The sequence below is a fragment of the Myotis myotis genome, unplaced genomic scaffold (assembly GCF_014108235.1).
Source record: "Myotis myotis isolate mMyoMyo1 unplaced genomic scaffold, mMyoMyo1.p scaffold_m19_p_17, whole genome shotgun sequence".
Classification (NCBI taxonomy): Eukaryota; Metazoa; Chordata; class Mammalia; order Chiroptera; family Vespertilionidae; genus Myotis; species Myotis myotis.
In genome coordinates this window covers 7,568,387-7,851,111 of record NW_023416321.1, presented here as the reverse complement: position 1 = coordinate 7,851,111, position 282,725 = coordinate 7,568,387, and the positions used below count along the sequence as shown (strand labels likewise).

Below are 282,725 nucleotides of genomic sequence, written 5' to 3'. Positions count from 1 at the left end.
GCCCATCCCTTGGCTCCAGGAGGTGTGAACTTTCTCCGCTTTCACTTTTGGTTTTTTGGTTTTTTGGTGCTGGAGTGTGGCCGGGTCTGGTAGCTCACCAGCCTCGTCCCTGCCAACTTGGTTGAGGTAGCTGGGGTTGGGCATCTGTCTTCTGATGATGGTCTGTCTTGGGTGGCATGGGTTTTCGCCATGAGATGAACTTGAAGAGCCAGAACTTCCTTTCCCCTCAGCAGCTTTTGGGTCCTGAGTCATGTCATCTGCTCCCCGTCCCCGACCCGGGGGGGTCCCGGGAGAGGTTCCCTCAAGTCCAGGCAGAGAAGCCTCTACGGGGAGAAGGTGGTGGTGGTCTCGGCCTCCACACTCATCGAGGAGCGCCGGGTGTGCCGGCAGGAAGACCACTGCCGCAGCCGCTCCTGGCTGAGGCAGCCCAAGTCCTTGAAGAGCTTGAAGAGGTCGTTGCGGAACTTGACGCCGATGAAGGCGTACAGGAAAGGGTTGACGCAGCAGCGCACGCTGGCCAGGCTGTAGGTGATATCGTAGGCGATGTTGAGCTGCTTGCTGAGCTCACAGGTGGTGGTGCTGTTGGCGTTGGCCACCGTCTTGGCCAGGACCACCCCGTTGTAGGGCAGCTGGAAGGCGATGAAGACCACCACCACGGCAATGATCACCTTGATGGCCTTGTTGCGCTCGAAGTTGCGCGCCTGGAGCAGGGTGCGGATGATGACCAGGTAGCAGAAGCTCATGGCCACCAGGGGGATCAGAAAGCCCACCACCATCTGGGCCACCTGGATGGCGATCAGGGCCTCCACCTGGTCGGTGACGAGAGAGCACCGAAAGGCTTGCTCGCTGTTGCTCCTCAGGATGTTGCTGAACAGCATCTCTGGGATGGAGAGCACCGTGGCCAGCACCCAGATGCCCACACAGGAGAGCTTGCTGATGAGAAGGACGCGGGCCCGGTGCCGGTGGGCCGAGACGGCCTGCACGATGGCCACGTAGCGGTCGATGCTGATGCAGAGGAGCAGGAGCATGCCGGTGAAGAAGCTTATCTTGTAGACGGCGAAGATGAGCTTGCAAATGTGGACACCGAAGACCCAGGACTTGGCTGCGCTGTACGCCCAGAAGGGAAGGGTCAGGAGGAAGAGCATATCCGCCACGGCCAGGTTGAGCAGGTAGGTATCGGTCATGGTCTTGAGCCTCTTGAAGTAGATGTAGGTCAGCACGACCAGCGCGTTGCCCAGCAGACCCACGAAGCAGATGACGGAGTACATGGCTGGGAGGAACCAGGCCTTAAAGTCCCGCACTTCCTTCTTGTCGCACACGGCCTCGAACAGGGTGTAGTCCACCGTCGTGTTCTCTCCGATGTAATCGTCCGTGACCTCATCTTGGCACAGGCACACCTGTGGGGAAGGGAAACAGGGAAACACCATCCAGCTTAGCTGAGTGGGTCACAATCTCACTGCCCTGGGATTGCCCAGAGCCGTGGCTTCAAAGTGTGGTCCCTACCGTCAGCATCATCACCATCCCCGTCACCTGCACGTTCTTGGACCCCACCTGACACCTCCTGCACCAGAATCTCAGGGCTCGGGGCCCAGGACTCTGTTTTCCTGAACTTTCCAGGTGGTTCTTTGTTTGAAACCAACAAGGTGCTGACAGTGGACTGGAAATAGTCTGGCTTTGAGGTCAACCAAGCCGTGACATCGTTAAACACACTGCATCTCTCTGAGCCTGAGTTTTCTCCTCTGTGAAATGGAGACGGACACCATCCCCTTCCTGTGGTTGTTATGCGGTACCTCTCCCAGGTTAGGCACCCACTGGTCTCCGCAGAGGTGTTATTTTGTGGGAGCCTGGTCTTTCTTCTTGCGCCTCCTTCAGAACCTGGTGGAAAGAGCTTTCCAGAAGGGAGCCTACACAACACCTCAGCTTTGGAGGGAAAATCCACCTGGACGTTAAGGTTGAGCAGAGCCTGGAGTGAGGAGAGAGGAAGGCAAAGGCTCGCTCTGGTGTGGGACAGGCTGCCATGACCATGGATGGCGAGCGACTTGAAGACTTTTATGGACCCCTGGGGCCCGGGACACAGTGCAGGGGACACAGCAGGGCTCAGGCAACGCGTGCCCAGGGCACTGAACTTCGCCTCCTCAGCTGTGATCGGTCCCCTTGGAGCCTCAGAAGGAAGCACAGCTCTGTCTCCCACCGTCTCCTCCCACCTCTCTGCCTCTCTTCCTCGCAGTCTCCAGGCAGATTCCAACCAGCAGGGTTCTGCTCGGGGCTTTTGAAAGCCTGTCTGCAGAGCCGGGTGAAGGTTTGGGCGGCCTGCTGTGAGTTTAGCCATGAAGGCGGGCTCAGCGGCTGCTCAGGCCTCCGTGCTCAGCGACACAGTGATGGCTGAGCCCAGGCAGTGCGGGAGCTGGGCTGGAAGCTGGTGGTCCCTCCTCCAGAACAGGGCTCTGGGCAGCTCACCACGATGGGTTTTCATATAGTTGGGGAGCTGGAGGGACTTTAAAGATGAGGACAGGGAGGCAGGCTCTGGGAGAAGCTATGTGGCTCGCTCAGGGCTTCCAGGTTCTGAGGCCAGAGGTGGAGGCCGGTCTCCCCGCTTCCCTGTGCCCTGTCTCTGTCTTTCTCACTTCCAATCTGGAGTCATCACTGTCCTGCTCCAGGGACGGGATGAGGGGACAATAATGCCCAGGGGCCTCTTCTCTGGGTTTTGTTATCTCAAAAAGTAAAGTCAGTAGCAGCTTCTTTTCCCTCCTCGGGGCATGATTGCCGCCTGGATGTCTTAGAGGACCATCCACAGCAAGGCCCGAGGCCTTAGGTCTGGGGCCCCTGGACATGGGGGTTCTGGATCTTCCTGGAGGGCATCCACGCAGTCTCTATGAAGTGTGCTCCCCACAACCCCTGCCTTCGCTTCCCCCCTTTCCTACCCACCTCCCCCATGAGCCACCAAGCTTGAGGCCTCTGCAGCCCACAGCCCCACCACTTCCTGCCCCATCTGAGCCACCTCCATCCACCCAAGTAAAGAGAAGAATGAGTCCCAGCTGTCCCTCCCCCTCCCCCACCTTCCAGCCTCCAGGGTAGTAATACAGCCCCTCCGGAGTCCTGGAAACAGGGGAGCAGGAGGGCAGGGAGTGGGGCTGGGGAAGGGGGCCAGGCTGTGGGCTGCAGCCCAAGCTCCGGGGGCCTCTGGGTTGGGGTTTTGGGAACAGGGCCCAGTGTGGGGCCTGCCTCTGGCCAGAGCGCCTGGAAAGCCGCCCCTCTGGCCTCCAGACCTGGGGAAGAGCCAATTCTGAAGCAGTGCCTCTCCAGCTCTGGTCTCAGCTGCCCCCTCCCCCTCCAAGGCAGCCCTCACCCCAACAAAGCGGGGAGAGTGGACTCCATGAGTTACAGTCTCTTCTACGTCTGGATGGATGGATGGGGGCTGGTTTTCTGTCTCCACTTCTGGGATTGAGAAGCAAAGCCTTGTAAACTGGAGGCCCTTCCTCCTGCGGCGTTCACTCCTCCACCCACTCCCGCTCCCAGGATCCTGGGCCCCTTGCATGCCCCCCTCCGGTGGAGTGCAGATGCGTCTCTATTTCACGAAAGGGAACTGGGCTTCTAGGGGAGCCTTGGATGGAGGCTGAGGAGGGAGGCAGCTTGGGGTGAGAGGATAGTAACCAGGCCACCACACCAAAGGCTCTTTTCTCAGCTCACGGAAACATATGGAGCTGCACATGCACAGGGTGTGCGCACATACGTGCAAAACTCACGAACCTGGCAAAAAGCTCCCCTCTCTCTGAGAGCTCAGCCGGAGCGGGGTGCGCTCTGCATGTTCGTCTGTGGGATGGGGACAGGGGAAGTGGGTGGGGAAGGTGGTGGTCACTTCTTTCCCTCAGGTTTTCATTCAAATGGAGTAAAGACTCGCTAGGGTCGACCGGCGAGTGGCGAGTGGGTTCGTGTCTGGGTCTGTTTCCTTCCAGCAAATGCCCAGCTGCTCCACCAGAACCCTGGACATGGGAGGGGTGAGCTGGGGGACAGGGGTGGGGGGGGGGGAAGAGACCTCACCTGGAAAATGACAAGGAGAGCCACGGCCAGCACACTCTTCATGGGCTTCCCTGCAGGAGGCAAGGCGAGACGTTACTGCTGGGCAGGGACAGCTCTTTGTTATTGAAGGAAACCGCGAGATAGAGATGCTCATGGAGCTTTCATCACATGCTCAGGACGCTGCCTTTGCCAAAAGAGAACACCAGAACCAGACTGTGCCTCGGAGCACCCTGGCTGGCTGCCCAGACTCGCTGCCCTCACCTCTTCTCCCTCCTCCGCGGCGAGGTCCCCGAAAGGAGCAGAGGAGGACGCAGGGCAGTCTCCCCTTCCTTGACTCTTCAGGGCCTCGTTTGGGGTCAGAGAGTCCACCCTGGCCCAGACCTACCCTCAAGGTTGAGCATCAACTGATCTTGACTCTTGGGTCTGAATGGCCTCCTCCTTCCTGCTCCCAGGAAGCAAGGAAGGCCCTGAGGTGTGGTGGTAGCGGGATGTGTGTGTCCCCCCTACACTTACAGGCCTCTCAGGAATGGATGAAAGAGTATTTCATGGGGCTCCCCACACCCCTTCATTCGGTTGACATCCATCCAGTCACCTGGCCCACCCCTCAGCCTGTCTTTGGGGCAGGGACCTCTTCCCTTTTCCCCGGCGCAGGCCCAGAACCTGGGAGCTGGTGCCCAGGCGTTGGGAGCGGACGAGTAAGTAGAAGAACGAATGCCGGGCGTGCCCGCCCAGGGAGGAGGCTCCAGCTGGCCGAGGGGACGCTGTCCGGGGGGACCGTGGCAGGACGGGGACCAGTCCCTGAGGGAGCTGCGAGTTTTTTGCTTGACTGAGGTGTGTACACGCCTCCTCTTCTTCCTTAAGTTGTTTCTGATTCAGAGCCGGGGGCTCTGGGTAGAAGGGGAACAGGAGGCCAGCTGTGGGAGAGACCTGGCCCAGAGCAGGGGTCGGAGCCTGGGGTCGCCCTGGAACCCAGGAGGCTCTCCTTGGGCCTGAGCAGCCTTGAGAGCCCAGGTGAGCAGAGGCCTGATGTGTGGCGGACGGAGGACAGGCACTTGGCTGCTCACTTCTGCTCTGTGGCTGAGCTGGGTCCCGGACCTGGAACTCATTTCCTCCGAGGGCCGAGCAGGACAGGCCGCAGGGTGGTTTGTACAGAAGTCTTGTCTCACCCCGCAGCCTGGGAGCACCCCGAGAAAGGAACTGTGCCTGCTTCAGCTCTGGGCCCCCTCCCCAGGACGTGCCCCTCAGGCCTGGCCCGCAGGGAACATCCATGGGTGCCAAGCCAGGGCTTACAGGCCCGGCGCCCCTCTCCTCTCGGCTGGGACCTGGAAGAGGTGGGGGCCCCCCCGCTTTAAACACCTTCGGGGAGACTGCCTTGTTCTCATCGGCTCCGGCTTCCCAAGAGGCAGGAGCCCATTCCCAGCGAATCTGAGTCCTTGGCCACAGCACCACCTGCTGGAAATCCCGCAGCACGACACCCGAGTCGCAGGGAATGTTTTCCAGAGGGACTGCCCGAGGCGGGGGGTTTTGGAATTGGAGAGTCCGCCTTGGGCTTGGGGGTCCCTGGGGGAAGGACTGGCACCGAGCCACGTGAATAGACTAGCTATTTCTCTCACCGCAAGCAAGGCGTACTGCACGTTACTGCTAGACATGTTCCTAAATCATTCCTTGGCTGTAACATCCCCCCCATCCCAAACCACCCCCCACTATCACCCTCCTTCTAAATCCTTAGGACTTCGCTACCCACCCCCAGGGAGGAAGTCCCTGCTGGTCAGCATGGCAGTCAGGCCCTCAGCTGTCTACCTGGACCTGCCCTCCTCGCTGTGTCTTCCATTTCTTGGGACAGGCACCCGCCGCCCCACTGTCCCCAGCTTGTGTGTGAGTGTCTGCGGCCCCGGGGAGAACGCGGGTCCTTGTACAACATCGTAGTTCCTCTCTCTCATTCCCCTTTCGGGCTGAACCACCCCGGGAGCCCCTGAGCTGCTGTCCGTGTTCTGCCCTAACCACACTCTCTTCAGGGTCCAACGAACGCACCGCCCATCCTCCACTGACTCATCTCCATGTGAAGCCCTCTAGGTTTCTTAAAACCCTCGTCTTTTGGTTACTCTAGAGAAAGCCCGCTCTGACTGTCAGTGAGAACCGAGAAACCTCAAAGTTTTGATAAGTCACAACGAATGAAATATGAGGAGGAAGGCCTACGTTTCTATTTTACTCGTTCGCCCCTTCTCCTGGGCCCCATCCCATTCCTTTTTCCACTGTCTAGGGTAGGGGTGTGTGTGTGTGTGTGTGTGTGTGTGTGTGTGTGTGTGTGTAGGTGACTTCTCGTTCCAGGTGTGTTGGAGATGACCAATGAGCAGGGATCTTGTAGGATCAGAACAGGGCATTTTCGAGTCAGGTAGCCGAATGGGAAGTTAGGGGAACTCTGGTGTGTGGCAGAGGGGGCCTGGTTGGCGCCATGAGTCAGATCACTTCTGTCTGTTACAAAGTCATAAAGCAACTGGCGTTGGGCAGCAGCTCGGGTGAGGCCAGTAACGCTGGAAATCTTAGGGGTTGGGGAATGGTTTCCTTATGTGTTGGGTATTTTCTGGGTTCTGAAGTTTCTAGTAATGATCATGATGAAAAGAAAATTCCCTAGCACTCCACCCTGCAAGAGAAACTCCCTTCTTATGTGGGAGGAGGGGATTGCTGGCTGGATGCTCCCCCAAGCCCTCAGCGTCCATGCCCACATTTTCCAGGACCTTCAGGCCACCCAGGCAATCATGGCTGCCCATCCGCTGGTTCCAAAAGCCACCCCAACCTTTTTCTTCTTTGTAATTCCTCACCTGCCAACACAAGGTTTCTCTTTCGTGGGCAAGAGACGGGGAGGGAAGAGGCAGGGAAAGGGGGGGGAGACTGGGGACTCTCTTTCAGAGGGCTCTAGGCAGGGATGGCTGGCAGCTGGCTGAATCTACAGTCACTATGTTATCAACTGCTTTACCCAGTGATGGAATTCATGCTTCTTGAGCTCTCAGTATACACCAACCTGCTTCCATGGATGAGCATGTCATCCTCACAAAAGCCCTGTGCGGTAGGCCCTGGGAAACCGAGGCAGCTTGAGAGGAGAAACTTCCCCAGAGTCATAACCGGCAAGCCGTAGAAATGGGTTGTCATAACCGGCAAGCCGTAGAAATGGGTTGTCATAACCGGCAAGCCGTAGAAATGGGTTTAAACTGTCTGACCCCAGAAACGGCACTCCCAACCGCTCTTCTGTGCCTCTCCTTTGTCGTTATGTATCTCTCTCATAACACCCTGTGGGTTATCCCTTGTTATTCTCACTCTATATTTCAGAAAATAGAGGTCCAGAGAGGTTAAGCCACTTGCCTAGGGCCACACAGCTGCTCAGAGATGGATATGAGATTTGAATGGAACTCTTCCTACTGCGTAGCCCTACATTTCTGATGAAAAGTTTGGGGTGGCTTTTGGGGCCATGCTGTGTACAGGGACCGCCATGGAGCATGAAGGGAATCCTTACTCCCCCACATCCCACTGGTCACCCAGTGCTGTTGCTTTCCCCCCAACCCCCCATCATCTCAGAGCTAGCCCCCACCTCTGCCCTGACCTAAGGCTCTGCTGCCCCCTGGCTGTCACAGAACTTCTGAAACACAAATCTTACCCTGTAGCTCAACTAATTGAAAAAGAAAAATCTTCACTGGCTCCCCATCAATTTCAGGATAAAGCCCAAACTTCTTGGGAATGCCATACAAAATCTTAACGATCCGCCCTGCCCATCCCTCCTGCTTCCCTTCCTCCCTTCCTCCTTGGCACGACCAGAGGTGACCATCTAGGAGCCTGCAGGCCGAGCCCCCAGGCTACTTGGCTTGGCTGCATGGAGTTTACAAAAAATTCGGTTTGTCTGCCTTTAAGTGGGGCTTGCACCCTCTGGTTCACTCTGCTCCCCTTTCCTTATTTCATCTTATGGCCAGTCCCACATTTATCTTGTTGGCTTCTATTGGCAACTGAGTCTACTATCCCTGTCCCATCCTGGGCCTCTTGCTCTTTCACTGGTTTACTAACTCCTACATACCCTTCAAAACCCAACTTAAATGCCCCCCTGACTCATGTTCGCTATTTCTTTCTTTGAGCTTTGTAAGCACCTTACCCATCACCCCATCCGCGCCGTATCTCATTCTATTGCATTGGCATAGTGACATATGTGACTTTCTCCCCAGCAGGCTGGTCATGCCTGAATTCCTCAATCGCTAGTTGACTGAAAGGAACCGAGAAACCTCAAACAAAGAGGAGAGATTTTCCAATAGCTCCTCTCGGCTGCAGTATCCTCCTCCTCCCCAGCCAAGCTCCCAGAATGCCAGGGGGATGGGCCCTGAATTCCTTCAGCATTCCTCTCTGCTGCCATCTCGGACCGTCATCTGTGAGAGAGAAGTCTCTGGCAGGTTTATTTTTTTCTTTGTTTTGGAGAATTCTGAGATCTTAGGCCACATTTCTTGGGGAGGGCACCTCTGGGCTGTTCATTCAAATTGTGAAAAAGAGCGGCTCAGCCCGGATTTGGCATTTTCACTTTGTGTAACAGAAACTCAACTCCCTCACCCACCCCTTGCTCCCTGCTGCCCCACCAACCGTCCAAAGGCTGTTCTGAACCAAAGCTGCTCAGTGGCTTTCCCCGTCAGTATTTCGGGCTTGGCCGTTGGGCTCTCTCAACTTGAGCAAAGCAACAACCCTTCCCACATCTAGCCTGTGAGTCTAGCACCCCCAAACCTCGGCCTGGAGGAGAACCCTCTGTGGTGCGCGGGAACTGACTTTCATGGGCTCACCAGCCAGTGCTGTCATCTCTCTGATTCTGGGTTCAGTCATTTCATGGTTTCATATTGGCTGGAAGCCTGAAACCAGTGATGGTGGGAGAATTTACACTACAGCCATTGGCAAGCACTGCAAATCAGGGCCATCATCCACCCTGGGGAGCTGGTTGCCCAGCATTTCCCAGCCCACCACTGGGACATTGCTTGGTCCCCTTCACAGAGGTCAAGCAGAGAGTTGGGGACAGGGTCTACGGTGGACGAAGGCGGCATCCTGTGCCTGTGGTCAGTGGGGAGGGGGTGTCAGTGGCCTGGGAGTGGGATTAGAGGGTAGGCTACTGGGAGGAGAGGAAGGTGGAAGAAATTTTGAAAACACTAAAATAGCTCAGAATCTTGACACCATTCATTCATTCCAGAAACATTTTCTGCTCCCTCTCCCCGCCGCGACCCCCCCCCCCCCCCTGCCCCCCGCCCCCGCCCCGACCCTGCTCTGTCCCAAGTACCTGGGATTCAGAGATGCAAGAATCAGACCCTGCCTTCCAGGAATCTAGTCTGTGTGCAGGGTGGCCACTCTAACCCTGTCATAGTGCTTTGCTGGGTCCACCCAGGTTTCTGGACCGGTAGGCGGGTGGGAAAGGCAGAGACGAAGACAAAAGGCTGAGGTATGGCAGGGAGGGTTGTGAGGACACCAGGAAACCTTCACTTTTCAAAGCCAACCCCTTGTGGCTTTGAGGCCACCGTGGCGCTTGCTTGCTGGTGAGAACGAGCCATCCAGGAACCTGGCCTTCGTAACCTCCGCAGGGTCTGACTCCACAGCTGAGATTTATAAACGGGGTAACCGAAGCTGGACGGACCCCTCTGAACCCCTCCCAACCACTCAGGGCTTCCCTTGCACTCTCTCCAGCGAAGAGCAAGGTTAGATGGGAGGATGGGCTCTTTAAAGGGAAGAGTCATTTGTAGAAACAGGGACTGACTAAGTGAGGCAGGGGACTGCTGGAGGCCCCGCCTGTGACTTCTCCAGGCTAAATGCCCCACGCCGGTCCATTTTCTGTTGCCCACCCAGCCTTTAACACGCGGGAGGAGCAAGGCTGGTGGGATGCGCAGCAGAGAGAAACAACCAGCTTGCATTTGCAGGCATAGTACCATTTGCACAATGCAGTCCCCTTGCATTTGCACCTCCTCTAACCTCAAGAGAAGGGAGAGCCTCATTCCTATTCAGCAGGGGAGTAAGGTGGGAGTCGGAGGAGTGAAGGGTCAGAGGATCTCTCCCTGGTGAAACAGGTCTGAAGAGCCTCACGCATCACCCCACCCTGAAGCGAGAACAGTTGCTGTCCAGATCAGCGCCAACCCCAGTCCCGCCACTGTCTTCGGTCCCACTGTCCTGGAAAGACATGACCTCCACCCTTTTGTCTGTCCTGGTACTAATGGTTACCCCCTCCCCTAGGTCTGAAAGGTGCACCCTGGCATTCTGACTTCCACCAAAGCAGACCAGGACATCTTAGTCTTCGGTAGGGTTTTCCACCTTCCACCCCCATCTTCCACCCCCACCCTCCACCCCCATTCCACAGAGTCAGTCTGGGGACTGTTCTCTCCCACACGGAGGCCCCCCACTCACCCAAGTCCATGACACTCTCAGGGCAGCTGAAACCACACAGGAAGGCTGGGCCCGGGCTTGTGCTCCCCTGTCTGGGGAGGAAGTGGTATGAGCCCCTTTTAAGTTGTGAGAAGAGCCACCCTCTTCCCTGCCCCTCCCACACCTGCTCCTCCCACTAGGGCAGCCTCACAGGCACTTGCAGGGACACAGGGGTGTGAGATGTGACCGAGTGCCAGCCCACATGCTGGTCATAGGATCGTGAATCATGAGTCATTTACATTCAAAAAGCCCCCTCTGCAGTCCTTCAGATCAAAAAAAGGCCCAGCCCAGGGCAGGGGAATAGGGGCCATTTATTGATTCAACAAATATTTATAGGCCGAATACCATGTGCAGGGGAATCAGAACCCAGTGAAAGTGTGAGAGCCGTGTCTCCATCCTTTCCTTGCCCTGCTCCGTGTCACCGGGAGCTACATCTCCCAAACCGCCGTGCCCTCTGGCTTCTGGGTGGGTTTGGCCAAAGAGGCTCTGACAGATGATGGGCAGTAGAAGAGAAGGGATAGGCCCAAACGTACTTTTATTTTCTTGTGATATGTTTGTGTGATTCTACTTGAAGGTTTGTCAATTCTGCTGATCCTTTCCCTTACCAGCTTTTGGTTTTTATTGATTTTCTCCTTCTTTCCAAAATTCTCTAGTTTATCTATTTCCGTTCTAGTCTTTGTTATTTCCTCCCTTACGCCTGATTTAGGTTTAGTTTGCTTTTTCTGATTTCTTAAGTTGAAAGATTGGGCTCTTTATTGAGACCTTTCTTTTTTTCATGAATATAGGCATTTATAGCTATACATTTCCTCTCTAAGCCAGCGGTTCTCAACCTTCTGGCCCTTTCAATACAATTCCTCATGTGGTGACCCAACCATAAAATTATCTTCGTTGCTACTTCATAACTGTCATGTTGCTACTGTTATGAATCGTCATGTAAATATCTGATACGCAGGATGGTCTTAGGCGACCCCTGTGAAAGGGTCGTTCGACTGCCAAAGGGGTCGCGACCCACAGGTTGAGAACCGCTGCTCTAAGCACTGCTTAGCTACATCTCATAGGTTTTGATATGTTGTGTTTTCATCTTCATTCATCTCAGAAAGTATTTTCTAATTTCCTTTGTGAGTCTTCTTCGACCCACTGATTATTTAGGAGTGAGTGTGTTGTGAATTCTTCAAATTTCCTCCTGTTATTGATTGTGGTCAAAGAATGTACTTTGTGTGATCCCAATTTTTAAAAATGTATTGAGATTTGTTTTATGTCCTAACATATGGTCTATCCTGTAGAATGTTCTATGTACACCTGAGAAGAATGTGTATTCTGCTAATGTTGGGTGAAGTATTCTATAAATGTATATCTGTTAGGTCCAGTTTCTTCACGGTGTTATTCAAGTCTTCTATTTCCTCGTTGATCTATTACCTAGTCGCATCCGTTATTTAAAGGGTATTGGAGTCTTTCACTATGATTGTTAAATTGTGTGTATTTCTTATTTCTTTCTTCAATCCTGTCAATGTTTGCTTTGGATATTTTCTTGGGCTCTGTTGGATAGGTGCCTATATGCTTACTTAGTATGTCTTCTTGATGTATTGACCCTTTTATCATTATAAAATGTCCTCCTTTACCTCTCTAAGTAATTTTTATCTTAAAATCTATCTTTTTTTGATATTAGCATAGGCTTTCCTCTTTGGGTACTGTTTGCATGATACGTATTTTCCCATCACCGGATGTTTCTTTCCTCTCTGCTTCCAGTGGTATTCCCAGCCAGGACCTGATGGGTAACTCACGCCTTGGCTCCAGATTCTGCCCTGGTTTCTGGTAAAACTACCTTCTCCCTGTGTCCCTCTGGCTCTAGGGATGATGACAACTTCCTGCTGGTACTAATCTCTGGGTGACCCTACCACTGCTTGTTTGACTTCTTAGCTCTTCCATCACCTGTATGACTGGCTCCCTCTGTCAAATTCCTTTTGTTTAAAATACCTAGAGGGGTCTTGCTTACTTCAACCATGACGAATACAAGGTGATTCCTGTCCCCAGGGAGTTTAAGGTATGGAAAAAGTTAAGGTTAAATTACACCCCTGTTGTCTACCGTTACAACAAAGACCAAGTATGACACGAGGCTATGCCTAAAACAAGGGAAGAAAATCCAAGTTTGCATAGGGCTGGAAGAGAGATGGACAAGTAGGTAGCTTTTCCTATCCTGAGTTATGACAAACATTCAGTTGGGATGTAGTGCAGTGAGCTTAGCTCTTTACCAGCTCCCCATATGACCTTGGATAAATTGCCTCTCTTCTCTGGGCCTCAGTTTCCTCAAGTGTAAAGTGAAGAGATTGGATCACGTAGGTCCTAGGAGATACCTAAACTTTGCATCTGAGACTCTGAAGTGTAGGACTTTCTCATGGCATCCTGACCACTGCTTAACCACTCTCTGTTATTCCAAATTCCCTGATAGGGATGCGAGAGGCCCTTCCTGAACTTCCCCTCTAGCCCAAAGGTTTGGGCTGCTCTTCTCATTGGCATGTGAAGCCCACTGGCTTTTAGGAATATCAGCAATCTCTTGCCCTAGGTGGGAAGGACTTTCATGGGTTATATCTGGGCAGGGTGTTTGGTCAGGAAGGGCAGAGCAACTTCAGTTTGGAACTATCCCAGAAGCTTCCTCCTGGTGCCCGTTTTCATGTGCCAGGTGCTTCTAAGAAAAAATGGTCTTAGAGGCAGAAGACCCGTGTTTCAGCCTTGCCTCTGCTATAGCTGACTATGTGACCCTGGGCAAGTCACTTCCTCGCTCTGGTTCTTGGATGCCTATCTAAAAAGTAGTGGAATTGGACCATGTAAGCTCCAGGTTTTCTTCCCCGGATATTCCTCATCAACCTCAAGGATTTTCTTGCTTCTCCAGCTGGCATAGGCCCTTATAGAAGGTTCCAAATATGAGTGTCCACAGTATCCAGGGCAAGACCTGACAACTTGTGGTAGATGCACCATGTGGTCAGGAGGATAAAGGGCTGCTCCCGATTCTAATCTCTGCAGTCTCAGCTGGATGCCAAGTGGTGGTGCCCAACCCAGACCCTTTTCCTCTTCTTACTGTCCTTCCCAACCCCTCCAGCTCTGGTTGCGTGGACATGGTGCACTTTGGCCTGGGAGTGTTCAGTTTTCGTTTCTTAGCTGGTCTCTGAGGTAGACAATGGGGATTCCCTAGTCCTTCTCAACACGGATCGCGAGCTCCCCCTCTGTCTGTTAGCGTGCAATCAGTGGCTGTGAATCCACCCTCTGTGAGAGGGCCAGTGTGAGAGGACCCAGTAAGACTTGTCAAATCCCATCCCATCTTTTAGGCCCAGGCAGGCCTACCTTCCCTGTGCTCCCTCCTCTGAATTTTCCTGACGCCCAAATTGGCATGTACAGCAGTGGCCTGTGAACTTCTTTCCATTCTAGAATAGGCTTTGTGCTTCTTTAAAACAAGATTGTGCGGTGTAGTCTTTATGGTAGTCTTTTCAGTGCCCCACATAGTGCTGTGATTTTAAAAACAGATTTTAAAAAATGTAGTTTGGCCGAAACCGGTTTGGCTCAGTGGATAGAGCGTCGGCCTGTGGACTCGGGGGTCCCGGGTTCGATTCTGGTCGGGGGCATGTGCCTGGGTTGCGGGCACATCCCCTGTGTGAGATGTGCAGGAGGCAGCTGATCGATGTTTCTCTCTCATCGATGTTTCTGACTCTCTATCTCTCTCCCTTCCTCTCTGTGAAAAATCAATAAAATATATTTAAAAAAAAATGTAGTTTGGCATAGTTCACTAATGGGTGATGTCCTCTATCACAGAAGGTTCTGTCTCACCCATCCTGTTGAGAGCATGTGTTACATGCCTAGCAAGGGACTAGAAGCCAGCTCCTTGAGGCTGCTGCCTCCTCACTTTGGAGAACCTTAAAAGTCAGAGCAGGGACTTGAGAAGTGAAATCCCTTATCATTGCTCAAGGGTTTACGAGAGCGGGCGCCATCACGTCCAGGCCGCGCTGAGGATGCACTTTGTTTTATAAGTCAAGGTGAGCTCTCCGGTTTCATATTCTCCACTTGAAGTGCCATGGATACTCCCACGTGTCAGAACCAAGGACATGCCCTAAAAGAGGCAAATGCATTGTGCTTGCTCATTCCTGGAGCATCTTTGGACTCCCTGGCCTTTGTTCTGTTTTGATTGCCTTATGGAAATGGAGGCTGTTCAACACCGAATGCCTACTAAGCAGGTTCTTAGCAAACATTTGATTGACTGACGAAGTGACTTCAACTTTTTCCTAACATGCCACCACTCCCCCACCTCTTTCTTGGGAACGCCTTTCTCTTCCTTCTCAGTTTCCTTGGTTGGGAGCTGACTCAGATCCTGGTCTCAGCAGCAGCTTGAATAGGACCTGCATCATGGCACAGCAGAGAACACCCTGCTCTCAGGGAATGGGCCCTAGGACACCTGCTTTGCTTCCGCATTGACTTCATTCAACAAGTCTTCGATGAGCTCTCATGTGGCAGGCACAGTGCGGGACTCTACAGATACAGAGATGAACACCCATGCTCCCTGGCCTCACCAAGTTCACATCGAGCATGGTGGGTGTATTAGCCAGTTCGGGCTGCCGTAACAAAATACCACAGGCAGAGTGGCTTAAACAACAAAAATTTATTTTCTCACAGTTCTGAAGCTTGGAAATCCCAGATTAAGATCCAGCTGGGTCAGCCTTTTTTCCTGGCTTATAAATGGCTGCCTTCTCACCTGTCCTTGCATGGCCTTTTTGCACGCGTGCAAGGGTTGAGACAGAGAGAAAAAGTGAGCTCTCTGGTGTCTCTTCTAAGAACATTCATTCTGTTGAATCAGGGCCCCACTCTTACAACCTTACTTAGCGTTCTTAGGGGCCCCATCTCGAAACGCAACCACCCTGGGTGTTAGGGCTTCAACATGTGAACTTGAGGGGACACAAACATTCATTCCATAACAGTGGGGGAGATGGAAAAATAAAGAGGCAATTACTCATAAGCACTAAGTGTGTAAAAACATGCATGGGAAGGTGTGCATTAAATTCAGGATAGGGAAAGAGGAGGATGCAAATGGAAAACAAAATCCAGGACCGTCAACTGTGCTGATGAAGCTTTGTTTGTGGTGGACAAAGGTCTCCCTGTATTATTCTTTGAACCTTTAGGTATTAACTAATTCATAATATTTAAAAATAGTGGAAGACAAAATTATGGAACAATGTAGTAAGAGCTAATGTTGGGGGACTGGCAAAGCCCAACTTACCATAGGAGCACATAGGAGGGGAATCGGGAAGACCATGGGAAAAGTGGATTTATGGGACGTAGGCGTGACCCAGGCAAAGAGAGGGTATTGGTGAGTGATCAGTAGCAAGTGCCAAGGCAGACATTGAACAGTTTGCTTGCTCTCTCAGAATCACTCAATTTGGGAGTTCAGGAGTCAGGGAGAGCCACCCTGTTAAACTTGGCCTCCTTGCAATCAGCCCTGGTCAACTACTGACCAGAGAGCATGTCAGCTCATAGAAAACAACATCTCCACATTTGTACGGGGCTGCCTCATTTCTAAGTACGTCCTTGTATCTTATCTCTTTAACCCACAGAGTTGCTGTTTGGTAGGTTTCAATTTTCTGATTAAGGAAACAGAGACTTCGAAGAGAAGAAGTGGGTTGACCTTTGACTTCAAGCTAAGGGACTTTTCCCACCATGCCAGGCTGACGCGAGGCACGACCCGAAGGGCTCAGGCCTTGGCTGTTCTGTCCCCGCCTGGAAAAGATGCCCTCAGACCAGGCTCCGTGTTCTCTGAGAATGTGCGCACTGTCTTTGGGGAAGTCCTGCTCATGAGCAAAGGTTTCTAAGAAGGAGCAGGGAGCAGAACCCGAAAGAAGGCTTCACAGTCATTCAGTCCAACTGTGACCACTTGGTCACTAACGAGGAAAACGAGCATGTGATTTAGCCTACCATAAACTCAGCCTCCTGTTACCCTAAGACAAAACAGGGCAAGTCTTGAACAGGGCTGGAAAGAAAAAAGACCTTCTAGAGAAGGTCTCTGATCTGGAGAGACCCAAAGAAGGAAGCAGACCCAGAAACCCAGTCCTGCCTTTCCTGCACATGGAGCTCTGGTCAGAGTGCCAATTTCTGGGCTCTACCCAGAGTATCCTATGGCTTCCAGTCTCTCTGGGCTTGTCATTCAATGGGCAAAGTCTAAGGTCACACCTCTTAACCCCTCCCTCTACCTCAAACTCCTGTTTTATTTCACTTGGGTCCAATCTATTCCCATGTGATGCCAAGGAGCGTGGCTGGGCAACCCAACAGGCAGATTTGGCCTAGATTTAGGGCCCCAGCCAGCCAGGGATGCTCCAAATTTGAGGAAGGTTCTGCTTGGAACTTACCTAGAATGTTTGTCATCAGAAAAATCTAAAAAAAGAAGCTCTTTGAAGTTCAGCATATGTGTACATTTTCTGCTGGCTGGTGAGTATTAGGAGTTATATCTAGAGAGAGACTATAATCTCTTTAGAGTTTACAATCTTTTAAAGTCTTGATAAGATCTCGGGCCACCAAGAGGGAAAGGACCAATAGGTGAGAGGTGAGGGGCTTGTCAGGCTGCAGGGGTGAAGGGGGCAGCTCTCCGGGGTGAAGAAAAGGGAAGGATGCCTGGGCACAGGGCTAGTGGGAAGCCTCAGGTCACCCTCACACCTGTTGCCACGGCCGGGTGGCGGTTTCCTGCCACTTGTCAGGACGCGCGTGCACAGAGAACACAATGAGTTTGCCTTGACAAGAAGATGCTTCCTGTTTTGCTGCGTGGGTTCATTTTTGGGCATCGAGAGGAAGGTTTTATAGGTCTGTGTTTTTCATGTCGCCAGGCTCCCTGAGGGAAGGGGTGGGGGCAGGTGATGATGGGGGTCCGCAGGCAGGTGAAAGGGAAGGTAAGGGAGTAAGTTATTCTTCCAGAATTGCTCAGCAAAACCTCATGCCATTCTAGTTTCTGCCAACTCGGGGGGAGGGGGTTGACCACAATGTCCTACTGTCCCCAATAGCCCCAAGTCAGAGACTTTTTATGTGGCTGAGGGTTGCACAGAGTCCCCATGGTTCTCTTTGTCCCCCAGCGAAACTGGTGTTGACTTCTGAAGCAAGGTGGCAAGGGCTATGGAAAACTTGGACTGAAATAGCCTAGGTAGTGAAAGCAGGGGCAAGAAATGATGATGTTGGTCTCGTGGCAAGTGATGAATGAGAAGTGAGAAATCGAATGCCCACTCCTGCCCCCACCCCCAGACTGAGCCCATCACCAGGCCAATCCCGCATATTTCACTGCGGAGTTTGTGCACTTTAGTTATTAGAAAGCCCAGGTGTCTTGATGCTTGCTTCGCTTGACACTGTTGGTTTTGGTGGAAAAAAGTGTGGGGTTCCAGTCTCAGCTCAGCCAGCCAAGTGTCCAGAAGTCCCTCCTCTCTTGTTTCCTTCTCTGGGGATTGAGCCAGATGAGGTTGGATGTCCTTTCTGGCCACACATTTGGGGATTCCATTGATCATCTCCCGGAGGGGTTGTAGGGAAGTATAGGTTGTGCACATTTAGGAAATCCTAGTAGAGCTCTGGTCAGAAAGAACAGCTCGGGGGAGTCCTGAAACCACCCTGCTCCTTTTCACAGTGGTTGGAGGAACCCATGCTGCTCTCACTCCTCTGGGCCCTCTTTGCAGCAATCAAAGCCCTTCTCGATACAGCCCATTCACTAGCTCTGGCCTCATACTCTGACTTCCCACATGTATTCACTTTGTATTTCAGCCATTCTGGGCCAGCTGTGGGTTCCCCCAAAAGCACCGAGTGCTTTAATTCACCTGAGCTTTTCCACATGCTCTTCTCTCACGCTAAGATGTCTCTGGCTCCCGGATCTCCCCCTGTTAGATTCTAATGCATCATTTAAGACCTAGCTCAAAGCGCCCCCACCTCCGGAAGAATTCCTGACACCGCATGCCCACAGCACGCTGGTCACAATGCCATGATAGCATCTCTCAGTCTAATACATATCAGAGACATGTATCCATCTTCCTCCCTCTATCAGGTTATAATTAAATGGCGCCTTGTTTATTTCTTAGATGTTTAACATAGCACCTGGCATGTTCTTGGTGCTCAACCAGTGGGCATTAAATTAAACTGAAGCATTTTTCTATTGGTTTGACCACAGACAGGCTGCACCTAGAGCTCATGAAATAGTGGTCACTCCTTGGTACAGCTAGGGAGGCGCTGGGAAGAAGAGGGACGCTGACCGGGCATATCTCTCGCTATCTGCATGGCCATCTGCCATGCTCTCTAAAGGTTAGTGTCAACTTTGGCTTCTGAGTAAAGCTCATGAGTTCTGGGGAAGTGCCCAGGCTGATAAGGCAGATCACCAATTTCCAGGATCACTTATTGTTTGAGGAAGGACAGGAGGTAATACTTACTTAGCACCTGCTGTAGGCTAGACCTTGAATTGAATCATGGAATCCCACAACCTTTCTGTGAGGTAAGCACTGTGATGCCCATTCTACAGATGAGGAAATACAGACTCAGAGAAGTTCAGAACTTCCCCAAAGGAGGCTCAGTCAGTAGCAGAGAGCTAGGAATGGAACTCCCCTGTCTCTCCTCTTTCCCTTCCACAACGCTAGTTGGTGGCCAGGAACTTAACTTCACGACCAGTGTAAGCTCCAAAGTAAAAAGCCTCTGTTACCACCACATCAGCAAAAATGGAAGCCCCAATGGGGTCCATATACTACTCACTTCTGAATCAAAGTCTTCATGAGTGTTTCTGATCGGTGGGGAGTATGTCACCTGTCCATAACCTAGCTGCAAGGGAGGCTGGGAGTTTGAGTTCTTGATTTCTATTTGGGAAGGCAGAACCATAACGAGGGAGTTTCCTATGGAAATAAAGGCTATCCATAGACAATGGAAAGCTACGAATGTGACGGATGTCCACTTCACTTACCCTAGATGCCTGAACACATTCCTCTTTCAAATCCTGTCCTTTCTTAAAATGTAGTTTGAAGAAAGAATTTTTATTACATAATTTTTGAGATGTAATTTACATAATTTACACCTATTCTAGTGTACATTTCTAGGGGTTTTTACAAATGCACACAGTTGTGCAACCACTACCACAAGCATGATACAGTATGTAACAGTTTTATTCCCTACCCCAAATTCCTTCATTCTCATCTGTAGGCGACCCCTTCCTCCACCCCCAGCCTCTGGAAACTACAGACCTGGTTTCCGTCTATAGTTTCTGGAGCAGATTTTTAAAGCAAAGAACAAAAATGGAACTGACGAGATTCTACCTGTAAATACCAGTGCATGTAAGTCAGAGGCTCCTTCTCCTTGGCTTCCGTCCCAGAGGTGGAGAAAGACGTGGATTATTGCAAACCGAGTCAAATGGTCAAAAGTATAATTTCCTTTCAAATGTCAGGGTTGAAACTTTAAGCAGGAAGAAGGATGAGGTAACTGTTGTGGCTCCAGCTCACTGTGTAGGAATTGCCACTTAGAGTGACAAGCAAGTAGCACCTCCCACAAAGGCAGTGCTGCCCACAGATCCACGTGGCGGGAGGCCCGTCTCTAGCCTTCTACCCGAATTCCTGTCATGTGAAGAACTGGCCCAAGTGGGTCTGTGTCTCCACTTCTGTGTCCTGTTCCAGGTTCCCGGATCCAGAAACCCCCAGGCTCGGGAAGTGGCCCAAAGTGGCTTTTTATGAGGGTGAGGATGTAGACAGAGCTAAGCTGGCAGCCCGGGGGGCTAGGAAGAGAAGGGAAATGACCTACAAGCCCAGGCTGGGGCCCAGGAGTCTGAGAATTCTAAATCTGAATGTGGCCTTCTAGCTCACTATGAAATATATTTTTCATTATGAAAATATATATTTTCAATATGGGATAGAACCCATTTTATTGAACAGTTTATTAGCTTGGTTGGAATGTAAGTATCTGGGCCTATGGTATGTAGGTCTCTATGGGTACTCTTGCCTGGGCCCTGCAGGCCTACATGAATCTAATGAGCTTTCTCAGAGGTAGGCACCAGAGTTCCCTGCAGGCCTGGCTCCCTGGTGGCAGCCCTGTACCCCTCCCTTGAGGAGGTGAGAGAGGAAGAGAAGGAAACATTTACTGATGATGCCTACGTGCCCGAATCTGACCTGGGCCCTTTCTCTCATATAGTCTCATTCATGTCTCTCAACTACCCTGACACGTGGGCGTATCATTGCTCCAAACCCAGCAGTCTCCCATGTTGCTGTCAGCGAGTTCCAACTCGCTTCTGCTCTGCCCCCACCAGGATCCCCAGGGAGCAAGGAGCCTGTCCCAAGTGGGTCAGAATGAGGCCTGTGCCACTGCTTTGGAGTGTGTGGACCCTTATGTTTCCAGAACCTTCTCTCTGGCTGAGCCTATCTTTGTTCCAAAGCAGAAAAGGGCAAGGTGCGGGTACCTAAGGCAGGAAGAGTGTGAACACTCAGGTAAAGAAGGTATCTCTGCTCTGGAACAGGAGGAAGGTGGAGGGGGGGAGGGTTTGGTACAAAGAACTTTGGCTTTTGAGTAAGTTCTGGTTTCAAATCCAGGTCCCACCACTGACTGTCTAATTTTGTCCGAGTTGCTTAACTCCCCAGACCTCAGTTTCACTATCTGAGAATGTGTGATCGATCACAGGGTTTTTTCTATGAGTCCCTGTGAGGATGAAATGAAATGGAATCAGTGGGGTGCCTGCCCCCCAGCAGGTTTTCAACTGCGCTCACGTCTCCCCTTCTTCCTCTTGTTGACTGAATCGCCGGAGCCCATTTTGAGCATTTTGTAGGTTTCTACAGCTGAGAAATCTAAAAATAAACTTGAATTATGGTGGGTTGAGCGTAGAGGTCCCTGGTAGGTACTTATGTGTAAATAGCAGAAGTGAAAAATAAAAAAAGGGCCATTTCATTTCTAAGCATTTGAAACTCGAGTTGAAGAACCCCCATCATGTGGGCGTCCCCCAGCGGAGTGGCGGGGGTGGGAAGGGGAAGGTTTGATATTTTTTCTTTGTTGTTTTTGTTTTTGTTCTGTGATGATGTGGGGACTCTCCAGGGACATGTGTCACAGAGCTGGGAGGAGAAGAGGGAGGCGAAGGCATGGCCGGTGGGAAATTTGATTCTGTCCCTGACGTAATAGGGCAGAATCAGGGAAAGGGGGGACTGTCGGTCAACAGGTGGAAAACGAGACCCAAGACTCAAAGGTTCCAGGATTGTCATACCCTTCTTACCTCCCTGCTCCGAGTCACGGCTGGGCAAGTTCCTTAATTCATTTTCACTGAACTTCTGAAGAAAGGTCACCTTGCCTTATTCCTGAAACGCTAGTACGTCAGAGACTTGGTTTAAAGGGTGTGTGTGTGTGTGTGGTGGATTATAGACACTCATGAAAATAGAAGGCAAGAGGCTGGCTAACTTGAGTCACAGGTTTTTCTTATTATTGTTATTTTTAATGCGTTCATATCCCTCAAGTCTAATTTTTCACTATTCCTACAACCCATGTTTTATAGGCTCAATGAGATGTCCTTGGTGGGATGTCATGCTCCTTGGTGGGAGATCCAGGACTCAAACTGGCTGTCTCCTTCTTTACATAAGGCTCCCATTAGCCATCCTAAGAATGGCGTGTAAGTTGAGCTCGGGACCTGAGGCCTGGGGAATCCAGGTTATCCCAGCGTTGGCCTTGTGAGCTGGACTTCTGCAACTCTGTTTTTCAAATGAACATAATGACATGATATGTCATGGTTGTTATTTTTATTGATTTCTGAGAGGAAGGGAGAGGGAGAGAGAGTTAAAAACATCAATGATGAGAGAGAATCATTGATTGGCTGCCTCCTGCACGCCTCCCACTGTGGATCGAGGCCACAACCCACAACCCGGACATTTGCCCCAACTGGGAATTGAACCGTGACCTCCTGGCTCATAGGTTGATGCTCAACCACAGAGCCACACTGGCCAGGCATGGTTGTTATTATTATTATTTAAAAGAGTGAATACTCCAAACAGAAACATAGTAATTCCTTCTTGGTATTTGTATTGATCTAGAAGTCTCTGAAGGTGACTTTATGGGGAATGAAACCAAGTTGTTTACTGCTCCCCCTGCAAACAGCCAGAGGGAAGGGTTTTAAGCTGCCCTGTGGGGCTATGGGATAATCTAAGGACAAGCTTCCTGACTGTAGGGGGTTAATAAATGTAGGAGTTGTAACACCTTTGCAGTCCCCTGAGAATTTCTCAGTCTTAGTTCACCAGAGCCTGTATTCATCCTGCTGGAGCCAGTTCAAATGCCTCCCCTCGGACTTGCCAGCATTGCCACGAGGAATCCTGGACTTTTCCTCTCTGCTCCACAGTGTGACTCTGGCACCTCCAGTGAGCACCCATGTTGTTCTTCCTGACTTAAAGCCAAGCCCTTGAACTCCTCGTTTCCCTGAGACCTCAGAGGGCTGCGGTGTCGTCCCATCTCTGTCACCAATACCTCAGGCAGCACCTGGTTCATGGTGCTCACCAAGGATGTGCTGAACTTCACGACAAGGAGTCCTTGGGGTTTTAAAAAACGTGTTAAATTCAAAAATCTCAATCTCCACTGTCAGCATGCATAAAAGCAGGTATTCTCACTTTCTGTTGGCAGGAATGTAACCAGGTTCAACTTTCCTGGAGAGTAATTTGGATTACTTAGAATTTTGATTGCCTTTTGAGCATATTGTTTTCTTTTATTTTTCTTCCCCTCCCTACCCCCTCTCCTTTCTTTTCTTCCTAAGGGGTTAGTGAATGGCCTAGCATAAAGATATTGCTAGTATTATATTCATAGCAATGTTTTGTTTTGTTTTAAAAAAAAACAATAGCAAAATTGGGACCAATATTAATATGGATTTGTTTAAATTGTGGTTGATATATGTGATAGAATATCATGTAGCCATTCCAATGGATGACATATGAATACTTGTTAACCAAAAAAGCAAAATGACAAAAGCCAATTATAAAATACAAAGTGTGATTCCAACTTTGAAGAAACCATAAGGATATATCCACGGGGAAACACCTGGAAGCATTTACGCCTAAATGTTTAACCTTTTATTTGGGGGGTGGGGTTTTAACTTTCCTTTTTTTCTTCTGCTCTGAATGTTCTGCAATGAACATATATTCTGCTTAGAACATGGACTCCTTGGTCCTCAAATTTTGAAAATTGTAAAAACCCAATCAAAATACAGGAAGCCAGAGTCGGAAGAGCTGTTGGAAGTCCCGCGGGCCAGAGGTTCTCAAACTTGGCTGCGCATTAGAGTCACCTGTGGCGCCTTCAAAACTCACACCAGCGATGGTCAGCTCAGTCCGCACCTGATGCCAATAAACAGCCATGTCCAGGATGGATCGGGGCATCGCAGGGCCGCCCATCCCCCCAGGTGATTCTACTTTGAGAACCGCTGCTGTCCACACATAGCTATTTAAGTTTAATTGATATTAAAGAGAAGAAAAGGAGATGACAAATTCAGTTGCCACATTTTCGGTGCTCCATAGCCCTGTGTGCTTAGGGGCTGCCATACTAGACAGTGTAGCTTAGATCTACCCTCAGTTTTCAGCGAGGAGACCTGGCTGGTGTGCGCCCTCCTTATAGCAGGCCTGATGCTCATGGAAGGAGAGGGTCCCTGCGCTTACCTGCTCCGGGCCTGCAGTCACTATGGGCTTAGAACAGACCTGCCCGGCCATCGGTGACTGTGCCTAGAACAGACCTGCCCGGCCACCGGTATCTATGTGCCTAGAAAGCTCCTTTGCTTCCTTGGCCTACCCTGTCCTCCTCCTTGAACTTGGGCAGGTTTTGTGCCACAGAATTCTTTCCACGGGCTGGAAGCCGGGTCAGGCCCCCTGGCGAGCTGTTGACATGGGATCCATGGCGCGGCGGCCGGCAGAGCAGGGCTGTTTTCCACGGCTGAGAAAGGTGAGTGAGCCGAGGCAGAATAACAAAAAGCCACTTCAAAACACACCAGAAAAAGTCAGAAACCAGAGACAATCCGAGGTCTGACAAGAGAGCAAAAACAAGTCACGGGGGAGCCTGTAGCCCTGAAGGTTTCGAGACTGTCTGTCGTGGTTGCTGACTTGAGAACGGGCCTGTCCCAGTTCTGAGAGGAGGTGGGAGCTGAGGCTGTGGGGGCTCAGAAACCTCACCTGAGTTCTGAGAACGGTGCCACCTGGGTGGCGGGACAGTCCCTGGGTGGCTGTGTCTCTGGGAAGACAGGGGGTTGTGGGAATGGCAGGGCCAGGCTGGCTGGAGGAGAGTGTGGGGAAGCGGCATCCTCCCTGGCCCCGGGCTCCTGGGCCTGCTGCCTCAGAGCCTGAGGCCCCCATGACCATAGCGCACTGGGGAATCCAAAGGCCTACGGCCACTCCTTCCAGGAGGTTCCTCCTCAGGACCCGACCATGAAGATGCCAAGCCAGAAAGGGAAGCCCAGGGCTCCCTCACCTCACCCCATTTCCCAGGCTCTGCCCGGGGGAAGCGAGCCCGGGGGTTGGAGGGCTGGAGCTTCAGTACCCAGCTCTGTCCCCTTTCTTGCTGTGTGACTCTGGGCAGGTCCGTTGATTCCTCTGGACCTTTGTTTCCTGACCTGTAAATTGTGGGGGTTGGTCCAGACCAGTCATTTTCAGCCGGTGGGCTGCAAGAATTTTTACAACATGCAATACCTGACTATTTAGCCAGCGGCACTGACCTCTTTTCCCTCAGACTCAAAAAGAAAGATATTGACAACAGCCAACACAATAGCCATCGAGTGTGAATGACTCAACATTATACCGATTTTATGGTCAGATCGGCAAAATATATATTTTTGGTGTGCCACAGAATTTTAGTCATGAATTTATGTGCCATGAGATGAAAAGAGTTGAAACTCGCTCGTCTAGTGGACTCTAGCCCAATGGTTCTCACCTGGGCCGTGTATTGGAATAACCGCGTGAGCTGCAAAAGCAGACAGAACTCTAATTGTTCTGGGACACAGCCTGGGCATCAGGATTTTTCAAAGCTTCTTAGATCAGTGGTCGGCAAACTGCGGCTCGCGAGCCACATGCGGCTCTTTGGCCCCTTGAGTGTGGCTCTTCCTAAGCCTTAGGAGTACCCTAATTAAGTTAATAACAAGGTACCTACCTATATAGTTTAAGTTTAAAAAATTTGGCTCTCAAAAGAAATTTCAATCGTTGTACTGTTGATATTTGGCCCTGTTGACTAATGAGTTTGCCGACCACTGCCTTAGATGATTCTAGTGTGTGGCCAAGATTGAGAAGCGCTGGTCTACCCAGCTGCTTCTCAGGTGTAGGGTGCGTAGGAATGAATCCCCATGTTAAAACTCAGATTCTAATTCCTTAGGTCTCGGTGATGCCCAGGGACCACACTAGGTTAAGTTTGTCTTTAAGGTTCACATCACTCTAACCAGCAAGCTCAGCTGCAAGCTCCAGCAACTCAGTGTGTTTTGGTAGCTGGTGGTAGTTGTGTATTTTGCCAATAGACACCCTCCTAAATTCTTTCTGTTTCTCCCCTCTCTCATTTGCATTCTCACTCATCACTTGAATTCTTACTGGAGGCTGTGGGTGTGAATGAAACAGGAATCTTTCCTTCAAGGGCAAAAATTGAAAGCTAAAGCCAGACTGTGGCTCGAGCTCAAGGTGAAGCAGAGGCTGCTTTTATTGGGAGGGTTGGGAGAGACTCCATGTAGCTCAGTGGTTCTCAACCTTCTGGCCCTTTAAATACAGTTCCTCATGTTGTGACCCAACCATAAAATTATTTCCGTTGCTACTTCCTAACTGTAATGTTGCTATTGTTATGAATCGTCATGTAAATATCTGATATGCAGGATGGTCTTAGGCGACCCCTGTGAAAGGGTCGTTCGACCGCCAAAGGGGTCGCGACCCACAGGTTGAGAACCGCTGATGTAGCTGATAATGATAGTTAACAAATATTGAGCCTCCACTTCTGCTGGGCCCTATTTAAGTGCTTTACGCAAGTAATTTAGCCCTCACAACACCCCACGGTAAGTACTGATAATGTTCCCCAGTTTACACATGAGGAAGCTGAAGCTTAAAGAGAGTCAGAGGTTTTTGAAGCAAGGCGCAGTGCTGGGACTTGAACTCAGGTCTCTGTGTCGACTACTAGTTCACATAAGGGCTTAGGCAGTCTTTGAGCTCCATGCTGACCAGACCCAACCAGATGCAACCAGACCCAGCCTCTTGGCACTAAGTTGTTGTTGGCAGGCAAAGGGGTGGGATGGGATTTGGGTGAGTCTACTTACGTACCTCTCTGCTTGCCTTCTATATTTCTCCAACCAGCAAAGGGCAGGTGGTAACAGTTTTCCCCCAGCCCCTGGCCTCAGGGCCCTTGCACGAAGACCTGGGTTCATACTTTCTCCATTCGGCTGCCTATCCCAGCCTAAATCTCTGCTGCCTGCATCTTTTTCTACTTGCACCTTTCCTTTTCTCCAGGGGAGCAGGCAGTATATCCAGCTTTATGGCTGTTTTAACTTCTTTTTAAGAGCTTGTCCTTTACTAAGAGCCGTCTTAGACTATTCCCCCCTCCAAACAGTGCTACATAGAAGGTCGTCTGAGATGGTCACGATTGCTGCACATTCTAAACTTCTCAGATTCTACTGGGTTCTTAGTCAACGGCCCAACCCAACCGTTTTTCCAACTTGACTCAACCCATCTTGTCTCACCTCCCGATATCGGGGCTACAGGGCTGGGGTGGGGGTGGCGGATGAGGAAGAAGGAATGGAGACTTCTTTGTTGCCCCACTAGGTCTTGAGTTCCTGGAGACAGAAACCTTGTCTTTTCATTGTTGTATCCCCAGGACAGGACATGGTGCCTGGCAGAGAGATGCCCGGCATCATGTTGATCTGATTAATGAATGAAGGTGACCCGGGTACATTGCCTTCGTGCACAGAATGAGCAGCAGCGCTGACAGCTCGTTCTGCTTGGCCCTCAGGTAGGAGAGTCACCTGGCACAGCTCCAGCTTGTGAAGGCCCCCGAGCCTGTGGGTACCGTTACTGGGAAATCTGTCTCTTTCATCTTCTCAGATTCTGCAGCTGCTCAGGAAGAACGAGGTTTTCTGACAGAGCCCGACCCCTTGCCATGCGGGGGGAGCTGTAGAAGGCAACTCTGAGAGCAATCGGCCCCGTACCACTTAGGCAGCCCCGAGATTGTAGAATGGGAGACCCCTGGAGAGAAGAGACCCTTTTCTTCTTTACCTTCCAGAGAAAGGAGAAAGGATCATCTCATTGTAGTATATGTTCTTAAAACTGTCTGGATATCTAGCCTTGGAGACTGCGATGAGGAAAGTGAAGGGTTCAGTGCCTCTGCAGATGGTTTTTGTCCTGTAATTAAACAAGAAAGGCCCTAGCTGGTTTGGCTCAGTGGATAGAGTGTCAGCCTGCGGACTGAAGGGTCCTGGGTTTGCTTCCCATCAGGGACACATGCCTGGGTTGCGGACACTCAATTCCCAGTAGGGAGCATGCAGGAGGCAGCTGATCAATGATTCTCTCTCATTATTGATGCTTCTATCTCTCTCTCCCTCTCCCTTCCTCTATGAAATCAATAAAAGTATATTTTTTAAAAAAGGGAAAAAGAAAAAATGCAAAGGAAAAGAGATCAGATATGTACTGAGGAACTAAATGTGCTCAAGAATCCAAAGTGACTTCGCATTGACCAATTGGACCCGGCCATGGAAATGTTCCTGTTTATTCAACTTGTGTACTTACTTAAGAAAATGTTGTCAAACCGACTCCCTAAGACTCCCTCTTGTCTCTTCAGTCTTATGAGAAACCAGCCAATGAGAGGTGTGCCCTTATTGCTGAGGTGCCTGCTCCACTGGGAGAGGGTCCGGCAAGAGAAAGAAGTGTAGAGAGGCCACCCCAAGTTCCAGGTCTGGATTAGGATAGGTGCTGCTCTTGGCATCACATTGTTATAGAGCCAGGCCTCTTTCTCTGGATTTCCCAGGGACCTGTGTGGTTAATCCATTCACACCACCTCTTCTGAATGATCCATCCCAGGGGCATGTAAACTGGCGATTGGCACTGTTTCTGTCCCCTCCTTCAACAAATAACTGCTTTTTAAAATTTTAATTGCCGGGGTTAGAGCTTTGGGTTGTGTGGGATCATGAGCTGGGCCTGGGAGAATGGGGTTAATTAATTTTTCAATTTAACAAACCTCTCTACTTAAGTGTCCACCAGCTCCCATGACTTTTATCTATATACTAGAGGCCAGGTGCATGAATTCATGCTTGGGTGGGGTCCCTCAGCATGGCCTGCGAGAATTGGGCCGAAACTGGCAGTCCAATGCCAACTGCTGCTCCCACTCATCCTGGCCCCGCTGCGCCTGCTGTGGGCTCGCGCCCAGTCAGTCCTGATTGAGAGAGGCTAGTGCTGCCACAGTGGCACTTGCCAGCAAGGAGCCCTGCGTCTGACACCGACGAGGGGCTTAGGGGGCGGGGTGGCCGGGACACTATTGGCCTTCCAGGCTGGGCAGTGGGACGCCCTGGCTGGCCCGGATCCAGACCCATACTGCTGACATTCATGCTGGTTGTCGGGAGCCACCTGGCCTCCGCTTTTATATGGTTTCTTCCTTGCGGAGCGTCTAGGGAGGGGAAGCAGACGTGGTGCCTGAGGCTGACTTCTAGGAGGCTGGGGCAATGTTGGGATTGTGCTGGCAGCACCGGCCCATAGGTTCCTGGCCTGTCCTCCAGAGATTGGACCCGCAGGACTACTGAGGGAGTGAGTGGCTGCTGCCGGGGGCTGGGCTGGTGGGCTGCTGGACCGCTGGGCCAGGGCCAGGTCAGTCAGGTGAGCGGCACTCCCGTTGTGGAAGTGCAGGGACCACCAGGGGGCAACTCCTGCATTGAGCGTCTGCCCCCTGGTGGTTGGTGTGCACCATAGCGATTGGCCGTTCAGTCCCTTAGGCTTTTATATATATAGATTGTTGACTTTTAAACTTATTTCTTTGCTTTGACCTCTCTCTTTAACACTAAACTCACATGGCTAACAACAACAACAAACAGAGTGAAAGAGAATGGAAACCGCATGCGAATGATTGAAGTTAGCCTACAGGAGTCATTCAGCAATACAAATTCAGTGACTCCATTTCCCGGGGCAGAAGTTGAGGCCACAGGATGGGCTGTGATTTGCCTAACGTTTCATGGAAAATTAGTGGCAGCATTGGGACCATGGTTTTTCCCCCTCAAAGCCCTGGATAGAGCCTTAAAGCCATAGCAATGTAATCTATTCGTATCTTCTTGGATTGCTATTACTGGGCACAATTTGCTTTCTCAGAAGACTGAGCTACTCATGGGCAGGGACCTCCACTGTATCCTTGCACCTCCAAGACCATCGATTCGCACATACTAGGGGCACAGATGGGTGTGGGAGTTGAATGGGTGGTTAAATCTGACTTTCGAGACTCTTAGCCGTAAACAGCATTGAGGCAGGCTGCCCCACCCCATCCTCTCCACTCAACTATGTCCAAAACGATGTAGTTCAAATCTCACCATAGTTAAGAAGACTTTTCAGACCAACTTAGTCTCTGAATTTTGGTGCAATTCCTGTCTGTTTTACTTTCACTTAGCACCCCCTATGTACTAATTTACGTGGGGTGGGAGCAGTGTGGCGTATTGGTTCTGAGTCTATGGGTATAAATTAAGTCCCAGCCCCACCATTTTCTAGATGTGTGAGCTCAGGTAACTCCTCTGAACCTTAATGTTCTTATTTGCAAAATAGGTCTGGTAAGATCTCCTCCCTCCTTGGCTCGTAGTGAGGGTTAGTTGAGACAAGTCATGCAAAATGTTTCATGTGGTGCCAGGCACTCAGTGCGTTCTGGCTATTATTCGTATTCGTTTCCACAACTAAAGTGTTTTGTCTCTGCACCTTCTCTAAGGATGGTTACCTCACCTGTGAACCAGAGGAAATAATATGCAATCTTGGTGGATTGTTATGACAACCAAATGCGAGAATACATATAAAAAATGCTTTGTAAAGTCTTAAGGTTTGGGTGTGAAGTGTGACTGCCCCCAAGATTACACAGTTTGTAAGAGGTGTTGTCCTCCTGGAAAAACCACACCCACCAACAAAACACACTCACACACACACCACCACCACCACCAGGAAACATCTAGGTAGTCTGACCCCTACTGGCATTCTAGGGAAGTTTCTTTTTGGTTATTTCAATAACCACTCATTGAGTCCTCCAGGCCGTCTGAGCGAAAAGTGCTGGAGTGGAAAAAAAATGAATGAGATATGGACTTCATTCTCAAGAAGTTACAACATAGCAAATGTTATTCTAAATGAGGCTGAACGACACAAAAGAAGGAGCAACAGAAGGACTGAAGGAGGGGAAATTTGGGAGTGAGAGGTGGTTTCATGGCCGGATTGGCATTTGAGCTGGTCTTTGAATGATGGGCAGTGTGCTACTTTGAGTGGCTGCCATAACAAAATACCCCAGACGGGGTGGTGTACGCATCAGAAATGTCTTTTCTCACAGTTCTGGAGGCCAGGAGAGAGATCACGGTGTTGGCAGAGTTGATTTCTTCCGAGACTCCTCTCCTTGGCTTGCAGGTGGCTGCCTTTCTCACGGTGTCTTCACATGGCCGTTTCTTTGTCTGTGCTGTCTACGTCCTAATCTCATCTTCTTCTAAAGACACTAGTCATATTCGATTCGGGCCTACCCATGTCACCTAATTTGATGTTAGTTACCTCTTTAAAGGCCCTATTTGAAATACGTTCTGAGGTACTGGGGGTTAGAACTTGAATGTATTCATTTTTTGCAGGGAAAGACATTTTAGCCTATAATAAGTTGGATTTTTTATCCTCACCCGAGGATATGTTTATTGATTTTAGTGATAGAGGAAAGAAGAGAGAGAGAGAGAGAGACAGAGAGAAACATTGATGTGAGAGAGAAACATTAATCGGTTGCTTCCTGTATGTATCCTAATTGGGGATCAAACCAGAAATCTAGGTATGTGCCCTGACCAAGAATCAAACACCACCCCCCCCCCTTTTTTTTGGTGTATGTAATGATGCTCCAACCAACTGAGCCATCTGGCTAGGGGATTTTTTTTACATTTGTTTATTTATTGATTTTTTTTTTTTTTTTGAGAGAGAGAGAGAGAGAGAGAGAGAGAGAGAGAGAGATCAATTTGTTGTACCCATTTATTTGGGTACAACATTGGTTGGTTCTTGTATGTGCCTTGACCAGAAATCGAACCCACAACCTTACTGTATCAGGTGATGCTCTCACCCACTGAGCTACCCAGCCAGGAACTTTACATTTGTTCAATTACAAAAGTACTCCTAAAATGCGAAATGTTGAAAAGCACAAAATGGAAAACAAAACTACTTAAGAGATAACCATATCTGTTCAATCTTTAAGAAAATGAATGTATACCTTTGAAAAAGACTTTATACTGTATAGCACCTGCTGTTTTATAACCTGCTATTTTCGCTTGATAAAAATATCACGAACTTTCCTCTTTGCCATGAACTATTCTTCCACAATGCCACGTCTAATGGCTGCATACCAGTTTATTATAAGGATATATTCAGTCGCTGGATGGTGAGATTTTGATTAGCCAAGACTGGGGCGGAGAAGAAATAGCCTTACGGGAGGGACCAATATGAGCTCCAAGAGCAAAGCGGTTACACTTCAGCAAACTGGAATCAGCCAAAGATTTCTCAGAATCAGGTGGATTACACTTATAAAAATGTATAATGTTTTGTCTGTGTGTGGGAAGAGGCTGTGGATGCCAGGGCGCTTCTGAGAAGTCCCGAAGGGTCCCTAGAATAAGCCAGCTGTAGAGTTTTTGTCTGATGAATCGGAATCTCAATTCGTCCCTACAGCGCAACTGAAAGTCAACGTTTGACTCTGTAGGGTGCGACTGAACTTGACGAACACGTAATAGTTTTAATTGAGATGCTGCTTTTTTACGAGTGACTTTTAGGGATCAGTGACGGCTGCTTTTCTCATCTCTCCCTCCCCTCTTTCCTTCCCCAGTGTCCATCCCGGATGAGGAGAAGTCTTTGGTAAAACAAAGCCAAGAGACAGGGGTTTAGATAAAGATTTGTCTCATTTCACACTTAAGATTTTGAAGGATCCAAGAGGCAAGTTCAAGTTGGACCAGGAGGGCTTCCTGGGGAGAGAGGAAGCAGGGGGAACGGGGAGGGAGCATAACTCCCGAATGCCTGCCCACCCCGTGTGAATTTCAGATGATCCAGAGGGCTGTTCAGCGGGGGAAAATGCTTAGCCCTACTAATTTCAATAGCCGAGACTTTGACACTGTGTTTATAGAAGCCACAGTACCCACCGTGCAAGTGGGAGAGGGAGAAAGTGGGAATAACTTCCTTGTGATTTGGGAGAGAAAGCCCAGGACAGTTTTTTCTAAGACAACCGCTCTCCAGGGAGAAAACCAGACACCGGTGACTTTGGGGCCGGTTTTTATAGAACATGGCAACCGTTTCTAAAGCGGGAGGAATCTTACCCGACCCTTTTGTGGAAGGAGCGCATCCAGGGAGAGATTCGTGCTGTCCGTGTCGGGCTGAGAACGGTGATGAGTTTTCACAGGAGCCCACGCACTGCTCAGGAGAGCACGGGTTATATTTTGATAAAAACCCTCCACCTACCACCATGTCAAATCTATCCTTTGAACTGGATTTTTTTAAAAAAATATATTTTTATTGATTTCAGAGAGGAAAGGAGAGGTAGGGAGAGATAGAAAGATAGAAACATCAGTGATGAGAGAAAATCATCCATCGGCTGCCCCCTGCTTGCCCCACTCTGGGCACTGAGCCCACAACCGGGGCATGTGCCCTGACCGGGAATCGAACTGTGACCTCCTGGTTCATAGGTCAGCGCTCACCACTGAGCCATGCTGGCTGGGCTGAACGGGATTTTTATTTTTTCTTTTTGAACTGAATTTTTGATGGAGAGTGGCACGTCCCCTCCCCCGCTGCAGGGCAGGGTTGGCATTATAAGGACAAAGGCAGGCCTTCGGAGACATCTTTTCCTGCGGAAACAGGATACTACCGATTAAGTATAAACTGCGGAGCGTACGTCGTTCCTGCAATGGGGGATTTGCGAGGCCTTCTTCAGTCAGGGTTGCACTGACAGCCTTCCAGTGCTGTGGGCCGGAAAGGGCTATGGAAGTGACCGCCACTTTAGTGAGGACACAGGGCAAGCGAATCTGGGAAGGTTGCCACTCACTTCAAACCTGTAACAAACCCGCAGCATGAGAAGCCCATTGAGGTCATTTGCTACAAGAAGGGACTGATCACTTAGCAACAACCCCCCTCTCCCCCTCCCCCACGTGATAGCTTTCCGTGGGCAGGTTTTCTCCTGCATCTTGTATCTTTTTTTAAAATGAATTTTGTTGAGACTGCACTGTGTGCTTAGCTCTGTAGGAAAGCCACACAGCCCAGGTCTCGAAGGCAGACGCACACCCCCTCCTTCTGGGCAAGTGAAATTTTTTTTAAGTATTTTTATTGATTTCAGAGAGGAAGGGAGAGTGAGAGAGAGAAACATCAATGAGGAGAATCATCCATGGCTCCCTCCTGCACACCTCCCACTGGGATGGAGCCTGCCACCCAGGCATGTGCCCTTGACCGGAATCGAACCTGGGACCCTTCCGTCCGCAGGCCGACGCTCTCTCCACTGAACCAAACCGGCCAGGGCGCAAGTGAATTTTTCGGTCCTTTTCAGCACCCACTCCCAGTGCCTGGTGGGAGAGTCCTGCCACCCAGGAAAGCGGGCAGTGCTGCCTAAGAACAGAGCCCACTTCGCACCCAACAGTCGTCCTGGAGGCTGGCAGCCCCTGCCCAAGTGCTTGCAAAACAGCACAGCAAGGCTGACCGGCTTCGTGCTGGGAGCCAGGGCGCTGGAGAGGCAAGCGGGCGCCTGAGCAGGAAACCCGGGACGATGCGGCACCAGAGGCCCACCGTGGGCCGGAGCCCAGAGCGAGGGTGGCCGCCAGGACACTTGGCGTCATCCAATTATGAAAGCAGGTTCTACCTACTTCACTCTAATTAAAATAGGCGGGCCCGCGCCACCCAAGCGGAAGAGGCTGTCCCTGGATGCAGAGTGAGATTTGAGGACCAGGAAGCAGCAGTGCCACCTCCCCGAACCCGTCGCAGGTGACGGAGCTGGCACCATTCCACTCTCCTAGGTCACAAGCCACTCGCCTGTTGGCCTCTCTGAAGGACACAGTTTCCCTAGGAAGGAAACAGCATCACTAGTGCCTGAAGGCGCGGAAGCCCGGGGCCCCAGGGCCAGGGGGCTGGGGGGCGGGGCGAGGAGAAGGTGTGAAGGGAAAGAATAAGTGTGTACATGACACAAGGGACAGAGTTTGTCTCGGTCCCCGCTGCGTGAACTCCTTGAGAGCAGTGCCTCCTGTGTTTGGTTCATTGCTGTGTCCCCAGCATCCAGAACCCCACCTGGCACATCAGTGGGGTTTTGTACATGTCGGGTCCCTGAGTGATTCTCCAGTGTCGGGCTGAGCTAGGCTGAATGACGTGGTTGCCTCCCTGGGAAGCTCTATGGGGAACAACAGTGGTGTAAGAGCGCCCAGCCGGTGTGGCTCAGTGGTTGAACCTGAGAACCAGATCATGGTTAGATTCCAGGTCAGGGCCTATGCCCGGGTTGCAGGCTCAATTCCCAGTGTGGGGCGTGCAGGAGGCAGCCAATCAATGATTCTCTCTCATCATTGATATTCTGTCTCTCTCTCCCTCTCCCTTCCTCTCTGAAATCAATAAAAACATTTTTTTTTTAAAAGTGGTGTAAGTGTAAGGCAGTGTGCCTGTCTTTAGGTCTGGCCATCTGCTTGCCCTGTAACCACTTGGTATTCATTCATTCATTCATTCATTCATTCATTCCTATTCCTCTGCAATATACTGTGTGTAGTCACAGGTGGCACAAAGATGAAAGTCAATCAATATTTCTTTAAACCCATCCTGAGCCAGCCTCTGAGGTTACCATGGTGACCACACCTGTTGGTGGGAGACAGACTGTTAACACTGTAGATGGGGAGCATCTCACTCCATCTGGAAGTGTAGGTGCCAGGAGCAGCCTCACGGAGGAGGGCAGGTGTGGCTGCACCTGGATGGCGGGGCAGGTGTTCATCAGGCTGGGGTGGGGCCCGGGGGAGCATTCAGGCTGCAAGTGTCTCTCAAAGGCAGGCTGGGGCCACCTTCCCTCCACACCCCCTCCCCCATCGCTTCGCCACCTCCCACACCCACTGCACATGCCCTTCCTCCTCACTGGTCCTTCGTTGTTCCCTCCCAGCTTGGCTCACCCAGGCCCTGGCACCCTAGCACAGTTACGTGTCACCATTAATCCCAGTCAATGGGAAAATGGTTCGCGGAGTGTGCTGACATGATCGGTGTTGGTTTGGCTGGGGGACTGTGGCTCCCACTTAGCTGCTGTTCCTTGGTCCGGCTCCCTTGGGAGCTTGTGGTGGAAGGGGGGCAGGCTGGGCAGGAGGAGGGCATGCCTGGGTTCCCTTAGCACTGAAAGACCTGCCCACTCCCACGAGGACCGGTGTGTGGCAGGCCCGTGTCGCCTAAGCATAACGCAGAGACAGTGTCTTCCACGGCCAGCATATGGCAACGGCACTTGCCCTTCATGGTGAAGCATCCGTGCCCAGGATGGAGGCCCTTTGCCAGGGCACTTTGGTGGCGCCTGGGACTAGGAGGGTATTTCCATCCACACAGTTTGTTTTGATCTAGTCATGCTCTCAGGCCTCGAGCCTGGAAACGTCACAACCCCATCACGTGGCCGCTGCCAGGAGATCGTGTTCAAAGGCATCTAGAAGGTTGTTTTGTATTCTTTAAAGCATCAGCTGCCGCTCTTGGTAGGATTTTCCCCTTCCCAGGGTGGAGAGAGAGAAGAGGAAGTGAAAGCAGGAGGGGAGAATTTGCTCTTAGCACCTCTCGCCCTGCAGGCAACAACCAAAAACCCCCTTGGGTCTGAGCAGCGCCTTGTACTTTTTGGCAGCGGGTGCCTGTCCACGGATTGCCTCATTCGGTGCTCGGAGCTCCCCGAGGTGGGAGGCAGAACTCTGAGCTGCCCCAGTTTTGCTCTCACGGCTAGACGGAAGGCACTGCTGCTGCTAGAGGCAAGGGCTGGGGACTGGCTATTCCTGAAGAAGGAAGAATTCTCCCGAGCCATTCTGGAGAGGCGCTGGGGGTTTCTGAGTTTCTCCGGGAGAGCTGGTCAGAGGCTCCTCCATACTTGGGGGAGAAAGGTCCGTGTGAGCGGGAATCGGGGCTGACTGTCCCCTGGGCGGCGCCTGTCACGGAAGACGGGGCCTGGGTCCCCAGCGCTGAGTTACCACTTGCGTTTCCCTCCTGTCTCTGAGATTCTAACTCTTTGGGCCTGGGCCCTGGTCCCTTTCACCTCAGCGTGGGCCCCATCTCCGACATGAAGCTTCACTAATATTGAATGAACATGTAGAAAGAGCCATCGCTGGCTCCTCGGCCTCTGTCTACTATCTTCTTTTCTGGAGAAGAGGCAGTTTGTTCGTCTGTGTCTGAGGAAGAGGTTGGGGAGAGAGCCGGGAAGGGACGTTCAGAGCAACGCCCCAGGCACCTGGGAGAGCTGAAACCTCGTGGGGGCCAGGATTGAGGCTCTGGGGCCTCACAGCCAGGGCGATGGGGAATGACAGAACAGTTTCCTGGTCTGAGCCAGGAGGCAGGGGGTGGAGATCTTGGCCAACACGGTCCTGGCATTGTAGGAATTTGTCCAGCCTACAGGCTTGGCAGGGGGTCGCTTTTCAGGTGAGGCCCGAAGGTTTCTGCCCAGGCATATTCCAGCTCCTTCTGTCTCTCTCGCGCGTGGGGTGAATGACAAGGAACCTCCAAGCGTGGCCACCTTTGGCCCCAGAACCATGTTTCCAAATGGATAAAGCTCAGGTACAGGTTTGATCGGACAACTTATTCACCTACTTCCTGCTCCTCAACCCAGGGTTCCCCAGGGAGGGGCCTTGGGATCTGGGCTAGGTGCTGGGGTGAGAACTTTAAAAAATAAGTTTTAAATTGATTTCAGAGAGAAAGGGAGAGGGAGAGAGAGATAGAAACATCAATGATGAGAGGGAATCATTGATTGGCTGCCTCCTGCACACCTCCTACTGGGGATCGAGCCCACAACCCCAGGCATGTGCCCTTGCCCGGAATCAAACCCAGGACCCTTCAGTCAACAGGCCGACGCTCTATCCACTGAGCCACACCGGCTCGCACTGGGGTGAGAACTAAATGTGATGGGGCTTCTCTGGATTCTTGAATCTGGACGAACAGGAAGCATCCTGTTTGAAACTTACATAACCCATCTCGCCTTTTCTGAAGTGCCATGGAGTGGGGCGGGTGGTGCGTGTGAGGGGCCGTGAGGGAGGGAGCAGCCGCGGGTGGCTGCCTGTCCTTGGCATGGACCCACGTCTGGTGCCCAGCGCTGGGCCCTCAGCAGCTGGGAACCTGTCCCCGGGGCCTCTCGCCCCTCCTTAGTCACCCGCACACACCCGAGGGCTGCAGGAAGCCGCCACTCAGCGCAGCCCGGCTGTCTCCAGCTCAGCCCAGTCTCCAGCTCTTCATTCCACGGCAGCCCAGGCGTGTTATCCTTCCGAGATCACCTCCTGGGAGGACACCAGCCTCTCATTACATCTGCCCGCCTGGGGCAGCTCAGCTAATCCGCCTTCTCTGGCCGGTGTCCGCGCTCCTGGCCTGGGTGCTCCGACGCCACCTCTGGCTCCAGGCGGGTGGGAAGATGGACAGAATAATTAAGCCCCATGAGTTGAAAGGAGTCGGAACATCCCTGTATAAACGTCTGTTTCTTCTCTTCCTGGGTCACTTCAAATGTATTAACCCAGGATTATTCGTTTTCCCTTTTGTAACAGGTTTCATCGAAAGCCGTAGTGTTTTATTTTAACTGTATTTTTTCATTGGAGTGTGGGATGTGTGAACTTTGTAACATTTAAAGATATTTCTCCTTTTTTATTATAAAATAATGAGCTATATATATTTAAAAATATGTTTTTATTGATTTTTGAAAGAAAAAGAGGGAGAAGGAGAGAAAGAGAGAGAGAGAGAGAGAGAGAGAGAGAGAGAGAGAGAGAGAGAGAGAGAGAAACATCAATCGGTTGCTTCCCAGATGCACCCTGATTGGGGACCAAACCCGAAATCTGGGGGAATCAAACCAGTGACCTTTCGGTGCATGGAACAATGCTGAAACCGCTGAGCTACATTGGCCGGGGCTGATGAGCGATCTTAAACCCAGTCTTGAAAAGAGAAGAACAAAAGGTACCACCAACCCACTGGATCCAGTTTCTGTGTTTTCCCTTCCAGTCTCCATCTGGATGCCTCGTAATCGTCCACAGGCCCGGTGCACATTTACCTTTGGGAAGAACCGAATCTGACGGTGCCTGCCTTTCCCATGTTGCTACATAACCTTTCTTATACACAATATCCACGGAGTGTCAGAATCTATTTAATCCGCCTCCTGCGGTTGGGAAATTCAATGGCTTCTTTCACACTTTGAACCAAGGTGTTCTTTTCTGGGGTCTGTCAGTCCCTGGGGCCAGGCAGAGAGAAGGAGGGGGTATGGTGAGCAGCTGCTCATCCTCCTCTGCTCCCCTCTCGTAGCCCTGGGCCTGCCTCCTGCCACCGGTTCCCGCCGTGCTCGGGTGCCCGTGAAAGGGAGCTGCCCCCCACGTGAGTGCATTTGTGCACCGGTCATTCGTGTGGACACTCACTCCCTGGACTCTGGCCTCTTTTGCAGACGACTCTGTCATAAAATGAACAGCCAAGTCATCCCGAATCTTCATTGCGGGTGTCTGGAAGGGTTCTTAGCATAGCATGGAGGCTCGCTCACTGTTTGTTGAGAGAATGAAAGTCAAAAGAATGACTCACAGCTCATCAGGAAACACGTAGTCGCCGCCCCTGCCCTTTCCCCAACCTGGACAGCCACCTGCCACATGGCTCTGCTGTAGGGGCCAGAGCGGGGGTGGGTTTGACTCAGGGCAACGGGCCTCTTTATTCAACAGCTTCCTTCTCTCCCCTAGGTGGGCCCTGCACCTCTGTGCTGGGAATCCTGGTCTCGGTGCTCTCCGCTCCCCCACCCGCACTTCAACCATAAAGCCGTGACGGATTAATAGGGCCGGGCCCCTTTCCCATCTGCTACACGCCACTTGAGGTCACCCTTTCTTTCATGGGGGTGGCCAGCTTGTCTCAGCTTGCCTGGGACTTTCCCAGCTTGAGCACCGAAAGTCTCCACGCAGTCGCGGGTGAGTGGGACAGTTTTGTCCCAGTTCCCGGCATCCAGTTCTTACCCGTGTCCAATAGAGGGCGCCGGAGGCACACATAGGAGCCAGGTGCTTTGGGACAGGCATTCCTGCTCTCCCAGGTGGGCGGTCACATCACACTCTAGACCAGTGGTTCTCAACCTTCCTAATGCCGCGACCCTTTAATACCGTTCCTCATGTTGTGGTGACCCCCAACCAGAAAATTATTTTCGTTGCTGCTTCATAACTGTAATGTTGCTACTGTTATGAATCGTCATGTAAATATCTGCTATGCAGGATGTATTTTCATTGTTACAAATTGAACGTAATTAAAGCATAGTCATTAATCACAAAAACAATATGTAATTATGTATGTGTTTTCCGACGGTCTTAGGCGACCCCTGTGAAAGGGTCGTTCGACCCCCAAAGGGGTCGTGACCCACAGGTTGAGAACAGCTGCTCTAGACTAGGTGTCTGCCTCCGGCCCTGAGTCCCAGAACAGCCATCTCCTCCCGCTCCCAGAGGAAACGCCCCTCTCAGGGAGCTGGCGCCTTTTGGAGAAGAGAGAGTGACCCTGGGAGATGAGCCAGAACTCTCTCCGTTTCTTGATCCTGAGAAGGCATATCATGGATAAACCGACCGTGGCTCGTTCCGGGCTGTCAGGCTGTCCAGTGTGTTCTAGCTGTCACTACGCTGACAGCCTAGCACCCCCGCCACAGCAGAGCAGGTGGGCAGACCACCCTGAACGCCCCCATCCGTCTGATCTTGGAAGCTAAGCAGGGTCGGGCCTGGTTAGTACTTAGTACTTGGATGGCTTGCTTTTTTTTTTTTTCTTTCCCAATTGTATATCCACTATCCATCTTCTCCTGGTTTACAGACCTCCCTTGAGAAATTACATGGGAAATCATAAAATTTAGGTTCAAAGTAGGTGGCGATAGAGGGGGAGGTGGTGGGCTAGAAAGGGTGGGGGGGGGAGGTGGACATATGTAATACTTTCAACAATAAAGATTAAAAAAACCACAAAGTAGGCAGTGATAATGAAAACATAATCTTGCTACAGCAATTCTAGTAAAAGAGGAGAGGCACACAGATCCTAGTTTGGGCTTTAGCTTGGCTGCAGCCAACAGCAAGGCAGCTACTCTTTTTTTAAAAAAATATATTTTATTGATTTTTCACAGAGAGGAAGGGAGAGGGAGAGAGACTCAGAAACATCAATGATGAGAGGGAATCATTGATCAGCTGTCTCCTGCACGCCCCCTACTGGGGATGTGCCCGAAACCCAGGTACATGCCCTTGACTGGAATCGAACCTGGGACCCTTCAGTCCACAGGCCGACGCTCTATCTGCTGAGCCAAATCGGTTAGGGCAAGGCAGCTACTCTTATTGGCGCTTCCTGCGCATCAGCTCCCTGTGTTTGGTGCATGAGGAGTATTCTTGTTACGTGTTCAACTGGGTTGCAAGGTGTTTAGAACAGATACGATCATGGTGGGGTCCCTGACCCATTCTCCCGCTTGCTCACCCTTTGTTGTTAAGCGACATACTTGGGCGATAATGACAGTTCGCTAAGTGTGCTGTAAGAACTGTTTCGTACGGGGGGGCCTGGCTGAAAACACCCAGAAAATGACTGGAACACCCACAGCTGCTACTTACAACGTGGGATGTCATCAGTGCGGATGTTTCCATGTGCACAAATGTCTGTGAACTGACTGTAGCATGACGGTCTCCCTGTTCTGTAAAGAGAAGTAACTTACTTCCAAACTCTTCTCCCTCTTAAAAAAATCATTTAAAAAACCCGAGGGGTTGTGAGAAAAGTGTTGGTGTCTTTAGAGAGTGGCGGAAGAGAGAAGGCCAGGACGCAGTGAGTCTGAGTTTGTATCTCACAGGTGGAGGCGTCTGTCACCCACAGCCCCGAGACAGATCTGGGTGGGGATCCTGTCTCCACCAGGAACTGATTGTGTGATCTTCGGCAAGGTATTTATCTTCTCTAAACCTCGGTTTCTCCATCTTTAAAACAAGGATGATGTGTGTAGGAGTCTCTCATTAGGTTGATATAAGGGTTACATGAAATAAGAAGGCAAAGCACTTAGCTCTGAGGAGGGGAGTGAGTGAGAGAGAAACATTGATGTGAGAGAGACACATCGATTGGTTGCTTCCCGCACTTGCCCCTACCAGGGCTGGGGAACTTGCAACCAAGGTACATGCCCTTGACCGGGAATCGAACCAGAGAGCCTTTGGTCCACAGGCCGGCACTCTAACCATTAAGCCAAACCAGCCAGGGTAAGCCTTTGTTCTTAATTAGCACTCCACAGCGCCTTGCTTCGTGTGCCGAAGTTCATCCTTTCTGGGTTGGATTTTACAAGTTTTGCTTTGAGGAAGCATATCAAACTCTAGGCCCCTGGGTACTGGTTCCTCCGGCTTTTGGATTTCGGGGGGTGCTGGCAAAGATAAAACAACTTGTGGCGCCATCACCTGCTGTCTCGGGGAGAGAAGTGGAAGGATTTCATTGCAAGGAAAGTGCTCCCGGTCTAAGTAAACAGGCATCCTGGGAATCATTTAAGAGCATCACACCGGGAAGGATGTCTTGGCAAAGTTCAGTCCAGCTAGGTTGGGACATGTTTTTAATATCCTGAGGTTCTGCCCTCTTTACTGTGAAGAGCAGTTCTAGTCCAGGCTTGGAGATAGGTGGCTATGAGATGAGTCACCCACTTCTCATCTCTGAGCCTCAGTTTCCCCTTTTGGAAGATGAGGGGGATTAAGCCCAATTGGTGGTTCTCAAAACTTCCATGTGAGAGATTCCTAGGCCCCATCCGGGTGACCGCTAATTCCGTAGGCCTGGGTGGGGCCCAGGCAGCCTCCCAGGGGAGAGTCTGACACCCATGAATGTGAGAACTATCCCCCTAGACCAGCGGTTCTCAACCTGTGGGTCACGACCCCTTTGGGGGTCGAACGACCCTTTCATAGGGGTCGCGTAAGACCATTGGAAAACACATATATAATTACATATTGTTTTTGTGATTCATCACTATGCTTTAATTATGTTCAATTTGTAACAGTGAAATTGGGGGTCAATTGAGAACCACTGCCCTCGACTGTGACTGACCTTTGCTTTTAAAGTTCATGTCCTAGATCTTGTGGAGTGTTTTTGGAGGAGGAGGAGGAAGACCCATCCAAAGCACACACACACACAGGAAGAGGTGGGTCAAGTTCAGAGAGTAACTCTGCACCACAACCTTCTGATGGTGGTACTTCCTGAAATTTCTGAGAGCTTCAACCGGGTCTCTGAAAAGGCTCCCCAAGACTCACAGATTGACAGGAAACCACAACAGGGGTAAAATGCAAACATAACACACCCTATGAGACACGAGGCCAGTTCTCTATGCAGCACAATAACTTGTATTATGGAAACGTTTATAGGTCATGTATTTTACATCTCTCTCTGTGGTGTGTGCGCGGATTTTCGTTTTGGTGGTATGGAGAACCCTGGAGGAAAGGAGGTGAGGATTCAAACGGGACCCTCCCATTTAGTGAGAACACTGACCTCCACGTAGATTCTTTTGTCTTCAGTCTTTTGTATTCTTGATCCGAAGTGATTAAATCCTTAGGACACATCTTCAGTCTCCACATCATTGAGCCCCACCCCCCCCACCCCCCCTCCACCCCGAAAGATGATTTGTAGGAGTTGATTGATTAACTCTGGCCCAAGATTAAGTAGAGTTCCTTGGTAAAGGAATTAATATTGACTCTAATATTAATTTCAGGCATTAGAAAATATGACTTAAGAAGATGAAAAACCCATGGGCATATAGTAAGTCCTCAACAGATGTTGGCTTTGCTTTTTATCAGGTGATCACGGGATTAACTTTCACTAACTTGTCCTTGATTTCTCAATGCTGTTGACTCAGGGATCGTTTCTAAGAAGACAAGGTTCCTGCCTTGACTGGTGTGGCTCAGCTGGTTGGGCGTTGTCAGGGCATGTGCCTGGGTTGCAGGCTTGATCCCGGGTCACTCTCACATTGACGTTTCTCTCTCCCTCCCTTTCCCTTTCTCTCTCTCTCTCTCTCTCTCAAAAAAAAAAAAATCAATTGAAAAAATTGTAAAAAAAAAGAAAATAAGGACAAGGTTCTTAAAGCTCAAGGTAGCCAGAAACATACCTCCCCTTTAGTGCCTCCCCGCCCCGAAAGCTTTATCCAGGCTACTGTGTGGAGTCCTTCAGATGATTTTGATGGCATGCAGACCCTTGAAAATAATGTTCTTTAAAATAAGATGTATTTAAGTATAAACATAACCAGTAAAATATCTGTTTAAAAGTATTCTTTTCATGACAAAGACAATCGTTTTGCATCTATGCTGCTATCAAGTTGCCTTTTCAAATAAATGATTAAAGTGGAATAAATAAGTGGATTCGAAGAAAGCTGTTAAGTGAGAATGGTACAGGTGGTACCTAGAAACGGTGAAAACTGTGGCGGTGGTATGCAAATGACCGAGCTGGAGAAGCGCTGCCTGCTGAACTACACCTATCTGCTTGCTCCCCATTTCCCTCCGGGTGACCATGTGTTTTATGGAGTTTCCAGGGATCACATAGTCGCAGAATCTTTGTGTTCGACAAGACCTTGAGGTCGTCGCAGAACGACTCTCCTTATTTTACACGGGTGGTTTCTGAGGTCTAGAGATGGGCCCTGATTAAGTGCAGTACATTGCGGAAGAGCTAGACGTTGCCCTGTGAGACAAAACATGAGGGCTGTCTACTCGTCTAGACCTCAAACGTAGAACAGGGATAGACCCTTCCCTCCAGTTCATCAAAAGCAGTGTTGGAAGAGCTGCTCTATGGCAGGATGTCAAGGGCGCCTGTCCGGAAACAGGCCAGTCTTTTACTTGGAAGAGGATTCAACTTGTTCTATCTGACTTCGAGGTGTAGAAGCAGGGCCAGGGGGTTGAAAGGAAAGGAAGACAGCCTTTATAGCTCAGTGAGAGGAAACGTTTTAGTTATTTAGTCCTGAATGTCAAGGAGTCTGAGGTGGCTTTCCCTGCCTTTCAAATGGCTCTTCGTAGGCGCCCATTATCTGCAGTTATTGTCTCAGTTTTTACGTAAAGAGCAATTATAGCAATCGGGAATTTCCCCTCCCCACATAACACTTTTTATTCCTGAACACATGCAAAAGAGTTGAAAGAAGATTTTTTTTTGGTGCAAAATGAGAGAGGATGTGAACATAAGCCAGTTAGTTAGCTGTCTACACACTTTAACAGCTTATAATTCACTTAATTTTCACCCCTTTTCAGGTTTAACTGATTTGAAATACAGTGGGGCCTTGACTTACGAGTTTAATTCGTTCCGAGACCGAGCTCGTTAAGGAGCTCGTTAACTCAAATTACTCTATCAACTCAATGCAAAAAATCGCCCAAGAGACAGCTGGTATCTCAAAAAACTCGTTAGTCGAGACACTCGTAAGTCAAGGCCCCACTGTATTGGTTGAAGCCAGACTAAGCTTGGAACAAAGATAATTTATCCTGAGCTTTTTTATGGAGCACATAGTAGATAACGTTTACGGTACAAAACTGGCAACAGTCAATAAGTTGAGGGCACACAAATATCTAACGAGGTGATTCTTAATGTTTTCGATTTCCTTGCTTCGCGTTATCAGCAGTGTCCGGACTAGAACCGTCATCAGTTTGAAAACAGGCATGAACAAAAAAATATTATTTATTTCTGTAGATTCTTTTAAATTTTGAAAATGAACTGTATGTCAGTAAACACCGACTTTGTAATCATTCAAAGTGTGTATACATTTTGGGGGATGCCCTATAATATTTTACTACTTAATAGTCTGGGATTTGCATTTTAATCAGGGTTTTGTTGAACAATATGCAGTAATTATTAGAGAAGTATATAGGCCAGTCTGACAAATCAAAACTCAGAAAGTTTTTGCACTCAAAAAGCTGCTAAGCGTTCATAATTTGGACTAAAAAATGCAGAATTAGGTTGAAGCAGGTGGAACTATCATTTTGTAGATAAAAACCTACATTGGCCCTAACCGGTTTGGCTCAGTGGATAGAGCATCGGCCTGTGGACTCAAGGGTCCCAGGTTCGATTCCAGTCAAGGGCATGTACCTTGGTTGCGGGCACATCCCCAGTAGGGGGTGTGCAGGAGGCAGCTGATCGATGTTTCTCTCTCATCGATGTTTCTAGCTCTCTATCCCTCTCCCTTCCTCTCTGTAAAAAATCAATAAAATATATTTAAAAAAAACAAAAAACCTACATTGGCAATATCATAGGGTCCAACCTAATATTAAGACATTAAGTTTTAGAAGGGATTGGGAGGCAACTAAGATGGCGGCATAGGTAAACACCGGGAAATTATCGCCTCACTCAACAATTGAAAATTACCGCAAAGGACTGAGCAAACATCATCCAGAACAACAGGAAGGCTGGCTGAGTGTAAAGTCCACAACTAGAAGGAAAGAAAAGCACGCTGAGAGCCAGAGGCGCTGCGGAGGTGAAGTGCAGAGGTACAAGTGCAGAGGTACGGCGGCTCGCGCGCACGAGGAAAGGGGGCGGCGCCTGAGGACGCGGCTGTCTTTTTGAATCACAAACTCCCCACGGCTCTGAACTCCGGTTCCGGGAAGTCTCTGGGGACCCAGGTCTCATACGGGGAGAGGCTGGTCTGTCTGGCAGCGAGCGAACTTGAGGGCGGCTGTCCCTCAGAGGTGCTTGCAGCCGTTACCGGAACACTGAGACGCGCGACTCTGGGCGGAGAATCGGCCATGGCTGCTTTCTCCGCCCTCTGACTCCCTGAGACCCCGCCCCACCCAGGCTGCGGCAGAGGCTTTTGCATGTGAATGTACCTAACTGCAGCCGAACCAGGCAGACCTGGAACTTCCAAGAGAAGGCCCAAGGCCCCGCAGCAGCTTGCATTGCTTCACAGCTGAGCCTCTTCGTGGCTCCTGCTGTGTGGCCTCAGGCAGAGGCTGAATTAGCACCTCCTTAGATCCAGGAGCCACTGTACCCATTGGTCAGAGGGGGTCCATCCAGACTGCAACTCCTCAGATCCATAAGGGACGCACTCAGGGAGCAGACTCAGTGAGCACCAAAGCCCCACTGAAGCAAGTCTTGCCCCAGAAGGGTGTCTTCAGCACAGAAGTTCTCCCACTTTAGACACAGCTGATTCTCACAGCCAATTGGCCTGGAGGTCAATTCCTCCCAGTGATTCTACAACAACCAAGGCACCAAGAGTGCACCAAGAGTGTCCACCCCAGGTAACTGGGGAGGCTGAGCTACTGGGCCCTACAGGACACCTGGCGCACAGGGCCACTCTATCAACACAGGGAAGCTGCCAAAATGCGGAGACAAAGAAACAGGTCACAAATGGCAGAAATGGAGGAAAGCAAACGATTGGATATAGAGTTTAAGGCCACGGTTATAAGGTTTTTCAAGAATTTTATGGAAACCGCCGATAAATTTAATGAATCCCTCAATAAGTATAGGGAGACCATGGAGGACATGAAAAAGGACCAACTAGAAATTAAGCATACACTGACTGAAATAAAGAATAATTTACAGAGATCCAGCAGCAGAAAAGAGGATCCCAAGAATCAAGTCAAAGATTTGAAATACAAAGAAACAAAAAATACCCAACCGAAAAAGAAAAAAGAAAAGAGATTCCAAAAATATGAAGATAGTGTAAGGAACCTCTGGGACAACTTCAAGCGTACCAACATCAGAATTATAGGGGTACCAGAAGGAGAGAGAGGGCAAGATATTGAAAACCTTTTTGAAGAAATAATGACAGAAAACTTCCCCTACCTGGTGAAAGAAATGGACTTACAAGTCCAGGAAGCGCAGAGAACCCCAAACAAAAGGAATCCAAGGAGGACCACACCAAGACACATCATAATTAAAATGCCAAGAGCAAAAGATAAAGAGAGAATCTTAAAAGCAGCAAGAGAAAGACAGTCAGTTACCTACAAGGGAGTACCCATACGACTGTCAGCTGATTTCTCAACAGAAACCATGCAGGCCAGAAGAGAGTGGCAAGAAATATTCAAAGTGATGAATAGCAAGAACCTGCAACCAAGATTACTTTATCCAGCAAAGCTATCATTCAGAATAGAAGGTCAGATAAAGAGCTTCACGGATAAGAACAAGCTAAAGGAGTTCATCACCACCAAACCAGCATTATATGAAATGCTGAAAGGTATTCTTTAAGAAGAGGAAGAAGAAAAAGGAACTCTTACCATTTGCCACAGCATGGATGGAACTTGAGAGCGGATAAATACCACAGGATCTCACTCATTTGTGGAATATAATGAACAACATAAGCTGATGAACAAGGACTGATCCAGAGACGGAGAGGCATTGATTGGACTGTCGGGACTTGGAGGGAAGGTAGGGGAGGGTGGGGGTAAGGGGGAAAGATCAACCAAAGGACTTATATGCAAGCATATAGGCCTAATCAATGGACATGGACAACGGGGGGGTGAGGGCATGAGCGGGGGTGGGGGGGGTGGGGGGTAGAGGGTAACGTGGGGACAAGGACACATATGTAATATCTTAATCAATAAAAAAATATATTAAAAAAAAAAGACATTAAGTTTTATCATTGCTAATACATTTAGCATTGTTTTCTACTGAATTCTTGAGTTTTTGTTACCATGCTGATCAAAGAAACATTATTACCATAAGCCAAATTAGAATTCAGCACGATTTCTTCTAAGAAGGCTCCAAGTTTATTTTAGCTTATTACACAGTGGGTTTTTCATTTGTAAAGAAGTTAAGCCCTTTAATGTGCAAATCATTGGGAAGTCAGTTGTTGTTCCAGCCAGGTTTGCCCAGCGGTGAAAACCACTCCTGAAACCAGGTGGGGAGCCCGTGTGTGTGGTAGTGCTTGGGGGTGGAGGGGAGCTGTTTCTGAAATGAGGACTTAACAAAGTATAATCCCAGCTTCACGGCCTGTTCACACGAGAAACCAAAGCTTATTTAACTGCAGGCAACAGGAGTTTCACGCTGTCAGCACCAACGGTCTAAAACCCCAAACTAGTACCTAAACGTGAAGGGCCAAAACTAACCATCTGGAGGACATCAGTTAAACTTCAGATTCTCTCTTCAAATATGGTGAATCAAGCATTGTGTCTTTTTCACAGGACGTTCCCAGAATCCTGTAAAAATGAGGTAGCTCCTAGCAACCTTTCCCGAAAGCTCTGCTTGACAGGGTACATCATTTTCACGTGTTGCAGGAGAGCCACTTAGACATGCTTGTTGAGATGGAGAAAAATATGAAATTGAAACTCCTGTAAGAAAACTGGGGGACTGTGGGGGGTTCCCCTCTCTCCTATTTGTTAAAAACTAATATAACCTTGGCAAGGGTGGCTCAGTTGGTTGGGCCAATAGGCAGTGGGTTTGATTTCTGCTCAGGGTGCATGCCCAGGTTTTGGTTTGATCCCCGTTAGGGTGTGTGCCGGAGGCAACGGATCAATGTTTCTCTCTTTCTCCGCCCCCTTCCTCTCTCTAAAAATATCAATAAAACCTTTCTTAAAAAGCCATATCTTTAAAAAATTAATATAAATTTAAGCCTTCAAACGTTATGTGTTCATATTAAAAATAAATGCACTAAAAATCATGGCTATTTGAAGCAGTAAGGGGACTGAGACAGAAAGTAGTTCAATCCATTTTATAGTAGAAACAGGCTCAGAGTTTAAGTGACTTGCCCAGTGCCTATGGGGGAAGGGAGAAGCTAAAGATCTCGACTATATCCCACATTCTCAAAGAAACTAGGAAACAACTAAAACACAGGTAGTGTCTACATACATCGCTCTGACAAGAGGGAATTTTAATCACCACCCTCCAGCGCCTGTTACGAGCTGCCAAATCCCCATCTGATTTAAATTTGTCCTTCAGCCACTGCCACAGCATTGTTAAAGGCAGATATGCTTGTTTTGAGTGCCAGCTCCAGCTTAGCAAAGGAGCCAGCTCCACCCACTTAGACTTCAATACCATAGATAACCTGACATCTTGCTCTGGCACTGTTTTCCATCCATATTATTTAAATACTAGGGGCCCAGTGCATGAATTCGTGCACTTTGAAAGGCACTGTGGGCCTCGAGGCTGCAGTGGGCACAGGGCCTGGTCTCAGCCCATCCTCCGTGCCCCAGCTTGGCCCTTCCCACTGCAGCCCCAGTCCTGTCTGCTGGCAGCCCCGCTCCTGCTGCTGCCGCTCCCACACGCTGATGGCGCTGGCCTGCTCACACACGCTGATAGTGCGGAGCAAGTGGGGCCGGCACCAGCTGCTCTAATCACCCCTCAGGAGCAGGGGGAGGTGGAGAAGCCCTCAGGGGCGATCAGGGCTGGCAGCTGCCGCTCGCACCTGCTGCCAGCACCGAGTGATCGGGACCGGTGCTGGGAGCCAGCAGTGGGTGCACGTGGGGCTGGCGCTGGCAGTGGGTGTGAGCGCCAGGCAGGACCATGGCACGTGGGAGCAAAGAATTTTCAGTAACCACCAGAGGCTCGCCCCGATGACAGCAACTGGCGCCCCATCTTGGTCTGGCGCTCCCGCTCACCTGCTCCACCATCCCACCGCAGCCAACACCTGCCATGTTCCGCGCTCTGTCACCTGCTGCCTACGCCTGCCATTGTCTGCATGTGCCCCCTGGTGGTCAGAGCACGTCATAGTGACTGGTTGTTCAGTTGTTCCACTGTTCAGTCTATTTGCATATTAGGGTTTTATATATATATAGAGGTCCAGTGCACAAAATTTGTGCACCTGGGGGGGGGGGCGGGTCCCTCAGCCCAGCCTGTGCCCTCTTGCAGTCTGGGAGCCCTTGGGGGATGTCCGACTGACGGCTCCCCATGGGGAGCGGGCCTAAGCCGTCAGTCGGACATACTTAGTGTTGCTGCAGAAGCAGGAGAGGCTCCTACCACCGCTGCTGCGCTCGCCAGCCATGAGCCTGGCTCTGGCTGAGTGGCACTCCCCCTGTGGGAGTGCACTGATTACCAGGGGGCAGCTCCTGCGTTGAGCATCTGTCTCCTGGTGGTCAGTGCGCATCATAGCGACCAGTCATTCCACCATTCGGTTGATTTGCATATTAGCCTCTTATTATATAGGATATTTTTATTGATTTCAGAGAGTGAGAGGGAGAAATAGAAACATCAGTGATGAGAGGATCATTGATTGGCTGTCTCCTGCATGTTTCCTACTGGGGATCAAGCTGGCAACCAGGGCATGTGCCCTGACTGGGAATTGAACCATGACCTCCTAGGTCAGTGGTCAGCAAACTGCGGCTCGTGAGCCATATGCGGCTCTTTGGCCCCTTGAGTGTGGCCACAAAGTTTCAATTGCACTGTACGTGCGCGCCCGCATGTGGTATTTTTTTTTTTAAAATATATTTTATTGATTTTTTTACAGAGAGGAAGGGAGAGGGATAGAGAGTTAGAAACATCGATGAGAGAGAAACATCAATCAGCTGCCTTCTGCACACTCCCTACTGGAGCTGTGCCCTCAACCAAGGTATATGCCCTTGACTGGAATCGAACCTGGGACCTTTGAGTCCGCAGGCCGACTCTTTATCCACTGAGCCAAACCAGTTAGGGCCCGCATGTGGTATTTTGTGGAAGAGCCACACTCAAGAGGCTGCAGTTTGCTGACCACTGTCCTAGGTCAGTGGTTCTCAACCTTCTGACCCTTTAAATATGGTTCCTCATGTTCTGACCCAACCATAAAATTGTTTTTGTTGCTACTTCATAACTGTAATGTTGCCAACTGTTATGAATTGTAAATATCTGATATGCAGGATGGTCTTAGGCGACCCCTGTGAAAGGGTCGTTCGACCACCAAAGGGGTTGCGACTCACAGGTTGAGAACGGCTGTCCTAGGTCGATGCTCAACCACTGAGCCACGCCAGCTGGGCTCCATCCATATTATTTAAGTTCTCTGCCTGGTCTATTAGGGAGTGAACCAAAGAGGACATCCAATCTGCAGGGAATGAGGTGGCTTAAGTTCTTAGCCCCGCAAAGCCCCATTTATCAGAGATTATCAAATACACTAGTTCTTGGATTCTAAAAGAAACAGGAGAAAGATTCCATGTACCATTTAGAAAAACAGGTTGTTTCCACCCAACAGCTAGTTTCCTTTCCTCCTTACTCAGGAGGCTGAACGTCGAATGGAATTCTACATGGTCGTGAATTCACTATAAACGAAGTCTTGCCTCTATAGAGAAGTTATCTCTATGTAAGCAGATGGCTTCCATCTATTTATTGAGCCACATTTTCCACAGAGAGAACTAATTTGTCATAAACTTTTTCCTTATTGCTCATATGTAAATGTAGAAACATTTACTTTTGGAGTAAAAGCCCAACCTCCCTATGTGACATGACTATAATGTAGGGAAACTAATTTTCAGTGTCTTGTACAAATGAACTTGCTAGTGCGGCAGTTGGGTGAGATAGGACTGTGAGTATGCAATTTTATAATGGCCAAGTGGCCACTCCATACTGTCAGTGTTCCAGTAACAAAATTATTGCTTGCTTAGCATATAAACATTTAATGCATTAAAAACACTGAGACTGTTTTCTTTTTCCTTTTATTTATTACATTTGGACCTTTAAGAAACATATACCATCAGATATACCACTATTTAGTAAAAATCTATCCTAGTTTTTAGGAAGCATATGTGTCACAAACCATCTCATTTCTACTCGCTAAAACTTAACTAAGTTTATCAAAAAGGTAGGCTCTGATCTATGGGATCCTGAGCCTTGAGGTTTTGAATGTTTTGATTATTGTAAAAACAATTTCAAGTGACTGAACTTAATTCCTAGCTGTTTTCTTCTAGAATGGGCCAATCATTTTGAAGTTATATACCCCCTTGCAAGAATATTCAATTCCTTAAGCTTTGTGATCTACTCTGTCTTTGGAAAACTTGATAAAAAAGTATTTTTTTTTTTTTTTTTTGTACAATAAGGATGAATTGACCAAAGCGTACCCAATATTAATTATAACAAAAAGCAGGACAGTATACATGTGCCATGTTTGCTTTAATGACTATTTCATAAGCTGGTGACTACTCTATGGAGACTATTTCTCGATCAATACGATCCAAGCATAGTTGCAGGTACACTCAACACTTTAACACAACTCTTGGTTATCTGACATTGATTACAAATGAAAAGGGCAAGTGAACAAACATATACTCATACATGATTACGTTTTCAAGAAGCTACCTTTGTGGAAGTACACAGGAAAGGGAACTTTCAGGAAACTGTTGAAGGGGACTGAGAAGATTTAAAGCTATGGCTTTGGTAAGCACCCCAGTGAGCTGTAGGAAGGCATTTGTAAGAGTAGATTCTGCAGCATCAAAGGAAAATTCTCCAAAAATGGGCATTTTCTCAATTAATCTAAATTCCGAGGCTTTCAGCAGTGAAGGGTAGAAACAAGATCTAAGGAAGAAAACCGTCATCACCACCACTTAAGAAAGGTGACTATGCCATTTGGCTCATGATGTTATATGGTCCAAAAGCTTTGGGTGGCGTGATATGGACAAGAAAAATATTAGTACACAAACCACATAACACCATTAAAACTCAAAAACATTTTTTTTTTCATTTAAAAAAGGATTTAGAATACATAAAACAAGGCAACATTTATTCTTTTTTCTCATCTTCTGGTATGGGATCTGTTGGTGGCTCCTCCACTGTGGCGCTGTTGCTCTCTGAGCCAGTGTTACTGTCACTGGTCCCTTCCTCGGCCATACTGTCCACCCCCTCCTGTCCACTCTCCTTGTCCTCAGGAGTAGGTGTGCCTTCGTCACCATTCTGCTGACTGTCTGTTGTTTCTTCAAGGCGTGTCTCCTCTGCAAGCACACATTCGTCACTGTTAGTTCTAAGACAGAAAGGTACTCTTCTAATTAGGCTGACAGCCGAGGGCTCCCCTGTCCAACATGTGGCTATTCAGCACCTAAAATGAGCTAGTGTGACTGAGAAACTTTCAGCATGTTTGAGATAACTTGGGGTTTAAGAATCTACTTTTTAACTGTAAATTTATGAAATCTAAATACAGGTCAAGTACTTCTTGACCTGTACTAGTATTTAAAAATTTAGCTTCAAATTTAGATGTGCTGCAAGTACAAAATACACATCAGATTCCAAAGACTTTATGAAAAAAGAATGTAAGAAATAGTTCAATACTTCAAAAAAATGATTACATGTGCACAGGATGTAAAGTATAGCATGCAGAATACAGTCAATAATATCTGTGTATGGTGTCAGGTGGGTACCAGACTTCTCAGGGGAATCATTTTATAAATTATATGTCTATATACTGGAAGCTAAAATAAAATAATATTGAATGTCAACTGTAATTGAAAAGAGAAGTTAATTACATGTTGAAATGATATTGTTTAGGATATACTGGGTTAATTAAATATATGTTTAAAATTAATGTCACTTGTTTTGCTTTACTTTGAAAAAATGTTAGTGAAAATGTAGTCACACAGTGACTTACATGTATTTCTACTGGACAATGCTGTCATGGAGTGCTTTGTATTTAAGGAGTAAGAAAGTGCGTGTGGAAATGATATAAGGTCAGTATTTTAGGTATCTCATTAATAGTCATGTTGGGCTGTTTTCTGTAAGAAATTAAGAGCATGAGGTTTTTGCTCCAATAGGCTCGATTTTCTTCAGTTTTTTTCCGGTAGGCTAGAAGGATAAAAATCTGAGTGAAGACCTACAGGCATGTTCTATTCATAGAAGACAAAACAGAGGCAAAGGACAGAGTGTTCCATTTAGTTGCAAAATGAGCAAAGAACCATATCACACTCTAGCTCTCAAACTCTTGCATTAACCACAAAAATATGCCCATGCTCAAATTTTGTTAAGATAAAAAACATGTTCACACAAAACAGAAGAAGGCTCAAATAATGAAACTTAAAATCTGACTATCTGAAATGTTAATCTGCTGAATTATATTTTGTAGAAATATCTGGTAACAACGTTTACATTCCATCAAATGTTTTCCAGATATCAAATCGGAAGCCGTCAGTTGAATACTAAGCATGATTACTACCCTTCCCACTTCTTACAATGGTCCAGGAGACTTTTGGCTGTGTTTCCCATAATATTTTTGTTTAGTCCTGTTTACATAGTACATTGGTCAAGGCTAAAACTGTACCAGAAGATAAGGTAATCTCAAAATATCAAATAATAACCAATTTAATCAGTATTTATATAAGTTTTGCATGGCATTTTTTTGCCTTGAGGAATGCTTTCAGTCAGAAATTCTGAGTACACCTGGAAGTAGGAATTTTCCAGGGTGGGGTCAACAAACTTTTCTGTAAAGGCTACGTAGGAAATATTTTAGGTTATGTGGGCTATAGGTAGTCTTTGTTGCAACCATTCAACTATATGTTGTGGCCCAAAGTAGTTACAGACAGTATGTAAACAAATGGGTGTAACTGTGTTCCAACAAAACTTTGTTTAAAAGCAGGTGGCAGGCAGGATATGTCCCTGTCCTAGGGCACCAATAATCATTTATCTTAACAGCAATGACCACATCTTATTTAAATAATTTTAGAAACAAAGGTTCAAATACTGAGTGCAATACCATGTCAAACCCAATACTGAATGATTTTATGTACATTTTTGAATTTATCCGTTAGAACTCACTGAGGCAGGTGCTAGAATACTTACACATGAAGGAACGGAGATTAAGTAACTATCCAAAGGCACAGTGCTAGCACGTGGTGAAGCAGTGTTAGACCCTGATCTGCCTGCAGGGCCAGCCTCCTTAACCATCACACTTTATATTCTCAAGGTGGAAAACAACTTGACTCAATCTGGGGAAATAACCAAGACCTCAAAGAGCAAGACTAAAGATAACATACCACTGCTGTTCTGCACTGATACAAACATGTTACATGAATCTACTTTTAGAAATGAAGATCTGGAAAGAAATGGGTAGGTCATATAAAGAATAACCGAAGAGGTAGCAGGGACACAGTGACCTCTGGAAAGTACTGAGAAAGAGAAATAAAGATTAAAGAGCTCTAAAACCCAACATTGACACTGGAGTCCCCTGGGGGCTTACCTGTCTCCATTGGAATGTTCTCTGCTTCTTTCTTTTCTTCGGTCTTATTAGCGGCTTGTTCTTCCTCAGGAACAATGCTGCTCTGACTGCGTTCAGCTTGCTCTGCTGCCTCCTTCTCCCTTTCCTCCTGCCTTTTGCGAGCCTGTTCCTCTGCCTGGGCAATTTCAGCTGCAATTTTTTCCATATCCACTTCTATTTTTAAACCACACAACTAGTCAGAAAAAAACCAACACAAAAAAATCTCTTAGTAATGTTTTATTCTTATAATCTCTCAATCAGAAAAAATTACTTCAAAAATGGGTTTTATTGGCTATAAACTATATATATATATGGGAGAAAAAAACATGGCTCTAGGTCTTCTCTGAGACTCTTGTGTCTACAGGAAAAGAAAGTTGCAGAGCCATGTAACATCAAATATTACAAAATAGTTGGTGAGGCAATACTGAAAGTGCTGGATTATATATAAAATTTCCATTTTATATTTAGGCTACCAAACACTAGATTTACCTGTTTTAATACAAAGTGCAAACTGTGAACTACATCTAATAACAACATTTGATAAATAAATTTCAAAAAAATGAAAATAATTCATGCTTGGGTGAAAGTAATTAAAACATCAGAGGATTCTAGAGTCGATAGGCCTAGTATATGTATGCATACTATATATTTCAAGCCTATTACAATTTTGCCAAAAAAAATGGGAATAATTTCAAAAAGCAAAGATCTACTGGTTATAGTGAAGTTGCCCGTTTCAAAGTAAACAATATTAAACAAAAACACTATTTTGGAAAAAAGAATGAGAAATGAAAGTGATGAGAAGACACAGTGATAAAAGTATAGTTAACATATTAAATTGATACCCTTTTAAGTTCATTGTTAAATGAATCTGTGCTTTCCAGGAATTTCCTCTTCTTTTCCTGGTGTCGCTCCTCTATTTGAAGAAGTTCAGCTTCTAGTTTTCGCTGTAAGACATATGATCACGCTTTATACTTGTTTTATAATTACTGCATTACTTTCTTTAAAGCAAATGTCAAATAGAAAACATCTCATTTTTTTAATAGTCCACATTTTCTTACAATGTAACAAATGTCCTGAATTGTTTTTTTTTTAAATATATATTTTTATTGATTTCAGAGAGGAAGGGAGAGGGAGAGATATGAGATAGAAACATCAATGATGAGAGAGAATCATTGATTGGCTGCCTCCTGTATGCCCTCCACAAGCCTGCAACCTGGGCATGTGCCCTTGACCAGAATCGAATCCGAGATCCTTCAGTCCACAGGCCGACACTCTATATCCATTGAGCCAAACTATCTAGGGCCTGAATTCTTAATTTAAGTCATTTATTACACAGCTGTAATAAATGATTTTAAGCTAAATGTAGCAACTTATTTTAATCTAAGGTTTTAAAATAAAAGTAAGATGGAGCATAGTGGAATCACTATGACTAATAAGTATGTGATGTTAAATATTGTTTCAGGCCTGAGCAATTTCAGAATATTGAGTAAAGCAGTAAAAGGTTGGTAGGATGTCTCAAAATTCTCATGGATAAACTTTCCATTACAGGACTCTATGTTACAGTTTTAAGGATAAATGTATTAAATCTGTGGGAAAGGTCCACTCCCTCAAGCCTCCTTCCTGAGTTAGGAACAGGTTAGATCAGCGGTTCTCAACCTGTGGGTCGCGACCCCTTTGGAGGTCGAATGACCCTTTCACAGGGGTTGCCTAAGACCATCCTGCATATCAGATATTTACATGACGATTCATAACAGTAGCAACATGACAGTTATGAAGTAGCAACGAAAATAATGTTATGGTTGGGTCACAACATGAGGAACTGTATTTAAAGGGCCAGAAGGTTGAGAACCACTGGGTTAGATTGAACACAAACATATTTCACAGGTGCACTGATGCATTATATAGAACCAGGTCACCTGGGACTTGTGGCATAAGCCCATTTTATTATAACAAATGTTTTGTGACTCTACCTGATGAACCATTAAGGACTGGACCTGTCGTTTGAGGACCTGCATTCTAGCTGTTGTGACAACTGACCGAACGTCTGGCACCACACTTTCACTAAGGATTTCACTGATGAGGCGGTGGTTCCTCTGGAAACGGGCGGTGGCTGTATGCTTCATTGAAAAGCCATCATCATAATCTGGAATGAGATGTTCTGAAAATTAGGTCACCAGTAACCATAAACAGGGGAGTGTAACAATGTACACACTTAATTACCAAGGAACATGGCTCTCACAAGTGGGTCTAAAGGTCACCGTGGGAACCCTGGGGCAGTCACTTGATAAAAACCATACAGGACATGCTGTGTTCATTGGCGAAGGTATTGGTTTTTCTCACAAAATCTTTAAGAGATGATACATGTCAGAGAAAGATTTGGCTGAAACACAAGGGAGATATAAGCACGTGTCTTTAGCCTGGAAATCAATGTGAAGTCTGCATGTGACAGCAAAACTAAAATTCTGCCAATGTTTCACTCTCTTGGTAGTACCTGTCCTTTCTTACGAGCAGCTTTAAGACCCTATCTTAAACTTAAAAAACATAATGGGCAGAAGTTTGAGAAGCAGAGAAAAGGAACCTTTCTTAAAGACTGTTCCTGAGTGATCCCTTCAGTCTGTCTCAATATTCATGCTGTTATCTTTCACCTAGTGAAAACATTTTCTATTTATGGTTTCTACATTGCTAGCCTTTATTTCCTCTTACACTGAGCCCCATCCTTCTGATTATTTGTAGACTGGATATTCTCCTTTTTTTTTTTTAAAAAAAAAATATATTTTATTGATTTTTTACAGAGAGGAAGGGAGAGGGATAGAGATTTAGAAACATCGATGAGAGAGAAACATCGATCAGCTGCCTCCTGCACGCCCCCTACTGGGGATGTGCTCGCAACCAAGGTACATGCCCTTGACTGGAATTGAACCTGGGACCCTTCAGTCCGCAGGCCGACGCTCTATCCACTGAGCCAAGCCGGTCAGGGCTCGCCTACCTTTTTCAGGTCTCCATGCTTTTTTTGCATTAACCATTCACTCTGAGCAATTAAGGTCCGTGTAAGCTAGTATAGCTTTAGCACTCCTGATTCTGTTTAACGCCTGATAGTTTCTATTCCATATGCTATTCATTATACTTATATCCTATTCTGTATATGAGAATATCTGCCGATATCCCAATCTATTCTTTTAAAATAGCATTTCTGCTTTTCTTTTAAGTATATCAGTTTATTGTCTGTAGGTGGTATTACTGCTTCCTCTCTCAATGGTGTATTTTCTTTAAAGTTCTTACAAGCATTGTTACCACTACTTTAAAATGGGGTCTTAAATTATTCCGATGTTTTCTGTTGCTTATAGTTAGAAATTCCAACCTTTTCCATATCACAGCAGCACACAGAGAAAATATTATTTGTACAAGATGCCTGCTATGTGGACGAATATGCCCACTGCTGGAGGTGGCTAGCTCTGGGCTCCTTTCAGCTACAGACTCTGCCTGGCTGCACACGGCCAGGGGCACAATCTGTAGACCTGCAAACTATTCATGAAATGGCAATGAGGAAGCTGATCTTTGTGTGTGTGCGCGTGTGTGCGTGCGTATAAAATTTGTGTACCCTTATGTGTGTTATCATGGGCTAGTTGGATTTCTCACTTAACTGGGAAAGAAATTTCATAGTGCTTTTTTCCCACTCATTAATTTTCTCTCTTGGGAGTCCTTAATTCAGGACTTGGGGAACCAATAAGAAAACAGGATGTAAGCAGAAGGCATTTTCTTTTTAAAAGCAGTTGAGGCAAAATTCTGATTATGGCTCAAAAACCTTTTGGGCATTTTGAGTACAAAGATTTGGATAAATGATATTTTCTGCACTCAAAAGGATATTTCCTTTTCTTGTGGGAAATTCACATACAAATCTTACAAAAAATAGTTAATCAAAATAATGAAATGGTACTTAAATTATGCTTTGTTTTCCATTTAGGATGGGAAGTAAAAACTGAAAAGATTTGTCTTATTTTAATTCTCAGAGAAAGCATAAACAAAACCCCACTTTGTTTTTATTATTATTTTTTACCGTCCGGATCTTCCGCAGGCTGGATGCTCATGTAAGGCTCCCCTTTCTCCATGCGAGACTGCCTCTGTCGACTTTCTTCCTCTAGAGCGGCTTCGGCGCGGCTTTTTGCATTGATGTAAGCGAGGTACGCGGGGGAGTTATGGTAGGCCTTCATAGACTCATTGTACTCTATCTGAAATGCAAACGTTTTTCAGTTTTATAATGAACATTTTACAGGTTATAATGAACACCTATATTATCTCACAGGAATATCCAAAGACACCATAATTATCTCCTTTTTACAGATACGAAATCTGAAGCCTAAGAAATTAGGTGGCTTGATCAAGGCAGACAAAGCCGCAGTGCAGCCCCAGCTGTCCAACTAGATCTTATGCTTCTTTTCTAAATAATAAGCAAGTGTTCATGCCTTTCCCACTGTATCCATCCCACTGCAGTCCCCACTCTACCTTTTCTGCTTCGTATTCGTTTAAATATTCTTGTTTTTCTTCATCAGTGAGATCTCGCCACATGCCACCAATAATCTTGCCAATCTCCCACAACTTTAGGTCAGGGTTGGAAGCCTTTACTTGGTCCCAGACCTTAAAAAGGGAACAGTTGAAATGTTAGTATTGAAGCCTAGGAATACAGACCTTTAAAAATACTTTCTAATATGAACATTTAAAACATAAACAAGAGCAGAGGGAATAGAATCAAGTCTACATGTTCTCATTAGCCTGCTGTAACAATTATCAACAGTTGGCCAATCTCATTTCCTCTACAGTCTGACGGATTGCTTTAAGGCAGATCTCAGACATCAACAATCACTACAGATACTTAAGAGAAGCTAATGCAGTAACATAGTCTGTGTCTAAGAGTTCGCAAAAATTCAGAAGTGGTTAATCTGCACAATACAATGTACCATCAAATACACATAGAATTATGACCAAAAATAAAAAAAAATTCTAAATAGTGATGGAAATAGCTAAATGCTCATCTTTAATAAAGATATTATTGGCTGTATCTATTGAGAGTAATGTAGATTCATCACAAACAAAAAAAGAGGGAAAATTCAAGGTAGTATAAAGAAAATAAAAATGATCATAGCTTACTATTTAGAGATAACTATGTCTTTTGGCTTTTTTCTTCCTTCAAATTAGCATGTAGTTGCTATTATTTTTATAAAAATAAGACACTAATACATACAGTAGTCTTATATCCCTTTTTTCATTCAAGATTTTTCTAATGTCATTAAGTATTCTCCAAAAGACTATATAACACTGGCTATATAACACGGTCTTAAAGATTTCAACAGTGTATTTAATCAGGTTCTTTTGTTGGATTTTAGCCCTGGAACTTTAAAATCAGAACTAATTTCTTTTAACAACTGCAATTCTTTATCCTTTCCTCTGACTGCACAGAAAAGCTGGCTAAGCCAATCTGAAATTTGATGGGAAGCTAAGACAGCGGTGCCCACTCCTCGCTCCTCAGCACCCACCTTTCTGCTGTACCTCATGTAGGGCATCAGCGGCTTATCTGGAGGCTTTGGGGGTTTTGGAATCGTAATACCAGAGGATGCCTACAAAAGAGTTAAAAACATTCATTATTCAACTGCAAGAAGTTCACCAGTAAAATGAAAAGAGAGTGCCTTAAAAAATTCTAATGCGCCTTTCTTCTACTCGTCCATGGATACAAGATTCTTATATTTTCTCCACTGAAAATAGCTATCACTGCAAATTCAGAAATGTTCACATCAAAAAAGAAAATGAAGAAAATGACTTTACGCACATAATTTTAAAATATTTTACATAGCAGTTTATTGCTACTGCTTTGACAACCTGGCTGTAAGAACAAATAAATTATTACATAATAATCCATACATCAAAAATATATGGTCAAATAGCAAATGTCCCACATTCAGGACTTTACCTGGCACCCTTTTGTTTTGCTTAATTTACCATTACACATACAGTCAACACTTGATTATCTGCACCAGAATCTGAATGCCTTCAGCACTCAGCCACACTCACACTGTCTACAGGGCACTTTGTATCTATCTATCTATCTATCTATCTATCTATCTATCTATCTATCTATCTATCTATCTATCTGTATTATTTCAGAATGCACCCCTACATAAATGACACTACCACCACAAAAACTACTTTTTCAAAAACAGGCAACAAAAAACTTCATCTCCTTTATTACAAGTAGACATTTTAAAGTTCTATATTTAGTGGTTTTCTATAAAGGGGATCAAGAAGTGTGAAATAAAGTCATGCCTTTTTTATCCTTAGTGTAGGGGCAAACAAGTTTACCGGGAACAGAGAAATGGCAGACATGGGCCATTATAGAATATCAAGAAACTCTACTTGATTAAAAAAATAAAGAGAAAGATAAAAGATTGGTTCTTTTTATGGGCTAATATCTATGCAAGAGATACCAGATAACTTCTAGTGGGCACCCCACATAACTCCAATCCAAGAATGCCCATTTCTGAACTAAGTCTCATCTTAATATATATGACTCTATTTGCTCAAGGACTCAGAATAAAACCATGGCTGAATTACTTTTATTTCCCCCCAATTTCTAGAAGACCCCCCAATATTGATTCTTGCCAGGCAAGGGGTAAGAAGTGCTGACTTATTCTAATTATCAAGACAGAGATTGGCATATCCTTGTAAGAAAACTAGTGACATTTGGTTCCCTTGCTTTTCTGTTGTTGCTGTGACAAAACCCTAGGGAAAACTCCATTCTGGGCTAGGACCTCAATCACAACCTTATTTTTCATCCATGGGCTCAGAGATTAGCATGTTTGCACCTTACTCCACTGCTTTCAATCAATGCTTCCTTTCACTATGGGGGTCTCCTTCACCCCTATACGCTTTTCAGTAACGGTTTCTTCATACACAAAATTATTAGAAGGCATTTCACCTTTGAAGCAGTATTTCTTCTCTTCTCACTCTTCATATATATTCTTACCACATCTCATGCTGGTGCCCATGCAGACAGACCTTGCTTTTAGCCACAGTGGACAATGGAAGGAAGGAGGTGAGCCTTGGGGATGGAAACTGTCAACAGTGGTGGTATGAAGAGTAAGGGAAGATCTGTCTCAGGGTCTGTAGGAGTTCTTTCAAGGAGGGAAGGGAGTAGGGAGGAATTCCTACAAAGCTAATCTTATATCATAAAATCAGAGCAAGACATTAGAAGTCTGAGTATTCACGCATGACGTTATTAGAAAGCATTTCCAACTCATAGCTAACACAAATCCTCAGAATTTCATGAAGTAGGTTACAAATAAAATTGAAATTGTGCCAATAATTGAATTTGGTAGGTCATTGTTAACAATTTTTTTAAAAAAAGAGGTAAAGAGTTCTAAAATGTCTATGCTTAAATATGTTGAATTAAAACACTTAAAAGATAAATTATAGTAATATTTGCTTGTGGATATTTTTCAAAGAACTGCATTTATAACATTAATGGGTTTGCCTATTTAGCTTCCTTTCTCCCAAAGGTACCCAAATCGCTCACATACTGAGTCCCTATTTTTATTACATTGACCAATTTACAAATGCAAACGAAACAAAATTGAAAACATTAACGAAGTTAAATTCTAGCTGATTTTGAGGATACTGAAGATTTGCATCATTAAACACCCTGTCATTCACCATCTCAGACAGACATTGTTCTATAATGTCTCAATGCCCAGTGGTTATGCTTTTTTTAAAGCTTTTCTTTCCTTGCTGTTACCATGAAATCCATCTCTAGCAGCAACTCTCCCTCTTTCCAGTTTTCTGCTTCTAACTGGCAATGCACTGGGGGAAAACAAGTAACTATGCTTGTTAAAACGTGCTTACATAAGAGTAAGGTCCTGGGATCTCCTACACAAAAAGTCCATGATCTTGTGAAATTTATTTTGGCTACTCAAGAGTTTGTTGTTGTTTCTTTCCAATTCTCGGCTGTTTCTCTGGCAGAATCTTATTTAAGGGTTTTCTCCTGGGATAGAATTTCCACTGAAGTACAGAAATAAGTTGTTTTTAACATTTTATCGCAACCTGTTTTCCACACTGTACTTAAGAGAAATTAATCACCTGAATGAAGACCTGACTAGGAGTGATTTCCAACTCATAGCTATCACGAGCACTCCAAAAGGTTTCAACATGCTATATAGTTATTGTCTGAAAACTATTCAAGTGTACAGGAGCCTACAGGGAACTACTCAATAGGGATTCACAGAATCATTCTTTCGAATCACTGACTTAAGGCGATTTGCAGGCAATAAAGCCAAATAAGACACCCCCCAAATTCGGCCAAAGTAATACATAGTTGGGTCAACTTAAAACACTTTAATAATGGACAAAATCAGATTTACTGAGCCCTAACATGGCTTAAATTAGATATTTAAAAAAGGTGGTGTAAAAGTTAGGTATAACTAATTTTCTTGAGGATGATTCAATGACCTAAGACAGAGGTCACTAAAGGTTGAAGGGGCTGGAATGAACACAGGCTAAAAGCCTTCATATTTTCTAGGCCGTTAGGTTGAGTCTGAACAGCAGTTTAATTATAATTTAATTTGATATTGAGAGAACAATAATACAAAGAAAACAACTACAAAGAATCCAAACACCAAATTTTCCACGCCCAACAACCCTTTTATCCAAATCTACCCTGAAGCTAATGCCCACTTTAATGTTGTGGTCCCAAGACACCCAAGGAGGAATGGGGAGAAATAGGTAATTTATCCAGGTTCCAAGACAGAGAGCACCCTTGCCTTTTCCTAGTAAGTCTCCATTAAAGGATCTCATTTTATTAAGAGAATCCTCACAGATAGGTTCAAGTTAAGAACAAAATGCTTACACAAACCAAAATATAAATGATTCTAATATTACAGTTACCACCATTTCTATTTCTATTCCATTAACATAGATAATCAAGAGCTGACTGTATAGAGCAATTAAAATGCAATCGTTCTTGTTTACTTGCTCATGAGTAATTTTCTGCATTAACATGAATGGTCCAAAATTGATTCTGTTCCTTGTTTAATTTAAAATGTTCTTTTATCATTTGATAACCTTGCCACCCATTACACTGATGAAACAACACATTTAGGCCAGAAAAAAACACGTATTGATGCACATAAAATTTGTATGCATTGTGAAATGCATACACACACACACACTGTCAGAATTCTTTTCGGATACCATGAAATATGCAAGGCACATAAAACTTGATACGCTTATGAAGTACGAATTATGCAGAAACAATGAAAATTTTAGACAAACAAAACCTATCAAGCTAAGCAATATGCTTACCAAGATAGTCTGATAGTAACAAGCTTTTTGCTCTAGCTTGACTACAGGGTGAGAGGGCTTTTTGAATTCACAGAATTGTATTATTTATGAATAGAGCAAACAAAAACCAGGTAGAGAAGTTTACAGCCATTCTGGGTGGTATAAATTCTCACCAATACCATAATCCAATGTATGCAGATATTTGGCTTTTGGATTCAATTTATTTATTTCTTTTTGATAAATCCTTTTTACAGCTATTTTTTTTCTTTGGTACCTAAACTTCCTTGAATGGAGTTTAAGATGATTCTAAAATAAAAAGTCACCCAATTTTGATTATTTTAGATTTATAACTTACTTAACTTTAATATTTATTTTTTCTTGGATTGATCAGTTAAATGAAACATCTTCAGTTTCAGAAATCATATCCCTTATCCTAAGGATTATAAGCACACTTCTAGTTGTAGATATCTAGTCTGTAGGTACTTCAACTTAATTTCATTCAACTTTTATTCTGCAATTCTTTGATGTGACACAAAAGTCTTTTTCTCTTTTTAACTGAAGACAGATGAATCTCCGAAGGTCAACTATTAAATCCAAAAGACAAATAATTATGTGTAGCAATTCAAACTAGTAGGCCAGCCAAAGAAAGCCAGGTCTGGAAGCCCAGCATTTACTAAGAAACTTGAGTTCTTGAGCCTAATGCCAGTTACCGTAAATGAAAAATAACGCTTCAGCTCAACTAGAGTATCTTAACCATAAGAACTTCTAGGTTTGTCTACACACAGTACAAGCAGTAAGTGCCCAAGGTTTTATCTCTACCAACCACCAAAAAGAATGAAGTTTTTCTTATACATATCCACATCTCACTATATATATATATTTTTTCAGTGTAAGATCATACAACAAATGTTCAAAATAGTCGAAAAGCCAGGTTAAAAAAATTTAATGGCTGTGCTGATGATTCACAAGGACCTAACTCTGAAGGCATTTCTGGTCAATTCCAGTTGTTTGCCGGATGCTGTAATAGTTGATTCTCCTACCGTGACCCGGCTGTTGGTGCCCGGGTTCCCTCCCAGCCTGTAGTTGTTGTAGGCGAGATGACTGTATGGATTGTATCCCACAAACCCTGGTGTGCTGGGCATTTGCTGATGGAAACAAATGAGACAAAAACACGAATGAGAAATGAGCTCAAACGAGGAAAACACAGAAATGAAAAATGATCTGCATATGACATGCAAAAGCAACCTGGATTTAAACAAGCAATGATGTGTTGTAGTTGTTTTTTCTTTCATTGAGAAACCAGTCTGCAAGTGTGTGTTTTTTCCTCTTTCTCTCTCTTTGCAGGGGCCAGCGGTGTTTGTGTGAATTTGAATGTGTGCTTGCATTTTGGGGATAAGCAATACAGTGAAGTGTCTCAAACATTCAGGATTACTTTATGGTCAATAGTATGATATAACAACTTAGCAATATATGTCTGAGAGGAAAGCTTGAAATGTGGTAAACTACAAGTGTGAGAACACTTTACATGCAAAACAAAACATGATTTATTTGACAGTTATGTGGATGCCGCCAATGTATTTGTCTACTAAAAACAAAAACAAGAAATGGACTGCTTTCAAAGACAGTTTTAAATCATTTTATATATGTGAGAAATGAGAAGAGACTCAAATCAGAAGTCAGAAGTTGTCAATAGAAAAGAACATATGTGAGATTCAATGGATGTCACATACATGATTTCAAAACAAAGACTTGTAAGAAATGCATGGATTTCATTCTGGGGTATTGTCTGATCTTTTTAACCCAGCCATTCTTTTATAGGCTTTCTTTTCCATCTCTTCTTTGATCCATCTTCCGTAAGTCAATCATGGATAATTTCTGCATTTAGTTAATGTGAACTATTTTTCTAGTTGACAGACTTGAACTCTCTCTTTTTAAAAATATAGTTTCCTGATTGCTCTAGTCCTTCCAAAAACACAATTACTCGCTGCAGCAACAGAATTCTTGGCTTTTGTGAATTATGTGTTGATGAGATTACAAATGGGCGCTTATATAGCAGTCCCCTTGTGGTTAATATAATGACATCCAATGTTAATGAGAATCAAGATATAATACATAAAAAGAATATAGCAGAGACCAAAAGTAGAATATTTTCCCTAATGAAATTCAATAAAAACAAGTGACAGTAATTTCATTTTAACATGCAATTAACAGTCTTGAATTGTATGATGTAAAATACACTTAACACATTCCAACTAAACTGTAACTGTTATAAAATAAACACAATTTTCTAAAACATGCCGCTGCACATATCCTTAGTCTCTGAAAGATATTCAAGCATTTGATACTCTTTAGAAGAGAACTGATCAATTTCTAATCTATGTAGTTATAGATGACGCAAATTAAGCTTATTAAAGTAGGCAAAACAGATGAAGTATCAAAGGCACAAAAGAAGTGTATATTACTTAGAGTGGTACATCTGGGTGGTGGCGGTGGTGATGATGATTGTGATGGTGGTGGTTGAAATAATGGGAAAAAAAAGGAAGGAGGATAACTCATTTAATATCCTCTCTGTTGGATGTCCTAATCCCTAGTCTTCTGTATTTATGTGTCAATGTGAAGCTATAATGGTAGAGAAATATGACTAAAGAAAGGCAAAAATAAAAAATCCCTTTCTATATTTGAGAAGTCATAAATGAACACTTGGTTTTGGACTATTTTTATTATCTCAAAAAATCAAGTGTGTGTTCCATTTACTATACACTGTCAGAGGCAGTATTTATATAAAAATGACACCTTCAAAAGTTGCATAAAAAATGAGACACTTCAAAATTGAGGCAGTAATGTAAGAAAATTAAGTAGGGGAGATAAAAAAAAAAAAACTGAACCTAAAACATGACAATTATACCAATTCCAAAAATGAAGTACATGGTTAGTTCTTTGAGGCCAGGAATCTCAATTGTCCAACTCCACCTGTATAGCCACTAGCAGAGTGCCAAGGAGATGGTCGTAAGATATGTTCTTTGATTTAAGAAAGAAAACAAAGCAAACACAGGACTTTAAGATCTACTGGAAGTAACTTGAGACTCTATGTTATAAAAATTGAACTGATTACATGTGGTATAGCATCTCTTTTTAAAAACATCTTACTGAAGAAAAGCAAATTGCTGAAAAACATAACTAAAACATTTATCTAAGGGATTAGTAATTAAGAATAGTTATCTAGTGAAGAAAACAAAATTATACAAAGAGGACCTAATTAGTAAACTAGCTTGAAATTTAGGGGGGAGGGGGTTTAAAAGGAGGGCTAAAGAATTTAAAGAATTGCTTTTGTAGGATATGGTCAAGGTTAATAGTGTTTTTGTTTTTTTTTAAATAAAAAACAACCAGGAATCTATTTCAGCAAGGTCTGAAGAGTTACTGTTAAATTTGTTATATGGATTGGACAATTATTTGACATGCTGACCAAGCTGGATCAGAACTTGCTGGGTGAAAAAACCAGTTCTCAACTATTATTTAGACACTTTGAAACACATCAAATTCCAAACCAATGATATATGGAGTGGAATAAAATTCAATAGCAGGATCTGACCCACAGGTAATAAAATCCTTACTTGAACAGCTTGAAAATAATGATTTACAATGAGTGTTATTATAGAACTGGAAGCTTTATTGTTTGATTTAATATGAAAATTATATATAGACGAGAGAAAAAAATGTAACCAATTTAAGGTTAGGTTTGAAAATAAGAAATGCCAGAATGAGAGCATTCACTCAATATCAACTTTAAAGACTTTTAATAAGAGAGTAACAAGAAAGAAGTGTTAAACTGGTCAGTTATTTCCCATTTAAAAAAAAAAAAAAAGGAAAAAAGAACCGAGCATAGGAGGTTGGCTTTTCAGCAGTATGTTTCTTTAAATGTTGGGGTTGGTTCAAAGTAAGATGCAAAGAGTTATTTTATTTAGTAGGAAGTGCTGGTTTTTTTTTTAGCTGAATTTTTCATCCTATTGCTGTGATGATTGAGTGACCCTTCCTGGAAGACATCTGGGTTTTTGTATCAAGGCCAGACTTGGCTATTACATTAACAAGAAAATTAAAACTTACTGTTGCAGGAGCTGGGGTGGGAGGTGGGGCATAAGATGGTCTTTCTGTTTGAAAGAAAATAAATAACTTCTTGTAAACAACTGAGATATAATACTATGCAACAAAACTACCAATGGTCCTGTTTGAAGGAAAAAAAAATGAGAGTATTTTGGAATTCCCATTTGCTAGGGCATTAGTCTCTTATTTATATAGATGGATAAATATAAAAAAAATGAAACTTACTTGACATTTTGGAAGATTAAGTTCTCAGTTCCTTAAGAATGAATCTGAGACACTAAAATAAAAAAAGGAAAAAAAAGAAAAAAAAAGAGAATCAAAACTCAGCAAGCATGAGAGAATGTTTTCCTAAAGAATAGGGTAGTTTAATTGGTATTTCTTAGTAAAATTACATTAGCTTCTAGTAACCAAGCCTTTTGCATATTTAACTAGTTCTTTAGGCCACTGTGTTGATCAGAATTAAAACGACTAAAACAAAAAATTTTCTTATGCTACTGAGCCACCTCTTGGATGGAAAACGTTTCACTGATGCCATGTACACATTTAATCAGACCGATAAAAATATGACAGTAGAATGTGATACATTATCAGGGCCCACGCTAAGGAGGCCCGCAGAGGCTGACAGCTCCCACACCAGCAGCAGCTCTCCCTCCCTGTCAGCCTAGCAGCGTCTATTAGGATGGAGCAGCATTTTATTCCTGGAGGCAGTGCAAGAGGTAACTGGCATGCGAATGAGCTTTATATTTCCCCTTAGTGGTAAACAGCTTTATAACTGTTGAGAATAAATTTTTTTTAAAGAATCTATCAGAAAAAAACCCCACCTCTTATTAACCCTTCACAGCCTGTTGCAAAATTATCCCCTTAGTGGAGCTTTCCTGATACATGACCTGGTCAGAATTGCTTCCTCATCTGTATTCCTACCCAATTTACCTAGATCTCTGATACTGTGTATCGTATCATATCCCTGTTAATGTGGCTAGATTGTGTGCTGCCTGGACACAGGGACCATCTAATTCATTATTCCGGTCCCAGGATTAGTAAACTCTGCCCTAGTATTTACCAGCTCAGGCCTTGGCCGTGCACACGAGCTGGTTCCTGACATCAATATTCCTCACGCAGGGCAAACAAAGCCATGTTCACTGTTAGAACAAAGGCAGATAACTTCTACGGCTACTGGAGTACTTTCCCTCCAACGCTCTGTGCAACAAACATGCCTTATGTATTTATGTATTTATTTATTGGCTCCCATTTTGCATTTTAGGGGAAATTCCCTGGAGCCCGAGGCATGAGAGACCTGGTGTGGAAGGAAACACTGTAGTTTATTTTCTCAGTGACCTCAACTGGGTCTCGCACTCCTTCCTTCAGGAACAGGCAGAAACCCCGGCCTCGGTGTGTGATTTCCTTCCCGCTCAGGCTCCGGGAAGCTGTCAACATTCGGTGGGGGAGGCCTGACAAAGGCTGCCACGAGCTCCCGGGGAGGCAGCCCCCATGGCTGATTCTTTTAGTGGTTCTCAACCTTCTGGCCCTTTCAATACAGTTCCTCATGTGGTGACCCAACCATAACATTATTTTCGTTGCTACTTCCTAACTGTCATGTTGCTACTCTTATGGATCGTCATGTAAATATCTGACATGCAGGATGGTCTTAGGCGACCCCTGTCAAAGGGGTCGCGACCCACAGGTTGAGAACCGCCGTAGAATAAGCGATTGCTCTCCTGGGCTCCGCCAGACATCCTCAGGGCGGGCCGGGCCGGGCCCCCTGCCCCCGGGGCGCCGCCGGGCAGAAGACAGAGAGGTGTTTGCTGAACACCGTCTGGGGGACAGGCTAATCCATTACCCACATTTCCTTTTATTGTCACCGACTACCCACAAGACGGGGACTGCTAGTTCCATGTTACCGATGAAATGGTGGGTCTAGGGAACAGGCCTAAAAACACACCGCCAGGAAGTGCCGGGGATGGGTCCCCGACCCAGGCCGGTCTGCCCTTCACCCTGAGCCACAGCGCGAGGCCTCAGGTCGATGCCCGAGCCCAAGGGAAACCACCTCCCCAGGGGCGGGGAGCGGTGCCCACCGGCCCGGCTCCCCCGAGGGCTTGCTCTGCGGTCGTTCCCTGGGGGTTGGTTGTGGAGGATGCACGCCCCCCGCAACCCCCCGAACGCGGGGTCGGCACGGCTGCTTGGACCCATTTCGCGGGGTCGGCGGCAGGGGCGAGTCTGGCCGCCCAGGAGGGAACCCGAATGGGAAACCCGAAAGGGACTCCCCGCCCCGCCTCGCTAGGCCGCAGGGAGGCCGCTACCAGCCCCCGGCTCCGCCCCGCGGCCAGGCCTGAACCCCAGCAACCCCCGGGCCCCCGCCGTCCAGCCGCGCCGGGCCCCCGCCGCCGGCCTCCCTCCCGACCCGCCGGGCCCCGTCGGAAACACTCACCCGCGGGCAGGAAAGGCGCCCGCAGCTCCGGCCTCGCTTCCCTTTGTCCCGCGCACGCCCCGCCCCTCGCGCGCGCAGCGTCCGCGCCCGCACTTTCCACACGCGCCTCGATGCCTCTGCGGGCGCCGCCGACCGTCTTTGGAAAAAGGAAAACCGCCTCGCGAGGACGCCCGAGGCTTCGGGGAGTCACGGATTTTTTTTCAGGTCCTGTGTGCGCCGCCGAACCCGCCGAGTTCGGGTGCCGTTCCAGGCGGGCGCCGATTCGTCACGGCGGGAGGCGGAGGGCGGCCCGCCCGAGAGGCCTGCGTCCCGCGGCCGCGAAGGGGGCGGCGGCGGCGGCGGCGGCGGCGGCGGAGGGGGCGGGGCGTGCGAGGCTGCGCCGACGGCGGTGGGAGCCGCGGCCTCGACTCCACGCGCGGGGCCGGAAGACGCCGGGGGTCGCCGGGCAGGAGGCCCCGGAACCACCGTGGCGGCGCGGGCCAGGCTCGGGTCGCGCCGGCTCGGCGATCCCCTCCCCGCTACCCCGCCTGGTTCTTTCTCCTTTCGCCGAGGATGGAGGCGCGGCGTGTCCGTCCCCACGGGCGCCTCTCGGGCGGGCTTCCTGCCTTCGCGACACGGGCTTTCCCCGTTTTTCCAAGGTCGACTCTGGTGCCGTTGCCACCGGCTTCCGAGCCGAGGCCCAGCGATGTGGATGCCCTGGCCTCGGTGGGGCGCCCTTGCGCAGTGGAGGTGCCACTGGTCTCGGCCCAACGGGGTCTGGGCTCGTTGGGTTCCCATCGCCGGGAATGCCTGCCCCGCGCTTTCAGGTTAAACTCATCTGTCCTTTAGGACCCGGCTCACACGTCTCTTTCTGATGCCCTCCTGCCCCCCAACCCTCAATAGTCCTTCCTCTCGACGCCATGGCCCTTTGACGTCTTGGTTGGAGTCTGTTCCTGACCCAGGGGCACCCGAGCGCGTTGGTCACCTTTAATGCAGGGCGAGGGGCTTGCAAACAAAGCCCAGCCATCTCATCGGTCACCTGCACGTTGCCAGTGTCTGCCAAGGCTTGGCCCGCGGTTAGATGCTCAGGAAATGTGTGTTGAGGTGCGGCCCCAAGCTCGCTGACGGTGGTCTAGGGTCCGAGTGTGTGAGGGAAACTGGAAAAGGCTTGTAGTGCTTTGCACACGTACCTTCTTTCAAAATGCTTATTTGTAACATGTCCATGAGTAATCTGCGTGTACGTGCTGGCCATACCTTGTAAACGCAGAGCTAAATTCTGCCTTTGGCACAAACTTTTTTTTTTTCTTTGGTTGATCATTTGAGTAACGTGTCTGCATATTATTTATTGATATTTGTTTTTTTTAATTTTTTTTAATTGATTTTTAGGAAGGGAGAGGGAGAGAAAAGCATCCAATGTGAGAGTGTAATATGGAGAGGTAGCCTCCTTCACCCCCCACAATGGGGATCAGCCCGCAGCCCCCGGATGTACCCTGACGGGAATGGAACAGGCGACCTTTCCCTGAACTGGATGACACCCAACCGACTGAGCCACACCAGCGAGGGCTGTGCATATTATTTAATTACAGTGTAATTTTGGCTCATGTACCGTAATGATTCCATTTGACACTTTTAAATAATGTATGCATTTTTAACTCTGGAGAACATTTTTGTATTTTTAAAAACTATGGTAGAGCCCTGGTCGATTTGGCTTAGTGGATAGAGTGTCTCTCTCTCTCTCTCTCTCTCCCCCTCCTTTCCACTCTAAAAACCAATGGAAAAATATTCTCGGGTGAGCAGTCCAAATTGAGTAACTTATTGGGAAAAAATAACTCTCCTGGAAGCAAACAAAGAATTTTAAAAATTCTCATTACCTGTTATGTTTTAAATTATTACTTAATTAGGGGCTCAATGCACGAAATTCACGCATGGGTAGGGTTCCTAGGCCTGGCCGGCGATCAGGGCCAATCGGGGCTTTCCGGCTGCTGGCTGGGGCCTCCCTTCGTTCTGTGCCGCCCCCTGGTAGTCAGCGCACATCATAGGGAGCAGTCGGTCTCCCGGTCAAACTCCCACAGGGACAATTTGCATATTAGGCTCATATATTTATCACTGTCACCAATAATTGTTCTCAGAAATTCTCTCCCAATGACAAGTTCATCCAAATATTTGAATAGGGCTTTGTCAAATATTTTCACATATATGTTATTTCAAGCAACTGTGAGGTGGGCATTGTTCCCAAGTAACACCTTTCCCTTTGTTTTCAAGTGTGAAAATTGAGGCTAGGAAACGTAAGTAATTCCTTCCTGGTTACATGGATAATTAGTGACAATGCCAGGGCAGGGATGCTACAATTGTTAGTAATTGGAATTACTCTGTATTTTGTTATAGAAGCTTACATTTTAATTATGCCAAAATAATGGAAGAATACTAATTTCTTTTATCTACAAAATGAGGATAACATTATACATCTTGTAGGATCGTTGTAAGCATTAGTGATTATGTACAAGCATGCTGAGTGCAGTGTGAGGAGCAGAGTAAGCATTTTGTAAATTCTGGCTAACTGTTATTCTTGTGGGATTATGGGATTATTTTGATTTTTTTTATTAGAATATACCATTCTTTTCCTTTTGTTAAAAAACTATAGCCTGGCTGGCATAGCTCAGTGGTGCGTCGACCTATGAACCAGGAGGTCATGGTTAGATTCCTGGTCAGGGTATATGCCCGGGTTGCAGGCTCAATCCCCAGTGTGGGGCGTGTAGGGGGCAGCCGATCAATGATTCTCTCTCATCATTGATGTTGCTCTCTCTCTCTCTTCCTCTCTGAAATCAATAAAAAATATGTTTTGAAAAAACTATATAAGAAATTCTCTCTCTGCCATGGTTACAGTTCGCCAGTCCCCAAGTGAACTAACCATATTAGAACAATTAAACTCAACACCATGTCTCAAACTCAACACAATGCAGATTTAGAGTTCATGTTTCAGTTTTACAATTTTTATTATAGTGGTATCATTTACTTTGGTAAATTCATATCCCAATTTAAAATGTCCCAGAGCAAATAAAACTTTGTTATAAATTCAAATACTGTATTTTGAAATATACATTACACACAATAGCTGCATAGTGGAATTACTATTACAAGCAGTTACATTTATGATGCCCACTATTAAGCTTTTACACTGCATATCAATTACACTAGATATATTCCATTACAATTACTGTTGTTTAGTACAGTAAGTTTAGTACAATAGCTTATATGACTGCGTTTTCAAAGCTTTATGAAGTTGGTAGCTTTTAACTGATATTGAATTAAACACTTTAACATATAGGATGTATTTTAGGTTAGATGCTTATGCAAGAATAAGCACTTAACATGCTGTTGTAACCTTGACAACAAAATTATTCCTTTCACTAACTAGAATAAGCAAGGCTTAAAGAAATCTGAAGTAATTGAAAGAAAAATTTAACTATATCCCTGTATTATGTTAAAGATTATTTAACATAATTTTCTTCTGGTTAAAATACACCTTTTTGTTGTTGAAATAAAGGAGAGAGAGGAAGAGAGAGAGACATACACAGAGAGAGGGAGAGACAGAGAGAGAGAGGTTTCAGTTGAAAAGGCTGTACTAAAATGCTAACAGCTATAGCCCTTGGATAATTCTTTAGTTGGGATAACAGTATGGTGAGTGATACTCAACATATTTTCTGTTTAGAAAAAAATTAATAGCCTATAAAGTTCTAATGTTTAAAACAGGTTTTTTTTTTTTTTAAATTTAAGGTCTTAAAAGAAATATACCTGTATTAAACAAATTAAGTTGTTTAAAAACCTCTGCAACACTACTTACTCATATTTTCTATCCATATTAATTACACTTGGAACAATTTAAAAACATAAATCCTGCAAATACTCATAGCTTCGATAACAATACTATTGTCTTAATTCACATAAATGATTGCAGGAAATACTTATAAGACTTTATATAATATTTTACCTAATGCTCACACCAAATACTCCAATTAATCACATTTAACTTTACAGATGGAAAAACTGGGATAGGGAGAGGTTGGATAACTGTTCTAGAAACTGTAGTAATCAGCTTTTCATATTTTGTGCAACTGGCCTCTTTTTTTTGTTGTTGTTGATAGAGGACAATTTTTAAAGTTCTTTGAATAAAGTAAAAGTAACTCTTCTGGAAATCACATGACTACAGAACACTTTCAGATGAAGGTTAATTTTATTTAATCAAATTAGAATTGGGCTATGTTCTATACTTTGCTCAAAACTGCTCATGGAAAGTAACTTATTTTTCTAAGTGTGCAAATGATTGTCTCAAAAGGAACGTTTTTGGTTAAGGGAATAGGGAGTCCTCTTTAAAAGTTGTGTAATTGTTTTCTTTTTCAATTAGAAAAATCTTTGTAGATATAACCAGTCATAGAAGAGTGATGAATTACTCAGTGTGATTCTTAACATAGTACAATCATATTTAGATAAACCATTCCCTTTTCCTTAGAGTATTCAGGCATTAAGTCACAGATTTTACTAAGCTGCTAATGCTTACCATCTCTGATAAAATTTCAAGGGAACAAAAACGATTATTTGGAGGATAAATAAAATAGAAATCATACTGATTTTCTGATTTTATTTGCACTTCCCTTTCCAAAAAATATATCCATAGTTAAATGCAGAGAAATTTTGCCCCTTGCCATCCTCCCGCCCACGAAGAGAATCACACATCAATCATAACATTCATACTTAAACTTACATTTGGGACAGAAGGTAGTCAGCATTGCCCACCTTGGTCCATCCTAATGTCATTTTCAAGTCAAGTCAAATACTGTCTTTGGGTTAATGAGCTGCTGATGGAGGTTTGATGGAGGGAATACTGCATGATCTCCTCATGATAAGCCTGACTTCTATATCTGGTAGATTATCCTGTTTAGTCTGTAAACACCCTTCATCAGTGGCTGCTAAATGAAGGTCAAAGCGAAGAGAAACAGATTTTTTCCTTAACCGAGGGTTATCTTTAAAGAAGGAACCTTCCCATTCTTTAATAACTTCATCCACTTTCTCGGTCCTGAAATGATAAAATAAACCTTTCTATATGAAGAAGTACAGATGTATTAAGAAATATGTAATATATATTCCATATGAAAAAGAAATCAAGAAGTTTGAATGATTTATAATTGACATTTTAAGTTTTACAATGTACATCATGATATTTAAAATTTATATACTTTAAAAAATCATATAACTATAATTTCAAGGGATTCTATAGAACTCTCATGTGTTGCTATATTTTTTAAAAAAATGGTGAATTAAGGACTGAGCATTCCTTTATCTGAGTTTTCGTTTATATATACTTACTCATGTCAGATTAAAAATCACAGCAAATTAAAATTATGTTTGGAAACATTCAAACAAAGATTACTGAGATTATTTGATTGAAGTTAATTTCTTTTTTTTTTCTTTTTTTTTAAAATATATTTTATTGATTTTTTACAGGAAGGGAGAGAGATAGAGAGTCAGAAACATCGATGAGAGAGAAACATCGATCAGCTGCCTCCTGCACATCTCCCACTGGGGATGTGCCCGCAACCAAGGTACATGCCCTTGACCGGAATCGAACCCGGGACCTTCCAGTCCGCAGGCCGACGCTCTATCCACTGAGCCAAACCGGTTTCGGCTGAAGTTAATTTCTTTACACTTTTATTTCTTAGTCATAATTACTTTACTTACTGAATAGTGCCATGAGCTTCAGTGCTCTCCTTCACGATATTTCCGTTTAATATTGCCTGTTTGGTCACTGTTTCCACTTTTTCATTCTCACACTTTTGTGGGACTTTTGTTGAAAAAGAGATTTCATTTATAATGGCTGTGAAAAATTTTATTTATGAAATATTAAATTACAGTGTTGAAGTAGTAATCACATTCAATTCAAATGTTAAAATTTATGTAAATATTGCATATTTTTGCTACGTTAGAGTGCTCAATTTATTTATAACCCCTACTAATGGCACTTCGCTTTTCAAGTTAAATTACTAATATCAGAAACTCACCTGAAGGTAAAACAAAACCAACTCTACTTGTAGGTTTTTTTTCTTTTTTTCCTCCTTGGATACAACCATAATATCTGAAATTGGAAAGAATTATATTGTAGGAGCAACGAAATATTAGCAGGTAATGGAAACAAATGCTCACTAATCAGAATGGATAACTGTAGTATATTCATACAACGGAAATACTATTTAGCAGTGAAAATAAATGAAGTCAGGGTACACTGGATCCTTATGGATGAATCTCCCAAATATAACATTGAGTGAAAAAAAGAGTAAGTTTATAAAGGTTAAAATAATATGCAAAACAATTTCATATTTTGTTTAGGGATACATACATATTCGTATAATAAGCATCAAATTTGGGAGCCAGGTTAGATTGAGGGAGGAGGATGAGATTGGGGGGATGTGGTTTAGGTGTGGGTGAAGGGGAGTGGAACAGACTTCAACAACATTGTATATGTCTCACTGAGCTGGGGGACGTGCATACACGGGAGTTCATTACATCTTTCTTGATACTTTCTTGTATATATTAAATGCAGCATAATAAAAATTGTATTACAGGAATATTAAAGGCCAAGTTACCAATATTTTGAAGGATTAGGAATTAAATAAACTTCACAACCTTTAATTTTATTTAATAATAAATTGTATGTATATTTACATAATACTATTTTAAGCACTTTACAAACATTAATTTGTTTAATCTTCACAGCAATGCTATGAGGTAGGTAATATTGTTCCCATTTTAGAGATGAGAAAACTGCTGCACAGAGAGGTTTAGTAACCTGCCTGGCTTCACTCTGCTCGTAAGTGGTATATTTGAATTTAATTTACAGTTTTCAAAGATTTAGTAAGTGTCAAGACATTATAGGTTAAAGCAGTTTCATCTAGTTTTATAGAAGACTCAGGATTCTGAAGCAAGCAAGAATAAAGGTTTATTTTTAAAGAAGAAGTGGTACTTATATACAATGAAATATTACTCAACCATTAAAGTAAAAAAGAATGAAATCTTGCCATCTGCAACATGGATGGATCTAGAGGGTGTTGTGCTGAGTGAAGTAAGTCAGACAGAGAAAGACAAATGCCATATGATTTCTTATATGTGGAATCTAAAAAGCAAAACAAATGATCAAGCAGATCAGAAAAAGATCATAGATTCAGAGAACATTTTGATAGATGCCCATGGGAGGGGGTTGGAGGCATGGGATGAAGAAGTACAAATTGGTAGTTCTAGCATAGTCTTGGGGATGTAAAGCACAGTATAGGAAATATAGTCAGTAGTATTATAATTACTATGCCTGATGTCAGATGGCCACTAGATTTATTAGATGATTTAAAAAATTATATACCTGTCTAATCACTGGGTTGTATGTCTGAAACTAATATATTGTATGTTGACTGTACTTGAAAATTTTAAAAGTATATTTAACCAGTTAACTGCCACATATCCAAAATGGAAACCGTCCCCACATGCCATTGATGCTTATGGCATACAAAGGGTTAAAAAAAAGACTAGTTTTGTTTTTATGGGAACATGGAAAATTGGAGGTTGTGCTGTGTTCAAAGCCATATGACCCTATAAGTGATTGCAGATTCTGAAATTGTGTGAATCAATAAGAATTCCTCTCTGGTACCTTTTGTTATTGGGACATCTGGAAGTCTTCTAAATCATATACTCCAAACACCATTGCTTTCCATGGTTGTAATATTTTGGTGTTTGATGTGTGGTGGGAGTGGGCCTTTGTGTGTGTGGGGATGTGGTAGTAATAGTTTTCCAAACTTTCTTTGTGGGTGGTCCGCATAAGGCAATGACTAATTCTAAAAGTTTGGCGTGGCAAGGAGAGTGAGCAAGTTTAGAAAGGTCATTTTTGTATTGATTGGTAATTATTGACATTTTGTTCTAGCCTTGCTGTGCTCCTTGTTGTAGCTTATGTCCCTGACTTTGGTTATTTTGTCCGTGATCTGTGGAGGCTGGAAATACTTCTCATATTCTTTGCAGTGCGCACTACTCCTATTTAATTGTAGAGACTCAGTGGTCCTGCCATGGGGGCGATTTCTTTAGATTCAATTTCTCTGTTATGTCAACAATGGCGTAAGGGGCTCCGCATTTCTGGACGCTTGTCATGAACCACATGGGATTAGGTACCTGATTTCTTCCTTTTCTAGGAGGCGGCGGTACGTGGCTATTTCTTGTTCTAGCCTCATCTTCGTGTTGAGAAGCATCTCATGCTCTTGGAGCTGCTTCTCGATGCCGTGCCTTACTTCCTGTAGCTCTTTTTCCAGTCCTTCAATCACGGCCTCCAGGTCTTGCAGCTGCATCTGGTAATGCTGCTCACTGGCCTGCAGGGAGTTTTCGAGGCCCCGTTCCTGTTTTAGATAGATCTTCATCAATGAGTCGGTGAAACACAATGAGTTTCTGAATTCTTATTTGCAATGTCTTCATTCTATTGTGTTTTTTCTCTTTTTTCAAAAGGTTGTAATAATACTACATTAGTTAGATGAGAGGTAATGGTTTGGCTTGTAGATTAAGTGGACTGAAGGGTCCGGGGTTCAGTTCTGGTCAAGGGCACATGCCTAAGTTGTGGGAACGATCCCCAGTCGAGGGTGTGCAGGAGGCAGCCGATCAATGATTCTCTCTCATCATTGATGTTTCTGTCTCTCTCTCTCACTCTTCCTCCCTCTTTGAAATCAATAAAAAAGAAAAATTAAAGAAAGAATAAGAATTCTGCGTATCATTCTTTTTTAAGTATTAAAAATATAGACTATTAATAACAGAGCCAAAGCAGACTGCATATAAAAAGCATTTTAGGAAAGTGTTTAAATATTGTCTTATTAGACACCTCAAAAGTATGGACTCTCCACTGTGGTGACTTCGGATAATGATAAGAGCTCTATTCCCCCACTCCAGCAATTAGAGAATCACAGGGCAATAAGCAAGGATCACTTAATTTGTAACGGGGCGAACTACACCTTGAGTGAAGGAGGGAAAGGGGTAGTTAAACTAGGACCTGGGGTAGAATTCAGTGGCTTGATTTCTTGCTCACAGTGAGTTTCTCACTGTAAGGTAATGGGGTTACCTCCCCCCTCCCCCCTCCCCCTTAGTCATGTAGCATCTGGGGACTCCATGGGCCAGTTGCTCTGGAGACGGGCTCACCACAGCGTGGAGAGATTCAATTTCCACTTGCAGGTGGTGCCACTGGCGCCGGGCTTCCTTGAGTTCTGCTTGAGCTGCCCTTAAAGCCTCTCCATCTTTGTCCATTCTTTTGCTCAGATCCTCTTCCAGCTGGAAGAGAGCCAACAACAGTAACAAGGAAAGAAAGGGCACTGAAAGTGAGGCACTTAGGAGCAACGATAGAAAAATAGCGTGGGAATCGAATCATTATTTTCGTTAAGTTGTTAGATTACAAATGTATGTTTGAGTGCTTCGTTACTAATCATTTAAATGTCGGAGCAAGTCCATTGCACTCTCAGCCTCAGTTTTCTCAGGTGCAAAACGAACCTCAAAAGTCTCTTCCTACTATGGCAGTCTATGAAATGCAGGAAAAAAATACACCTATTTTAATAAAAAGTAAGAGTTTACAGGACCTAAGTTTGAGACCTCTGATTCTTAACTTTCCAGTATTTATGGCATTAATAAGGAAGAAGGATTGAAATTAGCTACTATTTCCACCCCCCTCCCCCATATTTTCTTGTTGGTTGCTTTATAAAAGCAGATAAACTGTTATATACCCTATATGAATCAATTATTGGACTGGGTACCTAGACAGGGAGTAAATATTGCTGGAAAGTGTATCATGAATAATTTAGAGAATTAAGTTGTCATAGACATTAGAAACTCTAAAATAGATTTCGGTATTAAGCTAACCCACTATTGATTTATCTTTTTCAATATGATCTTTTTAGAAGGCATGCTAATTTTGTTTATCTGAGGTAGAAGCAAAAAATGACTTCCTTCAAAATTGTTTTCTAAATGTCCTCATATTAAATAACAAATGGATTATTGTATGGTTAGCTTTAAATGTTCTTATACTGATGTTGAAATTCAGTGAAAGTATCTTTTGACAGAATTCTGAACATTTGGCCCCATGAGCAGTAGGAGCAGTGTATGAAGTTGGTTGTAATATTTTGAAGCAAAAGTTACCACCTTTTTATGTTTTTATAAAAATGCATTTTAGAATTTAAAAAATGTAATATGATGGTACAACAGATGTTTTAAAGGAGGAAACACTGCAGTACATGAAAGTCTATAATGAAGTTTAGGGCAAAGTATTAGATAACATTTATATGTTTCTTTTGATTTGTTGTTCTCAGCGTTGTTGGCAAAAGCAGGCAGCATCACATAACAGAGCAACTACAAAAGCAAGTGTTGAGAATTTAGGAGCTAGGAGTCCATGAAAACGATGGTATTCATTGGTCTTTGGCATTTTGGAATGGGCAGCAAAGCTTGGATAGTAGCTAGATTCTGAAGATGGCCTGCAATGAACCACCCGTCCCAAAATGGATGTCTTTGTGGGGTGGCCTTCCACATAGAATCTGGGCTGATCTATGTCTTGCTTTAGCCCGTAGAATGTGGCAGAAGTGTCAGTTTTAGGCCTAAGCCTTTAAGAAATCCTGACAACTTGCACTTCTATGCTTTTGGGAGCTTCTATGCTTTTGGACCAGCATGTAAGAAGTCTGCATGCTCTGTTGGAGGGATCATATAGAGAGGCCAGATGGAGAGAGATCCCGAGGCTACATGGAGAGAGAGAAACATTTGTCTCTGCTGAGCCAGCCTTTCAAAATCCCAAGATGCCAGGTCCATGAATGAGCCACCTTGGATGACCCAGCCCAGTTGTGCCCCAAGATGATTGCAGTCCCAGCCAATGTCACGTCCAGCTGAAGTCACCCCCAGTGAACCTAGTCAAGCCACCGAATCATGAGAGGGAATACAATGACTTCTTTACTCTAAGTTTTGGGGTAGTTGTTACATAGTAATAAGTACCTGAAATAGCTCCCTATTGTGTAATAATTAAACAGGCTTTCTTGAATTTATTTCAGCTGACCCTGAATTCTTTGAAAACAGTCCTCTAAGGTAAATATGTTAAAACGACTAAACAAAATGTACTGTATGTAGTCTTGCTTTTTGGCTTTAGCTGATGCATTTCAGCATTGTGACTTGTAAACTAAATAACTTGTATTTTTACTAATGCAAAAAAAAGTGTTTATTAGGTTTATAATTTTCAGAAATTATCATTAAAAATTAATGGCCACCCCCCCCCCTTTCTTTGTAAAAGGTGAATGAACTATTCCAACAGTTAATTATCCCAGTGACTCTGCTTAATCCAGGATCCTGATCATTCTCTATGAAGACTGACAGTGTTACCCAGAGGTAACATTTATAATGTTACTAAAAATGAATTGCTAATGGAGTAAAGTCCCATGATTTCCCAGCAATACTTTCCCCCCTTTTTGTGATGTTCTTAAGTAAACTCTTTGCTCAGAATAGGACTTGAACTCAGATATGGTAGGTAAACTAAAAAAAAAAAAAAATCCCTGAATTTCTGAACCTTTGTTTCTAAAATATTTGTTTGTACCATTGTTTAAAGATTTGAGATCCTAATTGCTGAAGGTGATTGTCACTTTAAAACAAAGTAAGTCTATAAAACTAGGATTTAACCCTTATTTACCTTGGCTCTCTCTTGTCTTTAAAACTTAAACATAGCATGCCTAAATATTGGAAATAAACATTCTCATCTTATAGCACAAAAGCAAAAATCTATAATGTAAGTGGAGAGTCTATCAATCAGTGGTGGTGATGGGGGGTGTTGATTGTCCTGATTTATATCAGAATTGTTCTGAATGCCCTGTTCTTATGCCCAGATGATTTCTATTTATAACGATCTGGAATACAACTGAACTTATTAAAATATTTTAGTTTTCCTCTACAAAGTGTGCAAGCTAATAAATCTTACTATAAAGCTTGCCATTTTTAAGATGTCATTTAAATTATCTCTATAAGTAACTCTGTATTATCTTTGAAGGGTATTTGAAATGCTTCCTCCTTGGAGGATGTTGAAAGAGGTTCAAGTGCACCATTTTATTGCATGTTGACCCCCATGGTTTATTAATGACCATAACCTCATAATTTACATAAAAATTAAATGCATCAATCAACACATTTCATGGCCGCTTAACAGTATAATCACAGCATTCTCCCCTATAGTCCCCGTCACATTGCAGTAAAACCTAAATTCCTTCCCCAGAATACGCTGCATTGAAAAGGAAATACTGTACCTCAGAGAGGCCGGGACAGGAATTGGATAGACATGGATTGTCTCCTTATCCTGGAGGGTGTCTGTCTGTATGAAATCATTACCTGGGTCCTTGTTGAGAGCACGGTCTCTATCTGATTTCTGGTGAGGAGCTTTTCATAGTTTGCCCTGATCTCATTGAGTAGCTGGGACAGCTCCATTCTTTTCCCATCCTCCACCTTGGCTAACTGAACCTTATCGATAGGATGAGTCGCTGCTGCAGCAGCGCTGGTCTGTCTGCCTCCCAGCCCAGAACCCCGTGGAGCCTTAAAGACACAGAGCTCCTTTTTCACAAGCCATGGAAATTCCTGTGTTTCTATTTAATTATGCAAATATGTGGTAGACCCTTTTCTCCTGTTGTTGGTATAATAGACGTGCCAGACCCTCCATAAAGGAACAACAACAAAAATGAAAACATCCTCAGTATTTCTGGATTGGTTCTCTGTAAAACTGAGTACTTTTTTTGGGAAAAGAAAAAAAGAAAAGGTAATTTATCTCATGGGAATGAAATCAGGCATCATATAAGGACAATTATATTTTGTTTTCCCAAGATATTGCATAGAAATAAATCTGGGCCCAAAACATGAGAGCGGAATTTTCTTTTACAGCTTTGCTCACCATTTGAATTCTCTAAACAAATGCTGTGGCAGGGCGTTAGGACAGGGTGTCAATCTTGGATATTCTGACAGTTATTGGAGAAAGCCACCATCAGATTCAGTTGACAGTTGTCATTCGCCACAGGTCTGATTGATTGTATTTCTCTCAGATGCATACGGTGTGGCTCATGTCGGGCTGCTGGCCTGACAGCGGGTTTGATGTACTGGCGTGAATTCCTGAAGGCACATTACAGATGAAACCACAGCGAGAGGTAAGTGCTAACAGAGTATGAGAGCCGAGAGCTAACACTTGCCACGTTTTAACAAGGCTGAGAAAAGTACCACCAGATGGTCCCCGGACAGGGTGTATTCACTGAGGTCAGATTTATTGTGCGGTTGCTCCTTCAATAGTCAACATAGAGTTAATGACAGCTCATGCTTGAAATATCACATTTGTGCAGCTCTTCGAACTTTAAAAAGCACCTTTCCATCTGTCATTGCATCCAATCCTCATCTCCCTGTCATTTTGTACCAGTGAAGACTGAGGCAGGAGGGGTTAAAGTGTCTTGCCCGAAGTCACATGGCGATGTGATGGAATGGTTGGGACTGGGACTTTGATTGGTTGGTTGTGTTCCATATATTGCTTCCTCTGTCTCTGCATTCTCCCTCTCCCTGCCTAAAGTTCTTGTTTAAGCTGGCCAGCTAGTTGCTAGATGTGACTGAAATGTTTTTGCGACTAGATCTGTTGTTATTGTTATTTGTAGAATGGCTTGGCTGAAATCGTATCCGGAGCATCGTTCAGGAAATAGTCCTCGGCTCCCGCACTCACAGGACCTTTGAATGTGCATGCATCATGCTCTCTCAATTTTTGAATTAACTCCCTGCTGGCCAGCCCGGTCTGTGCCACCAGGCATTGCCACAGTCCCCTCCAAGCAAAACTGGTCATTTATAGCCCCTGCTCAGAGGAGGTTCCAGATCATTCCTGTACTCTGTTTAACCTGACCCATGCCTCCTTCACCCCATCATCCCCCAGCCAATCACAAGGATTGGTTTAGGGATGAACACCTGACTCAAGGACAGCCAGTCCATAGGCCGGAGACCTGTGATGTACCAGATACAAAAGCTGACTTGAGAGGGCCACTTATGATTATCTAGGCCAAACGGATTCTCTTCCTTGGTAACTGCAAAGGAGACATATAGAGAATCAGGCACTTGGTAATGGGAGGAGAAGGAAGGAAGTAAAGAATTATACTCTGGTTACTTTATGTAGTTCCTGCTAATCTCTGCCTAAAATACAGAGTGAATGGAACTAGACTCCACAGAGGGCTGACAGTTCCAGTATTTCTTATGCACCCTAAAGCAGTGTCTTCCGATAGAAATATAACGCAAGCCACAAAGGCAATCCCACATGTGACTTTAAGCTTTCTAGTAGCTGTATCAAGAGATAAAAACAGAAATAAGTGATGTCCATTTTAATGGATTTTACTTAACCTGATATATCCAAGATATAATTATTCAACATATAGTCCATATAAAACATTCATGAGATATTTTGTATTCTTCCCTTTCGATCTTGTCATTGAAATCCAGTGTGCATTTTTATAGCCCATCTCAATTTGGACAAGCCACATTTAAAGTGTTCAATAGCCACTTGGCTAGTGGCTACTGTGTTGAACAGTGCAGTTCTAATGCTTTATCTGTCCTATATCTGAAGTTGTGATCAATTTTTATCCTAAAAAGCATACCAGATAGAACTGATGGCAACACAAGTTTATATGAAATGGATTTCTCTTCCAGGCAGATGCAACTCTGAATCTTTTGTCTTTGCATAGATATATCAGCCAGTCCAGCTGATCTTTTATTTTGGGGATTAATCCCGTAGAGCTTGGGTATTCTTTTATTTATTAAGTAATTTTTTTTATCAGCTTAAGATACTGTGAGTTTCTTTTTAAGTCAATCATGCATTTCAATAGGCTTATAGTTGTATAATTATACTTTAAAATATTATCTTAAGTGATAGGCCTTTACTGGTTTGTCCCCTTTTTGTTATATTGTTGATTTTTCTACTCACAGGGGCATGCCTCTATATGGTATAGTTTCATGTATCAGTTAGGAATATAATTAGACACAGAGATTTGTGTTGGAACATGTCAGCATTTCTCAGCATGTTTGAGGTGCGTGAGCAATGCTTACATGCATTTCCATATGGCCCACACATAACGTTTCACACAGAGCGATTAAGCAGAGTTTAGTACATATGCAGGCATGTTCTTGACAGATACCAAATTCATTCTTTGTGGCTGTAACTCAAGTAAAAAGTATGGCTGTTTCCTGGATCAAGGACTTTGCCTTGGGTTCTATTTTCTCTGTCATCTTCCCTAGTACCCAAGGGTTGGGGGTTTGATTATCAGTGTCTCTCACACACTGATTTTTCTCTCTCTCTCTCTCTCTCTCTCTCTCTCTCTCTCTCTCTCTCTCTCTCTTTCTCCGCCCCCCTGCTCTCCCCTCCTTGGGTGAAGATTAACAACAAACAACCAAACAACCAAACAAAAAAACAAATACAGCCTGGCCGGTGTTGCTCAGTGGTTAAGATCGACCCATGAACTAAGAGGTCTCCGGTTCGATTTGCAGTTAGGGCACATGCTCCAGTTGTGGGATGCAGCTGATTGATGTTTCTATCTCGTTAATGTTTCTCTCTCTCTATTGCTTTCTTCCTCTCTCTATAAAATCAATAAAAACATTTCAAAAACAACAACAAATATAGTTTAGGTTACATTGTTAGCTTTGCAGACTATTAGCACTAAACAAAACTATTCAGGAATTCAGCCCCCTTTTCCTTCAGGCCTCTTTTCATCTCGAGGTGACTTCATGAAGTGCCAGCCTTTCATGTCACAGTTCTTAGCCTAAAACTGGGCACCCATCACTGGTCCCCCTTGAGCGACATATTTGGCGTTTCTATTCAGATCCCTGGAAGAGAGGTCTTTGTGGGGTCCTCACCAATCCCCACCAGTTTGACCGGTATTCCCTTAGCTTACTCTATCTTTAAAATCCTGATTGTTTCTAAACCTCCTTTTTCTACCTGATGACATTGGCCCGACTGTCTTTTGCTGAGCGTATCTGAGGGAACATTGTAGCACATGTGGGAAGACATTGTATGTTAGATTTTGAATCCTTATCAGAGATGGCGTGGTCATCACGTGGAGCGTTTTCTGCTAAAGGGAAGCAGTAAAGCAGAAGAGGCGGTGAGTGGAAAAATCGGAGGCTGACCGGTGATGGAGGAAGCAAAGTTCAGAAATTCCTCTGCGTGGCTTTCAGCATCCACCCTACCCAAGCCCGCATGTGTCTCAGAATGGACCTTCTCTGACAATAGGGCTGGTCCCTTCCTGGTCATGGATGATGCCCTGCACAACTATTGTGGCAGCGATAGCCCGATAGCCGAGGCAGCCCTCGGAACTGAGCGCTTCTGTGTTTCGAATGCCTTGAGTGCAGGACCCAGCTTAGGTGTTCCTCTGCTGTCCTCCCCAGTAGCTTCCCCGGGGACAGATTGTGTGGAAAGCGTGAGGAGACCTGTGTGGATCACATAGGACAGTGGTTCTCAACCTTCCTAATGCCGCGACCCTTTTAATACAGTTCCTCATGTTGTGGTGACCCCCAATTTCATTGTTATAAATTGAACATAATTAAAGCATGGTGATTAATCACAAAAACAATATGTAATTATATATGTGTTTTCCGATAATCTTAGGTGACCCCTGTGAAAGGGTGGTTTGACCCCCAAAGGGGTCGCGACCCACAGGTTGAGAACTGCTGACATAGGACATAGTTCTCATCTGTAACAAGTGTTCATATAGCTTTGGATATTGTTTTTGCTTCTTGGTCTTCACATAATGGCTTGAGTTATTGACTTGTATATTATTCAGGTTTGGCTCAGTGGATAGAGCGTCGGCCTGCGGACTGAAGGGTCCCGGGTTCGATTCTGGTCAAGGGCATGTACCTAGGTTGCAGGCTCAATCCCTGGCCCTGATCAGGATGCATGAGAAAGACAACCAGTTCATGTGTCTCTTTCACATTGATGTTTCTCTCTCTCTGTCTCTCCCCTTCCCTTCCACTCTCTCTAAAAATCAATGGATATCCTCAGGTGAGGATTAACAACAACAACAAAAAGCCATCCCATTGACCACACTGCAAGATGAACGACCCTCTTCCAGAAGCGAACTCTCCGTATCCCAGGCCCCCCTCTGTCTTCTGATGTCTCCACGATGCTGGTTGCCTCCTTAGTTTCTGCCGCCAGGGAGGAGCCCTCGGGCTTTCTCTGGGCTGGACTCAGCTCCCTGGCAGCTGCTACAGGCGCATCTGGGTCTGTCTCCCCATCCTCCTCTCCCTTTCCTGCTTTCAACTTCTCCGTCAGTCTCCAAGTGTCTGAGCACCTTCCAGCTGCTCAGCACTGCTGAATAGCTTCGAGGACACAGGCGCATAGCTCATAGCACTCTTGCACTTGCATATCCACGTGGACCCCTTTCTAAGTAAGCCTGATGGGTAAACATTGGAGTCCCAGAAGTGGAACATTTAGGCTTTTTACAAAGACACATTTTACAGAAGAACTTTTAGCTGTACAAATTTTTTGTTTTTAATTATATTTCCTCTCAGGCTTGGAAGAGGCGGTAATCCAACTTTGGCAGTTAAATGGATGGCATTTAAAATACATAGATTAACAAAAGTTTGATTTCTCCACAACCTTTAAGTGAGGTTCAAAATGCTGAGTAATTGTTTTCTCCTTAACTAGACTGTGAACGTCTCAAGGGCAAAGAGTGCATGTCTGATGTTTCTTTGGAACCTGCCCCAACTCCCACTAATTTACTGGGTTTTCCCACTAATCCCTTAGACGTAACGCTTATTTAATGCCTTTGAACAAATAAATGAATATCAGAGTAGGTTATCTTTTCTTAACTTTGTATCTTGTCTTGAAAATGGAATGATTACTGTTAAACTTCTCTTAAAAATATGTTTTCAGTTCTGGAATGTTCATTGCAAGGTTGGGTTTGTTTTGACTTTCTCATGGTATAACCAGGAGAGGAGTTGCTCTGTTAGGGATTACTGGTGTGTATTAGGTCAGCATGGTAGTCTGTCCTCTCGGGCGTGGAGCTGTGTTCAGATTAGAGACACTAATACAGCATACCGGCAATTATTCAGTTGTAATACAACGTAATTACATAGCTCAGCGATTTTCAACCCTTTTCATCTCATGGCACACATAAAGTAATTACTAAAATTATGTGGCACACCAAAAAAGTATATTTTTTGCTGATTTGACAGAAAAATAGGTATAATTTTGATTCATTCACACTGGACAGCTATTGTGTTGGCTGTTGTCATTTAAAAAAAATATATTTTATTGATTTTTTACAGAGAGGAAGGGAGAGGGATAGAGAGAAACATCGATGAGAGAGAAACATTGATCAGCTGCCTCCTGCACACCTCCTACTGGGGATGTGCCCGAAACCAAGGTACATGCCCTTGATTGGAATGGAACTGGGACCTTTCAGTCTGCAGGCCGACACTCTATCCACTGAGCCAAACCGGTTAGGGCTGTTGTCATTTTTTTATTTGACATTCTAAGGAAAAGAACTCAGTTTCCTTGACTAAATGGTCAGGTATTGCATGCTTTAAAAATTCTTGCAACACACAGGTTAAAAATCATGGGCGTAGATCATAACATTCAGTCAATATGTTTTGAGCTATGTATGAAAAATAATCTGGTATTAAGATAAAAGCGTGCATGATTCATTTTCTGACTTAGTGCTGAACACAGTTGCTGATTTCTTTTTTTTTTAATAAAAAAATTGTATTTACTTAGAAGCATTCAGAATGTCAACAAAACAGCTGCAACTTTTTTTTTTTGCAATTACAGAGTGGTATTCAGTTAACAGAACAACAATTATTTCGTATAAGCTGCATCAGAGACAACTGAAGATGAAAAGCTACCAGCCCCATATATAACTAACTTGTGCTGTGCACCAACAAGAACCTGCTTTAAATTTCCATGCCAGTTTACAACCCCCATACTGTACCAGGCAAGGTTAGTGGCTATTGAAAATACCACCAGGACAGGGCTATCTAAAGACACATTTGGTAGTGTGTTAACTATACAAAAAAGACACTGTACAGTTTAAAAACAAATCTTACACAGCCTTACATTTCAATTTTTTTCTTTAAAAGGAGTGAGTTGTGTACGGGGCGGGGAGGTTAAATGCTTTATAGACAAGAAAAAAAACTGCGCTAGAACCAACTTATTCATCATCATCATCATCATCATCTTCTTCTTCTTCCCCCTCCTCTTCCTCCTCCTCATCTTCCTCCTCTTCTTCCTCTTCCTTCTTTTTCTTGCTTTTTTCAGCCTTGACAACTCCCCTTTTGGCAGCATCAGGCTTTCCTTAGCTCGGTCTGCAGCACTGTCCTTTTCATATTTCTCCTTCAGCTTAGCAGCTTTCTTTCCATGAGGCTGCTTGTCATCTGCAGCAGTGTTACTCCACATCTCCCCCAGCTTCTTTGCAACGTCACCAATGGATAGGCCAGGATGCTCTCCTTTGATTATTGGGCGAAACTCAGAACAAAACAAGAAAAAGGCCGAAGGAGGCCTCTTGGGTGCCTTGGGATCCTTGCATTTCTTTTTTGTTTCCCCTTTAGGAGGAATATAAGTTTTCATTTCTCTCTCATAACGAGCCTTGTCCGCCTTTGCCGTGTCTTCAAATTTTCCTTTCTCCTTAGCAGACATGGTCTTCTACCTCTCTGGGCACTTCTTAGAAAACTCTGAGAAGTTAACTGAAACATCTGGGTGCTTTTTCTTGTGTTCCTCCCGGCAAGTTTGCACAAAGAAAGCATACGATGACATTTTGCCTCCCGGCTTCTTAGGATCTCCTTTGCCTCAGCGAGCACACAGTCACCCAGTGCCCGGCCGGCCGGCTCGCACTTGCCCCGGCGCTGTCTCTATGGAGCTCAGTGCACTGCAGTGGCTGTCCAGTTGCTGATTTCTTGAAGACCGTAGTCTGCAATGCTATGCTCATTCTGTGGCACAAAGTGTTCTGAAATTTGTGAACATTTTTTGTTTCCTTTTAATTTTTTTGGCACCCTCAATTTGACTTTTGCTTCTCTTTGGCTTCTTACACCACAGGTCCATTCAGTAAACATTTTTTAAAAGCTTAATACATTGAAAGTTGTCTTTTGGCTTAAATTATAAACAGTTAACTAATGCATTTTCTGAAATTTAGTTCAGTCTCTATAAAAAAACAAAACTGTTGGTAGGGCAAGTATAGTTGTCCTTCCCTGATTCCACAGTCTGTCATACATTTTACAAGGTATTTTCACACTGTTGCCTTCAGAAAAATTTATTCTACTAATCCTTCAATTCCTTCTTAACCACTCTTTTCAAATGTCTCATCTCATCAGTGGCTCAGTCCATTGATCATTGCTCACTCCAGAAATAAAATTTGGTGATATGTTGACGTACAGGTACCACCAGTTCAGTTACTCTCAAAAATCATTATCTTTGAAACTTCTCTAAGTAGCCACAAAACAGTGATTCATACCTTGAAAGAAATGGTCATTGAAATCAGCATTGTTTGAGAATTAGGGAAACATTTTCAGTTTTCTTTGAGAAATCTTAAGTGTTAATCTTTTAGGATTAACTTTGATCTTTTTTCAAGTGTATGATTCTATATCCTCCTTTGATAGTTTAGCTCTATTACCTTACCACTTTACTTGCATATTATAAGCAACCAATAACTTTTTTTTTTTTGAGTTGAGTTAAAACCTATTAGAGAGACTTCGCTTGGTTCCTTTCTGAATGTGGCATGCGCGTTTCTCTGTTGTTAGTATCAGATAGTTCCTATTCACTTTGCAAGAAAGAATATCTACATACAGGCATTTTCTCTCTTCTAACTTCTCTTTCAAGTAAAACAGATAATCTATTCCACTTTTAAAAGGGGGTAAGGTTTTGAGATTTCATGGAAGGAGGGTACCTCACCCCTCACCTTATGAGCATTTTGTACTATGTTGACATTTGCAGTGTCTTAGCTAATTCGGGGGCTATAGTATTTGCAGAATAGGGGCTTATATTTGCAGTGAATCATTTTGCTTCCAGGTGTTTTTCATTACATGAAATGGAAACTTACTTGTCTGAGTTATTAATTGAAGTAGCCTAAGATCTTGGATTATTTTTCCTAAAGAGTTTTTTTTTTTTTTTTTTATTATTAGTTAAGGTATTACAAATGTGTCCTCATCCCCCCCATTAACCCCCAACCTCCCCCCCACACACACTCATGCTCCCATCCCCCTGTTGTCCATGTCCATTGGTATGGCTTATATACATGTATACAAGTCCTTCGGTTGATCTCTTCCCCTTACCCCCGCCCTCCCCTACTTTCCTTCTGGGGATTGATAGCCTGATTGCTGTTTCTCAGTCTTTGAGTCTGTCCCTTTTCATCAGTCTATGTTGTTCTCTATAATCCACAAATGAGTGAGATCATGTGGTATTTATCTTTCTCTGACTGGCTTATTTCACTTAGCATAATGCTCTCCAGTTCCATCCATGCTGTTGCAAAAGGCAAGAGTTCCTTTTTTTTTACCGCAGCATAGTATTCCATTGTGTATATGTACCACAGTTTTCTAATCCACTCATCTGCCGATGGGCACTTAGGCTGTTTCCAAATCTTAGCTATGGTGAATTGTGCTGCTATGAACATAGGGATGCATATATCCTTTCTGATTGGCGTTTCTGGTTTCTTGGGATATATTCCTAGTAGTGGGATCACTGGGTCAAATGGGAGTTCCATTTTTAGTCTTCTGAGGTAGCTCCATACTGTTCTCCACAGTGGCTGCACCAGTCTGCATTCCCACCAGCAGTGCAGAAGGGTTCCTTTTTCTCCACATCCTCTCCAACACTTGTTGTTTGTTGATTTGTTGATGATAGCCATTCTGACAGGTGTGAGATGATAACGCATTGTCGTTTTGATTTGCATCTCTCGTATAATTAGTGACTTTGAGCAGGTTTTCATATGTCTTTCGGCCTTCTGTATGTCCTCTTTCGAAAAGTGTCTATCTAGGTCCGTTGCCCATTTTTTTATTGGATTGTTTATCTTCCTTTTGTTAAGTTTCATGAGATCCCTGTAAATGTTGGAAATTAAACCCTTATCGGTGGTATCATTGGCAAATATGTTCTCCCATGTAGTGGGTCTTCTTGTTGTTTTGTTGATGGTTTCCTTTGCTGTGCAAAAGCTTTTTATTTTGATGTAGTCCCATTTGTTTATTTTCTCTTTAGTTTCCATTGCCCTAGGAGCATTATCAGAGAAGAAATTTCTTCGGCATATGTTTGCGATTTCGCTGCCTGTGGATTCCTCTAGTATTTTTATGGTTTCCCGTCTTACGTTTAAGTCTTTTATCCATTTTGAGTTTATTTTTGTGTATGGTGTGAGTTGGTGATCTAGTTTCATCCTTTTGCATGTATCTGTCCAATTTTCCCAACACCATTTATTGAAAAGACTGTCTTGACTCCATTGTATGTTCTTGCCTCCTTTGTCGAATATTAATTGGGCATAGTGGTTTGGGTTGATTTCTGGGGTCTCTATTCTATTCCATTGATCTATATGTCTGTTCTTGTGCCAGTACCAAGCTGTTTTAAGAACAGTGGCTTTGTAATACAGTTTGATATCTGGTATTGAGATCCCACCTACTTTGTTCTTTCTGAGGATTGTTGCAGCTATTCGGGGTCTTTTTTTATTCCAGATGAATTTTTGGAACGTTCGTTCTAGATCTGTGAAATATGCTGTTGGTAATTTAATGGGGATTGCATTGAATCTATAAATTGCTTTGGGTAGTATGGACATTTTGATGATGTTGATTCTACCAATCCATGAACACGGTATATTCTTCCATCTGTTTATGTCTTCCTCTATCTCTTTTTTCAGTGTCCTGTAGTTTTCAGCATATAAGTCTTTTACCTCCTTAGTTAAGTTTATTCCTAGGTATTTTTTTCCTAAAGAGCTTTTAAAAATAAACTTCATTAGGGAATGTGATATTTTGGAAACATATTGCTGAGGTGAAATCACGAAATTATCTCTGTGTACAAATTGGTTTTTGGTGGATTCACCCAGGGGGAGCTTTTTGCATTCCAGGGCTCCTGAAGTCCGTAGTTCTCTCTCTAGGACCTGAAAAGTCCACTATGGTTCATTCATCTCAGTTGTAGCAGAATCGGATGCGTCAGCGGCGGCGGCAGTCTGCTGGTGTAGCACTCCCCTCTGAAATGCCATTTCAAACCAGTCAGTCACTGAGATAATTCCTCTTCCCAGGATGGCGATGGATATTTATTAGCTTCCCAAAGTGATCTTGTTCTCTTAAGTTGTTAGAATATTCCATATTATAATTCTATATCATAGCGTATTATAACATTATCTTTGGCTGTTGCAAAGCGCTTAGAACAAGTCTTGTGATGGGTTGGTTGAAAGGTAGTACCTGTCTGGGAAGTCAGTTGTCCATCCCAGCTGACAGCCAACCAGGATTTCCAGACTGAACTTGATTGAGGTCTTCCCTGCTCTCCCACCTCTGGGTAGCTCCTGAATCCATTCTGAGAAAGACGATGAAATTGTCCTCAAAATTTTAAATCACTTCCTGGGAAGTTTATGCAAAAAATGTAATTTATAGATGTACATTTGTACAACATTATAACAATTCCTTTTTTGGGTGATCTTTTCTTTGTCCTTTTAAAACATAGTATGACCCTAGCTGGTTTGGCTCAGTGGATAGAGCATCGGCCTGCAGACTGAAGGGTCCCAGGTTCGATTCTGGTCAAGGGCACATGCCCGGGTTGTGGGCTGGATCTCCAGTTGGGGGTGTGCAGGAGGCAGCCAATCAATGATTCTCTCTCATCATTGATGTTTCTATCTCTCCTCCCTTCTCTGAAATCAATAAAAATATATTAAAAAAATAAAACGTAGCTATGGCAATGCAGCTTTCACACCTGTAATTTGCCCTGCTACTCCGTAGATCTTTTGAACACTACCCAAGTCTATGGTGTCCTTAAGAAGCAAGTTGGGGCCAAGCAATGCACGTCTTATTGCAGTTTTGTAATGACCTCTCATATGCTTTCATATTTGTTGTGGTTCGTCAACAAAATAAACACTGCATCTCTCTCTCTCTCTCTCTCTCTCTCTCTCTCTCTCTCTCTCTCTCTCTCTTTCTCTCTAGCAGTTTATGTATTTTACATACAATAGATCTGTGATACACTCTGGGCTTGTCCTTTAGGTGCCGTTTAAATAGTAACAAAATAGTGTTTGCTTCTTTCCATCTTATCATTTCATATTGACATTGATATATTACAAATGAATAAATTGTTTTTTTTAACAGAACTTGATCAATATTTCCTGTTTGTCAAGTGTCATATTTAAACCCCTGATAAATTTTTAAGTGATTTATTACTCGCAGCATTTTATTATTGAAGGGGATGGTTCAGAAAACATGACTTGAGCTTCATCCTGGGTGATTTATATTCATCACTTTGTCTCCACTTGTTGAACACTCTCTAATTCCATGACATCATTAAGCAAGTTTGGGCTACTTTCTATAGAGTCTCAATCCTTTGGCTGTCTCCTCTTCTCTGCCTTCTATAAACTTTGTTTCATGTGTCTAATCTCTGTGAGAATGGATGCCACTTCCAGCCTTCTCACCATTCTTGTCTGTTGTCCCTTGAGGTCAGAAAGACAAGAACAACCATATGAATCTGGATCAAAAGTCAACAGTTAAAATTCATATGCAAGTAGGCACTGGCTCTTCCTTCTTATGGAGAAGTCTAACTCTTAGAAGAAAGAAACACATTTCTCTCATTTAAAAGTTGACTGGAGAGCTGAACTTTAGTTTCAAAATAGAACATATGCCTGTTGTGTGGCTTTAAAATAATTTTAGGGCAGGTTAATAATGTGTGAGCATCCTGTTCTTATTATTTTATTCAGCACTCTAAATATATTTCATGATCCAAAGTGGTTCAATAGTATCCATTTTAAAAATTGAACGTGCTTTTAACACATTACAGTGCATCTCAGTATGGTCTAGCCCAGGGGTGGGCAAACTTTTTGACTCAAGGGCTACAATGGGTTCTTAAACTGGACCGGAGGGCCGGAACAAAAGCATGGCTGGAGTGTTTGTGTGAACTAATATAAATTCAAAGTAAACATCATTACATAAAAGGGTACGGTCTTTTTTTTTTTTTAAGTTTTATTCATTTCAAACGGGCTGGATCCGGCCCGCGGGCCGTAGTTTGCCCACGGCTGGTCTAGCCTTTTCTAAAACAATTAGAAATAGTCATTTAGTACAAATGCAGCATCTTAACTCATGCCAAGGAAACACCGCATGGAGATTTTCACCTCAACATGGTTTTCGGAGGAGCTGCATATTGTTGCCTTGACATGAGGATAATACTGGCCAGGCCATCAACGTAGGTCCCGGGTGGTACAGGACCAGAAGACTAGATCTGGGAAGATTCACAGAGAGGGGCTTCTTGATGTGGCTGTGATGGCCCAAGACTCTGGAGGCTGCACTCAACTGGTTTCCATTTCTGTCCTTCTGCCCTTAATCCAGGCTGGATCAGCTGGTTCATATTTCTTAATTTTTCCGTACTGGAGAATCCAAGATTTAATTTTTAAATTATTATTTTATTTTTTGATTACAGTTTGCATTCCACACGATTTTGTATTAGTTTCAGGTGTACAGCACAGCAGATAGACATTCATATACTTTACAACGTGTTCCCTCCGATAATTCAAGTGTTCACCTGCAAGATTTAATTTACTGTAATGGTTTGATGGGACACACGTTGGATTTAAGACAACTTAACATTGCTCTTTTTCTCGGAGTAGTGGTTTCATGCTTGGCTACTTATCCTGTGGTTAGCTATTTAAGTAGAAGTCTTGTTGTGCCTATGGATTCATTTTGATATTTTATTCAATGTGCCTAGAACAGGGGTGGGCAAACTTTTTGACTCGAGAGCCACAATGGGTTCTTAAACTGGACCGGAGGGCCGAATGGAGTGTTTGTGTGAACTAATATAAATTCAAAGTAAACATCATTACATAAAAGGGTACGGTCTTTTTTTTCAATAGTTTTATTCATTTCAAACGGGCCGAAGGCGGCCCGCGGGCCATAGTTTGCCCACGGCTGGCCTAGAATATGAAAAACTACATTTTTAGGTTGTCTTGATTATTAAGGCTTGATACTCCATACAGTTGTTGGTTTTATATTTGAAGGTACAATTCACATGAACTCTATTCAGGCTTATGTTTTTGTAATTTTAAGTTTGTTTTTTTTTTCTGCCAAATCCCATGTTCTTTTCTTGAGGATTGATTTGTGGGGTTGATTTTCTAACTTGTGATCTGCTCATATTAAGTTCCTCAAGTGGGGATGTTCTTACCCAGCCTGGCTTTGTCTTATATCTGTTTCTTCCTGGGACTGACCTTATACTGCCTCCTACCCTACTTTAACTTGCTTCGTTATTCCAAGCAGACAAGAGAGCCGTGTGGACCACCCATGGCGTGAAAGACCTCATCAGTGGAGAGTGGGGAAAGGAGACACCACCTTGGCTAAGAGACCGTTTTTGGCTAGAGGTGTGGCTAGATTTGGCACAGGAACAAGGATCTGAGCATCTCTTCTCTTTGGGGCTTTCACGGTTTTCAGAAATCTGGCACCGTATCACGTATCCCACCTTGCTTCCCAAGACTTTTGTTTTGACCAGTCTCCTACATGTCCTGCAGCCACACAGTGTCATTCCTGTGGCACTTGTGGTGAATATTGTGGAATGAAGCCCTTCACTGTGAACACCCTTTAGTGTTTGCTGTCTTCTTTGTGTTTTAGCTTCCTCTCCATCTAAAGTGTAGCCTTCTTGATGAAGGTAGAGGTCATATTTCTTTTTATCAGTGATGGACCTTAAGAAACTAGGCATTAACTAATTATAGATTGATAATGCTAGTAATGGCATCCTTCTTTGTGGGCTCAGCTATTGGCTATAGATTTAGGGACACTGAGGTTTAATTTCAGTTTTCACTGAGTTCTAAGGTGATGGTGTTAAAAATGCCCACATAGGAAATAGCTATAATCTTTATTTTTATGAAGAAAATGCTGGTAAATAATGAATTAAGCCAGTGATGGCGAACCTTTTGAGCTCAGTGTGTCAGCATTTTGAAAAATCCTAGCTTAACTCTGGTGCCGTGTCACATATAGAAATTTTTTGATATTTGCAACCTAGTAAAACAAAGATTTATATTTATGATATTTATTTTATATATTTAAATGCCATTTAACAAAGAAAAATCAACCAAAAAAATGAGTTCGCGTGTCACCTCTGACACGCGTGTCATAGGTTCGCCATCACTGCATTAAGCCTTAGCTGGTTTGGCTCAGTGGATAGAGCATCAGCCTGTGGACTGAAGGGTCCGGGTTCAATTCCGGTCAAGTGGGGGTGGCGTTGACCAGAAATATATTAGGGTTCTTCAGGCTCCAAATGACAACTACCTAATCCAATTATTTAAAGGAAAGGGGTTATTTATTGGTTCAGATAGCAGAACTGGTTTGGCTCAGTGGATAGAGCATCAGCCTGCGAACTAAAGGGTCCAGGTTCGATTCTGGTCAAGGGCACATGCCGGGGTTGTGGGCTCGGTCCCCAGTGGGGAGCTTGTAGGAGGCAGCCTATCAATGATTCTCTCTCATTGGTGTTTCTATCTTCCTTTCCCTCTCCCTTCCTTTCTGAAATCAATAAATAATATAAAAATAATAAAATATCAGTAACATAATACTGCAGCTGGATCATAACTGGCAGCTTCATTTCTAGGTAAAATATTAAATTTCATAAAAAAATTCAGCAATGACTTAACTTGCAAAAGTAAGTTTATTGAAGCACAGAAGCAATTAGAGCAAAGTTGTCATTTCAACTTTTTCAAGAGCATTCTAATTAGAAAAGAAGAGGCTGCAGGAAAATTGGTTAGTCATCTATTTCTGTACAGAAACTTTTCCCTGAAGTTATCCAGAAAGGTGGGCAGGTTGATGCGATGTCTTCCTGTGTGTCCTTTAGATTTTTTTCTCTGAAAGACACTCTTAAAGATCTGGAAATTTCTCATTTGACTTTCACCTCAGAAATATTGCTGACGTGAGATGAGACGACCTTGCCATCCACCACCTCCTCTATGATGGTCTTAGTCACTCTAGTCTTGCTTGGATCTGAAAATCATAGAATCACAGAATCAGTCTGGAAATGATCTGGAGAAATACAAGTGCATTCATAAATGATGTTCTCTCTGGGTAAGGTTATGTAAACAACAGTATATACTTTATCCCTTTAAACTTTTTTTAAAAATACGTTTTTATAGATTTCAGAGAGAGGAAGGGAGAGGGAGAGAGAGATAGAAACATCAATGATGAGAGAGAATCATCGACTGGCTGCCTCCTACATGCTCCCTACTGGGATCGAGCCTGAAACCCGGGCATGTGTCCCGGCTGGAAATCCAACCTTGACCTCCTGGTTCATGGGTCAATGCTCAACCACTGAGCCTTACCAGCCAGGCAACAGTATACATACTTTTAATATCACAAGCAAAACATGTCTGCTTTTTAAAAAATATATATTTTATTGATTTTTTACAGAGAGGAAGGGAGAGGGATAGAGAGTCAGAAACATCGATGAGAGAGAAACATTGATCAGCTGCCTCCCACACACTTCCTACTGGGTATGTGCACGCAACCAAGGTACATGCCCTTGACCAGAATCTAACCTGGGACCCTTGAGTCCGCAGGCCAACGCTCTATCCACTGAGCCAAACTAGTTAGGGCTGTCTTTGCTTTTAAATTATAAATTATGAACATTAAAAAAAATACCTACCTCTTCCCTGGCTAGAATGGCTTCCAGACTTTGAGTCACCAGATGTGGAATCCCTGGACCCCATGTTTCTGGATCCTGAGTTTCTAAAGTCAGATCCTCCAAAACTGGAACCACTGGAGAAAAAAAGAATTGTTTTCCTTTGCATGTTGCAAATGCAGGAAAACTCCATACAGAAGGCTCTCTGTGATGAAGGTGGATGCCATTTGATTGGGCCGTCACTATGACTTCATAAATCAGTGGTTCTCAACCTTCCTAATACCACGACCCTTTAATACAGTTCCTCATGTTGTGGTGACCCCCAATTTCATTGTTACAAAGTGAACATAATTAAAGCATAGTGATTAATCACAAAAACAATATGTAATTATATATGTGTTTTCCGATGGTCTTAGGCAACCCCTGTGAAAGGGTCGTTTGACCCCCAAAGGGGTCGCGACCCCCAGGCCCCTTTTTGGTTTCATGGCATAAATGCACTGAGGTGTATGCTTTTTAGCGCGTTCATGACTTTCATTTACCCTCCCTCTCCATCGAGCAGGCGGCGGTAGGTCTCGATCTCCATCTCCAGGCGGGTCTTGATGTCCAGCAGTTGCTCATACTCGGCGTTCTGGCATTCGGTCTCACCCCGGATCTGACAGATCTGCTCCTCCAGGCTGCTGATCCGCATCTGAATTTCCGACAGCTGAGCCATGTAGTTAGCCTCCGTGTCGGCCAGGGTCCCTTCCAGGGAGTTTTTCTAAGAGCAAAATAAATAAATAAAATAAATTCATGATGAAAAGAAAATCACAACATTTTTTAATGTACCGGGAGACGTTCATCCTCACCAAATCGCAAGCTATATTTCTTAATTTTTGTTGGTATTACTTTTTAAAAATGAAATCTATGGAAATAGCATATATTATCTTTACTTGGAAAGTTTTATGCGTTCTATGATCATGATACTGTCCTCCTTAATGCTTCTTTCACTATGTTCCAAGTGGAACATCTTGGCAAAGAGGGCAAACCGAATCCCTTAGGCCCCTGTGGGAGAATTGAGAGAGCGCTTTGCACACACCATGGCCAGTTGGGACTGAAGCTCAATTTCCAGGGCCTGCAGGGTCCGTTTCAGCTCTGTGATCTCATTCTTGGCGGAGCTGGCTGCCCCGGCATCGGTGGAGATCTGTGCTTGCAGGGACGCACTCTAAATAAAAATGAAATGCAGTCACTGTGGGCTGACGGAATGAGCGGCCATGGCTTCTGTGTGGCCGCAGGCTTAGCCGCTCAGCGGTGGTAACCTACCTGCTTGTTGAACTGCTCCTCGGCCTCCCTGCGGTTTTGCTCAGCCAGCTCCTCATACTGCGCCCTCATGTCATTCAGTAACTTGGTCAGGTCGGTGCCTGGGGCGGCATTCATTTCTACCGTCACACCCCCTCCGGAGCTTCCCTGCATATTCTTCATTTCCTAGCATAAAGGGGGAAAAAAAAAAAAAGACCGGAGTGATAAAAACAGAGAAGCAATGGACTTCGTAAAGTGCATAGTTGAAACTAAGACACTGAAGGGGAAAGATACCCCCCACCAAATTCAGCTATAATTTGCTCGTTATTCCTTTTTTTCTTGGTCACAGGAGTTGGAAATCCATTCAGCTGATACTATTTTATTTTATAGAATGGCTATGGGGGAAACAGGCCAGAGTGGTTTAATAGTGTGGACGGTGTTCCTACCTCCTCGTGGTTCTTCTTCAGGTAGGCCAGCTCCTCGGTGAGGCTCTCGATCTGCATCTCCAGGTCAGAGCGAGTCATGGTCAGCTCGTCCAGGACCTTCTGAAGGCCGTTGATGTCGGCCTCCACCATCTGCCGGAGGTGCAGCTCATTCTCATACCTGGAAGGGGCAGCCAGCCGTAAGACAGAGCAGTACACGTCAAGGAGTACAGCCAATCTTACATACTTAACAAGGAGTGTTCTCCTCTGAGCTATTTGACCAACAAAGGCTACTAATCTTAGGGTTTTTTCCCTTGTAAAGAAAAATAAAACCCAATGTTAATTCTATTGCTGGCTAATAATTTTTATGCCAGAAACATCAGTCTTCATTTCTCTCTTTTCCTTGTTGGTGGGATGATGGTTTTTTAAATTTACATTTGGGACGTTTGTGAATGTAGGTCTTGATCCCCTAAAAGGTTTTTTAAAAAATTAGAATGACTTAAGCAAACAGATTGAATTTCACTTTTCCCACAGCACTTGTTTTCAAGTCTTCAATTTCCTTACTTCAGTCTGAAGTCATCCGCAGCCAGTCTGGCATTGTCAACCTGCAACACCATCCCGGCGTTTTCAACAGAGGCAGTGATGATCTAGAAAAGGCAAAAACAGGGAATGAATCGTGGATGCTTCTTACCTGCGTCCGCATGCCCGCCTGTGAGGGTAGAAGCCGCTGAGTTAGCTTTGAGAACTTGCTTAGTGATGGCACTTGTACTGATGATCGGGGTGTATTTGGGCTACATCTTTCTGCGGAAAGGTAACAGCTTGTAGTTACTGGACTAGGCATAGAACACAGCCCTCTGCAGACTTCCCCTGCTTTGGAAAATCAGTTATCCCATGAGCTCTTCCAGAAAATAGTGTGAAAAATGAGCTCCACTTCTTGAAAAAGTCTTGAAAAATATATATTTCCATGCAACGGTGGCAAGATACTTTAGAGTCCACCACATTCTTACATAATATTTGCACCAGATTTTCTAGAAAGAAAAATGGTTGTAAAGACCATTTAAATCTAGTAAGACTCTAAAGTATGTCACCCTGCCAGAATCAATCATGAAATAGATTAAGCTAGTTTTGACTCATTGTCATAACTCACATATACATGTTAACCAGCTGTCTGTCATTGTATAAATTTTACTCTTATGTAGAAATACTCACATTTGAGATGCAAACAGAAAATTAATGTGGTTAGATGCAATCTGCAGAACTGTCATAGTTAAAACACACCAACTCCCATTTTAAATATTCAAGAAGCAACTATGTTTTCAAATAGTTCCTTGGCTTAAAATCTTCATTACTGTACATGTTCTAAATAAAAGCAAAAGAAACCAATAGAAGCTCAGCGGTGGATAGGGTCTTACCTGATTCCTGAGATCTTCAATGATTGGGTAGTACTTGCTGTAATCTCTTCTGGACCCACCATCTCCAGACCCGGGCCCATACTTGTCATACCACTCCTTGATTTTGTTCTCCAGATCAGCGTTGGCCTCCTCCAGGGCTCTGACCTTGTCTAGGTAATTGGCCAGGCGGTCATTGAGGTTCTGCATGGTTTGCTTTTCACCTCCAGAGAAAAGCCCGCCATCGCCAGTACCGCCACCCAGACCACCGCCATAGTTGTAGAAGCCTCCACTAGCACCGCCACCGAATCCAGAGCCCCCGCCGAATCCAGACCCCCCGCCGAATCCAGAACCCCCGCCGAATCCAGACCCCCCGCCGAATCCAGAACCTCCACCAAAGCCAAGTCCAGAGCCTGAAGCTCCTCCAAAACCACCCCCGACTGAGCAGCTACCAAAACCCCCTCCAAAGCCACCGCTCAATCCCCCACTCAGGCCACAGCTGCCGGCTCCTCCTCGGAAGCCCCGGGCAGAGCTGCCCCCCAGACCACATCTGCTGCTGCTGCGGCCACCAGCAGACACCCTGACTGAGCTGCTGCCTCCAGCCCGGGAGGAGGAGATCCGAGATGAGCAAGACATGATGCTCCTGCAAAGGTTGAGCGTGTCCAGGCGAATCGGAGAGGTGAAGAGCGTATTTGCAGGCTGCCTCCTTGGCCCTTATATGCACCCTTTTAGGGTGTTCCTTTTCTGTGTCACTTCTTAATCCTGATGACAGTTTTGCTAATCCGCAATTGGATAATGTCTTCTTCCTGCACCCACTCTGCTGGCTTTTTCTGAAGCTGGGTCAGAGCCTGGGGGCATTTACTGTAACAAGGAAATACCAACGAGGTGGAGCAAAGGGAAAAATAAGTTATTCCCAGAATGACAGCTTGACTCTTTCAGAGGTTTTGACTGATAATTCTTTTCTGAAGGAGCAATTCTATTAAATTTGCTCCATGATTTCCCAATTGCAGGGCACAGATTCACAAATGTCATTAAGATATGTAATATGGTGAGGGGAATTTCCCATCAGACTTGTCACTTTTTGTTTGTCTTGTTCTCTTAAAGTTGAAATTAGCTGCAGCACCAGCATTGGTTTAGATTGACTCGCCTTTCTCTCTGATTATTTCAGTAGGCGTCTTTCTGAGGTCGTTGAAGTTTGTGATTTTCAGGTTATTGTCTTCTTTTTATTTTGATATCAAATGAGATACTTTCACTGTCAGTAAGAAAAACGTAAATAACAGTCTTTCGTGTACACATTATTATATCTCAGCAACACGTTTACTCAATCAGAGAATGTCTAAAAGCGTGTAGACAGATTGTTTTAGCATCAGATCAAAGAGTATGACTTTCTGATTGACTTTCAGTCTGATAGAATGATACCAATTTCCCTCTTTAGAATCAAATCCTGTGAAACTAGAAGATGATACTGATTTTATCTTTATTTTAAAGCTATCTGGAGAAGGGGATCCGAATCCACTTCTAACCAATGTTAGAGAGTCATTTGCAGATACTGAAGTCTGGAGTTTCCCTAGTCTACCTCTGCTCATGGTTTTTTCTTTTCTTTTCTGTTTTGTTTAAAGACATTTAGAAAATAACCTGTACCCACTTCTGATAACTAATGTTATGACTGGGGTCATTATATAGACACTGAATCTAGAACCCTCCCCTGTAATAATTTGCTTCCTGTTTTTCTGTCCCTTTGTACTTTAGATTTTTCCATTCGCCTCTGCTAGTCAATAAAGGTTGTGTGTGTGTGTGTGTGTGTGTGTGTGTGTGTGTGTGTGTGTTTTTAAGGCAAATACTGTATGATTCTACTTATATGACGTAGCTGGTGTAGTCAAATTCAGAGACAGGAAATAGAGTGGTGGTGCCAGGGGCTGGGGGAGAGGCAGTGGGGAGTTGTTTAATGGATACAGAGTTTTAGTTTTGCAAGAGAAAAAGAATTTTGGAGATTGGTTCCACAGCAACATGAATACATTTAACACCACTGCACTGTGCCCTTAAAAATGGTTACGATGGTCAATTTTACGTTATATGTATTTTACCACAAATTTAAAAAGCATCTTTTAATAGAAGTATAGATGCTTTCAAATATATTACTTGACCTTCTTAGCTGTATGCTCATGTAGCTCGCCGACGTTCGCTTATTTAGAACTTTCTCCTTTATCTTGGCAGTGTCTGTTAAACCACGTGCATGCTTTAATCCTTACATTTGATCATTTTTTAAACAATGTTCTGCCTTCTTTTAATTTTTCCTTAGACTGCCTTTGATTGGGACAGACTATTAAGTCAGTGGTAATTTCCTTTGCTGTGGGGCTCTTTAGGGCAGTGGCTTTTATGTTCTACCTGTATTGTTTTCGCAGGAGTGGTGTGTTTTCAGTCTTATACTCAGGGTGCTGCCTCTCCAAGGAGAACAAGGTGTTTTATAAACTTTAAATCGTTAAGCTGGGCGTAATTCGCATTACACCCTTCTCAGGTAGGCAAAAAAATACATCAACTAGCACCATCTGTTGGTCATCTTGCCTCACCCCTCCCCAAAGCCATGAAACCAAAGAAGTCTAAACGCTAATGATTTAATGGAATGTGAATGCTGGAGGCGGGAGGGACCATCATGGGGTTATTCCTTCCTCTAAAATTATGAATGGAATCTTTCTACCTGCACAAGGCTGGCATTTGGTTAAAAGAAGGTTTAAAGAAAGGAACAGCAGCTAAGTGAAAGAATTCTGATAAAACAGAAATTTCTGAGCCCAGAGAGAAAGGGTTTCATGTGGAAAGATTGAGGAAAGACATTTAGCAGCATCGTTGGCCTCTGAATTTGGCCTGGGGTTTGTGGAGTTTTTAGTCAGTGATCATCTAAGGTGTAGCTTTCTCATTTCGGCAGCTTTATTTACCTTCTGATTTGGGATATCTGGACATCTGGGTCTCCATTGAGGAAGCTTGTGATGACAGATGTTCTATCTTGTGTCTCATTTTTTAGCTTTCTTGTTGGTATAATTTTATTATGTACATAATAAAAACTTATATACTTTTTTTATCCTCACTTGAGGATATGTTTATTGATTTTGGAGAGAGAGGAAGGTGGAGGGGAGAGAGAGAAATATCTTTTTTTTTTTTTTTTGAGAGAGAGAGAGAGAGAGAGAGAGAGAGAAATATCAATGTGAGAGAGAAACAACAATGTGAGAAAGAAACATCAATCGGTTGCCTCCCATACACATCCTGACCTGAGATTGAACCTGAAACCTGGGTATGTACCCTGACTGGGAATTGAACCTGCACCTTTCTGGTGTATGGGACAATGCTCCAACCAATTGAGCTACCCAGCCAGGGCAAAATTGATGTAATTTTAATACTGACATGTGTCTCTTCTTTGTTTTTTAAAATTCAGCTTCAAAATCAAGTTCATTTGAGGTGCTTCTCTGATTCTCTATACTTCAGAGATGACTTCTGGGAAGGGCATTTACGTAATAAATAAAACAGCCATTATCACCTCAAATTGTTTGTCTAGTGAGGCAGTGTGTAAACACATGTAGAGGTAAACCCACAGGATTTTCTTGTTTGTCACTATTTCCTTAAGTGCAGTTTCTTTCTGTGTATCTGTGTGCCTTCTCTTTTCAGGGGTGAATCTATCAGACTAATCTTGATTCTGTGACTTGAAAACTATCTACAACTTTGATGTCTAGTGGATTAAAGGATTTTAATCACATATATAAATACAATTCTGTTCTTGTCTGAAGTGTTGGAATTCTTTAATACGCTTTGGTCTCCATTGTTTTGAGACATCCCCAAATTTAATATTCACTCTCTTTTATTTGAAATAACGAGTTGCCCAAGTTCACAGGTTAGTTATTAGAATTTCTTTCATCTGTAAAATGAAAACTTCAAGAATCTGATTAGGTTCCAGTGGGCGTAAATGTTCAGAAATGCCGAACATTTGGTGCCTGGCATCCATTAGTTATATGACAGTTTAAAAGAAATGGACTGAACCTCATGTATCTGGGCTCCCAGTTCAGTGCTGCCATCAGTCATACATTGTTTGGAAAAGTTTGTTATTAGCAGTTTGTTTTTACCTGTAAAGAATCGAATATGACCTCTGTAGAATATGACCTCTGTAGAATATGACCTCTGTGGAATATGACCTCTGTAGAATATGACCTCTGAAGAATATGACCTCTGTAGAATATGACCTCTGTGGAATATGACCTCTGTAGAATATGACCTCTGTAGAATATGACCTCTGTGGAATATGACCTCTGTAGAATATGACCTCTGTGGAATATGACCTCTGTGGAATATGACCTCTGTAGAATATGACCTCTGTAGAATATGACCTCTGAAGAATATGACCTCTGTAGAATATGACCTCTGTGGAATATGACCTCTGTGGAATATGACCTCTGTGGAATATGACCTCTGTGGAATATGACCTCTGTAGAATATGACCTCTGTGGAATATGACCTCTGTAATAATTGCAGAATTATTTTCAAATAGTAGCCATTACCATTTTTGTGAGATAGATTACCAGTATTTTTAGAATTTCGGATTAATATATTGCATGCTTTTAGGTTAGCAGGAAAGTCAGTACTGAAAAGCATGGCATTTTGTCCCTGATGAATCTTTAGCATTGAAAATAGAATGAACTCGGGGAAATTCTATCTTCTCTTCACTCCAGAGAATATTCTGTTATGTTTTTCAAATAAAAGCATAAGACTAGAATAGTTAAGGGAAGTAACTGGGCATAGAGTATTTGTTGAGTGTTGGCAGATGGTATGGCAAAAGGAAAAGCTCCAATTTGATGCGTGCACAGCCTCTTTTAATGCCTAACATTTTGAAGAGAGATAATAAAGAGCCCTTGAATTAGCAAAAAACAACACTGCTTGAGTTGCTTCATGAACAGCTTGGGCCACTGATTGCTTCTGTCCTTTATTATGTGTTCTGTCTTTTAAATCTGTATTCTGCACCTCTGGGTGTGTGTGTGTGTGTGTGTGTGTGTGTGTGTGTCTGTGTTGGAGGGGTTGTTAGTAAAAGGAGGTGTTGTTTGCAGAGGGGACAGGGAAGGTCATGCCAGAATCATGTGGGGACTTGCCTGCAGAGAATTATTATTTAGGTCAGTGTCATGATGGTGGCCACTGTGAGCCTCACCAGGCTCACCTACCTGGAAGGGAAAAAAGATTTTGCAGTAATATGTGTCCTGAGAAGCCACTCCCAGTGGATCTGGCACCATCCATAAATCGATGTCAGTCCTGTGCTATTGCCAGACACCAAAGGAGTTACAAAGTACCTACAAAAATAGAACTGAGAAGCACCAAATTCTGTGACTGTTTCTCTTCCTTCATCTTTCCTATCTTCTTTCCCCATCATTCTTTTCCAGTCTTTCTCTTTTTGGTTTCAGTTAAGCATATCTGTTGGAAGGCTTCCTTTTCTCCACCGGCATCTGCTCGATCACGCCATTTTGCCAAATTCTGTTCTGGGAGAAAATGACTTAGCTTTGTACTTGTCGAGTTTGAATGCTCTAGAATCTCTTTAAACAGCTCTTTTTTATTTTTATTTTATTTTTTTACTTTTCCTGAAGATTGTTTAGTCGGTTTATGGAGAGTTAAGAGAATGGGTGTGTGACTTTGTAGGGTAGAGGTACTTCTGTCCTTCAGAGTCCAGAGGCAATGTAGATCAAAATAAGCACAGAGTTTATTGATTATGTTTACTTGACAGGTCCTTGGGACCTTGCCTCATACCAAATAGACAATATTCTATTCACAGAACCTACAGACATATAAAACCCAGACATGCCAAAACCGGTTTGGCTCAGTGGATAGAGCGTCGGCCTGCGGACTGAAAGGTCCCGGGTTCGATTCTGGTCAAGGGCATGTGCCTGGGTTGCGGGCATATCCCCAGCAGGAGATGTGCAGGAGGCAGCTGATCGATGTTTCTCTCTCATAGATGTTTCTAACTCTCTATCTCTCTACCTTCTTCTCTGTAAAAAATCAAAATATATTTAAAAAAATAAATAAATAAATAAATAAATAAATAAAACCCAGACATGTAAATGTGAGCTGTTAGCTCACAGTCTGTGTCCAGCCTCAGAGAAGGTGGGCTAAAGTGCATATCTTCTGGGGTGTCTAGGGGAGATATGGCCCGTGGACAGGCAGGGTTGGGAGGGGTGGTCTGGGAAGGGAAGTTTGGGAAATGGGAGGCTGAAGATGAGTCAGGCCAACTAAGCAGGCTGCAGATTCCTGCAACTGCGGCTTTCTTGGAAGTCGGCTCTCCCCAGAATCCTCTCTTGATTTTACACAGGGAGGACAGCGACCAGCAGGTGGCGCCAAACTGCAGCTAGGTCAGGTTGAAATTGTGCATCAGAAAACTGGAGTGACTTGGCTGGCTAGCTGCACAGATTTCCCCTCAGTGTTGGAATAGATTTTTAGCATATTTTATTAAGGCTTAAAAGGGTTTCTTTTAATTTTGTTTTGCTTTTTACTGTGTATTATTTTCTTCCTAGAGATACAGCTTTACCTTCATGCCTTCAGCTTTTGTTTGATTTTAAAAGGCTTCATCATTCCCTAAGTATATAAATATTTTCTTCTTCTTTTTAAAAAAGTCTACAAAGGTTTGCTTTCTTGTATTTCTGCAATCTCTGTGGAATATAAGAAACAATTATAGCAATAGTTGAAGCTCCGGATCCTCAGGCTCGTTAGATTGTTACACTTATTCAGACTCATTTACTTCTTGGGGCTAGAGCACAGGTGCCGACATCTTGCTTTCTTGCTTTTATTTGAATTTTATGTCAGAAACATTGTTGACTTGAGATGAAATCACTTGACCATTATCTGTCACTGTCTTTGTACCTCTGCCTTTATTTCAAGGGAAAATTTTAGAGCCATAGTTTTCTAACCTGTAAAATTAAGGATAATAATTCCTACCTAGTGCACAGGATTATAAGTGCTTTGTAAATTGTGATTCTATATTCAAACACATGGCTTGATCATTTTTTTGGCATTTGTACAGTGTTGTTTATTCCATAAGACCACCTGGTGCTGAATTGGAAGATCAGCCTAATTTCATCTGATTCAAGTGCTGCATAGTCTTCACCATTTTAAAAAATGTATATCTGATGTCCTTGGTATCTTTACTAAGGGATTTTATTTTTGAAAAATTTATATATAATTATTTATAAAAATATGTAGACCCTATCTATATCTTTTTAAAATCCTCATCTGGGGATATGTTTTTCACTGATGAGAGAGAGAGAGAGAGAGAGAGAGAGAGAGAGAGAGAGAGGTCTGTTGCCTTCGGTATTTGTCCCGCTGGAGGTCGAACCTGCAACCTAGGTATGTGCCCTGAACCCCCAACCTTTTTGGTGTATGGGACGAGGCTCCAACAAACTGAGCCACCTGGCAGGGCACTATTTATATCTTTTGGATTTAAGTTTAAGACTATAATTAGTTGCTCTCACAAACCTTAGCAATTAAGGATTGTAGTTAAATGTCATGGTTGTGAAGACTGCATTTCAGTTTTGTGATCTCATCTTGGCTTGGTCAGCTGCTTCCGTGGAGAACTGAGCTGGCCATGACTCACTCTGGCCTGTAGCATCATGGTGGGACAGAGCGCTGAAATATGCTCCCATTTTATTTCCTAATGTATATTTCACTAGCCATGTTAATAATTGAACTGTTCCTTTGCGTCCTTATAGACTTACTTGACAATAATTTCATGTTATATTTATCAGCATTCAAATGCTGAGACTGGTCAGTAGGTGGGGCAGCATTCCTTCCAGTAATTATGCTAATACTAGAATCTTGTTCCACTCTTTTGCCTAATTTATAGGAACAGATAAAAATTAAACTAACTCTCACACATCAAGCCAATACTTCCCCTGCCTTAAATCATCCCAGGGCCAGGTACCAGACAACTAGAGACTGTCCTTCCAGCCCAAAGCCCAAGGAAATTATTCAAATTAGGTGAAGACTATTACACATCAGTTTCAACACTGTCTCCCTCCTTCCTCTTGGATTATTCCTATAACTGAATATGGATCCACCATTTGGGCAGTCGTATTGCCTCTGCAGGTCTGTGTGAGTATAACTTTAATCCTAAGGAAGGACAGCTACTTTCGATAAAATTTGGTTTCCTCATAGAGTAAGACAGTATCTGGTAAGACTGCCACGTAAATACCTGAAAATTCTCATAGTTGCTGTGAGTAAACTCTTCAGTGAACCCAGAATGAGCACTGATGGCAGCAACAGTGGCAGAAGGAAGATGGCATTTCATTAGGGAGCAGTGTTGACACACTGGTTATAGTGTATGAACTGAAGCTCTGAAAATGTCCCCCCAGAGCTGTCTTCTTCTATAACACAATTATCATTACAGTTCAAAAATGCTTTCAAAATTAAGTAGTAAATAAAAGTAAGTAAATAGAGTCTTATTACTAGAAAATTCTTTTTTAAAAAAATCTATATTGATTTCAGAGAGGAAGGGAGAGGGAAAGAGAGAGAGAAAAATCAATGACAAGAGAGACTCATTGATTGGCTGCCTCCTGCACACCCCCCACTGGGGATTGAGCTCACAACCCGGGCACATGCCTTGACCTGGAATCTAACTCTGACCTCCTGGTTCATAGGTTGATGCTCAACCACTGAGCCACACTGGTTGGGCCTGAGAAAATTCTTGATTGTTATTAAATGAATAAGAACAGTGGCACAGAGCCCGAATGGCATGAAAGAAAAAAGTATTTTCTCTTTGTGAAGGAATGTCTATTATGCTCACATTTATTGAGAAAGCTGCATTTCTGAGAACTCATGAATTTTCTCTAAGATTGTAATGTTTTTGTTTCACATAATCTGATGGGGGACGTATTAGATATTTTGATTCTAGTGGCCTCTGGCTAAGATTGCATTAGAAATAGACAATTCAAGAATAATTAGTGCCCTTAAAAAACTCCAGTTGTCTTTTCTGCTTAATATTTTCAGATGGAGCTTGAAATCAAATTTTCATGGATGGATTACAATATGGATAATCCATCCATAGAGGATTGAGAGGGCAACTAAGTCTCTAGCGGTAATATTTGATTTGAGGAAATTATGTGACTCCATTAATAGAGCTTGAATTTTAAACCAGAACTTTTGCTTTAACCTCCCTTATATTTGGAATATTATTTAAATATATATTCAAAGGGAAATGATATTTGAGAATTAACCCTTATAAATATCAAGTATTTAAAAGTAAATTAGCATTTACTGAATGCTTATTCAATAAATACACTTTAGAATAATTTGTTAACCTTTATAATAACCAGTTGAGAGAAGTATTATTATCCCCATTTTACATATGAACCTGAAATGTGTACATTTTAGCTATTATGAAAGGGAATAGACTTGTTATTATGTCAGAGTAGGGCAAATTGGGGATTTAAGTGAAAGTATTTTTATTCATTCTGAATTTGTCTCATTTTGAATTATTGGGAAAGCCTCATGAAAATCTGTTAATTTTTTAAAAGTTTTTATATAAATGAAAAGCTGTTAGTGTTCATATATCTAGGCCACAGACACGGACATTTTAAATATAAGACAATACCATCAGTGATAACTTGCTGAAGGAAGGTTTATTGAACACAAAGAATTGGCAACATTTTCTACAAGGTATTCAAATGAGTCATCACATTTGTATGTGACGTTCTTGCAGATGAATGGGAGATACCACTATTGATGGCTAGAGGTTATATTTCAGTAACAGAAAGACAAAGGGACAGACTTCTTTTAGACTTGCTCATTTTTCTTGGCAGATACATATAATGCCTCTTCTTCTCGGAAAGCATTTGGCATATGCTAGCTCTTGTGTCTCAAATTAATTGCTTTGAGATTTCTCTTCCAGGGAGTGGAGCCTGGTGCTCAGTATTTTGCTGCGTTGGTCTACCTCCTCCAGAACTTTCTTAACCACTATGGCTTTGGCTGGATCTAGAAATTAAAATTTAAAAGGAGTTTTGAGAGAGTGAGAAAAGATGAATAAGATTACAATAGCTAAAATGTGGAAGCAACCCAAGAATTCATCAATGGGTGAATGGATAAAAAAAATATGGCAAAAACATACAAGGGAATATGACTCAGCACTAAAAAGGAAGGAAATTCGCCTGGCCAGCGTGGCACAGTGGTTGAGCATCGACCTATGAACAAGGAGGTCACAGTTCGATTCCCCAGTCAGGGCACACGCCTGGGTTGCAGGCTCAATCCCCAATTGGGGGTGTGCAGGAGGCAGCCAATCAATGATTCTCTCTCATCATTGCAGTTTCTATCTCTCCCTATCTCTCCCTCTCTGAACTCAAGAAAAAATAAAAAATAGAAAAAATAAAAATAAAAAGGAAGGAAATTCTGACATGCTACAAAATGGACAAATCCTGAGGATATTATGCTAAGTGAAATGACTCAGTCACAAAAAGGCAAGCTATATGATTCTGCTTATATGAGGTACCTAGAGTAAAATTCATACAGAAAGTAGAATGGTGGTTGCCAGTGGCTGGGGAGGGGGAATGGAAAGTATTGTTTAATGGGTATAGAGTTTCAGTGTTAGAAGATGAAAAGAGTTCTAGAGATAGATGGTGGTGATGGTTGCACAAGAATATGAATGTACATAATGCCACTGAACTGTACACACAAAAATGGTAACGATACTAAATTTTATGTTTAGTATATTTTAATTCAATAAACTTAAAAAATGAGTAAGAAAGTATATCAATTAAGGAATAATAGGATTTTTATATAGGTGAACTATGCAATAAGCACAAATACTTGGACTCATTTTTTGGTGAAATTTGATTAGCTAAAAATATGGCGACATGTTACTTTGTTTAAAATTAATATAAAAAAAAAATTAAAATATTAAAAAAATAAAATAAATAAAATTAGCATACATCTCTAAAGACAGACACCTAGCACTCACTGATGTCTACTACAAATCTTTATCTACTCTTACATATAATATATAATATATATTCTGGGAATATAAAAGCAATCAAGCAGTGCATTGAAAATGAAGTAGTATAGCATAAAAATAGAATTTACTCAATTACCTTTGACTTGACTTCCCATGTTCCCAGACCCATAATCTTTAGACTTGTAACCTCCAGATTTGCAAGCCCTGTAGACACATATTATTGAAAACATTACAAAAACATGATTTGGAGAGAGCCCCTTCAGTTCTAAATTCACTATTATGTTTTATTTAGCTGTCTGGTGAGCACATTTCAGTGGGTTACATCTGCTTTAGCATCAAGAGGTGAGTCTTACATTTTCATACCATAAGTACAGGGCTTATTGCATTTTGGTTTTGTAAGATGTGGCTAATTTGTACCTTGGCAGTAGAGTATCATGTTTAATATTTAGCGATGTGATAATAAATGTGGTCATATCAGTTCCCGGAGATCTAAGTTTCATGCAGATTTCAGTATATTACTTCTCTGTAAATTATTTTACCTACCCGTCATCTCCACCTATGAGGAGGCAGTAGGTCTCAATCTCTTTTTCCAGGAGGACCTTGATGTCCAGCAGCTGCTCGTACTCGAGTTTCTGGCCCTCGGTCTCGGTTCTGACCTGGTGCAGCTGCTCCTCCAGGGCCCCGATCTGAGCCTGGATCTGGGCCAGCTGCGTACAGTAGTTGCTTTCTGTCTCCGTCAAAGAGCACTCCAGGGACTGTTTCTGTAAGGAAACAATGAAGAAACTGAGATGGATACACACATATACACACTTGCTTTGACATATGACTTTCTCCTCTTGTTAGCTCTGCTGTTGTTGTAGATTTCCTGTGGACACATGGTTAAGAAGACTCTGTGACACTCTTAAAATGAGCAAGTCTTTCTTTTTGGTAGAACAAGTCTAAAGTCATTGATGATGCTGTTTTAGCTGTTCTAGATACAATCCTATTATCTCCTATTCTCTCTTAATGTTTTGAGTTAAGTATATAAAATAATATATGCAGACTAGAGGCCCAGTGCATGAAATTTGTGCACAGGTAGGGTCCCTAGGGCTGGCTGGCGATCAGAACTGATCGGGGCCTTCCGGCTGCCAGCTGCCCCCCTTCTTTCTATGCCAACCCCTGGTGGTCAGCACATATCATAGGGAGCGATCAGTCTCCTGGTCAAACTCCCAAGGGGACAATTTGCATATTAGGCTTTTATATATAGATATTCTCAACATGTTTAAGAGATTTAAAAAAAAATCTTACTTATTGATCTCAGAGAGGAAGGGAGAGGGGGAGAGAGATAGAAATATCAATGATGAGAAAAAAATCATTGATCGGTTGCCTCCTGCATGCCCCACACTGGGTGTGGAGTGTGCAACCCAGGCATATGCCCTGCCTGGGAATTGAACTGTGACCTCCTGGTTCATAGATCAATGCTCAACCACTGATCCACACCGGTCAGGCAATGTGGTTAAGAGCTTTAAAACCAACTGGCACATATTTAAAATGATAACCTAGGAGATGGTAAGACATTGTCCTTTCCTACCGTAGCTAAGAGAGACTGAAGTTCAATTTCCAGTGTTTGCAGATTGCGCTTCATCTCAGTCAGCTCATTCCGGGCGGAGGTTGTGGCGCCCACATCCTCAGAGATCTGCTGTTGCAGGGAAGCGCTCTGGAAGGTATAAGTTGAGGGAGAAAATCTTAGGTGTGAGCATCACCAAAATGCAGCAGGCTTGTTTTCTCACAAAGACTCACCTTCTCATTGAACCAGGCCTCCGCGTCCCGGCGGTTCTGCTCCGCGAGTGCTTCGTACTCAGACCGCATGTTGTTCAGCAGAACCGTGAGGTCCACCCCGGGTGCCGCGTTCATCTCCACGTTCACGTTGCCCCCAGCGACGCACTGCAGAACTTGCATTTCCTAGAGGCAGAAAAGTGTGTAGCTCAGCTAAGCAGGGATCTCATAGAAAGTCTAGAAGCTCTAGAAGCTTAGCTTTGGAAGGGTTCTTAGCATTCACCTGGTTCCATCTCCCAGGCTATGCAATGAGCTCCCTCTACATTTTATATATCCTGTCCAGCGGACATAACTTTCAACGACAGTGAACTCACTGCCTCATGAAATAGCCTGTTTCATTCTTGGAGTTTTGTTGCTCCAGAGGTCTTTTCTATGATGATCCCAATTCCATCTCATAAACTCCAATTCATCCATCAGTTATAGTTCTGCTGAACAGAAAAAGTCTTAATTCCTTTTCCAAATGAAAGTCCTTAAAATGTCTGGAATGAACCCAGCTGGTATGGCTCAGTGGTTGAGTGTGGACCTATGAACCAGGAGGTCACTGCTGGATTCCTGGTCAGGGCACATGGCTGGGTTTACAGCTTGATCCCCGGTAGGGGACGTGCAAGAGGCAGCCAATCAGTGATGCTCTCTCAGCATTGACGATTCCATCTCTCTCTCCCTCTCTGAAATCAATAAAAAATATGTTTTTTTTAAAAAAATTAAACAAATATATAGAATGAGTGATCCATCATCTCTTTTTCTATTCATTTATAGCTTAAATGTCTCCACCTCCGTGGACTTGGTCATTACTCCACTCTGAGACCAGCTTTGATGTGCTCTCCAGTCAGCAATATCCTGAACTCAGCATGAACATGGTGGAGGGGCCGAGTCTGGATAATTTTGAACAATTGAAATAACTATGAGTAAATACATATTTATGTTTATATATTTATACTTGCTTATAATTATAAACTTGTTTATTATTAGTAAAGGAAGAACATCATCTTCTAAAGAATCCTAGTTGTCTCTTAAGCTATTAAGCTTTCACAGGCCATTATAGTGTCTTGATGGACTTTGGTGTCAAACCGATCTCGATGTGAATTTTGGTTCTGCCCTGTAGTAGCTACCTGGGAACGTTGCTTCACTTCAAATCCCAGTTTTCTTATCTGAAAACTGAGGCAACAAATAATATCCTTCTCTGTGTTGTTGAAAGATGTGAAATAGTTATAAGACCAACAGTACTACCTGGCGCGTAAATACTAAATAAATGCTAGTCATTATGATCATTATCATCATCAGAGAGGTTGGAATCAGTTTTGCATGTTATTTCATCCGAGGTGTGTGCTGTTGGGGTGCAGTGAGTCATTCTAAGATTGTGGATGGCAGACACCACTAAGACTGTACCACTGAAACAACACGGAGCGGCTTCCGCCTCTGCTGCAGGAACCCTCCTCCCCGCCCCTGTCCCAGGCCCTGGATCGGTCCTCATGACACTAATGAGGCTTTCTTTCCTCCCTGTACCAAGTCCCTCAGGTGAGTCTAGCATTCGTTCCTCCCTGGTGGTCCCATGCCTTGTCTGTCTCCAGGTGGGGTTTTTACTTCTGAGGATTTAGGGAAATCTTCCCCAGTTCAAACAGAAAAAGATTAAAAGATGCATGGGGGTTTGTCTGTGAGTCATTAAAAAAATGAAATCAATTGCATTCAATTCATCAAAAATTTGTTGAGTAACTGCCAGGGGGCTATAGCCATACTTGAACCCATATATTTATACAAATGTTATTCTTCAAATACTTAAATTTACAAGACAGCCTCATGACTAAGCAAGCAGCATTTCTAGCTTTTCTCCTTTAAGCCCTTGGCTTGACTTGGAGAAGTTTTTTGGCTGTTTAAAAATATCAAATTCCTTTTCAAAGAATAAAAATATGATCAGGAAACAGTGGTTCTGAAAGCAACCCCAGAGGTGTGTCTGGAGCAGTGGCTGTATGGTCTAATTTAGAATCTAGCTTCCCACGATGACCACTTTGGACATATACTATTTATTTGGAAGTGTAAATTTTAATGTAACAGTTTAATTCCAGTCTCATTATTTCTATAGCCATACTTATTAAGAATATGTATTAATATTAAGTATATATGCCTAATGTGTGTATGGAGTAAATGTTTAAGTGTTTTAAATCTGCCACTGTTAATATAGAAATTTAGATCTACTTTCCTTAGGCAGTCCTTACAGTATACATCTTTTATCTCACTAGATGTAATCTTTTAAGTGCACCATTTTAATTATCTATAGCTATAATTATCTAGCCAACTACCGCTCTTTAACCCTGATTGGTCTGGAAAACATGATTCTTTTTTCCCCCATGGGAAACAATGAGAGAGCAAGGGTGAATCTGCACAAAGACTTGGCCACTTCTGAAGACAACTCAGGCCCCATGTCTGTCTGATAATGGTTTATTAGGACCAATGTCTTGTTTAAGAAGCCAAGTACGAGACCTCCTATCGGGTAGGTAGTGTCTGCAGAGGGGTGGCAAAGCATAGACAATCAGCTCTCACCTCTTTGTGGTTCTTTTTGAGGTACGTCATCTCCTCACTCAGGGTTTCATACTGAATCTCCAGGTCTGTCCGGCACAGGGTTATTTCATCCAGGACTCTGCGCAAGCCATTGACATCACTCTCCACGCTCTGGTGAAGAGCCAGCTCATTTTCATACCTTAAAGGGTGTTAATGATTTTCCAGTTTGTCACATGGTTGGGGAACTAGCCAAAATCAACGAGCAAGTAGAATTTGGGGGCGCCAGATTTGGCCACAAGAGACATTTTCAAAGTCTGCTGTACGGGAATTATTCTTTTCTTTGTTTTGACGCAAGAAAAAGAACTAGGGCATTGAACACTTCTTTTATGGCAGTTCATACTTTAGATCTTGTGGCAAAAGTATAAAAAAGTAATAGCATTCTGTTTGCTTTAAATCCCAGTATTTTAATATGTAATGGAGGGATCAAAAATAAATTCAGTTTAGTGCTTCGCATTAACCTCCATGGATTCTTTCGCTCTGGGAGTCTACCTACTTGAGTCTGAAGTCATCCGCTGTCAGCCTGGCATTATCGATCTGTAGAACAGCATTCGAATTGCTGGTGGTGGCAGCGATGATCTAGAAATGGGGAGTTTGATTTTTTTTTTAAAGACAATTTATTACAATCAATAAAAAAGTGGTTATGTTTTAAGATTAGAAAATGGATATAATCAAAATTAATATAGTGACCAGATAGTGACATTTTAAATCATGAGGTTAACCAAAGGAATCTACTTCGTGCTTATTTCCAATGCTAAATTGAAATTCCTTTTAGGAAATGACAAGTAGGGATGATAAATGCGTTTAGAATTCAGTGAGGAAAGGAAAAGAGCCTTTAGAAATGAAAGTTCATCAAAATGATTGAGGAGTGTAGTTTCTTACCTGGCTTTTGAGATCATCAATTATAGGGAAGTATCTACTGTAGTCGTGATCCAGACCGCGGCAAGACCCAGGCCCAAATTTCTCATACCAGCCCTTGATCTTCTGCTCCAGGTCTGCGTTGGCCTCCTCCAGAGCTCGCACGTTGTCCAGGTAGGAGGCCAGGCGGTCGTTGAGGTTCTGCATGGTCACCTTCTCATTCCCAGAGAGGAGGCCCCCCTCATTCACAGTAAAGCCAGCACAGGAATTGCTCCCGCCTGCATTTCCTCCCAGAGCGCTGCCCCCAAAGGCACAGGAGAAGCCACTTCCAATTCCAGGCAGGCTGCAAGCATTTCCAGCCCCAAAGCTGGCTCCCCCACCCGAGAGCCTGAGCGACCCCGTGGCGGGACGGGCACAGGCCCTCCTGGAGCCACTGGGAAGTCGAAGAGACATGGTGTCCGGTCAAGCGTGTTGCAGAGCTGTTCTCGTGAGTCCCAGAAAGGAGTGCCTTCTCCTCTCCACTGTTCTGTGTGCCTTTTTATAGATAATTCTCAAGTGTGTTCTGGATGATATTCTGCCTACACAGAGTAAAAGGGAGCTTGCCAGCCTCAGCAAGCTAGCGTAATTGGATGATTTTTCCTAATTAGTGACTGACTTCGCTGGGCTCATTTCTGTAGGAGGGCAGCTGCCCTCAGGTTGGTGGTTATCTGAGAAATGGGTCTGGGTGGAGCAATTTCAGGTTCCTTATTACATTTTCAAATTGTGAGTGAGTCATTCTTCACTTCCCTCCTTAGAAGATAAAACTCAGCAGTCCGCCACACCATAGCAATCTGGCGTCATGGTTTTGGGCTATTTATGCCCAGGCAGATTTTGATGTCTTTGAGACTTTATAAAAAATGTTATTGTTACAATTCTTTCCACTTAAGTAGGGAACAGAACTGGGATCATGATTTACCCAACCTGGTCCTTTAAATACCAATCCCGCCCCCATACCCTCTCGCCACTGTTTCTGATGGGAAGTAACTTCCATTTTGGCTGACATGCATCCTGTTTTGTTGACACTTACTTATCGTTAGGTATAGCTGCCTTCTCTTAGCCATTTTGGCAATTAGGAACACACCCCTAATTGCTGTTATGAGTTGTGGGAGTTTGGAAGGATATTAACTTATTTCCTGACCCAGCAAAATTTGAAGCAAACCTGGAAGCAAATATTTCATCTGTTTTTATTTCATTGTGGTTTAGCTTAGGTGAAAGTCATCAGTAAATTAACTATTTACTGGGTGTGGATCCCCATATAGTTATTGAAAACCCTAAATATTATGGAATTTTTTGAAAAATCTGGAAATTGGCTTATGGACAAAATTTCCATGAACATTTATGTGACACTGTTGTGAACATATGGATTCATTCATTCATTCATTTATTTAACAAATATTTATAAAACATCTACTATGTTCTGGGGACTCAAGATAAGTAGAATAATGCATTGTTTCGCCTTTTGTGACTAGCTTCAAAGTTGAATCATGTGCCAGAATTTCTTTGTTTTTTTAAAGGTTTAATAATATTCTGTTGCATTTATATACCATATTTTTTTACCCATTCAATAGTAGGTGGGCACTTGGGTTGCATCCACCTTTTGGCTATGTGAATAATACTGATATGAACATGGAAACCATGATTTCACTCTCTGCATGAACACATTCTTGATGTAAACAAATCAAGCAGGATCAAAGAGTATAGAGGAAAATGTTAAAATCTTTTCTCACCTTCCTCTTTAGCTCTCCTCTTTACTCTCTCAGGCAACCACAGTTCATCATTACAGATGTTTGTACCCTTCCAGATGGTTTTCCATGCATTTGCATACATACATAGCATGTAGACACACATGCCTAGGCGAGTCATCTGTGTTATATGTGTTGCCCTGTAACTTTCCTTGTTTACCTTACATGCCTTAGAGCATGAATTGGTAGGTTTCTAATGAGATGGAAACTGTTGGTTGGTCCCCCAAATTTTTAACTGGGCAGTAGCTACCCACAGTAAAGATTACTTTCTCCACATTCTTTGTAACTACTTGTGGTCATGTGATTAAGCTAGACAATGAGATGTAAGCAGAAGTATATGTGGTGTGTTCTAGATACTTCATCTAAGATGCAACTGACACAAGTCTTTGTCCCATCTTCTCCCTTTCCTCCATCCTGCTGAAATGGGTGCGATGGCTGGGTTCCTGGGGATTCTCTGGTGCAAAGGTGCCATCCCAGCCCTGAATGCCTTACCCCTGGATTTGTGTGTGGGAAAGAAATAAATTTCTATCTGTGTAAAGTGCTGTTATCTTGTTATGTTATTCTGGGCCAAACCTAATTTTAAGTAATTTGTTTAACCATTATTAGGAGATTTTCAGCTTGTTTCCAATTTTTTTTGCTATTATTAACAATCCTGAACATATTCATGTTTTTCTTTAGGATAGATTCCTTCAATTTTTTTTTTGCCAGTTCTTTTTCATTGGATTTATTGAGGTTTAATATATGTAGAGTAAAATTCATCTTAAACATACAGTTCTGTGAGTTTTAACAAACACATAGTCATTCATGTAACCCCCACCACAATCAAGATACAGAACAATTCATTAACCCTGCCCCCAAATCATCTCATATCCCTTTGTAGTCAACCTCTCCCACAGCCCTGGCACCATGAAAATGTTGATCAGTTTACTATGTCTGTAATCTTGTCTATTCCAGAATATCATATAGATGGGATTACATAGTATACACTCCCGAGAAGGATGACATGCAAAGAACTTGAGAAAGGAAGAGAAGAAAAACAAAGTCTAGGCTTTTTATTTGTTAAGAAGTGAACGATTTCCTTGGGTTACTTAGCCAGTGGGATTTTGCAAGGCCAGGCTTTTGATAACAGCAACCCCTTCCCCCTCATTAAGGTGTTTTAGAAGATACGCGTTGCTCCATTGTAATATTGCTTATTTTAGAGGATTTTTCTTCAACTGAGTGGACCCTCAGTGAAAGGACATTGCTGAGTTGATCTAGCTCCTCGACCACTGTTTTAATAACCGCTTCTTCTTTTGAGTCTAAAATAAAACAAATGAAAGTTTAGTGTTCATTCTTAACAGGTTGAAAGGCATTTAGTGACGATGGGTAAGCTTTTTAAAAATGGTGTTTGCAAGTTTGTGGAAAATGAAATATTAATACTGTGTTTGAAGTCTATGTTTAGCAGGGCCTGGATCTCTTTCTTTCTTGTATTTACCACTGTTTTTAGAGAAATGGGTGTTTGAAAGCATAAATGAAACATGGATTAAAACTTGTAATGTTAGGCATGTACAGGCCTGGAGCAACTAATGTCTTCTTTTAAACATCAACTTGCCCAAGTTTTGTGTTTTAAAATAAAGTAGTTCTGCTATCAAAGCATTGAAACTGTGAAAATAATATTTTCTAATTAAAAAGGATATTGAGGGATGGGTTCCCCATTTCAGCAATCTCATACTTTGACCACATCTGTTCTACTAGTATAAGAATATGATATACGAATATTAAGAACTGTCATAAGCTTACAAATATAAGTGACTTATTTAATGCAATTGCTAGAGTTTAAAAGAGCTACAACAAGTAAAAATTCTCCCATACCTTTGACTTGATTTTCGGAATTTACAGGCTCACACCCTTTTGATATGTAACATGTGGACTTGCTTTTTCTGCAAAGAGAAGAGTAAATTATTGCATTTATTTCATTCGGGAGCTCATAAATAATGATGAATTGGGAATGAAAGTTTTGGAATTCTAGTTTCAATAAGATTCAAAGTCTTATGTTTAACGGACATTAGTAAGTTTTTCATGACTTCAATACAGTAAAAGAAGCGATTAAATGGATGTTTAACCTAAGTGGATGTTTAAATTAATGGATAAAAAATTCCCTTGTGATCAGACATTATCTCTTTCATCTAGCAATACGGGGACTGCAAGTTCTCATTCTGACTTTTCAGTCAATCACCTGGCCAATGAGCATGGTTGGCGTGCCTACTGCACTGAAGGCACCAGACTATGTGCTGTAGAGCCGAGATATAAGCCGTTTACGTTGTTGAAAAGAAAAGGGAGCACATGCAAGTAAAGTTACCTCTAACATGGCATGAAAGGTAAGAGAAGTGAAGAATGAATAGTGTAATGAGCACGTTGTTCAAAGGAGGGAGCCATCACCGTTAGGGTTCTTAAGAGAATACTCTGCAGAGACTGACACTAGTCTTGGAAGATGCATAAGATGCTAAGTCATGGTGAGACCATGGGCAAGATTTAGTAATAGCCACTGATTACCGAGTCCCTTTTGTGTGCAAGCCACTGTCATAAGCACTTTCCCTACATAGCGAGGCACTATTGTTAAAAGTATTTCAGGGTATGAATTTGGTGTTATCATAGTTCTACAATAAAGAAATCGGGGTTTAAAGAGCTTAAGCAATGTGCTCAGATTCTCCCAAGGGTGTCATTCTGGTAACTAAGCAAGTAAAAATAAAATAGGATGTGTAATGATGAGAAATGTACTTCAACACTAAGTCACGGGAAGCCACTTGGATTAGAGTAGAGGAATTGTTCATCCTTCTGTATTTAAATGTTCTATATATTAACAGACTGCAAATATTTTACAGACTTAAACATTTGATTTTGCTGCCTGTTTTCATTTCAACTGGATGCAGTAATAACTTTCTGAGGCCATACACAGGCATGCTCTTTAGCGTAGGACATTCTAGGGTACAATATGAGTATACACGTATATTGAGAAAACCTGGTTGATGTGAGATGAATTTTTTAATAACAAGATTATTTTTCCACGCGTTAATATTTACCTTCCGTCTCCATCTATTAATATGCAATACGTTTCAATTTCTTTTTCTAAAAATATTTTGATATCGAGAAGCTGTTCATAGTCCAGCTTCTGGCCTTCGGTTTCCGTGCGGATCTGTTGGAGCTGTTCCTCCATCACCCCGACCTGATCCTGGATTTGCTGGAGCTGAAGGCAGTAATAGCCTTCGGTCTCTGCCAGGGAGCATTCGTAGGAATGTTTCTGAAAGAAGAACAAAGCAAGGCTTGCCTGTAGAACCCATAAATAACAACACTCTCAAGGCGGAATGAAATATTTGTGTGGAGTCTAAATTCTTTCCATCAAAATCAGCATTAGCAAAGTTTTAAAAATGTTTTTCCTTTTCATTGAAAAAAGTTTCTTTAAAAAAATTTTGGGGGTTGATGAGTCAGAAGTAATGTTTATGGACAAAATTCTTGATATTTAATATTTTTAAAGGTATTTAATATATTAATATATATTTGATATATTTGATATATTTTATCTTTTCAGTTACATATACTTTGTTACCTATTTTGTTATATGATATATGTATTTACTTATTACACACACACACACACACACACACATATTCAAATCAGTGGTGATTCCTACAAACCGTGGCCACGAGGGATTGAAGTTCTATTTCCAAGGTTTGCAGGTTGCGTTTCAGTTCCATCAGCTCATTCCTGGCCACTGTGGCTGCTCCCACATCGTCAGAAATCTGCTGTTGCAGCGAAGCGCTCTGAAGCATAATTGTCAGAAGGGTTAGTGTCCAGCCTGGTGGTCTATTGAACAAACAGGCCCTTGACCTGGGTGTGTGATTTGCCACAGACATACCTTCTCGTTAAACCAGGCTTCCGCCTCTTTGCGGTTCTGCTCGGCCAAGTCCTCGTACTCAGCCCTCATGTTGTTCAGCAGAACAGTTAGGTCCACGCCCGGGGCTGCATTCATCTCCACATTCACGTTCCCCCCGGCTGAACACTGCAGGACCTCCATTTCCTGGAGAAGGGATCAGTGTGGATATTCAAGGTGGAATTTTGAGAATCACAGGGCTGGGAAATAAACTGAACTCGAGGAAGGAAATCTGGTACGACACAGAGCCACCCCGCAGTGTCCGTACCTCCTCATGGTTTTTCTTCAGGTAAGCCAGCTCCTCAGTGAGGGCCTCACACTGGATCTCCAGGTCGGCTGTGCACAGGGCCAGCTCATCCATCACTCTGTGCAGACCATTGATGTCGGCCTCCACGCTCTGGTGCAGCGCAAGCTCGGTTTCATACCTGGAAGGCCATTAAAGAGCATGAGAATTATAGTCACAGGCAGGTGCAAAGGGTACCTTCTTCAGACATTTCATGCACTGAAAGATGATGCCTGTACACGCTGCTGAAGCTGATGGTGATGGCAACGTGATGGGTCGCTTTGGAATCCCAACTCATCTATGGACATTATTTTGGAGGAGTTGCTTTTCAGAGTTGATTTTTGTCACCCAAATATGCTTAACAGCTGAATAAAAATATGGTTTCAAGTTTACTATGGCTTTTAAAAATAAGGATGCATTTAATTTCTTCAGTGATCCAGTCTGACTTTATAAAAACATGTTGGTTCAAGTAGGGGGTGAGGGCATATGCTGGGGGTGGGAGCGGCCAGGGAGAGGTCAATGGGGGGAAAAAGGAGACATATCTAATACTTTAAACAATAAAGAATTTAAATTAAAAAACATGTTGGTTTTTAAAGCAAAAGACATGTTCTTTACTCCAAATGTAGTCATTTTCCCTTAGTTATAATGAATGACTTTATTTTTTACCTACTTCAGCCTGAAGTCATCAGCGGTCAGTCTGGCATTGTCATTTTGTAGAACAATGCTGGCATTACAGGTGGTCACAGAAATGATCTAAATAGGGTAGATTGTGCAAAATGTTACGTTCCAAAAGTCAAGGAAAACTCCAGATTTAAGTGTGATTCTTATCTTCTTAACCCATCAAGTATCTATTTTAGTACAATTTTTTTCTACATTAAAAGGAATCTGGATTTCCTTGGATAATAAATGCCTAGAACTTAAGAGCCAAAGTGTAAGTTTTATAATCATGAATACTTTTATTACTCTTGATTAAAAACTATGAGCTAAATATAAGATCAACAAAATGATTGTTTGTTTTAAAACTATTTCTTTTTCATTCATTCATGCTACAAATTTTTATTATCAGGCTCCAAACACTAGGAATACATCATTTATAGTTGCTAAGCACATTTGCTATTTTGTGTTGCCTTTAGGTTATGGACACCTCAGATCTATAATAAAAGTCTGCAAATCCACATTTCTTACCTGCCTTTTAAGATCTTCAATGACTGAGGAATATCTACTATAGTCATGATCCAGTCCCCGGCAAGAACCAGGCCCATATCTCTCATACCAGCACTTGATCTTCTGCTCAAGGTCTGTGTTGGCCTCCTCCAGAGCTCGCACGTGGTCCAGGTAGGACGCCAGGCGGTCGTTGAGGTTCTGCATGGTCATCTTTTCATTGCCAGAGAGGAGGCCGTGCTCATTTCCAAGAAAACCAGCACAGGCGCCACTTCCCAGCCCTCCACCACCGCTGTAGAAACCTCCTCCAGAAGAAACGCTCCCAAGAGTACAAGAAAAGCTGCTTCCTGCTCCAGGCCCACTGCACACATTCCCAGCCCCGAAGCCTGCCCCTCCACCAGACAGCCGGCCAGGGCCAGCTTGAGAGCAGACCCGCCTGGATCCACTAGAAAGTCGAAAGGACATGGCGACAGCACAGCTGAGCAGCACTTTCTCAGAGCAGAGCAAAGCCAAGCGTACCACCCATAGCATTTACTCCCATTGGCCTTTTATAGGATGCGGTACGTCATTTCAGTCTTTACTATGCCGATTTATAATAAAATGTTACTCATACTCTAATTGTTGTTTTTCATAACTGGGTGATTGTCAATACTGTCCAGTCTGTAGGTGGAAAAGTGCCCAAGGATATCTTTCCATATGAAAAGGTGCCAGATGGAGTAATATTGAGTCATAGCTTCAAAGGTCAAACTTAAATAGACAGCTTTTTGACCTCTGGAATAGATTCATTTCCCCCTCTACATAACAAAAATTTAATAAGTCAAATGGGAAATGTCTACTGCTTTTGTCCTGTAAATGCTTATGGAGTATCTTTACTATTATTCATGCGTTTATTGAGTGTTTTCTTTCTTATTAAAATCAGATACTCTCAATATATAGTGACCCTTCGGTGGTGGGAGTTTTTTAATAGATTTTTTAAAAACTGAAATAACAGAAGCCCTGTAGTTACCATTTTAACTAAAAAGAATGAATATGTGGCCTTGACAGAAAGTTAGTTGCAATTGAGATTTCTTGGCTGAGTCCAGGAGCAGAATGTCCATTCAACTAACTTCTGTCTCCATATTGTTCATTTCTCTACCTCAAAAATATTGTTACTGCCTTTTAGTTTAAATTTATGTATTTAAGGCATCATGGATTATTTTGAGAAGTGATTATCAATGTTCCTATTGATGAGTGGGGAGTTAAATAGATGAAGAGGAGCGTTTTCATTATTACCTAGAAAGCCAGTGATTTGGTACTCTGAATAGAAGATTAATTGTCATAGATAAGAAGGCTTTTCATTCTCTTGCCTTGATGCCATGGGAAGTTAACCTGTCTGGTTGGGCTTCATTTCCCTATTGGGCAAATGAAAATAATAATGTTGAACAGTCTCAAATGAATGTTGAGCTATTCCAATAATTAATGACTATAAAACAGTCTGCAGGGCACAAACATTTTGTACATGTTAATTACTTAAATTATTATAATAAAGTGACCATGTCAGAAGGGTCAGGTCTCTGTCATTTATAATGGTACAAATTGATTGGCTGACTAATTATGGGTTTGAATAGTTTTGAAACAGTAATTTTTTCTGAATGAGATTTTTTTCAAGGTTGTGGACATTGTTGACTAGCTTGAAAAAACCTCCAGCGTTACTGTTCATAAAAGATATGGAATATTGGGTGGCCCAGAATGCATGGATTTTTTTTTTGACCAAAATATTTTAAGATAATTAATAGAAAGCTGAAATTCAGACCACTTGACCATGTTTAGAACAATGTGTGATGAATTAAGAGATGCAGCTCATATTCAGGGACTTACTACTGATTTTGTTGTGACCTGATCAAAATTTTAATCTTTTGCTCATATCACCCAGGAATAAAACAAGAAAAACAGAGTAGTTTGTCAGTGTAAGAGTTTATAATTCTTGAGTTATAAGAGGTATTATGAGACTGCAAAGTATTATTAACATAAACTACTGGTCTCTAGATATTTTATAAATAATAATTAACTTGCAATCTTTTGTGAAATAAGTTAAGCATATATTATTAGGACGATTTTGAAGATGAGTTGACTCTGAAGCTAAGTGGCCACACAGATCACAAAACATTTTTATGTCAAAGCAAGACTGCAATGTCTGATGCTTAACTCCTCAAAATGTCATCTATTATTCATATGAGCAACTCTCCTGAATTTTCTTAATCATAAATTTCTTCTAAAATAATAGTTTAGCTTAGTCCTTTCTGGAAGAGGGAGATAGATTTAACAAATTCTCTAGGCCATTTCTGTCTATGTACTAGTATTTCTATCCTGAGAGTGGTTATTTTATTCAGGATATGTGTGTTCAGCCACATATCATTATCATTTTTTCAGAATCTATTAGGTATTAGAACGTTCATTATATAATGTGCATACTATATTTGATTTAAACTTTTAAGTTATGCAGTGTTAATGTTTGCTTATCTCAGGATGAAGTTTCATACATAATCTTATTCTAATGATCATACACTAATTTTGCCCCTGATAATTTAGTGTTTAGCTTCAAACATGCTTTGCTATCTTTTGCCATTGTCTGAAATTCACATTCTACATTTGTTAGCTGGGTTTAGAAATGTATTTTTCTTGGATATGAATGATGTTTGTTTTGTCATTAGATTTCTAGTTTTTTCCCCCCTGAGAATCAGATTCTAGTATCCTAACTCCTCCCACAAAATGACTCCCCTGATTTGTTTGGGAAGGAGACCCTGATGACTTTGCTTAATCTCAGACTAATTGGGGTTAGAACCAATTTGTTTTTATCCTCCCTTTCTAGAAGGAAGGTAGACTCATGAGGTTCTCCCTAGCATGGTGTTATGATGTGGTTAAGCACACCGATTCTGAGCCACAGCTTTTGTATCCACTCATCTACTGAGGAAACTCATATAGTTGGCTTTTTAAAAATATGTTTTTATTGATTTTTAGAGAGAGAGGAATGGAGAGGGATAGAGAGATAGAAACATTGATGAGAGAGGAACATCATCAATCAGCTGCCTCCTGCATGCCCCCCACTGGGGATCAAGCCTGCAACTGAGGTACATGCCCTCAACCGGAATTGAACCCGGGACCATTCAGTCTGCAGACTGAAGCTTTATCCACTGAGCCAAACTGACTAGGGCAGGTATATATATTTTTTGATGCAATTGTAAATGGGATTATTTACCTAGTTTCTCTTTCTGATTGATCATTATTGGTGTATAAAAATGCAACCGATATCTAGATATTTATTTTGTATCCTGCTACTTTATTGAATTTATTTATCAGTTCTAGTAGTTTTTTGGTGAAATCTTTAGGGTTCTCTATATACAGTATCATGTCATTTGCAAATAGTTTTACTTCTTCCTTTCCAATTTGAGTGCCTTTTATTTCTTCTTGCTGATAGCTGTGGCTTGCACTTACAGTACTATAATATGCAAATTGTCTCCTTGGGCAGTCGTTCAACCACTCACTATGACATGAACTGACCACCAGGGGGCGACACAGGACATGGTGGATGTTGATGACGTGCTGTGGCCTCTCCCTGGCTACCTGAGGGTGGGGGTAACAGGGATAGAGGTGTGGTGAGAACGCTGGTTATCTGCTGAGCTTGCTCTCACTCCCCCTGCTACCCTCCCCCGGGATGCCAGGGCTTGTGGGCTGGGAAAACCCCCCGCGCTCAGGTGCCAGGCACCCGTGAGGAGCCCGGCTCACACCCATGTGGCCTCTTCTGGTTGAGCTGGGCCTCAGCCGCTGGGACTGCAGGGGCCAGTTGGGCTCCCCATGAGTTCACGCAGGAGCTGGTTTGCAAGGCCGGCCGGGAGAGAGCGTGCTGCCTGCCCGGCTTCCATGCGGTGCTGCTGGGTGGCCCAGATGCCCATGCTATGCTCTGGCCCACGGCATCTGGCTGTGCTCACCGCATCTCTGCGTGGGGACTCGGGCGCCGTGACTCAGGTGGAGGGGGGCGCACGGGGGCCTGGGGGCCCAGAGGTCAGCTGAGACCTGCCCTTCCATGCCAGACGCTCGCTCTTTGATTGCTGGCCAGGCCTAGGGACTGCACCCATACACGAATTTTGTGCACCGGGCCTCTAGTATTGAATAAGCATGTTGAGAGCATACATCCCTGTCTTGCTTCTGATCTTAAGGGAAAAGCCCATTGAGTATGATGTTGGCTGTCATATGTGGGATTGTCATATGTGGACTTCATTATGTCCCTGGCAGACAGTACCCCTGGTGATTTTCACAGCGAGACGTTATGTGGCGCCTCTTCCTGGCTCTGGTGCTCTGGGCTGGGAAACCTCACTCTCCTAAGGGAAAGCCTTTGCAGCTGAGATAGCCCTCTGGGATCTCAGCCGCCACCTGTGGGAATGAAGCCAGCCTTTTTGGGTCTCCACCCTTTCTACCCGTCTCGATGTGGCTTCCTCTGTAAATTCTTGGTTATAAGACTTGTGTTCAGCTAGTTCTCAGTTGGTTATTCAGGTTGGTTGTTCTATATTTTAGTTGTCATTCCAGTCTGATTCCTGGGAGGAGGTGAGTGTAGCTTCCACCTACTCTATCACCAGCTTGGCTCTCCCAATCTTTCATCTTTCTGAAGGTAGGCAGTTATCACTATAAAGTTCCTACTTAATACTGGTTTGCCAAATCCCATAAGTTTTGGTAAATTGAATTTTCATTTTCGTTTGTCTCAATGTATTTTTCTATTTCTTCTTTGATTTCTTTGACCCATTAATTGCTCAGGAGTGTGTTCTTAAATTTCTATATATTTCTGAAATTCCCAATTTTCCTCCTATTATTGATTTCTAGTTTCATACCAGTGTGGTCAGAAAAGATACTTGTTATGATATCAGTCTTCTTACATTTGTTTTGTGGCCTCACATTGTGAAATTGACCACCTGCCTTATCTAGTCCTCACATTTCTCTCTTTTCCTTTCCACCTTCAAATATCACCATTTTTAGTTTTAGTGTTTTTTTTTGTTTCATTTTTAGGATATTTCTGATTCTCCAGTTCCTTATTTCCACTTCTCTGTCATGTTGCACTTAGGGATTAGATTTTGTTAACTGTTTTATTCTCCTTACCAGCACTTAGTGTGTGTTTAACAAGTATTTTTACAAGGAAGGACAATGTAAAACTTTACAGAAATGCGAAAAAGACTCCACCTAGTTTGCCTGTTAAATTTACTCCTAATTTCTGAAGGCCATTGAATTAAATAGAAGAAATTAAAAACAAAATTCAGTTCCAACTTGGGGTTAAGTTTACAATGCAAAGACTGACCAGAACCAGTGAAGATGACTTGCAACAGGAAAAACTTTTATTGAAACCCCACCACAGAGAAAGGCAAAGGAATGTTACTACTCTAAAAAGAATTTGTCTTCATTCACTGGAAGGAAAGCAGAAACATAAGAGGGCCCTTATTTAGGAATCTAGCTTCAATTTGACATTTTAATTTAAGGCCATTCTTTTGGGGCTCAGGAAGGCACCCTCTGTTCACTCTTCATGTTGTTGACTTTGGTGGATTTCTCTTCCATGGTTTGAACTCTGGATGAGAGGACTTTGCCACGAGGATCTATTTCTTCAACAATTGTTTTAATCACGGTGCCTTTAGATGCCTCTAAAATGACACACATGAATTGGTAAGATTTCTCAAATTGATAAAGAGGAAATAACTTGTCATTTGGAACATATACAAATAAACACTGAATGCTCAGCACCGCTTTTGTTTACCTTTCATCTGATTTCCTGGTCCTTGGTAGCCTTTTGATTTAACGCAAGAGCTGTAAAAATATAGAGAGCTTGTATGAATAATTTCACTCTGTGTTTTGCTGAGGAAACGGAAAAATATTGATTTAGCATGGGAGAGCATTGGATTCTTAAATAACAGTAGAAGAAGTTTAGGTACACACGATGTAGGTCAGAGATACTTTGTAGTTGATTTTAAAAAATAGTTAGCAACCTTAAAATAAATTATTTTCTCCATGGAAGCAGTCCTTACCCATCCTCTCCATCTATCAGGCGGCAGTAGGTCTCAATCTCTTTTTCCAGGTGGACCTTGATGTCCAGGAGCTGCTCGTACTCGAGCTTCTGGCCCTCGGTCTCGGTTCTGACCTGGTGCAGCTGCTCCTCCAGGGCCCCGATCTGAGCCTGGATCTGGGCCAGCTGCGCACAGTAGTTGCCTTCCGTCTCCGTCAGGGAGCACTCCAGGGACTGTTTCTATGGGTCAGTAAGACCATTTAGTAGAAAATGTCACAGTGTTGTTTCAGCGTAAGGCAAAGCACATAGATATTTCAGAGAGTTATCTTCATGCAATGCAAATAATATTTACTCAAAAGATTCCCCTCGTTCAGTATTAATGGTTGCCTTTATTATGTGTCATACTATTTTTATCTGTGAGGATAACACAGTTGCTGTTGAATGTTACTCGCATACCCAGGAGTGTTAGCAAAGATGAATTGTGTCCTCACAGGGCACAGTGTAAAGATTCCCCCGCACCCACCCAATATAGCCCGTGCTTGGAGAGTCTGACACAATTTGCCGCTTTCCCTCAGAATAAAAGTCCCCCTAAGCTTTGCTACCTCATTTCTAATCATGTGACAGCCTTGTCTCATGAGGACTGCAGCTCTTCTATGAAAAAATAATCCTGTAGTGACCTGCGTATACTTTCCAGAAGTAGAATGACCCAAAGAATGACCTTTTCATCTTTAAATCCTTTGATTCATTGGCTAGTGGATCCATATGGGTTTATATAGGACTTCTATAGAAACCCACAGAGGGATGGATGCTTGCTATAATTTTACACGGAATAAAGATGAGAATGTCTTACCCATTCACCTGCAATGATTTTTATACAAAGTCCTAATTTTATATACAATTATAGCCTCTTTTATGGATAAATCTGGGGGTTTACTAGCCACTGTGGAAAAAAGTTTAGACTTGGGAATTAGAAAACTTGGAGAGAAGTTATGGTTCCTTCGTATCCCACTGTGGGACTCTGGGAAAACGGCTTAACTTCTTTGAATCTCAGATTCTCCTGTTGGAAATAATGACAGGAATTACAAAGTCTTTCCTGCCTAAGCCCCAGAGCTATTGTGGAGTCGTGTGGGTGAAAGTGCTGGGCAAACCCTTAATAAATAAGGTTGTTATTATCATCATGCGTGTTCAGCTTTGTAGGCAGCCTTCATGCCTCTACTTTGCTTCCTGTTTGTGCCACTTAAAAAGGAACTTGTAAGTGTTCTTAATGAAGTGGGCAAAAGGAATGCTAGATGAAGAAGCTAGGTGGGGAGCAAACGGATTTCTGCACTCCACGGACAGTGGCTTCTGATCTTTTGTCTTGGGAGAGAAGATTCATGGTAAAACCATTTCTTTTACGAGTGCCCCCCCCCCCCCAATAACTATACTTGCTAATTTCTAATGTTTCATAATAATTAGCATCTAGTTTTCAGGCAGAGAGGAATCTACTGTGCAGAGTGCAGATGTGCCTTATTTCAAGCATAATAATGAATGGGTAAGTATCGTGTAGAAGAAAACTCTCTCTGAAATATTTCTTAACTTCTAAAGCAAACACTTATTATTATTAGTAGTAGTAGTAATTTTTTACTTACCATTGCTAAGAGGGACTGAAGTTCAATCTCCAGCGTTTGAAGAGTACGTTTCATCTCAGTAAGTTCATTTCGAGCGGAGGTGGTGGCCCCAGCATCGTCAGAGATCTGCTGCTGCAGCGAGGCGCTCTGAAACGTCGGGAGTTAGGTCAGGGTGATGCTTGCCCTGCCGTCCCGGGGCCGGGGCCAGGTCAGCGCGCCCTAGCGTGGTCTCACCTTCTCGTTGAACCAGGCCTCCGCATCCCGGCGGTTCTGCTCGGCCAGGTCTTCGTACTCGGCCCGCATGTTGTTCAGCAGAACCGTGAGGTCCACCCCGGGCGCCGCGTTCATCTCCACGTTCACGTTGCCGCCAGCGGCGCACTGCAGAGCCTTCATTTCCTGGCACCGATTTGTTAAACCGTGTTAGTTAGGATCTGAATTTTTTTTTAATATATATTTTATTGATTTTTTACAGAGAGGAAGGGAGAGGAATAGAGAGCTAGAAACATCGATGAGAGAGAAACATCGGTCAGCTGCCTCCTGTACACTCCCTACTGGGGATGTGCCCGCAACCAAGGTACATGCCCTTGACCGGAATCTAACCCGGGACCCTTCAGTCCGCAGGCCGAGGCTCTATCCACTGAGCCAAACCGGTCAGGGCAGGATCTGCATGTTTTTAAAGGAGCCAGACAGACACGATCCATACAGTTAGACACTTTTTTTTTTTAGGGTTCGTTTCTTTAGAGGGGGAAGAATAGAAACATTTTAAACCATCAAACCATATGGAGAAATTGACAAGTTTCTCCTTGAGATTGATTTCAGACATTACAGTTGTCATCTGAAAGGCATTTTTAGAGTTTGGGAGGAGGGCGGGTTGTGGAATCGGGGGAGAGGCCCCTACCTCCTCGTGATTCTTCTTGAGATACGCCAGCTCCTCGGTCAGAGTCTCCAGCTGGATCTCCAGGTCCGTCCTGCACAGAGTCAGCTCATCCAGGACCCGGCGCAAACTGCTGACGTCTGCGTCCACGCTCTGGTGAAGGGCCTGCTCGTTCTCAAACCTCAGAAAATATTTGTAAGTTTGATCACGTTAGTCACATCACCTTTTAGGCCACTGTAGAACTTGAAGCTTTGAGGTCAAACTGTTAAAATATACTCAGAACTTCACTTGGATCAGCCATAAGGCAATACATGAATTTCTCTGAAGCAAGAGAACGGAAATAGTCAAAATTTTCTTTCATGTGATGTTGACATTCATCTGTCGGCCCTCATATTTCCCAAGTAAAATATATAATTCAGACTAGTTATAGTACACATTTAACAGACAAAGAGAAACAAAGAATTGAGCCAACCTCAAATAGCCTAAATAAAAGAGTGACCTGCTTAAATAATTTTTTTAAAAAATTCTCTTAAGCTCTACTTACTTTAGCCTGAAGTCATCAGCTGTTAGTCTCGCATTATCATTTTGCAGGACAACACTGGCATTACTTGTAGTTGCAGAAATTATCTGATAAATGGAGAATTAGTGAAGAGTGAGGAAATCCTTTTTAAATTTTCAAATTTCCTTGAAGAAAGTCAACAATGAAATAATAGTAATATTTCTGGCACCCTGTCTCCAATAATAAGATGATTCTATTGAAAATGGGAAATTTAAGTCTGACCTCTTTTACTCCCCTCCCCCACCCCCATAAAAAACAACAAAAACCTCTTTTTATAGAAAAGCCTGTAATATATAGCTGGAGACATTGGGCAGTTTTTGATATTATTAAAAGCATCAATATGCTCACTTTGTACCAGGTGCTAAGTGAGACATGTTCAAAGATGAGAATTTTAATATACATTATTTTTAATGTACATTATTTTTAATATGAATAACGAAGTACCGAGAATTAGAAGCTGAAGGCAGAGCCCTGCTTCCTGTGTGTGATTGCTTATATATTTGTGAGTGTGTGCATGTAGCTAAATACTCCTATGGGTCTTAACCCTCATGACATTGTGCTTCTTACCTGGCTCCTAAGGTCGTCAATTATCGGGAAGTATCTGCTGTAATCATGATCCAGACCGCGGCAAGAGCCAGGCCCATATTTCTCATACCACCCTTTGATCTTCTGCTCCAAGTCCGCATTGGCCTCCTCTAGGGCTCGGACGTTGTCCAGGTAGGAGGCCAGGCGGTCGTTGAGGTTCTGCATGGTCACCTTCTCGTTGCCGGACAGGAGGCCGTGTTCATTCCCAAGGAAGGCAGCACAGGAAGCGCTTCCCCCGCCCAGCCCTGCGCCATAGCCTCCTACAGACGAGTTGCTCCCAAAGGTGCAAGAGAAGCCACTTCCAATGCCCGGCACACCGCACGCGTTTCCAGCCCCAAAGCCGGCTCCCCCACTCGACAGCCGCACAGAGCCCGCGCCCGCGCACGAGCCCAGGCGTCTGGATGCAGAAGAGAAGCGCACAGACATGGCGCCCAGGCTGGAGCGAAGCTTGTGCCCGGAACGAAGCTGCCTGGTGAGTGTCCTGCTCACACAGTTCAGCTTGTCTTTATATACACGCGATCAGGGTGTTTCTGCATGAACCTTGCAACCCAGAGCAAAATGGTGCTTGCCAGCTCATCATGAATTATTTATAATTGGGTGACTTTTTTTTTTTTTAATGAATGTCTTTACCCTACTGTGTCCATTTCTGTAGGTGGATAGTTACCTTGGGGTTATATGTTATCTCCAAAATAAGACAGGAAGGGGTATTATCAAGATTATTATAGTGACGCATTTCAAATGCAGTATGAGTAAGTCTTCCTGTCTCCCAGGCTTCAGGAATATAAAATCCCTAAAAGAATAAAAAAGTGTCATAGACAAGTTTCTCTTTCTCTTGATTAACTAACAACACTCCATTCCCCTCACCCCCAGCAAGTGAGGTAACATATTTATGGTTTTCTATGGATAATATGATCTTTCTTTTTGATGTGTTGAAAAAAAAATCTCAAGACCAGCGGTTCTCAACCTGTGGGTCGTGACCCCTTTGGCAGTCGAACGGCCCTTTCACAGGAGTCGCCTAAGACCATCCTGCATATTAGATATTTACATTACGATTCATAACAGTAGCAACATGACAGTTATGAAGTAGCAACAAAAATAATTTTATGGTTGGGTTACAACATGAGGAACTGTATTTAAAGGGCCAGAAGGTGGAGAACCACTGCTCAAAACCTTGGGCTTATGGTACCAGAGGAACGTGACCAGGTCTTTAAATGAAAACTGAAGAATTACCATTTCATCTTTACTTGTTTTCTGTCTAAGATCTCTTGCTAACCAGGTTAAGTGAAGGTATTGGTTACCTGTCTGGACCTCAGTCCCCTCATCTGTAAAATGAAGGGACTAGACTATGGCCTGTATGTTTTCTATTTCTGGATTTCTTTTAAAAATGTAAATAGGGTTGCCTCTGTGTGGTGGCATTATAGGTAGACTTTATTATTTAAAAAATGTTGTTGTTGTTGTTGATTTTTAGAGAGAGAGGAAAGGAACATCGATGTAGATCAGAACATCTATTGATTGCCTCCTGCATGCCCTCTACTGGGGATGGAGCCCACAAGCTGGGCATGTGCCTTGACTGGGAATTGAATGCAACCTTTGGTGTACTAGACAACGCTTGATCCACTGAGCCACCCTGGCCAGAGCTATTTCTATATTTCTTGTACTTTTACATTTCTTTCATTTTTTCTAGAAAACTTTTCTGCATTCATTTTCTCCACCTTTCATTTCCTACTCACTCCTGAATTTGGTCCCAGCACTTTATGAAATTAATCTCTCTAAGATTGTCAATTACCCCACATCACTAATCCAGTCATCATTTCTCATATTCCTTCTCCTACACTCTCTTAGACACATTTGATACTAAATTCAGTTTTACTGAATTTTCTTTTTTTTTTTTTTTAAATATATTTTATTGATTTTTTACAGAGAGGAAAGGAGAGAGACAGAGAGTTAGAAACATCGATGAGAGAGAAACATCAATCAGCTGCCTCCTGCACATCTCCCACTGGGGATGTGCCCGCAACCCAGGCACATGCCCCCGACCGGAATCGAACCTGGGACCCTTCAGTCCGCAGGCCGACGCTCTGTCCACTAAGCCAAACCGGTTTTGGCAACTGAATTTTCAATAACTGCTTTCTGAGAATACCTCTATATCTCCGCTCCTCTTCTTTCTTCATAGTTCATAGTTTCTTGCTCTAAAATTTGCCATTTCTTACATTTTGTGCTCGGTGTTCCTGATTTGTACACACTCTCTTGGTGATCTCATCCCTTTTTGGCTCCCAGGTGCATGTTCTAAATATACATTTTTAGCACCGTCCTTTCCCCCTCTCTGGACCCTCACCTTCCGACACCCTCTGGACATTTCTACTTGGATATTCTGTCTTGACTTCCAACTCAACACATAATTATCTTGGCATCAAAATTTGATCTTTTGCATCTTTTTTCATTAGTTGCTGGTGGAATTACTGTGCCATGCTCAAGATTACTAAGAAATCTCCGACTGCTATTTTCTACCAGCCCACATATAATAGGTCAGTAAGTCCTCTTGAATCTACTTTTGCAGTGTCTCTTGAAGCATTTTTCTCTTTTCTGTTTTCCTTGTCACTCTCATTTTCTTTCGAATCAGTTAGTAGAACCTTAATTGGATTTCTGGTTTCAAGTCTTTTCTTTCTATCATGGTCATTAAGCAGTTGGGTGCCAAGGTTATTATTCCTGAAGTACAGCGCCATTCATGGAAGAACTTGGACTGTTTAAAAAAATTTTTATTGATTTTTTTCTTTTTAGAAGGAGAGGAAGGGAGAGGGATAGAGAGGTAGAAACACTGAGGATTGAGGCCAAAACCTGGGTATGTGCTTTACTGGGAATCAAACCAGGGACCTCTTGGTTCCTGGTTTGACGCTCAACTGCTGAGCCACACTGATGGGGAAAACTTGAACTCCTGGATCAGATATATCAGCATTCATATCGCAGTTCTGCCACTTTCTAGTTGTGAGCCATTGATGGGGAAATCAGAATGGCTCTGATGTCTCAGCCCTGGAAGCCATGATTCCCGTGAAGAGTGACTTTGAAAAATTCTAACTGAAAGCACTGTCCAACCCAAAGTTCTCTACTTTGATAATTCATCATGAGGGAGGGTGAAATAAAAATATTTTCAGACAAGACAGATCTCACACATTTACCTCTTTTACATACTTTGTCAAGAAACCACTAGAGGGCAAAATGAACAAGAACAGGGAAGGCTTAGAATCCAAGACAAAATAAATCGCAAATCATTATTTATTAGTCATGAGTGAATGCAAATGAGTGCACATTACCTTCTTTATTTATTTGAAAATAAACACCCCTTTTCCAGTAAAAGGTAACCAAGAAAACAGGTCTTCCCCCCAAGAAACTTATCTTAAAGGTAGAAAGTATTTTTATTATCTCCTTGAGATTTAGAATAATGCAGTTGTGCAGGATCCTTCCCCAAATTATTCTTTTCTCAAAAATGACAGCTAGAAAGAAACCCTTTGTTCTGTCTTGCCATTGGTAATTTTAGATGTCTTTTCTTCGATGGACTGAATCCTCGATGAAAGGACTTTACCACGTTGATCTATCTCTTCAACCACCGTCTTTACCAGCGTGGTTTTGGATAAATCTAGAAGTAAAACATATATGAATACACATATTCAACCTAAAAGATTGCATGACAAAGAATTCAACTGTTGGTTGTAATATAATATATTATGTACATTTTTGGTGAGGGAATAAATATCTATATATATGAAAGCTTAAGTGACTGGCCGATGGCCGACCAGCTGACCGGCCAACGGGCCAGTAGCTATGATGCGCACTGACCACCAGGGGGCAGATGCTCAACGCAGGAGCTGCCAAGCTGCTGTCACTTGGCAGCTGCGGTTCTCGTGTGATGAACCCAGAACCAGAGAGGAGGGAGCCCGATTCTGGGGTGTGTCACCCAAGAACCACCCTCTCACAATCTGGGACCCTCAGGGGATGTCAGCTGGTTTCAGCCTGATCCTTGCAAGCCAGGCTGAGGGATCCCACTGGTGCATGAATCCATGCACCGGGCCTCTAGTAGATTTATGATAATATAGGGTGTCCCAAAAATGTATACACACATGTTGAATAATTATAAAGGCAGTGTTGATTAAAATACATTTCATATTCAAAATTGAGCTACCAGCTGTTAAAGTGTGTATACATTTTTGGGGGGATATCCCATAGTTTAGAACAGTTTTATCCATTTAAAATAATATTTTAAGTTCCAAGCTAAGCACTTTGGTTTAAATTGTTTAAATATAGACTGTTGCCATAGTGTACGGTTGCCATTAATGCAGAAGTATTTGCTGCAATAGAAGTACAATTAGATTTTATTACCTTTAGATGAATTCCCTGAGCTTCCTGATCCAAAGCCCTTTGATTTGGAGCATGAGCTGTAAAAAACCACAGTTTATTTTTTAATATTTCTGTTTATCACTTATTGAATTGATAGGTGAACATAAACTAAGTGAACTTTGTATGCCAAAACCAGGTCTTAGTTTTTCATAAAGGAAAATAGATTTTGGGGGGCAGGAGCTGAAGGTAATTAAATGTCATCTAAAGAGAGGACAGAAAACAACCTTCTTTCCATTTGATTTTTTAAACCCCAGGTTTACAGGCTGTGGTATACAAAATATGGAAAAGATGACTGCAGAGGCGAGAGATGAGCAGGCTTTTTGGCTGTGGGAATAAAGAAGAAAGGCTTTGAGGCATGGAAGGTGAACAGACAATGTGTGGGGTCACTTACTTTCCATCTCCATCTAGCAGGCGGCAGTAGGTCTCAATCTCTTTTTCCAGGTGGACCTTGATGTCCAGGAGCTGCTCGTACTCGAGCTTCTGGCCCTCGGTCTCGGTTCTGACCTGGTGCAGCTGCTCCTCCAGGGCCCGGATCTGAGCCTGCATCTGGGCCAGCTGCGCACAGTAGTTGCTTTCTGTCTCAGACAGGGAGCACTCCAGGGACTGTTTCTGAGGACGAAAAAGATGTCAGAGCAAGGGGTGAAGCCACTTTGAGGGCTGTGTAGACCAGTGTTTCCCAGCAAAAGGCAGTGCTGCTCCTTAGGCAAGCTTTGGAAATTTGTGGGGCTTGTCACAATAAAATGGGAGGTGGAGAAGAAGGGGAAGGGACTGGTTTCACTGGAGATGGGGGAGGGGGAGGCATGCTAGATGACCTGACATGGGCTAAATGACCTTTTGGCCCTAAGACTTTTCCAATGGACGTTCATGATATTTAGTTAATATTTGCTATTATCACCTACCTAGGTATTAAAACACTTTCTGGGGGTAGCACAATAAGAAATCAACATTGGCAATCATATATTTTGAAATTACTTATGTATTTTGGGGTTGCCTATTGTTTTCAATCTTATTCTGCTACTGTCCCCAGAGATCTACCCTACCATTGTTCCCAGTCTCATCTATCCTCGATTTTCTAATGTCAATCAAAGGCCTTTTCTTAGGCTGAAATGGAGATTTCAGCTTGACAGAGGTGGAATTTCAAGACAAGGGGCATATTTAATAACACAGTCCAGGCCATTATTTCAACACTACTTTTATGAATATTATACCTACTCATTTCTACTTCCATAGTCTGTAATTTGTCTTGTTATGTGATCCTTACTTTAATTAAAGTAATTTTCCTCTTTCCCTTATCATATATAAATATATCTGGGTGCTTATTATTTCTCCTGATATTAGTTATTATCCAAGTGTCCACCCCCATCCACTCTTTCATTTCCCTTTTCTTCTTGTGTGGAGCAATTCCTGATTGTTTAGAACAAAACTTATTTATCAGAGAAATGTGTAAGCCTCTGTCTCTTTCATTACATACTCTAGGGGAGCTGGACTCACGTATTTACATATTAAATACATTTTTATATTAAAATACATTTAATTCTCCTTTTTATTGCAGTTATGACATTGCACTGGTTTAAAATTCTTTTTTGTGTAAATTGTTAAATATATTATCTATTGACTTCATTTTAAGATTATGAAGAGGAAATTATAAAATATTTGTCATGACAGACAGACAGTGGGTCCAAGAGGCTGATGGGTGCATTACATGGGTGGTACTGGGCTCTCCAGGGGCAGAGGAGTGGAAGGTGACCAGGATGGTAATGGGGAGGGTGAGGCAAGAAGTGGCAAGGGGTCAATGAGGTGTGTGGTTGGCTGTTCAGAACTTTAACTTCTTTGGTGATGGTATTCCTTTTTAAGGTTATTAACGCTGTCTTAAATCAGAGGGGACAGCATCTCTATCCCATAGCCTTCTGCTATAAAGGTTGGCTCATGGAGGTGGAAGGAGAGCAGAATGAACTTGGAAGTTGGTAAACTACTTGGAAGTTGGAAGCATATGAAACCTGAGTTTATCCATTTAGACAACTCCCAATTTACATATGATTTGTGCACGAAACTATAGGATACTGTGCATAGAATTCATCTACGACAGAAGAATCTCAGGCATGGAAGTTAGTTCTATGCCACCATATTCTAGAATTCATTTATGTTGTATGTTACAAAGGTTTTGTTTGTCTGTTTGTTTTGTTGTTGTGGATTATTTCATGAGCCCAAACTACAGTACTATACCGGCTACATAGAATCTAACTACTTTCTAACATCATTGTTTCTGTGTGAAATGCTTAAATTCTGATCTGGGAACTGAGTGATTCATTTCCTTTAACACAGCACAAAAGCAAGAGGAGGGATTCCTATTCAGGGGACAGCAGCAGGAATAGGTCCTCAGGGTTCCAGTTACAGGAGAGAAGAGGATGGGGAAGAGAGGAGGGTTCCAGGAGCTCAAAGTCTGTAGTCTGGAGGGTTTCGGGTACCAGCCACAGTGGTGATGAAGGTGAAAAGAGGGCATGGCAGTTAAGTTGGGATTCAATCAGTGGTAAAATAAGTCTCCAATCTAAATGCTATCTGATAAGAAAGCACTGCCCCTTTTTAGGGTGGCTAAATCAAAATAACCTTCCTATTGTTTTGAGCCATCTTTTTTTTTTTTTTCTTGGCTTACTGCACTCATTTGTATAATAATGGCTCTTTCTTTGTGTTGCGATCTGGTGTCCTCAGGGCGCCTGAAGCCTCTGACGGTAACAGGGAACCCCTGGGCCCACCTGTGTCATCATTCTCCAAATCCAGTCTTCTGGGTGCTGCCAGCTGACACTCCAGCAGTGGTTCTCAACCTTCCGGCCCTTTGAATACAGTTCCTCATGCTGTGACCCAACCATAAAATTATTTTCGTTGCTACTTCATAACTGTAATGTTGCTACTGTTATGAATCGTCATGTAAATGGTCTTAGGCGACCCCTGTGAAAGGGTCGTTCGACCGCCAAAGGGGTCGCAACCCACAGGTTGAGAACCGCTGCTCCAGAGGGAAGCTGGTTTTAGTGCTGGGTGGTCTCCAGGGACTGCTGTCCTGGACCCCCTGGTGATGAAGAGGCTGGCAGGGCTCACAGGGAATCAGAGACGCACCCTCTTTTCCTCTGTCCAAGGAAAAGCGCGAGGTGGCTTTCCATAGGCTTTCATCAATACTAGGAGATGCTGAGGGCGTCCACACCAGCTCTGCCCCCTGTGCTCGCCTGATGTCAGCCTGCCACTTAACTTTGTGGTGGAGCACAGTGCCTGCTGCTTGCCATCCAGGGCTGAGATGAGCCACCCGAGGAAGGGGCTATTTCATGAAATGGGCCCTGAGCACCTGCCAGGAAAGAAATCCTCAGTGGCTTCAGGGAGGAAGAGAGCTTTGTCTAGTCTCTCTGACTGTCTCAGCGTCTGTCTTCCCTGCTGTCCCCAGGAGGCATTTGTAGGTAAAAGCTCTAACAGGGAAAACGGGAGGTTTTCAGCTAGACTTGTTAGGATCACGCAACGCAGGCCGACCTGCGCTGTCACCTACCATGGCCAGCAGCGACTGCAGCTCGATCTCCACGGTCTGCAGGCTGCGCTTCATTTCGGTCAGCTCCGTCCGGGCCGAGGTGGCTGCGCCCGCGTCGTCGGAGATCTGTTGCTGCAGGGTGGCGCTCTGGAAGGCAGGGCGCAAAGGGGTTCACTGGGCCTGCACCCTCGGGGTGCCGAGGGCAGGGCTGACTGGGGGGCCCTCACCTTCTCGTTGAACCAGGCCTCCGCATCCCGGCGGTTCTGCTCCGCCAGGTCTTCGTACTCGGCCCGCATGTTGTTCAGCAGAACCGTGAGGTCCACCCCGGGCGCCGCGTTCATCTCCACGCTCACGTTGCCCCCGGCCGCGCACTGCAGAGCCTTCATTTCCTAGAGGAAAAAGTGAGCCCGACCTTAGGGGCCATTTACCCAAACCATTTGAGGAGAGTTTCCTAAAGGGTTGCTTCATGTCTCAAAGGCTGTGGTTTAAATTCCAGTGTATAATGCGAGGCGTAAGATCGTTCAAATGGACTCATTCGACCCAGAGTCATGCCGATCATCTATTGAATTAGTTAGTGGTCTGTTAGTGAAAACAATCACAAACAACCCCGCAGCGAAAAGGCAGCATCCCCAGAGAAGTGTTTTATTATTTTAAAATGAGACCGGGATACAAAGACCAGAGAGTGATTAGGCACATAACTATTGACTAAATGTCAGAGAGCATTCTCCTGGACGGGAATGAAGCAGTAGGAAAAAAAAAAAAAGAAAGAAAGAAAAATCCCTGTCCACAAGGACCTCTCACAGGAGGGACAAGAGCTATCCTTTACTGAGGGCTTCCCCGGCATTGTTCGAAGTGGTTTACATGCATTACCGCATTCAGGTCTTCTGACCTCGTTATGTGTTATGTGCTATTAGACTTATTTGACAGACAGGAAACTGAAGCACAGAGAGATAAAGGAATCTCCCCAGGTTCTTAGTACTCAAAAGGCTGGGATTTGAACACCCCAGGGTCAGAATGTGGTACATACTTGCTCCAGAATGTCTGCTGTTAGTAACGACACTCTGTGGCCACTCTGTCCTAGGGCGTGTTCTAGTCTGAACCATTAAATAGTCTAATCCGGTCAAAAAATGGATTTCTGGACAAATCAGCTTATCAGTGACCTGGGCGTAGTTCCTTAGGCAGCTGACCTTTTTCATTAGTACTTGCTTTTGATGGGTTGGTATCTCTGCTTTCTCAAGTCATATTTTTTTGACCTTAGGCCAGTGGCCTGCCAGTGTCCACCAAGAGCAAAAGATTTACATTGCCCAAGGAGACCACTGATAACTTGAAGTTATTTCCATATTTTTGGGGTTTTGTGTATAATTCATGTGAAGAAAAATTCTTCTTGTTAAGAGTTTAAACGTTGAGTTGCTTGGGCCCTGGCCGGGTAGCTCAGTTGGTTAGAGCACCCGCCTGATGCGCCAAGATTGTGAGTTCGATCCTCATTCAGGGGACATACAAGACTCAGCCAGTGAGTGCATAAATAAGTGGAAGACAAATTGATGTCTCTCTAAAAATCAATAAATAAAAATTAAAAAAGAAAAGAAAATGGAATTTCTTGGTGTTATCCTAGGGGTACCGGTCACTGGTGAGTGTGGTAAATTTGACACTCTCAGGGGGACCCTGAGATGCGAGTGGCTTTGTTCCCACCCTCGGTGCATTCAGAGGTACCTTCTTTTTGTTTAGGTGTCTTTAAGGAGGACAGTGACTCCTGCTCCTACCCTAAGGCCCACAGCTGGCTGGGCTGCTGTGGTTGCTATTTCTTCTCTTCTGGGATTGTTCCTTTCCCTGATGTCACACTCGCTGCAATGCCTGGGTCTGTTTTTCACTCTCTTGCTGATACTCCGGTGGCCTGACTCTTCCAACCCCCTGCTCTGGGACACTCTCTTCTCTCCCTGTTTCTCTTTTATTTTAATTTTTTTTTCTTTTGAAGTACTCCTTCTCTCTCTCCCTCTCCCATAATTTTACTCTTTGGGGACAGTAGATTTGGTTCTTTAGCCATTTCTACCCAATGATGAGGCACGTTTGTCATAGGTTGTTTTCAGAAAATTTGGCATCTATGATTTTGGAGACTTTTGCAATTATTTTTGGGGTAGTACCTTTCTGGGGGAGGGGGGTTGAAGTTTCCTGGTGTTATGCGTCAAATTATGGGGTTCCCATTGTGTGGGGTTCAATATTATAGTAATAGGCTCATTAAGTAGGGAGAACATTGACATCTTTTTCTAGTCTGATAGGTCTTTTGTGAGAAGATTGACCGCAAGATAAACCTATGTGAATTAAAGAAATAATGTCATTGAAAGAAAGACGGTTGCATTAATGCAAAAGTAATGTCATATTTTCAGAAAAATAGAATATTATATTGGTCTTGAAAATGGAGGGATCCAGACCAAATTACTAACATTTATTACCTTGAGGGATGAGAGTAGAAGGGCAGAGTGAGAGAAATGAAATTCTTTCTGGATAGCCTGGGCATTATTTGAGTTATTATAACGAGCGTGAATTACTATTATAATTTAATTGTCCCCCGGAAGTATTTCAAATGTGCGCAACTGTGATGTGACTAGAAGTGAAGCTGCTCCTACCTCTTCATGGTTCTTCTTGAGATACGTCATCTCTTCACTCAGGGATTCGTACTGCAGCTCCTGGTCAGTCCTGCAGAGCGTCAGTTCATCCAGCACTCGCCTTAGCCCGTTGATGTCGGCCTCGGTGTTCTGGTGAAGGGCGAGCTCATTTTCATACCTTGAGAGGCATTAAGTGAACATCAGCACAAGGGAGGCTACCTCAAGAGACAGGACAATAACGCCTCAATTGCTTTTAATGGAAAGTTAGACATTGAGTTCGGACTCCGAATATTATAAAAGTACACAGAGAAAACCCTCTTCTCTCCTTTCACCCAATTCTGGGCAGGATAATCTGCAGATATCTAATCACACAAATTCCACTGGTATATCCCAATTAAATAAAACATACCACTTTGTAATTTTACCTTGGTTCATATTTTTTACTTAGTCAACAAATATTTACAAACATCTTTGCTCTTGGCACTACACTGAGTGGCCAGATTATGACCACCCATCAGTACAATGAAGTGAATTAGTTATGCAAATAATAATAATAATAAAACCTTGAGAGTATTTGCTTAGGAAGTTTTCAATTTTCAGTATTTTTGGAAGTGTCAATGAAATACTGATGGGGTGGTCATAATAATCTGCCCGGTTATAATAATCTGGCCACTCAGGGTATATTATAGGCAGGCATAGAAATACAGTGATATTTTGTCACAGCAATGTAATAAGTATGTATAAATTCTAAGTATAGCTAATTGAAAGATTATAACATGCTTTATATCATATTATAACATGCATTACTTCCTTTAATCTCTTAGGTTGCACTTCGTTCTACGTGGGATGAAATGGAAATGCTTATTTAACACAGTACATAGACAGGGAACTTTTTCTAGAGTGTGATTATTTTGTCACCTACTTTAGCCGGAAATCATCGGCAGCCAGCCTGGCATTATCAATCTGCAGAATGACATTGGCGTTAGCCGTTGTGGAAGAGATAATCTAGAAGAAATCAAGAGGGAGAACATAACAAATAAGTTGCTTTTATAATTTATTATTTCAGGAGATAAGGAATGTTACACAATGAGACTCTTGCATAAAAATCTGACTCCCTTAGGTAACAACCAAAATGTTTAAACTTTAATTTTTAAAAGTTACAGGTATGGTTATACTAATATATATATGTTTTTTTCTCATATACTCATATAACTTTAGAGCACAATACTTTCTTATCAATGAACATACTTCAAAATAAAAAATAGTGGAATTATTAACATTTAAGCTACATGGACATTCTTGAATCAAAGTGCCTATTTCTGACTAAAAGTAAGAATTATTTACCTAAATAAATAAATAAATGCAATGTAAATTACAGATAACAGTTATAAAGCATTTCTTGTTGTAGCTCTGTCTTTTGCAAGGTAATTCTTCATTTTAAATACTTAGAATAGTTCCAAGTTTGCAATTTCTCACCTTACTCTTAAGATCGTCGATGGTTAGGTGGTATCTACTGTAGTCATGATCAAGTCCACGGCAAGATCCAGGACCATATTTTTCATACCAACTCTTGATTTTTCTCTCTAATTCAGCATTTGCCTCCTCCAGAGCACGCACATTATCCAGGTAGGATGCCAAACGGTCGTTAAGATTCTGCATGGTCACCTTCTCGTTCCCAGAGAGGAGGCCCCCTTCGCTTCCAGCAAAGCCGGCACAAGCTGCATTGCCAAAGGCACCACCAGCCTGGTTCCCGCCAGAAACACTGCCCAGGCTCCCTCCCAAGGCACAGGGAAGTCCACTTCCAGCAGCAGAGCTGCCACATGCATTGCTGCCTGCAAAGCCCACGCCTCCACCGGCTGGTCTGACGGATCCAGGTCCAGACCGCAAGCAAATACGCCTGGACCCACTAGAAAATCGGAGAGACATGGAGGTAGGAGAAACGTTCCTTGTCTGTGGATAGCTGTAGCTTCAAAGGGGAACAGAATATTGTGCACTGATGGTTTCTTTGGGCTTTTATACACACCATTTGGGATGTTTCTATCTGAGTTATGCATGCCAAAAGAAAAATGGCATCATTCAGATTAACATGAAATTATGTGTAATTGGATGATTTGAAAAAATTAATGTCTACCATCTCTGGCTGTTGCTTCAGGGTGTTTGTTATCTTACATATAATGGGGTTCATTCTATATTAAGTTCATTATTTTAACTGCTAATTTTGAATGAGTAATCCTTTACTTTCATCTTGATCCTAAGAATATACCATCATTATCTGGCACAGGATATTATAAAAATTTAAAAGTTAAGTAAGACTGTAATAGGGTACCATCAGCTACAGCAGAGTCTTAATTACCAGAGAGGTATATAAAGAACCATTAACAACAGAAACACATATTTTATCCCACCAGAACAACAAAATAATTGTTATTTTAAAAAATATAATCCTGGTAACTTCTCTGGTCTTACCAGGATTTTAACATCTACTAATTACCTTGAACAATAACGTAAATATTGACTGATTCCTTTATTTAACACCCTCCCCCGGCTAAAAGTATCTTTTCAATCGAACCCAGGGAGGCTTGCAGAAAGGGTTCAGATAATTGTTAAAATGTGGATAAAACAGTTTCCACCCCAGTTTGTTGAGACGCTAAAGGAGATTACACTTAGCACAGTGGCAAATGAAAAACTGTCAATGGAGAGCAGACGATGTTATTGTTATTATTGTGTTACAGCCTGTGTGTGTGTGTGTGTGTGTGTGTGTGTGTGTGTGTGTGTGTGTGTGGTGTGGGGTCTGGGGAGGTCAGGCTGGGAAGAAAGGTGAGGTGAGTAAGGAGAAGTGGCCCGAGGAGCCTCCTCTTGAAGCAGTAGTGAGGAGGGTGGGGGTGAAGCAGGTGGAAGGGTAGGAGGGACTGGGTTGGACTTGACTGGTTTCAGGTTCAGGTATAACGTTGGTTTGTCACCAGGACAGTCAGGGTGTCTTCTGGAACTGGGTTGGCACAAGCAGTCCAAAGCCTGCTCAGCCAGTACCTGTCACCAGCATCAGCATGGCCTTTAAATGAAATTTGGCAAAGTTGTAAGATCTTTTTATTACTGCGAAGAACCTCAGATTTCACGTAATTCAGTCCCTGTTTTTGGAAGATGAACCAACTGAGACCCAGAAATGTTAAACGGTTTGCTCAGTCACCAGGCACATGCCAGGGGAAGACTTGGCATATGTTCATGATGGCCTTGAGATCCTGGCATCATGAGCATACCTTATATATGCTCTAAATGAACCATGCTAATACATATGCCTGCGGCACATATTGTCATCAATAGTGTTAACATGTAGTATAAATTGTAAAAATTATTCTTTTAATTGTTATTGGATTATTGAATCAAAATATTAAAGAATTAGAATATTAAAGTATATAAGGAATTAAAAATCTCTTCAGTGCCTGATTATTAACTGTACATAATAATACTTAGACAACTTATAGATGTAATGTGTCGACATCCTGCATATGTAAAGACACTACTTCTAAAAGAGCATCTGTGACAAACAAGGCAAGAAGTATAAATTTAAGTAAGTGGTTTCTCTGCAGTCAGTACCACCCTTGGCAATCCCACATTGTTAACCACACTTGCCCCTGCCCTTCTATTTCCACCAGGGGGCAGTGTTCACCTTCAAATGGATATTGCTTAGATTCTGAACCTCTGCTTTGGCCTTAACTTGAAATTATTAACCCCTGATCAGAAGCAACCTTAATATAGAGCTTTTCAAAATGCCAGAGCACAATGAATAAAAAGACAAGATTTCCTTACATTTATATGGTGCTTTACAGCTTCCAAAGTGATTTCTTGTGTATTATCTCATTTGGACCTTACAAGGAATCAGGAAGAGAGGTTTCTTTCCTCTGATTTTAAGATGAGAAAACACGTTTCTGATAACAACTTATGTTTTTTAAAATAAAACTCATAACAACATGAAAGGAAATTTTAATGAGCACCTACTATGCACCAGGACTGTTCTAGTAGCAGGGAACACGAAGGGGAAGAAAATAGCTGCCTCAATCTCTTATTGTGAATAATGCTGCTGGAAACATGACCCTGATTTCAATTCTTTTGGACGTTATTGTTGAATTATATGGTAATTCTAATTTTGATATACATATATTTAAATATATTTTTATTGATTTCAGAGAGGAAGGGTGAGGGGGAGAGTTAGAAACATCAATGATAAGAGAATCACTGATCAGCTGCCTCCAGCACGTCCCCTACTGGGGATCAAGCTCACAACCCAGGCATGTGCCCTGACTGGGAATCAAACCGTGACCTCCTGGTTAATAAGTTGACGCTCAACCACCGAGCCACACAGGCCGGGCTAGTTTTAATATTTTTGAGGAACCATAATACTGTTTTCCATAGTAGCTGTACCATTTTACATTCCCACCAACAGGGCATAAGAGTTTTGATTTTTCTACACCCTTGCCAACACTTGCTATTTCCTATTTTTTGTTATTTTTAAATTGAATTTATTGGGGTGACATTGGTTAACAACATTATATAGGTTTCAGGGTACAAATCTATAATACATCTGTATATCATATTGTGTTCACCATACCAAGCCAAGTCTTATTTTTTAAATAGAGTTACCCTAATGTTTGACTTGCATTTCTCTAAAGATTGTGAATATTTTATAAATACTTTTTATTGATTTTATAGAGAGAAGAAGGGGAAGAGAGACAAAAAAATAGAGAGATGAAGAAACATCGATTCATTGTTCCACCCATTCATCTGTTGATTCTTGTATGTGCCCTGACCAGAGATTGAACCCACAACCTTGGCATAACAGGATAATGCTCTAACCAGCTGAGCTACCTGCCCAGGGCTTGTCAGAGAGAATTTAATATAAATAATTTTTTAAGGAGATATTGGAAGATTGAAAAGGTCAGACAACAGGACCACCATGATTCAGACCTTTCAGAAATGAAGATTTTTCTCACCACACAGATAAAGAACTCTGATGCACTGAGATCCTGGCTTTTGAATGGGTAGAAGAAGAGACAAAACTTAATAACAAACAACTATCTACACTAATAAAAGAGAAACATGCAAATTGGTGTCACTCCGCTATGCCCACCAGCCAATCAGGATGAGTATGCAAATTAACCCAACAAAGATGGCAGTTAATTTGCATTTGCAGGCGCGGAGCAAAGACTGAAGACGACTGAAGACTGAAGAGGCTTGCCTTCTCCTCTGCGGCTGGAGTGAAGGCCTGGGTCCCGGGTGCCAGAGGAAAACCGGTGCCGGCAGCCAGAGGAAGGAAGGCCTATTGTACGAATCTCTTCATGCAATGGGCCTATAGTCTCTATATAAAAGCCTAATATGCAAAGTGTCCCCTTGCCGGGGTCCAACCCCAGCAGGTCCAGGGATCCCCAAAGGCGTGGACGGAGTCGGCGAAGAAGGAATGACACGAAGACAGTGTTCAGTTGATCAGCAGCCTAGCCAGGATCTCCAGCCAGGATCTCCAGCCAAGTTCTGGTCTGGATCTCCAGAGAGGTTCTGCTTAGGATCTCCAGCCAGGTTCTGTGTCCATGTTCTCTTGCTAGGTTCTCCAGGTTCTCCAGCCAGGTTCTGTAGCCATGTTCCCTCGCTAGGTTCTCCAGCCAGGTTCAGTCACCAGGTTCTAGTCAGGTTCTCTTGCCAATTTCTGTAGTCAGGTTCAGTCCAGGATCTTTTGCCATGTTCTCTCCAGCGAAGTTCTTCTGTCTCTAGGTTCTGAGTAGGTTCTGTGTTCTTAGTTCTGTGTTCTAAGCTCTGTATTCTAAGTTCTGTATTCTATGTTCTGTGTTCTAAGTTCTGTGTGTAGGTTCTGCCTTCTGAGTTCTGTGTTCTAAGTTCTGGCTCTTGCTGTCTTGTTGTATCTGTATTTATACCAGTTGATTCAATCCTATCAATCTCTATTACAAAGGTTAGGGCGTTTCTTATCTTCATTCCAGGGAGTAAAGATTATGTAGCTTAAGCACGATTGTTCGTAGTTAAAGTGATTAATTACCCGCCTGGCACTTAGTTAAGAGGTTTTATTCCCTCCCTAACTTCAGGGGAAAATCCCTACCTGGGGAAACAACCTTTCTCAGAGAGGAGACCTTGGTTAAAACACATAGTGCCAAGAAGGTGAGCAAACATATTAAGAACAATATGCCATATATGCCAGGTCCCTTGAAACAGCAAGGATGGACCGGCTCCCGGTATCCCCTCTGGAGTTTGACCAATGGGAGTTTGATTGCTTGCTATGACATGTGCTGACCACCAGGGGGCGATGTGGAACAAAGGAAGGGAGGCCCTGGCTGGCAGCTGGCAGCTGCCAGGGACCCTACCTGTGCATGAATTTCGTGTACTGGGCCTCTAGTCCTATATAATAAAAGAGTAATATGCAAATTGACTGGCCAGTAAATGACCAGAATGCCTGTGGCCCCTCGCCGGGGGCAGGGCCAGTCAGCAAACCGCCTGTGGCCCCTCGCTCCAGCTGGCCCCACCCACGGCCCCTCACCCCAACCAGCCCACCCCTGATGGCCCTCATCAGGGCAGGCTGGCTGGACTCCACCAGTGCATGAATTCATGCACCTGGCCTCTAGTCTTATAAAATATTTGTATTTGTCTCAAGCCAGTATTATTGAATATGGACACACTTATCTTTTCAGTATGAAGAGAATGGCTATCTAAGATTATGAAAAACTAGAGGCCTGGTGCATGACATTAGTGCACTGGGGGCAGGTCCATCAGCCCAGCCTGTGCCCTTTCGCAGTCTGAGAGTCCTCGGGGGATGTCTGACCAACGGCGTAGGCCCAAGCGAGCCTAAGCTGTCAGTCGGACATCCTTAGTACTGCCATGGAGGTGGGCCGCTGTGCTCACGAGCCGTCAGCCTGGCTTGTGGCTGAGGGGTGCTCCCCCTGTGGGAGTGCACTGACCACCAGGGGGCAGCTCCCGTGTTGAGCATCTGCCCCCTGGTGACCAGTGTGTGTCATAGTGACCAGTTGTTCTACCATTCGGTCGATTTGCATATTACCCTTTTATTATATAGGATACTCCAGGGACTTGGTTAACTTTGTTAGATAATAAATATTTTAAAAATATAGTGTTTTTGAACACCAGTCAATATTTACACAGTATGTGCTCTAAGAGTCCTTACCCAGCAACATGTGTTTCAGGGCTTTATAATGTGGCATGCTGGGACTTCAACAGTGAACCTCAGAAGACTGGCCCCCCAAAAGAGTGCCTGGTACATATATAATAGGACATATGAATTAAGTGGAGAATCTTTGAACTATGGTATTATTTGGTGCCAAGCAGGTCATGGAAACTTCACTATAGGGAAATTTATTCACATTGAAATAGGATTTCAGTCATCAATTTGGGGTACAGAGGGTAGGGTTTACTGAACAGGAGTTCCAAGCAAATGACTTGGGGACCAGGGCTCATGTCCTGGGGGAAACTGGAGCTCAAATCAGGAAGAATATTGAAGAATGCTATTTGGTAGACATGGGTAATACAGGAATCCACCAGAGAACATAAGGTAGTCTTAGGGGCAGAATAATTCCAGCCCCTACCCACCCCATATACTAGCAGAGTATGAAGTAATGTAATTTGGGTTCTTATTGGCTGGAAGACGTGGTGATGGGGTTGACCCTACAAGTACCAGATTTTTAGTACTGATCACTGGGCAGGGTTGGCCAAGGCAAAAAGAGGTGTCCTTTCGGTCACATTGGCATCACCTGGCTTGACAGTACTTTCCTGTTCATCTGATGGGCACTACACAATTTTGTGTGATATGATTTCACTGTGCTAGAAAGCACTGGAAAATATCTCTTAAGCTGCATGGCGATTGGGCAGGAGTAATATAGTAATGGGAAGGAAATACCGGAAGGTAAATGTGAGAAGTCAAGTAATCATGAAATGTGAAATTTCCAATTAACTTTATTTTTGGGTCTGAGTTGAGAGATTTCAAAATTTCCAGGTTTATAATTCAAAGAGAGAGAACTGGGATCTATCCACATATTATATATCGTTAAGAAAAAATAAGATTGGAGACTCATGAACTTCTTACTCAGTGAGGTTACTGACATTGGTCCAACATACCCATAAGGTTAAAAATGTACTCAGAGCAATCCTAATGACAATAATCTCTTCAAAAATTTATGTATAAATCAACCTTCAAAGGCTATAGTTGACTAATATTTAAGGTTAAAAATATAACCTAATTTAAATAAAGACAATTCTGACCAAGTAAAATTGTTTGCATCAGTAAGAAAGTTTATTGAGTTCATTAGTAGATGAGGATAGAATTTTTTTTTTCCCTTTAAAGAACACTTTCTGGTAAAGTGAAAAGAAGAAATACAGAAACCACAAAACACCTTTTAGACACCTTATTTTCAAAGAGGGAACCTATTTCCATAGACCATTAAGACTGAAGGTTCTGTTCTTCTTGGAGGTTCTGTTTTCCATGCATCTGTGCAAAGTGGCCTGTATGAAGGGAGACTCTTTCCGCCTGATGTAGTTTATTTGTAGTGTTTCTTGGTTTCTGATTCAACCTTAGATGAAAGGACTCTACCATCAGGTGTCACTTCTTCAATAATTGTCTTGATCACTCTGGTTTTACTGTTGTCTGCATGTGAATCACGAAAAAGAAAATAGAATTTAGACTAAGCAATTTTGGGGGGGGTCCCCCCCACTAATTAACAAGCAACATTTCTAAAAGAAAAAGACACCAAATTTAAAAAAGAAAATTTAACTTTCTAAAGTTGCTTAAAAAATCTGAGCAATGTTTAAGCGATAGCATCTTAGACTACGCAAGTTTTCCTTCAAGATGGGTGTCCAGAGTATAATTTATTTAAAAATAAAATGCAAGTGGGAACCCTAAGATTTTAATTTTTTAGAAAGTTAAGACGAATTCTTATTACCCCAGCCAGGTTCTCCTGACCTTGGTCCCTTAGATGAGGACTCCCCAGAGGACCCGGAAGAGGTCTTGCGGCCTCCGCCAGAGCTTCCGCCGCCGTAGCTGCCGCCGCCGCCGCCGCCGGAACTGCCGCCACCGTAGCCGCCGCCGGAACTGCCGCCGCCGTAGCTACCGCCACCACCGGAACTGCCGCCGCCGTAGCTACCGCCACCGCCGCCGCCGGAACTGCCGCCGCCGTAGCCGCCGCCGGAACTTCCGCCGCCGTAGCCGCCGCCGGAACTTCCGCCGCCGTAGCTGCCACCGCGTCCGCCACCGCCGTAGTCGCCTTTGGAACTGCAGGGAGTAAACGTCACATTCAGTTCACTCAAACATTGGGAGACGGTGGGTCGCTTTCCGGCTTTTTGTTACTTTAGAAAATAAAACCCGTTTTAAGGGGGAAAAACCACCCTGCCAAGTATGAACTTTCAATTCTAAAACACAGTCTTTAAACACAATTTTATAGGCACACAACCCTCAGAATCAAATGCGGGAGAAACAGGCTGGTTCCACACGCCTTTTTTTTTTTCTTTTGTATTCTGCCTCCTCCCTGCTTTCCCAATTCCCATTCTCTGGCACTTCCTTGGGTTTTAGGAAAGCCTGGCGATTTGGAATAGCGAATCAAAGCTACTGGGATAATTAAAAAAAAAAAAAGATATAATTTACCCTCCCTCTCCTTCTAGCAGGCTGCGGTAGGTCTGAATCTCGTTCTCCAGTCGAATCTTAATATCCAGGAGCTGCTGGTACTCGGAATTCTGGCACTCGGTTTCAGCTCGAATCTGCTGCAGCTGTTCCTCCAGAGAGGAGATCTGCGCCTGGATCTGGGAGAGCTGCACACAGTAGCGACCTTCCGTTTCTGCCAGGGAGGCTTCCAGAGATTGTTTCTGAAAAGGGGAGAGAGTAGATTGTGGCTTAGCGACCCCCTCGTTCAGTTGAGTACACTGACATTTATTGAACAACTTAAGACATCATATAGAAGCCTAAATAAGATGAATAGAATTTGTGTTTTACATTTGATGCCAGTGATGCTTTTCTCCCATTAACAAGAGCTCCAATTTTTATTTCTACTTTCGTACCCCAGCTCCGCATTGTGTGTGTGTGTGAGTGTGTGAGTGTGTGTGTGTGTGTGTGAGTGTGACCTATTCTTGCATGAGCATGAAACTGTGTGTGAGAGAGTTATTAACATACCAGGGCCAGTTGGGACTGTAGTTCGATCTCCAGACCTTGAACAGTGCGTCTCAATTCAGTAATCTCAGTTTTTTGGCTGGACATTTGTTCAATGTTACTATCGATTTCTGTAGTCAGTTCTTTGCTCTAGAGTATGAGAAAAAGGAAAAGATGAGTAAAATCTGAAATGGTAGCCAACCCCCATTGGCTTCACCATGAAGGGGAAGGTCGGTTACCTTTTCATTGAACCAGGCCTCAGCGTCTTTGCGGTTCTGTTCAGCAAGTTGTTCATACTGGCTTCTCATGTTATTCAGAAGTTGAGTCAGATCAACACCCGGGGCAGCATTCATTTCCACATTCACATCACCAGTGGACACATTTTGAAGGTCTTTCATTTCCTGTTTGAGGAACAGAAAAAATTTAATGTCTGCACTGTGACCAAAATGAGCAATCTTTTGGCTGGGGGAAGTATGGATAACTTTTTGCATCACCTCTTCATGGTTCTTCCTCAGGTAGGCCAGCTCTTCAGTCAGGCTCTCGATCTGCATCTCCAGGTCAGCCTTGGTCAGGGTGAGCTCGTCCAGCACCCTGCGCAGGCCGTTGATGTCCGCGTCCACACTCTGGCGGAGGGCTACCTCGTTCTCATACCTGAAACAGACATGGTACGGTAACTGGTTATAACATAAGTAAGGAGGTGTACTTGGGCAGAAACTATTTAAAAAGCACATATAGAGTTGACTTCATATCATGGCGACATTTATCATGTACTAACTCACATAGGGATATTAGTGGTTTAATGCAAAGAAGCTTAGCAGTTACTTTAAAATGCATTTTCTTCTTTTAATAACTGCTCAAAAAGGTAATATTGAAACGGAAAATATCTCTGACGGCTCCAGTACTTTTAACTTTAAATGAGTTCAGGAAAAATGTAAATGCTATTGTGGATTTCCAACGTCATTGTTAAAAACAAACTCATATATTTGTTGTGACAGTACCGTACTTCACCCATTTAGCTTACTTCAGTCTGAAGTCATCCGCTGCCAGCCTGGCATTGTCGATCTGAAGCAGGACATTGGCGTTATCAGTTGTTAGATTCAGGATCTGTGGGAAGAGGTAAAGAAATAAGACACAGATATGGCTTTTAAAGTGGCATAGATGAACTACATTTTTTATGTTGTTCTCTTATAAAATTTGGGGGGAATTTTTTATTTTAAATATGAAATACTCCAGGCTTACCCTGACACTTAAACTTGAGTCATTTGTTCTCTTGAAGGCTCTATACTCTTCTATTTCTCTATCTCTTTCTGAAAACTAACTGGAATTATATAGCTGAGTTCCTACATATGTGTCCTCCTCTTACACTGTGTGATTTCCATGTATTTCAGCTAATACTGGCTCATACCTGTATTTGGTTTAATAAAAATATATTCTAAATGAATACACTCTAAGCTGGTACACTGTAGGAACAGTTCACAAATCTCTAGAGGCAAACCATATATCATTTCCTTACTGGAGAGTTCATGTTTCTTGCAATGTAGGTAATAAGTATTTTTTTTTGTTATCAACCCGAATGATATTTTGTTCAGACTCATTTAACAATTCTTTCTGTTTTCCTATTTATAAATGATCTAATGTATTTTAACTGTGGACTCATTATACACTCATTAAAACAAAAACATTTTCATTAATCCACCATCCTGTAAGACACACAACATACATTTTTGGATGAAGATTGCAATGACCGTACCCTCACAAATATTTACCTTCGATGAGACAGGACTGATTTTGGAAGCAAGAAAGTAACATAAGCATACACAATGGACAGATACATCATGGTTCATTTAAAATTGATCTCTCTGAATCACATGGATGAAAAATAGGCTGACAGTTGGGTTTTTAAATGCCCCTTACCTGATTTTTAAGATCTTCAATGGTTCTGTAGTATTTGCTGTAGTCACGGGGCTCTCGCTGGCCTCTGTTGCCATACTTTTCATACCACTCTTTGATTTTGCCTTCTAGCTCATAGTTTGATTCTTCAAGAGCCCGAACTTTGTCCAAGTAGGAAGCCAGGCGGTCGTTCAGATTTTGCATGGTTATTTTTTCATTTCCAGAGAGAAGGCCACCATCTCCCAATCCACCACCAAAGCCTCCTCCATAGCCGCCTCCGCCGAAGCCCCCGCCAAAGTTGCCCCCTCCAAAGCTGCCTCCTCCAAAACTGCCTCCTCCATAGCCCCCACCAAAGCTGCCACTTCCGTAGCCTCCACCAAAGCCACCTCCACCATACCCACCTCCTAGTCCACCTCCATAGCCACCCAATGAGCCTCCAAAGCAGCCTCCACCAGAGCTCCCACGGCTAAAAGAGCCACCACTGAAACCGCCCCCTGAGCTATATCCTCCACCATGGGAGCTTTTGCTGCTCGAAATTTTGATGGATCCTCCTCCTCCACCTCCTCCTCCTCCTCCACTTTTGGAGGAAGAGTATTGCTTGCTTGAGCTGTATCGAACAGACATGGTGATGCTGTTTAGCCCAGGGAGTGCCTGCTGCAACCAAAGACAGTGGCAAGCCTTTATATATGCACAGGAGGTGTGTCCCACATGTGGTAGAGTTTGCTTACTTGCATGGTTTTCTTCTAGCCAACTTAGCATCTTTGGCTCATGATTGCATAAATTATCTTCAGTAATAACCAATCCCAATATGTATGGCTTAAAAGTTGCCATAAGAACAAATGAGAGGTTTGCTGTGTTGAAATTGAAAATGGGTGTAGTTCAGATAAACAAATGCTTTTTCACCTTTAGAAGAACATTGAGCAACTGTTGAGATCCAGTTTGATCTGAGCACTAATTTAGGTTGTACAGAATGCTTGCAAAGTTTGGAAAAAGAATTTTAGCTGCAAAGTTATGATTAAAATAAAAATTTTCAATTTCATGTTTTAAGCAGTATTAGTTAATAGGAACAACAAACAGCATGCTGTAATAGAGATCTTGTAGAAAACTGTAAGCAACTAAAAAGAAAACACATATGCTAAACAATTCGTGTTCAAAAGTTGCCACATATAAAAAGTTAAAACTATAAAAGCACAATTTAGGAAGTGTGTGTGTGTATGTGTGTGTGTATGTTTGGAGAATGAAGATATATTGGTATTTTGCCTAGGAAATTGGAAGTGAGTAATGATTTAAGAATCTTCTAATTTAATGGTGCTACTGTTTTTAACATTAAAAACAAATAAATAAATTTTAATTAAGGCTTATGTGAAGACCATTATATAGACATTCTTAGCACAAGATATGAAAAACTAACCTCCAGTACTTATATTAAGTTTGATTGGTTGAGAGGGAAAATTTAGATATGTTATGATTCTGAGTAAAAATTTGCTTGCAAGAATATAAATCTAGATTAGAGAGTGATAATGACTCCAAAAATTATTTTCTGGACTGTGAACATATGTTTCCAAGCTAGATTCTGTTTCTCAGAAAGAAAAAATTTCCATGGGTATATTGTGTATAGAATTTGGTATATTAGTTTGTCTAGTGAAGTATTTAATTGGAACTTTAATACATTATATAAAATTATTTTATATTTATCCATAGACAATGACATTGCTGTGTGTGTTTGTACGTGTGTGTGTGTGTGTGTGTGTATATATATAATATGTATATATATATTAGTTTTCACACATTTTGCAATTATACAGTGCTTTTGTGATCCAGTGCTTCTATAATCTCTGAAATAAGGTGCTGAGATAGGATGGTGGTTATCATCTCTAGTTTACAGAAGGGAAAGTTGAAGCTGAGAGAGGTTATGGTTTTGCCTAAAGATATATAACAGGTGGTTGAACTGAGATTAGAAACTTGGTCCTTTGATGCCTGGCTTTTGGCTCTTTCCTATTATACCTGTGTGTGTGTGTGTGTGTGTGTGTGTGTGTGTGTGTGTATGTGTGTATGTATGTGTGTGCTGTGCTTCAGTGGATTGGCCTGATAGAACAGAATGCTGCTATTTCTTACCATGAACTTCTCCACATGGGAAAACAAAACAAAACAAACTTGGAAGCATGAAAATTTTGAAAGGAGAGTATTTGGCACACACTCTTCTATTCTTACTTGCTTTTTCAAATTAAATTTATAGCTGCACATTCCAGTCTATGAAAACTATTGAAATAGTTTCTCTAGGGAAAGGGAATGTGGTTGACAGAATACGAAGAGTTGATTGTTAGCGTGGAGGTTACTAAGCAGCAAAAGTTGCAGCTCCTCCAACCTGTTAGCACATGCAAGTGGGGCAGTAGTTAAAAGAAAAAATGAAACCCAACCATGGGAATTGATCCCTGATGAAGATAATATGTGGATGCAGGAAAGTTATGATAAATCAGGATAGAGAAAAAGTATTCCAATAAGCTTAGAGGAGATCTTAAAGGCTTGATATTAATGAAAGCAATTTGGAAAGAAGACATTTTAATGAAAACATTTGGAAGATTTTACCTATATTTATTACAAGTTTTGAACCTTGATTGTACCAGTTTTGTTTTAGCCTTTAATTTTGACCCCTGGTGCAAAAATAGAAAGATCTCAATCTAGGTTCAGTTCATTAACAAGTGGTATGAAAAGATCTGCTACAATTATATTAAATCAAAGAATATGTGAAAAAATACCATTGCATAAAAGCACATGGGAAAAAACATGTATAGTCTTCTAATACTGACTGTAACATTTATTTTAAGCCACCTTTAATGTCATTATCCAAGATTACTTATTAATATGTACACTCTACAAATAGGTTTGTCTTTATTTGTACTGTCATTTGTTGAAATCAGCCTTTGGCATAAGTGAAATTACCGAGGTGCCATGTAATAATTTTGCAGCTAAATTGGATGAATACTTACGATTGTCAGTTTTAATCTTGGCACAGTTTACACTTGATTGCATTAATCCACTGTAAATGTCATTTCATTTTCCTCAATTTTTATTGTGTTTCTATGTAAGATACATTGATAGATGCTTGGAAGATAGAAAGATGAATGAGATTCAGCTCCTGCCCTTAAGAATCTTACAAATGGTTGGGATCTAATTAAGGAGACATGACATACATAATCAACTTAAGGGCTACAGCAATGGTAAACGAAGTGGAGGGAGGTGAGGTGGGGAGGAGGTAGCATTTCCCCGAACATCCACTGTGTTTACTCTCCTTTACCCCCTCCCCCAAATCCTGTATGATAGGTATTATTTACCTAACTTTATAGCTTTAACCAGTTAACTGCCACGCTTCCAAAACGGAAACCATCCCCACACGCCATATTTTGAATTTAATTAAAAAATAAATTTTCAATGAATATTATAAAAATAAATATATTACAATTTGGGTGTTCTTGAATATTCTGAGTTGAAAATTCTCACGAAAAATGATTTTTAAAAGCATCTGTAGACGCTTATGGTGTACAAAGGGTTAAAAAGCTTTAGGAATTTGCCCAGAGTTTCAGCTAGTTTATGTTAGAGCTTGGTTTTAAATCAGGCCTATGTAGCTTCAAAGGTGATACTGTTTTATGACACTGAACTGCCACGGTAAGACTGATGAGTGAGGAGTCTTGGAAAGGGTCACCTGATCAAGTTTCAGGGTGCAGATGAAATTTTAGCTAAGTCTTGTGAAGGATGAGTAGGGCTTTTCCGTATGTGCAGCAGCAGAGAGAGGACTGCTCTGGGAAGTGGGATCTGTGAAAATGCCAATCATGTGGACACTCTAGATCAGCGGTTCTCAACCCGTGGGTCGCGACCCCTTTGGGGGTCGAACGACCCTTTCACAAGGGGTCACCTAAGACCATCGGAAAACACATATATAATTACATATTGTTTTTGTGATTAATCACTATGCTTTAATTATGTTCAGTTTGTAACAATGAAAATACATCCTGCATATCAGATATTTACATTACGATTCATAATAGTAGCAAAATTACAGTTATGAAGTAGCAACGAAAATAATTTTCTGGTTGGGGGTCACTACAACATGAGGAACTGTATTAAAGGGTCGCGGCATTAGGAAGGTTGAGAACAACTGCTCTAGATGGACCAGCTTGGCTGGAACAGATGGTCCATGTTGATTGATTTCTCTTAGCAGATTATATTGAGCGCCTGCAAAAGTCCCTGGGGATACATAGGCAATTAAGATACAATTCCTGCCCCTCAGGGAGTTTATAATCTACTTGGAGAGGCAAGCAAACATACCCATGAACCAGAGATTATAACAGGGTCATCTGGGCTTTTTGAGGTATAGACATGGTGTTGAGGGAGTGCAGAGAAGAGCTCCAACAGGTGTGTGTGTGTGTGTGTGTGTGTGTGTGTGTGTGTGTGTGTGTGTGAGAGAGAGAGAGAGAGAGAGAGAGAGAGAGAGAGAGAGAGAGAGAGAGAGAGAGATGTGTGAGGCCACATCTGAAAGATGAGTGAAGTCAAGTTTCGAGGAAAAGATGAATTTGGTTTAAGATGTGAATTTGCATTACTAATATCAGGATACTCATGTAAAAATATCTTTGAGCAGTTAGAGCCATAGGATTATAGTTCAGGAGAGAGATTAGAGCAGCAGACTTGAGGATAGTTAGGATCCCTAAGGGAAGGAAACCAGAAAGAAACGAACAGAAGATCCAAGCCTGAACTTTTGGGGACAGCCATGTTAGGAGCTGGGAAGAAGAGCTAGGGAATAGTAGGGCACCTAGGATTGGGGGGAAGGGGAAACAAGGATCACAGAAACCAGGAGAGGAGAGAACCCAGGGATACTGGTCAAGGTCAAAGGAGACTGTTGGTTTGGCAAGTGGGAACCATTGCCGTCCTTTCAGAGGGCAGGTTGGGAAGAGTTGTGGTGAGGCAGTCCACAATGTGGTCAGTACTAGAACTGATGACTTTGCTTATGGTATTTTATTTTCATGAACTCCAGTTTATCAGTTTTTCTTTAATTGCTTCTGGATTTAAGGAAAAGTATAGGTGCTATTCCCATGTGGTTAATTAGGCCGGGGCTCTTGAAGTTTCTAGTTGAAAATTCTATTTGCATGGTTCTTTCTCTGATTGAGTAACTGAGATTTAATGAATTATTTAGTTCATCGCAGAAAGGTGAATCTGGTAATGCAGGTTATGTCTCAAGATGGCAAGGCAGATAAGCTAAATGTTTAGCATTTTCTATTGCTTATCGCATAAAGTCTGAGAATTAGACATGGATTACTTTAATGTTGTGTGACTAGATATAAATTGCTGGATGTGCCTTTGCGATTACCACCCATGGAGTCAAAGCCAGGAGGAAAGTTGTAGAACTGTTTGATGCGTTTAGTATCTTTCTCCCAGATCGCCGAGTAATGAGAACAACTAAGGTAAAGCCCGTATCTCCTCATTGGCAACCTTATAAAATTCAAGGCTCTAAAATATGAAGACACGCCCATATTATACAATTTTTTTTAAAACTTATGGGACACACTGTAATGGAAGCCACAGATATATGGAAGTTGCATGAAGGCTTTCCGTGTAGTACAGCAGAGTACCTGAGTGGGTGGGCTCTAGAGTCAGACAGCTTGGGTTACAGTCCAGGCCCCACCCCTTACTGTACTGCTTTGCTTCATCTCTAAAGTAGGAATAATAATTTTGCCTATCCTATCGGTAAATGAGTTAGTAAATACCCAGCCTTTAGAATAGTGCCGGGCACATATAGAATGCACGTTTAATAAATGTTTTTTGTTATTACTATCACTATCACTGTGATCTCAGTTTCTCAAAGCCTAAACCACTGTCTAGCCTGCAGTAGGCCAGCAAAATATGAATGAATGAAAGGATAAGATTGGTCGCTGGAATACGGCTAGTGAGGAAGAGGATGACTGGGGAGGAGGTAGGGCAGGGAATGGTGTTTTATTGATAACTATGTGACAGGCCATGCCATCTGCTTTTCTCTGGCTAATACTTGCTTTCATTTTTAACTTCATTCTTTTCTTTATTTCCTGCATCCACCAGGTCACTAATTTTGCCACTGTTTGTCTTGTCTCTGCAACTGTCCTAATCCAGGTTTTCACCACTTCTGTCCTAATCCAGGTTACATCACCAGCTCCTTGACTCACTGCTGTGCCACTTAAGATCTATTCTGTTCACTGATGCAAGATTAATGTTCTTGAAAAAGTACTGTCATCACTTTATCAACATACTCAAGCACCTACCATGGATTTCTCTTGTGGATGTATTAAACCTTTTCAGTAACCTTGCACTACTCCATCTGTCCATCCTCATGCTCCCTGTGGTGGAGTGGAAGGAGTATTGGAGTCTCTTCATAAAGTAATTATGTGGCCTTGGGCAAGACGCTCAGCCTCTCTGTGCCTCATTTTACTACCCGGTAAAATATGGATAATAATAATAGTAAATGTTAAAAGATCTATAATAATAATAATAAATCTCCAATCCAATGAAAAAATGTTAGCATTTCCTTAAAAAAATCCCTTAATTATAAGCAAGGCTTTCTTTTAAATCTTGGCTGAGATACTATGCTTTATCCTATTTTCAGGCCTTTGTTGCTACTGGTTTGGAGCATCCTTTTTCCATTTTGTTGCTTATTCAAATCATTCTACCTCACTCCAAGCTCTGGCTTACATGCCATCTCCTTCATGAGGTTTCTCATGGTTAATCTAGTCATGTTCTTTTCATTTCCTGTGTATAACATAGTATTTTAGAATATGCTGTATTATTATTGTTCCCAGTGAGATAAGACATTTAAGTTCCCTTCGAAAAGGGAGGATGCCTTATACTCTTGCTGTACCCAGTAGGTACTTACTGTTTTCTGAATATTTTCATACACCTCAGTGACTTTTTCCACTTTATTTTCTTTGTCTTTATTTTGTTCTCTAAACTCTTCTTCCATATGTTTTCGTAATGATACTAGTTCAAAATTTAAATAAAGCCTAGTTGAAGACAACTAATTTAATTTTTCTTTAAGTAAATTATAACGTGCTTTTTAGATATGAGAATATTGTATAAAAATGATAAGCAATCTAAGATTCTGCATAGGATAATTAAGATATCTTAAAATAGGTAAAGATTTATACCTTAGACTAGCCGTGGGCAAACTACGGCCCCCGGGCTGGATCCGGCCTGTTTGAACTGAATAAAACTAAAAAAAAAAAAGACCGTACCCTTTTATGTCATGATGTTTACTTTGAATTTATATTAGTTCACACAAACACTCCATCCATGCTTTTGTTCCGGCCCTCCGGTCCAGTTTAAGAACCCATTGTGGCCCTCGAGTCAAAAAGTTTGCCCACTCCTGCCTTAGACAGTTGTTCTCAACCTGTGGGTCGCAACCGCTTTGGTGGTCGAACGACCCCTTCACAGGGGTCGCCTAAGACCATCCTGCATATCAGATATTTACATGACGATTCATAACAGTAGCAACATTACAGTTATGAAGTAGCAACAAAAATAATTTTATGGTTGGGTCACAACATGAGGAACTGTATTTAAAGGGCCAGAAGGTTGAGAACCACTGCCTTAGAATGTATATTTTTTAACATTTTGGCTCTCACCTTTTCCTCTTCATTAAAGGTCCCTTTTTGGTCTTGGATGTGTTGAAAATGATCTTGATACTTATAAATTGCTAAAATGTACCTGTACTTCCAAAATTTCAGCTTTTTAATTAGGAGAGTTGACTATTTTGGTTGGTTTTCTGTTTAGCTAGCCCATTAGCATAGTGTAATTTATTATTAAATGTAATAATGACTTAGCAAGTTTCATTAGCATGTTATATATATATTTTCCTATTGATTGAGTTAACTTCATTTTTCGAAAGACAATTGCTTACTATGAATTACCTGCAATAGGAAGGTAATTTCTGATATGGAACTGAAAATAGAAACATAATATCTCTTGATTTTTATAAAAATTAGTAAAGTTGAAAGTACCAAACCAACTAACCAACCAGCCTCTACAGAATCCAATAAAAAATTCTGTGGCTGTCCCCTAGTCCCCATTCATAAATCCAAGAAAATTCCCTTAGGTCCAGTTGTGGTGGCCTATCAAAATTGATCAACTCAAAGATGGCTGGTAATGAGAGAAAATGACTTTGTTACCAGGTCTTGTTAATTTTTACTTAGGGAGTCTGGGCAGATAAGAGAAGAATAGAAGCGCTGGTCAGTGTGGCTCATTTGGTTGGAGTGTCATCCCTTACATTGAAAGGTGGCAGATTCAATTCCTGGTCAGGGCCCATACCCAGGTTTTGGGTTCAATATCCGGCCCGTCAGGGCACATACAGAAGGCAACTGATCGATGTTTCTCTCTCATAACAATCTCTCTCTCTGTCCCTCCCTCCCTCCATCTCTCTAAAATCAGTTAAAAACATATCCTTGGGTGAGGATTAAAAAAAAATAGAGAAAATATTGGATTACAAATGGTTCACATAGACTGGTTAAAGAATATAAGGAAAGCAATTAAACTCATTAAATCAACATGCAAATAACATTTACAATGTCAGTTCTCAGGTAATTAGAGCTTATAGAACTTGTTGAGACTTCTCTATGTTCAAAGGCCTGTGCTAAGCACTTGACCTGAGTTTTTTTTCTCATCAGCTTTTCTTTTAACTAAAAAAATTAAATAGTTTGCCCAAAATTATCCAATAAAGGGGCTCAACTGGGATTTGAACACAGATCTATTTATCTTCAGAGCTTTTGCTTTAACATAATAAGAAACTCTGACCGGCATTGTATGTTCCAACCTTGTGACTTAGAAAGTTAACAGGAACATAAGGGATTTTATTTTTTTTCTCAGACTGGACAAGACTTCCTTGTTTTCATTGCATTTGCAATGAAAAAACAATAAGCAGACTAATTTGAAAAGAAAAAGAATGAGAAAAGAGTTCCTGTTCTTGAAGAGGTCAGACTTATAGATCTTGTCTGTACCCAGGCTAGACTCTGTCCTAACTTTTTGAGGGTCCCTCCTGCTTGGGGTTCTGGAATTTTCTCTTTGGCAGGATTGGCCAGCTTCAGTCAGTCATTAAAATAACGAATCAGATCAGTTAGTGCTACTCCTTTTATTATGCTGCCTTTCCCAGATGGAGCTAACACCCATTATGGAGATTAACTGCTTCTCATCTGGTTTTTACTTTAAGTCTTGAACACATGGTATATGTCTGAATTAATTCCATAATAAACTATGACATTAATGGGATCTGGGCACTTGGGATTTTCCATTTTCCATAATTCAAAAGCTACCAAACTTTTTGGTGTCTCTTTTTTAACTTTTTTTTTTTTTTATTGACACTATCACAGGTGTCTCTTAAAAATATTTTCCATATTGGCCATTTTGGTTAAAATGGGATGCTATGGTTAGAAATTTCTAGTCCTACAGCTAGAAATGAGTGGATATTTACAGAACTGTGAGATGTTTTCTATTTTATTTTTCTTGACATCTAGAATTCATATAAATGCTATGATCTAAATATAACCTAGTGAATTTTTTTTTAAAAAACCAACTATCTAAGGATGAGTCCCCCACAACCTATACCGGCATAACTGTTGTAACAATCCGTCACACAGCCATCAAGTTGCTCTAAGAGTAAGAATATTAAGAGTAATTAACTTCATGCCATATACTGTGTTAAGGGCTATATGTACATGTTCTCCTGCAACTCACTTAGCAACCCTGTAAGGCAGGTACAGTTATTAGACCAGTTTTACAAAGGAGGGAACTGAAGTTTAGAGTGGTTATTTAGGGTGTCCCAAAGGATGTATATACACTTTACAGCTGATAGCTCAATGGGTATTTCTTTCTTTATGAATAAATTTAATCCATTGGGATTAATAATTATTCAAACTTGTATGCATTTTAGAGGACACCCTTTATATCTTGCACAGGGTAATACAGCTCATAAATTAGTAGCTGAGCCAGAATTGAAACCAGGTCTGTCTTCTCTAGATCCCACACTCTTTTTTTTTTTTTAAAATATATTTTATTGATTTTTTACAGAGAGGAAGGGAGAGGGATAGAGAGTCAGAAACATCGATCAGCTGCCTCCTGCACACCTCCCACTGGGGATGTGCCTGCAACCAAGGTTACATGCCCTTGACAGGAATCGAACCCGGGACCCCTCAGTCTGCAGGCCGACGCTCTATCCACTTAGCCAAACCAGTTAGGGCTAGATCCCACACTCTTAACCACTACCCTTCACTGGCAGATGTTTAAACTGTGCTTTGTGGTTTCCAAGACTGTTCCAGAAATCACAGTGGTGAGGATGAAACCTTTTTATTACAGCAGGTCTATTTAGGATAAGCTTTCATTTCCTACTTATACATGAACTAAAAGGAACTTTTAAGATAAGTAGATTTGAAGAATGTCGCTTTTTGTTTTTTAGCTGATTTTAAAATGTTATTTTCGAAGCTGTTTTGCAAACACTGTGATGTGGATATGTTTTGAGGATAACCGATTTGACTAGGTTAGGGTTGAATCAGGCACAATGGTAAATGATTTTATGGCAAACGCTACTTGGCCTAATGTTCTAGGTTTGAGAAATATACACCATCCATTTAAGAACCGAGTAATAAGAGCTAGGGTTTGGTGGATTTATTTACTTTATCACTTACCCAGATTTTTTTATTCATTAGTTTGTGGTACTTTTCAGTCTCATTCACCTCAGTCTAATCTTTGCACCCAGGAGTTGTTCCTACTCAGTGTTCTGACTCTCTGCTTGAGGTCTGATTGGTTGAACTTGAACTTCCATTGCTGAGGGAGAACCAGGTTGCCGATCATCTGTTGCATTTGTGAAAGTTGAGCACAGTGAGCACAGTAGTTACTTTCAGTTTCTGTTAAGTTAGATTTAAAGGATTGCTTCTGAAGGAATGGAAAGTAAAAGTGAAAAGATAATTCATTAATCATTGCAGTGTAGTCCAGCTGGCGTGGCTCAGCAGTTGAGCATCCACCTATGAACCAGGAAGTCACAGTTCAATTCCTGCTCAGGGCACATGCCCCGGTTGCGGGCTTGCTCCCCAGTGTCGGGTGTGCAAGAGGCAGCCAATCAATGATTCTCTCTCATCATTGATGTTTCTATCTCTCCCGCTCCCTTCCTCTCTGAAATTAATAAAAATATAAATTAAAAAAGGATTTAAAAAGCTAAAACTAGAAATGTAGGTTTTAGAAATAATTTTAAAGGTTTTAAAACATTTCTAGGAGATAACAAAATAGTTTTACTAGATTTAGCAAATAAAAACATAGAACTGGCCCAGCCAGTGTGGCTCAGCAGTTGAGCTTGATCCTCAGTGGGGGCCGTGCAGGAGGTAGCCAATCAATGATGTTTCTCTCTCATTGGTGTTTCTAGCTCTCTATCCTTCTCCCTTCCTCTCTCTCTTTAAAATAAAAAAATAAAAAAATAAGGAATCCCCAAGTAAATTTGAATTTTAGATGAACAGTACTTTTATAGTATATCCCATGCAATATTTGGGGGTATATTTGTACTAAAATATTATTCATTGTTTATATGGAATTCCAGTTTAACTGGGTGTCATGTATTTTATTTGGCAAACCTATTGCAAAAATATTTAGGACCAATATAAGATAATATTTTTATTTTTACATTTTACAAAGTGTTTTAATACAAGTGATTCATTTGATCTTTACTGTCACCCTGAGAAGTAAGTTTTGTTGGGAGGTGGAGAAAGGGGAGTTATTATTTTTTAACTAGCAAAATATTTAGACTCAAAAAGTAGCAACTCATCAAAGCATGAATTCATCTAAGGCTTTTTTGGGTTAGTTCAGTGCTGGAAAATTGGGTTTACAGTTGTTTGTATGGAAATAATACAATAATTAATAAATAAGAATACAAGAATAAATTATGTGTTTCTCATACTCAGCTGTAAACCTAATTTTACCCACCCTGTATTATCTTGACAGTTAAACCTTTATGTATTTTATGAGCTTGAAGTCATTTACAGTGAGCCTGGAACTGTTGATCTCAAGCAGAGTATTAATGTTTTTTAAAGTAACATTGGTGTTGACCTTTGAGAGAGGAAAAGGAACCATATCATCCAACAAAATATATTGTTTTATTAGGTCCAGATTACATTCTTTATAGATTCAATAATTATAAGTGTTTGCCAACCATAATTAAATTTTTATAAACTAGATAAACAGTAAATTAAGATATTTCTGCAATTGTTATGGTACTTTTTAGCTAAATATATTTTCTTTTAGAACTTCTGAAATACAGAGAAATAAGTCAAACGCTCCTCTTTCAAATGAGTGCCAAGCCATTTTATGTTAATTTTTATGCACATCAGATACTTTTCTTTTTAATTAAGTGCATTAATTTATATGATATAATATATGTTACCCAGGAAAAAGTGTTTGTTTTATGTAAGACAACTTACCTAAGTTTTAAGGTCCTTGATAGTGGTGCAATATTTGCTATAGTCATGAACTTGACCATCAGTGTTTCCTTTTCCAAAATTCCCTTGTGCCATGATCATCACTTCAGTCTACTGCACACCATCTCCATAGCCTGGGGTAGTTCTGCCTTTTCTATGTCAGCTTCCCATGGCTCCAAGGGCCCGTGATTTTGTTACACTTAGGTGCACAGGATGGAGGGGATGGAAATGCGTGGAAAGATAGGAAAGTACTTTTCATCAGGGTTTCAAGAGTAGATTATTAATGTCCACACTGATTATGATTAGATTTAGGACAATTGTCTTTAAAAATGTATATAAATGTAAAATTCAGAGAGGAAGAAGAAAATAAAACTTGAGTGGATAAGGAAAGCTGTCAATGAAAACACTAATATAGCTACTTGAAAACTAATCAAATGAGAAAAGGGAAACTAGAAATCAGTTCTCTATATGTGTGTGTTAGCACTCTAATCTAACACACCTGCATTGAGTGCTGGCCCTACAAAGCCATTTGCCCTTCCAGATCCACTTTCTGCCTTCCTCCATCCTGTTTTCTGCTCCCGGATGATAACCTTGCCCTCTGCCTTTCATTGTGTTTGCCCAGTGGGGACCCAATCAGGAAATTAGAGGGAAGGGAGTGAGTTTGGGGTGCTTATTCCCCCTGCCTCCTCTAAAGCTGGCTGTGGCCTTTCATTAAAAGGGCACATTACATTTCATTACAATGGCCCTCTCTATGACTTTTGCTTTCTTAGTCACCTTCCTTTGTCCCTTTGGACATGGGGGTAATAATAGCCACCCCTGGTTGTTTCCCTACACCAGTGGCGGGCAAACTCATTAGTCACCAGAGCCAAATATCAACAGTACAACGATTGAAATTTCTTTTGAGAGCCAAATTTTTTAAACTTAAACTATGTAGGCAGGCACATTGTTATTAACTTAATTAGAGTACTCCTAAGCTGGCCTTTGCTAAAAACGTCCTCATTCTGACTGAGGTACGTTCACTGAGGTCGACCCCTTCCAACTCTCCCATCCACACTCGTCTTGTGTACTTGTTTCGTCTATCTCCTTTCCAAAAACCGACTTCTGCGCATGGGCCCCGAAGTTTCAATCGCACTGTACGTGCGCACCTGCATATGGTATTTTGTGGAAGAGCCACACTCAAGGGGCCAAAGAGCGGGATGTGGCTCGCGAGCCACGGTTTGCCGACCACTGCCCTACACCATGCCCCACCTTTGTAAATAATCCTTTTATTAAACTCGCTTTGATTTTTTCCTAATTTGAATGTGCCTGTCATTTCCTGCTCATACTATATTGTACGGTAGGCTTGTGTAAAGTCCTTACCCTCCAGGAGGCTAATAGGAAAATGAATAATTGCAATGCCATGAAATAACAGTTAATAAATGCTTATTAAAGTGTAAGATCTCCAAGGGTTGAGACTAGCATTATTCATGCTTCTTTCTTGACACTTAATACTAGATATGCAGCAGGTGCCTATCAGTGTGGAATGGTAAAGGGAAGGGAAATGAAGGATGGAGTTGAGTAACTGTTCCAGGAAGATCCAGGTAGCCTTCACAGAGTAGCTAAGTAAACAGTCAGAAACAGACTGGTTGCATTAAATAAAGGAATTTACTGGAAGCTTCTAGAATCAAAGGAAGGCAGGAGAACAGGGCTTGGAAGATAGGCAGGACCTGGGGTGTTCTGGAAGGCTAGTTTGCAGAAACCACAGCTGAAGGCATGCATTCAATAGTAGTGGGGCACCCTTATGGACAGCCTTTGGCTTCAGTTTCTTCAAGGTGTATTGATACAAGGGTCACAGGACAGTAGGCATCTCTGGATACATGTAATAATCACCGTATGGAAACTTTCTGTGCTTCTTCTTTCCGGTTTCCCCCTCAGAAGTCCTGCTGACCTCTGCAAGTAAAATAGGAAGAAACAGAACATCTCAGGTGGGATCTAATTCACTGTGGCAGGCCTGCTCACCCACCTCTTCCTCACCTCCTCACTAGATGAAAGGCAGGGTAATGGGGCCAGTGGGTGGGAACAATAGGTAGTTTACAAAGAGTCAGCAGGTGTTAAGTAACAATGGAAGGTGAGCTCTTCCCCCAAGAGCCAAGCCTGTGTGCAGAGGTGGGGCTGTTTTGCTGAGTGTTTCCCCAACTCTGTGCAGGAGCAGAAGAACCGGTACCTACCAAAGTTTCCATTGTAGAATTTGGATCTTGGTTTTGCTGCCCTCTTCCCCCCCCAGCTATCCTGGGCTCTGAAGTTGCTCCCTAGTGCCCTGCAGCCACATCCCAGATTAGTTTGTCCTCCCCTGAGGGTTTCCATTTCCCTTATTTCTCCTTCCCTTCTGAAACTGCCCAGCCTGCGTGGGAACAGGTATTAGGAGGATAACCATCTGGTAAGTCTAATGCAGTCTAAGGTGTGACTTACTGATAAAGGTGGGAAAGGGTGGAGAGGTAGTCACTGAAGCTATTTACTTTTTTTAAAAAAAGGCAACTTTTACCTAAGTGGAATTTCAGGCACCGTGATGATAAAAGTTGTGGAGAAAGGATTGTTTGGTGTCTTTCAATTAATCAACTTGACTGTTAGATGAGCTGCATTAGGAAAGAGGGTAATGAGGGTTCTCTTTTGTTTCGGCCTTTCCCCCCTACCTTCTGGAGGGAAGGGGCAGTCCTTTCACTTTGAATTCCCCATTTTTGTATAGTAGTTACTCACTGCATATATATTTTATATACCACAAGTTTTATGGGGTCCTGAAGATGCGAAATGAGTAGTATGTGGTTCTTGCTTTCAAAGAAGACATATCTTCGGGAACAGAGGGTAGGTGCTAAGTCATAAATAATTACAAAAGAAGGTAAGGAATTTAATAATAAAGGTTTATATAAAACACATGAAGCACCAAAAAAGAGAAACCAGCCTCTAGAGGCCTTAGGGAGATGCCATTCGAATAGAGTCTTAAAAAATGAATCGGGGGGCGGGGGGGGAATGATAGAAGAGGGACCAGCCTGTAGGAAGGTGGTGTAAACGTGTCAGACATATTTTAAGAATTGTGAAAAGTTTGGTTTGGCTGGGGCATAATGTCTGTATGAGTGAGTGCCAACAGATAAGATTGGAAAAACAGGTCGAGGCCAGATGGGGAAGGACCTTGAATACCATCCTAAGGAATTTGGACTTGGTCCCACAGTCAGGGGGTGGACCATTTAAGGTTGCTAAGCAGGGGATGGACATGTGAGGTATGGTAGCCACCATCTCAGGTAGAAATTATAGTTTAACTTTAACCCTGCTGTTTGGCTTATGTACCTATTTGCTTTGTTTAACAATGGACAGGTTATTTTTATTTTCTGAATTATATAAATCATCCCATTTGATTAAATGCCTTATTGATTGTAATGTGAATATCCCATGGGTTGGGTCATACTGGTCTTAGAAAGCACATTTTCCTTTACCTGGAAAGGACAGCACAGTTATCCCAAGGTCAGAGGGCTCTAGACCCCAAACTGTAATTTAGGTAACATGCCTAAGTTTAACCCAGGTTACCCAAGGCCTCTAGATAACGTGCTGTTTCTGCTTCTGTAAACTGCTTTTTTGCGAACCAGGTTCCTCATTCCAAACCCTGGGATGTAATCAATACCTTGTGATTTTTTGCCTATATAACCCCGGAGCTGCGACCATCTTGTGACTACGAGATTTGGGAAAGCAAAATGGCCCCTCATAGTCCCGGATTGCAATAAATGTGACTCTTTAATTCGACTTCTTGAGGCATCCTTCTGTGATTCGCGGGGTACATTACAACACATGATCTTAATTTTTAGAAAGATAACATTGTTGGCAGTGTACTAGATAGACAAAAGGGATACTGGAGGTAGAGAGATGAGAGGATGATTTGCAAGAGTCTAGGGGTTGGGTAAGAGACAATGAGAACTTCAAGAAAGTAGCAGTAGGGTAGTAAGAAGGGGGAGATAGGAGACAAATGGTGGCACTTGACTATTGACTAGTTACCAGTTGAGGACAAAGAGGGAGGGAATCTTAAATGACAAGAGGTTTCCAGTTGTGGACTTTGGGAAGTGCCATGAACTAATATGGAAATGCAGAGGGGGAGCAGGTTTTTTGGGAAAGATAGTGAGTTCAGGATAAGGAAGGTTGGGGATGAAGCACCTGTCAACATTTAGGTATAGATATTATTCCATAGGCAGTTGCAGTGTGGGTCTGCAACTTGTGCCTAGATTTGAAGTTATTGGCAAAGAGCAACTATGAAACTGAATGGGATTTCTCAGGGAAGATGAATAGAGATTAGGAGCAAGGATAAAACCTCAAGGAACTATATAACATTTAAAGAGGAACACTCAAAGAAAACAGAGAGACCCAGGAGACAGAGTTTCAAGATTTGAGTTTCAAATTCTGCAGAGAGATCAGGGAGAAACCGGACTAGAAAAATGTCCATGATATTGTCACAAAACCTTGGAGACCTGAAAGCAAGACTTTTCTGGACAATTTAGGCACAGAAGCCAGGCCATCTCTTACGAGGGAAGCAAAAGATGGAGATGGAATGAAGCCATCTGTGTCTCATATTGCTGCAGCATCATTCTGAGTGGGTGTAAAAGACAAAAGAATGGTGAGGAGGGAAGCAAGGGTGGAGTGAAGACAAGATTGTTGGGTGTAGAATGCAGAAGCAAGCTCTTCAGTGCTTCTGGTAACAAACAAAAGGAGAACATTCGGAGAGTCAAGAAGTGAGGTAGCACGTCGGTACCTGGAGGGAAGGAGTAATCAGAAATAATAGTGATCCAAGACTCAGTGAAGCCTCAGTGATGTAGGAAACCACTTGCCGAGTGATTGATTTAAACTTCATTATAGGGGACTTAGCATAAAGAACATTTAAAAAATGATGGGAAAAAATCCTACATTTTAGTAGAAGAGTGACTGTGGTGAATGTGCATTGAGTCTGGAAGGTGTGTATCATTCTCCTTTGTACTTTTAAAATAAAATGACACTCTTTCTTGCTGAAGCTAGACTGGCTGTAGAACTCTTATTAATAAATTAATCCAGGAAGCCATAACCAGTTGCCTAGGTCAGATCCACGTGAGCTAAAACTCTCAATCCTTTCTAGTTTAGATGGGTTGTTGGGGATTCTGGTCAGCAAAACTACAGAATTCAGCCAGAAAGGACCTAAAGGATGGCTTATCTTTTGAGTTTGATGTGGAGGAAAGTTAATATGCTGTTTGACGAAGAGTCTGTGGGTATTCTGACAGACATAATACTGAACTAGAGAAATTGACAGAAAATTTCAGAATGAAATTCTCTAGACCACCAACACATTCACTGTCATGGTGTCATCCAGGACAGAATTTGCAAGAGACCTTAAAAGTCATTTCCAGGTTTTAAATCCTAGTGTGTGATAAACTTTTTTTTTTTTTTATTGTATAAACTCTTAACAACTTAACGTTTATAAGCTTTAGTCTCCTTACGTGAGACATAATATTTAATGCATGAATTTGAGACTACCAATTTACATAATATACCCAAAAAGTTTGATAGTGGTAGGTACTCATAAATGTTAATTCCTGTCTTTCTTCCTTTGTTAAAAATATTTAAAACAGATCAGAGCTCCATTATCAAATATCTCCGGTATCTACTTGAATATTTCCAGTGAAGGGAAGCCCATTGTCTTTCTGGGTGTTTCTGTTTTTGAGCTGCTCTAATTACTAAAAAGTTGGTATTGAACTGAAACCTGCCACACAGAATATAGCTTGCATTCTGCCACATAGAACTTAGAGGTTTTTGGATATTTGAAGAGGGTTACTCTACCCTCATAAATCTTTTGTTTTCATAGCAAAGGGGTCACCAGTTCGTTCATTTGTTCCTTAGATGACATGGTTATTTACTTCCATTTATCATCTACGTTGTCATTACTTGGATTGCTTATAAATCTGTAGGATTGACCTCACTTCTTTTTCATTGTCTTTACTATTAGTTCAAGGAATATATTTTTTGAGGAATGCATGTTAACTGTGTTTTATTCCATTGCATCAATTTTCAGCATAATATGACTTCCAGAGATGTAATATAGCCCAGAATTTCTTGTTTTCCTGTTAAATGTATATAAATTATATATTTAAATTTAGTAATTATTAGTTACATAAAATTCCCCTCCTCCCTTGGTTTCAGGGCTTGGTTTCAGACAGCTCAGGTGTCTTGAACACATTTTAATGGAAACTTGTTTTACTTACTTTTTGGGTTCACCCTTTTATCCTGGGTGTGGGACCAAGGCTTGTCACTTAGACATTTCTGATCGTGGTGTTGATTAACTAGTTGGCTTCTAAACTATAATTATCTTCCTCCTTCAATTAAAGTCACATTTCTGTATTACAACATGAACTATTGCAAAATCTAATAATTCACATTGGAATTGTATTTCCCTGTAAGCAAACTTTCCCTGACAATACATATTTTTCTTCTGGGTTATTCAAATGTCAGATGTTGCTGTTACACTATTGCTGAGTAGGACTTTCCTTAAAGATTGATCAGTGGGCACTTTGTAATATTACTGGTTCTGTTTTCCTATATCCTCACTTGCTGTAATATAGTATTAAAATACACTGTGTTATTATTTCCAGATTTTAGATTTTTGAGTAACTATAAACTAGAGTCATACCTATGTGACTGCATAATCAGTGCCAAAATGAAAAATTCATTCAACATATGCTTGTATTTTAAACTGTGCCAAATTATGTGATCGACTCATAATTTTCATTGGATTTCAGTCAATCCTTTTCTCTGAATTTTTCAATCTTCTCGACAATGCGTAAACTGAATGTGATGTTTTTAAACATCACTTTGACCAAGGTGTATTTATTTAGCATGCTTACATTCTGCTAGACCAGCCGTGGGCAAACTACGGCCCACTCCCGCGGGCCATAGTTTGCCCACAGCTGGTCTAGACAGATAGTGATGATGATAATGACTAAAATGTTCATTAGGTTCTCCTCCCTGCTGAAACCTACCTTCCCCTAAAGTGATTCTCATCTTCCCACTGGTTAGCATTCACTTCTCCTTGCTCCTTCCTTCCAACTCTACAAGCTGTAAGAACACCTCCCAGAGTCACATAGTGAGGGAGATCTTCCACTGAAGACTCAGTGGGGATTGAGTCAAATTCTCCCACCTTCACATCATCCCCTGAGGGCTTTTCCTTACTCCCAGCCTCCAATTAATGAGACAGGGAAACTAGGCTTTATTCTACTTTATCTATAACACCACCGAGAAATGAATTCCTAGTGGCCTGGATCCAATTGTGCAGTGTTTGTTCCAGGATTATCTCTTGATTAGACATGAATTGTATTGTTGTTTTTTAAAAAAACAATGATGAAAATTTATCTTATTATTTATTAGCCTACTCAGTTACTTTTTAGATAAGTTAGAGAAATTTAACATTAAAATTACTCTACCATCCAGAATTAGCACATAAAGTTGTTTAAAATATGTGTCCAGTGAAAACATCTTAAAAGTACCTTGAAGGTACTTTTATATCATGAGAAATATAGTATAAAATATAATTAAATATTTAAGGGTATCATAATTTAAACATATGCCCTGTAAGTAAATATCTTTTTAGCAGTATGGGTTACTCCTTTATAAAACTTCTAAAACTCATAAAAATGAATGAGGAGGTGTCATATCTTCCAAAGGGAGCCTCCTCACACCTTTGTTAAAATACTCAGCATATACTGTAGTTGGGGCCATGACATTTTTGCCAATTAAAAATGATCATGACTTACCTGATTTCATCTGCACCAAGGCAAGAAAAATGTATGAAGTTTTATCATGTATTTATCTTTAGTTCATAAAAACTGAGGTTATTCCAATAGACGATGTAAAGGCTTACATATATAGTTGGTGCTATAAATAATTATTTATTGAATGAATCAATGCACAAATAAATGAATATGTGATGCCCCACATGTGTACATCAATACACCAAACACATTGTTAAAAAAAGGTATACTTCAGCTGGTTAAAAAAAGTTGAATTGCAGTTCTATCCACTGGAAATGTGAGTTGCAGCCTTAAGTGATTAAAAAAATCCCATGGTATTTGCAAATAAATTTTTTAAAATGGACATACTTTTCTCAGCAGAAACTGCATGTCTGTATAACTGTAGGAGGTGGGCTCCAAGCTGATAACTCTGATGAACATATTTGGACCAGACAGGTTCATAGTGCCCTGTGTTTATGGTGTTTTTAATGAGGATCCTAAAATGTGGAGCTAATGTGATTAGACATATTATTGTCTTTTGTAAAAGATGAATCATTTCAAGTTGAGTAACTTGTTATGAGTAACATGATGACTCACTGAGCAAAGCCTGAAATACCATCTAGTTTCTATCTATTAGATCTTACTAACTCTCTGTGGACTGTTCTATTAGTATGATTTATGCAAAGGTCTGCACCTAAGGGCTGTTTCCACGATTTTTCTCAGCAGCTAAAATTCACAGTCAATTTAATTTGAACTGAAGAACAGAGGGGTAAATAAAACCACTAGAAAGTAGAAGAGCTGGATCCCAAACCAAGGCAATCAGCCTCTGTATCTGTGTTAAGTGCTGTGCTCAGTGGTGTGCTGGTGTGAACCCGTTCTCCGGGGAAATATGTATGTAGAGCCCAAGTTCCATAGTGTAAATATTCCCATCACGGCCAATGCCAAGCTACCAATGGCTTAATAGCCAGATTGAAAAAATTCCTGAATATCTGTCAGTTATCACTGAAGAGCAGGTGCAAGCCCATCCTAGCACACGGTTGATTATCCTACCTGGCCCTTTTGTGCTTTCAATGCAGCATCACCTTGAAGAAAGACTATTGAGTTATTATTATCCTTTTAAATTTAACTTTATGATGTATGGTTTACATATAATAAATATATCTGTCTTAAGTGTACAGTTCGAAGAATTTTGACAAATGGATATACCCATGTAATCATTACCATAATCAAGATACAGAACATTTTTATCAGTTCTAAAGTTTCTCCTGTGACTCTTCCCAGTTAACCAGTTAATCCCTACTTCTCCACCAATCTGCTTTCTGTCACTACAGATTAGATCCCCCCCCAGCATTTCATATAAATTGAATCATACAGTGTATATTATTGTGAGTCTGGCTTCCATTGTTCAGCAAAATGGTCTTGAAATTAATCCATGTGTTTTTGCGTTAGTAGTTCCATCCTTTTTTATCGGTATGTTGTATAATTCTATGTGTGGATTTACCATAATTTATCTATTCTCTTGATTATTTTTCAACTGTGAATTCTGGTCATCATAAATCCTTTTATAAAAATGTTGCAGCCTTAGCTTTTTATTTATTTATTTTTTTATTTTTTTTATTTTTATTTTTTTTTTTAAATTAAATCTTTATTGTTCAGATTATTACATTTGTTCCTCTTTTTTTTCCCCCCATAACTCCCCTCCTCCCAGTTCCCGCCCCACCCACTGTCCTCATCCATAGGTGCACGATTTTTGTACAGTCTCTTCCCCCATCTCCCACACCCCTTTCCCCCCCAGGAATAGTCAGTCCATTCCCTTTCTATGTCCCTGATTCTATTATAATCAACAGTTCATTCTGTTCATCAGATTATTTATTCACTTGATTCTTAGATTCACTTGTTGATAGATGCATATTTGTTGTTCATAATTTGTATCTTTACCTTTATCTTCCTCTTCCTCTTCTTAAAGGATACCTTTCAGCATTTCATATAATCCTGGTTTGGTGGTGATGAACTCCTTTAGCTTTTCCTTATCTGTGAAGCTCTTTATCTGACCTTCAATTCTGAATGATAGCTTTGCTGGATAAAGTAATCTTGGTTGTAGGTTCTTGGTATTCATCACTTTGAATATTTCTTGCCACTCCCTTCTGGCCTGCAAAGTTTCTGTTGAGAAATCAGCTGACAGTCGTATGGGTATTCCCTTGTAGGTAACTGAGTTTCTTTCTCTTGCTGTTTTTAAGATTCTCTCTTTATCTTTTGCTCTTGGCATTTTAATTATGATGTGTCTTGGTGTGGTCCTCTTTGGATTCCTTTTGTTTGGGGTTCTCCGCGCTTCTTGGACCTGTAAGTCCATTTCTTTCACCAGGTGGGGGAAGTTTTCTGTCATTATTTCTTCAAATAGGTTTTCAATATCTTGCTCTCTCTCATCTTCTGGCACCCCTATAATTCTGATGTTGGTACGCTTGAAGCTGTCCCAGAGGCTCCTTACACTATCCTCGCATTTTTGGATTCTTTTTTCATTTCGCTTTTCCAGTTGGGTGTTTTTTACTTCCTTGCATTTCAAATCATTGACTTGATTCTTGCGCTCCTTTGGTCTGCTGTCGGGAGTCTGTATAATATTCGTTATTTCAGTCCGTGTATGCTTAATTTCTAGTTGGTTCCCCAATATAAGATCGAGGGTCTTATTAGTTTTCTTGTAGATCTCATTAAGTTTATCGGCGGCTTCTAAACAGTTCTTGAGAGACCTTAAAAGTGTGGTTCTGAACTCTATATCTTCCATTGACAATTTTGTCCTGTTTCTTTGTCTCCGCATTTTGTTATGCTTCCTTGGTGCACCCCCTAGTGGTCTTTGTTTGAAGTCTTATAGTTAAATCTTGATTGTTGTAGCTAATTCCAGGGAGGGTTTGACCTCCAGGCCAAGTGGCTATGAGAATCAGCTGTATCAGCAGTGAGAGAACTTCTGTCCTCTAGGGAGGTGCTAATCTGGCGTTTGCCTGAGGCTATCCGGCAAATGCCTGTGTGCAGGGCTTGGGCGGGGCGGGTCGCACAGGATCAACAGGGTGGGCCAGAGAGAGCAGTTATGGTGGCTCTCAGTCCTGTCCCCAGGGGCTCTGCCTCTCTGAGTCCCAGCACCCCCTGCAAAGCTCGGAGAGAAAGCTGCACTCGCTCTGACCGAAGCCAGACAGTCCCGCTTCTCACGTTTGAGTCTGGGTCCCCAAAGACTCGCCCGGATCTGGAGCTCAGAGTCTGGGACTCCCTCCCGATTGAAAACGCCAACCGCGCCCTCCGCCGCCAGCCCGCTCCGCGCACTCCGCACCTCAGAATTTGACTTCAGCACTGCGCCTCCTCTGAGTGTCCGTATGCGTTTCTCTTTCCTCCTAGTTGTAGGACTTCCACTCAGCCAGCGTTCCTGTGGTTCTGGGTGATGTCCCTTCCGTTTTTTGGTTTCACTTTTGAAGTAGTTGTTCAAAGCAGCAAACTCCGGCGTTAACCTATGCCGCCATCTTGGTTCTCCTCTCAGCCTTAGCTTTTTAAAAAAATATTTTTTGTTGATTTCAGAGAGGAAGGGAGAGGGAAAGAGATTTAGATGAGAGAGAATCATTGATTGGCCGCCTCCAGCATGCCCCACACTGAGGATCGAGCCTGCAACCCTGGCATGTGCCTGGATTGGGAATCGAACCATGACCTCCTGGTTCATAGGTCAACACTCAACCACTGAGCCACAGCAGCCAGGCTTGCAGCCATAGCTTTTTAAAAAAATTTTTTAAATTTTTTATTGATTTCAGAGAGAAAGAGAGAGAGAAACATGAATGATGAGAGAGAATCATTGATCAGCTGCCTCCTGCATGACCCCTACTGGGGATTTAGCCTGCAACCCCAGGCACATCTTGGTCACGGTGAAAAATGCTGCAGTGAACATAGGGGTGCATATATCCCTGCAAATAAATGTTTTCAAAATTTTCAGGTAGATATCCGGAAGAGGGGTTGCTGGGTCATATGATAACTCTATTCTTAATTTTTTGGGGAACCTTCATGCTGTTTTCCATAGTGACTGTACTAGTTTACATTCCCACCAGCAGTGAATGAGGCAGTTTTTAAAAAGTTTATTTCCTAAAATTCCAGTAGGTGGCACTCTTGCAAAACCCAAAAAAGTGATTGCTTTGGCGATGGATGGTTGGTTTGTAGATTGTGACCTACTTGCAAACTCATTTGTTCTGGATAGCTAAAATTCATCCCCTCCCCAATTATCAAAGTTATACATGTGGTTTGTTAAGCATTTACAAAACGTTCAATAGAAAATACAAAATACAGGGTGTTCCCCCAAAATGTATGCACACTTTGAATAATTATAAATGCAGTGTTTATTAAAATACATTTCATTTCCAAAATTGAGCTGTCAGCTGTTAAAGTGTGTATACATTTTTTTTGGTCACACACCCTGTATTCTTCAAACTGCTAATCCCCAAAGGATAACCATTATAATAGGTTAGTAGAAACAGTATTTTCCAGACTTTTTTTCCTAGCCTGTACACAACACACGCATAAAATTTATATTAGTAAAGTTTCAGATTTTAAAATAATCGTAAGTAATGTTTGTCTTTTATTGTCTGATCCTGTAGTTTTTTTCTCTCTTTATGAATTTCTTTCTTTAAAGACAGACCCCTCACTTATGCAGTGCATTAATGACTAAGTCCAAAAGGATATTTCATGTCTGTATTGAAATAGGGCTTGTGGTCCTGTGAATGAGGGCTGGAATCTCATAAAAAGGATGCTGTGCTAATTATATTTCTCGGCAGTGAGAGTAGGGCAAAATGCCTGTAATAAGAAATATGATGCCTCCTTTGCCAACCGAAGACTGTAGAATATTTTCACCGAGATATTATCAGAATAAGACAGTGATTTTGGTTGGGGAACTTTGTGAAATCCCTGACTTTTTTTTGGGATAGTCCTCCTCCCCCATAGAATAAACGTAAGGGCAACTGATTGCTCCCAGAGTGACCAATCTAATGACCAAGCCAGAACTGAAATGCTTTTGTGACCTAATGTTGAAGGTCACACATTGTCACTTGTTCAGTAAGTCTACGCTGTTCATTGTGGGAGGGGACTGTACACAGGGGCATGAGTACCAAGAGGTGAGGATCATTGGGACCATCTTGGAAGCTACCACAAGAACTAATCAATGCACACATGGTCACTTTCTTTTTTAGAAAATATATTTTATTGATTTTTTACAGAGAGGAAGGGAGAGGGATAGAGAGTTAGAAACATCGGTGAGAGAGAAACATCGATCAGCTGCCTCTTGCCCACCTCCTACTGGGGATGTGCCCGCAACCAACGTACATGCCCTTGACCAGAATCGAACCTGGGACCCTTCAGTCCGCAGGCCGACATTCTATCCACTGAGCCAAACCGGTTAGGGCCACTTTCTTTCTTTATTTTTAGTTGAGGTGTAATTGATATACGACATTATATTAATTACAACATAATGATTCTATATTTTTATATAATATGAAATGATCACAATATGTCCAGCTAACATTCATCCATTGATCATTACTTTAAAGCCATGACAGTAGATGAGGTTACCAAGGGAGAGAGTGTCGAGAGAGGAGACAAGAGGATTGGGCCAACATTCAGAGGTCACAAAGAAGAGTCTGAGAAAAAGCTTCCAATGAGATGATGTCTCTGGGAACCCAGTGAAGAAAATACTTCCAATGGAAAGGAATGTTGAGAAACTAAGTTAATAGCTAAGAAATAACCACCAGATTAATACTTGTGCGAAATCCCTTTTTCCTTTGAATCTCACACAATTCAGATGTAATTGTAAGGAAAACAGATGTTATGCAAAACTATCTGCAGCCACTCTGAGTACTAGAAAAATGACATTATTTGTTATTTGTGGGCTATGGACCTTGTTCAGGAAAAGACCTTAATAATCTCTTTGGGTCTGAAAAGTATGGTTGTCCTAGGACACATTCTGGAAGGCGAGGGCTAGGCAGAGAGTTGAATTGCTATGTGTAACCAAACGAGATGAATGGAGTACCCAAAAACACTAGCAAATATTAAAAGCAAGTGTGACTTCAGAAAGCTGCATGCTGAAGCAGGTCATCTTAAAATGTCATGATAACTTTCCATGGGCTTTTGCACTCAGCACTGGAATTCCTCCAGGCTTGCATGACCCACCCTCTCCCTTCTGCTCCCTTTCACACTCCTCACTCATCAGTTCCCTGCGTTCTCCATACCATTTTGGTTCTGTACAGCAAATAATAACAGGACGCAAATATTGAGTACTTGCTAGGCACCAGGATCTGTTCCTAGTGTTTTATGTATCTTATCTTATTTGTATGTTATCTTATTTAATCTTTCCCACCCCACTTTAAAGATCAGGAACTCGAGGCACACAGGGATTGTTAACTAGCTGCTGTGTAGCAAGAGCCAGAATTTGAACCCAGTCTGGCTTCAGAGCCCGGGTTCTGAATCATTAAATCCTGATCTTGTTTTTTCTGGTTTTGAATCTGTCCACCCAGATTGAACCACCGTCTACTCAAGCTTAGACTTTGGCTGCCTTCTGCTCCTACCCAGCACATGACATCTGTGATTAACTTATGTGTCTGACCCAGCCCAATAGAAGCTCCAGCCTTGGTGTCACTGGTATCAGATAGGAGAAAGGACACGGCAGCAATGTTTGTTCACACCTTTGTGAACAACGTGTGTCCTCTGTTCCCATTCTCCTCCCTCTGCCTGGTTGAGTTCTAGATGAAACATTTAGCTGTCCCCTGACATATTGTCCACTTTCTCCTCCATGTGTCCTTTGAACTTCTGTTTGCCCTATCTCATTGTATCGCCACTCCTGGAAGAGCCTCTAGTCTGGCACACTGTAAGGCAGGGGTCCTCAAACTTTTTAAACAGGGGGCCAGTTCATTGTCCCTCAGACCGTTGGAGGGCCGGACTATAGTTTAAAAAAAACCTATGAACAAATTCCTATGCACATTGCACATACCTTATTTTGAAGTAAAAAAACAAAACGGGAACAGATACAATATTTGTATTTGCATGTGGCCTGCGGGCTGTAGTTTGAGGACCCCTGCTGTAAGGGTTCAGTAAGTGTTTCTTGATTGAATGAAAGAAGGTTCTAGAAAATTAACAGGACAACTGTTAATGCCCTAGAGTGGACAATAGAATTTTGCTGTGAACTTGATGGGATAATGTATAAAGGAAAGGACTTCAAAAAGGAACCTCTTAACTTAATCTCAAACCTTGACATGTTTATCCCACTGTTTATCTACTTTTCTTATTAATATTTCACAAACCTCTATGCCCTTGACATTATTACTGGAATCAAGAAGATACAGATTTCACACTATTACCATTAATCTTTTAAAATTAATTTTATTAAGACAGTACTACTTGATCAAAGCCCTATGATTAAGAACATGTTCCAGGTCACTAGAAGAAAGTTTATTAAAAGACTACTCCAGGTCCAGAAATTGATAAGGCAATTTTGGTTTGTTATGAACACCAACATGGCCACAATGACTCATAGTTGAGTATTGTTTCGGCAGAGCAGAAAGGACTCAACGTGAATAGGAATCTAAAGAAAATGAAACAAAAATAGAGCTTGACCTAATATAGCATCTTACTCTGAAAGGAATAATTTCTTCTTGTAAATTTCTTATGCCCAAGGAAGCAATCATGGGGCAGATCTTGTGAAATGTTATATTAGTGCTTCAAATTCCTGAACTTGAGATGAGACCATCTCCTCGTTCACCACGGTCTGGATAACTGTATTGATTTTTTGGGGTTTGGGAGGGTCTAAAGATAAAGAGGGAACAAAGGGGGCAAAAGTTAGTGTTTCAAATATGCACCTAAAATTGGTTGTTATTTAACCTAACCTTCTATATTAGATATTGACTGATAAGACCCATCAAATTTAAACTTTCAAAGGTGATTTTCACATTCTAAAAAATGTATTTTATTCAATGAAAAGGAAATGCGTTCAGTGTTGTCCTATGCACAAATGAAAATATGTTTAAGCATTTAAGTATAGTTATGGTGCTCATATACTTCTTTGCAGAGTAGAATTTTTTCTTCCTGGACTTACAAGACATTTTAACACATTACAGACTACTCATTTTTCTGCAGGGATGCATAAATGGTTTTTCCTTGGCTCAGTATATAAATATACTTTAAATTATTAATAATGCTGCAGTTTTTAATGATATCTTATAGTTTTAGTCATTAACAAATACGACTGTGACTTATTCTAAGGGATTCTTAGGGAATCTGCATACCTTTAGCAGAATCAGTGGACTGTGCTTGAGATTTGGAGTCAGTCACAGATGAAGTTTCATCCACACCATCACTGTAGAGAAAATGAGGGAAATGATATCACATCATACTTTCTGGAATGAGGAGAAATAAGGAGTTTTCTATTTGGACTAAAAATTGGAAATGTACCTAAAACTATAGACAAATAAGGAAGGGGTTCCAGATTTCTTGATCAAGAATAATTGAATGATAATATTATAATAACCATGTATGGTGCCAGGTGGGTACTGGAAATATTAGGGGAAATGCTTTGTAAAGTATGATTGTCTAACTACTATGCTGCACACCTGAAACCAATACAAAATAATATTGAATGTAACCAGTAACTGAAAAATAAAATTTAAATTAAAGACCTCAGTTGGCAAAAAAAAGCAATGTCCTAGTATTATAACTGAAAAAAATAAAAGAGTGATTGAATGACTCACCCTGAGAGTAATCAGTCTGTACAGTGCACCTTTTCAAACCCTGCCAAAATCTGGATCTCAAGGTGAAGCAAAGTGGCCATTAATGGAGGATCTGGTCTCAGAGTTGGTTTTTCTGATTTATAGCCCTGAGTTCTTCCCAGTGGGTCATGTTCCTATTACTTTAAGAAAGGTTGCTACAGTAGGTCTGAGGTGGTTCAGATGGCTATTATTTGAAGTATCATTCTTAGTACCTGGAGACTGGTATTAGAACTCAAGTGGGTGATTTTCTAGGGCTCCTTTGCAGTATGCCTCTGTCTCTGGTGCCATTGTTCATCCCAGCATTTTATGAATTATTATCAAGTAAGACAATGGGTGACAACACTTTGCAAAGTATAGAGTGCTTAATAAACCCAAGACTTGTTTTTACTAGATTTGTTATTTTTTGTCAACTAAAAAACCCTTTCTTCCACTGCCCCTCCCCGCTAAGCCCCATTGGGGGGTTGGTCAGCCACTGAGATTATTTCAACCTCAGTTATCTATTCACCCTTGGGCTTCGCCATCCAGCAGGTCACGGTAGGTCTCGATCTCCAGCTCCAGGCTGGCCTTGACGTTCAGCAGTCGCTGGTGGCTGGCGTCCTGGCACTCTGTGTCCCTGCGCACCTGGAGCAGTTGCTCCTCCAGGCTGCGGATGAGCTGTTGCACCTGGGACAGCTGGCCGCAGTAGTCCCCCTCGGTTCGGGCCAAGGAGTCCTCCAGAGACGTCTTCTGCATGAGGGAGAGAAATGGCACAGACATAACAATGGAGGGGGCTGGATGAACAAGGCAGGCCAATGGCCTAACGTAAGTTGGATGCAACATTTTCTTTGGAAGTCGAAACACTGCTGCGTCTCTGCGTGGGCCCTACCATGGCGAGGTGGGACTGGAGCTCCATCTCCAGGTTTTGAAAGACGCGTCTCAAGTCAGTGATCTCGCTCTTGCTGGACTGGAGCCGCTCAGTGTTGGTGCTGATCTCCTTCTTGAGCTCCCCGCTCTGCCACAGAGAAGAGGAGCCAGAGGACATGAGTGAGTGCTTTTCTGCTAATGTCTCAAACAAGGCCTTTTGTTTTCGTTAGTGGTACCTTTTCAATGAACCAGGCTTCCGCGTCCTTACGGTGCTGCTCAGCGATCGCTTCATACTGTGCCCTCATGTTGTTGAGGAGCCCGGTGAGGTCCACTCCTGGGGCAGCATTCATTTCTACACTGACCTGGGCGGGGCCGTCAGACTGGAAGCTTTGGAGCTCCTGGGGGCAGCAAGTGAGAGAGGAGTGCAGGGGGCCCATTATGATTTTGTGGCCTCTTCTTCTATAGCAAATATTACACATTGCATTTTATGACTGAGTTAGTTTAAGTCACACATATTAATACAATATATTAAAACATTTTAACCCCAAAACTAATATTTCTCTTGATTTTAAAAGAACTGAAGACATTTTCCTGGGCCCCTGAAATGACCATGGGCTCCAGGTGCTGTGCCTGCCATCCCTAACGAATGAGTTGGCCCTGCTTCTTGGGGACCAGGGCCCTACTAAGAAGGGAAGGCCTGCCGGAAACAGCACATTTGGGGTTTCAGCTACAGCTGCCAAACTGAGAGCAGCGGATGGTACCTCGGCTTCACACCGTTTCTATCACAGTCATTGATTTCCAGTAGAAACCTCCTTAGAAGCCTATTGCTAGAGTCATGACTAAGGCCCATGCTGCCTACCAGGTTCTGATAGGCATTGTGGCACAGAGTTCTGTGTGTGTATTACACAGGGTAATGCCACTTTCTCGACATACATAACATTATGTATTACTGATAGAATTTGTTTTTTAACTGTAAAAAAAATCACTAGGTCAGGATAATTAAAATTCTTACTGTCCTTACCTAATGATGAAAATGACCAAATCAGAAAGTGCCTTTTATCGGATAAACTTTAACAGGAACTACTATCAATACCACCACCAGCAGCTGGCACATAACACACACACACACACACACACACACACGAAATTAAAATGGCCATTTTAACAGGGGAATATGTGTTCTCCATATCTGATCTAACTCCAGATTTGTAAATTTGAAACTAAAGCAGCCCTTTGTGGCTGACCTCCTCGTGGTTCTTCCTCAGGTAGGCTTGCTCTCCCACTAGGCTCTCGATCTGCATCTCCAGGTCGGCTCTGGACAGGGTCAGCTCGTCCAGCACCCGGCGCAGGCCATTGATGTCGGCCTCCACGCTCTGGTGCAGGGCAAGCTCATTCTCATACCTGAAAACCAAGTGCAAAACAGTTTAGGGAATCAACACACCCATCCTTCAGAGCTATTTTGTGCATAAATCTGTGCGACTATTTTAAAATGGCAGAATTACCATGTATGATGCTGTTTTCGCTTTAATAACTGTTCTGTCCCCTTTTTATAATAGTTTAATGCTCAGTTGGAGAGAATTGAAAAAATTATGAGGTGATGCTTTTCTCTCAGCAACGAACCCCAATAGCACTGCATCCCAGGGAACAATTTCCCCCTTGGCCGGCTGCCCTGGCTATGAACAGTAGCAGCACCTCTCTAGGAGTTTCAGACAGAATCCTAAAAGCAGTTGAAAATAAAATAATAACTAGTCTTTTCTTTTTTTTTTTTTTGCTTAACTTTTACTCATGATTTAATTTAAAACATTGATACTTCTTTAGTAGCTTTTACAAGGATTTTACAGGTTCAGGATCATCACCACCGCAACATTCTGTGTGAAAATTTTGTGGAGCAAAAGGGACATTAGTATTTCTTCTTTATGTCCAGAGGGTAGAGTAGGGGGAAGGAGAGAATATAAAAATGAGGGCATGGTTAATATTTTAGGTATATGTGTCATCAGGAAAAAGATCATTTCATTTAACTCCCAGGCAGAAACATTATTAATTCATTTTGATACATGGAAGGTTGAGCTTTAGGACATCGGTGGAATTATCGTGTCACATCATGAGTCAATAGCACATGAAATTAATCCATAGCCCTACGTTTAAGCAACTTATACTTCAGGACATGTAATGTGCGAGTTGTATTGGAATCTAGTTACTTTCTAGAATGTCCAATGTAAATTTACCAGAACACTGATTGTATGGGGCAGGTGAACTGCAGAAAGTTTGAAATATTTGCTATCAATGAAGGCAGGAAAATAGGGGACAAGAAGAGATGGTGGGACATGTCAGTTTCCATTAATCTATCTTTTATTCAACTCACTTCATTCTAAAGTCGTCGGCAGCCAGTCTTGCATTGTCGGTCTGTAAGATGAGCTGGGCATTTCCAGTGCTGGCAGAGATGATCTGGCAAAACAGGGGAGGACACACTGGATAACACCCTAAAGTACCAATACTATGCAAATATTTTTTGACAGATAATTTTTAGGTCATGTTAAAATGCTATTTTATTAAGAGTTTAAGGCAATTAAATTTTATGTATATACATATATTGATTCCAGAGAGAAAGGGAGAGGAAGGGAGAGATAGAAACATCAATGATGAGAGAGAATCATTGATTGGCTGCCTCCTGCATGCCCCACACTGAGGACTGAGCCCACAACCCAGACATGTGCCCTGACTGGGAATCAAACAAACCATGACCTCCTGGTTCATATGCTGATGCTTAACCACTGAGCCATACCAGCCATGTGGCAATTAAATTTTTAAAAAAATATATATTGATGGAATATTTTAAAAGTTAAGGAATATATATTTCCTACAGAAAGTGGAAATAGAGTCCCTCTATGATAAATGGTAAAAGTAAACTAAATATCTCAGTATGAGAAATTTCTCCAAGTATAGTGGAATTGAAAAAATTATCACTGTTAAAACACTGTAATAGTAAACAACAACAACAACAACAACAAATCAACATAATTCCCAAAGCCCCTCCAAAAACCATATTGTTACCTTATTCCTGAGGTCTTCAATCAGTGGATAATATTTACTGTAATCATTCTGTAGCCCAGGATCTTCAGTCCGAGATCCTCGTGTTTCATACCACACATGAATTTTGTTTTCTAGCTCAGTATTAGCCTCTTCTAGAGCTTGAACCTTATCTAGGTAGGAAGCCAATCTGTCATTAAGATTTTGCATGGTTTCCTTTTCTGATCCGGAAAGAAGGCCTCCATCATTGCCAGAGAGAATACATAGAGAGCCCCGTCCTGGGCTTCCTCCAAATCCAATCCCCAGGCCTCCTCCATAAGCAGTGCCCAGCACTCCTGCGCAGGAACTTCCAGAGCCACCACCAAAGCCTGAACTAGAACCAAACACAGAAGCAGCAGAAAAACCTCCCCCATAGCTGCCTCCAAAGCCAAGGCCTCTTCCCCCATAGCCACTTCCAACACTGGAGGCAGACATGCCCCTGGCTCTGCCTGGTGTCCCACTCTGGGAGGACAGCTGCCTAGGCAACTCAGAGTACTGCACTAAGAGTGACATGGTGCTGGAGAGATCCACAGCCTGGGAAAGTGGCCAGAACCTGAGAGGAAGCAGTGGCAGCCAGGCACAAAGGCTACCCTTTTATAGATCATGAAATGGGTGTTGCAGTTGAAAAGTTCACTCTCTCCATTCAAAAATATAGGGTCCCCCCCTTTTTTGACCAACTCAACATCTAAATGATTAATGCATATTGAAAATTCATTGGTATGGACATAATTGAATAATTGTGCCCATTACGCATTTGATATACAGAAAAGGAAATCTGGGTGGAGTAGAGATGGTTGTCATAAGGAATTTTTCTTCTCCAAATTGCCTGTATACAATAAAAATGGGCTATCACTTGCTTATAGAGTCAGAAGGAATGTACCAAGTTCAAAGTGTGCCTCAGTGATTTGATCACACAATATGGGAGAACGATTAACTTCAGTTTTTGAACTTGGAACCAATTTTGTGTTGAAATGTATACTTTCTAACTCTAATGTATATATGTAAGTTTAAATAATTTTGCTCGATATCTATATATTGTGTTTACACATTATACCTTTATGTTTCTATACATATTATGTAATATCCTGGTCTGTAAGTTTCTCAGTGAGGGACTATGTCTAATTAATTTTTTATCCTGAGTCATCATCTAGTGTTTGACTAAACTTTATCCACGCACTCCTGGAGTTATTTCACTTGAAATAACTTAATGCTTAATATGCTTGAAAGTGTCATTTAAAATTAATTTCATTTGAAAATGACTTTGCTCTAATTTTCTGATATGCTTTGGCCAAGATTTATTCTGAATTCAATTATAAATGGGGAGCAACTTCAGAAGTTGCAAAGAAATATTTATTCTTCAGTGTTTATTTTGGTGGGGGAGTGGAGGGAGGGCTAAGTTAAATAATCATATCTCTATTCTGGAGTTTTTAGAAGTGGAAATAATTTCGTTGACAGCTGTAAAAATGTAGGAAGGTGGGAATGCATAAAACAGAAGCAATCTTGGTCTTGTTGGCAAAGTGATTACATAAGATGAGGCAGAGAAGAAAATGACTAGAATTAGGGTGAACTGTTAAAAAAGATTATATCTTCATTTTCATAGAGTTTCCGGAATACTCAAAATGGAGATAATTATTTATGTGGTCTCTGTAAATCTTTAGGTTTTTATTAAGTACAACTAGAGGCCTGGTGCACGAAATTTGTGCATGGGGGTTGGGGGAGGCGAGAGGAGGTTCCCCTCAGCCCAGCCTGCACCCTCTCCAATCTGGGACCCCTCGGGGGATGTTTGACTGCCAGTTTAGGTCTGATCACGGACTGATTGCCCCTCACTGCCCCGCCCCCCCTCCTTGCCGGCCTGATCACCTCTAACTGCCTCTGCCTGCCGGCCTGGTTGCCCCCAACTGCCCCCCCCCCCCTGCCAGTCTGGTTGCCCCATGCAGCCTGCTGTTTGGTGGTTTGGTTGCCCCTCACTGCCCCCACTGCCTGCCTGGTTGCCACACGCAGCCTGTAGCTCGGTCGTTTGGTCCCCCCTCACTAGCCCCCGAGCTGGCCGATCACCCCACGCAACCTGCGGCTCGGTCATTTGGTCGCCCCTCACTAACCCCCCAGCCAGCCGGATCATCCCATGCAGCCTGTGGCTCTGTCGTTTGGTCGCCTCTCACTGCCCCCCCCTGCCGGCCTGGTTGCTCCATGCAGCCTGTTTGGTCGTCCGTTCGGTTGTGATGGTTGCTTAGGCTTTTATATAGATAGATGTGTGCTCATCTTCTTATGTCTGGGTACTTTTCTGGTCTTTGAATTCAGAATTTGGCACCTGAGTTAAAGACAGATAAACCTTCCATTTTCTGCAATTCAGTGATCACATGGTTCAGACCATCTTTCACTTTTGTGTGAACAAAAATGTAAGGTCCTGTGAATGAGTGAAAGAATATTGGGTTACTGCTGATTTATGCTGTGCTTTTGAGATGAGGATGAACAAGGACCCCAGGGGTCACACTTGAGGATGAGTTCTATGAAATTAACCAAGAAATTACCTTTATCAAGAATCCAGGGGCCCCAGAAAGGAGATTTTGCAGCTCAAAAACAGAAGAAATTCAAGAGAAAGAGATTTATTTGCACAGACCCTCTGCTTCATGAGGTTTAATATCATTGAAAATGTGCTGTAATTTTCAGGAACATTAATAAATTGATATTAGGTGGTCTATAGCTTGTAATTAATGTTTCATGGTAAAGATGGCAGTAATGATGTTTTAAATATCCTAATGCTCATTGGATTTCACTTTCGCTGGCAATTTGCAGCTCCTTTGAGTAAAACATTTATGTTCAATTACAGAGACTGATAGATAGATGGGCCACCCCCTCCACCCCACCAGTAGAAAGCGCTAATGGTGCTTTCCTGTAGGGAGCAGACATTACAGCTCCACTTCTCAGGCCCTCAGCAGCATCTCCGTCCGGCAGGGGTTTATATACTTTCTTCCATTTCTTGGACTTCAGATGACACAACCTTGCCATCCACTACTTCTTCCACCACTGTCTTAATCTTCCTGGTTTTCTTTACATCTGAATTTAGATTGAAATATAAAATGTTAATTCAGACACATAACTCTGCTGGTTTATAATTCTCAACTTCAATTGTTTTGTATATACTTCCTTCTTTTAGACAAAAGTTCTCTTTCTTAAGTGATCTTAAGTCCATTTTAAAAATCAATGCAGAATAGGTGCCACTCTCCCCAAATTTATACATTTTCTACTCTTCCCACCCCCAAAGAGAAATATATAATATTGAATTAAGCAAATTGCACATTTTCACCCTATTTTTCATTTTCAAGATTTCAGGATGTCTCAGGGCAACAGTAGCATAGGGCCAAGAAAGTCACCCTGTCCTGGGGGTGTGACAGATTTCCCACAGGGAGGCCTCCTTTATGTGATCTGCTTGCTTTTCAGAATCCCGAGGGTAATATCAGCTCACTTGAGAACTGATCTCCCTTTACTTTTCACCAGTGGCAGCTAAGAAGTGGTAAGCTATTGAGTGAGAGTTTAGTCTTATAGGTAATGTGTGAAATTAGAACACTTACCTGCTTTCTCCTCCAGGATGCTTCTTTTAAGAAAAGAAAAAGAAACAGAAAAAAAGTGTTATTGCCATTTTGAAAATGAAGCACCGTCCTGTCATTTTGTTTCAAAATAAAGTCTCAGTGATGTGTGTTTTCATCCTGTGTTTGTATTTTCCCCCCTTTTATTATGCTTGTCTCTTCTAACTTGAGTGCCATGCTTTTTTTTTTGTTAATCCTCACCTGAGGATATTTTTCCATTGATTTTTTTAGAGAGAGTGGAAGGGGAGGGGGGCGAGAAACACAGAGAGAAAAACAACGATGTGAGAGAGACACATTGATTGGTTGCCTCCTGCACGTGGCTTGACCAGGGCTGGGGATCCAGCCTGCAACTGGGGTCGAACCCAGGACTCTTCAGTTCAAGGGCCAAACTCTATCCATTGAGCCCAACCGGCTAGGGCAGAGTGTCTTACTTTTTAACTTGAAAAATACGGAGCTTCCAAACGGACTCACTTAACACATGCTAGACGTTTTCCTAATTAAAATATTCCAACTATAATAGAAGTTGAAATCTGTGTTCTCTGTGACTTTCTTGGGTGTGGTATTTGAAGACAGTTGCTGCTGCAACACTGGTGATTCTTCAACTGGTTCCCACAGACCTCTGTGGCCGGTGGTGAAGTTCATGACCTCTCAGTGAGAATTTTAAAAAGTTATTTTGCTTTCAATTATATATTCATTATAAAAATGAACATTTGCATAATCTTTATCATCTCTATAACACAACCTCAAGTACAAAGCCTATATTTGGTATTTTGGGGGTGTGGGCACTTTTGGATATATTTTTGCTTTGTTGGTGTGTGTGTGTGTGTGTGTGTGTGTAATTGATTTTGTGATAGGCATTGCATTGATGCTGGGGAATGAGTGACAGGGCTTAACGTGTGGATATTAACATAGCACATTGTGTAGACATATCCCCGGATTCTAATAAGGTCCTTACAGATCTTCTCCTTCCAGGAGGCGCCGGTAAGTAGCGATTTCCTGCTCCAGCCTGATCTTCATGTCCAGGAGCTCATTGTACTCCTTGTTCTGGCGTTCTGCATCCGCCCGGACCTGCATCAGTTGGGCCTCTATGGAGTTCAGCAGGGCCTGGAGGGTGGCCAGCTGGCTGTGATAACGAGCTTTGGTATCTTGCAGTGTCTGCTCCAAAGATTGTTTCTACGAGCACAAGAAAAAGTGGACATTTCTTGAGGATTTGATTTAAGAGGTGGCTCAATTTTAATCTTTTGAGAGGAATTTCTGTAGCTTGTTATGGGCATCATGTATAATTCTGGCTTTATCTCCCACTCTCTTCCTCTAGGCAACCCCAGTCAGTCAGCTAGGACCATTAACTTTTCGTTTTTTTTGTGTGTGTCTGTTTGTTTTTAGCTTTGCACTCACTGTTCTCTTACTGTATATTGTACTATTGTTTTCAATATTTGCTCCCCCTCCCTGCGGTTTATGGTGCCACTTCATTTGGAGGATTAGCCTTCCTCATGCTATTAACACCAGGCTTGGTCATATGATTTTCTTTGGCTAATGAGATGCAAGTGAAACTGACAATTGCCTTTTCTGAGAAGCTTTAAGAGGGATCACATGGTCTAACTATTGCTCTTTTCTTTGGGCCACAACACTGGCATGCCCCAGCCAGAGCTGCAGCCAAACCACGATGGATGCAGTGTTGTGAGCCACTATGATTTTGGGGTTGTTACCAGAGCATAATTTGTCACATGCTGACTGATTTGCTTTGCCCAGAATGTCTTTACTCCTATTCTCTAGCTTAAAAACTAAAGTTTTCAGATCTAGTTGAAATGCCACTTTCACTATAAATCTTCCAGATCTTCTTCCTCTGCATCCTTGCAGTTCATTGCCCTTTCCCTTGATTTCTTTCTGTTTTTTAATCATAATCTGTTGTTTGGCCCGCTTCCCTGCCAGCTTTGCAAGGGGAGGGGTGGTTTCTTACTTTCAAAGTTCCTAATGCAGGCACTTAGTAAATAGACATGACACCGAGAGCTGGAAGTTAGATGTGCTTTACCATACTGAGATGGGACTTGAGGTCTATCTCCAAGTTCTGGTAGGTGCGTCTCAGCTCCTTTACTTGAACCTCCGATTGCTTTAATTCTGCAGTGTCCACTGAGACTTGTTGCTGCAGAGTTTCAGTCTAAAATTCCAAAAATGAAAAAAGTAAATAAGGGAAAAAAGACAGAAAGAAAGGAAGAAAGGAAGAAAAAAGAAAGAGAGGAAGGAAGAAAGAGTTATCTCTTTGTGGAGGACAACTTCCACACATTTGCTTATCCTTTAGAATTATGCTCTTACCTGTATCTCAAACTCTTCTTTGGCCTTCTTAAGGTTCTCTTGGGCCAAGACTTCATATTTCTGCCTCATTTCATCCATGATGGCACTGAGGTTCAGGGCTGGAGCAGCCATCAGCTCCACATTGACAGTACTGCCCAGCTGTTTGCGTAGGCTGTCCACTTCCTACGAGAATGAAAATCCTGGCTGATTATAGTCTGAAGTGTATTCTCAGAAGAGGCTGGGCAGAAAAGACTTTATACATTTTATGGCTTTTTTCACTGGGAGTGAGTAAAAAAAGGAAGAACATAATAGGCAGGGCTTTTTTATGGTCCAGATATTTCTCTAAGCTATTTATCCCTGATAGAAACCTTATGAAAAGAACTTAGGGGTAACATCATTATTGTTGTCTTCTTTACCATCACCATCACCACCCAATCTTCTTTATCCTCCTCTTTCCACCATTCCCAATACCACTTCTGAAATGTATTTATTTATTTATTTATTTTTTACCTCCTGATGCTCTTTTTTGAGGATAACCAGGTCTTTATTCAGTTCTTCAATTTGAGCCTCCAAGTCTGTTTTGCTTAGGGTTAGATCATCATAAACCTTACTCAGGCCCTGGAGGTCAGCTTCCACTGTTAGGCGCATCCCTCTTTCAGTCTCATACCTGTGAATTAATAAGCAGAGATAACTGAGTCCTTCCAAAACCATTATAGAAGAGATAATCTTAATATAACGAGATAGGTTTATATGTAGTATATGAGGATTTCAATTTCAATACATTATTGTATCCCTCTTTATACATTTCAAAAATGTTCCTGAGAGCCTAGGAATCAGATCATTTGCCCCATATATAATCTCTGTGATTTGGTTAAAAAAAAATCAATCAGAAACTACTTTAAGAAGTTTCTAGCCCAGCCTGTGTGACTCAGTGGTTGAGAATAGATCCATGAACCAGAAAGTCACAATTCGTTTCCCGGTCAGGGCACACGCCCAGATTGTGGGCTCCATCCCCAGTAGGGGATGTGTAAGAGGCAGGCAGTCAATGATTCTTTATCATCATTGATGTTTCTATCTCTCTCTTCCTCTCCCTTCCTCTCTGAAATCAATAAAAAACATTTTTAAATTCTAGGATATAGTTACAAAGAAAAAATTTGTAAATATTTACAAATATTTACAAGGAACATGGATGACTCATTTGCAGAATTACTAAGGTTGACAAATGACTCTCTTTAGATAACAGACGGACAGCTATGCAGAGTTATTGATTTCAGAGAGGAAGGGAGAGGGAGAGGAAGGAAGAGGGAGAAGAAGGGAGAGGCACATGCCCTGGTTGTGGGCTCTATCTTCAGTAGGGGGCATACAGGAGGCAGCTGATCAATTATTTTCTCTCATCATTGATGTTTCTATATCTCTTCATCTCCATTCCTATCTGAAATCAATAAAAATATATTTTAAAAATAATAAAAAATTACTTTAACTATTGTGTCAGCAAAGGGTTCTCATTGATATTAAAATAACGAAATTTACTTAATGAATATACATGATCAATTTATTTTTATTACTTTGTAAGCACATGTATCCAAAGTAAATTATCTTAAAAATTCATGCATTCCCTTCTAAAATTTTATATACTCCCATTTTTATTAAAGTAGTAATGTTTAAAAATGATAATGAAATAGAACAATCAGATGTTGACTGGAATTAATGAACTTTTACTGCTTTAATCTTCAGATCTGCTCTCATTTTTTTTTTCATTTTGATCCCCGTAGCATTAAGATGTCACCCTTTTAAAGCATAAAGGACTCGTTAGTGCAGATGTGTTGTACAAATTCAGGTGAGGAAGCCCTAGTGTGGAAGCAGTTTCTGAAGTACAACTCTGGTTACATGTAGTGTGATATGACTACAAGAGAGGGAGCAGATTGAACTGATTTAATCATCGTCCTAGTTCTTTGGTTGGTCAGACTGTATTGTAAAACACAGGAAAGCTAGAAAGCATCAAGAGTCATGTCACCCCTGGAACTTTGGGCATACACTTGTAGGCAGTGGGAGGAACATGGATGACTCATTTGCAGAATTACTAAGGTAGACAAATGACTCTCTTTAGATAACAGATGGACAGCTATGCAGAGTTATTGATTTCAGAGAGGAAGGGAGAGGGAGAGAGAGAAACATCAATGATGAGAGAATCATTGATCGGCTGCCCCTTGCAAGCCCCACACTGGGGATCGAGCCCGCAACCCAGGCATATGCCCTCGACCGGAATCGAACCTGAGATCCTTCAGTCTGCAGGCCGACACTCTATCCACTGAGCCAAACTGGATAGGGTCCTATTCAGAGTTTTAAATTGCTTTGTTATTATTCCAAAGGGCAGAATTAGGTTCAGTATGTGAGAAGGTAGATGCTGGGTTACTAAAAAAGAATGTTCTAACAAGTAGAGCTAACCAACAAGAACAACAGTTACTGGAGGCGTTCAGTTACACGCTGGGTAACGGAATCTTAAGACTGTGGGAGAGGGACTGTACCAGATAGTTTCTAACACCCTTTAAATGCCAAGATTCTGAAACTATTTAGTGGTAGCTCCTTTACCAACAATGGAAAGCTTGGTATCATAAAGGACCACTGAAAGACATTCCTTTTCAGGAACTTTTGCCATGGAATTAGAGAACCTACTTCAGTCTGAAGTCCTCAGCCGCCAGTTTAGCATTATCGATTTTCAGGACACACAGAGCATTTTGCCGTTGAGCATCTTTAATCTGGAAAACACATGAGAAAGAATGACATTTTCAACTGGGTAGGAGTTTGAATGATTGTATTTATACTCAGGTACGACTACTGTTATATCAAAGATGATGTTCATTTCAATAATTTCCACATGAAAATGGAAGGGAAGAATAATGATATGGCTATTGAACATAATAGATTTGTAAAATGCAATGCTCGTCTCACAGTTTGGTCAGCTTTCTTGTGATTTCATCAAAGGAGATTTTAATTCACCTTGAGGCATCAAACCTTATTGAGTGCCTTGCCTTTATTCCTGCTTAGAACATTTCTCTGAGCTCCTCTCACTCAGTGAACCCCTCCTCTTTTTCCTCCTCCTCCATGTCTCAGCTTAGACGTTCATTGCTTCAAGCCTTCACGATTTCCTCAAAACAGAACTGGGTGGATGAACTACTTGTGCCCTCATTGCCCTACACAGTCCCCCATGTGTGTGGGATAAATGTTGCCTTTGTCCATGCCTGTTTCCTAAGTCACCTTACATTTACCATCATATTTCCCATTGTCCAGCATGGCAACTAGCACCTAGTTAGTGTCGACTAAATATTGGCTGATGAATGGACACTTAGGTGGTGGGAGTTGTGCTATGCACGGGGGCTATCAGGATGGATAAGCCCCTGCTCTTAAGTAGCTGTCACCTATTGGATGAATTGTCTAACTCACATGGATCAGAAGTCTGCTTGTAGAAAATGTTATAATGACATATCTCTTTCAGCTTATCCCATCCTAGAAAGAGCTGCCTTCCTTCAGATACAGGGGCTGTCCAGCTAAATGGAAGAAATGGCTGTGCCCATGGGTTTGGGGCAATCCATAGTGGATTCAGAAACATGAACCATGAGACAGGTAGGGGGAATGGTTGGCTGATTTTGAATGTGTGTAGTGGGAGTCGGAGAAGAATGACCTGTTGGCAGAAAGGACCATTTAAACACCTTGGCCTCTCACATCCACATAGTTCCTGAAACACCAAAGTAACTTCCTGTAGAATCTGCATCAAATTGTACTGCTGTCTAATACAACACAAGAAAAAGAGACTTGCTGGTAAGTGGCCTTTACTCAGTCTAAAGGAACACGAATGTTAAAATAGAAAGGGAAAGAAAAGGGACACTTGTCTTGATTAGATAAGAATATTCCAGCAGTGCAAATGCTCTGAGTCATATCTGAGATCTTCAGTTAGGAGCAAAGTCTTCTTTTATGTCACACAATCGATAAAACGGAGAACTCCACCTTTCTTGGATGACATGGTTCTGATACAATTGCCATAAATTTTAATTGGGGGCAATAGAACATTTTATTACTATGGAAGTGGTGTCCGCACTGCTTGCTGTTGATGACCAGATTATTAAACAGGACATTTAAAAGTCCAGGCATCATTAAGACCCATACCCCTTCCCCTCATTTCTACCCTGAAAAACTGTATCATTGAAATCTAATGATATAGTATTCTAATACTTATATTGTACCATTTATATAAATGAAAAGAGGAAACTCTCTAAATTGACAGGGGTTTCAAGGGTTGATGGGAACTAGGTGAAAAACTAAGAGAGATTTATTATCACTTAAAAATTTAGCTTTTTCAGAAAAAAAGGCTTACTATTCTCTTAGCCCTTAGTAAACTATGACAAAAATACAGAGTATAAGATTGGAGGATAAAATTTTTATATTTTATATATAACTAGGTTTTAAAACTTTAAAAAGTATGATTCACAGTCATCCTATTATGTAGTCAGGGTAGATGATAGAATATATCATCTTTATCGATGTTGCATTTCAGCCTAATTTGCTTTACAACATCCATTTGAACCCACCTAATGTATATGCCCTCGTGATATATCATGCAGCTAAATAATGGAGCAGAAAACTCAGCATCATCCCTTACCTGAGCTCGCAGCTCTTCAATTTCTTTGTAGTATGCACTGTAGTCCCGACTGGTGCTGGGCGCGTTTGATTCATACCACTGCTTAATCTGCATCTCAAGTTGGAGGTTGGACTGCTCCAGGGACCGCACTTTTTCTAGGTAGCTTGCTAGGCGGTCATTGAGGTTTCTCATGGCCATCTTCTCATTGCCAAAAAACAGGTCGCCTTTGTTGAGATCATTCCCATAGCTCACCAAGCTTTTGGAGGTTGAGATGCGGGTGCCGTGGCCTCCAGCTCCCCCATAGACGCTAGGTGCTGCCCCCAGGAGCTGCCTGCCCCCAGTCCTATACATGTTGACCATAGAAGCCTGCGAGGAGGAACTCAGGCTTCTTTGCAAGCTTCTGCGTGTGAAATCCATTGGGGATTCTAGGAGGGAGCACCTGTAGCTTCAGGATGGGTGGAGCAGAGTCTGTCCCTCTGTGGTGAAGGAACTGCCTTTTATAGTGTTCACAGGAAAGACACTCCTCCTCTGCTGACATCTCACCTGAGGATTGACACCACAGTCCACCTTGCCTTGCTCCCCCCACCCCTTTTACAGCAATCTGTTTAATTCCTTTCTAGAAATTACCACGAGAGGCATTTCTTAGAGGCTTTTCTCGGGGGCGGTTTCTTTTTTTCAGTAGAGGTAACAAAAGGAAACAAGAAAGGGTGTTCTTTTAGCTCTTGGACCTGCCTTGGCAAATGTTTTCATCCTAATATATACATGAAGAATATTTGCAATCTCCATGAATAATTTGCGTACCTAAAAAGACAGCTGTGGCTACATAATAAGTCACAATGGTGATAAAGAACAATGCTTAAAATTTTTTTCAATTTTTTTTCTTTTAGGTGAGAATATTTAAGTTCTATTCTCAATAAAATTTAATTATACAACACAGTGTTATCTGCTATAGTCACTATGTTTTACATTTTATACTCAGACATTATTCATCTTATAGCCGAAACTTTGTCCTCTTTTACCAACCTTTCCCTGTTTCCTCCACCCCCCAGCCCCTGGCAACCACTTTTCTACTCTGTTTCTACTCTCTCCTCTCCTCCTCTTTCAGATTCCACGTATAAGTGATACCATGCAGTATTTGTCTTTCTCTGTCTGGCTTATTTACTTAGCATAATCCCCTCAAGGTCTACCATGTTGTTCCAAATAGCAGGACTTCCTGCTTTTCTATGGCCGAATGATACTCCATGTATATATATGGAATATGATAATTTGGAATATGATAATATAGAATATGCTATCCATGGAATATGATATGTATGGAACATTATATATATATGTATATATATGTATCAACCAGCACTCCCTGAGAGCTCACCAATAATGACTGGATACGTCATAAGCAGATCTTACTGCTTATTAAAAAGCTGTAAATTACTCTGAAAGTGGATGTCACAGTTATAACCTGTAGTGAAGAATTTTTTATAGACACATGTTCTGTATATGTGTATTCACAAAATTAATTTGTTTTATTGCTTAGTGGGGGAGAAGGAGGTTTGATTAAAGTCACTGGAAAGTTGTACTGTTTAAATTATACCCATTTCGCAGTGATTTAGTTTCAGCTAAGAGGTTCATACACTAAGGCTTATGATCCAGGTGTGTAGAAGCATTATTTAAATAAAGAATTAGCTTTATAACTAAAAAGGAATATAAGTGCAGGTGTTTAACATAATAGTTTTTGAAGTTCACTTTTTTAGTACAGTTCTTCCTTACTAGTATGTCTGGATCCAATTATGTTTAAGTGAGTTAAAATTTCATTAGAATGCTTAAAATCATTTTGAATATTTTGGAGAAATAACTTTGTCTGTGTGTTCTTCCACCAGTTTTTTGGGCTAATGTTTGTAGGCTTTTGAGATTTCAAATTTAAATGAAATATGGGACATTAGCACTATTTTATGGGGTTCAGTCGTCTAATCTACTCCTTTGCTGAGTAGAAAAGTTTCTGTTGTGAAGACCTCCACATGTTTACGTAAGGACAGGAAAACTTGATGGCTCCTCTATCACATTGAGTTTTATGCCTTGGTAGGTTTTAAATCTTATTATATGATCACAGGAAATCAAGGTAGCATTTCACAGCAGGTAAGTTTTCTGAATTACACTTGAGGACTAGATACAGATCCTATTGACTCTTATTCATACATAAGTCATGAATGTACAACCCCTGATATTCCAGTCTGTTGGATGACTGCAAAATATTTATTAGATCCAAACTTCCTTATGACTAATAGGAGGCACATTTTTACCTCATAGATAGACTCTGCTGAGGGTGTTAATGATTAATGTTAAGTATGGCCAGTATTTTGGAGAGCTATCATAAACACTGTAGTTTTAAGAGGACTTTGAACTTTCCCCCCTCATTATGGATAAGCTATTGCACCCAGATGTGATACATAGAGAATCTGCAGTCTGTGGGGAAGAGTTGTCTTTCCCAGACGTCTTAGTCAGGATACGTTGCTCTGATTGGTTGAGAAGGAGGGCACATAAGAACTGTGGGTGTTTGTATGCATTGTGGTTCTAGATACTTGACATAACTCAGAGTTAAGTCAGAAAAAAATCTTGGTCTCTGTGCTTTAAAAACTGGTTTACTTAGTGAAATAGTTCCAAGTGAAAGGATATGATGTCTTTGATTGGCTTCCAAATAAAATGGGAGGGAGGGAGAGGAACGGAAGAAGTTTGGCCATGAGTTATTTGTTGGAGCTGGAAAATGGATACATGGGGATTTATTATACTGTTCTAACTACTCTAGTGTTTGTTTGAAAATTTCTATAATAAGACATTTTAAGATCCTGGTGCAGTGAACTTTCATTATTGCATTTTACACAGTTAATCTGGCATATTCAAGTTTTGGTTTGTACTCATCTGGTGCATACTTCAGTGAGTTGGTAGATTTGTTGTCTCAGTGGCTCAAACATAGTAGGCACTTGATATTCACTTACCGAATGAACGACAAATGAGTGAATGAATAAAAGTGCTGATGCCCAATTTAAAGGAGAGAAGCATCTGTGGAGGGTTCTCTGTGCTCACTGACTGCTGTTTCTGCTAGTCATGTTAAGAAAGTAAGAATTGCAACCCAGGAGTTCAGTGACATGGAGTATGGCAGACTGGATACTCCTAATGCCACTATCCCAAATGTTCTTAGTGAAAACAACTAAAGTGCATTATCTCCCTCCCTCCCTCCCTCCCTCCCTCCCTCCCTCCCTCCCTCCCTCCCTCCCTCCCTCCCTCCCTCCCTTCCTTCCTTCCTTCCTTCCTTCCTTCCTTCCTTCCTTCCTTCCTTCTTCTCTCCCTCCCACCCTCCCTCCCCTATCCCTCCCTCTCTTCCTTCCATCCTTCTTCCCTATGTGTCTATCTATATTAGTATATGTATGTATGTATTTTTTAAAACCTATTGCAGACTTATTATGAAAAGAAAGACTCCTCAGAGATAAAGGAAATGAAAACAGGAACCTTAGGAGAGAAGAAAGTGAGAAAGCTGTCTTGCACCCTGTGGGATTCTGCTCAGTCATGGAGATACTAAGCTTTCCTTATGGTGTCTGTAAAGGTACAGGAGATGAGAGTCTAGGGCTTGCCTAAAGTGGGACTATTAACAGGAAATATCCACATAAACCTAGTATACTGAAGAACTATGCCTTCAGAATAAGGGTACATGATAAAGAAAGCCACCATGCAGGAGGGTCCAGTAAGAAAAATTTTCTGTCTCAACCTTGGTGCTTTGTGCAGAGGAAAAAAAAAAATCTTCCCCGAGAATTTGTAGCCACAGCTAGCCTGGCACAGTTTGTTGTCTGTATTACCCAGGTCTGTGTGTAATCTGAAAACCTTAAATGGAGAATTTAGTTTAAAGTGGTCCTTTATCAGTGATGCCCTCAGCCAACTGGCAGCAGGAAGTTCAGATCCTCTCTGAAATAATGTAACACCCAAAATCTCTTACTGGGAAGCCTGACAGACTGAATGGCCCTCCTCATCCCTGCAGTTGGTCTTGGATTATTTCACGAAAGTTTGAGATTATACCAGGGACAAGTGGGTACTTATTTTATATCAACCTGACTAAGAGAGAGCCCAACCAACTTCCTCCCAAAACAGAGGAAAGGTTTGTCCCTAAGACAAATTCTAACTTCTGTCTTTAAAATCACAGTTAAGAAACCACTGACAATTCTATATAATAAAAGCCTAATATGCAAATTGTCCCCTCGACTGGAAGTTTAACCAGGGGCGAAGCCGGCGGTAGGCGGCCAGGGAGAGGGAGGCACCCCTAGCCGGCAGCTGCTAGGGACCCTACCCGTTCACGAATTTTGTGCACTGGGCCTCTGGTTGAAAAATAACAGCTTAGCTCCTGGCTTCAAGCCATCAACAGTTCATAAATGTTAAGGTTCTGTCTCAAAACACCTGCCTACAAATGCAGATCTGACTACTAGTATTTTACCTCTCTGAGAAACTTGTGACACTTAAGTGGTCAAGTCCAATACATCGCTCTCTAAGACCCAGCCCCTGCCTACCTTTCCAGAGTCCCCTTCCCACCCTCCATGCCTCAAGCTTGACACTTCATTAACACAGGCTACTGATGCTCCTCCATTCTGTGCTTTGCACATACTGTCCTCTTCTCTTCTGGGCGTCATTTCTTCCAGGAAGCATCCCTGCCCTCCCAAATTCTCTCCTTTCCAGGATGACCAGTTGTCTTGGTTTGCCTGAGACTGAGAAGCTTTCTGGGATGTGAGACTTTCATTGTTCAAACCAGGACACGCCCAGGCCAGCCGGGATGGTTGGTCATCCTGTTCATCTCTCCTGTATGCGTCTCTTTCTTGGTATAGCATGTGCACACTCTTTGACCCTGATTCCTCTGTTGGCTGCATGGGTGTGGAGCATGAGGAATAGGATGAGATAAGGATGACTCCTGAAGTTCTGACTTGGGTGACTGGGTAGCGATGGTGGTGTCCTTTACTGAAAGGGGGGGAGGGGCACTGGGACAAGGCAGGGAGAATGTCTGGAGGGATTGTTACAAAGGGGTACATGGCATGTTTGTTCGCTGACATGCCCCATTTGTGGTGCCTGCATTACTAGATCAAATGTAGAAGGTCTATAGATGATGTTGTGTGTTCTGGTCTGGAGAGAACTGGGCTGGAGGTGTGTAATAAGATGCAGGAAAGGTTGCCTCCGCTCTTGTTGGTTGTGACATTATCCCTCATAAAGTGACCACTGTAATTCTAGTTTACCCCAGGGCTTTCAGAACTCCAGAGTCAAACCTCTGCGTGGACAGACCAGAGCTACTGGGAGAAGCATTGGCCTAGTCGCTGCCTAACGGTTCCTCTTTCTCTGAACTGCCCTGCTGCATTAGCACATAACTGAGCCTTCCATCCATGGCGACAACCAAAGATTTATGGTGCTTGAGTGAAATTTGTGCAAGATCTAGAAGATATGGACTGATTTAGCTAACGAAATGGTAATAACCAATTAGCATTGAGTTTTTTGGATTATAATTTAAGGGAAGTCATCAGTGATTTCATCTTATGATATACTTTTGTGTTATTTGCACAACCTAAATTTAGTATCTTTGAAGACAAGTAAGCAAGTGGCAATTCCTTACCATGTGTTTTTATTTTCCATGGTGCTTATTTTTCAACACGAAGAACTGTGGGCTCTCCTACCTGGAAGAGGCCGTGAAAATCAGGCAGGCCATCCTTCTCATTTTACAGACAAGACAGCAGAGGGCTTCATAAATTGAATGACTTGCCTGTAGCAACAATACAAATATAGACAGTTGAGATGAATCAACCTAATGTTTGCTCTCTAAATTGATTCCCTGTAAGTTTGCCTGACCCAGGAAAGCTGTCTTACAAACACCACCCTGATGTGTAAATAAAACTCACCAATTAAATTACTGCTTAAAAGGCTAATATAAGGTATATATTATATTCTAGTTTCCCCACATTCATATTCTCGTTTCCACTCTGGGGCTAAAGACTTACTCTTTTAATATCTTCCTTCATTTGCTCCTATAACACACGATTGAAATAGATTCTCTAAGATGGGGCAGTGATCACTGGCCTCAGAGTACGCCTAGAGCAAGGCACTGTGTGTGCACATACATCAGACCAGATGAAGAGATGCATTATTAATTCGTCTCTCAGAACATGCACGGCAGATGTGTTCTCCTTTCAGCTCGGTTGGGTGCTATGTCATTACTTTTTAATGTGTACACATTCAAGTTAAAAGAGCTATACAAAACAGAATATTGATTAAAGAGAACCCCTAGATCAGTGATTCTCAACCTTCTGGCCCTTTAAATACAGTTCCTCATGTTGTGACCCAACCATAAAATTATTTTCGTTGCTTCTTCATAACTGTAATGTTGCTACAGTTATGAATCGTAATGTAAATATCTGATATGCAGGATGGTCTTAGGCGACCCCTGTGAAAGGGTCGTTCGACTGCCAAAGGGGTTGCGACCCACAGGTTGAGAACCACTGCCCTAGATGCTTGAGAAATGAAAATAGAGGGGAACTGAGAGATTTTAGAGTTCTGTCAAAATGGATTTAACAATTTGTATATTGTTTTTACAAATTTTAACAAAGCTTCCTATAAAGATTAGCACTCTCTGAAGCAGGCAGCAGGCAAAGCACGAAATGAAGTTGCGACAACTATCTTTTAAAAGTGGGGGGGAAAAGTGGAAAAATAACCAGGCAAATGAATAAAATAATTTATTCTTCAAGTATTCGTTGAACGCTTACATTTGACAAAAAGGGTGGCCAGACGCTGCTTGCAAGGAGCTTGTGGCCTAGCAGAGGAAATACTGAGAGGGATTTTATTTTCATTTTCAAGTGGGTGGATAAGAAAGACGAAGTCCGAGATGTGAGAGCAGAGCACTGAGACCCAGGGAACCCTGAAGGTAGAGAATTAGGTGAGTTGTCAGTCTGCAGGCTCTGGGGCTCAGGTTATGTATTAATGGCAGAGTTGGGATGCCAGCAGATAAGATAATAAATCCTTAGATAATCTGCTTGGGCATCAGAGGGTCAGGAGGAAACAACCATAGGGCAAGGAGCCCCATTTAACTGATTTAGAAAAGTGAAGGCAGAAAACCAGTCATTGTAACAAGTGGCAGTAACCATTGCCGTTAGTGTAGCTTTTTGCAGTTTTGCGTTTTGTTTCTGTGATGTTTCCTGGCCTTATACTCAACTCGGGGCTTTACACCTTTCTGGGGACTTACTTGGTGTCAATGGAAACTTGGTTTATTAATATTTATCAAGAATAAATTGCTACTCCTTGGCTCTCACAACACAACTAATATTTCTGATGCCTCATGTTCCACAAAGGCCCTTTTGTTTGGTGTTTTCTGCTTTTTTAAGCCATGAAAAGGTAGAGAGCCTGGAGCAGTTTTTTATGTGTTGACACATGTGTTTAGGGATACTTAATAATTGCTGCCCAGAGTGAAATACAACCGGATTTTATGGGCAGGTCTTACATTGATGGAGTGGACAGGCTGGTAGCTACACACACTTTTTCTAAATAAATGCACCTCTGTGGAATGAGCTGTCAGAAGGACTCTAGGTTTTGGAAGCCTGGAGTAGATAAGGAGCAATATATTGGTTCTGAGGAACTGACATTAATGTTGACACATGATGTTTCTGGGCAATTTGATCTATACCAATAATTCATTTTATTTTCTACTGCAGTATTCGCTTTGTTCCTAAGTCATTTGAGGCTTTATTCAAGGTTTGCCTGGTGGCTTTTTAAAAGCATAGCATTTACTGTGATGTGTGTCCAATCATCAGTTATGTCCATTGAACATAATAAGTATAACATTCAATCGGACTTCAGGCTTTTAACCTCTAATCCAGATCCCTCACCCCCTCAGATTACACTGACATAGTGCCTTCGCATTGTCAGAATGGAAAAACTTCAACAAAATTGATGCTAGAAGCAATGTCCAGTTAGTCAAAGAGTAAAAATGGAAACCAATTTTTCTGGCCTGTCACACTCTCGTGTTAAAGCCATGATTCTTAAACTGCTTTGTCACTATGGTTATGATGATTTTGTCTCCATCATTTTGCATCTTAGCCAATATATGCAAAAGATATAATCGATATAAAATTATTAATGAGATTTTATCTTTTTGTGGACTGTTCTGGAAATGCAGTTTGCATATCCCACAGCACATCATCATTTGGACAAGCCACATTTCAAGTGCTCAATAGGTCCATGAGGTTAGTGGCTGCCTTAATGGGTAGGCAGTTCCAGCACTCAGCTTTTCAGTCTCAGGGTAAGATTCTTAGTGAGTCACTGAAGTTTGAGATGTGCTGCCTGATGACTTGAAAAGCTTATTGTTTGAGATTACACACCCTCTCCTCCCATCATATTTGTGCTGTTACATTTTTTTAAAATCATAGACTAGGTAAACTATTTTATTATAATCAGACCAAAGGTAGAGTTCAGTTTCACCTTGGTTTGATTCAGTGACAGCTAGTTAGGTTTTTCTTAATGAGAAAGTTGACATATTTTAGCAAAAAAGAAAGGAAAGGCAGGCCAAAGATAAGATAGGGATATATATATATTAGAGGCCCGGTGCACAAATTCATGCACCAGTGGGGTTCCTTGGCCTGGCCTGCGGGATCAGGCCGAAATGGGGTTTCCAACATCCCCCAAGGGGTCCTGGATTGCGAGAGGGTGCAGGCCAGGCCAAGGGACTCCACCGGTGCACGATTGTGGCCAGGGAGGGACACAGGAGGTTGGCCAGCTGGAGAGGACCATGGGAGGGTTCCAGGGCATGTCGGGCCCGTCTTTCTCAGTCCTGATCTGCTGAACCCCAGCAGCAAGCTAACCTACCAGTCGGAGTGTCTGCCTCCCGGTGGTCAGTGCATATCATAGCGAGCAGTTGAGCAACCTTAGCATATCATTAGCATATTATGCTTTGATTGGTTGAACGGTCTACTGGACGACCGGACACTTAACATATTAGGCTTTTATTATATAGGATATTTTAGTCAACAATCTAATGAATGTCACCACCATTCTCATCATAGTTATTCTTTTCTGACATTTGTTTTGAGAAGGAGAAAGAGGGAAAAAGAGTCTGGTCACTTTCCTAATGGGTTTTCATTATGTCAGTCTCTCCACCATGATTGGTTTCATGAGCATATGACCTTAGAAAGGCCTACCTCTTGGTTTAATGCTCTGCTGTCACAGTGTTGAAATTCTTAATATTCTGAGCAAGAGGTCCTGCATTTTCACTTTGCACTGGGCCCTGCAAATGATGTAGTTTGTCCTGTCCTCCCCTAAGAGTGTACTTAATATTTTTATCTGTAGCTATAAGAGAGTAAGTGGTTTAGGTAGGTTTTGGGAGGAGCTAATGCTCTTTCACTTCCCCATCACCACAATCTTTTTATAGCCTAAGAAATAAAAAATAAAAAAGAGATAACCCAGGCCTTGGGGGGTGGAGGTGGTGAAAGAAGGGGTAGGGCAGGACTCAATAATGCATTAGATTATGGCATTCTAAAGCCAGATGTCAATGAAGGCTAAATGCTATAACGACGCAGCACACCACCATTCACCACAGGACAAAGAGCACATTTCTAAATCAACATGTATAAGTAGCCCCACCCTCCCAACCATCTCCACCAGGTTTACGATTATCTGCACTGTTTGAACAGAGCTTGGGTACATCTGGGCAGTGCCAAGGAGTCAGCTGGGCCTGTTTATGTTGGAAGTTTCATATGGGTGAAAGTTGAAATGTTAACTTGCTTCTATTTTGTCAGAAATTTTAATAAATTGTAAAAGTATATTGGTAGTTTTAGTACTCAGACCCAAAATTAAATGCTTTGAACCCATGCAAAGCTTAGAGACCTAATTATTTAATTTTAATGCGAATCTACTGGGTACAAGTTGTAATGCCTTAGACTCAAAGTTTGGTCCGTGGACCAGCAGCATTGACAGCACCTGGGAACTGGTTAGAAATGCAGATCCTGGGCTCCACCTCAGACCTGCTGAGTATGAACCTGTGTTTTCAAAAGATCCTCAATGGTTTGTGTGCATATTAAAATTTACTGTGATCATGTGCTGGATAGCTGGGTAGCTTGACTGAGGGGAGAGGTGATGGCAGGAAATCTAACACATTCATAGGTTCTAGGAGTTTTGTTCTAGCTAGAATTGTATCTAGAGCAGTGGTTCTCAACCTTCTGGCCCTTTAAATACAGTTCCTCATGTTGTGACCCAACCAAAAAATTATTTTCGTTGCTACTTCATAACTGTCATGTTGCTACTGTTATGAGTCGTCATGTAAATACCTGATATGCAGGATGGTCTTAGGCGACCCCTGTGAAAGGGTCGTTCGACTGCCAAAGGGGTCGCGATCTAGAAGGACTGTCTTGTATCAATGAACTGTATTGAAACATTCAATTGTATTATTGCATCTAGAGACATACAGGCAAAAATATATAAGCAAATTATAAGATAATGTGATATAGTTATGCCAGGAAGGTGGAGAAATGGGAACTGGGGCTGTGAGGTGCTATAAGAATCCTGTATCATCATCTGCCACAGTAGGAATTTAAGTCATTAACGTCTTAAATTGAATAGTTAAGAAATAGCCATATAAGCGTGTTCTTTAGAAACATGCAGGTAAATACCTGAAGAGATATTTAAAAGGTTTTGGAGAGGAAGATTCAGGAGTGGGGAGACTGGGGACTGCTATTGTTGAGTATGAACCATTCATTCACTCACTCATTCATTCACAAATATTTATAAATATTTTAAGTGTGTGCTAGGCCCTTTGTAGGGACAGGGAATACAATAATGAAAAAACACCAAAGTTTCTTCTCTCATGGACTTTAGGTCAGAGGAGGGGACTAGAGATGAAGAGAGCATGCCGAAAGATGATCCATACAATGGAGACAACTGAAGGGGCCTGGGGTTGGGGTGGGGTAGGGACGGTGCGCTTGTACTAGTATATAGAGTGACTAGGATTGGCCTCACAGTGAGGGCAGTATCTGAGTGGTAACCAGAAGCTTCACGGAGAGGGAAGAGTGATGTAGAAATCTGGGGTGCAGAACCTTCTAGATGCAAAGGTCTGGAGCTGTGAGCAGTGGGGGGCCCAGAGCTGGTGCTGAGCAGTGGGAGGGAGAGTGGTAGGAAAGGAGGTAAATGGGAATGTTGTGCAGATGGCGTTGTCCTTCAAGGACTCTGGCTTTTAATCCATATAATATGGGAAGCTAATCTCCTGTGCCTGTGAAGTAATCCCCTATATTTTTGAAGCGACATCTAGGCCACACTTTATAAATACTGATTTTAAATGAACAGGATAGATGATAAGACACTTTTTTTCAAGTGGGTACTTTCCTTTACAGTTATTTGAGAAGGTAGAGTAGTATTGGTGGTAACATACACAATTTTGAATGCAAGGAAATTAAACTTAAAGCTAAAGAACAAACTAATAATGATTCAGAGTGAGAAGCTTTGGACTCTGGTAAGCGTCTGAGTAACTGGAGTTGCCTTCGTTCATGCATCCACCCAATCCATCTTTTCACCCACCCATCTGATCATTGGAAATTCCAAGAACCTAGCATCATCTAGGTACAAATATGAGTAAGCCTGTTCCCTCCTCAAGGGTTCACAGTCTAGCCAGAGAGGCTAGCTTAGGGTGTGCAGGTGGCAGTATAGGTGGAGACTGGAACAGGCAGCATGAATATTGTGCGACAGACGCCATCTGGCAGAAATAGTATTTTTATCACAAAATATTGTTATTTGGAGCTTCCCCATTCCTTAGAAAAATGCCTCTCCAGCCTATTCACAGCCTTTGTCTTTATTCCATGATTATCAAACAATTTTTGGTATTTAGTTTGTAGGCACATCAATCACAAGACAAAGGTGCACTGGGTCATGGTAAAACACCACCACCGACACTTTCATTGCAAATGAATAGGGGTCTCTTGTTAATGGGTTTTATATGATTCCATTTCCTTAGTTCCTGATCGTTGTCGAGTGGACTGATAAAGTAAAATTTCTGAACCATGAAGTTTGATCACTGGACCTTTGCCAACAAATATGTGCTGAGTGAGTAAGCGTATAAAGTGCAGTGAGTCTGGAAGGCTCATCTGGAAATAGTCTGTCCATCTTACCCACTAAATACAACTGTCCAAGTGTAACATCAGCAATCACACAGGCAACAGCACAATGATGCCTAGTAGTGTATCACAGGAAATGGGCTACCTGACGAAGGAGCTAATATAATCCAAACTTCAATACAGGAGGGTAAAGGGATCTAAGGTGAAGTGTGGACACAATGTCTACCATAGTAAGTACACAGTTGATACTATGGTAAGTGAGCAAATGAATGAATGAATGAATGAAGGGTCCAGGGGATCGTTTTAAAGAGGAAGATGTCTTTGTATTTTCCTTAAAAATCCTTCCTGTTATTATGGTGTCTGCTACCTATTAAAATGTACTTTGCCATGGTTCTTAATCTAAATAAGGAATTCGATGCGTGCTTCTATAGGGCAATTAACATGAAAAATTCACTCCATATCAGCTTCACCCTGGGAAAGAACACAGGACCTGGAGTCAGGGGACGGAGGATTTTACTATCTATCTGTGTCACTGTGACCAACTTTATTTACTCTTTAGGAAATAATACCATTGAAGATAAAATGAACCATTTGGGTTCTGAATTAAGCTTCCATGTTTTGACTAAAAAAAAAAAAAAAAAAAGTATTTATTTAACTCTTGCTCCCTCTGCTGGAAGATTGGCTTTCTGTTTTGGTCCTATACTGAATATATTGTATAGGTGTCGGATTTTGTTTTTTCTTGCCTCTGTACTTAAAAATCCCCAAGATTATACTGAATTATACTTAGACTCAAGAGAAACCCTTCAACTCAATAGTTCCCATCCTTAAGTTCCACATTGTCATCTTGGCGGTTGGTGCTTGATGTTATAGGTTAAGAATATAATTCAGGCTTTTACTGTGTCTATTGTTTATGTCCTGGAGGAGGGCATTTGACCACAGTGTTTTCAAATCTGAGAAAATCAGACACCATGATTCTTTGTGTTTTTAATCTAGGGACCATTGCCTTAAATCATCATGGACATTTTAAGGAATTACAAGTCTACATGTAAGTTTGCTTTAGCAGTCAGAACTTTTAAATATTCTGCTTTCCAGATTCTCCCACTTTCAAATCAGCAGTCCCTGTCCTCTTAGCACTTGGTCTTTGACAAGGCCTGTGTCTATCCCAGCCCCAATCCTTGACTGCCACTGGTCTCCATAGCACAGTCAGCCATTGCAGGCCCACAGTTACAGTCAATGGGCCTTTTACTTCACCTGTTAGCAAACATTCCTGTTCAGTAGAATGTCAGAGTGAGGCAATGGTGAGATGATTTAAAAGTCTCCTCTTTCCTGAATCTCTTTTATTCGGATGGTTATGTTAAAAAGAAAACACTATTTTACAATTTTTTAAAACATGGAACAGAGTTACCTAAATGACAAGAAGATACTTTAAATTCCCACCCTCTACTTTTATTGGTCGGAGGAATTCAGAGGAGGTCCTGGGGAAAATGTGAGACCAGAAAGCTTATATACTGTATCCTCAGCTTCCGGTCACTGTATCTGTCGGCCAAAAAGGAAAGCCTGCCCCCACCTTCACACCTTTAGGCTGTACTCTAAATCTTTGTCAGTTGTTGATGGGCTCATAATATTCAGGTAGAACCACATGAAATTACCATTTCTATGGATCAAATTAGTGGAATATTGGCAACCTATCGTGAACAAAACCCTTGGCCAGTATTCTTTCTAAAGTGAGGAATTAAATTCTTTATTCATTGTTAAAGGAATTTGTGTTCAGTTAGTGGTTGTAGAAGACAGTACGTAGTTTTATTTTTATTTTTGGTAGGGAGGCAGGCTTAAGGGAGAGAAGCAAAAACCTGGTGATTTCGTTTTGGTGGGTGTTCTTTGCTACCATACATGTTATACAAACTATGTACTGAGATTTAAAGTTGCTACCATGCCTTGGGCCATGAATTGTGAATGTTTGATATTCCTTTATTTCTTCACAAGGCTGTGTTGATCCTTGTCCAACCTGAGAGCCCTGATCAGGAAAAATATTGAGTTCAGGCTCAAGTGGCCTTTCTGGGCAGCAGGGGGCACTCTCTTCATATCTAATAAAGGCTAAAGCAACCCTTCCAGTGCTCCTATTGAAACCCACGTTTGTGAGTCATTACCATCCTTCTTTCTGTGTTCAATTGGCATCTTGCAAAGGACAGCATTACATTTTGGTGAGCAACAGTTGACCAATCAAAGTATTTGGGAAACTCTGCAATTTTAAAGTAAAAAGCAAAATATATTCTTTATCTGATTTTTATTTTTTGCAATAAGCATGAATCACCTGGGAAACAGCAGATACTTTTCAACGTTTTAAATTGTTTCACCAGTCCTGAACTACCTGGGTATTCTTGAAATTAGTCATGTTCATATTTAGTAGTGGGCAAGGGGTCAAAGGCCCTCTCAGTTCTAGGGAAGGTTTAAAGGCCAGTCCCCGTGCCCTGGCAAAGATGTTGATACAGATGGGTCTTACTCTTCCTGATGTCATTTCAACTCATTTTCTCCCACCTTCGTATGCATAGAAGGGGTTGGCAATTAATCGTTTTATCTGAAAAGGCCAGATGGAAAATATTTTAGGCTTTGTGGCCCAGAGGGACTCTGTTACAACTATTCAGCTCTGCTGTTGTAACCCCAAAAGCAGCCACAGAAAACATGTAAACAAGTGGGGTAGCTGTGTGCTAATGACACTTTATGATTTGGCTGTCCTATAGCTATCTGTAAATATTGAAAAACCAGTTACTATCTTTCATATAGCTTTATTTTATATTCTTTATAAACACAAATACTTTCTTTTTTTTTTTTTTTAAAAACCTCTTTCTAATTAACAAGGAAATAATTGAATCTTTTTTTTTTTTTTTTTTTTTGCAATGCCTCTTCCCTCAGCCCTGCGTGATTGCTGAGAGGAGGCGGAGTGCGGCCTGCGCTGCGGGGAGCAGAGCTATCCTGGGTCCTGCCCCTCTGGGCACCCCCACCCCACAGTTTCAGGTGACCATGCAGACGAGTGGGGCCAAAGCGAGGTCCCCTGTGCCTTCTGGGGCCTTAGGGTGGCCATGGGTGCCTTCCCCGTTTTGCTCTGAGGGATCTCAGGAAATAATGGAATCTTAATGTCCATCTGGTTCCACTGCTATTGGAATTGATGTCTGACCCCTTACAGTGTTCTGACAAGCGCCGTTGCCCCGTGGTTGGAGAGCTCAGGCTTTCTGTTTTCCATGAAAGAAAGGCAGGGGCCCGGGAAGCAGAACAGATGACAGAAGTCCACAGGCGTTTTTAAGTAGGTAACACAGCAATTTAGAAACCGATGCTGCTGGAATTGTGAATTTTCATCTTTTCATTTATCGTTTTAAAAGAAAGATGCCACAGTGTAAAATAACAGGCACTGACTGGCCTGAAAGGCCCCTGGGAAATCTGGTTCCAGAGTTTTCTAGGAGCTGATCCAAGAACATTTTTCTTTCTGCCTTTTGATCTGGTGAAAGATATACAAGATACTTGGATGCCTGGAGGTCATAGATGCCAAGACCGAAAGAAACTGCGACACGTTGTCTGGTAAAGGGAGCCAGCACTTCAAGAAGGGATAATTGCCAGAGCAGGAACTGGAACTTTTTTATCTACTGCTTGACCTCAAACCCACCTTTGTACTTTTCCTGTGAATGGGTTCCGTTTCCTCCAAGTGTGAGTGGGTTTGGGGGAAACGGAGGTAACAGTTGCTGCCTGCAGTTTTAGTCCCTCTTCATCTCCTCTTAACTTCCCGTTCCCCTCTCCACTTCTGAGAGCAAGGGGCTACCCGCCCCTTTCCCTCTCTTCAAAGAAATGTTTAGCTGGGGCTGACTACAGAGGAGAGGAAACAAGAAGTGACTAAGAGGAGAAGCACTGAAGGTGTTTTTATATCAGGACAATTTTATATAAACATGTAATTGTCAGAGGTTACTTGGAGGCACCAGAACAAAGCTGGGGGCCAGTAGGAAGCAAATTTCTGAGAGGTCCCCAAAGCTTTCCCTGCGAGGGGCCCCAAACAAGCACAGAAGCACCTTCCACATAGCGTTAGATCCTTTACGTGTGGCAGAGAACACTTAGGAAGTTTTCTTTCCAAAGGGTTATGGGAGTCAGCTCTGAATTCTCCTCACACACTCCTGGAGGAGGAAGGAGGGTGGATCAGATTCCAGCCACTACCAGGAAGCTCCTGGAAGAGCATATTTGTGTCTCACTGCCTTGAACTCCCTGACCTGGACGCCACCTTCTATTGTTCCCCCACTTCAGGTGTCTGTGGGTCCCTCTGACCCAGCCTGCCCTGTGTCTGGACCCCTGGGTGGGTCTCTATCTTGCCCAGTGGTGCCGGCTCCCAGCTTCCTTCCGCCAGCTGCTGGAAGCCACTTAGGAGCCGGTACAAGTAGTTAGCAGGGCTGTGCTTGTCATTGGGGGGCGTATTTCTTCCTCTGCTTCCTACGATGGGGGAGGGAACTGACTCTAGACATCTCCTATTCAGAGGCAGCTTCAGTGTGCTCTGACGGAACCCTGTTCTGTGCACTTTAACCTCTGGTTGGCCCAGGGACAGTTTGACTGGTGGGAAGAGAGAAGACTTGAGTGCTGTCATGTCCCTTGGGCCATATTGACCTTAGGTGCAGCCACATCTAGAGGTGGGGGTAGAGGAGGAAGCCAGATGATGCCTTGTCTCCTGTAGAGAGGCAAGGATGCCTGGAGGACATAGATGAGCCTTCTAAGCACCTAATTTGTAGAAGAAGGAAGAAGGGACAGTGTGAGAAATGGAATCACCCATGTCCCTACAATAAGGCTCAGCCCCCTGTACAGGCAGGAATGATCAAAGACACTACCCCCTTCCCCAGAGCTACCAACCCATAGGTGTGTAACCTCTTCCAACTCAGCACTGTAGCAAGTGTAGTTCATAAACTTTTAGCTGATTGTCCTTGTGTGTATGTTAGATCTTTCTTTGAATAGCTAAAACATAAATGAATTTAGACTTTCCATGGCTTCCCCAAACACGAATTAATGTTTTCTTGGAATGCCCTTTTTTGGTCTGCCAGCTGATTACTATTTTCGGAGGACACTAATGACAACCCAGGCATGATGTCTGCAAAACCCCACATTAAGGCAGCTTGCAACGCAAACCTGCCATTCAGGTAATGACTGCTGCCCTCTGGAAAAACAAGCTGGGGCCTCCCCAGTGGAAGGCTGTGTGGCAATGCCTGGGTATTTGAGAAGGGTGTGAGGCCAGTCCTAGGAGTTGACGTGGTAGAACTGGGTAAGAGGGTCACGATGGCTTTACGAAGTTTTTGTTGGGTGTGGGAGAAAATTTCAAGGAGGAAGAGCTTTACTGAGGAGACATGCTTCCTTTTTTGTCTCTCAGCTCAAATCAGTTTCCTTATAACACCAGCAAAGGTAGCAATTATCATGACTACTTACCATGATTATGGGTGACAGGAATTGCAGTTGGGCAAAGGGACTGTTTTGTATATTTAATTTCCTTCTCTGAAGTTCTGACTTCATGAACTTCCTTATTTTGCCTTCCTAATAGTGACTGGCTCCATAGTAGACACATGTTAGGAGCCTGAGTATTCTTTGACTGGTCCTTAATTCCAATTCATATGTGAATTTCTTGAAAAGAAAGAATAACACCAGTAACACTAATGAAAGCACCCAGTCCGAGCTGGGTTAGCTTAGTGTGGAAAAGGATATAATTTCACAGAATTATTGTTTTTCTGAAAACTTCAACCGTTGTTCGGTTACCTGAAGATAATTTAGAAAGAATTTTTTAAGTGAATACTCACATGTAATAGTGGCATACGATTTAGTGCTGTGTTACCTAACACAATAGATAACATTGCACCGGTGATTTTCATCCTCTCCAGTGAGTCTGGCAGTGGTGAACTTCCCACGGCTATACCAATGCATTGAAGCCAGGGATAGTTTGGGACAAGGCGATCGATCTCTTTAGTTTCCAGACTTCATTCTGTTTTCTACTCTTGACCAAAATCAAGAAACACCTTCTTTCAAAGCCTTCCTTAATCAGTGTTCTTGCAAGCTTCATTTGCTTTGAGCAAGACAATGCTAATGGGATTCTAGTGATGCCACCTTACCTGCTATATTTTTCACCTAGTTCAATCCGTATTAAACCTACTGAGGCTGGCTTTTAGATAAGAATTTTAATCTTCTAGGCTAGGGGATATGGCAAATGGCTGATGGATTGAACTCATCTATAATCTTGCTATTCAGCGTGGCCTATAAATCATCAATCTCAGCATCATCTGGGTGCTTGTTAGAAATGCAGAATCTTGGATTCCAATCCAGACCTACTAGAAACCCAGAATCTGAATTTTTAAGAAGACCCCCAGGTTACTATGCACATTAAAAAGAAATTCACATATGAATTGGAATTAAGGACCAGTCAAAGAATACTTAGGCTCCTAACATGTGTCTACTATGGAGCCAGTCACTATTAGAAAGAAGCACTGATATATTTATAAGATGGAATTAGATATTGACCCCAAACTACTGCTTCCTAGAGTGTTGGAAATGGTAAGTAGAAATCTTCAAATATGTTTTTGTGATGAGACTGTGATGAAATATTTCTAACATAGTTTGTGTAAGTATGGCTCGTCCATCATTACTGTCTTCTGTCTTCCTTTTTTGTTCTCTAGGTGCATGGGGAGCGATCATTTTGATAGAAACTAGGCATGAGTGTAAGGTCTAACTGGAAAGATTAAGGGGTGAGGTCCTCTGGTTTTGGAACTTGCTAAACTCTTCCCTTGTGTTAACTGGTAGAGTTTCAGGCTAAGGGAGTGGCAAGTTAAGGGACTGCTTCTGTGCACAGAAGATTGAGTGCTTGGGTTTGGGTAATGGGAAGGTGACTCTTGGGTTTGGGTGATAGCTCTTGTTTATAAAACCCTGTCTCTCCCTAGTCCTTACAGATTTCTGGCTCTTGTGCATTATTCTAGTAACATGTATATTCAGATTTCTCATCCCTGGACTCTCACCTTAAGATAAAAACCATTAGCAAGAGTTCATCAAGACATGTTGCCTGTGCTTAGGTTTCACATAACTCTTTAGCAATCATTTTTAACTGTGTGACACAGTAGAAAAGCAAGTACATTGGGTAAAATCCTGATTCCACCATTTTTAAGCTGTATGACCACAGATCAAGTAATTCACTCTATATGAGTCCCAGTTTCCTTAACTGTAAAATGAATATAATAATACCTTGCGGTGTTGTGACCAATGTTAAATGAGATTAGGAATGCAAATGCCAGTCAAGAATAGTTGTTATTATTGTGTGACTCGGTTGGAGCGTCATCCCATACACCAAAGGTGGTGGGTTTAATTCCTGGTCTGGGCACATACCCAGGTTTCAGGTTTGATCCCCTGTCAGGGTGCATGTTGATGTTTTTCTCCCCCCCACTCCTTCTCCTTCCTCTCTCTAAAATCAATCAGTAAAAAAACAATAGTTGTTATTGTTAAAACTTCCTCTAGTATATGTGTGTATGTATGTCACATGCATGAGTATTATGTTGTGTATGCACACTTCAAAATTTAATATAAATTCACTTGTAGTTTTTGTTAGATGACTCATAATTTTATTAGATGGCTCCTAATTTAAATTTTAAAGACTAGTTTTGGTGAGTAGCACAGTCCATGTATTGGTATCACACACACACACACACACACACACACACACAGTTCTTCAGTAAAACTTCTAAGTATGGTTAGGCCTTCAGATGGTGAAGTATGTCAGAGACACTGTCTTTTTTTCCTTTTTGCATGACCTAACTGCAAATATTTTTTAGAAATTCTTGAATCCTCTTCAGAAAGATAGTGGTGACTTACAGATGTTGTAATAGAATAAATTAAATGGGGAATGAGTTACAGAAAGGGAATGATCTCAGGCATGTAGTATGATGGAGAAACACAAATGATACACAAATAAGCAATAAAACACTTAGGGGATGTATAAAAACACCAAAAATCTTAAAAGTATTTATTGGTTAAAGACCATATAAGAGGATAGCATTTAAAATACACCATTGTGAAGAAATATACCTAGAGTGAATGGCCAATAGTCAAGGGTCTTAATGACTTAAAAACTTAAACATTATAATTAAGAACTACCTGATAATCAGGATCATCTTAATCTGTACAGGCCTTATAGTTTCTTGGCGAAGAAGAGCATTTCTTATCTACATTGAAAAGAGGTCACCTTTTAGTGAAACTTTTGATATGTGTGATACTTACTGTATGTATAAATATTTATAGAGAACTTGTTGTTAATGTCCCTGGAATGAGGAACTTAAAGACAGAATCAAAAGGAATCGAAACTCCAAGATAAGGAGAAGATTTACCTGGGCAACCCAGCGTGCTCTAGTAAAGAGCAGGGACTGTCCTATTCTCCTTGTTGGAGTTGCACTGCTTGGATTCCACTTGTGAAGAGGCAGAGATGGTAGTTATGACCATTCATGGGAAATGGCTTTACTCTGCCATCTTTGAAGAGGGAAGGCTTTGGTTATTTTTTTCTTGGACGCTTTGGTGCTTCATCTGTGGCCATTGGACCAAGACTTCTGTAGAGATCCATTTCAGTGTTAAAATGACTAAAATTCTGGTCAAAAGTTTGGCAGGATGCTAGTGAGCTAGCCTTAAATCAGAAAATAATAGACTCTAGTATTTTAAGTACTTTGTTTTGCTTATCCATTGCCACATGGAAAATGATGCCCAAAACTTACTGGCTTAAAAATACAACATATTTTATTTGTTCATAATTCCATGGGTCAGAATTTCAGACTCAGAATACCGGGACTGGCTTAGCTCTGCTCTGTGATGTGCGGGACTTCAGTTGGGTTGGCTCGACTGTCTGGGAACCAGCGGGAATGGCTTGATCAGAGTCAATCTAGAGCAGCCGTGGGCAAACTACAGCCCGCGGGCCGGATCCGGCCATTTGAAATGAATAAAACTATTGAAAAAAAAGACCGTACCCTTTTATGTAATGATGTTTACTTTGAATTTATATTAGTTCACACAAACACTGCATCCATGCTTTTGTTCCGGCCCTCCGGTCCAGTTTAAGAACCCATTGTGGCCCTCGAGTCAAAAAGTTTGCCCACCGCTGGGTCTAGAGCTTCAGTATGGCTGTTGGCTGGGCTCCTCAGTTTTCCTCCATGTGGCTTCTGCATGAGGCTGGCTTGGGCTTTCATATAGCATGGTAGTCTCAGGGTAAGTGAACTTACATGGTAGCTAGCTTCTTAGCAGGAGCATTCCAAGGAAATAAGCCCCAATGTGAAAGCATTTATTAAACCTCTGCCTGTATCATGTTTGCTGATACTTCATTGGCCAAATCAAGCCACATGGCCAAACCCAGAGTAAATGTGGGAGAGAATACTGAAAAGCATGAGTCCTGGTGGTATGGATTCATTGGGCCCACCAATAACTACTGCATACTCAGAATATACTGTTATTTAGTATCCAGTTTCAATTGTGAAAGGCTAAGTTGGTGTAATTAACTATGTTATAATATTGCTGATGTTCGTAAAAGGTATTTTTGGAATTATGTTATTTTTGTCCCAAAGAAATGGTATGCTATATTATTTGAAACAATCTAAACTGTTAAAAATCCTCACGCTACATATAGTATGTTAAATAATTTAAGGCCATCTGTTAAAAAAAAAAAAAAGAAAACTATCCAACCTCTAGTAATTATGTTAGGCTTACTTTTCTTTTTTTAATTCATGGCATTTTTACAAATTGGTTTCAATTTAAGAGCTTATACCTTAATTATTTTTGGCTTTTCAATAATTCACACATTTAGAATTATTATTTTTAATTTGCTAGCATTTTTAAAATCATGTGTTGCTTTCTTCAGTACTGATGTTTCCATATGTCAGAGATGTTACTTGTAGGTTACAAATAGGTAGAAATGAGATCTGAGTTCCAGGAGGGCTTGGCTAACCTCTCTAGACTTTCGCTTCCTCATCTCTTAAATAAGAGAGTTCAATATGTTTTCTTCTGATGCTTCTATTTTTTTTTTCCATTTGAACTTACATGCGATGCCTAATTAATTAGTAGAGGAATATGAAATATGTATTTAGGGAATACTTATCTGTTATTTCTTTAAGGAAGAATTTACTTAGATGTTCCCATTAGTCACATTGCATTTTCTTTGGGAATCTTTAAAATATATTGATCCCTTGGTCCCAACCTTCAAACCCTTAATTTAATTGATCTATAACATGGCTTGGGCATTAGAATTTTAAAATTTCCCCAGCTGATCCTGAGGTGCAGCCAAGTTTGAGAGTCTCTATGCGAAGGAAACTTCCTTGGCTCCTTTTCTCTTATTTGTCTTTTCCCAACATAATTCGAGTCCTTGCTCCCTTTTTAGCCTTATCACCACTCCACCAGCTTACAAATGCTACATTCCTTAAATATAAATTTATGATTATTGCTAATACTAAAACGAGCTTTAATCTTTATTACTTTTATAGAACAGCAGAGAAATCTAAGCTGAGCGTGAGAGGTAAATAAATTTCTTCCATTGTTTGAATCTACTTTTTAAAAATAAATCAGCATACTTACCCATTCTGTAGTACACCTCAATACAATACTCCAGATCCTGATATTTATAATTTGGATATTGGACAAGTCACTTCCTCTTTTGGGTCTTAGTTTCTATCTGTTATAAGAATTTTTTCCCCCCTGAATTTCCTTTTCTAATGTTACTAGTAGCTCGCTGTTAGGCCCTTAAGCTTTTAACTAATTAATTAATACTTTTTATGTGAGTTAAAATAATTTTTGGTCCTCTCTCATTCTAAGTGAGGCTTTCTGGGCCTCCTTTTCTCTGTTTCCGTCCTTCTTGTTGGCAGAAGTCTGGAGAGGCTCACGAGCCACATCTTGTCCCTAAGTTGCATGGCTGCAGGGTAGCAGTTCTACCCAGTGTTTGGCTGCTGCGCACATGTTCAGAGCATTAAGGTCCCCGTGGGTCTTTTATGGACAATGCTCCGAGTAGCCCTGGTTAAGAGGAGACCTAGGTCTTGTCTTGCCTGATGATATAAAGGAGACGTGATGCAGCTGTATGAAGGTTTATTGGCTATAAAACAGATACACAATGATGGACTCTGAAGATTGCAGTGGGAAAGTAGAGCTTTAAGCTCATGAACTCATACTCTGATTCAAACGTACAGCAGTATATTAAGATCATTATGGGATGTCTGATGAGATGGTTACAGAGAAAAATGTTGTTGAGTTTGATAACTCCAAGGATACCTCTTAGGACTCACCCATTTGTGTCTGGGCAAGGAAGGGACTCTCCATTGCAGAAAAATAGTTTTTACAACAGGCAGAAACTTTTATTAGCCTCATGCATACTTTTGGATCTCATTCACTTGAGAATAAATTATTCTTCCATTGATGCTCTCCCGTGTGATGGTCTTGATCTTGGGCGCCACAGCTGCCGAGGAAAAGAGCAATGAAGAGGTCAGTGCCATGCTTCCCCCACCATCTGAACTGTGCTGTTTTCAGCACCCGTTATGCTCTCCGTGCCTTCCAAAATGATCACTACGCAATATGGCGGTCCCTGCTGGAGTGAAAAGGTTATTCTTCCCACCCTCTAAGGAATGAGGGTGTCTGGGCAGTGCCATCTTCTAGGGGTCAAGACCTTCAATCTAGGCACGCCTGATCCAGAATCTAATCACTGACCACAAGCACTGGAGGAGTCGGATTGCTTATGTGGGTTTTGTAGCACGTGCACCATGACTCCGTGAGTGTATGGAGCACTGAAAGCCATTCTGGGCACCTCATTTTAAGATCTAGCAAGCTTCCCATGTGAGGGATGGCAACAAGCCAGGGATGTTTATTTGGGTCACTGTATTCAAAAATACGATTGATTTGAATAAGTGCCTGTTGACACATCAATAAATTGATTCTAAACCGGGGGTAAAGGAGGGGAAGAATTGAAACCATTAACAGAGATACAGGGAGAACTTGGTTAAAATCAAACCTCTCCAACAGGAAATTGGACCACCCCATTCAGTATGGGGTTCCGCATCCCTGGGTTTGGGTAAGGAGAGAGGCTGGAGGACCCTCTATGGAGATCTTGCAGAGGGGTAGCAGTTTGACCACCTGTTCTGTGATGGTTACTTGAAGTCTGATTCTCTGAATCTCTAGTGCAGTGGTTCTCAACCTTCTGGCCCTTTAAATACAGTTCCTCATGTTGTGACCCAACCATAAGATTATTTTGTTGCTACTTCATAACTGTAGTGTTGCTACTGTTATGAATCGTAATGTAAGTATCTGATATGCAGGATGGTCTCAGGCGACCCCTGTGAAAGGGTCGTTCGACCGCCAAAGGGGTCGCGACCCACAGGTTGAGAACCGATGCTCTAGTGCCTTAGGATATTTTTACCACAAACTACTCAGAAAGTGCCACTTGTTCCAGACTGGTTTCTTAGAATTTTTCTGTGAGATGTTAAAGGCTCTCTGAGAAAGTAGAGTTCCCAGGTCAAAGATGTTAGGGAACACTGGGTTAAACAAAATAGAACTTTTGTCATTCTTTCCCATTCTTGTTCCTTTTCTTCTCTGAAAAGTGCCTTTCCAGCATTGTTTCATCTTTAATGTACCGAAACACAACATGGCTCTTCACAAAGAGGATAGGTCTTATCCGGTCATAGAATGTGTCTTTCATAATACACAGTTAAAATCTCATGGGGCACTGATGTTCAACACAAGACAGTTTGGGAAATTACGTGAAACCATTTCCTTGTATTCTCTTCGGAGTGTAATAAACAGCCTCCATTAGTTAATAGAGGCATAATAACAATGATTATTTTTATCTACTTTACCACTTGCAAAGAGCTTTCATATATATTGTTGAGGACAATATTGAGAGCTCACTTCGTATCATCTAATTTGTTAATTTAATTAAAAATTGAGTAAAATAAAAATTGAATACAGGACATTTGGGAGTACACTAAAGATGATGAATACTACAGAATGGATAAGTATGCTGATTTAGTTTTAAAAAGTAGATTCAAACAATGGAAGAAATTTATTTACCTCTCGCGCTCAGCTTAGATTCCTCTGTTGTTCTATAAAAGTAATAAAGATTAAAGCTCATTTTAGTATTAGCAATAATCATAAAAACGTCTTACATTGAATTGGCTTCCTTTGCCTGCTTGTAAATTTGTACCCATCTAATGAGGATGATTCTCTGAGCTAGTCCAAGGTCATGAGGTCATGGAAGAACCCTCCCAGACCCAGAGGGCAGGGAGTGCTGCCTTCCACTAACCCTGGGGGCAGAGAAATCTCATGACCCATCCTTCTAGCCACCTGCAAGGCGGCACCTTCATCAGGATCCTTTCCAGGGTCTGGGTCTGAAGCCCAGAACCCTGGGCTTCTTAAGAAATTTATGCATTTTAAAAAAACTATAACTCCTTTTAAAAAAACTATAACTCCTTCTCTTGGATTATAAAATGTCTGTGCCCTTTCTGTGGACAACTACTTCCCAAGGTAGTCAGAAATAAGAGATTGAAAATCTAGGTACCTTACTCCCTTATGAATCTCTTCCTGCTGTTAGGCTAAAATATTCCCCTAATCTCCCTTTTTTTTGGAGCTCGAATTGTGTGTATTCTCACTGGGAAACACTGGAGCTATCCCTTCTTGTTTCTTTCTAGAGATTTTAATATATTAATTTCAACGGTTGACCTCAAATCCCAGTGTCCTGGGAGTAATCCTGATTAATTCACACGTTAAGCGCCCAGCCTGTTTTGTCTTCTGGATGAAGAGTATAGTGTCAGTCACTGGTGACTGCCATGGCACTTAACATGTTAAAACTTTCTGCTTAACGAAATACAATCTGATCTAAGTGTCTTCAGGAGAAATTCAACATAAACCCCTTTGCTTTAGAGTGACGATTGCTAACAGAACCATAGGGTACACAAATGTACAAATGCTAGCTGGGTGCCCTTTGCACCCTCCCCTGCCAGCCTTTGCCTCACCCTTGGCTCTCGCCCTCCAGTAGCTGGCGATAGGTGGAGATTTCCTTCTCGAGGTGGGTTTTGATGCCCAGGAGGACCTTGTATTCGCTGTTCTGCCGCTCCAGGTCACGGCGCAGCTGCAGCAGTTCCTCCTCGTAGTGGGAGATGATGCGTTGCATGTCCTGGAGCTGGCAGGAGTACCGAGACTGGGTCTCCGACAACATGTTTTCCAAAGCAGATTTCTGAAAGAGGAAATGACGTTTCTGACATTAATTGGCTGACGGCTTGATTGATTCAATAACGCGTGCTTGCTGAGTAGTTAGAATCCGCCGACCACTCTGCGAGGTGTCTTGGTGGCTGCTGGGAATGCAAAGAGGGGAAGCAGGCTGACTCCTAGGTTGGGGACGTGGGCAGCCAGGAGTTGAGCAGTGTCTGGACTTTTGAAGCCCATTTTCTTGGCGTAAAACCTTTGTGTCGGGGTTCTCTTGGCGGCTCTGCCGCACGTCCGTGGCATTTGTTGTTTCTGCTGCTCATTTGGGATGGGGCGCAAGGTGCCTGCCCTGATCTGTTCCTTACCTCCTTATGCTGACATGACCTGACTCAGGATGGTCCTAGCTCAGACTCACCCTGTTGTGCTGCGCCTGCAGGTCAATCTCCAGGGCCTGGAAAGTGCGCTTCAGCTCCTGGATGTTGCCCTGGTTGGTCTGCACAGCGGTTGGACCGGCGGTCTCCTGGGCAATGGCTGCTGACTGTGACCGAGCAAAGAGCAGAGGCGTTGGCATTGGGCCACATGGACATGGAACCTTTGGGGAGTTTGGACACTTTCCTTTTACCTGCTCTTTATACCAAGCATCCAAGTCTCGATGCTTCTTCTTTATCATAAACTCGTATTCTTGCCTCATGTCCTCCAGGATCTTAATCAGATCTTCCCCTGGGGTGGTATTCAGCTTCACGTTGACCTTGAAGTCATTTGGCACAGGCTGTCCCTCCATTTCCTGTTTAATAACAGAGAAAGAAAACGAATGGGCTGTGGGCATCAGAAGGAAGTGTGTTGACTGGCAGCAGTGAATGGATCTTTTAAAAATTTCAGCTCACGTGGTTGCTACTCTTTCACTGGTTTGGTTTGGCGTCTCAGTTATTAGTTATCGATGACAAAACATTATATGAATTTTTCCTCTTATACTTTTGTAAAATAAAGAATAGCACCAGACAGGTAACTGTATGGCCTCTATGATTACTGACTTAATCCCTGGTTAAAAATGTTTCAGCAAGAATTACGCTTACGTAGTGTGTAAAGTACTCTTCAGCAAATGTTTATGGGTGAAGTGATGACACAGCTAAGCAGGTGAACATTTCAGGATGTAGACCAAAGCATTTGGGAAGCAGTTCAGTAATCCAAAGCCAAAAGTATAGAGGCTTTTAAAATCTCATCAGTGCATTAGGATTCTGTAGGGCTGACACCCATTGGATATCATCAAAACCAAGGAACCACAGGAAAGGGTTAACAATCATTGTGTAACTAGCTTTGATGTTCATAATCAATTTTGTTTGCCTAAAATAAGGATTGCTTTTCTATCATTTTATCAATGTCTCAGGGACTTTAGATGGATGGTAACTTCAAAAATTGGTTAAATGTTTCTGGAAGTTAGGATTCTTAATTTTTGCTACTAGTCATATATAGCTTGGTTAGTAGCAGATTCTCTTTATTCTGTTGGCCCTCAATTTGCTGCACATTGGGTCAATAAAGTCTCACACATTTATTCCTACAATATTTTAAAAATGTTTTTATTGATTTTAGAGGAAGGGAGAGGAAGAGAGATAGAAATATCAATGAGAGAGAAACATCTACCAGGTGCTACCTCCTGCACAACCTGTACTGGGGATTGAACTGGTAACCAGGGCATGTGCCCTGACCAGGAATCGAACCGGTGACCTTTTGGTGCATGGGTTGATGCTCAACCACTGGGCAGTACTTTATAACAATCAAACCTAGGTAAACATTGCATATTAAAATTGTTGACCCATCTTTTGTTAATTGTGATTGTATTTTGGCTGTTGTATTTGACATCTGAGTAGATAACCTTGGAATTGGAAAAGTTAGATGTTTATATGGTTCCTGATGATTATTTAGGTTCAAGGACAATAGAACTGGCATAGAGGTAGTAGTTTCTTCTGTAGCTATTGGATCACCTAAGATGTGCCCATTAGGAGCCGAGCTGGTGATTGCTGGGGAGTCCTACCTGCTCATGGTGCTTCTTCATGAGGATGAGCTCTTTCCTCAACCCCTCCACCTCCTGTTCCAGGTCTGTTGTGACAATGGTTAGATCATCCAAGGTCTTTCGGAGACTCTCCACTCCAATTTCCAAGTCTTTCTTGAAGGAGTGTTCATTTTCATACCTTTGGTTAGAAGGAAAAAAGGGTACGCCTGTTGTTGGAAGGCTGCAGTCTTTGTAAGGATTCACCTTCGTTTAGAGGTGATGCTCATACTTTTTGGGTTTAATGGAAAAACAATTAATACAGACTATTTATTCTTTATATGTGTGTTTCATGCGTATTTTTCTATAATGGTGACTCAATGTTATTTTTAAAAATAGAATAAAATAATGAACAGCCATGTGCTCATCACCTAGATTTAGCAGTCATTAACAGTTTGCCATATTTGCTTCATCTGTATTTCATTTTGTATTTTAATGTAAATTTTAGACATAACATTTCACCCCTAAATGCTTCTGAATGCATCTTTTAAGAAAAATACATCCTTCTAAATAAGGATAATAACAGTATCTCACCTAAAACATTAAAAACTCCCCTTTTTAAACACCCCCACCTTACAGGTTTATTGCAAAGATTTATTTATTTTTTTAAAATCCTCACCCAACAATATTTTTTCATTGATTTTTAGAGAGAATGGAAGAGAGAAGGAAAGACAGAGAAAAATAGTGATGTGAGAGAAACTCATAGATTGGCTGCCTCCTGCATGTGCCCTGACCAGGGCTGAGCAGGGGAGGAGCCTACAACCTTGGTACATGCCCTTGACCGGTATCGAACCCGTGACCCTTCGGTCCTCAGGCCAATGTTCTATCCACTGAGCCAAACCAGCTAGGGCCAAAAAAAAAAAACACCTCTTTAATGCCATCTAATTCTTGGTTCTTATTCAAATTTCCTCACAACAAAAAGTGTGTTTTATTATCTGATTTATTTAAAGTAGGGCCCAGCCAAGTATTTATTCTTGTTTGCCTTTTAATTATATTCCAGTAAGATTTTTCCATGTAGCTAATGGTGAGATAAGTTTTCTCTGGAAAGCAAAAACAAGAACAAGAACAACCCACAAAACAAAACAAAAAGATACACCAAATAACTCCCCCCCCCCCCCCCCCCCCCAACACTGAGGAAGGGACTTACTTGAGGTTGAAGTCATCCACTGCCATCCTGGCGTTGTCAAGGAGAAGAAACACCTGAACATTGGTCAGCTTGCCGTCCACTATCTGTAAGAGACGCACCAAGAGTCATTTCCGCGGGACACGCGGCACAGGAAAGCTGCCTTTCTGTTCTCTAGTCTCCTGGTTCCATGACTTGTTAGAACAGATGACTTGTTTCCTGGCAGTGGAGCAATCACATCGACACATATTTATTGAGCTCTTACTAGGTGCGAAGCATAAAATGATTTTATAGTAAGGGTGTGGTCTGCATTGTCTTTTTTTACATGGAGTTTTGACAGATGCCAAAAGGAAGAGGAAAGAGTGTAATTATTCAAAATGCCTTCTAACTTTCTAGGACTATAAACACATCTTACTGTTTTGCTCAAGTGCCCCCACATTGAAGATGTTAAAAGTGGTTTAGAGTCTGGTCCTTTTCTTACTGTGAATATTAGTTTGGCTCCCCTAAAGTAAAATAATTATTTTAAATGAACATAATTCTTTCTCGTGATCGCATTCATATTTCTGATCTGTGACTACTGAGCAAAGTATCACTTGATACAAAATGTCAACTGGCATTAGTTTTTGAAACTAATTTTAAATGTATTTTATTACGGTCGTCACATACCATAAGTAGGTATGTGTTTGTCAATTATTCCATGATGAGAATGCCCCAATTGTAGCTATTAAAATATTAAATGAAATGATTCTTTACCAGCTTAGTAAACTTTAATTGTGTTGAAGCCTCCTGTCAAACACTTTCACTAGATGTTTATATACTTTTCACTTTAAAAGGAGAAATGTTACTGAAAGTACCTACTTGAGCAGTTGTGTATACATATAGGGTTTGTAAACACTTCTAGGAGGTTTTAATCAGAGAACTAGTCTACATTTGCTGTATGTCTCTGCCTTCAGGAAAATTGGGTGGAAGATGTCTCAGTGTCAAGAGTATAATATACTTTGTACCAAACATTATGCTGAACTGGAACCTGGGAGGTTTTCCTTTTCCTTCCTGTCACTGACCATCGGTGTGAACTTGGGCCAGCCACTACATTCCTTGGGCTTCAGTTCCATCCCTTGTTAGATAAGGAGTTTATACTAAAAACAGGTGACCTTAGAGGTCATAGCTCTAAACTTCTGTAATTTATTTGGGATCAGACAGTCTTGTGACATTCCATTATATTTATACAAATAATTCCCTTCTTAAGAAAGGATGTTCTTAGGACAAAGTTATACTTGAAAACAAAGGCACCTTTAAAAAAACCTGGTCCTATTCAAAGCTTCACCGGTTAGATGGAATTTGGTATTATGAATGCACAATAGCAGGATTCAGAGGTGGCGACAACAGTTGGCCTGGACGCCACCAGCTGAGTGAGCTTGCCACGTGTCCGTTTCTTCATTCATAAAATGACAATGAGGTTATGAGAATTAGATTAGGAGAGCGAAAATAATGTTGTAAAATCCTTAGCCTTTTCTGGGCATACTGTAGACACTGAAAAATTAGTTCAAAATTTTCTTCTTTAAAGTCTAACACTTTTGTAACTAGAGCCAATGTGTGCATTGGATAAATCTCAGGATTTACTGTTGAGGTGTACCCTCAAACTCTGTTTGTGGTAAGAGATGGCCAGGTTGGCTTCCCCTGTCCACCTTCATTCTTCCTTTGGTGGATGGATTCCAAATGGTACTATGACTGCTTCCTTTGCGCTACAAAAAGATTCTGTAGGTATTTCCTTGTCTTACAGTGTTTCTTAGGGACTTTCTTACCAAATTCTTCCCCTCCCCCCAGACTTTTTATTCTTTGCATTATTTAAGCTCATGGGAAATAGAAAGTAGCTCCATCCAAAACGGCCTGGGGATCCCTGGGGTTAGCCTTAGTTGTGCACTGAGGTATTGATTGACATGTAGAGAAACCATTCCCTATAGACTCCACAGAATAAAAAATACCATCTTTAGTGAGTTAAAATGATAATTTATCAATTGCAAAGCCCCAGCAAGACTCAGATTCTCCCAGCCAGCATTCTCATAGTGCAGGAGTGGTGAGCTCTGAAATGCACTTGATAGAGAGCACATTTAGAAATGGAAACCATTTCCCACTGTTTGGATTGCCTGATACAGTATTATGACACAGCCACTATTTCTGAGACATCCTTTGCAATAATGAATGGATGAGGGTGGATTGAGAAATAATATGTGAGGCATAGGTTTGGCATTGTGTGTTATAATTAATCACCTGGATTCTCCCCAAAGCCCTGAGTTAATTCTTTTAAAATAATCTAGTTGGTGTATTAGTAGTACAGCATCATTGCTCCAGGGTGTGTAATCTCCTACCAGGAAGAGGAATGTAGAATATTTTATCGTAATCCAAAGCACCAAGTAGAGTTCTATTATGAGCTATTCTAATATCTCTCTATGTCCAGCTCTGTGTTTCAAAGGAAGTGGATTAATTTTTGAACACAATTTCTTATAGACTTTTTGAATAACATTTAATATCCCTAAAATGGGGGTGAGAGAGTGATATATCTACTCAGAACTTATATCAAGGCCCAGGAAGGGGTCAGCCCCAGGTACCAGTACTTGGGGAACCTGTCTGGTTTCTGTTTTCTCAGCTGCAAACAGGAGAGAGTGGGATAGGCAGACAACCTCAGCTTCAAAGAGTTGTTTTCTTCCAACATGGAGAAGATGTAACACTGAAGCAAGAAACCCAGAAAAGAGTGTAATTCAAAGCTGAAAAAGACTCCTATTTAATGTCAGAACTTAGATTCCAGGGACACCTGAACAGTGGGCAAGCTGCCCCCTCCTTGTCATGGGTCCCACTCACTTTTCTCAGTTCTGCTCTCATGAATTTAGGCAGCCACTTGGTCTCAGTCGGCTCATCTATGTATTGGGGATAGAAATACCTGCTTCACAGAATGAAATGATGTGTATGAAATATGTGTTGCATAATTAACAATGCAAATACAATGCAATATCTTTATTCATGAGCAGTATCATTGTTGTGTGAGGTAGGCCAGTCAGCACCGTATTGTGTGGAAATTGAGGCCATTGGAAGCAGACTTGGGTTAGAGTCCCATCTCTGGCCCTTCCCAGTGCCTTTGGATTGCTATTTCACTCTTCTGAGCTTCGGTTCTTTCCAGGATTGTTGTGAGAATTAAATCAGGTGCTATAGGACGTTTCCATCATTGCAGAAAACTGTCGGATGGCACGGATAGGTGTATTAAATACCCAGCATGATGCCTGGCATACAGTAAGTGCTCAACAAATGTTTCCCTCCTTTCTCTCCCTTTTCCTCCTCTCTGCTGTCAGCTAATACATTATTTGACCGGGTCTAACCTTACATTTCTTTTGGGAGTTATATTCTCAGCTGTCCGCTTGCAAAAATCTTTTATTCTCTCCATTCTGAAACCAAAGCAACTTTATTAATGAAAAAAATATGGTGAGGTTTGTTGAGTCACCTTGTTTTTTTTTTTTTTTAATGTAAAGACAACCATGTACTATATAGTTAAGGTAATTACACAGTCAGTTATTAGGTTGCTTATTCAATAATTAGGGTTTATTATGAGGACAGATTTATATTATCTTGGTTGGTCCTTCCTACATTCACGCAAGGATGACTGAGTGTTGAGAAATAACATCATATGCATATTGGAAACCTGTGATGCCCTTTTCAGGGGAGGTTAAATCGTGATCCTGCAGGACATTTTTTGGAACTGCTTTACATAGAGGGAAGTTATGTAGCTAAAAAATAACCTGTGAGATGACTGGGTTCCTTCTACTCTAGCCAATGTTATAAGATCCTCCAGAAGCTATAAGCTTAACTTTTAAAATATTTGGTTGAAAAGTTATTTTTTGAAGAAGTCTCCATAACCCATCCTAACTCTAAGATTCCAAAATTATGCTCTTTTCATTATTTTTTTCTCTAGCAATATGCCATTTTTGGAACTACTAGCATCTAGAAACTCAGAACTTCTAGTAGCTGCCAAGAAGTATCCAGGGATGTCACAATTATGTATTTGCCCGTGGAGTGACACCTTTTAGATGTGATCTCCAAAATAATATAACTCAGCCTCTCTTTGCCAGATAATCACACTGTTGCCACTTGAGGTGGAGCAGAACTGATGAGAAAGCAAAGGCTGACTCGTGCCTCGTGCACTGAACACAAGGAATGAAGTCCAGCCTTTGTCATTATTATTACATCGCTGGGCCACAGTGACACTGGACAGCAGCTGGTTGCCTTAGACTCTTTAGATTTCCCCCCACATAATTGATGTACAGATTTAAATAAATACAACAGACTCTCCAAAGTCCAAATGCAAGGTAAAATAAGAAAATATCCTCAACTACCTTTGTTCACAATTACTTTAAGCTCTTTTGCCATTTTCCTGGCAGTTGTCTTTTCTACTGATTTCTCCTCTCAGGGGTTTCCTGGAAACACACCACCCACCCTGAGGGTCTTACCTGCTCCTGCAGGCGGCTGATGTTCTCCTCATACTGGGAATAATCTTGCTTGCTGCCAGGGTCTCTCTCCTGGTGCCACTTCAGGATGCGGCTCTCGAGCTTCACGTTGGCCTCCTCCAGAGCACGCACCTTGTCCAGGTAGGAGGCCAGGCGCTCATTGAGGTTCTGCATCGTCACCTTCCCATTTCCACCTAGGAGGGAGCTGCCTCTTCCAGACCCCCAAGACCTTCCCGGGGGCAGGCAGCTTGGGGAGGTGAAGGAAAGGGAGATGCGGATGCCCCCTGCACCCCCGTGGACGCTGGGAGCCCGGGGGAAGCCCCCCGGCCGGCCCCAGCCACCTCTGGTGCCAGGGAGGGAGCCAGAGGGGATCTGGCTGAAGCTGTGGCTGGAGCTCATGGTCCCATTTGTGTGTGGGGCGGGGCTGGGCTCTGCTCTGCTCCCTGGCACCGCAGAACTGAGCCGCCCCAGACTGCCCTGGATGGTTTTATGCCCTTTGCTGTGGGAGTTCCCTCCTTTGACAACTGTACCAACAAGATCATATCATTGTGCAACATGTGTTTCCTCTTGGTCAATCCCGAAGCGCCCCAGGCCTCCACACACACTGTTGTTGTTTAGAGCCACATCGATAGACCAGTTTGTTTCTCCCTTCCAGTTGTAACCCGGAGGAGTGGCCACAACATTAGGTGGATGTTTGTCTCAGGTGTCTTTTTAATCTTCCCGTGGAATTTTTCCATTGTTCAGTTATCTGAAAAGGGTCAGTTTAAAGTCCACAAAAGGGTTATTTGATGTAGCCTAGATTTTTCTTTTAAAAAGTAGACATTAAACACACAGACACCCCTCGGCCCCCAGCTCTGAAGCAAGAGGGGCAGGGACTGTTCAGATCAGAACAGAATCTCAGAGTGAAAATACTCGCGCTGAGGAAATGAAGAATGCCCTGAGCATCTGATGCCTTTGTGGCAGTCAGTGTTTGATGGAAAGTAATTTCAAAGGAATCATTCTGAAGAACAAACCTTCAATTATAAGTAATTAATAAATGACCGAGCCTTCCACTTTCAAGGTGCCTTTCATCCCGAGCACACCTCAAAACCAAACAACCCTGACCTGCGCCCAGGACTTCCCTTGGCTCCCTTGTCCCGTGCCGGCTGAGCCCCAGAAAGGCTGGTTCTGTGTGTCTGTGACCCACAGAGGGGGTGGGGGTGCGGGGCAGGAAATATGCCATGGGTTGGCGAACATGCTCGATGAATTGTACGCTTCATCTGCCAAGGTAAAGGTTAGGCGTGAATAAAGAAATAGTCTGGGGGCGGGAGCCACGTGCTGGTTACTGGCAGTTAGATTGAAAGAGGACTCAGGAATAAAATGGCAGCTGCGGAAGGGACTTTCATTCCTTGGTTCAAGCCACTAATTTTACAGATGAGGGAAGCTGAGGTCTTTGGGGGGATATGTCAGAAAACAGATGGTGGGTGATTGGCAAAGCCAGGGCAGATTCTTCCTGCCACATGGCACTGTTATCATTGAGTGGAATCTTGACAGAATCCTATACAATACTTCTCTTTCATAAGGGTGATAATCGGACTTCCCAGTTTACATAGCCCTTTGATATTCTTTTTTTTTTTTTTGGTTTGTTTTGTTAATCCTCACCTGAGGATATTTTTTTCCATTGATATTTAGAGAGAGAGTGAGGGAGGTCAGGAGGGAGGAGAGAGGGAAAAGAGAGAGAGAGAGAAAGAGAGAGAGAGAGAGAAGAGAAAGAGAGAGAGAGAGATTGGTTGCTTCCTGCATGCTCCCTGACGAGAGAGAGAGAGAGAGAGAGAGAGAGAGAGAGAGAGAGAGAGGCACTGATTGGTTGCCTCCTGCATGCTCCCTGACGAGAGAGAGAGAGAGAGAGAGAGAGAGAGAGAGAGAGAGAGAGAGAGACACTGATTGGTTGCCTCATGCATGCTCCCTGACTGGGGCCTGGGAATCAAACCTGCAACTCAGGTACATGCCCTTGACCTGGAATCCAACCTCCTACCCTTTAGTCAGCAGGCTGACACTCTAACCATTGAGCAAAACTGGCTAGGGCTAAAATTTTTTTATAAAATTTTATTTGAGCCGAATTGATGATACATGCCATGGAGCAAGATCTCAGATGCTCCGCACTGACCACGCTGTGCTGCATTTGTTACACCCCTCTGGGTCTGCAGGCTGCATGAAAGCAGGGATTATGCCTCCCATCTTTCAAGCACCAAAGTCCGGCTTCTTGTAGGCATTTCATAACTGTGTGTTAATGCAGTATTGAACTTTTTAGAGTCATGATTTTTTTCCTTTTTATTGAAGTTATTGGGGTGACACTGATTATCACAATTCTCCAGGTTTCGGGTGCACAATTCTGCAACACATCGTCTGCACACTATATTGTGTGTTCACCACCCCAAGTCAAGTCTCCTTCCACCAGCATTTATCCAGCCTGTACCCTCCTCCACTTCCCTTCCTCCCCTCTTCCTCCATAGAATCATGATTTTAACTCAGGTTCTCCAATACCATCACCTCCTGCCCTTTTGAGGACCGTGAGCTGTAAAACCAGAGAGTAGAAAAAGCCTCTCCCAGGGGTGAACTAGCCAACCACACAGGCAAAATCATCCCTCATTGCAAATAATATCACTAAAGCACACCCAGCTCTGCTTGTCCGCTCTGGCAGCAAAACCTTGCTCAAGTCCTTGGACTTGCCTCATCTCACTACGTGCAAGATGGAAAAATTTGATCAAGACTAAAGGGAGCCTTGGGGATGCGTGGAAGGGGTACCTGCCGGGAGCCGGTCCATGCTTGCTGTTTCAAGGCTGCTGATCAACTGAACGCTGTCTCCATGTCATTCCTTCTTCGCCGACTCCGTCTACGCCTTTGGGGACCCCTGGACCTGCTGGGTTGGACCCCGGCAGGTACCCATTTAAAGTGCTCCACAGCCAAAACCGGTTTGGCCCAGTGGATAGAGCGTCGGCCTGCGGACTGAAAGGTCCCAGGTTCGATTCCGGTCAAGGGCATGTACCTGGGTTGCGGGCACATCCCCAGTAGGGGGTGTGCAGGAGGCAGCTGATCGATGTTTCTCTCTCATCGATGTTTCTAACTCTCTATCCCTCTCCCTTCCTCTCTGTAAAAAATCAATAAAATATATTAAAAAAAAAATAAAGTGCTCCACAGTCACATCTATGAGCAGGAAGGAAAACAGGGCCAGGCTGCACTCTGTTTCCCATTTGGCTCATCTTTCTGGTGAACTGAGATGCTATCATTAAAAGGGAAGTAATATTTTGCAAGAGAGCTTGGTTGGGGATTGAACGAATGGTTGCTTGTGGGTGTATCAGGGATCAGAAAGGAGGCCTGTCAACAGTTAGCTGTCATTAGCTGGGAGCACAGAGTGTTTGTGCCTTTTAAAGACAGTTTTCCCATCCCCGAAGCATCCCATGGGCACCCTCTTGTTTATAGTGAGAGAACAATGGCCAAACAACCCTCAAATAGATTTTACTATGCATGACATTTCAGAGCAGATGAGTAGTAGGTCTCCAGGCAAAGTTGCTATATCATTATCCTATGATTTGGAGGGTTATATAAAAAGATTAGACATTTATAGAAATAAAACACAGCCTCTGCAGTGACACCAGGTCAGACATTTCATAAATGCCTAAGTTTATCATACTGTAGCCAAATAACAATAAAATTTTCTCATATTTTGGTCTTTCCAGGAAAAGGGAGCCAATATATATAGATGGCTCAAGTTAAGAAGTATTCAATATAGCATTTTAGAGTAGGAGGGGAAGACAAGTCAACTTAAAGTTGCTTCCTAATACTATTTGTATTCATTTATTGACATACAAGGAAAAATAATGAAAAACACACATAGGCAAAAAGACTTTTAAGATCACAGACGGTCCATCCATGTTGTTGCAAAGGGTGAATTTCTTCCTTTTTATGGCCAACTAGTATTCCAGTGTGTAAATGTACCATAGCTGTTTCATACACTGCTCAAGCTGATGGACACTTGGGCTGCTTCCAAATCTTGGCTATTATAAATAACACTTCTGTGAACATGGAGGTGCATATATTTTTTTCAAATTAGTGTTTTGGGTTTCTTCAGATAAATTCCCAAAAGTGGAACTGTGGGTCATAAGGCAGTTCCATTTTTAATTTTGTTTTAGGAAACATTATACTGTTTCCTACAGTGTCTTCACCAATCCTTATTCCCACCAACAGTGTACAGGGTTCCCTCTTCTCCACATCCTCGCCAGCACTTGTTGTTTATTGATTTATTGGTGATAGCCATTCTGACAGGTATGAGATGATATCTCACCGTGGTTTTAATTTGCACTTCCCTGATGATTAGTGAAGTTGAGCATCTTTTCATATGTCTATTGGCCATCTGTGTGTCCTCCTGGAGAGCATTATGCTAAGTGAAATAGTCAGTCATAGAAAGAGAAGTACCATATGATTTCATGCATATGTGGAATTTAATGAACAAACTGAACTAACAAGCAAAATAGAGACAGACTGATAGATGGAGAAAGGCAGATAGCTCTGGTGTAGGGGTGGTGTTGGGGGAGGTGGAGGAATTGAGCAAAAAAAAAAAAGACAGAACTCATGGACACAGACAACAGCGCAGTTATTGTGGAGGGGAGGTGGTGGGTGGGAGTGGAAGAGGTTATAAGGGGGATAAATGGTGATGGGAAAAATAAAGAAAAAAAGGTATTTTAACTTTAAAAAAGATCACAGAAGTTCTCTCAAAGGGTAGATAATGAGACGGCGTGTTGGAAACTCTTCTTAATCTGATTTAAAAAATACTTTCTTAAATTTATTGGTTAATAAGATTGTATAGGTTTTCACTGTATAACTCTATAATACATCATCTGTATATTATAGTACATTGTGTGTCCACCTCCCAAAGTTAAGCTCCTTATGTCATCATGTATCTGACCCTCTTTACTCTCTTCTACCTCTCCACCACCCCCTCTCCCTTTGGTAACCACCCTACTGTTGTCTGTGTCTCTGAGTTTTTGTTTGTGTTATTTACTTACTAGTATTTGTTGCTTTCTGTTTTATATCCCACATAGGAGTGAAATCTTATGATTCTTGATGATTGGATAGAGAAGACGTGGTACATATATACAATGGAATACTACTCAGCGATAAGAAAAGATGGAATACTGCCATTTGTGACATGGATAGATCTTGAGAATATCATGCTAAGTGAAATAAGTCAGACAGAAAAAGTAAAGTTAATCTGATTTTTAAAAAGCAGTTAAGAATTAAGTAAGGATGCAGAGGTAGATGGAGCCGGGTAAGTGATGACAAACGAATAGCATTCAGGCCTTAAGAGTTAGGAAATTTGAAGAAGAGAATATATATCAGAATAAAGAAAGAGAAAGTAAATTTCAGTTAAGTAAGATCTGTGTTGACAGAAATCCAAGTTGGTAAATATTTATTAAGATCCTAATCTGTTTATTAAGAAACTCATCCAGGAAACATATTTCTGAGCTATTTGGAACATACAAAAAGTGAAAGACACCTTTGCTGCACAGACTGCACATCAAGCAACGTTATCCTAGCCTTTAATTGTAAGGAAGCTGAAAGGCCAGGCTATGGCCGGCTCATCTTTAATTCCTCAGTTACTTCCAGTTCACAGCGTGCCGCGGCAGGCCCTCCATCAATGTTACTAACTTTGGTCTTGGGAAGAATATACAGCACTAGTGGATTGTGTGAAAAAGACTGAGGGAGATAGAAATGAGATGAAAAAGAAAGATGCTTGTGGGCAAGTGCAGTTAAAAATGAAGAGGTCTTAGTTAATAGAGTCAGAAAGAGTGGCTGGAAAGGAAACACAAATCCTGTAGAATTTCCCAAGTTTTGGATTTTGCTGATTGAATCCCCAGGGTATTTTTAACATATTCCTCTGACACCCATATTACTTGTAAGGTAGATATAAAGGCTTTATTAGATTTAGGTTTGCCATTTTTGGCAAGACTACTTCCGAGGGAGTGTTGTGTACAGTACTTCTTAATGTTCATGCCGTAACATTTCTCATATCCACCTCACTTGACCTTTGATGCATAAGCTCTTGTAGCTTCTGTAACTCTTGTGAAAATCTCCCAACTGTAAAAACAAGACAGTGCTGAGGTTTTGTAACTGGGAACTCAGTGGACAGACTTCAGGAAGGTGGTAAAATCTCTCAAACTGTGTGCAAATTTTTCTCTGCATGTTTATATGCTCACTCTTCTGGGGAGAGGTCACAGTTTTCATTTACTTTTTGAGGGACTATATACATTGAAAAAGTTAGGATCCAGTGATGTAAAACTGCAAAGGTTTTTTCCTCTGTTGGCCTCTAGTTACCAATAGAATGTTTAGGATTTTCATATTTTATAGGAACATAGTATTAGATTTTGAAATTAACTATAATTAATCTGTCTCGTACTTATAACTTTACAGACAGACTCATGGGAGAGTAAGATTTCATTACATTGTTGTATAGCTTCTTCTTATCTCTATTATTATTTTTATCATTTATTTTATTTTTTGCTGTAAAGAGCTTTATTGTTTCCATTTGGTCCAATGCATGGGAGAGGGCTCCAGGGTGGTTAAAATAATAGCAAGTGGTTTCGGGAGAGACTCAGGCTAAAGCCAGACACTAGGGGATGCAGAGGGGCCCCTTAAAGGCCTCTGGGCTCCAAAGGCTTCTAGTTGTTCTTTAGGGTGAGACTTTCGAAGAGATACTCGCCCAGCCCAGCCTGGGGGCCGGCAGCCTGTGGAGGTGAGTCAGGTGTAGCCCATCTTCTTGATGAGTTTCACCTCCTTACCCCGGAAGTGGTTCTCCAGGAAGTCACAGAGCTGAGGGTCTGGGAAGGTAGAACCCAGGGCCTGCAGCTCCTGACCCAGGGCCTGGGTCAGGTTCCTCTCCAAGGCCAGGGCGGCTTCCATGGCGTCCTGAGTTTTGCCCCATTCACCTTGGGAGGCTTCAGCACGTCCTGGAAGAGAATGTGGCCGTCGCACTGGTTTTGTATCTTTAAGAGACTCTCGGTGCCCTTGTACTTCTCTGCCAACTTGCGGAAGAGGCGGCCCATGCCCTTGAGAGCCACATTCTCATGGAAAAAGAAGCCCAGAGAGAGGTAGGTGCGGGTGGCCCGCAGATGCAGGTTGGCCAGGTGGTTGACTGCAGCCTCCAACTCGGTGGAATAATTCTGATGAATCTGGGAGCTCATGGTTGTTTGGCAATAAGGAGTTAAGGTAGAAAAAAAAAGTGTTGGCTGGCCTCGGAGGCTGAGATGGTTCTGAAGGTGGTGACTGGATAAGATGCTGGAGGGTGGTCGGAGGCTGGAAGAAGGGCATCCCTGGGTCTGTTCTGTCCAAACACTGTTGAAGCAGGAGACAGACCCCGGACCCCCGAGGGCACTGCCTCTCTATTATTATTTTTAAAGCCATAGAGAGGACACTCTAGGTCAGCCGTGGGCAAACTAACGGCCCGCGGGCTGGATCCGGTCCGTTTGAAATGAATAAAACTAAAAAAAAAAAAAAAAAAGACCGTACCCTTTTATGTAATGAATTTATATTAGTTCACACGAACACTCCATCCATGCTTTTGTTCCGGTCCTCCGGTCCAGTTTAAGAACCCATTGTGGCCCTCGAGTCAAAAAGTTTGCCCACCCCTGCTCTAGGTTCACTAAACTTTTTGCAGCTGTGGGATGTTGATCCATGCTCATTGACAAAGGGCTGGCTATGTCTCAAGTGTTTTCTGTTACTTTTTTCTCCTACCCCCATACTATGCATTTTGTCTCTGATTTTATTGTTGGTTAAAGTCCATAGCCACAAATAATTAGGGTTAAAATCCTCTAATTTAATTCAAATATTTTGGAGGTGCTCTGATTCTGTGATTAGAGAGATTAATAAGGCACAGTTCCTGCCTTCAAGGATCCTTCAGTCTGTGGACATAGGGTTTTAATTTAATTTTGCTGTACATGCTTGGGAAGCACATACACTTATTTAGCAAATTCAGTACTTTGCCAAATGACACAACCTGTTAGGTAAGGGTCTGTTCTGGGTGCTTAGGAGCAGTCACTGATCTTTGCCTTTTTATACTTTGAATTCTTGCCAGTTCTCAGCCAGACATGGCAATTTAACATTATCGCCAAGAGAGAAAACCTCGTTTTCCAGGTTGTCAGGATCTTTTCACCAGGTGGTGATGAAGTCATCATCATTTGAGTGACATGTTTGTCATTCAATACTTCAGTGTGAAGCTTGGAAAGAATGGGTCAGCCTATCCCACGAAACTGGGAGTTGAATGAACCTCGTTCATCACTGTCACCTTCGAAGAAAGGAGCCGCATCTCCTCCCTTTTCCCAGTTTTCTTTCCCATCTGACACAGAACCTTTCTGAGAAGGTAGATGTTCCAGCCAGATAACATTTTGAAAGGAGTTGCCAGGACAGTCTGGTTCTAGACCGATGCTTTAGGTCCTCTTGCACTACCTTAGGCGCATCACCAGGCCTGTTGGGGTGATCGTGTTCATTTGAGCCCACGGAAGAAAAGCCAGTCCCCATGAGTGGGTGGGGAGTGCTAGTGCAAGACTGAAATGATCTCACTCTTTTTTCCCTCCTCATTATCATCTTAATCCGAATAACATGATAGGCAATCAAGTAAATCCTTTATGAAAGGGCTGTTGTCATTGATAATCCTTGAATTAACCGCACGTTAGCTTCAGTGCTCTCTGGGTGTTGCTTTCTTTTGCCATTTCAGGAGACATTTTGAGTAACTGGTTTTGGTTTGCTGAGACATCATCTCATGCAGTTTGCTGAAATCTTGTCCTGGGAGGTTTTACCTTTAGCCCAGTGTAGTTCATGTAGCGTCTGGGTCAGTGAATGGGAAGGTTTTGTACTCCAGGGGTCTTACCCACTTGAAAGTTGTTGGTGCCTGAAATCTAACCATTTATTTTTTTGGTTGGCCAGAATATTGCTTCCTATTTTAAAAAAACCCTTAATGTATTGTTCACCTTTTCATTCATTCATTCATTCTTTCATCCATCCATCCATTCACCTATTTGTTCAAATACTTATTGAATACCTAATCTAAGTGGCTGCAGCCTAGAGAGCAAGGGGGAAAGTAGGATGAGATGAACCAAGTCATGCATTTAGGTGCTGGATGTCCCAGGCTTTCTCAACTCTTCTGAGTATTTTGATCTTCAACGTAAGAGCCGTGGGAGACCACAGAAAGATTTTAAGCAGTGGATTGCTGTGCCTCGATCGTGTTTTAAAAAGATAACCCTGGCTGGCTTGTGAGGAATGCGTAAGAGAAAGAGTAAATGTGGGCATCAGCTGGGAGCTTATTGCACCTGTCCAGGTGACAGACTGTGATGTTTTTTAAAATTATTTTTTGTAGAAGAATGATTTAGTAAAGTATGCAGGGATATTAGAGGAAAAGCAAACGTTACTCTTCTGCCAAGAAAAAGAAGACATTGTAATAAAATTAAATTTATTTTTATGGCATCCATGTTCTGTATATGTCACATCTGTCTATTCTACAGGATTATGTCATAAACACAGTGTTTATTATGCTGTCTGAAACTGCACGTGTTTGATGCATATCCTAGCGAATATGCATGTAGACAGGAGTAATCATATATTTTGCTAACATAATCTCTTGTTTAAGGCTCTTAACATGTTTTATGAACAAGTAACTACTATGATGGACACTGTTTTATAGATGAAATAATTAAAGCAGTGAAAGGAGAAGGACTTGCCTAAGGTTGTCCAGTGAGTCAGTAGCAGAGGTGCCATGGAACCCAGCTCTACATAACATTGGCTTCCCATTTTATCCATGGGGCTTACGGTGACTTAATGTGTATTTACAGTATCTTTGCAGATTTCTTTCTAGGTTGCTCCTTTCTATATTTGTGTGATAGTCTTCTGACGTATTTTCCTATTTATTACTTTCTCTCAGTTAGGGAATAAATTCTTGCAAAGTGTATATTGGTTAAAAAAGGAAGAGGCAGTTTTGCATGATGGTTAAAAGTGCAGGGTCTCGTCGCCCAGTCCCGGCTTTGAATCGTGGCTCTGACCATAACTATCCATGCAGCTCGGGTAATTATGAGCGGCTCATGCCTCAGGTTCTGCACTGGTCAAATGAGTAGTTGTGCAGAAAATGCACACAGAGAGCACTGAACACTTTGGCTCTTTGGAAGCACTCAGTAAATGTTAATTGTTGTTATTGTTGCTATAAAAAGATGCCCCCCAGAAGGTGGTGGAGTATGTTTACATCTTCAAGCTATTAAGGTGTAAGCCTTAATATATATTATCTTTACATCAGTTGTGTTCCCTGAGGCTTGAAGTACAACAGGGAAACCTGATTGGTTGGTGGATTTAAATACTCATGACTTCATTATGTATGCATCAATCTCCAGTTTTGGTTTTGGTGTTTTATGGAGATAATTCATGACCTCTCTCTCTTTCTTTCTCTCTCAATTTTCTTTGGTTTAATTGTAGGTGAGTATGGTAGGCAGAATAATGTCCCCTTGATGTCCATCTCCTAATACTTAGAATTTGTGAATATGTATGTTACATGGCAAAGGAGAATTAAGGTTGCAGAGAGAATTAAGGTTGCTAATAAGCTGCCCTTAAAGTAGGGGTAGTAGCGTGAATTACTCATGTGGGCCCAGTATAATCACAGGTGTCTTTAAAAGTAGAAGAAAGATGTAGAAGAGTCAGTCAGGGAGGGAGAAGGATGAAGGCAGAGTTCAGAGGGATGAGACTGTTGATTTTGAAGATGGAAGGGGGACACAAGCTAAAGGGTGTGAGCAGCCCCAGAAACTGGGAAAGGCGAGGAAACAGATTCTCCCCTAGGACCTGCAGGAAGGGACTCAGCCCTGCTGACACCTTGATTTTAGTCCAGTGAGACGCATGCCAGGCTTCTGAAATAGAGAACTGTAAGAGAATAAATTTGTTTTGTTTTGAGCCACCAAATTTATAGTAATTTATTATAGTGGAAATAGAAAATTAATATAGCAAGTGTCTGTGTGTGACATAAACATAGGAACTCTAGTGATTCAGCCCCCCCATCCCCCTGCAGATTAAATTATGGTGAATAGAAAATTTTTCCATGTCATTAAAAAAATATATGTATTTTAATATGAATTTTTGATTATCAACATAACAGCAAAGATAGTTATAGTGACTATATTTTATCAACCCTGCATAATCAAATTATAGGCAGATTTTTATTATTATTTGGAAATTAATTTATATAATATACCTTGAAAATTTGTAGAATATAAATCACATTTAATTAAACATTTCTCAAGTGATTTTTATTGAAAAGTATAAAATTACATAAAACAAAGATCTAGGGCAAACAGTTACCATGGTTAGGGCAATGTGAATATTTGTCTTTTATTATGAGCCAAGCCTATCTCCTTCCTGATCGCATCCTCTGTCCTCAGCTCTTGAACTCCTCCATTGACCTTCCTCTCAGGTACAGCTATCTGAACCACGGGCTTCTCCATCACTAATTGCTGTTTACTACATAAGCTTCATATCATTAGTATGAAGAAATGGTGCTGTAACTGGGGTAGTGGACATGATGCCTGCAATGTAGTCCCACTGAACTAGATTCTCCTCTGTTTGGGTGAGCTCCAAATGACCTCTTGGGTCATCTTACTCTGTGGCCACAAGAGCATACCTATTTTGTTTCTTCCTCTTTTCTTATTTTGTTTGTTTTCCCCTGAATCCACAAACATAGTATCTTGTACATTTTACTGTGTAAACCAAATACAGATGATGTCTCTTCTGATTACTACCCTTCAACAACTTGTAGCCTTTATGCAAAGGTGTTGGGAGTGGGGAGGTGCTTCCCATATCCTAGCCTATGGCCCTTTCTCCTATTAATCTTATCCTATACTAGAGACCCGGTGCACAAATTCATGCATGGGTAAGGTCCCTCGGCCTGGCCAGCAATTGAGGCTTATCAGAGGGGCCTGCCAGCTGAAGAGAAGGACCCCGGGAGGTTGGCCGGCTGGCCCCCCAATCGGGGCCTATGGGGAAGGGGTGGCTGGGAGGGAGGAGGGGCCGCGGGAGGTTGACTGTGGGAGCACACTGACTACCAGGGGGCAGCTCCTGCGTTGAGTGTCTGTCCCGTGGTGGTCAGTGCACGTCATAGCGACTGGTTGACCAGTCATTTCGGTCATTCTGTCATAATGGTCGCTTAGGCTTTTGTATATATAGATATAGATAGTCAAACCCTAATATGCAAATTGACCGAACAGCAGAATGACCAGTCGCTATGATGCACACTGACCATCAGGAGGCAGACGCTCAATGCAGGAGCTGCCCCCTGGTGGTCAGTGCGCTCCCACAGGGGAAGCACTGCTCAGCCAGAAGCTGCCCCCTGCATTGGGCTGGGTAGAAACACTGTTGAGTTGCTTTTAGGGCCCACTTTCTCCTGAACCCCATGACAAAAATTATTTCTTTAACTATTTATGCCTTTGAGTGAGCTACAGATATTATATTGTCAAACTTAAGTGATTAAGACCAGGGCATTTGGAGTACAGAAGGCAAGAATTTGTTCAAATTTTAACCTGACCATTTACTAACCATACGATGCTAAGTTAGTTAGCTTCTGTAAGCTTTGGTTCACTTATTAGTAAAGTGGGAATAACAATAGTATTATAGGGTTGTTGTGAGGACTGAGTCAGGTAAGTCATGTAAGCACTTACACAGTGTCCGAGGCACAATAGTCAATCGATTTTTAATTGAATAAGAGAAACATTACTCTTTGTACTTGTGGTCCTAGGAGTTGCTGTGGTTTCTGCACATAACTAATGGCTTTGGTTATGTGTTGGCTGTACTCTGTTAACTCTGAGAGTTTTGTAGGAGCCTTCTTGATGCTTTCCCTACTGAGCCCATCTCCTGACTCCAGGAACATTGGGGCCATGAGAGACAAGGGAAACAGGTATTGCAGAAGGGCCACCAGTCCTGTCTGAACTGCCTTGTCATTTTTGTTCTCCACAAAAGTGTTCCTGTTTAAAGGGCTGTCTTCAAATTGTTCTCACTTCTCTTGGGCCATCTTTGTCCTATTGGCTGCTAAAGAGTGTGAAGGTTGATATATTATGGGGAAGTTTTTTCCAACTGAATTCCATAACATTCTGGAAAATGGAAGAGTTGGCTTAGATGGGAGAAGAGTTGGACCTATATGTGGTAATCATTTCATTGTGTATACGTATATCAAAAATACTTCAAGTATATACAATTTTTATTAAAAAATAAGTAATAAAGTAAAAAAAAAAAGAAATGTTCTATTCTTATCAGAATGGCTTAGTGTGACCTTGGCCATTGTCACCTCAAGTGAAATACTTCAATAGCTTGAGTGTGATTGTTTTGCCAATGGAATGTAAGCCTCTCAGAGCAGCACAATGAAATCATACTTGCAATGTTATTGGGTGCCAGGCATGCTCTAAGAGCTTTGCATGCAATAATTAATGTCAACCTTATGAAGTATATGCTATTAATAGCCTCAGTTTAAAGATGAGGAAGTGGAGATAGAAAAGTTGAGTAACTTGCCCAAGATCTCCCACCAAGAGGTGGCAGGACCAGGAATCAGACCCCGCTGGTCTAGCTTCAAGTCTCTGTTCTTAGTCAGCATGTGATTTTGCTTCTTGACAGGAGATGGCCCAAGTTCTTTTCTGGCTCTTCCTGATGCCTTAGTAGAAGACACTTGTTCTGAATTTTCATCCTAGTCTTCTTTCCCTCAGTTATTAAGTTCTCTTAAATGGGCTGTAATTTTTATATGCTGTCCACTTTGAGACTTCTCTCTGCACCCACAAAAGTTTTGCTGGGGGTACAGGTGAGAAGGGGGTGGATTCTCGGAGAGTGGCAGTGAGGGGCGGCACAGTTATTTTTGATGTGATGGGTCAATGGAACATGAGCTGACAAACACCTATTCCCCATTTGGGGTGCAGAAAGAAGACCTTTCTACTCTTGCATACAAGTTGGGGATAGGCAGTTCTCTACAACCAACTATAGGCATTCAGCCCAAAGTATGGTCTCTCTCGCTAGGTCTGTTGGGTAAGTAGGGTTAAGTTGTTTCTCTAATGGCCATGGATATCAAGTAGGTAAGGATGAACCTTGAGGACATTATGCTAAGTGAAATAAGCCAGTTACAGGAAGACAATAATGCATGATTCCACTTACATGACATATCTAAAAACATACAAACACATAGAAATAAGGAATAGAGTAGTGGTTAACGGGGGCTTAAGGGAGGGGATAAGGAAGTGTTGCTAATCAAGGGGTTTGAAGTCTCAGTTATGAAAAATGTGTAAGTTCTAATCTAGAGAACTGCTGTACAGCATTGTGACTATGGATAAAAATACTGCTTCTGTTCTTGGAGACAGATTATATAATGTATCAGGCACATTTTTTACCTTGCTAAGGAAATCAAAGTACTTAAAATTCAGTCTAATTTTTGGCATTGGGCAAATCATTTGACTTCTCTGTTAGTTTTCTTATCTTTTAAATGTAAATATTAATAGTAGCTACTTCATGGTGGTGTTGTGAGGATTAAATGAGTTTGTAATAATTATTAACTTATTGATTAACCACCCCACTTTATAAACAGGTGATTAGGCATGTAGGGGAAGAATCATCTGCAAGTGTGGTCATCTGTCAAGCTAATGTCATAACCTAAAAGAACCTTAAAAAGGCATTAAGTCATCCAGATCTTTAAACCGATTAAAAAGCAGTGGCTTTTAATTTGGCACACATGCTTTAGCTGAGGATTTTGTTATAATTTGGATTCCCGGGCCCCCCACCTGGAGATGGCAGTGTGGGAGGTCTGGGGTAGGGCTCAAGAATCTGGATTTTACAAGCTCCCCAGGGGATTTGAATGGAGGTGGTTTCTGGGTTGAGTAGAGAAATTCTGGTGGGAAGTAATGTGTGGGGTTATAACTGACCGAACTCTTGAGGAAAATCTTCGGGAAGCCTCTTCGAAGCAGAAAATGATGGATTGATCCTGGAGGATGAGGATGGAGAGGTCGTGGGCCATGTATAAGGGTGGGGGTGCAGTGCATGGGTGAGAGACGGAGGGGAAGAGAGAAGTAGAAGTAACGTTACCCCTGTGTTCGAAGGGGTTTAAACCAGTTCTCATATGAAGGTGGAGTCAACGTGAAAAAAGACAAAACATAGAGAAAATATATTTTCTTGTTTATGAATACAAATGGGTGCTGATATCCCTGCTCTGTCTGAGACAAGCAAACAAGAGGCCACCTGGCTCCATGGAGTCAGTGCTCCGTGAGTGTCTCACTAGGACTTCGTGGGCTTGGAGGAAGGAACCTGGCATCACAGCTGCCTTGCAGGACTGGGACTCACGGATGCCTTGGTTTCAAGTGTCTGTAATTTGGCCGAGTGGTTAAGAGCATGAGGGTGGGGGTCAGAGAGATCTGGGTTTGAGTCCTGGCTCTGTCACTATCCAGCTCTGGGAAAGCCATTTACTCTGTCTGAGGTTTCCTTTCATTGTATGGAGAGAGGAATAAAAAGAGCTGCCTTATGGGGCTGTGCTGAGGATGAGAGGCTGTGATGTGAAAGGCTCTGCCGCACAGGGCCTGATAATGGGAGATGCTCAGCACACCGCAACCATTATTATTATTATTAATGGCATTATTGTACTCTATAGCACTTGTCTTCCAAGGAGGCTCACACTGGTGTTACATTTATATTAATAATGGCAATATTTATAAGAATAACTAACATATATTGAATATGTGCTGTTTGCCAGATACTCCTCTAAGTACTTTTTAAATGCTTTAGTTTATTTAATTCTCACAATGATCTGATGGTAGTTATTACTAATGTCCCTGTTTTGCCGATGGGGAAAGCCATGTTCAGAAAGGTTCAATTACCCACTTGATGTTTCACAGTGAAGAAGCAGTGGTGGGATTTGAACTCAGGCTCCAGGGACCATGGTGTTTCTTGATTCATGCTTGTCTTTTGGGCTGTGCTAAAATTATACTTCTATTGACGCCTTCATTTCCCTCTCCATCAGCTCCTTTTCTATGCTAGCTGCTGACCTTTGCTGACCTGTGGATATAAAAAAACCCACCTTTAACCCCCTCCTGTGGCTGCATAGGATACTGATTTAGCTTCCTGGTAAAAATCTGGACCCCTCATTGCCTTTACAAGGTTTGACTACTCATATACAACGTCTAGCAGATGGTTTTACATTCCTTACACAGAGAAAACACTTAAAGCATCTGTACACCTGAGTGGTCAGAACCCCTCTTTACTATGCAGTCTGTAGTTTATTTTTATTATGGAAGGCATGTGGGATACTTTGCCGAGTGGGAGGAAGATGTGCTATTTCTGGGATAGATTGACAATGACGCTGCATCAGCCTGAGGTTAGTCTGAGTCCAGCGAGGTTCCTAAACCCTGAGCCTTATTGGAATTAAAACTCAGAGCAGACTGAGCAGCTCTGGCCTCTCACCAGTTGGCTTCCCAGTCTGTTGATGGTATGTATGGGGTCCACCAGGGACCATCACTGAACCAACACCAAGGAAGATGGCCTGGAAGGAAATGACATAAGCCCGGCTTTCAAATTAGGGAATAAACTGCCTTCCACAGAGCACTTCACAGCTTACAAAACCCTTTCACCATCAGTATCCCATTTAATCCTCCCAGCCGCACGGGAGGCAGGGCCCAAGTTGTTATGTCCCTTTTACTCAGGGCCACCCACACTGGCTCGGTTGTGACTCTGCCCTCAGGTTTCTGAGTCCAAGTCTCATGCTCTTTCCACATTTCCACCCTCCGTCTGAGATAGTATGCAATGAGGTGCTACCAGGGCTAACCTGGGCGTTCAGATGAGAGAGAAATTATCGATAGAAAAGAGATCACCCTGGGAGTTCTGCATTCCACTTGCTTAGTGTAAGTTGCTGCTTGTGTGGAGGAAGTGGATTGCTGAGCTGTGAGTTAATGCTTTTGTCTTTGATGTGGGCATCAGTCATCAACTGATACCTGATACATATCCTAAGACTTCAAAAATGCTTTATTGACTACAATTGTGGGCTTGGTCACTGGGGAGCTTGTTCTATTCTTTGCCCCCGCACAAAGCCAAACACTGTTAAAACTCCAAAATCATGACTGGATAGATACATTCATGGAGAAAGAATTTTAACTTGAGATAATAATGGCACAGGTCTAGAGCCATGGCTAAAACAAAGCTTATATAAAACTGACAATTATGTAGTGCTTTCCAGCATACAGAGCAGCATTGCATAAACAGTTTCATTTGATCTTCACAATATCCGTGTAAGGTAGGCACGATCCTCATTTAACAAACAAGGAAATTAAATTGGATGAAGGCCGAAGTGGCAAGTTTAGGACTTCAGGATTTCTGGCTTCCTGTTCTGTGTTTGACTCAGAATTATTTACTAAAACCTCTGGAAATGTCAAGTAACTTTCATAGGGAATGACCTACACGCTCTGTGACCCGACTATGAGAAGCTTTGGTAAGGGCTGGGGACATAAATGGACCTTCTCACTCTGGGACTGCCTCATGCTTGCAAGAGCAAGTATTCCTGATTACTTTCTTGCAGAGTTTGTGAATATTAAGTCCATTCTCTCTGGTGGATAGACTGAAGCAGGCATCTAAGTTATTTTTCCATAGTGACCCATCACAGGGAGACAGAGGAGCAGGGTTATGTCTTGAGCGTTCCAGCTACATGTCCCTTGTAAAACCATCAGAACCAAATCCCATTCCCTAAAGAATAGAAAGAGAAATAGCAAACATTTAATGAGAGGATCCATGCTATTTCTTCAAAATGCTCTCGATCCACTCCCCATAATTCTTCCCAATTTTCAGTGAAAATATTTGGAGAGCCTAATGGTTCCCAAAGTTTTGGAGAACATGGACGTTTTTAAAACATCTTGGGGAAGATAAAGTATGTACGCATGGGTAAACAGTAATTAGGACAACAGAGTTCAGAAGGATTTAGACTCATGACAATCTATTCAAGGAAACTAAATATTAAGGATCTTTGTCTCTATTCATGCTGTCCCCATAGAAGCTTCTTTCTATATCCAAAGAGGGAGTTTAGAAGGGAAGGTGGTAGCTTTTCACCTTCATGTGCCACAGCCAAAAACAATCCCAGAACTTGTCTGACTGGCTCTAAGGAGGAACGCAAGTAAATAAGACCTGAATAAACAAAAGAGAAACCTGCCCATCACTTGTGGGCTGTAATGTAGGTCACCTTCCAGGGCACTTACAAATCAGTGCTTGTTCCTCAGATTAATGTGAAATGTGCTTCCAGAGAATGTCAGTTTTTATCACGTTGGCCGCAGAGAGCTGGGACAGGAGCAGAATGTCAATGGGGACCCACTGTAGTAGAAAGAAACTAAATACCTGAGGGGACTGGGGAATTCTTAAACCTTTCTGGAAGGCGCAAGAATTGGCCTCTCTTCCATGAATGAGGGCCACTTTCATCACCTTGGGATGTTAGACTTTGGCAGCTCTGATGATGAAGCAAGGCTGCACATGCTCATGCGAAGAAATGACTTTCCCATCCTTAATCTCCTTGGTGATGGTCAAGATTTTAGCCAGTAGTCGGGGTAGGTCTCTGTAGGCGCAGCTGGGCTCGGGTATCCCATGGAGAGCTGAAGATGATGTGTAAACTGGGGCTGTGCATTCCATGGCTGTGCAGACTGAAGGCTCACATATAGTGGCACACGGGTTGCAGGAAAGCCTAGACAAAAACAGAATTGTACCTGTGACTGAGGGAAGGCAACACTGGCTCTGGAGAAAAATGGCGGTGGTTAATTTTTCAACACGTGTCACTCAAAACAATTTAAAAACATTACATAATTTCTTATAATTTAAAAACATTACAGCTTCTATAAAAGTATGCTGAAGAGTGCATATGGACATGATGCTGTTGGCCTCGAGGGTAAGTGGCTGGAGGGGATAAGGGTTTCAGCCTAAGCAGCTTCCTCCAAAGGGAGCAGGGTTGTACTGTTCAATCTCATGAAGTTCAGATGTTCATCTCAGTGGGGAAAATCTGTAAGTCACCAGGAATGTTCATCTTTAAAGAAACCATTTTTCCCCCTAGTAATTTTTAAAAGCCTAAGAAGTTAAAAACCTATAAGGAAGTAACCAGGAGCACCAACTCCTCAAAAAAACTGAGCTCAGCTCGACTAGGTTACTATGTGGATGTCCAAATGGCACAGCCTAAGAGAGTGTATGGACCCTTTGATCCAAAGCTCCCCATCACTGGTCAGATCAGAGCACTGTTGCCCTGTTGCCAGTGGTAGTACATACATACATACATACATACATACATGTCGCGAGTGTCTTTTTCATAAAGATGTTGTTACGTTACGCACTTGCTGTCTGAGCTCTCCAGCAGGCTGCGGTAGGTGGCAATCTCACACTCCAGCTGGGACTTGACGTCCAGCAGAATCTCGTATTCTTGGTTCTGCCTCTCCAGGGCACATCGGATCTCCGCCAGCTGAGCCTCGAGGTTATCGATCAGACACTGCATCTGGGCCAGCAGGGCTGTGTAGCGGGCCTCCGTCTCCGCCAGCAGGCACTCCTGGGAGTCTCTCTGCCGCAGGAGGAAAGCAGGATTTAGAATGATGACTCCTTTAAGCCCAGGTCTTTGTGATCTGTACCATTCTCAACAGTGGTTTCTTTGTGAGAGATGCTAATGAATCTTCAAGCCCTCTTATCATCGCACCAATAAACCCAAAACCAAAATTATCAACTATGCTAAAGCTTCTTTCTTTCTTTCTTTCTTTCTTTCTTTCTTTCTTCGTTCGGTCGGTCTTTCTTTCTTTTTTTCTTTTTTTGGCCTCCTTTTAAGTGCTACTTATCTTTCTCTTTCTTAATCACTTGACAATCTCCTACCACACTTTCCTACCTATGAGAAAAAAGTACTCCAACTTATTTCACACCTAGGAATTAAAAATCCATTACTATGGTACCTCAAGAGTGTTTGTACCTTAAAAAGGAAGTGAGCAGGTTTAGCCACCTCCCTCAGAAAACTATTTCATAAATTTTGATAGTTTGTAAGTCGATCATTGAATCAGTTTTTTATATATAACGTATGAGAGTTGAAACTTTGATGATTAAAGTCCTTTCCTGCTCTATCATTCTTTAAGTTTCATGGATAATGGCATTTTATATTTTAATAACCTAGTGTTTGTATGATTATCCCCATTTTTATAGATGAGGAAATTGAGCTTCAAGAGGTTAATGAGCAGCCCCCAGACACATGACTAGCTGGTGACAAAAGCAGCTTTGGGGAAGGTCTTCCTAATACCCTTGCTCTCAGAGCTTTTCAGTATTCCCTGCTTCAGAGAGTTAGTAGGTGGTGGAATCAGTTCTAACTTGGGATCCTGAGTTCTGGCTCAGACTCTTAATTCTTTTGTGACTTAATGCCTTAGGATCGTAGTGTCTCCTCCACCTATAAAATTGGTGAGATGAAACTTACATTGGATTTGGCTTGGGAAAATCACCTTAGCTCTTACCTGTCAAATTGGCTTAATAATTATCCCACCTCCCTCAGAAGACTATTTTATAAATTTTGATAGTTTGTAAAAATGCTTTGCATAAAATAAAATTCTAGTGTTTCCCAAAGTGCATTCAGGGATCACTATTGCCATTAGAATTCTTTGAAAAAGGAGTCCACAGTCAAGTAAGTTCTGGAATGCTGAGTGCCATATTTCCCCTTCTCGGAGATTCATGGTACATACCAGCTTATCAAAGGCCTGCGGGAAGGCCGCCTGTTTAACCTTTGTTTAATGCAGCATTTCCCAGGCTTCCTTGACCATAGAGTCCTTTTTTTGGCCATAGACCCTTTAACAAACAGAGGGACTATTGTTCTGAGGGACGCAGTTTGGGAAACATTGCAGCACACGAGTCAGGAGCTATTGCCATATATGGCGCTAGGCTTGGTCAGTTTGTTGGGTACCATTCGGTGCTGGGCCTGCCGCTCCACCTCCAGAGCATTCATGGTTCGTCTCAGCTCGATGATCTCCTTCTGGCAGCACTGCTGCTGTTGAGAGCTGGTCTCCACCTGCTGGTTCAGCTCCTCCATCTGAAACATAGTCAAGGACCATGGATATTATGATGGAGAACATAAGTTTGTAAAAGGCCCCTGGAAGGGCAATGTCTGATCACTGGTTTTGACTTTCCTATCCTCCCCACCTGCGTGTTGAACCACTGTTCCACATCTCTGCGGTTTGTCTCCATGATAGACTCATATTGACATCTCATTTCTTGTAGAACCCGATTTAGGTCAACAGAGGGGGCAGCAGTCACTTCAATGTTGAGTCGGTCCCCAAGCTGGCTCTGTAAGGAATTGGTTTCCTATGGAAAGAAAGAGAGTGTGAAGTCACTTGGTGAACGATGACCTCCTTGCCTTCCTGTTTCAGTCTAACAGCAATAATGTAGCTTAGTCATGTCTGAACTATAGCCCACAATAAAGGAATACATGATTCATAGATGCTTTTGCGATGCTATAAAATGACTTAAGCCTATTTTAGATGTGACTATGTGTTCAAATAAGTGCAACATTAAAAGGAATTGACTGGCAAGATCAGGGGTTTAAAGAATTTAGATCATTTCCAAGGATGGATAAGGGGGTGAAGCAGCACAGAGGTGGACTTTACTGAGAGACCATAGTCTCTATAATGCCAATATGGGCTTATGCCAATATTGACTTATACCAGTAGTGCCTGAATCTGTGTAGGGATGTCTACTAAAATAGGGGAAACCTGTGAGGACAATAAAATTGGTTTATTTCCTTCTCCTAGAAAAGCTGGAGAGGAAAATGGAGGCTTCAGATACTGTATTATAGGCAACTGATGTGAAATACATTGAACCAATGGTAATAGTAATAGTTATGATCATGGCTAAAAAACAGAAGACTATCTAGAGAGGACACCCTTCGTCAAGTTGAACTCAAAGGGATTGGATGCTATTTTTAGAGGCTTAGCTGGGGCTTTCTCTAACCTTCTCATGGTCGCTTTTGAGGCAAAGGAGCTCCTCCTTCAGAGACTGGACTCGTGCCTCCAGGTCAGCTTTGCCCAGGGTCAGTGCATTCAGGATCCGCTGTAGACCATTGGCATCTGCCTCCACTAGCTGGCGCAGGGACACCTCAGCTTCATACCTTTCAAAATGAGACATGAAGTGAAAGACATTAAATTGTAGGTGGTGTTAACCAAGCAAAGCAGAACTGACTGCCTTGTGGCACTTCCTTGTGGGCCTCTCATTTCCTGCATTTCTCATGTGGGTTTTCTTCTCTTTAGAGGTGAGATCATTAGATAAACATCACCACTGAGTTATTATTCCTAGATTAGTCTGCCAGAATGATGCTACATTGCTTTTCTCTGAGATGAGGGCATTTATCCTCCTCTCCCTGCCCCTAGAAGTGATGCAGTGCAAGTGCATGGTGTTGGATTAGGATTTAAGAGAATTTGCATCCAAGATTTGGCTCTGTCTTGTACTACTAGTTGTATGCCTTTGCATAAGTAACTGAACCCCATTAAATCACAGTTTTCTCACTTTAAACAGTGTAACAGCATATTTGCCCTACTTATTTTACTGAACGATTGGGAAGGTAATCAGGTGGGTTTATATGTTAGAAAATACAAGCACTGTATACATATGAGTGGTTATTAATCTTAATGCTTCATTGAATGTGAAGGTCTCTTCTGGGCTAGTGCCTTCATGGTATGGGCAGGAGGGTTGGTAGACTTATGTATAATCTTATTGAGGGAATTAGCACCAGACGCGAGGTGAATTCTGTCAGGAACGACAGTGCTGGGTGGGCTTACTTGGCTCTCAAGTCATCAGCAGCCAGTTTGGTGTTGTCAATTTGTGAGACCAGTCTGGAATTCTCAGCCTTGGTACACAAGATCTAGAATTAAGAAGTTGTACACACAAATGAGACAAACACCAAGATCCCTTCCTTAAAAACCAAGGGGCTGGTGTGTATTTCAGTTAACAGGGGAAGGCCAGTTAGGCTTTTCCTAGCTATGCTTAGGCAGCCTGGACAACTTTGGAAAATCAAAGTTTTTGTTATTTCCCTAAAAATTAAGCAAAATTACTTTAATAAAAATTTGTGTAGATGTTTTATTAAAATACGAAATCTACCTTAAATTTGTGTAACATATATGAGCCACCAGAATGTAAAATCCATATGGGCAGGGACATTTTAGTTCACCAGTATGTATCCTAAGCCTAGAATAATGTCTGGTGCCTTGTTGTTATGCTCAGTAAATATGTTTTAAACCAATGAAGCAGAATAATTTCAGCACATAGATTAGCAGCATATTACTCTGAATAGGAAAGTTAAGTTTGGTGTGGGAAGAAATTAAACAATTGGGAGATGAAGAAATGAGCATAAGATAGAAAAAGTGGTGATGGTGGGAAACATGGACAAAAATTAAACTAGTTAGGAACTTATTAAAACAAAATTCATTTTCTCAGATCCCTGTTTTCTTATTTTTATTAAGGAAATGGCAGCAATGGGTTATTAACACATTTTGGTCCTGAGTTATTTGGTTGGAATAATAGCAGAGTATATCTCTGGAAAATGAAAAACTATAGCTATTACTCTGAATATTGCATCAAAATGACAATTTCCTTCAAGACATTTTCTTATTCTACAAAATATTTTTCAGCATAAAAGGAAATAAAGATATTGGAGAATGTAAATTTAAAACTTGATTATACAGATTGCCAAGAATCTTACCTTCTGCTGGAGTTCCTTGATGGTAGAAAAGTAGGACAGGTAATCAGGACATATGACAGGGAGCTCTTTGTTACACTCTTCCTGGATTTTACACTCCAGTTCTGCGTTCTCTTGTTCCAGCATCCGCACCTTTTCCAGGTAGTTAGCAAGGCGGTCATTCAGGATTTGCATGGTCTCTTTCTCATGGCTGTTGATGCCTTCACCACACCAGCCACAATCGACGTTGTTTACTAAGCAGATGGGCATAGGGCAAAAGCAAGGAGTGGGTTGGCATCCCTGGGACTGGAAAGTTCTCAGAACATGGCCAGTTGGTTGGCATTTGTTGGTTTCAAGTTGTTGGCAGCTGGTATTGGAGGAGATGATCCTAAAATTTGTAATCCTAGAGCAGCCTTGGCATGGGGTTGAAGAAGAACTAGTTGTTGAGCAGTCCTTGGTATCCATAGTGTGTGCCCAGCTTTGGTTTATTTCAAAGTCTGTGGTTCTCCTGCATCAAAAGCTCAAGCTACTGTGACTGAGTCTAAATGCTGAGCCTTTTGTGGCTTTTTCCTCTTTGAAGTGCTTATATAGCCTTTCCTCCAGGCAGTGTCACAGCAGACAGGATGTTTTCCTGTCTGGTGCTTATGTCGAATCCCATAGGAACATCTCATTAGTCTGCTTTTTACTTGCCTGAGAAGAGTTACCTGGTCTCATAAAAATGTGCATTTAGGCTGTTACTAAGTTATTACCCATCACAACTACTGCTTGTCATTGGATTGAGAGCTTCACATTATTTCTTCAAAAGGAACTGTCGTCACAGGTCTAACAGCATCCATTATTAAGTAGGAATGAGTATATTGTGTTCATTAAGTCCTTGTTGACCTCTCCACCTGGCATTAACCTTGACCAGGAATGAGACCATTTATTTTTCCTTTCTTCTCTAGAAAAGGGAAACCATTATTATCTAATAATTATTGGTGTGAACTTAGAAATCAGTATTTTATTTTGTTCTGCCCAATCGATTTTCCTATTTTCTTCTTCTTCTTTGTTCTACTCAGTTGTTTTCCCATTTTTACTGTGAGTATGGATTAAATTGTCAGTCCTAACTAAGGCTCTTTTTAAAGGCAATTGTCAGGATTCTGTCTTAGCTTTCCAGATAGGTTTTGATTGCTAACAAGAAATTTCTTGAAAAAGAGGCTGGTTACCTTTCGGTTTTTCCAAAGCCCACATCTGATAACATTTTTCGTGCTCAGTGTTTGCTTGTGGTATTACATTAGTTAAAAATTTGTGATGGTCTTGGTTTATATTTGATGTTTAAGTATGATCTGTTGAGAGGTATGCTTCTCGGGAATACTTACTCAGCATTTTATTAAGAAATTTATTAGCTCCCAGTCCTTTATAGAAGCTCTAGGAAAGGATAGTTTCTTTGCCTTTTTGAATTTCGAGAGGCCGCCCACATTCCTTGGCTTATGGCCCCCTCCCATCTTCAAAGTCTGCAATGGCCAGTCGAGTCTTTCTCACATGACCCTCCTGTTTTTGTCTTCCACATTTAAGGGTCCTTCTGATTTTATTGAGCCTACTCATATCATCTAGGATAATCTTCCTATTTTAACATCAGCTGATTAGCAACCTTACTTCCCCATAGCCAAATAGCCTAACATGTGCAAATGTTCTGGGATTAGGGCATAAACATCTTTGGGGCCCCAATGTTCTGCATATCAAATGATATAAAGAAAAAAACATAAAGATATAGCATATTTTTGACCTGAAATTCTATATTCATCATTATAAAAACGCCATGTATTTCTACATTAATTTAATTTAGATCCCAGTGAATTTATTGCAGTCCTCTCAAAATGGGACTTTTTTCAACTAGAAAAGATAATTCTGAAGTTTTACGAGAAAAAGTAAACAAATTTGAAGAGGTAGGAAAATTCTAAAAAGAAAAGCCACAGAGAAACTAGTCCTTTTGGATAGTAAAACATATTTTAAAACCTCAGTAATTAAAATAATATTGATGCCCAAATAGACAGACTGTTGGTTGAGAATAAGCAGTTTAGAAATAGACTCCCAAACAGACTGGGATTTACTATATGATAAATGTGACATTTAAAATCAATGGGGAAAAGATAGACTATCAGTGGTCTGGAGATAATTCTGTATCACCTGGGGAAGGGTACAGGGCAGGCGGTGTTGGATCATACCTAATAGTAAGACAAATTACAAATTGATCGAAGATTCAAATGTGAAAAATGAAATTACAAAAAGGGCTAAAAGAAAACATAGGAGAATCCTTTACATATGTACAATCAGAAGGTCTTTCAAATAGTGTCTCAAATTTCAGAAACTATGAAAAACATCAATTTGTCTACATCAAATAACTTATGCATGGGTAAAAAATACAACCTACAAAATTAGAAGATAGATACTGAACTGGAAAAGAATATTTGCAATTACACCACAAACAGTGACCAGAAAGAAAGTATAAAAGATGGGCAAAGGGGTAGGGAAGAGGGACACCTACAATAATGCCAACATTACAATTTTTAAATAAAAAATAAATTTAAAAAGTGCCTTGGAAATAATGCTCATTGTTACTCATAATAAAAAGAAATGTAAATTTAAATATTTTGTTAAATTGATTTCAGTGATGAAACATCAATGAGAGAGAGTATTGATTGGCTGCCTCCTGCACGCCCCCTATTGGGGATGGACGTGCAAACCAGGCATGTGCCCTGACGGAATCAATCCGCGACCTCCGGGTGTATGGGACCATGCTCAACCTACATTGGCCAGGCAGGACATGTAAATTTAAACTACATTGAGAAACCTAGTTGGTGTTGCTAAGTGATTAGAGCCTTGCCCTGCAAACCAAAGGGTTGTGGGTTTGATTCCCAGTCAAAGGCATGTACCTGGGTTGCAGGTTCAATACCCAGCCCTGGTCGGAGCAAGTATGGGAGGCAACCAATTGATGTATCACTCTCACATCGATGTTTCTCTCTGTCTTTCTCTCCCTCCCTTCCTCCCTTCCCCCTCTAAAAAAATCAATGGAAAAATATTCTTTTTAAACTTTTAAAATTTGAAATAATTATAGAGTCACATGAAGTTGCAAAGATAATGATTATATCTCTCTCAACTATAGTACGATTGTAAAACCAGGAAATTGATACAATATGTGTGTTTAGTTCTATATACTTTTTTTCACAGGTGTAGATTCATGTAATCACCACTGCAATCAATATATACAACTATTTAATCACCACAAAGATCTCCTTCATGCTCTGCCTACTTGTCCTCCATCTCTATAATGTTATCATTTCAAGAATGTCATGTGAATAGAATCATGCGGTACTGCCTTTTTCCACTCTCCATAGTGGCCTTCAGATCTTGAGGACATTTCGGTTGTTTTCAGTTTGGGCCGTTACAAATAAAGCTGCTACGAACAATTATGTATTTTCCCCCCAACCCCATTACTTCTAACCTACCTATATTTGAAGTGAACTTTTTGTGGAAAGTATTTAGTTTTTTATTCTCTCTGCCAATTTCTGTCCTTTACTTGGTATGTTTAGATGATTTCTGGTTGCTGTAATTACTGATATGGTGGGGCTTACGTCAGCATTTTGTTTTTTTTTTGTTTTCTCTTTGTTCCCTCTGTTTTTAAATTTCTGTTTTCTTCTTCCTGCCTTCCTGTGAGTTACTTGAATATGTTTAGAATTCCGCTTTTACTTATTTATAGCATTTTAAAGGTTTTTTTTGGATAGCTTTTCAAGTAGTTTCTTAAAAAGTATTACATTGCATACACATAGTTTATCAGTCTACTGGTGCTGACATTTTGTCACTTCAAGTGAAGTATAGAGACCTTACTTCCCTTCCTCCCTTTACTCGCCTTTTCTTGGAGCATTTTTTTTTTCTTTTTTTGTCTGCAGCTACTGGTGTTTCTTGGTTCTTGATTTCTCCAGTTCCCAATACCGGATATAGGAGACAAAAAGAAAGCCCTCCCCTCTCCCCTCCCGCCTCCCCTCCCCCCCCCCAAAAAAAAGCCCAGGAAACTCAGTACCATGTTGTTCCTTGGATATCAAGAGCCCTAGATGGTTTGGTCTCTTCTTCCACCTTTCAGAGTCTGCTTATATTTGTCTATATAATTTCCAGAGTTTTTAGTCATACTTAGGGAGAGGAAAGGGGAAATGTCCCTCTACTTCATCTTTCCTTTGCTTTTTATATGTGTAAGAATAATTATTCATATACTTAATGTCCAATAACAGATCAATGTACCTTATGGTATTTTATGAAGTCACTAAAATAATAGTCCACAAATGATCTTACATATTTATTAGGATTGAAAATGCTTAGATGACTTACTGAAAAAAAAAAAAAAAAGGTTACACAAGTAGATGCATATATAACGATGATACTATTATATGGAAAAACCTACATAAGAAAAAAAAAACTTGGAAGTTCCCAAAATACTTACAATGAATGTTAAAGTTATGGAATTATGACTGATTCCCCCCTCTCCCTTCATGTGTCAAATTGAAAAAAAGGACTCTAATACTTTTATCATTAAAAATAAAATGTATTATATTTTATTTCTAAATTTCCTCTTCAGGAGTTACATATAGCTATCTTCCATGATATTGACATTTTGCATGGATTAGTTAATCTGTTTGCATTTGAGGAGTTAAAAATATTTTCAGCTTGGGTTTATGGAATATCAAACTATTGGGTTTAGACCAGGGGTGGGCAAACTTTTTGACTCGAGGGCCACAATGGGTTCTTAAACTGGACCGGAGGGCCGGAACAAAAGCATGGATGGAGTGTTTGTGTGAACTCATATAAATTCAAAGTAAACATCATTACATAAAAGGGTACGATCTTTTTTTTTTTTTTTTTTTTTAGTTTTATTCATTTCAAACGGGCTGGATCCGGCCCTCGGGCTGTAGTTTGCCCACGGCTGGTTTAGACAATTACCTTGGCATCAAATGGTTATTATACCAACAGTAATAAGCCACAAAGCTATAGTTACCATGCTGAAAGAATGAAATGCATTTTATTTGGACATTAGCAAGAAAGCTTTACAAACTCCTAGAATATCACAAATAAGCAGGCAGGAGAGGAACCAATAAAGCAGAAATGTACCGAGGATGCTTAGAGGACAATTTTAGGATATGAAAGCCTTCTTGACTTGAGTTTCAAGTTTGGATGCCCCTGCTTGAAGCCCCATTTTCTTTTTTTTTTAAAAAAACCATATTTTATTTTATTTTTTTACGGAGAGGAAGGGAGAGGGACAGAGAGTTAGAAACATCGACGAGAGAGAAACATCGGTCAGCTGCCTCCTGCACACCCCCCACTGGGGATGTGCCCGCAACCAAGGTACATGCCCTTGACCGGAATTGAACCTGGGACCCTTCAGTCCGCAGGCCAATGCTCCATCCACCGAGCCAAACCGGTCAGGGCCCCATTTCCTTTTGAGGACCCTGCTGGCTTCAGTCCCTCCATCTGCTGGGCTGGGTGCTCAGTGGTCATGCACAGCAGTTTTCGACTGTGCAAAGTACATACGCCGAGCACGGCTCTCCAGTGTTGCTTGACGCTCTTGTCGTGGAACATGGGTTAGAGGGAAGCCTGTGGAAAATCCATTGGGAACTAAGCTTCACAAGGGAAATCTGGATAAAATGGCAACTCAGAAAAAAATCATGCCAGAATTGGCCCTGCAGATTATGTTCTGAAGGACACTCTCTGCAGAATAACGTTTGACCTAAGCCTGTCATTCCTGGAGCCAGTATTGCCACTTCATTTCACTGCAGCAGTGGCAGTTGAACAAATATTTTCTTCACTTTGCAAATGCCATCGTATGCATGTTCCTGATTTCCCTTTAATGGGAGACAGGAGCAGAGGGAGACAGATCCCCTCCCACCCCCCAGCACGAAGAGTTATATAATGATATTTATTCTGCTTTGTAACTTTAGGATATTTTTGAACATTTCTATAGTCATGTGATTAGCGTCAGCTGCTTTTCATCTCTCTTTTAAGAATATCCTTTAACACATTAGGGAGGTCTGACCTCGGTCAGATTTGGGGAAACGGGATTCTCCTACATAAGGCTCTCTGTGACTTGGGGTGATTTTGAGAATGATTGTGTGGAACTTGCCTGCTGTCCTCGCTCTCCAGGAGACCCTGGTACGTGCTGATCTCACCCTCCAGCCGGGCCTTTGTGTCCAGCAGCACCTGGTACTCCTGGTTCTGCCGCTCCAGGTCGCAGCGGATCTCGGCCAGCTGCTCCTCCACGTTGTCGATCAGGCACTGCATCTGGGCCAACTGGGTGCTGTACTGGGCCTCCGTTTCTGCCACCGTGCATTCCAGAGATTCTGTCTGCAGAGAGAAAGATGTAAAAAGGGCTGCGTATTCTCCGGGGCCAGACTGCCTGTTTTCTAGCCCCTGATCTCCCTTTTCTAGCTATGTGGCTGGGGGAAAATTACTTAGCTTCTCTGAGCCTGTTTTATTCTATAAAAAGTAGGCAGTGCAAAGTACCATCATAGGATGGTTGTGAGGACTAAATGGGTTAATATGTGTAAAGCACCCAGGACAGTACCTGAAAGAATTTTAAGGGCGTTGTGTTAGTTATTGCTGCCACCACTAGGACCATCACAACCGGCAATATATTTGTGTAGCAATTGGGAGGAAACATTGAGTATGGGCTTGTGGCAGGGAGGGGTGGAAGAGTGTGATGAAGGGAAGAGGCTCTGGGATTGAACAACTAGGATTCAACTTCCATTCTTGTTTCCTAGAAAATTGCATGACCCCTTGTTATTTATCTGAGTCTCAGTTTTCCTCATCTGTATAATGGGATTAGGAAAGGGATTTACCACCATAAAGTTATTGTGAGGCTTCACCAAGATATTCTCTATGGGACCTAACTTGACACACACAGTGGTGTTCGACTGGAACTGGTTAATGTAATCTTGAATGCATGCTATTCTTGTTGCTTGGGTGGAGCAGGGTATAGTTGAGATGTGGATCCTGGGAAAATTTAGGATAGTGGTTGAATGCAGAGTATGAATTCCATTCTTCGTTTTAGATATGATCTTAAGCTTGAAAAATTGGCCCTCATCAAAAGAGAGTTAAAACCCACTGGGACGTTTGAGTGCCTTTGTCTCGTTCTGCTCCCGCCCTTTCCCCTCTCTCCCTGTCTCTGGAGGGTGCTGCAGGATCACGCTCAAGCCCAAGAGAGAAGGTCGGGGCATCCTACTGGGACAGTACAAGCTGTTGACCTTTCACTTCTGCTTCTAGCTGCTACTTGGGAAAGGCAAGGAAATATAATCCTTGCACACTGGAGATTCAGACTTTCTGCCACATGAACTGTGTGGGTCTCTCCTCGGCGTTATGGGAGAGGGGGTGGTATCTTAGGACCTGATTTGTCCGTGACAGAACAGAGCTAGCAGCCTTTCCCTTACACACCAGGCTTTGCTGTGCTTGGAGCTCAATTTCCAGAGCGTTGGCTGTTCGTTTCAGTTCCAGGATCTCTATCTGGCAGCCCTGCAGCTGCTCTGCACTGGACAGCTGCTGCTGGTTCAGCTCCTCCGTCTGCAACACAGGCAGGATTAGAGAACGCAAGTAGGCAGAAGTCTGGAAGCCTGTCATTTTATCGCCCCAGGTGCTGACCTGAACAGCGAACCATTCTTCCACGTCTCTGCGGTTGTTGGCGAGCACTGTTTCATACTGACAGCGCATCTCATTCAAGACCCCGTTGAGGTCGATGTTGGGGGCACTGTCTAGCTCCACAGTGAGTCGGTCACCAAGCTGTCCACGGAGCAAGTTGATCTCCTGAAAGTGGAAATGAAGTAAAGAATGTCACAGCGTGGTGGGGAAAAAATCACTTCGACATCCATGGCATCCTGTTTTCGTTTTGGAGAGGAGTGAGTGAGAGTGTGGGATTTAGATTCAGATTGCCCGTGTTGAATCTCTCCACCACGCAGTTTCTTCATCTGCAAAATGGGTATAAAATTTTACCTGTTCCAGAGAGTTATTGTGAGATATATGAGTTAATATGTATATGAAACACTTGTAAAGGTCCTCGGTATAGAGGAAGATCTCAATAAATGCTAGCTCTATTATCATCAACAGATGTTCAAGGGGAAAATGCACTTTGTTACACCATTTAGCTTTTCACTTGTTAGCTTCATCAATATAGCACAATCATATACTTTATATTTTATGATTTTTAAAAAGTTGATAGATGCAGAATATTTTTAAAATATTGGTTCAAATATTGCATGAGTGTTTATCCCCTTTTTGAAATGGCCTTCACACGCTGAGTTTATGAGCCTGGTTTTCATACCTTATGGATTAGAGTTAGGCGAGGTATAAAGCCTCTAAGGACAGCCATTTGTGGAGTTACCTTCTCCACAAAAGCAATGGCAGGTGAGGAGTTTGGCTCCTTCATCTAGCTCTGGCCAGGGGTCATTTCACAGCTACATTCAGAGACACACAGGAATGATCAGGCCAAACAGTAACCGTGCCTTGAGTAAATTTGTTCCAGCTTTAGCAACATTTACCCAAGTTCAGCTGATAGACACACGTGGACTTGGTCAGTTTAGTTTGTCACACTTACATTCTTTCAGTGACTTTGCCACTTGCCTCACCTCTTCATGGTGTTTCTTAAGGCAAAGGAGATCCTCCTTCAGGGACCCCACCTGGGCCTCCAGATCGGCTTTGCACAGGGTCAGCTCGTCCAGGATCCCTCGTAGGCCGCCAATGTCCGTCTCTACCAGCTGGCGAAGAGACAGCTCCGACTCGTACCTTTCACCGGAAACAAAGAACCAGCCAATGCCTACTTTCCTAGACACTGTGCCGAGTGCTAGGGCATGCTGACGAATGACAGGTGGACACAAGGAAGCCAGGAGCTGTAATTTCTTTTACATCCCAAATAATGATAAATTGGAGCTTTGCGAACATTCTTAGCTTAAAAAATATTATATAAACATATGTGATGTGTTTGTGTGTGTGTGAAAGAGAGAGAGAGAGAGAGACCGTGAATTATATTCAAATTTAAATTAAACTTACTTTGACCTAAAGTCATTGGCCGCCAGTTTGCAGTTGTCAAGCTGTATAGTGAGTCTAGAATTCTCTGCCTTCGTGCACAAAATCTGGAAGGTAAGTTAAGTAATAAGTGGTTCTTTGAAACAAACATAAATATCTACACATTTAACAGCTCTGCCATGATTTACCTTTTAAAAGCCTTTGTAAGAAAGTATAACATAGCTTTTAGCCTGCTTTTCTCATTGACCATGTCACTGCATGAAGAAAAAAGGAGTGCCAATTTGCAAACGAAACAGAGAAAAAAGGCTTAGTTTTGTAATGACCCAAGACATTTGCAATATTCCTTGGCAGTTGAACTCAGTTACATTTTTCTCCATAAGTCGTTTATATTATGACTATATCCTCATCTATGATAATAAAATATCATCAGTAAGAAAATTATTACTAGGTGAAGTAATATGATTTAAAATATGACATTTCAATATCTATGTTAAAAATAATATGGGTATACAGTGTTACCTACAGAAGTAATTTTACATATAGCACAATTTTTCCTCATTCTGTAGATGATAAAGTCTAGAGGTACATGAGTTTATTGTGGTCACTCAGTAATTAGTGGCAGCCCTGGGGTAAGCTGTGTCCCGACTTTCAGTTCAGTGCCCTTTCCTCTGCATCACAGCACCACCTGGAAGTCCCTTTACCCCGGTTTCCTTCTAGAGCCTCTTCTAGTGTAAAGAAAGCGCTGATCACAGATTGGCAAAGTGGAGCATTAGGACAAGAAGACACCAGACCTTTCGTTGGAGATCTTCAATGGTGTCGAAGTAACCCTGATAATCGGGGCACACCAATGGGATGTCCCCTCCACACTGTTCTCGGATCCTGCATTCCAGCTCGGCATTCATCTCCTCCAGGCCATGCACCCTCTCCAGGTAGTTGGCGAGTCTGTCATTCAGGAACCGCATGGTCTCCTTCTCATTGCTGTTGAACACCCCGTCCTCGCACCAAGCACAGTTCCCCAGCACGCAGGGAAGGTTACAACTCCCAGCGAGGTAGCATGGCACGAAGCAAGTGGTTGGCAAGCGAGACGTGGACAGGAAGCCAGGAGTCTGGCATCTGGATGTAACACAGGTGTTGGGGAGACCAGTGGTTTCCATGGAACAGGTTGAAGCAGTTGCATCATCTGAAACCCTGGCATGGGGCTCAGAAGAGCAGGATGTGGGGGAGCTGTCGGAAGTCATCCTAAGAAGCGAGGAACAAAGATCAGCAGCAAAACTCAAGTTGCCCGACTCCAAAAGACTCCTTCCCTCCTGGGACTTTTATATAGCCCCCAAATGGGTATTTACAGAATGCACGGGATGTTTTCTTTATCGCTGCTGGTACCAGTTTTCATGTGAACATTCATTAGTGTTGTTTATTTGTTCAGAAGGAGTTTTATGCCTCATAAAAGAGGCATAACTTCAGGTTACTAAATAAGGACACCATTTCCATGTGCTAGTCGGATAAAATACTTGTTTTTAGAAAATCTTTATAGGAAGCATCGTCCTTTTGGCAGAATAAGGAAAGAAAGAGAATATTTGGCCAATACAGGTGATCACAAATAAGGAAAATCATACTTCCACAGATTTTGATGCTGTGCATTGAAAATTGTTCATGTCTCCTTTTATAATTAAGATGATAACACATTAAATACCATTTATATTGTTTGTGCCACCACCATAAAAATGTTCTGTGTGACTATCAATATTTGCAAAACCTTTGTGCTCACATGGTAGAAGAGGGAGTCATGTACTGGTTTAAATTGTGTGTCTCTCTGTGTGTAAATGACATCTGTCTGTGTGCAAATTGAAAAATCACTTTACATGACTGATGGGCATAATTTATGCCCTCCAGGCCAAAATATAAATGAAACAGCAGACCTTTTGTTGGTTATCAAGACCTGGGCTGTGATTTTTAATGTCCTGAAACATGCCTTCTCCACATTTCCTATGCCTCTGTTTTAGATCAAGGATACTATTTTTTTCCCTTGAATTCCTAATAAGAGTGAACTATAAATTCTAAGTTTCAATCTTTTAGACTCTTGGAAATCCTCAGTGATTACACTTCAGAGTAGGGTCAATCAAGCTATGGGAGGCTTTTCTTTGGAGATACGGAAGTGTCATTCATTCATTCATTCATTTAAAAAATTATTGGGTGACATTGGTTAATAAAGTTATATGGATTTCAAGTGTGCCGGGGTCCAACCCCAGCAGGTCCAGGGGTCCCCAAAGGCGTAGGCGGAGTTGGTGAAGAAGGAATGACATGGAGACAGCGTTCAGTTGATCAGCAGCCTAGCCAGGATCTATAGCCAGGATCTCCAGCCAAGTTCTGGTCTGGATCTCCAGCGAAGTTCTGGTTTGGATCTCCAGCCAGGTTCTGTGTCCATGTTCTCTTGCTAGGTTCTCCAGGTTCTCCAGCCAGGTTCTGTAGCCATGTTCCCTCGCTAGGTTCTCCAGCCAGGTTCTGTCTAGGTTCTCCAGCCATGTTCAGTCACCAGGTTCTAGTCAGGTTCTCTTGCCAATTTCTGTAGTCAGGTTCAGTCCAGGATCTTTTGCCATGTTCTCTCGCTAGGTTCTGTCTCTAGGTTCTGAGGCCAGTTTCTGTCCAGGAACTTTTGCCATGTTCTCTCCAGCGAAGTTCTTCTGTCTCTAGAGAACGTTCTGTGTAGGTTCTGTGCCTAGGTTCTGTCTCTCCTGGTTCTGTCTTCTTACATCTGTATTTATACCAGTTGATTCCAATCCTATCAATCTCTATTTCAAAGGTTAGGGCATTTCTTATCTCCATTCCAGGGAGTAAAGATTATGTAGCTTAAGCATGATTGTTCGTAGTTAAAGTGATTACCCACCTGGCACTTAGTTAAGAGGTTTTATTCCCTCCCTAACTTCAGGGGAAAATCCCTACCTGGGGAAACAACCTTTCTCAGAGACCTTGGTTAAAACACATAGTGCCAAGAAGGTGAGCAAACATATTAAGAACAGTATGCCATATATGCCAGGTCCCTTGAAACAGCAAGCATGGACCGGCTCCCGGCACAAGTGTACAATTCTATGATACATCATCTGTATATTTCATTGTGTGCCCACTACTCAAAAAATCTTCTTCCTTCACCATATATTTGACCTCCTTTACCTTTTACTACTTCTCCCAAACCATCATATTGTTGTCTGGTTTTCTTGGTTGTTTTTGGTTGTTTGTTTTTCTTGTTTATTTGTTGCTTTCAATTTTTATATCACACATTTGAGTGGAATCATATGGTTCTTGATGTTTCTGGCTGACTTATTTCACTTAGTATGATATTCTCAAGATCCATCCAGGTTGTCACAAATGGCAGTATTTCATTTTTTCTGATGGCTGAGTAGTATTCCACTGTATGTTTGTACCACATTTTCTTTACCCAGTCGTCTATTGAGGGACACTTTGGTTGTTTCCTCCTGGTACATAGGTAAAAGCTCAACCCCCAAGCCACGCCAGCCAGGCATGTTTAAAAATTCTTGTCTGCTAATTCTGACATCTGTGTATCTAGGGACCTGTTTTTATTGGCTGCTTTTTCTCTGAATCGTGGAAGACATTTTCCGGCTTCTTCACATGGCTGCCAATTTTTAATTACATGCTGTACATTCTGGATGATATATTTTAGGAAGTCTTGATTATATTGCAAAGTTTTGAGTCTTATTCTGATAGGAAGTTAAGTCACTAGAAGTTCCTCTTGATCCTCTCAGGTTTGGCTTTTTTAGATTTTTCTAGGGCAGGTATACTTTTGTGTGTTCCTTACTCAAGGTTGTGATCCTTACTCCTTTGGTGTATCTTTCTGGAACATTGAATGAATGCCTGAGGTACTCTGAATGGGCTGGCACATTCAGTTAGTGTTGAATGTCTTCTGTGTCTTCATTGAACTCTTTGTCCCCCAGCAGGCACTCTTTGCTAGCCTTATGGAATTTCACCCTGTGTCCGTGCAACCCAGCCCCCTGCAACTACTTGATTAAAAACTTTTGCACAGACTTCTGCATCCTTTCTCATACCTCTTCCTTTCCTTGCACCATTGTGAAAATTCCAGCTGCCTAAACTCTATTTAGATGTGCCACTTGTGCCTCAAACCGGACATGTCTACAGCAGAACACCAATTATTTTTTAAAATTTCTCCTCTTTCTGTGCTCCCTTCTCTCCAGCTCTTTGTTCAGTTGGTGACATAACCTCACTGCCTAGTTTTCCTTTGATGCCCTCTTTTCTTCCATACCCTTTTGACCCCTAACTCCAGTCAATTTTCTTTGACTGTGTCTCTTCCTCATCACCATGGCAGCAATCTTAATTTTTTAATTGTTCTCAATTTTATAGTAGCACAGCACTGTACTAAAGTGGTAAATCACCTGTATTTTCTTATTTTAATTCAATGCCTGGCATTCAATAAATAATGGTTAATTGTCTGAAGGAATGAGTGGGTATTCTGTATATATATACCTAATCTGCCAGACTGTCAGCTCATTTTAAGCAAGGACAATAAAATGCAGAACATTCAGTAAATATTCAAAAATTAGAAATTCTATAATGATATTATATTATTAATTTTTTGCATAAATAGATCAGGTCACCTTGATGAGTTAATATGTTATACTAGAGGCCTGGTGCACGAAAATCATGCACTCGGTGTGGGGGGGAGCCCTCGGCCTGGCCTGCACCCTCTTGTAGTCCAGGAGCCCTCGGGAGATGTCCAACTGCCGGCTTAGGCCTGCTTCCCCGTGGGGAAGCAGGCATAAGCCGTCAGTCAGACATCCTTAGCGCTAATGCAGAGACATGAGAGGCTCCTGCCACTGCCACTGCACTCACCAGTTGTGAGCCTGGCTTCTGGCTGAGTGGCGCTCCCCGTGTGGGAGTGCACTGACCACCAGGGGGTAGCTCCTATGTTGAGCATCTGCCCCGTGGTGTTCATTGCACATCATAGAGACCAGTTGTTCTGCTGTTTGGTTGATTTGCATATAAGCCTTTTATTATATAGGATCATATTTGATCTTCAGATTATGTTCAGTATTTCCCAACCTATCTTAAACCATTTTTTGAATGGACAAGTTAGAGAAATTCTACTTTCATGTATGCCAGTATAATAAACCATCTCTTATGCAAGAACATTTAGTTTTTTTACAAGCACGAAATATTTGTATTGTCACCATTTTCAGACTTGTAGACGTTCTCAGTTTTTCTTAACCATTTGTACACCATAAGCGTCTATAGACGCAAGCAGCAGACCTTTTTTAATCACATTCAAAATATCGTGGCAGTTAACTGGTTAAAATGCCAACTTTTTTAGTTAATAAATACATTTGATGAGTTAACAGAAAACAAAGCAATTGTAAACATTTGTGCTATGCCAGAGACGTAAAATTTATTAGAATGATCATGAAGAAGCTGCTCAATTTCTAGGAAGATGCCATCCAAGACTGAAAACAGAATTCCCAAACACCCAAAGAAAGATATGCTTTGCTATGAAGGAATTGAACAGCTTTGGTAAATTCCTAGGCATCTACCTGCTCCAATTGTCCTTGATTACTGATATCCCTACATGGCATTGAAAGCCTCTTGGTTTCTTCTTTTTTCTTCTTCTTTTTTTGCAGGGTGGTGGTGGTGGTGTGTCAGTAATCGTGTCATCCTTGTTCCAACTTCAAAAGCAAAGTCAATTAGTTGCAGATGCTGAGACGGGTGAACAATAAAGCTTCTGGGTAGACTCTTTCACGCCAGGCACTGAGGGAAGCGGCCCCCATCAGCAGCAGCTTGGGAGGCAGGGCTCACAGCAGGGCTGAGTGCAGGTGGTGAGGTTGATGGTCTCTAGACCCGGGGTGGGCTGGCAGGAGTTGAGCAGGAAGCAGGTGGGCACACAGGGCTGAGGAATGTGGCAGGGTGGGGGGCAGTTGTCACAGCAGGTGGGCCCCAGTAACCAAGTGGTGTGTGGGCAGGTGCTGGGCAGGCAGACTCCGCAGCGGCAGCATTTGTCCGAGGAGCAGATGGTGGTGGCGGGGCCAGTGGGGACGCTGCAGCAGCAGGGAGTACAGCAAGCCATGGCGGTGGGACTCTGTGATTTTTATTGGTTTGGTTTCAAGACAAATGAGGTTTCTGAGACACGAAGGTCTTCTTGCTCTGGGGTTCTTATATACCCTCCCCAATGGGTGTTGTCTAACCAGAAGGCTTCTTTCCTGGTTCTTGTTTATGTTAATGTGACCATTATCCTTTGACATGTAGATGCTTGTAAATAGTTTCTATTCTAATTAACCTTTATGTGAGTTCCTGGCTAATTCTGAGCTGATTACTCTTGCTGTTTGTCATGGGAACAGAAGCTTTAATAGGTATCACCAAAGCCTTCTGCTATTATAAGTCCAACACAGCCCTGCTGGGGAATATTGCATCATAGTACCCCTGTAGTCTAGTGCTGGTCAGTTTTTATTCTCCTCATCTTTATCTGCATCAATTGATCTGATGAAGTATTCGTTGACCTATGAACCAGGAGATCAGGGTTTGATTCCCAGTCAGGGCACATGCCCGGGTTGTGAGCTCCATCCCCAACAGTGTAGGGTGTGCAGGAGGCAGCCGATCAATGATTCTCTCTCATCATTGATGTTTTTCTCTCTCTCTCCCGAGGTCCTTCCTCTCTGAAATCAATTAAAAAAATAGACACCATCCTTGTTCTCATGGAACTTAGAGTCTGATGGAACTTAGAGTCTGATAGAAGGTCTATCACACACATAAGATATTATTATAAATTATTATTGTTATACATTTTGATACAACAAAAGAAGACTAGATTCTAAGAGCAGAAAAACAATAAGCAGAAGGAAATTATTTTGAAATTTTTAAGAAAAACATTACAAAGGGGCTTGCAGACTTCCACAACTAGAATTTCATGGTAGAAAGATATCAATCTCTTATTTAGAATACAGTGTGGCTTTGAGTCAGAATTGTAAGGATAAAGGAATTGTTATTGTTCTGTGTAAAGTATTGACTTAAGGATACACATTAGCAATAGTTGTAAAATAAGTTTATAGTAATAAATTCATCTCTTTTATTGAAAAGACTTGCAATAGTTTATTAAAATTTATTTTCTCTGCAGTGGTCAAGAGACCTGAGAATTACTTGCCTCTGTTTCCACATTAGGGTAGTGAGTTAAAGAGAAGTGAGGTAATTTGCCTTAGGTGGTCTGGTGACTGACTTGTTAAACACTAAATATAGGACCTATAAGGATTGAGCTACTTTTATGTGGTTTAAAATTAAGTGTACAGTATGTGTCAGAGATACTAAATGTACTTTATTTTTAGAAACAAAGGGTATCTTTTTTCCTTTAAGCAAATGTGGGAAAACCATGATGACTCCTGATTAGATGGTAGATTTTCGAAGTGCTAAAACTCTACACACACACACACACACACACACACACACACACACACACACCCTCACACACCCTGGAACGTGCCCAGTTTTAAGTATGCCATTCTACAAGCAATGGGGGCATCTGTGACAGTGAAAGCAAAAATTAAAGATTGACAATAAAAAAGAAACAAGTAAAATATGACTGTTAGTCTCTTGCTTCAAATCTCTCATTGCTTTGAGGTTTTCATCTAGACCCCTTCCTCTGGGGAGCCATCACCCCAGGGCCTTTGCATTTCTTCTCTCCTGCTCGCCTCATCCTCTTCTCCCCATGGTCAATACATCCATGAGTTACTAAGCTGCTGTTCTGTCTGGAACAACTGCTCCCCACCCCTCTGCCTTGTCATCTTGTAATGCTCAAGCCTGGATACCTCGGAGCTTTCCATAACCGTCCCTCACCCTGATACTGAATCACCAAATCTGGGCCTTAGTTACTCTGTGTGCATGTTTGCATGCCTGCTGCTCACAGCAGAAATCACAGCATTATAATTATATTCACTCAGCATATATAGAGCACGTAAATCATGTTTATAATACCTTCCTCAGATTTGAGAGAAACTTGAGGGCACCTTAGGTAATCACATTTCTTTTATCTTTATACTTCTAGCATGGATAGGGTTCCTAGCACAGGGGAGGCACTCAAGAAATACTGGCCACAGGAGTGAGTAAATGGACTAAATCCCTTGTTGACTTGTGTCCTGGGTTGTGTCCCCTCTACCTCATGGCTTCTAAGTTCTGTTCATTGAAAGATGTGCTATTAACATGCTGTGGGATCCTCTGAGAAATTCTCTGGAGAGACTGACAGGCACACTGGGGACATTTAATTTTTCACTTTTTAAAATATTTTTAAATTTTTTCAATTATAGTTGATGTACAATATTATATTAGTTTCAGGTGTACAACCGAGTAATGAGACATTTATATAACTTGCAAAATCATCAATAAATCTAGTGCCCATCTGGCACCATACATAGTTATTACAATATTACTGACTATATACTATACATCCTCATGACCATTTTGTAACTACCAATTTGTGCTTCTTAATTCCTTCACCTTTTTCACCCAGTCACCCAAAATCCTCTCCCCTGACAACTGTCAAGTTGTTTTCTGTATCTGTGAATCTGTTTTTGTTTTGTTCATTTATTTTGTTATTTTGATTGGCACATGAATGAAATCACGGTATTTGTCTTTCTCTGTCTGACTTAGCTCACTCAGCACAATACCCTCTAGGTCCACCCATGTTGTCACAAATGGCAAGATTTCATTCTTTCTCGTAGCCTCGCAATATTCCGTTGTAAATATGTGCCACTTCTTTATCTATGCATTTATTTTTGGCTACTTAGGTTGCTTCCGTATCTTGGCTATTGTAAATAATGGTGTAATGCACATATGGATGCATATGTCTTTTTGAATTAGTTTTTGGGTTTATCCAGATAAATACCCAGAAGGGAATTGCTGGGTCCTTCTTTGTCTCTTGTTATAGCCTTTGTTTTAAAGTCTATTTTGTCTGGTATAAGTATTGCTACCCATGCTTTTTTCCCCCCCTTTTCATGAAATATTTTTTTCCATCCCTTTACTTCCAGTCTGTGTGTCTTTCTGTCTGAAGTGAGTTTCTTGTAGACATGCTAGCATATGTGTGGATCTTGTGTTCTTATCCATTCAGCCACTCTATGTCTTTTGATTGGAGCATTTAATCAATTTGCATTTAAAGAATTGTTGATAGATATGTATTTATTGCCTCCTCCTCCTCCTCCTCCTCCTCCTCCTCCTCCTCCTCCTCCTCCTCCTCCTCCTCCTCCTTTTCCTCTTCCTCCTCCTCCTCCTCCTCCTCCTCCTCCTCCTCCTCCTCCTCCTCCTCCTCCTCCTCCTCCTCCTCCCCCTCTTTCTCCTCTCCATCTCTTTCCCCCTCCCCCCTCTTCTCTTCCTCCTCCTTCCCTGTTCTGGGGAGTCTGGTGTAGGGCTGGGACTCCACACTACTCAGGGGGGACCTCTATAACTGAGAATTCCTCCTGGTTTTAAATGGCCACACATGGGTGTGGGGCCAGCTACTTCCAAGTTTCAGCTCCCCCCCCCCCCCCCCCCCGCCTATCCCCATGTGGCTTCTTCTGTATATCCTTAGTTATAAGACTTCTGTTCAGCTAGACTTTGGGTGGTTCTCAATGATGGTTGTTCTGTAGTTCAGTTATAATTTTGATGTAGTTGTGGGAGGATGTGAGTACCCCATTTACCTACTCTGCCATCTTGACCAGGACATTTAAAAACATGCTTAATTAAAGGCATTTGCTTCCCCCTGTCCTTGCCCTACCTTTTTCTTTTTCACATATACCGTTTTGGTTTAGTTCATTGCTTTTTCAGATTTTGACTTGTGCTTTTATATATGTTACAAATATTATACATGTAATATTATATATAATATGCCATATTACATATATAAAACATGTTGTATATGTAATATTATATATATAATGCATATGATCTCTTAAGGCTGGGAAAAGGATCATCTACATGAGAAAAATTAAGCAGGTTGGTAAAATGAAGTAGTCAATTAAATCATGTTTAATCAGGATTTTAGCTCTAGTTCTCAGTTTATCACCTGAAAAGTACTGGTATTGGCATTGTATTGATTACTGGGGTAGACCTCTGTGCTGAGGATGGTGGGAGGTAGAGAGCTATATTCCTAGTGCCCTGCTACTAGAGTGACCACTTGATGTTCTTCCTAAGGAAAAATGAAGTCAAAATTGATAGGACCACTAAATGACCCAGATCTTAGAATTGAGTAGCTGTCATTTTTAATCTATGAGCCAATCTATCTTTTTCTATTACAATTGGATATGGTGATTTTGTTAAGATTCTTATACTTTTTATTTCTCGTGCATATTTTAAGTTAATGTCATAACTCTTCATTAAGCTTCTGGCTCTTTTAGTATTGGAGGCTCTGTGATGTGGTAGAAATAATTGGCCTTTAAAGGCACACGTGCAAGGAACTGAATTCTGGTTTTCTTAGTAACCAACTTGATGACTCTGAGAATGTTGAATAACTCTTAAAGCTACATTTTTCTCATCTGCTAGTGCTATTTTAAAGATTACATGAGTTAATACATGTAATTTACCTAGCAAAGGATAGGTAAATAAATGTTGGCTCACCCCCAAAATTGTATTTTTCTGAGTAAGAGGAGAGAGAAGGTGAACATAAAAGATTACCAATTAAAAGTTAGCAAGCCATGTTAGTAAGCTTGTTTCAGTCCTTCCTATCTAATAGATTCTTTTAAAAATAACAAAATAATCATCTTACTTTTACCTTCTTAAAAACATGAAACAATATATATACAAAACAAATAACACATATTGCCAGAGAAACAAAGTTTATTGGAAAACCCATTATGAATTTTTTTTCCCTTTATGAAAATATCCAAGACAAGAAATGGAATCCAGGAAGCAAATGACCAAGAAAATATTGAAGTCTTACAGATTTTAATGTCCTTTGATAATAGATGATATTCACCTGCCCAAATGAACCCAATGATTATCCAGCCAAATAACCAGAACAATTTTTAAATTTTTCTTTCCATTAAAACGAAAGGTAGGTTTTCCATATTTGTGCCCTCTGGTCTGCCTCGACATCTGGTAAACTACCGAGGCAAGTGAATACTGAACAGAGAGCTTCTGGGTTCTTCATCATCAGGCACTGAGGGAAGCGGCCCTCATCAGCAGCAGCTTGGGAGGCAGGGCTCACAGCAGGGCTGAGTGCAGGTGGTGAGGTTGATGGTCTCCAGACCCGGGGTGGGCTGGCAGGAGTTGAGCAGGAAGCAGGTGGGCACACAGGGCTGAGGAATGTGGCAGGGTGGGGGGCAGTTGTCACAGCAGGTGGGCCCCAGTAACCAAGTGGTGTGTGGGCAGGTGCTGGGCAGGCAGACTCCGCAGCGGCAGCATTTGTCCGAGGAGCAGATGGTGGTGGCGGGGCCGGTGGGGACGCTGCAGCAGCAGGGAGCACAGCAAGCCATGGCGGTGGGAAGCCGGGGTGCTTTCGGTTTTTCCGAAAAGAGAGATGAGGTTTCTGAGACGCAAATGTCTCCACTGGCTTTGGGGCTCTTATATACTCTCCCCAAGGGGCGTTGGCCCAACCAGAAGGCTTCCTCATCTTGTTTATGCCACTCTTTTCCACTAAGATTCTCTAATCAGTTTGGTATTTACTTGTCCATTAAGAGTTCTTACCCTTATTAAAGTAATCACCTTTTTTACTCATAGACTTGCCATTTTTGTCATGAGATGATTACATTTTGCCTTCACTGGGTCCTGGCATGGCAAATCTTACATCAATTATGGATAATCAGACCAAGTGACAATTCAGCTATAGTTTCAGAGGGGATGAGTACAGGCACCTGACATATTTGGCTTATTTTTGGATGACATAATTCAGTTCTGTTGAGCAAGCAGGGTGACATCCATAATGGAATAAAATAAAACCTCTTTTTATTATTTTAAATCTAGAGTGAGTTTCCAAAGGTGGTGTTACTTTATGGGTTTTAAATTTTTTTACTGTACTTTTTATTGTTATTTTTTTTATTACTTTTTTGCTGTTGACACTATTACAGATGTCCCCCATTTTCCCTCTCTTTGTCCACCTCCACCCAACCCCTTTCCTCTCCCCTGGCCTTCACCACACTGTTGTTTGTGTCCACGGGCTGTGCCTATATGTTCTTTGGCTAATCTCTTCACCTTTTATCCATCCCCTCCTATCTCCTCCCTCCCCTCTGATCTCCGTCAGTCTGTTCCATGGATCCATGCCTCTGGTTCCATTTTGTTCATCAGTTGATTTTGCTCAGTAGATTCTACATGTGAGATCATATAGTATTTGTCTTTCTCTGACTGACTTATTTTTTTTTAAACAGTCTGTATTCTCATGGTTATGTCAGTCTTATAGTGGTCAAAGTGTAAATTTACTGGAAGGTAGGATCCACCCAGTTGCAGTCTTTCGTTAAATGTACCATTTCCACATGAATAATATACTTAACTTTAAAGTAAGATGGAACAGCCCAACTGGCGTGGCTCAGTGTTTGTGAGTGTTGACCTGTGAATCAGGAGGTCGCAGTTTGATTCCTGGTCAGGGCACATGCCCGGGTTGTGGGCTCGATCCCAAGTGGGGGTCATGTGGAGGCAGTCCATCATGATTCTCTCTCATCATTGATATTTCTATCTTTCTCTCCCGCTCCCTTCCTCTCTGAAATCAATAAAATATATATTTTATATAAATAAACAAACAAACAAATAAAATAAGACAAAGCAGAAATCAGAAGGAGAAATCATAAGATACAGTAGGTTCTGGAAAGGGATCTGATCAAATGTGATTTAGAACGTTGGCATTCATACAAGTCATTTCTCCACTGACTTGCTTCCTACTTCGCATGTTAGTTTTTGTATCTTGGGTGTTCAATTAGGTTGTAAATTCCTTTGAGGAATGCCCTAAACAACATTGTTCACCTCAGCTGCTCTTGGTTTGCCTTCCTGCAGGGTGGCAGATGAGGAAGTGGACCCGGATCATCCCCAGTGTGGAACAGTCTATGATTCCAATGTCTTCACATACTGCCCATGGTCAGCACAAAACTATTCAGATAGCGGAATCTAAATTACACAATTTGTTGGGTGGCAAATGGCTGAATAAACACAAAGTACAGATTAGTTGGTGGGTTGTTTCTGAGGGCACATGCATGAACACCAGCATGGCCTGTTGAAGTGGGAAGAAAACTGGCTAAACCAAATCAGTGGGAAATCTAAACAGCACTGGTAAATAAGCCTGTACATTTTATGAGAAAAAGAGCTTGTTATTGAAGTTGGTTCGATTTTTGCTTAAATATCAATATTTATCATAAAGTACATCAAATACAAAGGAAGGTTGGAGTCCCCTAGGTACTTTACACTTTTGTGATCCTGATCATATTGTTTCTTAAAAATGTCCTTCCCCAGTTCTCTACTTCTCAACTCTTACCCCTCAAGCATCAGCTCAGATATCTCATAAAGAAACTTTAGGTGGTTCTTCTTGTTTTCTTTCTCTTCTGTGTTCTCACAAAGTGTGTTGCCCGTCTTTTCATGTAGTCCTTGTTTTATTCTGCTCTATATTATAGTTTTTCACTTATGCTTGTCCTCCTCACTCCAGTGCAAACTCCTCAAAAGTGGGAATCTTGCCTTAATCT

At 42.3% G+C, this 282,725-nt stretch overlaps 16 protein-coding genes, 1 long non-coding RNA gene and 1 pseudogene across 29 annotated transcripts in view; 1 reads left to right on the top strand and 17 right to left on the bottom strand.

Annotated features, from left to right (window-relative positions):
- Nucleotides 1–10,503, bottom strand: part of CCR7 (C-C motif chemokine receptor 7) — an 11,158-nt gene extending 655 nt beyond the window's left edge. Inside the window, exons 1-3 of the mRNA XM_036341905.1 lie at nucleotides 10,420–10,503; nucleotides 4,039–4,088; nucleotides 1–1,397 (exon numbers count right to left, since the gene is read on the bottom strand). The exon at nucleotides 1–1,397 is cut by the window's left edge and continues 655 nt beyond it. Coding sequence (XP_036197798.1) covers nucleotides 324–1,397; nucleotides 4,039–4,088; nucleotides 10,420–10,429 — 1,134 coding nt within the window. The 5' untranslated portion in view covers nucleotides 10,430–10,503 and the 3' untranslated portion in view covers nucleotides 1–323. The remainder of the gene's footprint in view (nucleotides 1,398–4,038; nucleotides 4,089–10,419) is intronic.
- Nucleotides 10,504–52,543: 42,040 nt separating this feature from the next.
- Nucleotides 52,544–71,947, bottom strand: SMARCE1 (SWI/SNF related, matrix associated, actin dependent regulator of chromatin, subfamily e, member 1). 7 transcript variants are annotated; one of them, XM_036339515.1, is made up of 11 exons: nucleotides 71,621–71,947; nucleotides 69,421–69,472; nucleotides 69,199–69,242; nucleotides 66,075–66,242; nucleotides 61,305–61,385; nucleotides 60,277–60,408; nucleotides 59,831–60,002; nucleotides 57,747–57,934; nucleotides 56,619–56,720; nucleotides 55,759–55,969; nucleotides 52,544–53,556 (listed from the first exon to the last, which is right to left on the bottom strand). In XM_036339515.1, the coding sequence occupies exons 2-11, from the start codon at nucleotides 69,425–69,427 to the stop codon at nucleotides 53,252–53,254; spliced, it is 1,410 nt and encodes a 469-aa protein (XP_036195408.1). In that variant the 5' UTR covers nucleotides 69,428–69,472; nucleotides 71,621–71,947; the 3' UTR covers nucleotides 52,544–53,251. The 7 variants fall into 7 exon arrangements, with proteins under 7 accessions (XP_036195408.1, XP_036195410.1, XP_036195409.1 ...); XM_036339517.1 differs by having other exon boundaries at nucleotides 66,138–66,242; nucleotides 71,621–71,940; XM_036339516.1 differs by having other exon boundaries at nucleotides 57,747–57,919; nucleotides 71,621–71,938.
- Nucleotides 71,948–76,441: 4,494 nt separating this feature from the next.
- Nucleotides 76,442–84,182, bottom strand: KRT222 (keratin 222). Its single transcript, XM_036341814.1, has 6 exons — nucleotides 84,008–84,182; nucleotides 80,807–80,935; nucleotides 79,799–80,019; nucleotides 77,653–77,726; nucleotides 77,333–77,468; nucleotides 76,442–76,670 (listed from the first exon to the last, which is right to left on the bottom strand). The coding sequence occupies exons 1-6, from the start codon at nucleotides 84,101–84,103 to the stop codon at nucleotides 76,442–76,444; spliced, it is 885 nt and encodes a 294-aa protein (XP_036197707.1). The 5' UTR covers nucleotides 84,104–84,182.
- LOC118672248 lies at nucleotides 81,931–90,750 on the top strand. Its single transcript, XR_004973020.1, has 4 exons — nucleotides 81,931–82,723; nucleotides 82,926–83,020; nucleotides 84,709–84,810; nucleotides 90,447–90,750. It is a non-coding gene; the product is annotated as an uncharacterized LOC118672248 (long non-coding RNA).
- A 75-nt stretch (nucleotides 90,751–90,825) lies between these two features.
- Nucleotides 90,826–98,516, bottom strand: LOC118671393 (annotated as a pseudogene).
- A 944-nt stretch (nucleotides 98,517–99,460) lies between these two features.
- Nucleotides 99,461–104,185, bottom strand: KRT24 (keratin 24). Its single transcript, XM_036341811.1, has 8 exons — nucleotides 103,531–104,185; nucleotides 102,683–102,765; nucleotides 102,143–102,299; nucleotides 101,721–101,882; nucleotides 101,497–101,622; nucleotides 100,961–101,178; nucleotides 100,446–100,558; nucleotides 99,461–99,787 (listed from the first exon to the last, which is right to left on the bottom strand). The coding sequence occupies exons 1-8, from the start codon at nucleotides 104,140–104,142 to the stop codon at nucleotides 99,684–99,686; spliced, it is 1,575 nt and encodes a 524-aa protein (XP_036197704.1). The 5' UTR covers nucleotides 104,143–104,185; the 3' UTR covers nucleotides 99,461–99,683.
- Nucleotides 104,186–113,116: 8,931 nt separating this feature from the next.
- Nucleotides 113,117–120,310, bottom strand: KRT25 (keratin 25). 2 transcript variants are annotated; one of them, XM_036341813.1, is made up of 8 exons: nucleotides 119,708–120,310; nucleotides 119,322–119,404; nucleotides 118,811–118,907; nucleotides 116,240–116,401; nucleotides 116,031–116,156; nucleotides 115,004–115,221; nucleotides 114,597–114,664; nucleotides 113,117–113,487 (listed from the first exon to the last, which is right to left on the bottom strand). In XM_036341813.1, the coding sequence occupies exons 1-8, from the start codon at nucleotides 120,134–120,136 to the stop codon at nucleotides 113,378–113,380; spliced, it is 1,293 nt and encodes a 430-aa protein (XP_036197706.1). In that variant the 5' UTR covers nucleotides 120,137–120,310; the 3' UTR covers nucleotides 113,117–113,377. The 2 variants fall into 2 exon arrangements, with proteins under 2 accessions (XP_036197706.1, XP_036197705.1); XM_036341812.1 differs by having other exon boundaries at nucleotides 118,811–118,967; nucleotides 119,708–120,301.
- A 2,191-nt stretch (nucleotides 120,311–122,501) lies between these two features.
- On the bottom strand, nucleotides 122,502–127,323 carry KRT26 (keratin 26). The gene is made up of 8 exons (XM_036342147.1): nucleotides 126,840–127,323; nucleotides 126,325–126,407; nucleotides 125,640–125,796; nucleotides 125,357–125,518; nucleotides 125,136–125,261; nucleotides 124,524–124,741; nucleotides 123,316–123,383; nucleotides 122,502–122,762 (listed from the first exon to the last, which is right to left on the bottom strand). The coding sequence occupies exons 1-8, from the start codon at nucleotides 127,278–127,280 to the stop codon at nucleotides 122,611–122,613; spliced, it is 1,407 nt and encodes a 468-aa protein (XP_036198040.1). The 5' UTR covers nucleotides 127,281–127,323; the 3' UTR covers nucleotides 122,502–122,610.
- A 4,827-nt stretch (nucleotides 127,324–132,150) lies between these two features.
- On the bottom strand, nucleotides 132,151–136,933 carry KRT27 (keratin 27). Its single transcript, XM_036340591.1, has 8 exons — nucleotides 136,439–136,933; nucleotides 135,857–135,939; nucleotides 135,337–135,493; nucleotides 134,673–134,834; nucleotides 134,460–134,585; nucleotides 132,854–133,071; nucleotides 132,586–132,635; nucleotides 132,151–132,472 (listed from the first exon to the last, which is right to left on the bottom strand). The coding sequence occupies exons 1-8, from the start codon at nucleotides 136,880–136,882 to the stop codon at nucleotides 132,330–132,332; spliced, it is 1,383 nt and encodes a 460-aa protein (XP_036196484.1). The 5' UTR covers nucleotides 136,883–136,933; the 3' UTR covers nucleotides 132,151–132,329.
- A 2,821-nt stretch (nucleotides 136,934–139,754) lies between these two features.
- On the bottom strand, nucleotides 139,755–148,918 carry KRT28 (keratin 28). The gene is made up of 8 exons (XM_036340590.1): nucleotides 148,427–148,918; nucleotides 147,873–147,955; nucleotides 146,972–147,128; nucleotides 144,578–144,739; nucleotides 144,372–144,497; nucleotides 141,237–141,454; nucleotides 140,828–140,883; nucleotides 139,755–140,087 (listed from the first exon to the last, which is right to left on the bottom strand). Exons 1-8 carry the CDS (start codon nucleotides 148,874–148,876, stop codon nucleotides 139,945–139,947), a joined length of 1,395 nt encoding a protein of 464 aa, XP_036196483.1. The 5' UTR covers nucleotides 148,877–148,918; the 3' UTR covers nucleotides 139,755–139,944.
- A 6,303-nt stretch (nucleotides 148,919–155,221) lies between these two features.
- KRT10 (keratin 10) lies at nucleotides 155,222–159,654 on the bottom strand. 2 transcript variants are annotated; one of them, XM_036340588.1, is made up of 8 exons: nucleotides 159,000–159,654; nucleotides 158,107–158,189; nucleotides 157,580–157,736; nucleotides 157,325–157,486; nucleotides 157,110–157,235; nucleotides 156,588–156,805; nucleotides 155,890–156,218; nucleotides 155,222–155,594 (listed from the first exon to the last, which is right to left on the bottom strand). In XM_036340588.1, the coding sequence occupies exons 1-8, from the start codon at nucleotides 159,597–159,599 to the stop codon at nucleotides 155,488–155,490; spliced, it is 1,782 nt and encodes a 593-aa protein (XP_036196481.1). In that variant the 5' UTR covers nucleotides 159,600–159,654; the 3' UTR covers nucleotides 155,222–155,487. The 2 variants fall into 2 exon arrangements, with proteins under 2 accessions (XP_036196481.1, XP_036196482.1); XM_036340589.1 differs by having other exon boundaries at nucleotides 155,910–156,218.
- A 26,856-nt stretch (nucleotides 159,655–186,510) lies between these two features.
- KRT12 (keratin 12) lies at nucleotides 186,511–192,404 on the bottom strand. Its single transcript, XM_036340568.1, has 8 exons — nucleotides 191,865–192,404; nucleotides 191,176–191,258; nucleotides 190,058–190,214; nucleotides 189,050–189,211; nucleotides 188,836–188,961; nucleotides 188,476–188,696; nucleotides 187,491–187,561; nucleotides 186,511–187,011 (listed from the first exon to the last, which is right to left on the bottom strand). Exons 1-8 carry the CDS (start codon nucleotides 192,390–192,392, stop codon nucleotides 186,914–186,916), a joined length of 1,446 nt encoding a protein of 481 aa, XP_036196461.1. The 5' UTR covers nucleotides 192,393–192,404; the 3' UTR covers nucleotides 186,511–186,913.
- A 2,062-nt stretch (nucleotides 192,405–194,466) lies between these two features.
- KRT20 (keratin 20) lies at nucleotides 194,467–205,587 on the bottom strand. 2 transcript variants are annotated; one of them, XM_036342197.1, is made up of 8 exons: nucleotides 202,407–205,587; nucleotides 200,426–200,508; nucleotides 198,263–198,419; nucleotides 197,774–197,935; nucleotides 197,493–197,618; nucleotides 196,419–196,636; nucleotides 195,449–195,471; nucleotides 194,467–194,933 (listed from the first exon to the last, which is right to left on the bottom strand). In XM_036342197.1, the coding sequence occupies exons 1-8, from the start codon at nucleotides 202,800–202,802 to the stop codon at nucleotides 194,836–194,838; spliced, it is 1,263 nt and encodes a 420-aa protein (XP_036198090.1). In that variant the 5' UTR covers nucleotides 202,803–205,587; the 3' UTR covers nucleotides 194,467–194,835. The 2 variants fall into 2 exon arrangements, with proteins under 2 accessions (XP_036198090.1, XP_036198091.1); XM_036342198.1 differs by having other exon boundaries at nucleotides 195,449–195,468.
- A 19,979-nt stretch (nucleotides 205,588–225,566) lies between these two features.
- Nucleotides 225,567–236,816, bottom strand: KRT23 (keratin 23). Of its 4 annotated transcripts, none has more exons than XM_036341728.1 (8): nucleotides 236,346–236,815; nucleotides 231,877–231,959; nucleotides 230,715–230,871; nucleotides 229,308–229,469; nucleotides 229,101–229,223; nucleotides 228,496–228,716; nucleotides 227,555–227,586; nucleotides 225,567–225,953 (listed from the first exon to the last, which is right to left on the bottom strand). In XM_036341728.1, exons 1-8 carry the CDS (start codon nucleotides 236,739–236,741, stop codon nucleotides 225,859–225,861), a joined length of 1,269 nt encoding a protein of 422 aa, XP_036197621.1. In that variant the 5' UTR covers nucleotides 236,742–236,815; the 3' UTR covers nucleotides 225,567–225,858. The 4 variants fall into 4 exon arrangements, with proteins under 4 accessions (XP_036197621.1, XP_036197622.1, XP_036197620.1 ...); XM_036341729.1 differs by having other exon boundaries at nucleotides 225,567–225,950; nucleotides 236,346–236,814; XM_036341727.1 differs by having other exon boundaries at nucleotides 225,567–225,950; nucleotides 229,101–229,469; nucleotides 236,346–236,816.
- A 16,729-nt stretch (nucleotides 236,817–253,545) lies between these two features.
- On the bottom strand, nucleotides 253,546–260,526 carry KRT39 (keratin 39). Its single transcript, XM_036341118.1, has 7 exons — nucleotides 260,086–260,526; nucleotides 259,166–259,248; nucleotides 258,342–258,498; nucleotides 257,535–257,696; nucleotides 257,299–257,424; nucleotides 255,710–255,930; nucleotides 253,546–255,072 (listed from the first exon to the last, which is right to left on the bottom strand). The coding sequence occupies exons 1-7, from the start codon at nucleotides 260,524–260,526 to the stop codon at nucleotides 254,826–254,828; spliced, it is 1,437 nt and encodes a 478-aa protein (XP_036197011.1). The 3' UTR covers nucleotides 253,546–254,825.
- Nucleotides 260,527–265,580: 5,054 nt separating this feature from the next.
- KRT40 (keratin 40) lies at nucleotides 265,581–270,332 on the bottom strand. Its single transcript, XM_036340913.1, has 7 exons — nucleotides 269,886–270,332; nucleotides 269,119–269,201; nucleotides 268,698–268,854; nucleotides 267,718–267,879; nucleotides 267,514–267,639; nucleotides 266,207–266,427; nucleotides 265,581–265,680 (listed from the first exon to the last, which is right to left on the bottom strand). The coding sequence occupies exons 1-7, from the start codon at nucleotides 270,330–270,332 to the stop codon at nucleotides 265,581–265,583; spliced, it is 1,296 nt and encodes a 431-aa protein (XP_036196806.1).
- A 4,123-nt stretch (nucleotides 270,333–274,455) lies between these two features.
- On the bottom strand, nucleotides 274,456–275,220 carry LOC118671880 (keratin-associated protein 3-3-like). The gene has a single exon (XM_036340914.1). The coding sequence runs from the start codon at nucleotides 275,174–275,176 to the stop codon at nucleotides 274,880–274,882; it is 297 nt and encodes a 98-aa protein (XP_036196807.1). The 5' UTR covers nucleotides 275,177–275,220; the 3' UTR covers nucleotides 274,456–274,879.
- Nucleotides 275,221–279,892: 4,672 nt separating this feature from the next.
- Nucleotides 279,893–280,586, bottom strand: LOC118672258 (keratin-associated protein 3-3). The gene has a single exon (XM_036341830.1). The coding sequence runs from the start codon at nucleotides 280,536–280,538 to the stop codon at nucleotides 280,242–280,244; it is 297 nt and encodes a 98-aa protein (XP_036197723.1). The 5' UTR covers nucleotides 280,539–280,586; the 3' UTR covers nucleotides 279,893–280,241.
- Between the last annotated feature and the right edge of the window lie 2,139 nt (nucleotides 280,587–282,725).

What these genes read in the sequence shown, in the direction of transcription:
- KRT39 (XM_036341118.1), bottom strand. Translation starts at nt 260,526, where the DNA reads ATGGATACCAAGGACTGCTCAACAACTAGTTCTTCTTCAACCCCATGC. An exon ending in GGCAGGCCCAGCACCGAATG is followed by an intron (nt 255,931 to 257,298) that starts GTACCCAACAAA and finishes CTCCTGCGGCAG; the next exon opens with AGAGACTCCCAGGAGTGCCT. An exon ending in CTGGAGAGCTCAGACAGCAA is followed by an intron (nt 255,073 to 255,709) that starts GTGCGTAACGTA and finishes GTTTTTGTCTAG; the next exon opens with GCTTTCCTGCAACCCGTGTG.
- KRT222 (XM_036341814.1), bottom strand. Translation starts at nt 84,103, where the DNA reads ATGGAGCTGTCCCAGCTACTCAATGAGATCAGGGCAAACTATGAAAAG. An exon ending in TGCTCTCAACAAGGACCCAG is followed by an intron (nt 80,936 to 84,007) that starts GTAATGATTTCA and finishes GCTCTCTTCCAG; the next exon opens with CTGGAAGAGGATCTGAGCAA. An exon ending in TTGAATCTCTCCACGCTGTG is followed by an intron (nt 80,020 to 80,806) that starts GTGAGCCCGTCT and finishes TATCTAAAACAG; the next exon opens with GAACGGGGCCTCGAAAACTC.
- KRT10 (XM_036340588.1), bottom strand. Translation starts at nt 159,599, where the DNA reads ATGTCTGTTCGATACAGCTCAAGCAAGCAATACTCTTCCTCCAAAAGT. An exon ending in TTGAAGATCTTAAAAATCAG is followed by an intron (nt 158,190 to 158,999) that starts GTAAGGGGCATT and finishes CTCTTCCCACAG; the next exon opens with ATCCTGAATCTAACAACTGA. An exon ending in TGAGGAAGAACCATGAAGAG is followed by an intron (nt 157,487 to 157,579) that starts GTGATGCAAAAA and finishes TTCCTCAAACAG; the next exon opens with GAAATGAAAGACCTTCAAAA.
- KRT23 (XM_036341727.1), bottom strand. Translation starts at nt 236,741, where the DNA reads ATGAGCTCCAGCCACAGCTTCAGCCAGATCCCCTCTGGCTCCCTCCCT. An exon ending in GTGGATGACTTCAACCTCAA is followed by an intron (nt 230,872 to 231,876) that starts GTAAGTCCCTTC and finishes TTCTAACCAAAG; the next exon opens with GTATGAAAATGAACACTCCT. An exon ending in ATCTAAGCTGAGCGCGAGAG is followed by an intron (nt 225,951 to 227,554) that starts GTAAATAAATTT and finishes TTTCCTCGGCAG; the next exon opens with CTGTGGCGCCCAAGATCAAG.
- KRT40 (XM_036340913.1), bottom strand. Translation starts at nt 270,332, where the DNA reads ATGACTTCCGACAGCTCCCCCACATCCTGCTCTTCTGAGCCCCATGCC. An exon ending in TTGAAGATCTCCAACGAAAG is followed by an intron (nt 269,202 to 269,885) that starts GTCTGGTGTCTT and finishes CTTACCTTCCAG; the next exon opens with ATTTTGTGCACGAAGGCAGA. An exon ending in TTAAGAAACACCATGAAGAG is followed by an intron (nt 267,880 to 268,697) that starts GTGAGGCAAGTG and finishes TTCCACTTTCAG; the next exon opens with GAGATCAACTTGCTCCGTGG.
- KRT12 (XM_036340568.1), bottom strand. Translation starts at nt 192,392, where the DNA reads ATGTCACTCTTAGTGCAGTACTCTGAGTTGCCTAGGCAGCTGTCCTCC. An exon ending in TTGAAGACCTCAGGAATAAG is followed by an intron (nt 191,259 to 191,864) that starts GTAACAATATGG and finishes CTGTTTTGCCAG; the next exon opens with ATCATCTCTGCCAGCACTGG. An exon ending in TGAGGAAGAACCACGAGGAG is followed by an intron (nt 189,212 to 190,057) that starts GTCAGCCACAAA and finishes TGCTGCCCCCAG; the next exon opens with GAGCTCCAAAGCTTCCAGTC.
- KRT25 (XM_036341812.1), bottom strand. Translation starts at nt 120,136, where the DNA reads ATGTCTCTTCGACTTCCCAGTGGCTCCAGGAGGGCCTGTGCCCGTCCC. An exon ending in AGGCCTGGTTCAATGAGAAG is followed by an intron (nt 116,157 to 116,239) that starts GTGAGTCTTTGT and finishes TATACCTTCCAG; the next exon opens with AGCGCTTCCCTGCAACAGCA. An exon ending in TTCAGTCTCTCTTAGCTACG is followed by an intron (nt 115,222 to 116,030) that starts GTAGGAAAGGAC and finishes GTTTCCTTACAG; the next exon opens with AAACAGTCCCTGGAGTGCTC.
- SMARCE1 (XM_036339515.1), bottom strand. An exon ending in ACGAATACGAAGCAGAAAAG is followed by an intron (nt 60,003 to 60,276) that starts GTAGAGTGGGGA and finishes TTTGCATTTCAG; the next exon opens with ATAGAGTACAATGAGTCTAT. An exon ending in AGTCCTTAATGGTTCATCAG is followed by an intron (nt 56,721 to 57,746) that starts GTAGAGTCACAA and finishes TATGTCTTACAG; the next exon opens with CGAAAACTAGAAGCTGAACT.
- KRT28 (XM_036340590.1), bottom strand. Translation starts at nt 148,876, where the DNA reads ATGTCTCTCCGATTTTCTAGTGGGTCCAGGCGTATTTGCTTGCGGTCT. An exon ending in TCGACGATCTTAAGAGTAAG is followed by an intron (nt 147,956 to 148,426) that starts GTGAGAAATTGC and finishes GATTTCTTCTAG; the next exon opens with ATTATCTCTTCCACAACGGC. An exon ending in CTCAGGGAATTCATCTAAAG is followed by an intron (nt 140,088 to 140,827) that starts GTAATAAAATCT and finishes TTTTACTTCTAG; the next exon opens with ATTTATCCAAAACCACGCTG.
- KRT20 (XM_036342197.1), bottom strand. Translation starts at nt 202,802, where the DNA reads ATGGATTTCACACGCAGAAGCTTGCAAAGAAGCCTGAGTTCCTCCTCG. An exon ending in GCTGAGGACTTCAGACTGAA is followed by an intron (nt 198,420 to 200,425) that starts GTAGGTTCTCTA and finishes ATTAATTCACAG; the next exon opens with GTATGAGACTGAAAGAGGGA. An exon ending in CATCCTGGAGGAGAAAGCAG is followed by an intron (nt 194,934 to 195,448) that starts GTAAGTGTTCTA and finishes ATCTAAATTCAG; the next exon opens with ATGTAAAGAAAACCAGGAAG.
- KRT27 (XM_036340591.1), bottom strand. Translation starts at nt 136,882, where the DNA reads ATGTCTGTGCGCTTCTCTTCTGCATCCAGACGCCTGGGCTCGTGCGCG. An exon ending in AGGCCTGGTTCAACGAGAAG is followed by an intron (nt 134,586 to 134,672) that starts GTGAGACCACGC and finishes CCGACGTTTCAG; the next exon opens with AGCGCCTCGCTGCAGCAGCA. An exon ending in ACCAGGAAATCAGATGAAAG is followed by an intron (nt 132,473 to 132,585) that starts GTAAACAAAAGC and finishes GTGTCATTTTAG; the next exon opens with AGGCATCTAAAGGCACCGTG.
- KRT24 (XM_036341811.1), bottom strand. Translation starts at nt 104,142, where the DNA reads ATGTCTTGCTCATCTCGGATCTCCTCCTCCCGGGCTGGAGGCAGCAGC. An exon ending in TGAAGAAGAACCACGAGGAG is followed by an intron (nt 101,883 to 102,142) that starts GTAGGAACACCG and finishes CCTTTATGCTAG; the next exon opens with GAAATGAAGAATATGCAGGG. An exon ending in AGGAGCAGTTCAACAAGCAG is followed by an intron (nt 101,623 to 101,720) that starts GTAGGTTACCAC and finishes ATTTTTATTTAG; the next exon opens with AGTGCGTCCCTGCAAGCACA.
- KRT26 (XM_036342147.1), bottom strand. Translation starts at nt 127,280, where the DNA reads ATGTCCTTTCGACTTTCTAGTGGATCCAGGCGGGTCTGCTCTCAAGCT. An exon ending in TTGAAGATCTTAAAAGGCAG is followed by an intron (nt 126,408 to 126,839) that starts GTAAGAAATGTG and finishes TACCCTATTTAG; the next exon opens with ATCATTTCTGTGACCACCTG. An exon ending in AAGCCTGGTTTAACGAGAAG is followed by an intron (nt 125,262 to 125,356) that starts GTATGTCTGTGG and finishes ATTATGCTTCAG; the next exon opens with AGCGCTTCGCTGCAACAGCA.
- LOC118671880 (XM_036340914.1), bottom strand. Translation starts at nt 275,176, where the DNA reads ATGGCTTGCTGTACTCCCTGCTGCTGCAGCGTCCCCACTGGCCCCGCC.
- LOC118672258 (XM_036341830.1), bottom strand. Translation starts at nt 280,538, where the DNA reads ATGGCTTGCTGTGCTCCCTGCTGCTGCAGCGTCCCCACCGGCCCCGCC.